The following is a 242,784-nucleotide window of genomic DNA, read 5'->3' on the forward strand; positions in this document are numbered from 1 at the left end:
TCTTATTTTAGTTTATTCCTCTTAGAACGTTGAAGGTGCTGAAAAGAGGATAAAAGCGAAAGCTTTTATAAATAAGTTATAAATATTTCTAGTTTGTGTATCGGAGGTGCATAATGGTATATTTTACTGTTATATTAAGCCGCTCAGTCTAGGTTAGTTTGAGCTGGCCGTTCCGTGAGGACATCACCAAACTGAAAACTCCTATCAAAAACCAGGACCTATTTCTTTGCACTAAATTCTAGGACCTAGTTTTTTGAGCATAAAGCAGGCTCGATTGGGTTCTCCTCCAAAACGGCATATGAGATTCGATGATATTCTACCAAGAAGTCGATATGTACTGAGATCGTCCTTAAAAGGAAAATTAGCAATGGCAAAAGTGGAATAAGTAACATAAGGCGCATCAAGAAAATCGGCACTGGCTGAAACTCCATATGCCACTGGTACCCATGCCCGAATTTGTACAAGTAATGGCCTTTGGTCCATATCAAATACACTAAAAAAGCTCCCATTATAGTCCTGATCTATGAGCAGTAGCCTTGTGGCGGATTGAGTTAATTACTTGCACCCACGCTTTACAATGACACAGAAGGTTTAAGATTGCTTACTCAGAACTACAAATTGTTTTTTAAGGGTATTAAGTTTATCTTTCTACTGTTTGTAATACAGTCTGGAGTATACATAACTGGTGTAAGCGGCAGACATTTTTCTGCCCGAAAACTGATTTGCCTACATAAGAAAGTGAGCCTCGTTTCCCTTTCCACTCTCTATCCCCATCTTTTCTACTTTATGTTCCATTTTCTTCTTATTCTTTTCCAAACTTTATTCCATTTATCTCCCTCCCACCGCCAAACCCATTCCAACTACCACTCCAAAAAAAAAAAAAATTGTGTATCCTCTTACCTGCCTCTCTCCATGTTTGATTTCTTTCCCACTTACTGGATGTTTTATCTATTTATCTCCATCCTATCTTCCCCTCGGACTTTCTCGATTTTCTAGGCCCAATTTCTAGTCTTTCTTCCTATCCAATTCCCACTACCAGGAACTTGGTCAAAGAGGTATTCCTGTAAAGAATTTCAGGTTTTATAGAATAGGTAGTTCCCTGGCCCATTTCCAGAAAAGAAAATATTCTCAAATAATAAGCTAGTAAAGAACGTATCCTGTTCAAATTTAAGCAAATCTCACCATTTTTATAATCTTTGAAAGATAAAAAAGAAAACGCACCATATTGTGAATCCTTAGCATTCTCAAACATTCTCTAAAACATACAAAACTGATCCAGTCGTTTAGGAGGAGTTCAGACACAAACACACACACAGATGAAAATATTTTTAAATAGTATACCGCTAAACTCATTAGGTTGGTCGTACGAGCAATACACATCACTCAAAAGTTATCGAATATAAGGACGGGGATTATTCAGACGATGAAATCGCAGGTCGTACAAAAGGATGTGAGCTCGAAGATGTAGATGAATCTGCCTTCCTCAGAAAGGCCAAAGAGAGGTAACGTTGTGACTCCGGCTGACTGCAAGTGTATGAATGTTTGAGCCACAAGTTGCAGAAGGTATACCTACCAATGCATTACTCTTTGGAAATATGTGCACGGGTACCTCTACTGGCCAGCTCTACAGTTGCATTCAGTATACATTTATCCTGATGCTCGTATAAGGCCAATACATCACTGATATATTTGCGGTATTCAGAGAATAAATTTATGCTGTCGGCACATTAGTCCAAGGCTTTAAGCCTGGCTGTCTGGGAAAATAAACACACATTTCCGAAATATTTTTCTTTAGTTCCTATCAAACATATTGCTACATGTGTAACTAAGTTGCAGCGCAACAAAATAGCACCGAATTAATGCAGGACTATCGCTTTGAGGAGTAGTACTAGTTCTAATTCTGTCCTCTTGCAGTGAGTTTTTCAACTGATACGGCTTTCTTTTGTAGATCTTTTGAACGTTTATGTAACTGGTTTAGTCGATGGTGGTTCTGAAATAGTCGCTGCCTTTCAGTAATTAACTTAAATTCGACCTAAGCACTTTCGGTACAACTGTTCCGCTCTGCAGGTTTAGTTATTAAACCTGTAGTGAGAAACTAGTGTTTTACTGTGTCCCATTTTTGCTGGTCCGGTCGTTCTTTCGTCCAAAGTACAGGTTTACGTCAACTGATAACGCATCGGTTTCAAGTTCATATGCACCCAAAATATCTAGGGATGTGGTACCTCATGGTGGTCTGAATTAATTTATGTGAACTGAAGAAAAAATTAAATCCGAAAATATTGAAATATTAATAAACTTGCAGTAATGCAGCTTCCAGAAATAAATGCATATTAAAGATATTATATTTTTATATGTTCTGTCTTGCATCATACTCTGAAACCGGATAAATTAAATTTATAGGAATTATAAAGGTTGAATTTATGAAAAATGAGAGGATCAAGGCAAGTGAAAAATGTGTAGAAAATGACTCTATATTTTCTCTGTTATGAGGGCAAGGACAGTGTCGGGCGTAAGAGTGTTTGTATTTCGGATGGATGTTTAAACAGCGAAGCAAGTACTAAGGATAAAGTCAGATAAATACATACAAACATACTACATACTCACATTCTGACTGTAAAATTTACACTGGTAAGCTTTACGTGACGTAAGTGAAACAGATGTTGCGGTTATGAATAATACTTAAATGTGAGGACAATTTATGTGAGCTACATTTATTCGAACTTTTATTGTAATTTTTTTATTTTTTTTTTATTAACCGCAGTAGATATGGATCAATTAAACAGCACAGTCAGGAATATTTTAATTAATGAGCATATAAGGCTGGAGTATTGCAAATATAAAGCTCGGCCGTTGTGGTGTGGTGGTATCGTGTTCCGCCTACAAGACCAAGGGCTCTGAGTTCAACTCCCTGACAAAGTAACATCAAAAATTTAGAAAAGTTTTTATCAATTAGAAAACAGTTTTCTAATTGGGGTACCGCCCTCGGAAGTGTTTGGCAAACGCTCCGAGTGTATTTCTGCCTTGCAGATGCCGTTCGGAGTCGGCGTAAAAACGTGTAGGTCTCGTCCCGCCAATTTGTAAGACAAATAAAAAGGAGACAAATAAAAAGTTCGGCCTTGATCTCTGCGCAGATTATCACGCCTTGCATTTTTTCTTTTTATAATCTGTCAGTCTTTTAAGATAGACCAAATATTTAAAGAGGGTTTAAGAAATTTTTTAAAATTTGATATGGGGGGCAATTTGAATTTTAGAAATGCATTGGACACATGGTTCAGAGGGCTATGAAATATTTAAATTTTTTCAAGTAGATCTTTGGGACAGTGTAATAGTTCGTATTGATTTTCAACGATCTTTTTTTTTATTAATTTTTGTTTAGAGACAAACCCGTTTTGGCGTTTTACATATTCGGTGTTCTTTTTCGTTCTGTCGCGATCGTCTTTAGTTGCACGCTTTTATAACTTCATCTTATTTTTAAAGTTTGGAATATCCCGATGGTTTTAGAAAGTATCATAGATGATGATGTTCCTTTGGCAGATATTCATCCAATTCGTTCCGGATATTGGCACTATTATGGAGCTAGCCATTACTATATCAGGAATGCTTGAGATGACCATTTCACACCATCTAGATTTGTAGATTCAAGCCGTCTATTAGGTGGGCATTCCTACTGCCTAAGTATTATTAGCACCTTTACCTGCTGGGGAAATGCTTAATAAAAATAAAGAAAGGAGTAGAGAATTTGAAGAAATGCTCCATAATCCATTCTTCTGCCGAAGAAGGTAATGGGCTCGTGTGTACGAAATTCGATCGGTAGGTGGATATTCAGTTCAGGGCGGTGTGCGATTTGTTAGCATATCAGTAGTTCTAGCACGAGGGTAGAAAAGCTTTATTATTTTAAGTAATTAGTAATTAGTAAGGCATCTACTAGTAAATGCAGATAGAGAAAATAAGTTACATCAAGCTTTCCTATCCTTAAAGCATTAAGATTGTGCAGAATCCAAGCTCGAATCGTAAAGTGCGCCGTTCAATCTGTCAGTGGTAACCGTAAGTTCCATAGGGAATTGTCTCGATAAGCTTCTGAAAACAATTGTATAATTATTTTGTTTTGTTGATTTTTATATTGGAACGATTTTCCGTCTCTTTCAGAGAACGAAAATTGACACTGATGGTGGCGCAACGCCGAAACCGGTTTGTCTCGAAACCACATTTGACAAGGGATGACAGAAAATCGTTCCAATATACATTTAAAATTTCCTGGTTAATTATTGAGCTCAAGGCCGCAAGGATAGATAAAACACCATGTATTTTGTGGTATTATAATTTATATAATTGGTTGATATTTCGGTTTCAATCTGAAACCATCACCAGGACTAAAAAAACAAAAAATATAATAACAAACATTAGGCAAACATAAAAATAGCAAGTGGATATTTTGCATATGGGCATATTTCATAAACAAATACAACTTACACAAATCAATGTACTTGATCGACTGATCATATGTTCGAACAGATGAATGAACAAAGACAAAACAGGAGAAAAGGTAAACAAAATTAAAGTACAGTAAGTATAAACAAATTTTCTTAAAGCATGTACGGTCAAGTATAAACAAAATCAACAATATATGTAACAACAAGCAATAAGAACAAATTTCCAAATCATCTTCTTGCTATTTTGTTGTTGTTGCCAAATATGTGGGTAGCGGGATATTCGCCGTCGTTTAATGAACACTGCTCAACTCACATTGTATGTTGTTGTTGTTTCAGCACTAAATTTCGATAGACGTGCGCACAGCCTTTTGTGTAAGATTTATAATTCATTCGCTTCTCATTAGGGGTGTTCATAATATGTAGCATTTCTAAAATAAAACGCTTCTTATAAAATTTTTCCCTGTCCAGAATGACATTTTCAAAATCAGGGAAATGTCCAGTATCATTGCAATGGGATGACAAGGCCGTATTATTGTCCGAGACATTGTTCCTTAACTTGATGTTAGACCTGTGTCCGGAAATCCTTGTCTTTAATTTTTGTTTAGTTGTCCCAACATATACCTGTTTGCATACCTTGGACCCGTCGCCATTGCATGGAATTTGGTAGATTATGTCGGATCTCTCATATTTCGGGATTCGGTCTTTCGTATTGCTGTAAATTTGTCTCAGTGTGTTGCGCTATGAGAAAGAAATTTGATACTTTTCCCGGTCGTATAAATTAGATCTTTTTATCCTCTCTGCTATTCCTGGAATATATGTGACAGATTTGTATATTTTTGCATTTCTATTGCTAGTACTTTCTTGCGAGAATGTCTTATAAAAGTTTCGGATCAGATTGTTAACTAGCTCTATAGGAAATTCATTTTGTTCCAGGGTTGCCTTGATGATAGCAATATTTTTCTTGTGATATATTTTATCGCTTATTTTAAGTACTCTCGATATAAAATTCTTCGCGGTGTTCAAAATGGTTCTTTTTTCGTACTTCGAGTTGTAGTTAATTAGCCTTCCGGACGCTGTAGGCTTCTTATACCAGTCGATAAATAACTTGTTATCCTTTCTGATTATCAGAGTGTCCAAATATGGCAAGCACTCATCTTTGTCTACCTCTGTTGTAAATTGTATGGACTTGTTGTAACTATTGAGCTTCGTGAGCATGTTGTCGATTTCATCCGTTCTGACAACAGCGAAAAGGTCATCCACGTATTTCGCTAACAATCGTGGCTTTCTGGTGCCGTCCGTCTCGAATTTCATTAACAATTCCTCCATAACAATGTCAGCTATGACCGGGGAAGCTGGAGATCCCATTGGCATTCCAGTTCGTTGCTCATATATTTTTCCGTTGAATTTGAAATAACGATTTTCCTTTATACAAAACTTAACAATCGTTAAAAATAGCTCTTTGGTTAGTGACGTATGCTCTTTAATGTCGTTCCACTTAGAAGCAATGAGTTCGATGGCCACATCTACTGGAATGCTTGGAAATAAGGAAACGACGTCGAAGGATACTAAGCTTTCATCGTCGTAGATGTATGTACCTTTCGCTTTTTCTTTAAACTTTGCCGCATCTTTGACATTGTATTTCGATGAGTTGGTTAAATTTTTGAAGATTTTGACGACATATGTGCATAAATTGTAAGACGGGGAGTCAAATTAAGAACAAATAGGTCGTAGCGGCATACCATCTTTATGTATTTTTGGTAAACCGTAGATTCTCGGTGGGTTAGCATTTTTGCAAGTAAGGAAGTCCCTTTCTTTCATATATATATATACTCATTTTTGAACATCTTGTTCACTATTTCATTGTTCTTCTCCTGTAATTTACTTGTCGGATCACGTTTAAGTACTCTGTAAGTGGAGATATTATTGACTATCGTTTGCATCTTTTTATCGTATTCGGTCTTGTTCATTGCTACAGTAACGTTTCCCTTATCTGCATTAAGTATCAGTAGTTCTTCATTGTTTTTAAGGAAATTTTTGGTTTTTCGTAGAGTGTCCTGTATAAACTTGTTTCTTAGTGAAGTTCTGCTTTTATTTAAGTGTTCTTGTATTAATGTCGTGAAGTTATTTCTCTCTATCTCTTGTTTTTATTTATCTTGTACCGTTTCGATAATATTCTCCCCGTCAGCTATCATATGAAAAAGTGGAAATTTCTTGTTTTCTGTTGGCAAAGCGTACTTTGGACATTGAGAAAGGAGCCACTGAATATCTTGTGGAATGCTTAAGGTTGTAGTGTTTCGGAACCATTCCGGTACTACCCTAATGTTTAATTTTTCCCTTTCCTTCTGTCTCAAGCTTTCGTGTCTTCTTTATGTCGCTTGTAAGTTTATTCAACAACAATTCTTCACTTTCAAAAAATGCAGTTGAATGGTGGGAGGTAAGGTTTTGATTAATCTGTACTCCTAGTCGGGTTTTCACTTTTTTCATATGTCTTGAAAGCTCATGTTTTATTCCTATGATGACGTTTAAAAGCTTCGTTTTGACTTTATCTATATATGTGGAGACTACATTGGTGAACTTACGTGTTTTTTGCTGTTACTAATGTTGTTGTTGATGATATAGATAATGTTCTTTGTTGCATTATTAATGAAGCTCGGTGTTAGTCCACTTCTTTTGCACCTTTCCAAAACACATATCTTCCAAGAATAGCAGATAGGATAAAAAGATCTAATTTATACGACCGGGAAAAGTATCAAATCTCTTTCTCATATAGCAACACACTGAGACAAATTTACAGCAATTCGAAAGACCGAATCGCGAAATATGAGAGATCCGACATAATCTACCAAATTCCATGCAATGGCGACGGGTCCAACGTATGCAAAAAGGTATATGTTGGGACAACTAAACAAAAATTAAAGACAAGGATTTCCGGACACAGGTCTAACATCAAGTTAAGGAACAATGTCTCGGACAATAATACGGCCTTGTCATCCCATTGCAATGATACTGGACATTTCCCTGATTTTGAAAATGTCGTTATTCTGGACAGGGAAAAATTTTATAAGAAGCGTTTTATTTTAGAAACGCTACATATTTTGAACACCCCTAATGAGAAGCGATTGAATCATAAATCTGACACAGAAGGCTGTGCGCACGTCTATAGAAATTTAATGCTGAAACAACAACAACATACAATGTGAGTTGAGCAGTGTTCATTAAACGACGGCGAATATCCCGCTACCCACATATTTGGCGACAACAACAAAATAGCAAGAAGATGATTTGGAAATTTGTTCTTATTGTTTGTTGTTACATATATTGTTGATTTTGTTTATACTTGACCGTACATGCTTTAAGAAAATTTGTTTATACTTACTGTACTTTAATTTTGTTTACCTTTTCTCCTGTTTTGTCTTTGTTCATTCATCTGTTCGAACATATGATCAGTCGATCAAGTACATTGATTTGTGTAAGTTGTATTTGTTTATGAAATATGCCCATATGCAAAATATCCACTTGCTATTTTTATGTTTGCCTAACGTTTGCTTTATATTTTGTGTTTTTTTAGTCCTGATGATGGTTTCAGATTGAAACCGAAATATCAACCAATTATATAAATTATAATACCACAAAATACATGGTGTTTTATTTATCCTTGCGGCCTTGAGCTCAATAATTAACCAGAAAGTAAAGATAAACTTATAAGGCTATTAACAAAACCCAAAAATACATCTAAAATTATTTTAAAGTGAGCCCGTTACGATCCCGAATTCAACAGCTTAATGTTCAAAAGATAGTTCCAAAATTATACCGACAACGGTCCTGAAATTATCCCAAAGTAGTAGTCAAAAGTCCCATTATGATCCCGAACTGAGTCTCAAATGAGCTAAAACTGATCCGGAAGTGAGTCATGAATAATAAATCATACCCGTAAATAATTAGTCTGTCAATCTCAAAATTATACAGGACACAATCTCAATACAGCCATAAAATCATAACGATAATAATACTTCTAAAGTTTTCCCGAAATAGTTCATTACAACCCCACAAACATCACCTTAATATTCTAAAAATAGTTCAGAAATGATCCCTACACTGGTCCTGAAATGATCCAAAAATAATCACACAAACCTCAATATAATCTCGAAACGGTCACGAAAATAATCTCAAAATATCCCCAAAATGATCCCATAGCCATTCTGGAACTTGTACCGAACAAATTCTCGAAACGGTTCTTAAACGGTTCCGAAATAGACCTTCGGGGCTAAAGTGGTCCTAAGCACAGTCCAGAAACAGGTCCGAAATGTTCTTGAAATACGACTAGAATTATTACAGCACGGTAGAATTATCTCTTCCATAGAGGAGTGCTACATCAGCAGAATTTTTTTATATATTGTTATAACCACTTTACGCCATTGGATTCTTCTTTGACTGCGTTTTCTTTGGTCCATCCAAGGGAGGGTGAGCGGATCATACAGCAGGTCCTAGCAAAGCACTTTCCCTGCTTAACTGGGTTTCCCTTAACTACTTCGATACAATAAGATTTCTATCGATGGGTTTGAGGAAAACAAAATCTTTATTCACAACATAAAACTCAGTTGTACTTATTTATTTATTTATTTCTATTACATTCATAGCTTCTAACTTTACATAATCCTCGTAACCAAATATGTAATCCGAAAAAATCTCTAACCAACAAATTTTCATGCATATTGAAACATTTACGAACCAAAGCGTATACGTATGGACATAGATACATACATAAGTACATAACACCCTATGTTGTAAATTGAGTGGACGTCACAGATTGCCAAGGTCTGCCTACGAATTATTAAGATTACTTTTTACATGTGACTGAGCAGCTGAGTCCTAAATCCGATTTTCATGATATTTAAACAAAAGTGCCTAGATTTTGCCAAGCCACATAAATTATCTACGACGAGCACAAGCTAAACGAATTTTACATTTTTTTTATTGAAGTACTAAATTGAATTAATCTTTTACTAGGCAGTGCAAATTAAGATTTATGAATATTTAATATCTCTAAATGGGTAAAGTGACCCGAGATACTTAAACATATACAGCAGCGTTCCTGAGCGCTTTTTTGTTTGCTAATTATTCCGTACATATTTTAGATATGAATTACAGAAAATTAATAATTCTTTTTTTTTACTTATTTGTATCCCTAAATCTGTAAATACGATTTTTATCAGCTCTAAACAAGAACAGAGGATAGAGCAGAGCTGTATCATAAAATGTTGAGAACGTTTCTTATGCCCTGCTACGAGCTACATCCTGTTTTAGAGTGCAGAAAATAGCAGAATAAAAACTACAAACGTAATACGAGTACTATTTGTAGTGGAGCGAGAGCAAAAACTAAAAATTTAATGCTTTTTGCTCTTTTTGGTATTGTTATGCAGAGCTTTGTCATTTCTCTTGTTTTTGTTGTCGGAGCTGATGTAGCGTTGCGATTTTTCTGTTTTTGTACTTGTGTTTATTTGCTGGTCTTTAAGTTGTTGTTGTACCTTATTGTTTTTGTTGTTATTGTTATTGCCTCGGGACACTCACCTATGTTCCCATGTTGCATTGTTAGCTGATGTAGGTAATTAGTAGCGCGAGAAAAGACAAAGCTCTGCATAATACCCAACAGAGCAAATAGAATAACATATTTTTTGCTCTCGCTCCACGACAAATAGCATTTCGCTTAGAGTTTTTATACTGATATTTGCTTCGCTCTAAAACACAACGTAACTCGTAGTAGAGCTTAAGAAATGCTGTCACTTTTTTATGATACAGCTCTGCTCCATGCTCTGTTCAAATTCAGAGCCGAAGTAATAGCAAAAAAAAAAACATACTACGGAGTAATACAAAATTTTCAATCACTGGTTTTTACTCTTTTGTACACCTCAGATTTGAAAAAAAGCAGGAAGAATTCTTAACTGATTTCATCAATTATTTTCTTCTTTTTTTATAACAAAGAAATTTTTAATTAATTCCATAACAGAAACTTTGTAACCCAATTTCGAAAACGTATTCGAAAAAAAATCGAAATTCGAGAGAAATTTGATAAGCTTCGTGCTAATTTCTAAATTTACAGTTTAACTTTTGTAACATTATTCGCTCGAAACTCGAAGATTCGGGAAAGTTTTAAAAATTTATAAATTTTTCTTTTGAACTTTGTGGAACTTTTGTAATACATTTTTTTTTTTTTTTTGTTAACTCGAAAAGTTTTTAAAAATCCTCTGAAATATTTTTAACATTTTGTTTAGAATTTTGTAAAACTTTTGTATTCCAAATAATCTTCATGAAAATTTGTAAATTTTGGCATAGAATTTTGTAAAACTTTTGTAAACAATTAATATAAAATATGAAAATTCGGGAAATCTTTAAATCTTCATAAAAATTTCAAAATTTTCGTTTAAAATTGTATAAAAGTTTTGCAATCAATCTTGAAATTCGAATACTCGAGAAGATTTTTCGCAAGTTTTTTAAAATCTTCTAAGTTTTTGTTTACAATTTTGCGAAACTAATGTACTCCATTATTTATAAATTTATATTAACAATTTTAAAAAAACTTGTTATGCAATCCATACGAAATTTAGGAAATCGTTGGAAATCCTAAGTTTTTGAATTCGTTAAACTTTTGAAAATCTTGATGAAAATTTCAAAAATTTTGTTTAAAATTTTGTGAAACTTTTGTAATTCAATTCATTCCAAAATTTCAAAAATCTTGTTTAAAACTTTGTGAAACTTTTGTAATTCAATTCATTCCAAAATGCGAAAATCGATTTTTCGTCATGAAAATTTCAAAGTTTTCATTTTAAATTTTATGAAACTTTTGTAATCCGAGATTCCTAAACTTTTTTCTGGAAGGTTGTGAAAGTTTTGAAAAGTTTCGAAATTTGAATGTTCAAGAAATTTATAGATCTTTATGAAAACTTCTGAATTTGGGTTGAAATTTGGGAAAACTTTTGTATTTCAAACAATTTCAAGCGTCCAAAAAGCAGAATATGCGCCTAAACTGCTTCGGGGCAGGACAATCTCAGAAAGCAATGTTATTACTTCTATTGCCAGCCAGACTGCTATAAACGTATTCTGAACAAATTTCAAAAAGTTATATATTGTATTGAGATCCCTATGGGCTTCATAGGGCATCACAATGTCTCTCTTTGCTGGGTGTCCGAATCTGGTAGTATTAACGGACAACAATATCCTGATCATATAACCAGGATAGATTACAAAATGGATATAAGCGAGACGAAAAGGTCCATACTGAAAAACCTGGTTTATCTTCTGAGGAAAATCGCGAAACTAACAATGAAGGTAGCGAACTTGCAAAAATCATACATTTTCAACTAGATCAATCTACAGTGAGAGTACTTTCGAACGTTCTCATAGGACATTGTGCTTTAGCACTGGTAGCTATCTCCGAAAAAGCTGTAAGGATAAGAAGAGAATGGTGTCGATTCATCACCTTCTCTGCCGAGGTCCAGGACTGCAGACAATGCGATTTAAAGTTCTAGAAAGTTATAAGGGGTTTATTGGCAAGTATGTATTTAAGTGGTCCCGTTGGACTAAAAACTCTCCCACTCGGCTCTCAACCGAGGGCATTCACAATGGATCAAAATGTCTAAGAGTGAACGTAAGTTCCCATGCACTCGCTCTCAATGCATCCTAACCGAACCTTACATTGACTAAACCACCACAATTAGCTTTAAGACTATAAATGATTCCCCAAAACTCTAAGCTACTTAAAGCTTGAATTTTCGATTGCTATCCCTGGTATTCATGCAATACGTTTCTTATTAAATCAGCACATTTGGTCGTAAGACGCGGCCCTCAGCTCACTCTATTTTTATTACAGCATATTCAATATTGTCACTAAGCAATGCGTGACTATTTTTTATTATTTATTCCAATGGCAAGTCATTGGCAAGATAAATGTCCTCAATATGTATCCTGCGTAATTCTGTTGCTTGTTAAAGACATAAAATAGTGTCAGGTGCCCGTGTTACTGAGCATAAAAACATACAAGGGGCGGTGGAAACAGGAAATATTAACACGAACGGAAATACATAATGAGCATTTTGGAAATGTTGCCAGGGCCACCCGCCTCGAACTGGGAAACACCTAGTGTCGACTATTTGGAGTCCTTTGATAAAACGTTGGGTTCTGTTTTGGGTACGGATCGTGTAGTTTTTATACCATTCAGGGACAAATTACGCAATCTCCAGCGCGTTAACGAATCAGAATATATATAGGTATGCCTGTCGTAAGAGGCGACTAAAATACCAGATTCAAGGGGCTGTGTAGCGCATCCCTTCAGGTTTCCGGCGCAATATATAGCTTCTCCAAACCCAATTGTCAGCCTCACCTATCCGCGGCGAATCCATTTTCACTAACATACGAGGCCCTGGCGACCCCAGACTCCGCATGAATCTTGGTGGTGCTGAGGGAGGGATGGCCTGAAGGTTTAATGTGGCCATATAAATCGTTCCCAAGATGATCGGTCTAGCACCTTAATGGTGCTGTGTTGCCGGAGCGTACCGGATCTGTATCCGGCAAAGGACCATCACATCGATAACACTCCCCAAAGCCTTCGGGGAGTAACCTTATCGCTGCAACAAAAACAACAACAAATTACGCAACCATTTTGGGATTACTTCGAGAAGGTTTCGTATTCGGTATCATTTCGCAATTAGTTTCGTGGTAATTTAGAGAACATCCGGCATCATTCTAGGACTCCATAAGGAACTTTCGAAAAATCATTTTTTGAATAGTTTAGAACCTTTTCAAAATAATTTAGAAATTTTTTTCGGGATCACATCAGCAGTTTTCAGGATTTTTCCAAGTTATTTCGGAAGCATTTCGACTTTTTTCGGACCATCTTGGGATTATACTCGGGTTGAATTGAGACTATTTCCAGAATATTTCAAGATTATTGAAGAGATAATTGCACAATAATTTGGATAAGGTTTTAAATATTTAAGTCCTTACGAACTGGCCAGTTTAACCTAACCTAAATATTTATGCGGAAGCCTATTTCGGTTGCGTTTCCATCCAAAACTTTCGCGACTATATTTGCGAACATCAGGAACTTTCAACATTTTGTCTATATTATTCTGGGAGCATTTCGGGACTATTTGGGGTCCTTTTTGGAATTATATTCCAAATGATTTCAAGATAAATTCCAAAATATTTCGGGACTGTGCAAGATATAACTGAGGAATTTTTTTTTTTTTTTTTTCGAAGTATTAGGGTATTATTTAAGCTATAGTTTAAGGACTATTTAAGAACCGCTTATTGATGGTTTTTATGGATAATTTCGAAACCGATTGGGAATTTTTTCTGGATTTTTAGCTGCCAATTAAGGACTTATTGGAATATTTTAAGATTGTGTTCGGGATTATCTTTGAATCATTTCACCAGAACATCTTTTGAATTGTTTTAGCAATGATTTTCACTGCCATTTGGTCTTCTTGAACTGCGTAGTTTCAATTCCGGACTATTTTTGGAGCAATTTTAAAGGAATGTCCGAATAAAGAAATTAATAACCGCTTCTGGATTGTGTTAACGAACATATCGGCATAAATTACGTCAAAGCTGTCTTTGCAATCACTTGCGGTCATTTCGGAATCACTACTTTAGTGAGACGTCTTACGTATTGGGACGTCAATTGTATGTATTCTAGAGTGTCTTCGAAATAATATCAACACATTGTCTGCATAAACTCTATTGGAAACAAGTTGCGGATTATTATGGTGCCTACTATTTTGAAAGTATTTTCGAGTTCACTAGGAATATTTTCGTGGCTATTTTCAATATCATTTCTATACTCTCTCGGAAATATTCCAAGTATATTTCGAATTGATTCCAGTACTTACTTACTTACTTAATTGGCGCTTAACCGTGTAAACGGTTATGACCGTCCAACAAAGCGCCAGTCGCTCCTTCGCTCCGCCAACCGGCGCCAATTGGTCACACCAAGGGAGTTTAAATCGTTTTCCACCTGGTCCTTCCAAAGGAGTGGGGCCGCCCTCTACCTCTGCTTCCATAGGCGGGTTACGATAGAAGCACTTTCTTGGCCGGAGCATCATCTTTCATTCGCATAATTTGGCCTAGCCAGCGCAGCCGCTGCGTTTTATTTCGCTGGACTATGTTGATGTCTGCTCGTACAGCTCATCATTAAATCTTCTTCTGTACTCGCCATCGCCAACGCGTAGAGGTCCATAAATCTTTCGAAGAACTTTTCTCTCGAACACTCCCAAAGCCGCTTCATCTGCTGTTGTCATGGTCCATGCTTCTGCCCCATATAGCAGGACGGGTACGATAAGTGACTTGTAGAGTATGATTTTCGTTCGCCGAGAGAGGACTTAACTTTTCAATTGCCTACCTAGTCCAAAGTAGAATTTATTGGCAAGATTGATTATTCGCTGGATTTCAGTGCTGATGTTGTTGCTAGTATTGATGCTGGTTCCCAAGTAAACGAAGTCTTTTACTATTTCGAAATTATGGCTGCCAACAGTAGCGTGGTTGCCAAGGCGCATATGCGCTGACTCTTTGCTCGATGACAGCAGGTATTTCGTTTTGTCCTCATTCACCATCAAACCCATCTTTACCGCTTCTTTTTCCGGTTTGGAGTAAGCAGAACTAAAAGCGCGAGTGTTTAGGCCGATGGTATCAATGTCATCAGCATATGCCAGTAATTGCACGCTTTTATAGAATATTGTTCCAGTGCGGTTAAGTTCTGCAGCTAGTATAATTTTCTCCAGCATCAAATTAAAAAATCGCACGATAGGGGGTCCCCTGTCTGAAACCCCGTTTAATTTCGAACGGCTCGGAGAAGTCCTTACCAATTCTGACTGAGGTGATGGTGTTTCTCAACGTCATTTTGCACAGCCGTATAAGTTTTGCGGGGAAACCAAATTCAGACATAGCGGCATATAGGCAGATCCTTTTCGTGCTGTCGAAGGCGGCTTTAAAGTCGACGAAGAGGTGATGTGTGTCGATTCTCTTTTCACTGTTTTTTCCAAGACTTGGCGCATTGTGAAAATCTGGTCGATGGTAGATTTACCAGGTCTGAAGCCGCACTGATAAGGTCCAATCAGCCGGTACACGGTGGGCTTCAATATTTCGCACAATACACTTGAAAGGCGGCCACCGTGGTGTGATGGTAGCGTGCTCCGCCTATCACGCCGTATGCCCTGGGTTCAACTCCTGGGCAAAGCAACATCAAAATTTTAGAAATAAGATTTTTCAATTAGAAGAAAATTTGTCTAAGCGGGGTCGCCCCTCGGCAGTGTCTGGCAAGCGCTCCGATTGTATTTCTGCCATGAAAAGCTCTCAGTGAAAACTCATCTGCCTTGCAGATGCCGTTCGGAGTCGGCATAAAACATGTAGGTCCCGTCCGGCCAATTTGTAGGGAAAAATCAAGAGGAGCACGACGCAAATTGGAAGAGAAGCTCGGCCTTAGATCTCTTCGCAGGTTATCGCGCCTTACATTTATTTTTTTTTTTTTTACACTTGAAAGGACCTTATATGCGATATTAATGATTCCGGTACTGTTCCGTAATTATTTTAGAAATTATCTATAACGCAGTTCTGTAATGTTCCGGAAATAGTCTTGCAAAATATTTGTAAATGGTCCCAATAAATCTTCGAAAAGATTCTTAGAGCCATATCTAAATGTTTTCGTCGAGAGTAGTAGTAAAAATAAAGCGAACAAATTTGTTTAAACCATGGTTTGGTAGCCCCTCCAAAGAATTTTTGCCATGAAATGCTTCTCAGCTCTGCACATAACATTTAGATTCGTGTTGTAGGTCCCGCCTATTTATTGTGAAAATTACAGCAAATGAGTAATTCAATAATATTTTTTTCTTGAAAGTATCTTCTCGGAATTCTTGCTTCGCTAATTTCGTTACTTGCACGTATGTATATATTCATGTTTACCTATCACCCACATCTTCTCATTCTTTCTTTTCCTTATCATTTTACTACAGTATAGAATTTATAAGAATTATATCCTCTGCCGCTTTTATTTGCCGTTGTGCATATTCTATGTGGTTTCGCTGTTGTCTTTGCTACTGAGACCGCAATCGTCGACTTAAGCGTTTCATAGTCCATATGGTCTCATAACTTACAGATTGTCATATGCTAAGCTCTTTGTGTTGGTGGTAGCCACAACAGCCAAAGTATCATATTTAGTTAAGTTTTCGAAAGCACTTAATTTTTTATGCTTAAGGTTTTAGTTCATTAAGTTTGAACAATAAATTCTGATTTACTTAAGTTTGATTTATGAGTGTATTTGAGCAACAATATTTTATTTGTCAATTCAAAATTTATACAAAAAAGATAAATGAAGAAAAATTTTACTGTGCAAGTAGTTTATTGTTAACTTTATTCGAAAAAGAATAGAGAGTATTTTCTTTATGAGTAAGTTTTATGATACAACTTTTATGAAAGTTGTATACAATTTATTTTCATTTAATCAACTTTAAAGCTCAACTACAAGCTTGTGTATTGTAAACAACTTGGGCGACACATATGGTTGCATGTATGTATTTATGGACGTATTTAAGTAAGATAGAATAAAAATGCATGAGGAATTTGGGTCATTGTAGATCCTGTTCCGTGTTAGAGTGATTTATCTGAATAGAAAATTGGAGTTGTAGTTGTTGTTCCAAGTATTTGAAGTGATTTATATTAAACCTCATCGTGATAACTGCGCTTCAAGCTATGAAAATGCGGTAAACGTAATCTGTTTGAGAGCGCAAAGGAGAGGGTGCAAAGGCCAAGTTTCACTTGAACATATCTTATAATTCTAAGATAATCGGACTGAATTATAAAGACGTCGGACTAACACCTTGTCGTGTAGAGAGAGTGAAACACCTGGGAGTGGGCTATGCGTCAAGGACTGACTGCTGAAGTATACCCTTAGGTGATTGTACAACTTTTTTTATTCGTGCACGACCCTTTTAAAAATATTTTATATAAAAGTTCATAGCTGATTTCGTTAATTTTTAACGGGTTTAATCCTTAGATATTAATAATATTTGTATAATTTATTTTATCACAAGGATGCGGTGCCTCGCCCATTTTCGAAAAATTTGTTAAAATTTTTATTAAGAATCTCGATATCAATCCACAAATCAAATTTCAACATTCTAGATGCATTATTTACTTAATAATGAGGTTTTTTCTGTTTTCCAAAATGTTATTTGTGTAAAAAGTAGGCGTGGTTATCATCCGATTTCGGTCATTTTAAATAGCGATGGGAGTTGAGGGCCAGGAAACCATGTACCAATTTTCAATAAGATATCTCAATATTTATTCAAGTTATCGTGTGCACAGACAGACGGGCGGGCGGACGGACATGGCTAAATTAATGTCTTTTTTCATCCTGAACAATTTGATATATGAAAGTCTCGATCAGTTTATGCCGATACGATCAACCGTTATGTTACGAAAGTTAATATACTATGTGTACAAATGACGCTGAGTATAAGAATTGGCTTTACAATGGACGCGTTGAAACTCTTAACATACCGTTTGAAAGAATACTCTTTTCCCTCACAAACGCTCTTTAATTTTCCACGATTTAATATGTTCTCATACTCGTACGTTCTTGGTCGCTGCGAGCAAAAGCGAGAGGTGTAGCATACTTTTAGGCAGAATTTCCTATATTGAGTTTGAAGTTGTGTAGCAGATGGAGGAACCGATGTAATTTTTTTTAGCCTTAATTTTGATTTACAGATTTACTAGAAGACCCGGCAGACGTTGTCCTGCCCTAAATTTGGCCTATCTGCATACATTTTAATAAGCTTTTTCCATCTGACTCTGCCCTCCCCCCCTCTTCACTTTTTCCCAACCCTTTTATTCACTCCTCTCTCCTTCTTTTTCGCTTCATCTCTTTCTCAATCTCCTCCTCTTCTTTCTCTTCTCTCAATTTCTTCTCATTCTTCTGCATCCCTTATTGCCTGTCCCAGAGGGTGGTATGTATTTTATTCCAGTCTCAGTCCCACTCCGAGTCTCAGTCCCACTTCTAGTCCTAATCCCTGGGACGTCTCTGGATAATATATTACTCTGTACTAAAGCACTCATCATCTTCTATCTTTTTACAGACAAACTCAATAAGTCTTTTTTCAGAGTTAGAATTTGTTTCGTTATAAACTCGTTATTTTTAAGGATGCGCTGATCAATGCTTCGGATGAGGATTCACTGATGCGAGGAGCTTTGATAACTTCCATCTCATTATTCATTGCTTCACCGCGACGCTTAGTGGAGGTCAGAGCCATTTTCAATAAGGACCAAAAAAGAAACTATCCAAAAATACTACAATAGAAACAGTTTCTTACTGACTGGCAGCGCGGAAAAAAATGAGTGCCGTTTAGCAAAAACACAAACCACGTTATGTGTGCGCGGGCAATGCAGTAGTTGTTGTGGCTTTTACCGGCAGCAAGAACAACAAACACAGGTCACTGCTGTGGTTCCAATTTATTGGCTTTTTGTTCACGAGCGAAAGTATATGTACGTTCACCTGATCGAGTGATTCCCTGATGTGACACAGATTGTATGGCACTTGTTTTAAATGTTTATATGGTGTATGATAAGATGGAATCACGAAAAACTAAACAAATTTGAAAAATTTAGCAGATCAAAAAGAAACTTATTATTCACACCAATATATTAAGATTATAATTTTATTTCGAATATTCATAGTTTGCTGAACCCACCTGCAACAAATTATTAAGAGACTAACGTGCCGGGTGGGGCCGTGTGTAGAAGTCCACGAAAGTGGGGAAAGCTTCTGACCGCCATTCACCTGGGAATGGCCAGTGCGATTCTTTTGCATGCGGTTCAAGCAGCTCACTACTGCCGGTCGCTTGCGGCCAAGTATCCTCTGGGTAGCCGCTAAACACCCGTTTAGCGGTGAGCTAATGTGAGAAGGCGACAACCTGGCTAGGCCACTCTGACATAATCGGTTTAAGGGCTAGCCGGGGGAGATTTCATCGGCAGCGTCTGTACACCTCTAGGTGCGGCTGCAAGCGGGCGTCTGTCTTGGAGCAAGCGGCTCGCTATATAAACGTGCCAAGTAATATTTTCACCCCCGCTGAGCGGGTTGTGCGCTGGGCTTGGGACCCGCCACGTAAAACCATACTCCAATGAAATATAACAACAAGCCTCGGATAAATACACTCTCTATTGATGACGACCATGGCAAACGTTTGAAGGACAATGAATTGAGGGCATGCACCTGGAACGTCCGCTCCCTGAATGGGATTGGTGCAGATGCCCGGCTGGTTGATGTCCTCGTCAAAGCAAAATCTGACATCACCGCCATCCAAGAAATGCGTTGGACGAAGCAAGGAAGAAAGAAGATCAAAAATTGTGACATATATTGGAGTGGCCATGCGAATAAGCGCAGTTTCGGCGTCGGATTCGTGGTGGGAGAGAGACTTTGTCGCCAAGTGCTGGCGTTCACGCCTGTGGACGAGCGTCTCGCCGCTATTCGAATAAAAGCAAAATTTTTTAATATATCATTCATCTGCGCCCATGCGCCGACAGAGGAGAAAGACGATGAGGTGAAAGACACTTTTTATGAACAATTAGAACGCACATACGAGCGCTGCCCCCGTCATGATATAAAAGTCGTGCTTGGCGACTTTAACGCCAGGGTGGGCAAAGAAGGTGTTTTTGGCCCTACAGTCGGAAAGTTCAGCCTACACAATGAAACTTCTCCTAACGGACTGAGGCTGATTGACTTTGCCGGTGCTCGAAACATGGTCATATCAAGCACGAGGTTCATGCATAAAAAGATACATCAAGCTACATGGCTGTCTCCTGATCGAAATACTCGCAATCAGATCGATCACGTTGTGATAGACGGACGGCATGCCTCCAGTGTTTTAGATGTGCGAACGATCCGAGGACCTAACATCGATTCGGACCATTATCTCGTTGCAGCCAAAATACGCACCCGCCTCAACGCGGCTAAAAACAAGGAACAAAAAACACAAGGAAAGCTAGACGTCGAAAAGCTTCAATCACAACAGACTGCCAATGATTTCGCAACTCGACTCTCACACCTGCTCTCTGAGGGCACAACTCATCCTGAAGGAATACAGGAGCAGTGGGAGCGTATCTCCAAAGCACTTCATACTGCCGCCGAGGAAAAAATTGGTTACCGGCGGCCACGAAAAAACAACTGGTATGATGAAGAATGCCGCGTTGCAACCGAAAGAAAGGACGCTGCCTACAGGGCTACGTTAAAAGCGAGCGCGACAAGAGGAGTGTGTGAACGCTATCGTGAGTTGAAAAGGGAAGCGAGACGCCTTTTCAGGAAGAAAAAAGCAGAAGCAGAAAGGCGTGAGTGCGAGAAGCTTGAGCTGCTAGCCACCAGGAATAACGCCCGAAAATTCTACCAAAAAATACGGCGACAGACGGAAGGTTTTAAGACCGGGGCAAACTCCTGTAGGAATGAAAACGGCGACCTTGTAACTGATGTCCAGAGAGTGCTTAGATTATGGAGGGAACACTTCTCTGCTCTCCTAAATGGAGGCAGCAATTCACCGCGCAGAGATGAAGAACCCGATCCCGCAATAGATGATGATGGAATATATGTCCCCCCGCCCGATTATGACGAAGTTAGAATAGCAATAACCAGATTGAAAAACAACAAGGCCGTGGGCGCTGATGGATTTCCTGCGGAGCTATTCAAGTTCGGCGGCGAGGAGTTGGTAAGGCGCATGCAGCAGCTTCTTAGCAAAATATGGGCGGACGAAAGCATGCCCGACGGTTGGAATCTAAGTGTTCTTTGCCCAGTCCACAAGAAGGGGGATACTGCAAAATGCACCAACTATCGTGGAATCAGCCTTCTTAATATCGCATATAAGGTCCTTTCAAGTGTATTGTGCGAAAGATTGAAGCCCACCGTGAACCGGCTGATTGGACCTTATCAGTGCGGCTTCAGACCTGGTAAATCTACCATCGACCAGATTTTCACAATGCGCCAAATCTTGGAAAAAACCCGTGAAAAGAGAATCGACACACACCACCTCTTCGTCGACTTTAAAGCCGCCTTCGACAGCACGAAAAGGAGCTGCCTATATGCCGCTATGTCTGAATTTGGTTTCCCCGCAAAACTTATACGGCTGTGCAAAATGACGTTGAGCAACACCATCAGTTCAGTCAGAATTGGGAAGGACCTCTCCGAGCCGTTCGAAACTAAACGAGGTTTCAGACAGGGTGACCCCCTATCGTGCGATTTCTTTAATTTGATGCTGGAGAAAATTATACTAGCTGCAGAACTTAACCGCACTGGAACAATATACTATAAAAGCGTGCAATTACTGGCATATGCTGATGACATTGATATCATCGGCCTAAACACCCGCGCTGTTAGTTCTGCTTACTCCAAGCTGGAAAAAGAAGCGGTAAAGATGGGTTTGATGGTGAATGAGGACAAAACGAAGTACCTGCTGTCATCGAGCAAAGAGTCAGCGCATATGCGCCTTGGCAACCACGCTACTGTTGGCAGCCATAATTTCGAAATAGTAAAAGACTTCGTTTATTTGGGAACCAGCATCAACATTAGCAACAACATCAGCACTGAAATCCAGCGAAGAATCAATCTTGCCAATAAATGCTACTTTGGACTAGGTAGGCAATTGAAAAGTAAAGTCCTCTCTCGGCGAACGAAAATCATACTCTACAAGTCACTTATCGTACCCGTCCTGCTATATGGGGCAGAAGCATGGACCATGACAACAGCAGATGAAGCGGCTTTGGGAGTGTTCGAGAGAAAAGTTCTTCGAAAGATTTATGGACCTCTACGCGTTGGCGATGGCGAGTACCGAAGAAGATTTAATGATGAGCTGTACGAGCTATACGCAGACATCAACATAGTCCAGCGAATTAAAACGCAGCGGCTGCGCTGGCTAGGCCATGTTATGCGAATGAAAGATGATGCTCCGGCCAAGAAAGTGTTTCTATCGGAACCCGCCTATGGAAGCAGAGGTAGAGGGCGGCCCCCACTCCGTTGGAAGGACCAGGTGGAAAACGATTTAAACTCCCTTGGTGTGACCAATTGGCGCCGGTTGGCGGAGCGAAGGAGCGACTGGCGCGCCTTGTTGGACGGCCATAACCGTTTAGACGGTTAAGCGCCAATTAAGTAAGTAAGTAACGTGCCTAAAAGTTGCCTTCAAAATTTTGAAAAAATGTTGTATTGAGAAAATTTCGTAAATCTAAAACAGTTTAAAGAACTATATCTCAAATTTCAAAGAGCGTCCTCTAAAAAACAATGTTTTTATAAATGTTTGCTGTTGCTTTGAACCAAGATCCTTCGGTGTGACCAAAGTTCGATGGGTATACCAAAGTTGGAGAAGAAAAATTTAAACACCCACGCACTCTAGTTTTACAAAAATAAGTGCGTCAATGAATATATATTTCCAGTGTCATTGGTCTGGACTTAATTTACAATTGCTAGAGTTATTGCTTTTAATAATTCGTATTACACAAAAATTTCTTTCATTATAAAGCCCCTAACATTTAGTCAATTTCGTATTCAACAAGGCATTTGCATAAGTATGGGTATGCAAATATTAAAAATGAAGAGAAAAAGTATGAGTGGCGTTGAAAATGTTTGCATATCAGCTGCTACTCTTATTTCAGACATTTTATTGCCATTTCTAGTCACTTAAAAAAAACGTATCAGCATTTGTGACAGCGTTCTTGACACATGGCTGAGAGCATGGATTTGCATAAGCATCGGAGTGTTTTCGTATGCATTTATATACTACATGCTATACTATACTACATGCAAGCTAGTATGTGCTATTTTCAGGCACATCGTCATATGTTTATATGTAACCCTACATATGCGCATTAAGGGTCAGTGTAGTACCTTTTCACTGAGGACGAAATAATAATAAGTATAGTTGAGCAGGGAAATGTGCAGCAATGGTATTGCCCCTGAGTAAACTCATCTCGAAATTCGATAAGCTAGTATCGAATTCGTGAGCAAAAAATATGTACATATACCCCAAGCTACTTGCATAGGCACAGTATACTTCAGTATTTTAGACTGTCAAACTTAATATCTAAATTTTGATCGCAAACAAAAGCACGAAATAGTTTTTCACAACGTGTTCATATTCAGCAGATATAGCAAGAGTGCCAACGAATATGCTATGCAGAGATATTAGTGATAACTTGGCCTCTGAATAATTGGCAGAAGTGTTAAAGCTTCTGGGTGCTGAAACCGCATCAGGGTCAGACTACAAAAAGCAGCGTAAGTGCGAGTGAGGCAATCCGCTGCAACTAAGTAAATTACTGTGAACTTTTACTGCTACGTGAAATTGTCCTATCATGATTTGTGGTACATAATATGCCGATACAAAATTGATAACGCTCCTATAACAAATCGATAACTTGTTGACAACATATCGATAGCTTTTCGATAAAAGGTCGATAACTTTTAAATTAAATATTGAAAACTTTTGAAAACAAATCGATAACATTTTGAAATTGGTAACACCGATAACTTTTCGATAGTAACTCGCTCCGATAATTTTTTGATAACATATCGATAGCTTTTCGATAAAAAATCTATAACTTTTAAACTAAATATTGATAACTTTTGAAAACAAATCGATAACATTTTGGTAAAATGATAAATTGTTAACACCAATAACTTTTCGATAGTAACTCGCTCCGATAACAAATCGATAACTTTTCGATAAAAAATCGATAATTATCCAATTACATATTGATAATTTTAGAAAACAAATCGATAACATTTTTGTAAAATGGTATCTTTTCGATAGTAAATCAATAACAACTTATCAAGTTTCTATAATTCTATAATTTCTATATTACACCGATAACTTTTCGATAGTAACTAACTAGTTAAATTTTCGACAGCATATCAATCACTTTTTGAGCACATATTAATAGCTTTTTTTTTAATCTATTAATTTTCGTTAACAAACCGATAACTTTTCGATAGCTGTTCAATAAATATTCGTTAATTATTCGCTAAAAAATTGATCAAATATTGGTAACTCATTGACAAACTTAGTTATTGATAGCAAATGTGTAATACTTTGATAACAAATCGATGACTCATAAATTAATGAGCGTTAGAAATAAAACCATTTTTAATTTCAACCTGTTCAACGTGTCATACAATTTCTTACGTGTAAACGTATCTCTATACGCTTTTTGCACGTAGTGGATTGTTAAATTCTTGACATTATTTTCACTTCTCTTAAGCCATTTAAGTAGGTGAAACCGCAGTTAACTATAAAACTTTTCAATGTATATGTTGGTACAGACTGCTCGATATTGTTGTTACCATCGAAGATAGTTTTCAATAGATTTTAATAGAAATTCAGTTACGGAATGAGCAAAACTAACGATATGACTCCAAAAAGTACATTGAAGATACGCCTTAAAATACTCCGATTTTATCGGGTTGAGAGTTTTTCGGTTTCAGTTAAATAATTATTTTCAGTGCGGCCGCGTAAAACGGTTTTCTGCTAGCATTTAGGACCTAAGCTAAAATCTTATTTCTGCAAAACTTAAGTTTGGTGATCGCTTCTAATGAAGTCTAAAACTCCGCCTTTTCATTTGGTGGTTTTCTCCATTCCATATATTAATATTCATATTAAACTGAATTTATGAAACTGTTGTCCCTCACCAGTTCACCTATGGCAACTGAGACACCAAAGTTTTCTAATATTGTCACATTCAACAATTTTGGGCCTAATAAGCAGCGCCTTCCCGTGAACTTCACTGTGTTACTGTTGTTTTTGAAATGATAAATACCCTAAGGTATTTGGAAGTGGCATCGGTGGTGGTCCTTTCCTCAATATAAATACTAAAGGTCTTGGAGCTAGCATCTTAAGGGTAATCGTACAACTATGTTGGGAACTTGTTGCTATGAACAAATCTTTTATACTTTATCACAATACACCGTTTACTTCCGTAAGAAGCTTGAGGTCGCTAGAACCCGATATACCTAAATATGTGTATGCATTCGTATCTTCAGAAGAGCTCGACGTCGGTCGTGGGGTGGTGGTAGCTTACTCAGTCTATCACAACCTAAGTTCCGGACTGAAGTCCCGGCAGGCAGTATCAAAACTTTAGAAACAAATTTGTTTTTAAGGATTCTCATAGTGTAAGTGAGGTTGACATTTTGATTGGTAAAGCTGAGCACATAAAAAGTTATAACTTACGCTTAAACCACTGATGATCTAGAGAGCGCCTTGCCCTCTGGCTCCACCTTTACCAATAAGTTATTTCAAAGCATTATTCAATTCTCCCAATTGTAATAACGTTCATTCAATCACGATAATTAACCGGAGAGGAGTAGAAGGATTGCGAGAAGAAAGGGGAGTGTAAGAGGGGAAAAGATTGAGAGAAGGAAAGAAACACGTAGACAGAGAGGCGTACGGAGGAGGTAGGGATAAGCTATGTACTTTTTCAGGTTTTAACTACGCATTTTTTCGATTCTAAGTCAAGGAGAGGTAGAGGAATAATGAGTAGGACAGGAAGAAGAGAAAGGGGAAGCAAGAGAGAGATACGGAAGGGAAGAGCTAGAGGTGGAAGAAGGGCGAGAATTAAAGTACTTATTTAACGTTTTTCTATAGCAGTTTTTTCGATTTTTAGTTAACAAGCCGCTGGATTAATATTGACTGTTCTCTGCCATGAAAAGCTTCTCAGTGAAAACTCATCTGCCTTGCAGATGCCGTTCGGAATCGGGGTAAAACATGTAGGTTCCGTCCCGCCAATTTTTCGGAAAAATTAAAAAGAGCACTATGCAAATTGGAAAAGAAGCTCGGCCTCAAATCTCTTCGGAGGTAATCGCGCCTTACATTTATTTTTAGTTACTGTATACTAGCAGAGTACCCGACGTCGTTCTGGTATAAATAAAATCAGTACTATACAGATTATATATTAGACTAATCCCAACGCCCATTTGTATGGGAGATGCCACGCCCCTTTTTCGCTGTCCCCAATTTTTTCCGAGGGGTAGAGATTAGTCTTATATACCTCCTCACCTAATTTCAGTCGTCTAGCTTTAATACTTTCAGATATATTGAAAACGAAAAAGTCCAGTTGTATGGGAGGTGCCACGCCCCCTTGTCGAAAACTTTTTTTATATAGCCTACCATAGATTGACGCACTCAGGGTATGTCATGGCAAAATTTCGTTCGATTCCATTCTGCGGTTTAGGCTGCAAGTCCAAACATACATACAGACATACTTTCACAAACATATAATAGATTATATTAAAATCTGCAACAAGACGAAAGTCTCATCCTACGGTTGCGTACGCGTTATATACAGTCCTTAGCTTTTTTACGAATCATTTTATTATCTAGCAACTCACAATGCATATTCATTTTTGATGTGTATTGGGATTGGCCCAGCCACTAGGTGGAGAATAGCGCATTCCCCATTGGTCGGTTCCATGGAAGATTAACACCATTCAATATTTTCCCATAATCCAGTTTGGTTCGTTAATTAGTTGAAAGACTAGCCATATTCAATCATGCAGATATTGCACGTAAATAAGGAGCACTGCTAGTTTTCCGATTCATGAAATGGGCTAATTTTCCATAAAACATAAAATATGGAAACAAATGTCTTATACGCTGTTGTTTATTTATATTATCATCACAAGGTCGTAAATCTGAACTTCAATTGAAACTTTCTCAACTAAACCTGAAAAAGGTATACAAGATACAAGTTTATCAAGTTCAATGAAGAAAAGAACAAGTTAAAAATATTGTGACGAATATTAGCATCACTAAGCTGATACTAAATAAATAATCACGCAACAATAAAAAAACATGAAGCAGCCACTCGTATGTATATACATGAACACATCAATCATCATTTACACACATATATAAAAGGCAACGAAGAGATAACACAGATGTAGTCATCAAGCGAAGTTGTTACTCACATATACATACGCATATATGTAGCTCAATTACCAAGCAAGAGATACAGCAGTTCTAGAGGGCGAAACATCTAGACTTTAGTAGAAAGATGCGAATGAAGCAAGGGGAGTATAAAAGCAGCGCAAGCTGAGTAGTCAGTATTCAGTTTTGATTTAACCACGCTATTTATTGTGAAGTATAATTGTGAAGTACTACTCTCAAAGTAATCTAAATAAAGACCAGTTTGCAATACTAAATATTGGAGTGATTTATTCGACAATTTAGCGATTCGAACGTTTGCAGGTGTACAATAACCAGGATTTCCCTAAATTTGTTACAATATGTTGCTAAGCCACGTCACTTTTGCTCCTTATAAACATGAATAGCCTTCATTCGATTACAGAGCCAAAGAGCTCCCCATTTCGCTGCTCTTCCTATTCCGAGGGATGCCCAGCAATTCGAGCGCGCGTTCAGCAAAGTCAACACTTCAGCTTCGGCACGCTCCATCCCGGCTAGTAGAATAAATGAAATCATACATCATTTCCGGGCCAAAGTTGCAACCGTAGTATGAGAACGTGACCTTACGAGATACCATCGCGCTAGCAACTGCAACAAGGCTTAAGGCCTCAGGGCAGCTTGAGTGCAGGCCATATGGCCATAGCAGTATTGCGCCATCTAATAACGGGCAAACGGAATATATGGTCCCGTGCATGAGCTTTGAAAGATATCTTGGGCCAAAATAGAGCCGGAGGGTTGGTGCCAGGATGCAGAAATGACAGAAAATACTATACACATGTATACGGATGGTTCCAAATTAATGGAAGGGGTCGGGTCTGAAATAAGTACATTCGCAGGCTGCCAGATTACTGCAGCGTCTTTCAAGCAGAAATTATAGCCGTGAAGGAAGCAGCAGAAATTCTGGAGGACGCGTGCTTAAGCTGCAGTCACGTCAATATATATATTGATAGTCAGGCAATAATCTCATACAGTACTTCATCAAGAAGTGTTCTGGAATGCCAAGAAGCATTGGAAGGACTTCGCTCGGGCCGGACCATACATCTTTATTGGATTCCCGGTCATAAAGGGATAGAAGGTACCGAAAAGGCCGATGAGTTGGCAAAGGAGGGTGCAGCACTCGCTGAAACGACAATAGACGTCCCAATCAGGAAAGGTGTGGACAAAACCGCGGGGCTGCAAAATTTCTAAGATCATGCGAAAAGCCTACGATATTAGTCCCAAAAAGTGGCTTATTCCTCTGAGGAGAGAACAAGTAAGGCTCACGATGGACGTACTAACTGGGCGCTGCCTTCTGGCGTCACGTGCTAGTTAGATGTGTTGTTGTTGTTGTTGTTGTTGTAGCGATAAGGACACTCCCCGAAAGCCTTGGGGAGTGTTATCGATGTTGATGGTCCTTTGCCGGATGCCGATCCGGTACGTTCCGGTACGAAGCCCGACCATCTCGGGAACGATTTATTATGACCACATGTGACCTTCTTGGCCATTCCGCCCTCCCACCTTAAATCCATGAGGAGTTCGGGGTCGCCAGAGCCTCGGCTGTTAATGAAACAGGATTCGCCACGGATAGGTGAGGTTGACAATTGGGTTTGGAGAAGCTATATATTGCGCTGGCAACCTGAAATGGTTGCGCTACGCAACCCCTTGAATCTATTTGGTATTTTAGTCCTTTCCTAAGACAGGCATACCTACAGGGAGTATATTCTGACTCCACAACCCGCTGGGGGAGCTAGTTAGGTGTCATCAGCAATAGCAGGGGTAGTAAGTGCGATCTGCCGACAGAAACGGTTGAGCACGTTCTGTGTTCGTGTCCTGCGCTCCCCATTTGAAGGCTCCAGTTATTAGGGCTGGCAGAGTATCCAGATCCCGAGGCAGCAATTAATCTAGGTCCTAGAAAACTTCTTGTATTTGCCAAAAGGACTAAGTTATTCTATAAGTCCTGGTACCTGATTGGGGTTCTTCCGTTTGGTCGTCTAACAAATTCTGTTAACACTATGGACACATTCAGTCTATGTGAGGTCTTTATTGAGAGCCCAGTTCAACCTAACCTATGGGAACCCCGTTATCAATATACACTATCCTAGCCTTGGAGAGGAAGAAAGCACACTGGCCCGACTTCGTTCTGGATACTGTAACAAGTTAAACTCTTATTTGTCTAGAATCAACCCCGACATACGTAATGTATGTCCTACATGCGATGTGTCTCCACATGACACCAAACATCTTTTCAATTGTAATGTGGAACCTACGCCTCTAACATCAACTTCTCTATAGTCCACCCCTATTGAAACTGCTAGTTTCCTTGGACTCCCATTAGAGGATTGATGGCAATTTGTGAGTGTTGACACAACAACAAAACAGTCACCGAAATATCTTAAAAGTAATGTTCTATAACACTATTACCTTCAAAGCACATGCCTTCGAAATTGTATCTTAAGTACAAATCCTCAAGTCGCTTGCCGGCAGCACTTGAGGAAAAGATAGACAGATGCTGCTACCAACATGCAAACCAGTTGGACGGCCGCTCATGCGCTAAACGTCGCCGGTCTGACCGCCTGGCCCAATCCAAACAGAATCGGTAAACACCTCTTTTAGAGAAACCAGTTATCAATATACATTATACACCAACCCTTGCAAAAGAAGAAAGAAGACTACCAAGAGAGACACAAGTCACTCTGGCTGAACTTCGTTCTGGATACCGAAACAGGTTACACTCTTACTTGTCCAGAATTAACTCCGACATACGTAATGTATTTCCTCCATGCGATGTGTCCCCACACGACACCAAACATCTTTTCAATTGTAATGTGGAGCCTAAGCCTCTAACAGCAACATCCTTGTTAAAACTGCTAGTTTCCTAGGACCCCAATGAAAGGACTTTTAGTACAATATGTGACTTGTCGCACCACAACAACCAGTGGTAACACAACAACAACAGCTTGTGTATATACATATATATATAATTTAAAACTAACCAAAAAATGCTACCTTTCAGATTCGGCAGTACAGCCCTAAAAGTTATGAAGTATATGAAGTTTCGAGAAGCTCATCAACTTTTACACAAATGTAAACATTTATATCAACATACTCAATCTTATCAACTAAAAACTGTAATTGATTAAATAAATTGAGTCCTCGAGTACCTAAAATAAATGATAAAGGTTTCATTGATGTTATTTAAAACAATATATTTAGACCAGCGGTCATCACCCCATAAGCGCTTTCGCGTGCACGCATTCTACCTCTCGCCTGCAGCTAGTCTACTGTGCCCATTAAGAACAAAACTGGTATAATATCGTGTAAAATGACTTTTAAGGTAATATTTTTATACTCAGCTGAGCAGAGCTCACAGAGTATATTAACTCTTTGTTCGCAAAACGGTAATCCGTAACGGCATAAACTAATCGAGATAGATATTGACTTCTATATATCAAAATGATCTGGGTGAAAAAAGAAATTCATTTAGCCGTGTCGGTCCGTCTGTAAACACGATAACTTGAGCAAATTTTGAGGTATCTTGATGAAATTTGGTATGTAGGTTCCTGGGGGCTCCTCTCAGATCGCTGTTTAAAATGAACGAAATCGGACTACAACCACGCCCAGTTTTTCGATATCGAAAATTTCGAAAAACCGAAAAAGTGCGATAATTCATTACCAAAGACGGATAAAGCGATGAAACTTGGTAGGTGCGTTGACCTTATGACGCAAAATAGAAAATTAGAAAAATTTTGGACAATGGGCGCGGCATCGCCCACTTTTAAAAGAAGGTAATTTAAAAGTTTTGCAAGCTGTAATTTGGCAGTCGTTGAAGATATCATGATGAAATTTGGTAGGCACGTTACTCCTATTACTATATGTTTGCTAAATAAAAAAAAAGTGAAATCGGATGACGAACACGCCAACTTTTAAACAATTATTTTTTTTAAGTCAAATTTTAACAAAAAATTTAATATATTTACAGTATAAAAGTAAATTATGTCAACATTCGACTCCAGTAATGATATAGTGCCACAAAATTCAAAAATAAAAGAAAATTTCAAAATGGGCGTAACTCCGCCCTTTTTCATTTAATTAGTCTAGAATACTTTTAATGCCATAAGTCGAACAAAAATTTACCAATCCTTGTGAAATTTGGTAGGAACATAAATTCTATGACGATAACTGTTTTCTGTGAAAATGGGCGAAATTGATTGAAGCCACGCCCTGTTTTTATACACAGTCGACCGCCTGTCCTTCCGCTCGGCCGTTAACACGATAACTTGCGCAAAAAACGATATATCTTAACTAAACTTAGTTCACGTACTTATCTGAACTCACTTTATCTTGGTATTAAATATGGCCGAAATCCGACTATGACCACCCCCACTTTTCCGATATCGAAAATTACGAAAAATGAAAAAAATGCCATAATTCTGTACCAAATATGAAAAAAGAGATGAAACATGGTAATTGGATTGGTTTATTAACGCAAAATATAACTTTAGACAAAAATTTTTAAATGGATGTGACACCTACCATATTAAGAAGAAGAAAATGAAAAAGTTCTGCAGGGTGAAATCAAAAGCCCTTGGAATCTTGGCAGGAATACTGTTCGTGGTATTACATATATGTACCGCTAATTTATTTATATATATATAAATAAATTAGCGGTACCCGACAGAAGATGTTCTGGGTCACCCTGGTCCACATTTGGGTCGATATCTCAAAAACGCCTTCACATATACAACTAACGGCTACTCCCTTTTAAAACCCTCATTAATACTTTTAAACTCCCGGGCAAAGCAACATCAAAAATTTTAGAAATAAGATTTTTCAATTAGAAGATAATTTTTCTAAGCGGGGTCGCCCCTCGGCAGTGTCTGGCAAGCGCTCCGACTGTATTTCTGCCATGAAAAGCTCTCAGTGAAAACTCATCTGCCTTGCAGATGCCGTTCGGAGTCGGCATAAAACATGTAGGTCCCGTCCGGCCAATTTGTAGGGAAAAATCAAGAGGAGCACGACGCAAATTGGAAGAGAAGCTCGGCCTTAGATCTCTTCGGAGGTTATCGCGCCTTATATTTATTTATTTTTTAATACTTTTAATTTGATACCCATATCGTACAAACACATTCTAGAGTCACCTCTGGTCCACCCTTATTGCGATATCTCGAAAAGGCGTCCACCTATAGAACTAAGGCCCACTACGTTTTAAATAATCATTAACACCTTTCATTTGATACCCATGTCATACAAACACATTCCAGGGTTACCCTAGTTTCATTTTGCTAAATGGTGATTTTCCCTTATTTTGTCTCCAAAGCTCTCAGCGGAATATGTAATGTTCGGTTGCACCCGAACTTAGCCTTCCTTACTTGTTGGGTATATTTTTGGTTCACCTGTACGAAAACAATGTAGCTTTGTTTGATTTATTTAATTGAACGCATGTAGAAGTATTTTTAAATGCATTCAAGAAAACAATGCGATACGTTGATTTTGAAAGCTACCAAAACCCCGACCGGGGTTTTTTTTTTCAAAATGAGGAAATTTATTTCGTCTCATTTGAACTTGAATTTTGAATATGGAATATATTAGTGAAATGTTTGAAAGTTGAAGTACATGCATGGTTTGTTTCACCATTATTAACCGGAGAAGATTACCGCTAATTTATCTAAGAGAATATACATAATAAATAATATAATAAAACTTGTTTAAGCGTTGTTTGCTTTATGGTATTTTTTATTAGTCTGTAAATGCGCAGAACGTGAACTATTTCGTCCCTCTGTTTGCCAAATCCTGTGACATACATGCGCAGACCGTATTTTTTACTTTCTATCAGCCAAACCTTAGGTTAGGGTAGGTTGAGCTGTCTGGTTCTGATTTTTGATGTAATTAATTTTCGAATTTTGAAGGAATAAAATAAAGTTTGAAAATTTCTTAAAAATAAAATATGTATATATTAATTTTTTTTTTACAGTGTATTTTTACTAGGTCCGTAGCCATTTTTTTATTGTTGACCATCAATTTTGTTTCAATATAGTTGTGATCACGTATCCATAAGAAGTTTCTGGCGATCGCTGATTTAGACCAACGTACAGAACGGCAAGTTATCTGTTTAACTCAGAGTTAACTTGAAAGGAGTTCAGCTCGACAATTTTTATACTCAGTTGAGAAGAGCTAACAGAGTATATTAACTTTGATTGGATAACGGTTGGTTGTAGAGGTATAAAGGAATCGAGATAGATATAGACTTCCATATATCGAAATCATCAGTATCGAAAAAAAATTTGATTAAGCCATGTCCGTCCGTCCGTCCGTCTGTCCGTTAACACGATAACTTGAGTAAATTTTGAGGTATCTTGATGAAATTTGGTATGTAGATTCCTGGGCACTCATCTCAGATCGCTATTTGAAATGGACGATATCGGACTATAACCACGCCGATATTGCGATAATTCATTGCCAAAGACGGATAAAGCGATGAAACTTGGTAGATGGGTTGACCTTATGACGCAGAATAGAAAATTAGTAAGATTTTGGACAATGGGCGTGGCACCGCCCACTTTTAAAAGAAGGTAATTTAAAAGTTTTGCAAGCTGTAATATAGCAGTCGTTGAAGATATAATGATGAAATTTGGCAGGAACGTTACTATTATTACTATATATGCGCTAAATAAAAATTAGCAAAATCGGATGAAGAACACGCCCACTTTTTAAAACAAATTGTTGAAAAGTCAAATTTTAACAAAAAATTTAATATCTTTACTGTATATAAGTAAATTAAGTCAACATTCAACCCCAGTAATGATATGATGCAACAAAATACAAAAATAAAAGAAAATTTCAAAATGGGCGTGGCTCCGCCCATTTTCATTTAGTTTGTCTAGAATACTTTTAATGCCATAAGTCGAACAAAAATTTACCAATCTATGCCCCGATTCTATGACGGTAACTGTTTTCTGTGAAAATGGGCGAAATCGGTTGAAGCCACGCCCAGTTTTTATACACAGTCCACCGTCTGTCCTTCCGCTCGGCCGTTAACATGATAACTTGAGCAAAAACCGATATATCTTTACTAAACTTAGTCCACGTACTTATCTGAACTCACTTTATCTTGGTGCAAAAAAAGGCCGAAATCCGACTACCCACGCCCACTTTTTCGATATCGAAAATTACGAAAAATGATAAAAATTCCATAATTCTATACCAAATACTAAAAAAGGGATGAAACATGGTATTTGATTGGTTTATTGACGCAAAATATAACTTTAGAAAAAACTTTGTAAATTGGGTGTGACACCTACCATATTAAGTAGAAGAAAATGAAAAAGTTCTACAGGGCGAAATCAACAGCCCTTGGAATATTGACAGGAATACTGTTCGTGGTATTGCATATATAAATAAATTGGCAGTACCCGACAGATGATTTTCTGGATCACCCTGGTCCACATTTTGATCGATATCGCGAAAACGCCTTCACATTACATCTAAGGGCCACTCGCTTTTAAAACCCTCATTAATACCTTTCGTCTGATACCCATATCGTACAAACACATTCTAGAGTCACCCGTGGTCCACCTTTATGGCGATATCTCGAAAAGGCGTCCACCTATAGAACTAAGCCCCACGCCCTTTTGAAATACTCATTAACACCTTTCGTTTGATACCCATATTGTACAAACACATTCTAGAGTCACCTCTGGTCCACCTTTATGGCGATATCTCGAAAAGGCGTCCACCTATAGAACTAAGCCCCACGCCCTTTTGAAATACTCATTAACACCTTTCGTTTGATACCCATATTGTACAAACAAATTCTAGAGTCAACCCTGATCCACGTTTATGGCGATATCCCTAAATGGCGTCTACCTATAGAACTATGGCCCACTCCCTCATAAAACACTCTTTAATACCTTTCATTTGATACACATGTCATACAAACACATTCCAGGATTACCCTCGGTTCATTTTCCTACATAGTTATTTTCCCTTATGTTGTCACCATAGCTCTCAACTGAGTATGTAATGTTCGGTTACACTCGAACTTAACCTTCCTTACTTGTTTGAATTAAATCTGAGTTGAAAACTAGCTTGCCGTTCTGCAAGTGGGCCTTAGTGAGCTCAAAATGTATCTTTTCAATTAACTACACAATTCGCTGATTCCACGTGCCATTTTTCATTTATTTATTTCCGCTTCCGCACTTCAAATTCAAACAAATGCTTAATGCATGCTGACATTGTCACTTTTCAGCTGGGGAATTCTCATAATGTCTGCGCACACGAGTAAAATAAATTCCTGCTCTCCCAGGGGGAAATTTCAGTGAATTTTCTAAACATATCTACCATTCAAGGTATAACGTATAAATTTTTGAGGTGAAACATATATAGGTAGAGATGGGTAAAGGGTAAATACCGAAATGGTATATACTAGGTAAATTGGTTATAGATGGTAAAAATGGGTAAATACCCCAATACATATCTACACGAAGGGTATAAATTATGTTTTAGAAAATATGGCAAAAGACACAAAATCAATCTAAAATATACACGTTGTATATTATATAGGTAAGATTCTATTGTGAGGACCAAATATAACAGACATCGGCGTTTCATACATCTTAAGATGGTGAGCAACTCACACAGATAGCCTGCGCTCTTTGTTTAGTGAATGGTTCAGTCTGCAACAATGATGACATGATATGAAACTTCTCGCTCTCTGAGAGCGCGTGAAAATGTGCATTTTTTATAACATTGACCATAGATGCCATCATCCTCAAAATCAAATTTGGGCATTTCGGAATAACTTTGGGGTATTTTACATGGTAAAGGTTTAATTTATGATTTTCACCGAAAACTTTCTCAAGATTGTCAAATGGGATATCAAAAAACTCGAATTTTTTCAGGATCACAAATACAAAAAAAAGCTTATTTTACCCGTTAAAAATTTTTCCGTGACAACACGTGAAATTTAATTTTTTGATAGCTAAGATAAAATGTGCTTATCTCTTTTCGTGCGTTAATATAACAGCTCATTTAATTTTGTTATTTCTTGTACCTTTTTTACAAATTTTTGATCCGCTTATGTAGTTGAATACACTTGAAATGAAAAATAATGAAAACGCACCGATTTTCTTGGAATTTTTTTTGCGCGGTTTACGCAACTCTGATCTTCAAGACCCATTCTTGGAAACGAATGAAGTTTGTTTACAATCGAATGAACCAATGTTTACAATTGAATGAACTTTAAGACCCATTCCTGGAAACGAATTGAGAGAGAATGAATGTTTCGTATCATGTCATCATTGGTCTGCAATGAGCAATTGGCGTGTCAACACCGAGTGTTGGTATCGCTAGTTGTGCAGCGAAAAATATATGCAAGTATTTACGTAAATACATTTTATTAATATGATATAATTTAATTAATTTAATACGAAAAAATGCAACAGGATCCAATAGAGAAACTGTAAATTTTATTTGAAAATAATACTAAAAATTCTGTGGATTTTCATCAAAATTCTTAATTTTTTAGTGTATATGGGATATAGTTTTGTTGTCCATTTATTTCTAGTACAATCAGGTGTCAGTCTTAAATTTGTAAATATTAATAGTAATAGTAAAAAACGTATGTATTTATTAGGAAAATTATAGGGATCTATTTGTATATGCAAGTGGAATTTAAAGTAGTAAGTAAAAGATAATAAAAAAATTTAAGAAAAAAAAAACTTTTTTAAAAATAAGCTTTTATTATTTTGGTTAAGAAAATTAACTAAAAAGTAAACAATAAATTGACTCTGAAGAAATATAACACTTTATAAGTCCATTGTAAGCTTAAACGATAATTAGGCTTTTTTCGTCTGCGACAAAAAAATTCTATATCGTACATAATTATATATTTTTAACATTAAAACTTTAAACCTAAATTATTAAATCTTACAGTTTATATCAAAGTTCAAATTGTTCTAATAAAAAACGTGTTAAATTTTGATGGTATAATTAAGAACATTTAGGATCTCATTTTCTTGCTATCGCAATGTAACACGCTTTTATTAGAACAATTAGGACTGTGATATAAACTGTAAGCTTTAATAATTTAGGTTTAAAGTTTTAATGTTAAAAATATATAATTATGTACGATATAGAATTTTTTTGTCGCATACGAAAAAGCCTAATTATCGTTTAAGCTTACAATGGACTTATAAAGTGTTATATTTCTTCAGAGTCAATTTATTCTTTACTTTTTAGTTAATTTTCTTAACCAAAATAATAAAAGCTTATTTTTAAAAAAGTTTTTTTTTCTTTAATTTTATTTTTTACTTTTTAGTTCGTTTTATTAACAAGTAATAGAAGCTTGTTCTTAGAAAAGCCTTTTTCTTAAATTTAATTTAAATATGATTTTTTTTTTAATTTTTAGTAGAGTAAAATATTGTTTAAATTAGTTACGTAAGCTTTACTTAGTTATTTGTAACGTTTCTCATTCTATCCATTTCTTTTAATGCATCAACATTACAGGGTTTCTTCGAAATCAACTTTGAACAGTCAAGTTCTTCGATTCGAATACCTGCTAAAGACCTAACTCGGCTTTTGACAGAGAGCACATATAAAATTGTGTCAAACAGTGTTAACTAACTTAAAATCATATTTTATTGTGACTTGGCCTACGTGGCGTTCAGTTTACAACTACTCATTGCAGATCTCTGCTCTGTGTGTTAAATCTGTTTTAAAATAATAGCCGTATTTTTTTTTTTACACGTAAACGTCTATACGCTTATAATTTATATGGACTGCTAAGCGCCAAACTTTAAATACACCTCTGAAGTTGCTGCGCATAAAATGTATACTAATAAATTCCAATACGCATTATACGCAGATGTAACTGAAATATGTGTTTTTGTTTCACCCCCTACACTAATTCTATGTATTCCATGTGTGTCCACAATTCATCGCAACTGATTTAGCTATATGTTATACACAGGCATACAACAGAGGGTCGTGTCTCCGCTTTTCGGTACACGCTGTAGCTGTAGCTAGTTGTTTAACCACTGCCGCTAGATGGGTCTCCTAAGCAATATGTAAGCGAGGATAGGCGTTTTTTTTCACGCGCAAACGTAAACCTATACGCGTGTATAAAAAAACACTGTAAAACAAAATCAAGTGCGCAGAAAAGTATGCAACACTTACCGATAAGAGCCTAACCGCGTTAGCGTTCGATGTATCACAGAATTTTTACACTTTGAAAATGACGGCTGTTGTTTGCAAGGTTGCATTCCTTTGAGTGTTCGTTTTCACCATCTGGATTAACAAAGTCATCAGCCTGGGCATTCGCGCAATTTTAGTGATGTAAATTGCATGGCGCTAGCGCCAATGCGGTGCCAGCTCAATGGTAGCTCATTGACGAAATGACTCCAAGCGAATTTTTGACGCTACTTAGTAGTGAGTGCGTAGTACATTTTACTTGCGCTATTGAGTGAAACGACTTTTGTGTGTCAGGCACGAGTTTGGTGTTATTGGCGCTACTGGCAATGATGACACTGAGCTGTTGACGGTAGCGCTGGTAGTTCAGATTTTGAATCAGAGAAAGAATTGATGACCCGTGTAAATTATTATGGCTTTGGCCGTGTAAATTATTATGGTGTATTTGTATATTTTAGATTTAATGCACAATTAATATGTGTGTGTTTGAGCGGCCAAATAATAACAGTAGTATTGCTAAAGTGCTGCTTAGTTGATGGAATGTCGCTAATTTCCTAGCGATGATCAGCAGATTGTCAATATTTCGTTCAACCGACCCGCGAAATTGCCACATCTGCTCAAATTTTCCAAGATTTTCCATTCTTGATTTAACTTAAGCTGTCATGCCAATATTTTTCAGCCAGCTTTTTTCAAATAGGTAATTTTTCCAAAAGCAAAATAAATTACCGAAAAGATTACAGAGTTAAACAGCCTTAAAAATTCAGCTATGTTGGTTATACACAGAAATACAACAGAGGGTTGTGTCTCCGCTTTTCGCAAGCATTGAGATTCACCACGCGTGAGACGCGTCCAAATATCACAATCCACGGATAGGTACCGGCGGGTTTGTATGGGACTTAGGCTGTTATGCCAAAGTAAATACAAATCTTTACCGATAACTGTGTTATCGATTAATTTATCGAATTCTAACAAAGTAATATTGCATTGTCATCGGAGTTATACATGTGTGCAAAATTTCAGCTCAATCGGACACCGCGAAGTGTATCAAATTTAACTTGCAAGATTCCATTACAGACAACAAAAGTGAAACTAAATAAAAGCTTATAAAAAGCACGGAGCTGGGGCCGTGACCAGAGCTACTTGTGGAGCGTCCCTTGAAGTTGTCGGTTCTACCATGCGGACAGGTCGTTTCACAGGAGTAAGTCGTGGCCTCAAGTGGTGAATGTGTCGGTTATACGACCAAACACCGCTTGAGACTTCGCCAGCAACGGCACTACCACAGTAACGCGCACCCGCGAATAGGCAGCGTCCGCTCGCCTGCGCCGACAGTAACAGCGCCACAAACAGCGCTACGCAAGCATATACGTTGGCCGCAGCAACACTAGGCAAACATACGACGCTAGCCGCAACAGCATCATAGCTAATATATACGCTGGCCATACCATTACGCCAATCTACTACGCTGGCCGCAACAGCACCATAGCTAATACACTACGTTGGCTTCAGTACTGCGCCGATCTACTACGCTGACCACGACAGCGCCCCGATAATATACTGCGTTGACACAGCAAAGTTACGCAAACCTACTACGTCAACTGTACCAGAGTTACCCTCGTGCCGAAGCACGGAGCTGTGGTCGTGACCAGAGCTACTTGTGGAGCGTCCCTTGAAGTTGTCGGTTCTACCATGCGGAAAGGCCGCTTCACAGGAGTGAGTCGTGGCCTCAAGGGGTGAATGTGTCGGTTATACCACCAAACACCGCTTGAGACCTCGTGAGCAACGGCACCACTACGGGGACGCGCCCCGCGAGCAGGTGACATTCGCCAGCCAAACTACCACGCTGGTCACAATCGCAAACATACTACGTTGGCCATAGCATTACGCCAATCTCCTACCCCGGCCACAATCGCACACACACTACGTCGGCCACAGCATTACGCCAGCCACTACGATGACCGCGACCACACCACGCTAACATATTACGTGGACCACACCACTACGCAAGCATACGACGTTGGCCACAGCATTTCGCCAACCCTCTACGCTGACCGCAAGCGCCAACATACGACGCGGACCACAACAGCGCTACGCAAGCGCATTACGTTGGTCACCGCACCACGCTGGCCACAACAGCACTACGCACACATACTACGGTGACCACAGCAGAGTCACGCAAATACACGACGTCAACCACACTAGGGTTGCGTACATATACGCCAACGCAAGGCGTCACCGAAACACGTTTTACACGCACTCAGGCAACGACCAGCCGGGCGTCATAACGGGACACGAGTACCGTTGGCGCACCACGCAGTATAGAGCAAGCATACAGTGAAACGAAAACAACAAATATTTCTTCTTTTGATTACGTAAAATTTTTCTTTTTTATTATAGTGTACATACATATATAGAATTAGAGAAATAAAGTGAATTTATATGAAAACGATTGGCACGGTGTCCCAAATTTACAAATCTATTGTAAGCGAACCTTGGACACGGCGAGTATACCCCTAGCACTTATTGAAGAAGCGCCGGGACGGAAAAAGCTTCGTTACAATTGGCGCCCGAGCAGGGACCCTGCAAATCGTTACCGCGTCAGAAGGAACATTCCTGACGAGAAACCTAACCACAAAATGGTCGACCAGATCGATACCAAGTGGTTAGACACAATTTCAAAGGAGCAGCTGATATCCATCCATCACACAGGAATTGGGTATTGAGCAGACAGGTACCACCCGAGAAATCCGAAAGCGCATAGCAGCACTGGCCTCAAAGGCAAATACGTACTCGGAAATCCACGAAAAATCTTTATCCCTACAAGCCACCTACAAGGAAACTATGCACATGAGCGACGTAAATGAGGTTAAGACACCGACTCCGTCGAACGGAGGAGGCACACCGAAGGTCGCCGTTACAACAGTAGAACAAACTCAATTCGCGTTTCCTCCCAGGAGTATAGTACCCACACAACAGTACTTACCATCAGGAATAGCGGTACCACCCAACAGTACATCTCAGGCACCTCCCAGGAGTACAGTACCCACACAACAGCACGTACCATCAGAAATTACGGCATCATCAACCGGCACATCTCAACCCACGCAACCGTACTTACCAGCGGGAATGACGGCACCAGCCATGAACTATACATGCCAGGTAACTCAAGCACCGACCGTGGTGTTCGCGCCCATCATCGACCAGGTAAGAAAGTGGTCCGTAAAGTATGAAGGTGGACGGGACCCGTTAGCGTTCATCGAACGGTTAGAGGAGTTAGCCGAAGTATACGCGCTAAACGTGGGCTTCCTGCCAAAAACCATGCCCGAGCTACTAGGGGGCGCCGCGCTACAATGGTACTGCAATAACCATGCGCACTGGGGAGAGTGGACAAGCTTTAAAAAGGATTTTTACGTTTCTTCCTACCAGTCAGGTACTTCGAGCGGCTCGACGACGAAATACGCCAACGAAGGCAGCACAACAGGGAGAGGTATAAGGACTACGTACTAGGAATCCAGAGCTTGATGAGACACGCAGGGTACACCAGCGAACAGCGGCTGGAACGAATCTTCCGTAACAGCCACCCCGATTACCAAATTTACATCCGTCGGAGGGACTTCACTAATCTCGCAGAGCTCCTGACACTTGCCGAAGAATACGAGAACATACGCGAGGACTATCGAAGATCATCAGGCGGACATCACCGCGAAGTTACGCGACACATCGCCAGTGACACAACCCGGGTGTCACCATCAAAACCTGAAACACAACCACCACCACCACCGAACCTAACGAACCGCACGCCTCCAGGCAATTAGAGATACGACCCCAACGGCGTATGCAGGAGATGCGGCGAACGAGGACATGACACCAATAGGTGCCGAAACCCACAGAAAAATGTTTGCTGGGAATGTGGCTGCAACGATATACGAACCATCGAATGCTACCGCCGACGTCAGGGAAACAACAGAGGGCTCCACGAAGAAGAAGGCGCCGTGAGCCCAAGGGACCTAGCGCCGAAACGGCAGTGACGATACCCAAGGAACCCAGCGCTGAAACGGCAGTAACAATGTACCAAGAGCATGGTCGCCTCTACGCCGTAGCCAAGCTCGGAGCGGAATCAGCCGAGGCGGTCATCGACACAGGGCATCAAGAAGTTTCGTCTCGAGCAGCTTAGCAGAACGTGTGGTGAACTCGGGAAGCGGAGAAATGGTGAGAGTGGCCATCAAAATAACGATGGCAAACGGGACTAGCACTACCATCTTCGACGCCATAAGGACTGAGGTACGGCTCGGAGAAGCGTCACTTCACACGGTTTTACACGTCATGCCCGGAGCGATCGACGACATCATACTGGGCCTAGATACTCTAGGAAGCATGGGAGCCACCATATCATGTGGAGAAGGCCACCTCGTGCTAACCAGACCCCTTGCCCAGCACACACCGAATCCTGGAGCCGCGCCAGAAACTATTCAGAGAACAACACCAGCAAGAACGAATATCGCCAGGTACGACAGCCCTGGGACTATTCCAAGTTCAATACCATCAAGAAAGGATATCGCCAGGTACGACATCCCTGGGACTATTCAATGTACACCACCAGCCAGAACGGATATCGCCAGGTACGACAGCCCTGGGACTATTCAAAATTCAACATCCTCAAGAACGGATATCGCCAGGTACGACACCCCGGGGACTCCTCAGAGTATAACACGAGCGAGAAAGGGTAACGCCGGGTACGACACCCCTGGAGCCCCATCTGGAACCATTCAGAGTGTAACAGCACCGAGCAGTAGTAACTTCAAGCACGACGGCATTATGCAAAACAACGACGACGACATACAAGAAGAAGCGGAACGAGTGCGCGGTTTTCTGGCAAAGGAACTCCGAAAATTCGAGAGCATGAGTGGAGTGACGACAATAGCCGAGCACAAGATTGTCCTGACGGACGAACGCCCCATCAAGCAACGTTACTTCCCATGCAACCCAGCCATGCAGACAATCATCAACAGCGAAGTTGACGAATTGCTCCAGAAAGGATGCATCGAGCCATCCGGTAGCCCACACAGCGCACCGATCGTACTGGCCAAGAAGAAAAACGGGAAGTGGAGATTATGCGTGGACTATTGGCAGCTCAACGCCCGATCCGTACCCGAGGCATACCCCTTACCCAGAATACAACACATCCTGGACAAACTACGACGAGCGAAGTACATCAGCAGCTTGGATTTGAAGAACGGCTACTGGCAAATACCACTGGAGCCCAAGAGCCGGCCCTACACAGCTTTCACAGTACCAGGACGCGGATTATTCCAGTGGCGCGTTATGCCTTTCGGCCTACACTCTGCACCCGCAACGTTTCAAAGAGCACTATCAGGTTATTGGGCCTGAAATGGAACCCCACGCCTTCGCATACCTCGATGACATAATCGTCATAGGATCCACTGTGGAGGAGCACAATCGCAATCTGAGAGAAGTAATGCTACGACTACAGCGCGCCAACCTCAGAATAAATCCGGAGAAATGCGAATTCTTCAAGAAGGAAATCCGATACCTCGGACACCTAGTAAGCGACAAGGGAATTCACACCGACCCCGAGAAAGTCACAGCCATCAAAGACTTGAAGCCACCAACGAACGTGAAAGAGGTACGCCAATATCTCGGTATAGCATCCTGGTACCGACGTTTCGTACCCGACTTCGCCACGATCAGCCAACCGCTCACAACCCTGCTGAAAAAGGGCAAACACTGGAAGTGGGGGGCCGAACAACAGGAGGCCTTCGAGGTCTTAAAGCAAAAGCTCACGGAAGCACCGATACTTGCCTGCCCGGACATCACCAAGACCTTCACCTTACAAACGGACGCCAGCAATTTCGGGCTGGGTGCCGTATTGACACAGGACCTGGAAGGTGGAGAACGCGTGATCGCCTGCGCCAGCAGGAAGCTCAACAAGGCGGAAACCAACTACTCGCCCACCGAGAAGGAGTGACTCGCGATAGTCTGGGGAATACGCAAGATGAGGCCGTACTTGGAAGGATACCGATTCAAGGTAATCACGGACCATATGTCTCTAAAGTGGATAAACTCCATCGAAACCCTTCAGGCCGTATAGCACGATGGGCCTTGGAGCTTCAACAACACACTTTCGACATCGAGTACAGGAAAGGGAAGCTGAACCTGGTAGCGGACGCACTATCACGGCAGCCACTGGAGACCATACGCCTAGCAACGACAACAGAGCCACAATGCAAGTGGCGGCACAAGCGCGTCGGCGAAGTACGCACTAACCCCGAGAAATTTTCTGACTACATGATACAAGATGGGCAACTGTACCGCCATATTCCCTGCCGGTCACACGATGAGGAAACGGTCCCTTGGAAATTTTGTGTACCAACACTACTGCGACAACGAATGTTAGAAGAAAACCACAAAATCCCAAGCGCTGGACACATGGACATCCGCCGGACGGTAGCACGGATTGCCAACCGGTATTACTGGCCCGGCATGTTTCGGGACATCAGTCGATATGTACGGCAGTGCGATTCTTGCCAGAAATACAAGGAGGCACAGCAAAAACCAGCGGGAAATATGCTCACACAGGTGGCCCAAGAACCATTTGCCACGGTATGCGTCGATTTCGTCGGACCACTCCCACGATCCACACACGGGAACACGATGTTATTAGTATTTTTCGACCGCTTCAGCAAATGGGTGGAATTGGCCCCCATGCGGCGTGCGACAGCAGAGGGCCTTCGCCGCGCGTTCAGAGAACGCATCCTAGCAAGATTTGGTGCTCCCAAGATACTGATATCGGACAACGGCGTTCAGTTCACAAGCACAATGTGGCAGCGTTACCTCAAGGAAATGGGGATACGACAACAATTCACGGCGCCCTACACACCGCAAGAAAACCCGACGAAACGGGCGAACAGAACGGTAAAGAGGATCATAGCGCAACTCACCAAATCACAACACAACAAATGGGACGACTTTCTCCCAGAGATCGAGCTGGCCATCAACACCAGTGTAACCGCGGCCACAGGGTACAGTCCAGCCTTCCTCGTACAAGGACGGGAACCGCGATTACCAGGGGCATTGTTTGACGAGGTCAACCTGGGGACGGGCACAGCCACCACCACGGCAGAAGAAAAATCCGACAGAATGCAAGAGGCATTCAGAATAGTGAGGCAGAACATGGAACAAGCAGCGGCAGACCAAGCACGGCATTACAATCTACGGCGGAGAAAGTGGACCCCCGTAGTCGGCGAACTAGTGCTCGCAAAGGAACATCATCTCTCCCAGGCCGGGGAAAATTTCGCGGCAAAGTTGGCCCCAAAATATGACGGGCCATACCAAATCCTAGGATATGTATCCCCAGTGATACTCAAAATACGAAAACTCAACGGAGGAAAGGAAAAAACTGTCAACATTGCGGAACTAAAAGCATATCATACAGCAGAGATCATCGCGTGAAACCAAACAAATTCAGGGAGAACAATTTTTTTTATATTATTAATTAATATCAAGGACAATCAAGCGCCGGTCATTCCAACGCAAACCACCGAGGTGACAACATCGTTTCCTTTTGCTACGAATTTTTTTCACAAACCAATAATCTACAATGCAGAGCTATAACGCTAGACTAACCAACAGCGTCAAGCGTATGCTCCAGCGCTACGAGGAGGAGGAAGCAAAACGCCCGAGGGCCGTATTGCTGCAAGGAGTTACAGGTGCCGACGTCAGCCACACGCGTGCAACTATACGCGCAAACAGGTACGCTGACGTCGAACACATCATTACACCATTAAACACTACGGGGGCCGACGTCAGCCACACGCGTGCAACTATACGCGCAAACAGGTACGCTGACGTCGTACACGGCATTACACCATTAAATACTACAGGCGGCGACGTCAACAACACGCGTGGAACTACACGCGCAAACAGGTACGCTGACGTCGCACGCATCATTAAACTACCACACATCACGGCCACCAATGACAACACCACGAACACCGAACCAGTCACGGCCAAGGCCCACAATAAGACCGGAGCATCGCCGATAACATTCACACTCGGTAGGATAGAAGTGAAGGCAGGGCAGTTGCCGGCAGCCATCGAGTTCCCCTCCAATGAGGACACAGCTCCACCGGAAAAGCCACAGTCGCCGAAAATTATCGAGCTCTCCTCGGATGAGGACACAGCCCCACCGCCGAGAGACACGCCTAAAATAATATTCCCGGCAGGACCAGGCGGCATACCCCTCTATACGACTGACCTCGACACTCTCAGAGAATCGAAATGGTTGACCGACACCGTCATTGACGCTTGGGCAAAGGGACTAGAAGAGCAACATGAGCAACAAAATACGACTCTCAGCCCTTTCGTGATTTGGCAGCTGACCCAGAAGAGTAACACGGAGGAAGACTACCAACGCACACGCCGATGGGTCCGGAACGTCGACCGGTTTGGCAAGAGTGCGGTCCTAGCACCCCACAACACAGCTAACCACTGGTACCTGCTCGGTCTGGCAAACGCAGCAGTCACCCACCACGTCACCGACACGGAATGCTGGCAGGAACGATATATATGGGTAGCAGACTCAATGCACAGGGCCAGAGACCCTCACGCAACCCAGGTTTGGGCAGATTTCCTCCGGTGGGAATACATACAGCGGTACGGACACGACGGTTTTAAAGCGCAGGAACTAATACTCGAGGTGCCCAAACAACTCAACAACAACGACTGTGGCGTCTACGTAGCCGAGAATATGGAGAGGGTTTTACGATACCTAGGGAGTGGAGAAGGAATACCCGGACTGTGTAAACAGCCGTTCACGGAGGAAATGGCGAGCAAGAAGCGCACAGAAATTCTGGCACGGTTCCTACGAGACGGCCGAAAGCCCAAGGAGACCATACAAAACACTACCAACACATACCACTCTCACGCAGCTCCACAACTAAGCACCGAGGACAACACCCACCCCACAATACCGGACACCAAAACGAAGCCACACACGACAGCAGAATACCTCCAAGTAATAACCATCGAGGCTAAAGATGCAGATGGACCAATTCTGGACCGATTCCCGGAGATAGCAGGGGAGGTACGGGACAAACTCCGACGCAGCGCCGAAGTCAGAACCTACTCCCGAACACGATTCGTGACAGAGAAATACCGGGTCACCATAATGAAAAGCAAGGCGCGCATACGACTACTGAATACCGGGGGCTCACTCTCCGAAGTGGGGGGGGGGGGGGGGGAGGGGGGAGTGTGAGGACCAAATATAACACCATTAATCTGGCCCACACAAAGCGACCCCACATCATATTCGATACAGCACTAACACAACAGCCAGTCACAAAAGGCTATAGCAACAGACCAACCAACAAGTTCAATACAGCATTGACACAACAGCCAGTCACAAAAGGCTATAGCAGCAGACCAACCAACAAGTCTCAGCAACACAACGGGCAAGCACAACACTTTAATGCTAACACAACAAACTAACAAATCTCAGCAACGCAACGGGCGTTCGCAACATCGAACAGCAACCATGGCAACGCAACCATTTGAGTCAGCAATACCAAACAAAGCATTAAAAGGAGCAACACAGCAGGACAGAAGTTAGTTAGCACGGAGCTGTGGCCGTGACCAGAGCTACTTGTGGAGCGTCCCTTGAAGTTGTCGGTTCTACCATGCGGACAGGTCGTTTCACAGGAGTAAGTCGTGGCCTCAAGTGGTGAATGTGTCGGTTATACCACCAAACACCGCTTGAGACTTCGCCAGCAACGGCACTACCACAGTAACGCGCACCCGCGAACAGGCAGCGTCCGCCCGCCTGCGCCGACAGTAACAGCACCACAAACAGCGCTACGCAAGCATATACGTTGGCCGCAGCAACACTACGCAAACATACAACGCTAGCCGCAACAGCATCATAGCTAATATATACGCTGGCCATACCATTACGCCAATCTACTACGCTGGCCGCAACAGCACCATAGCTAATACACTACGTTGGCTTCAGTACTGCGCCGATCTACTACGCTGACCACGACAGCGCCCCGATAATATACTGCGTTGACACAGCAAAGTTACGCAAACCTACTACGTCAACTGTACCAGAGTTACCCTCGTGGCGAAGCATGGAGCTGTGGTCGTGACCAGAGCTACTTGTGGAGCGTCCCTTGAAGTTGTCGGTTCTACCATGCGGACAGGCCGCTTCACAGGAGTGAGTCGTGGCCTCAAGTGGTGAATGTGTCGGTTATACCACCAAACACCGCTTGAGACCTCGTGAGCAACGGCACCACCACGGTGACGCGCCCCGCGAGCAGGTGACATTCGCCAGCCAAACTACCTCGCTGGTCACAATCGCAAACATACTACGTTAGCCATAGCATTACGCCAATCGCCTACCCCGGCCACAATCGCACACACATTACGTCGGCCACAGCATTACGCCAGCCACTACGCAGACCGCGACCGCACCACGCTAACATATTACGTGGACCACATCACTACGCAAACATACGACGTTGGCCACAGCATTGCGCCAACCCACTGAGCTGACCGCAAGCGCCAACATAGACGCGGGCCACAACAGCGCTACGCAAGCACATTACGTTGGTCACCGCACCACGCTGACCACAACAGCACTACGCACACATACTACGGTGACCACAACTGAGTCACGCAAATACACGACGTCAACTACACTAGGGTTGCGTACATACACCCCAACGCAAGGCGTCACCGAAACACGCTTTACACGCACTCAGGCAACGACCAGCCGGGCGTCCTAACGGGACGTTCCTAACGGGACACGCACGCCGACGCAGGACGCCACAAAACACATTTACACACACACAAGCAACGACCAGCCGGGCGTCATAATGGGACACGAGTACCGTTGGCCCACCACGCAGTATAGAGCAAGCATACAGTGAAACGAAAACAACAAATATTTCTTTTTTATTATAGTGTACATACATATATAGAATTAGAGAAATAAAGTGAATTTATATGAAAACGATTGGCACGGTGTCCCAAATTTACAAATCTATTGTAAGCGAACCTTGGACACGGCGAGTATACCCCTAGCACTTATTGAAGAAGCGCCGGGACGGAAAAAGCTTCGTTACACTATATATCTATTCTATCTAAGATATATCCGTGGAATGAGTTTTTAATCTGGGATCCAAAATTTTCAAAAAATCTTCACCCAATAATGCACGCCGGTACAAACATTTTAATTTACCCATTAAACGATCAAAAAAGATAACTAAATCGCTTATTATGAGCTCATTTGGTAGGCCTGAACAAATGTGAAGTACATTCTTGCCCTATATAAGCCTATTCTCATATATCATGAGAGCCAATATTAGAGTCATATATGTATGCCGCCTAAAATACTCATAAACCGCCTCTTCTTGAACTCTTTCTAGCGTCATTTATAACTCTAATTTACTCTAGTTAAATGACACTTACGTTAATTACAAATTTTCTGCATTGGAATTGACGTGGTATACCTGGAAGTCTCCTTAAGAAACAAAATATTCGGGAGGAAGCCCTTAAAAGCAAGGAAAACTAACGTTAGCGCTTATTGGAGCCATTTAGGGCTAGGCAAACCAGGGCAAAGCGTGGCAGTTTTACAGTCACATTCTCTTCCTAAATGCCCCGAAATATTATCATTATATTCCTCAGTATATGAGGCCAATAAGGCTAATAAATGATATCGAAAAGAGTCATATCGGACCCATATTTGATCATGAAGTATGAAATCAAGCTTACATCGGACGATTATCCCGTGAAGGTAAATATATTCACTTCAGACTCTTAAATGAGCATAAGCGCAAACGATCCAAAATTTCGACTCCTTTTGGACTATATTTCGAATCCGAATGTTTGCTGGGTAGTTTGTTAAAAATCAAAATAAAAATGTTTCTATTTGAAATGACGTACCAATTCAATTGCTGAATTAGGATTCCAGGCAGCCTCAATTCAAACCCATAAAAATGGTAAATACTGGGCACAATCCTATCTCTATCTATCCAGTGTGTGTGAGTTTTGAAATGTCCATTTTTCTTTCATAAAAATTATATAAAGAAAAAGTGTCATTTTAAAAATCGCACTTACTGAATCCTCCAGGGGTCATTTGGGAGTCATTTCGGAATGATTTTGGTTACATCTCCGGTGTCTTCCCGGGGTAATTTGGAGCTCACTTCGGGAGGATTTTGGGAGCACCGTGGAATCTTCCCGGAGTCATTTTAACTCCATTGAGGTCCTCCCGGGATCATACGGGAGACCTTTCGGGATGATTTAGGATACTCTCTTGGGGTCGTCCCGGGGTCATTTGGGCGTTATTTCGGGATGATTTTAAGGACCCTTTCTGATATCCTGTTAAAGAGTGTCCTTCGGGTAGTATACTGCATATTGTTATCTTTACATCCAGTACCTTTGACATATGTATGAAGATGAACTGGAATTTTAGACTGTGGTATCGGTATCAATTACCTAGGATATCAATCTAATGGCATCGATACCTCAAAATTTGGGGCAATTTTAATATTAATTTTTTAGTTGTGCTATGTGAGCAAGTGCATACACAAAACTTCAAACATAGTTGAGGCCAAATGACAACCCATTTTCAAGTAAAAAACCCCCTTACCGGTTCGTCATATTTTAAAAATTCAATCGAAATTGGAGAAACTTGCTTTCGACTAGGGAAGGGGAGGGAAGTAAAAGTGAAAGGCAAAATGATGGTGAAACTGGTTGTGAAAGTGAAAATTAGAGTTGAAATTATAGAAGGGTCATTAATCAATCGGTAATTTTTCGTTATTATCGGCCCCACTTTCGGTTTGAGTTTTTGTGCCATTTGGATCAGTTTCGATTGTTCTTTAGACTTCGTTTTTGTTTTCGGTTCGCGCTTCGGCTTCGGCTCCGATTTCGATTCCTCTTCCGGTTTTGGTTTTTGCTTTGCTTCTCCCCTCGATTGTGGTTTTCGTTCTTGTTTTGGTCCGATTTTGGTATCAGTTTTGATCCAAGCTCGACACCTAATTTCGTTCCAGATTTCGATCCGGGCTTCGAGCTGTTATCATTTCCGGTTGCGGTCCTGGTTTCGGTTACTATTCCGGACCCGTATCTGTTCAAGTTTAAACTTGGTTTGGAGCGGTAGCCCGAGCAGTAGTGGGTTTGGTATGAATATGGAATGGGTATGGAAGCGAGAAAAGGGATAGAGGGCCATTTAATTTCATACTTTCTAGATGTTAAATTTGACTTTAATTTCAGATTTTATATACAATAAGTATTTGATCAGGTTTGGATGCAGTACCACCTGCGGCTGTGTTGGTTTATTTTCACCTCTCTATTCTGGTTTGTTCTTGTTTTGCTAGGACCTTGAACTGGGTTTTGATCAGATTTCCTTTCCGGATTTGGTGTGGTTTTAGCCTCAGTTTCGTTCGGATTGAGATCTAGTGTGGGTTTTTATTAGTATTCACGTTTAGTTTTTTATTAATAATAGAATAATTAGTTCACGACAAAGGTACGATACGTACTAGAGCTTGCGATTTCTTCTCGAACACAAGCGAGATTTGCGAGACCCGAGAAATCGAGAACTCGACTCCTCGCGAGATTGTCGTGTCTCGAAGTACTCGTAAATCTCGCGAGCTTCTCGACATAAACTTAATTGCTGTATGGACAGTATTTATACACTTGGTTTTTTTTACTTGTGAATTTTTTTTTTTTTTTTTTGAATTTGTTGCTTTCCAATGACATTTAACTCAAACCATATTTATTATAAATATAATTTTGTTCACAATATTTTATTTTTTTAACGAGACATCGAGAACACGGCTTCTCGCGAGATTCTGGAATCTCGAAATATTCGTAATACTTGCGTGCTTTTCGACTTTCAATTCTCGCAAGATTCTCGAATCTCGAAATACTCGTAATACTCGCGAGCTTTTCGACTTTCAATTCAGTTGCTGCATTGGCAGCACTCTATACATTTCGGTGTTTTTATACTCAGTTGAGCAGAGCTCACAGAGTACATTAAGTTTGATTGGATAACGGTTGGTTGTACAGGTATAAAGGAATCGAGATAGATATAGACTTCCATATATCAAAATAATCAGGATCGAAAAAAAATTTTATTGAGCCATGTCCGTCCGTCCGTTAACACGATAACTTGAGTAAATTTTGAGGCATATTGATGAAATTTGGTATTTAGTTTTCTGAGCACTCATCTCAGATCGCTATTTAAAATGAACGATATCGGACTATAACCACGCCAACTTTTTCGATATGGAAAATTTCGGAAAACCGAAAAAGTGCGATAATTCATTACCAAAGCCAGATAAAGCGATGAAACTTGGTAGGTGAGTTGAACTTATGACGCAGAATAGAAAATGAGTAAAATTTTGGACAATGGGCGTGGCATCGCCCACTTTTAAAAGAAGGTAATTTAAAATTTTGCAAGCTGTAATTTGGCAGTCGTTGAAGATATCATAATGAAATTTGGCAGGCACGTTACTCCTATTGCTATATGTACGCTTAATAAAAATTAGCAAAATCGGAGAAGGACCACGCCCACAGTAAATTATATCAACATTCAACTCCAGTAATGATATGGTGCAACAAAATACAAAAATATAAGAAAATTTCAAAATGGGCGTGGCTCCGCTCTTTTTCGTTTAATTTGTCTAGGATACTTTTAATGCCATAAGTCGAACAAAAATTAACCAATCCTTTTGAAATTTGGTAGGGGCATAGATTTTATGACGCTAACTATTTTCTGTGAAAATAGGCGAAATCGGTTAAGCCACGCCCAGTTTTTATACACAGTCGTCCGTCTGTACTTCCGCGTGGCCGCTAACACGATAACTTGAGCAAAAATCGACATATCTTTACTGAACTTAGTCCACGTACTTATCTGAACTCACTTTATCTTGGTATAAAAAATGAACGAAATCTGACTATGACCACGCCCACTTTTTCGATATCGAAAAATACGAAAAATGAAAAAAATGCCATGATTTTATACGAAATACGAAAAAAGGGATGAAACATGGTAATTGGATTGGTTTATTGACGCGAAATATAACTTTAGAAAAAACTTTGTAAAATGGTTGTGACACCTACCATATTAAGTAGAAGAAAATGAAAAAGTTCTGCAGGGCGAAATAAAAAACCCTTGAAAACTTGGCAGGTATTACATATATAAATAAATTAGCGGTATCCAACAGATGATGTTCTGGGTCACCTGGTCCACATTTTGGTCGATAACTGGAAAACGCCTTCACATATACAATTACCACCACTCCCTTTTAAAACTCTCATTAATAGCTTTAATTTGATACCAATATCGTACAAACATATTCCAGAGTCACCCCTGGTTCACCTTTATGGTGATATCTCGAAAAGGCGACCACCTATAGAACTAAGGCCCACTCCCTTTTAAAATACTAATTAATACCTTTAGTTTGATACTATTATCGTACAAACACATTCTAGAGTCACCCCTGGTCCACTCTTATAGCGATATTTCGAAACGGCGTCCACCTATAGAACTAAGGCCCACTCCCTTTTAAAATACTCATTAATACCTTTAATTTGATACCAATATCGTACAAACAAATTCTAGGGTCACCCCTGATGCACCTTTATGGCGATATCCCTAAATGGCGTCCACCTGTAGAACTATGGTCCACTCCCTCATAAAATACTCTTTAATGCCTTTCATTTGATACACATGTCATACAAACACATTCCAGGGTTACCCTCGGTTCATTTTCCTACATGGTTATTTTCCCTTATGTTGTCACATAGCTCTCGACTGAGTATGTAATGTTCGGTTACACCTGAACTTAACCTTCCTTACTTGTTAGTTGTGATTTTGTGGAAATTTTCGCTTGTGCTCCAGAAGAAATCTTAAGCTCTATATAATACAGCCAATGAATCGATTAAATTGAATATCGAGAAGCTCGCAAGCCTTACGAGTAATTCGAGATTCGAGAATCTCGCGAGAAGGCGAGACTCGCGAGAAACTGCTCTCGAACAAGTTCGAGAAATCGTAAGCTCTAATACGTACTTAATGAAATAGGTAAATCAAACTGGAAAAAATATGACAAATATTTTTTCTTTAAACGACTAAAATTACAAAGATTGCTATGATTAACATCCATTTGAATATGCAACGATTGCAATGATTAAATGTATTTCAATAGTTTTGGTTCCAGTTGCAGTCCCGGGCTCGGTTTCGGTTACTGTTTCTGTCCGGGTGTCTGTTCATGCCTTCGGTTTCGGTTACGATTTGGGTTTCAGTTTCGGTACCGCGCTTAGTTTTGTCTCCGGCTTCGGTTTTGGTTGCGGTTCCGGTTTCGATTTAGAATAAGGTTCCCGTTTCGACCCCGAATTCTACGACGTTTTTGAGTGCGGTAACGGTTATTCTTTCAGTCCCTAATTTCGTACGGCTTCGGTTGCGGTTTTCCCCCCTTTTTTCTTACATTTCATTTCCTCTTTTTTCCTTTCCTCTCCTTTTCTTTGGTTTCTTTTCCCTAAATTTCCTATTATTTCTCCTCCTCTCTTCCTTGCCTTTGCCTTTCTATCCTATCGTTTCTTTCCTTTGCTTTCTTTTCCTTTTCTTAAGTAACCGTGTTCAAGTAATTCACTTACATTGAAGTTCTACATTTCGCCATTCCGTGAACAAAGATGTGAACACAACAAAATTCAATGACTCATAGAACTCGATGCCGATTCTTCTTTTATCTACTGGGTTCGGGTGCGAATTCGCAACCATGTACTTTTTTTTTGAATGTAGGTGTAAGTGAAAATAGCCTGCAGCATCGCTAAAAGTCAAGCTATCAAACGACCTCGAAATGAGCTTTGTAAAGGAATTCGTTTGGTGGGAGTTATTCAAATACGAACAAAATGACATAGAAAGGAAATACGACAGCGAAAAATTTACTCAGAGGCACATGATAAATATTAGGCACGTAGATATTTAGAAGGAAATGGGAAAACGATTTGTAGGAATGTATGAGTATTTAACAGGCGATGTAATGCGAGGGAGGGATGATGGCGCGAAAAGGGCAGAGCTTCAATATATATTAAAAAAGGCACAAGCCAAAGATTTCGAGGGCGTTAAAATGTGGCGAAAATAATTTTTCAAGTTTTGAGTAGAATGTGTAAGTACGAAACGGATTTTACGCGGCTCTTTTAAATTACAGTATTTTGTTACAATTTTCTACGCACGTACAAAAGTATGAATGTAGGCACCACTTATAAACCCACAATTGCGCCTATCAAATCTGCCAATGGACCATTCGCAACTTTGCACGTACTCTTTGATTGATAATTTATTTTATTTCAAAGTTCCATGTGGCACATACATACAACTGCAACATCTATACTTACTAGGGCGGGTCGATTTGTGGGGAGGCAAAAAAATCGCCCATTGCTCTGTGAAAATCTTATTTTAGGGATCAAAATAAGAAACTTTGCCGAAGGAACCATACCTCTAAAACGAATTCTGATGTCCCCTCCCCCCAGGTAGGGGTAAATTTTGAAAAATCCCACTTTGACCCATTTAGAGTGCTCCAATCGAGTCCAAATGTATGACCGACCCCCACTAACTTTGGAGGCCCGACCCACCGATGCCAGTGGCACACCCCCTGGTCGAAATAGTAAAAGACTTCGTTTATTTGGGAACCAGCATCAACACTAGCAACAACATCAGCACTGAAATCCAGCGAAGAATCAATCTTGCCAATAAATGCTACTTTGGACTAAGTAGGCAATTGCAAAGTAAAGTCCTCTCTCGGCGAACGAAAATCATACTCTACAAGTCACTTATCGTACCCGTCCTGCTATATGGGGCAGAAGCATGGACCATGACAACAGCAGATGAAGCGGCTTTGGGAGTGTTCGAGAGAAAAGTTCTTCGAAAGATTTATGGACCTCTACGCGTTGGCGATGGCGAGTACCGAAGAAGATTTAATGATGAGCTGTACGAGCTATATGCAGACATCAACATTGTCCGGCTAATTAAAACGCAGCGGCTGCGCTGGCTAGGCCATGTTATGCGAATGAAAGATGATGCTCCGGCCAAGAAGGTTTTTCTATCGGAACACGCCTATGGAAGCAGAGGTAGAGGGCGGCCCCCACTCCGTTGGAAGGACCAGGTGGAAAACGATTTAAACACGCTTGACGTGACCAATTGGCGCCGGTTGGCGGAGCGAAGGAGCGACTGGCGCGCCGTGTTGGACGGCCATAACCGTTTAGACGGTTAAGCGCCAATTAAGTAAGTAAGTAAGTGGCTGTAATAACATTTAATTGTCGGCAGTACTGAAATCACCGTCAGTAGTCGGATATGAAATGACAAATATCAGTTTGGGTTAGGTTGAACTGGCCGGTCAATAAAGACCTAACAAAGACTTTTTGTCCATAATGCAACCAGAATTTATTTCATGACCAACCTGAAAACTCCCAATTAGGTACCTGTTAAGTTGTAGAAAAACTGTGTCCTCTTGGCAAATCCTGGAAATATTCTTGGACCCAAATTAATTGCTGCCTCGAGATCTGACAACTCTGCCACCCCTAGTAGCTGAAGCCTTGACCTCGCGAGCGCAGAACAAAAACACTGAATGTGCTTACCCATTTATTCCTGCAGTTTGCACTTCCTACATCTACATTGTAGCCCCACGCTTCTATGCACACCTTTCCTGCTTGATAAATCATATGCAATTCCTGTCTCCTTATGACAGTTCATACAATTTTTGTCGCTCTCGAGCCGATTACGCCACCGGCGCCCACCGTGGTGTGTTGGTAGCGTGCTCCGCCTACCACACCGTATAACCTGGGTTCAAACCCCGGGCAAAGCAACATCAAAATTTTAGAAATAAGGTTTTTCAATTAGAAGAAAATTTTTCTAAGCGGGGTCGCCCCTCGGCAGTGTTTGGCAAGCGCTCCCAGTGTATTTCTGCCATGAAAAGCTCTCAGTGAAAACTCATTTGCCTTGCAGATGCTCATGGCGAGGGAGCGATCGCCCCCAGACTAGATTTTTTTTCTCCAAAATTTATTCGGAACAAAATTGTTTTCACGAAGTCCCAGAACCCACTATTTGTATGCAGTATTTGTATACATATAATGACAGATATTTGATCGTTACTTTTCATAATGCAGTTTTTGTATGCATGCTTTAATTGAGTATCAATTTGCAAATAATATTAGCGCTCAATAGTAAGAATGCTCATGCAAATCAGTCCAATGTTCAGAAATATTTGCGCTGTTGATAACATATTGAATCTAACCTTACTTTATTGAATAAAGTTTATTCAGAATCTTATATGATGGCAATATAAGAAAAGATTTTGTAACTTTCCTTGATGCGTACGATTCGATCCGAGAAGAAGATGTTATAGGTGGAGAAAAAAATTTACAGGTGCAGCCTTGGCACACATAGTGATTTAATAATTTAGGACTACCCGTCGAAGATTGCGTTGGAATTGGAACGGATAGATGTTCTGTAATGACATCAGAAGTTAAGGGAGCTGTGCAGGAACTTATTATGTACCAATGATAATCATTATCCGTGTTTCAACCATTGTCTTAATAACTCGCTTGCGAAAACGTCGAAAGTTCTTCAAACGAAGGATTGTATTGCGATGATGAAAAAAATTATCAGTTTTCCAAATCAGTCTCCGTACCATAGTTTTCAAAAAACATCTGCAGGAATAATTAAGTGGACTATGTGAAACGCGCTAGTCTGAAAAACATGATGGTATAATGCAGTTTGAAGAAAACATACACAAATTGTTGCTTCGTTTCAAGAAATTTCTACTTGGCAAGATTCAACAACAAGTTCTGAAGCCCGTTCTATGTTGTAATCTATTTGCGAGACAGAGTTCGTGATTTCAATGATTTTTTTGAGCAATGTACTTTCTGTTACACGACCACTAAGCTTACTTTTGAAAACACCGTCAATAGATTTGAATCAAGCTTCTGAAGCATTGAGTGACACTTTGCGAACATTAAAAAACCATAGACTTGAAGCAGAAAGTCGTTTTTCGGAACTTTACAAAAAAATAGTCGCTTTAGAAGATGAGTTGAAGTTTGATATTGTCCTCCTACGAATTGCTAAAAAGCAAATACATCGAGCGAATTACACTTCATCACACGCTGAAGAGTATTATTGAAAAGCAATTTATATACCTCTTCTTGATCATATTATTCTTGATTTACAAGGTAGATTACCTGAAGATAAATTGCAAGTTTTTAATCTTAATTTGCTACTCCCATCGCGAATCATCAAAGATAATACACTGCAAAAAAAGAATTTGTCTAAAGAGCTTCTCCAAGATCTTGGTAAAGGATACGCATCTCTGGAGGAAATGAAATTAATCTAGATGGAGAGTACGAAGTGTGGTCAGAACGCTGGTCTGATAAGCAACACAAAAAGTCAATTCCACTATCAGCTGAAAAAGTTTTAAATTATTGCAATGAATATGCGTTTCCATCAATAAATGCTCTTATCAAAATTCTGGCCACGCTTTCAGCTAGCAATGCTTGTGCTGAAAGGAGTTTTTCGACACTTCGCCGGTTGAAAACGTGGTTACGGTCCACAATGTCCGAGAACAGACTCACTGGTCTTGCACTTTTAAATACCCATTTCGATATTGAGATTGATATTGATCACATAATTGAAGAATATGTAAAAAAAGGGAAGCATAGAATTAAATTTACTGTGTGTATATGAACTATGCAGAAGATAAAAATGATGTCAAAAAATTGGATGTACTATTGTTAATTTGAATAACTAAATGAAACCAAATATGTGTATGAAATTATTAAACGATGTAAAAAAATACTAATAAATTTACCCCTAAAAAATAACGGTCTGCTATACGTTTCCCTTGTTGTTTTGTCTTGCATTTTCACGTATAAAGTATCTTGATGTGAACTTTGTTCAAAACACATCAGCTATTAGGAGAATCCTCTAGAATGAACATATACATATACAAAATCATTAAAACAAATAAGCACACTTGCATATTTATATATATCTCAAAAGAATTGAAAAAATTGGTAGTAAGAAGTTCAATTCTGTCTAAATTCATTTCGATTGTTATTTTTGTTGCCGACGATTTGAAAAATATACAATAAGGCAGTTCAGAGTTTCGTGCATTTGATATTGGAAACGTTGCATTAGGAAATATAAGCTTCGGATTGTGAACAACTTTTTATACTCAGCGTGCTTTGCACACAGAGTATATAAACTTTGATTGGATAACGGTTGGTTGTACAGGTATAAAGGAATCGAGATAGATATAGACTTCCATATATCAAAATCATCAGTATCGAAAAAAATTCGATTGAGTCATGTCCGTCCGTCCGTCCGTCTGTCCGTTAACACGATAACTTGAGTAAATTTTGAGGTATCTTGATGACGGTATGTAGGTTCCTGGGCACTCATCTCAGATCGCTATTTAAAATGAACGATATCGGACAATAACCACGCCCACTTTTTCGATATCGAAAATTTCGAAAAATCGAAAAAGCGCGATAATTCATTACCAAATACGTATTAAGCGATGAAACTTGGTAGGTGAGTTGAACTTATGTTGCAGAATAGAAAACTAGTAAAATTTTGGACAATGGGCGTGGCACCGCCCACTTTTAAAAGAAGGTAATTTAGAAGTTTTGCAAGCTGTAATTTGACAGTCGTTGAAGATATCATGATGAAATTTGGCAGGAACGTTACTCTTATTATTATATGTCTGCTTAATCAAAATTAGCAAAATCGGAGAACGACCACGCCCACTTTTTAAAAAAAATTTTTTTTAATTCAAATTTTAAAAGAAAAGTTAATATCTTTACAGTATATAAATTATATATATAAATATATAAATTATGTCAACATTCAACTCCAGTAATGATATGGTGCAACAAAATACAAAAATAAAAGAAAATTTCAAAATGGGCCTTTTTACATTTATTTTGTCTACGATACTTTTAATGCCATAAGTCGAACAACAATTTACCAATCCTTGTGAAATTTGGTAGAGGCTTAGATTCTAGGGCGAAATTGGTTGAAGCCATGCCCAGTTTTTATACACAGTCGACCGTTTGTCCTTCCGATCGGCCGTTAACACGATAACTTGAGTAAAAACCGATATATCTTTACTAAACTCAGTTCACGTACTTATCGGAACTCACTTTGTATTGGTGTAAAAAATGGCCGAAATCCGACTATGACCACGCCCACTTTTTCGATATCGAAAATTACGAAAAATGAAAAAAATGCCATAATTCTGTACCAAATACGAAAAAAGGGATGAAACATGGTAATTGGATTGGCTTAATGACGCAAAATATAACTTAAGAAAAAAACTTGGTAAAATGGGTGTGACACCTACCATATTAAGTAGAAGAAAATGAAAAAGTTTTGCAGGGCGAAATCAAAAGCCCTTGGAATCTTGGAAGGAATACTGTTCGTGGTATTAAAATAAATAAATGTAAGGCGCGATAACCTCCGAAGAGATCTAAGGCCGAGCTTCTCTTCCAATTTGCGTCGTGCTCCTCTTGATTTTTCCCTACAAATTGGCCGGACGGGACCTACATGTTTTATGCCGACTCCGAACGGCATCTGCAAGGCAGATGAGTTTTCACTGAGAGCTTTTCATGGCAGAAATACAATCGGAGCGCTTGCCAGACACTGCCGAGGGGCGACCCCGCTTAGAAAAATTTTCTTCTAATTGAATAATCTTATTTCTAAAATTTTGATGTTGCTTTGCCCGGGAGTTGAACCCAGGGCATACGGTGTGATAGGCGGAGCACGCTACCTTCACACCACGGTGGCCGCCGTGGTATTACATATATAAATAAATTAGCGATACCCGACAGATGATGTTCTGGATCACCCTGGTCCACATTTTGGTCGATATCTCGAAAACGCCTTCACATATACAACTAAGGGCCACTCCCTTTTAAAACCCTCATTAATACCTTTAATTTGATACCCATATCGTACAAACAAATTCTAGAGTCACCCCTGGTCCACCTTTATGGCGATATCTGGAAAAGGCGTCCACCTATAGAACTAAGGCCCACGCCTTTTTAAAATGCTCATTAACACCTTTCATTTGATACCCATATCGTACAAACAAATTTTAGAGTCACCCCTGGTCCACCTTTATGGCGATATCTGGAAAAGGCGTCCATCTATAGAACTAAGGCCCACGCCCTTTTAAAATCCTCATTAACACCTTTCATTTGATACCCATATTGTACAAACGCATTCTAGAGTCACCCCTGGTCCACGTTTATGGCGATATCCCGAAAGGGCGTCCACCCATAGAACTAAGGCCCACTCCCTTTTAAAATATTCATTAACACCTTTCATTTGATACCCATAGAGTACAAACAAATTCTAGAGTCACCCCTGGTCCACCTTTATGGCGATATCTCGAAAAGGCGTCCACATATAGAACTAAGGCCCACGCCCTCTTAAAATACTCATTAACACCTTTCATTTGACACTCATATCGTACAAACAAATTCTAGAGTCAGGCCTGGTCCACCTTTATGGCGATATCCCTAAATGGCGTCCATCTATAAAACTATGGCCCACTTCCTCTTTAAATACTCTTTAATACCTTCCATTTGATACACATGTCATACAAACACATTCCAGGGTTACCCTAGGTTCTTTTTACAACATGGTGATTTTCCCTTACTTTCTCTCCACAGCTCTCAACTGAGTATGTAATGTTCGGTTACACCCGAACTTAGCCTTCCTTACTTGTTATATATATAATATTTTGGAAAACACAAAAAACCTGATTATGTAAATAATACACCTAGAATGTTGAAATTTGACATTTACACTTATATTGGAACTCTTGATAAAAATTTGAAAAAAAATTTTTAATGGGCGTGGCACCGCCCACTTGTGACAAAATCAATTTTACAAATATTATTTACTAGCTTATGCCCGTGGGTCTTACCCCACGTTTCTATAAAAATATGCGGGCTACGCGTAACTGGCCATGGGTAAAACATGAGTTGGTAAGATTGACTTCTGTATGATATATTCATATTTGTAACAGGATTCCCCTCGCGTAGGTGAGATTGACAACTGAGTTACAGAAGCCCTGAAGCTATAAAGGTTTGTATTGCGCTCATCAATCCCTTGATTCGCAGCTAATGATCGTCCTTGAGCTTCATTGATAGGGATAGGAAATTTGAGGCCTTTAAAATTGAAAAGACAAATATATCGGTATCAATGGAATCCTTGGTTTTAAATTTTTTTGTTTTCGAGATTTTCCGATAAAATGAATTGCTTCAATGACATTCGTAAAAGATTTGTGATGAAAAGCCTTGTCCCACTACATAAGCGTGGAGAATCGAAATAACGAAGCATAAATGTTATGATATTATGGGCCCTTTTTTAAGGATCAATCGATGAGGAGAAATGTCTGATGATTCAGAAGAGCAAATAAACTCAATCCGATATGCACAGCTTGAGACTCTTCCACGACTGTGTTAATAGAGTGATAAGTTGTCTTGGTTCTAGTGATATTAACATCCTCATTTTAAGGTGCCTAAAATACATTTTCTCAAAGCCATTTATAGTTTGTAAAGATAGATTCAATATTTGGAAGAAACATTAGCTATTAAAGCTTCAAGTGATGTCATAATTTCTAAAAAATTTGAGGAAAAGAAATCAAATCTGTTAGTAAAGAAATAGGAATTTTGCCATAATTAATTTCAAGAAGTTGTTTAGCAAAAGCTGCTGCTGAAATGTTTCCGCCAAATTGCCCTCTCATATTTCTAAAGAGAGTAAATTTTTGTACGTAAAGCAAAAGCACGCATTTACTTCAACTGCGGCTGCTCCAGCAAGTAACAGGAAAGCACCACCTTTGGGATGGTGATTAGACCTTAAATTCTTAGGGGTTTGGTCTAAAATTTGCATCGACTGTTTTGAGTCATGGTGCACACATCGCACACCCTCACTTTGGCATGACCGTTTACTTATGTTGCACATCGGTATATCAGATGTTTGCAGACAGTGGTCATTTAAATGCGGAGTTGTACGTCCACCACACAAAGGTTATCCGCGGTATCTGAGAAAGCAACTGCCATAGTGATTTCTCTTTTTGCTCTTACATCAATTTATATCAAATTAAACAGAAATTTTTTTTTCGGTTTCTCCAGGCGTATCCAAAAATACCAACCCTGAAGATAACATAACAGAATACTAAAGGAATAACAGCCGAACCCAACTCTGCAATCAAACTTTACGTTTTTAGGGCAGCCATACTTCTGACGGCCACCGTGGTGTGATGGTAGCGTGCTCCGCCTACCACACCGTATGCTCTGGGTTCACACCCCGGGCAAAGCAACATCAAAATTTTAGAAATAAGGTTTTTCAATTAGAAAAAAATTTTTCTAAGCGGGGTCGCCCCTCGGCAGTGTTTGGCAAGCGCTCCGGGTGTATTTCTGCCATGAATAGCTCTCAGTGAAAACTCATCTGCCTTGCAGATGCCGTTCGGAGTCGGCATAAAACATGTAGGTCCCGTCCGGCCAATTTGTAGGGAAAAGCAAGAGGAGCACGACGCAAATTGAAAGAGAAGCTCGGCCTTAGATCTCTTCGGAGGTTATCGCGCCTTACATTAATTTTTTTTTTATAGTTCTGAAAGTCCCATTTGTCTTGTTTTTTTCAATTCCATATATTACTTGAGCTGTTAGGACTTAACGTCATATAGCTCCTTACCAATTTTCAATATTCCATTTGTATAGGAGGTGCTACGCCCCTTCTTAATCACCCCTTATTTTCTTAGTGGTGTTAGGGAATAAACAGCCAAACAACTCTGTAGTCAAACTTTAGCTGTTATAATAATCTAAGTTTGTACGGCAGCCATAGTTCTGAAAAATTCCATTTTAAGAAGGTGCCACGCCCCCTTTTCTACAATTCCACATTTTACTGGAGGTGTTAGGACTTAACCTCATATAGCTCCTTACCAGTTTTCACTATCCTACCATTACTACATCCAGATTTATTCAGTATGATAAATTCCATTTATATGGGAGGTGCCACGCCCCCTTCTCTCCTACCCCACATTTTCTTGAGGGTGCTAGGGATTGACCTCATATACCTCCTTACTGAATTTCAATGTTCTAGCATGAATAACTTCAGATTATTGTATTATCAAATATTTATTTTACATGGGAGGTGCCACGCCCCTTTTCTATATCGATATTATTTTTAGGTTATGATCATCCTTGGAAGGTTTCTAAGGGGTTGTGCAAATTTGGTTGTGATCGGTCAGTCCGTTTAGGACGCAAGTCGATCTATACCTACACACATATATAATTTGAATTTTATATATAAAGATTATAAATTAGAAATCGTTAAACCTATCCTAACAAACTTCGGCAGAGTGGTTGAATTTACTATAAGGAATGCTTTGAAGAAAAATTAAAGATATCGGTTAAGTACCACGCCCACTTTAACATATAATATTTTTTTAAAAAGGGTCGTGGACGAATAAAATAAGCCATATCTTAGCGAAAAAGAGCTTTGTATCAATTGAATTTTACTTTTTAAATTGAATTATGACATTAAATTGGAAAACAATAAAATTTTTGAAAATGGGTGTGGCACCGCCCCTTTTATGACTAAGCATTTTTCTATGTTTCGGGAGCCATAACTCGAAGAAAAATCAACGAATCGTAAGAAAATTGGGTACACAAATTTTCCCTATAGTAGAAAATATGTCTAGTAAAAATGGACGGGATCGTTTAAAGACCACGGCAACTTAGATATAAAACAAGTTTAAAAGGGTCGTAGACTAGAATAATAAGCTATAACTTAGCAAAAAATAGTTTTGAATCAATGATATTTCACTTATCAAGTTTTATTGTAAGAGGAAATGGGGAGACATTTTTTTTAAACGGGCGGTGCCGCGTGTTATGTAGAAAAGTAATTTATCTGAAATGAAATGTATAATTGAAGCTCACGCTGAGTATATAATATTCGGTTACACCCGAACTTAGACACCTTTACTTGTTCCTTTCCAAATTTTTCTTTCGTTTGTATTGACAGTTGTTTTTGTTGTGGCTTTTTTGCCATAACGTAGCAAATGCATAGCCGTATAATTTGCTGGCGTTTTGGTAAAAGTATTAAGCCAGTTTGCAAATACAACGATGCTAGACCATTTGCAAAAAATCCTGAACTCCATTAATACGAAGTTGAGATGCAAAGTAGTCGAATATTTTCATTCGCCCGCATTTGCCTCTTACTCTGTGTTTGGGTCACATTTAATATTGCATTGTTAAAAGAAAATGTATTTTTAAAATGCAACATCTTTATTTACGGCTTTTTATGAAATTGTGTTATTCTTTTCCCCTATAAATATAAAACGGAACTGACACTTTGTATGATAGCTGCTGTTGTGCATCCCGTACTCATATGCATGTAATGAACGCATACTAGAGTGGGTCGGAACACTTTGCGGTTGATGTAGTGTAGTCATCAAAACTTTTCAATCTTAAATTAGCTTTCTGCTGAAAAAGTATTAGCCCACTCTAATGCGTATGCATGCACTCATGTTTGTTAAGTTTTAGTACAGGTTTGCGTATTATATAAGAAAGCATGTCATTCTATTGCCAGTATTCAGTCGCTATATTAACCAATAGACACCTTAACAGCCATAATTTCGAAATAGTGAAATACTTTGTTTATTTGGAAACCAGCCTCAATACAAACAACAACATCAGCTCTGAAACCAAGCGAAGAATCACACTTGCCAATATATGCTACTTTGGACTAGGTGGGCAATTGAAAAGTAAAGTCTTCTCTCTGGGAGTGTTCGAGAGAAAAGTTCTTCGAAAGATTTACGGACCCTTACGCGTTAGCGACGGCGGATACCGTAGAAAATTTAATGATGAGCTGTACGAGCTTTACGCAGACATCAACATAAACCAGCGTATTAAAACGCAGCGGCTAGGCTGGCTAGGATATGTTATGCGAATGACAGATGATGCTGCCGCTAAGGCAGTCCTATTATCAGAACCCGCCTATGAAAGCATAGGAGAAGCCTCCCACTTCGCTGGAAGAAACAGGTGGAACAAGATTTTAGTTTTCCTTGGTGTGACCAATTGGCGCCAATTAGCTCGAATAAAAAATACTGGCGCGCCTCGACCTTTCTGCAATTCCTTTAATGATTTCTGCTAGAACGCCATCTGATCCGGAGACCTTATTGCTTTTAAGGTTTCCAGCTGTGCATTTGAACTCTTCTGTGGTTAGCCCTGGATGTTCTTAAGGCTTATTGAAGTTTGCTATTCGTTGTAGTTGTACCTAACTTTAATGTTGGAATTCTGACCCCATTGTTGTTGTCGTTGTAGCGATAGGGACACTCCCCGAAGGACCTGGGGAGTGTTATCGATGCTGAATATCCTTTACCGGATGCAGATCCGGCTGTTAAAGAAAGGATTCGCCACGTGTAGGGGAGGTTGACAATTGGGTTAGAGAAGTTATATATTGCGTTGACAATCCTTTGAAAGGGTTGCGCTACACAACCCCTTGAATCAATTTGGTTACTTAGTCACCTTCTACGACAGGCATACCCGCAGCGGGTATATACTAAGCCCCCTAACCCGTGGGGGGTGCATTGTGACCCTAATGTTATTTGGTAATATCTAACAGGTCAAATCTAAGATGTACCAACACAACATTTCTTACATTATGCGAAACGCGCTAAAAATCACTCTTCCTCATGAAAGTAATGTAACATTTTGGTGGACAAGTCCAATGCAAACCGTGTATAATTTTTTCGTATGAGCGATAATGTGAAAATGTACATTCATATATATGCATTTAAGAATGTTATGTGCAATGTTAGTTGTCTCTGCTATAACAGCTGCTCGCTAACTGACAGCTACTCTTTTGCTACTTCGGGGATGTCAAGTGTTTTCAGTAGTTACATGCAGAAAACATTGTAATATAAATTGTATTTAAAAACATAAGGCAGCTCAAACTGAATAAATACCTATATTTTGCTTGTTTACAGCTTCCACATTGTATTCCTTTGATCTCTGAAGAAACTGGGAGGACATTGGACCCCCTATGGTGCAATTTCTTAAATTAGATGCTTGGGAAAATGATACAAACTGCAGACCTTAAACGAATTTGAGCAATATTTTATAGAGGCCTAGAATCACTGTTTTAGGCTTCCCTCATAGATACCATTGGCCTTTATAGACGCTTCGTAAATTTTGCTTTCCATACTTGAAGAAGAGGCATTGAAATGGGTTTGGTAGTAAAGAAGAAGAATACAATGTAGCCGCCACTGTCCCCTTACGCAAAAGAATCAGCTCGTTTGCGTCTTGAGATCCAGCTTTAGTACAAACAACAATCACCCATTAAGCAGGTAGATAAGCAAAAAAATTTTTCCCGGAAATTGAAAATCAAGCGCTACAAGTATGAGTCTTTAAAACTTGTTTATAAGAAACAAAGTAAACACACGAGTACAACAGGCAAACATACAACAACAAGTAAACACAAACCAATAAACCCACCAAAGAAAAAAACACACAAAGAAGGTGAAACTGCTAGAATTACTGATTTCTGCCTGCCTCAGTCGACCACACAGATCGATCGACCTCGTTTATAAATGAACACCATGAAGCCATTTTGCTCCCTTATTTTAAAGCAAATTTGCAGCTAGCCTCTCATCAGCATGGCTTCAGAAAACTCCATAGCGCTACCACCGCGCTAAATGCCATTAGCACCCAGATAAATTGCGGTTTAAATCAATACCCCCACCATAAAACAGTACTCGTAGCACTAGACCTATCAAAAGCTTTTTATACGGTCAACCGTGGCTCGTTACTGCAAGACCTGGAAGGATCTACCCTTTTCCCATGTCTTAAAAGGTGGACCGCAAATTATCTGGGTGGTCGGCAGGCATCGGTGCAATTTAGAAACGAAACATCAAAACCAAGGAGAATTAAACAAGGGGTGCCGCAGGGTGGTGTCCTATCCCCACTTTTGTTTAATTTCTACATACCTAAACTGCCTTCACCACCGGAAGGAGTCACAATCGTTTCCTACGCCGATGACTGCACAATAATGGCCACAGGCCCAGGCCCAAAGATCGATGAGCTATGCAATAAAATAAACGGCTACCTCCCTGATCTCTCCAGTTTTTTCGCCTCCCGAAACCTGGCATTATCACCGACTAAATCTTCTGCGACCTTATTTACAACATGGACGTCCCAAATGTCGACCATTTTGAACATCCACGTCGATGGCACTACGCTACCGACTGTTCTACACCCCAAATCTTGGGTGTGACGTTTGATCAGGATCTACATTTTGGTGAGCATGCAGCCGCAATTATTCCGAGAATTCAGAGCCGTAACAAAATCCTCAAATCCCCCGCTGGCAGTACCTGGGGAAAAGATAAAGAAACGCTCATGACTACATACAAAGCAATCAGCCAGCCAATTACGTGCTACGCGTCACCCATATGGTCTCCAAGCCTAAAAATTACCCACTGGAAGAAGCTACAGGCCTGCCGAAATACCGCTCTCAGACGGGCTGTCTTCTTATGTCCCCAGAACACCATCTTCATAATGAGGCGAGAATATTCCCCCGTCAGGGAGAGAAATGAGATGCTGAACAAACAGTTCCTGTTGAATACCCAGAAACCTGAGCATCCCAACAGACATTTGATTGATGAACCAGCACCGCCTAGGGGCTTAAGGAGTCATCTCCGTAAGCATTTTGAGGAAATACGGCACCTGAGTACCCAGCCGTATGAAGCGCAAAAAACAGGCGTCGGACCTTTATGCCGCGAATTGCCCAGTGAATCCATTACTCAAAGAAAAGTATCCAAAACTCGCGGAAGAGGAACGCATACTCCCCAGGGAAACGCGTGTCACTCTTGCTCAACCTCGTTCTGGATACTGTAACAGGTTAAACTCTTACCTACCCAGAATCAACCCCGACATACAAAATGTATGCTCCGCTTGCAATATGTCCCCACATGACACCAACCATCTCTCTAATTGTAATGTGGAACCAACGCCTCTAACACCCCTTTCCTTATGGTCCACCCCTGTTGAAACATCAACTTTCCTTAGACTCCCGTTAGAGGATATTGATGACAATTTGTGATCGGTCGCGGCTGTTAGGTGGGGCGAAGCATTAGACAACAACAACAACAACAAACGACAACAACAGATCAGAACAAAAATTGACACAGAAGATGGCAAAACACCGGTACCGGGGTGTCTCCAGGTGACGGAAAATCGTTCCAATATACCTCGCTCCAAATATAATACAGATACTTAAACGCTGACAACAAAATATGGGACGCCTCTGTAAGTATTCTAGACATGGGTTTAAAAGAATATTCAATGATTATGCTTAGATCACGTTTTGGACATGCACTCATCTTCAATAAATCCTCAATAGATAATCTAGGCGTTTACATATGTTTCATCCCTAGGAATTAGATTATTATCTATCAAGTTTTCAAGTTTCTATTTTATTTCGTGCTACGAGGTGGTACTTTTTATGAAAAAAAATCGGCATCTCTTTTTGCTAGGTCTAAGACCAAGTTTGTGGCGGCCACCGTGGTGTGTTGGTAGCGTGCTCCGCCTACCACACCGTATAACCTGGGTTCAAACCCCGGGCAAAGCAACATCAAAATTTTAGAAATAAGGTTTTTCAATTAGAAGAAAATTTTTCTAAGCGGGGTCGCCCCTCGGCAGTGTTTGGCAAGCGCTCCGGGTGTATTTCTGCCATGAAAAGCTCTCAGTGAAAACTCATCTGCCTTGCAGATGCCGTTCGGAGTCGGCATAAAACATGTAGGTCCCGTCCGGCCAATTTGTATGGAAAATCAAGAGGAGCACAACGCAAATTGGAAGAGAAGCTCGGCCTTAGATCTCTACGGAGGTTATCGCGCCTTACATTTATTTTTTTTTTAAGTTTACATAAAACGAGATTATCTCCGTTTTTGGTATTAATGAACAAATTCTAGAGATTTCGATGAGTGGAAGCACGAAATAAAAGAGAATCATGATTATTTGACAGCAAATAATCTAGTTCCTAGGGATGGTATATATGTGTGTGCACACGTAGATTAAATATTGTGTATTTAGATGTAGATTAGTGCATGTGTAAACGTGATCTAAGCAATGCTTTGCGAATGGATGAAGACGATTGAGCGTGTGTACATCAGTTGTGTAGTAATTGTATTAAAAATAAGTGTGAATTTCAACCTTGTGGAGATCGAAAATACAGCTGAAAGGCCTTTAGAAGAGTATAGTGCACGAAAAAATTCAGATAAACCCATTTTCTGCTGAAAACTTTGCTCGCCTGTACAGCTGTTTATAGCAAAATGATGGTAAAAAGTGACATCAGAGAATATTGAATTTTTTTGCTTAGACAAATTTAAATCATTTCATGTGATTGTGCAGCACATCTTAAGCCTTCTTTGATCTTTAAATTTGAAATAAGTTTTTGTGTAGTTGATGAGTAAGTAATAATCACTGAAATTTAATGGATTTTCTCTCACTTACTCATAGCGAAAAGTATGAATGGACGTTAGGCCGGGTCGATTTGTGGGGAGACAAAAAAATCGCCCATTGCTCTGTGAAAATCGTATTCTAGGGATCAAAATAAGAAACTTTGCCGAAGGAACCATACCTCTAAAACGAATTCTGATGTCCCCCTCTTTGGGTCGAACTTTTGGGTAGGGGCAATTTCAATTCTACCTGCTGTGTCTTGTGGTGGCAATGAGTGATTTTTAAATCGACCCGCCCTAATGGACGTCCAGCCTTCTTCATATGCTAATGTTACTCATACGCCTAGGAGTACTGACAATCGAACTTCCAATCATATTCGTATCATATCACAAAATTTTCTCAAATCTCCAACATTAATAGTTAAATAATTTCAAAAGTGGAAATATGGTGTTTTCAAATTAAAAGGTACTTTTTAATACTAGAATTTCCACATGATATTGACACAATATGCCAACGAGGAGTTTAAGGACTAACTTCTGTTCGAATTTGTGGTGTGCCGCGTATTCGTATATCCTACAAATCGATTAAGTACTCGTACAGTTCGAACTTTTTTTCCTCAGATGTGAAAACACGCTTCACAACTGATACCAGATCAACACTTTCGCTAAGTAAATGTGTATAACTGTTGCTAAAGCCTTGCACTTTGTTCCTCAATTACTTCTCGAATTCTGTATTATTATCATAATCATTAAGTGACATTTATCCGCCTGTGATATATGGTGGAAAAAACTTTCTGTCAAAACTCTGCGAGTACATTTGACAATCTTAATTGTTTTTTATGCGGCCAAAATAGTTCCAAATATATAAATATCAAACTTGTATGGTATTTGCTGTGGGTTTTCAATCATCGACAGGACAGGGGTCAAATGGGATCCACGGTAGGACTCTCTGGAAAGCAAGACAAGGGTATCGGCTCCAGCTTATGTGGATGTTTTTGCCTAACATCGTGGAGCACATGCACAGGGACGTTTGCCATCATTTGAAGTGGAATACTGTGATATAACTGCGACTATGCATGCCACCAATAACATATATTGGGCCAATTAGTCTTCACGTCATATGTATATATGTATATCCATATCGTGATCCATATTTGATATTCAGAACTCTATTTTTGTACAGTCCGTATCAGCGCGAATCCATTCGATACCACCACTCCTTCATCTTGAACAAACAATCGGACATTAAGCGCAGCATAAATGCTCGCCCTCTTATATATCTTATATATATCCAAATAAAATGAAAATCAACAAGTTTTTGTTTTTGAAATTTGACATATAAATTTAGCTTGGAAAGTAGCTCATCAAAGTTATAAAGTTTTTTTTTGCACTGCGTTTCATACAGTTTCCAGTTATTCAGGTTTTTTCTTTATTTAGGTTGCTGACAAATCAATACGACTCGACTGTTTATTACTAGGGTGATCGGATGGATATTTTTAGCCCCAATTAATCTGTTTTTTTCCACCATAGTAGAGATATGTGATGGCCTAAGCAATTATAGTGTTATTTTTTTGTTGAATTTTTCCCAAAAACAATCCTGCGCTGAAGCGTTGCTCTAGTCTGTCGGAGCTACTCCAATTTCACTTTCAAAAATCGACCTACCTTAAGAAAAATATTCAACAACAGCAATAATCTTCAAACTTTGTAGTTCATTCAGGTATTTTGCCATCTGTGCAAATTTTTTGAAAATAGTTTTGTGGTTAAACCGTTAGTATAAACTTTCAGATCTGATCAATTTATTTCAGTAAACGTACATAAGTTTAATAATTGTATCAAAAAAAAAAAAAAAAACTTGAAATAAAATCCCCAAGAAAACAATTTTTTATGAAAATTGAGGCAGTCTAGATGTACATATATCATCTTCTTTCAATTACAAGCATAGCTATGAAGCACAAGTTTACTTTGCTACACCTACACATTGAAACAGAATGCGAAAGAATTTCAACCTTACATTAAAGTATGTACTTAAGTCTCTGTTAACCAAAGGATCGTCCACTAAACATGGCTAACGGAAGTGCAAACAGTAAGTAGGTGGTATTGAGCTGTGTGGTCAATAACGAATTCAATCTATGTAAGAATGTACATAATCTGCTTGGTTGTAAAATAGCTATGAAATTGCATGCCGCACCTTTTATGATTATGGCATAAAGTCAATGTGTTATTCGAAGCGCCTGAACTCATAAATATGGCTGGTATTGCAAACAAATGGTTGCTATATTGAATTTAAGAAGACACAGGAGCATAGGAGCATTGAGAAAATAAAAAGAAATACAATATAACGAATAGAGTAAGAGTAATAGGAGTAGTACTAGATTTAATTGAAGACTCAGTTAAGTGAGATGTCCGTTAACATAGCCAACTAATTTTCAGTATTATAAAATTGCTTGAATTTAAATTTGGAAAATATTTCAGCAACAGAAAAAAGCAAAGCAAAAAAAATTTTTTTTTTTTTCATTTTACTTCACATATTACTTGAATGGATGCGAGCTGTCGTAGTCAGCAGAAAAAAACCTTGAATCATGTTGCTGTGCTTTGAAGCTATAAGTATTTCATGATCAACTATTTTTAAGTAAACATTTTTCAGTTTTTTCACAGCCGAAATTCTGGTTTTGAATTACTTCCTGAAAATAAGTAAACGTAAATTTTTTTTTACTATTTCAGCAGAACTATTTGATTTTCAAAGGGACATACAAATTTACATACAAATTGTACGATGTATTGATCGTAATAGCCTTCATCTACGAGTAGGTATTTCTTGTTATGTTGTTTTAACACCCGACACATATATACGCATGCTTCTACTGAAAAAAAGACAAATACGTACGTACAAAATCTGCACCTCCACCGGTAGCTTGGTATATGTACTGGAGTCATTCGGGGCTTTTTCCGGGACCAAAGCATGGCATTTCAATGTAGCATTGCTCAATTTCTCTCGGATCGTTCAAAATTTGTCATCCAATGAGTAGCTCCTTGTGGAGAGACTGTCCTTCATTCGGTCCTAGAGCCTAGCACTGCCGCGTCTACCGAAGAAATATATGTTTATAAAACGAGCACATATATGTCACATCCAAACGCCATGTTTTAGGCTAACCCCTAATACTTGTTGTCGACGCGATTTCTTTAAAACATGTATGGCTCCTTTCTGTTCACAACCAAGAGCGATTCACGCCATGTTTAAGCGCACCTCCGTTCCTTCCTCATCTACTTTTTTTCAGTAGAAGAAGCCTTGAAGGTGTCATGTGGTCATACTTAATCGTTCCCGAGATGGTCGGGCTAGTATCGGAACGTACTGGATCTGCATCCGGCAAAGGCCCATCAACATCGATAACACTTCCCAAAGCGTTTAGGGAGTGTCCTTTTCGCTACAAAAAAAACAAGCGAATCCTATAAATATATTGTTTGTAATGATTTATTGTCTTATGGTCTCATTGTATCTCTCTATCAGTTTTAGCGTTAAATGTAAATTAAAAATCCGATATCACCGATGTAATAGTTTAAGGTTGAACATTACCAGATTTTGATAACTGTATGTATTTTTGAACAGATTGTCTACACTCCACTATTCTTCATACCTTTTTTCCTATACTTTGCATAAAAACCAGGTCTTTTTGCGACTAGTTCGCTTCCTATCACTCAAACTGGTGTTTCAGTAGCACTGCACTGCACTGCACTTGGACTTACACCTACAACAAGAAATATTTAGCATTGACGCAGAATCACTTTCACTTTAGCATATTTTCATGGTGACTGTGTTAGTTTATTTTATGCTCAACATTTTATTTATATAAAAGTGCATTCTTTGCACGTTTTGGCATCTCAAAAATTAATGCGAAAATCTAATTATAATCTATTTAGAATAAAGTAGCAAAAACCATTAAACAAACAACACTTGTGCGCACATTCTCAGTACATCAACGCAAACACTTGAGGGTACATATCCACGCAAGCCGTAAAAATGCGACAAATATGTGCTTACGTATGTATGTAATGATGAGGTTATAATACACCAGTGAAAACACAAGTGCACATGTTCGGGTAGGCGGTTAAAGTGAAATATGCAATCGCATAACCAACGGCACACAACAACACACACATACATGCATAATATGTGAGACATAGAGAGCAATTAAATTGTGTTGTTGCTTTTTGTTTACTTCATAGCCCCCAAGCACTATTGGCATAACTGTTGTCATCGCAATGAAAGCTACACGCAACAATTAGTGCAACACGTTTTGACTCACCTTGTAAAAATTGTTTACGCTCAGTATTTTGCCAGCAGGTGGTCGTCATATTTTGTTTGGTTGTTCACGCAACCAAGCAGGCCTATGCATCACTGAATTAGCCTTCATCTATGATGGTCATATATGTTCTTTTGTTGCATTTGTGTACACACACACTCACATGCATGCGTGGATGACGTCACCGCGTATGAAATGTGCGAAAACTTTTTTAGATTTATGGCGTATTTTTATACTCAGTTGAGCAGAGCTCACAGAGTATATTAAGTTTGATTGGATAACGGTTGGTTGTACATATATAAAGGAATCGAGATAGATATAGACTTCCATATATCAAAATAATCAGGATCGAAAAAAAATTTGATTGAGCCATGTCCGTCCGTCCGTCCGTCCGTCCGTCCGTTAACACGATAACTTGAGTAAATTTTGAGGTATCTTGATGAAATTTGGTATGTAGGTTCCTGAGCACTCATCTCAGATCGCTATTTAAAATGAACGATATCGGACTATAACCACGCCCACTTTTTCGATATCGAAAATTTCGAAAAACCGAAAAAGTGCGATAACTCATTACAAAAGACAGATAAAGCGACGAAACTTGGTAGATGGGTTGACGTTATGACGCAGAATAGAAAATTAGTAAGTCAAAATTCAACTCCAGTAATGATATGATGCAACAAAATACAAAAATAAAAGAAAATTTCAAAATGGGCGTGGCTCCGCCCATTTTCATTTAGTTTGTCTAGAATACTTTTATTGCCATAAGTCCAACAAAAATTTACCAATCCTTCTCAAATTTGGTAGGAGCATAGATTCTATGACGGTAACTGTTCTCTGTGAAAATGGGCGAAATCGGTGGAAGCCACGCCCAGTTTTTATACACAGTCCACCGTCTGTCCTTCCGCTCGGCCATTAACACAATAACTTGAGCAAAATCCGATGTATCTTTACTAAACTTAGCCCACGTACTTACCTGAGCTCACTTTTTCTTGGTATAAAAAATGGGCGAAATCTGGCCATAACCACGCCCACTTTATCGATATCGAAAATTACGAAAAATGAAAAAAATGCCATAATTCTATACCAAATACGAAAAAAGGGATGAAACATGGTAACTGGATTGGTTTGTTGACGCAAAATATAACTTTGGAAAAATCTTTGTAAAATGGGTGTGACACCTACCATATTAAGTAGAAGAAAATGAAAAAGTTCTACAAGGCGAAATCAACAGCCCTTGGAATCTTGGCAGGAATACTGTTAGTGGTATTGCATATATAAATAAATTAGCAGTACCCGACAGATGATTTTCTGGATCACCTGGTCCACATTTTGGTGGATATCACGAGAACGCCTTCACATATACATCTAAGGGCCACTCGCTTTTAAAACCCTCATTAATACCTTTAATTTGATATCCATATCGTACAAAAACATACCAGAGTCACCCCTGTCCCACCCTAATGGCGATATCTCGAAAAGGCGTCCACCTATAGAACTAATGCCCCCTCTCTCTTAAAATGCTAGTAACACCTTTCGTTTGATACCCATATCCTACAAACATTCTAGAGTCACCCCTGTCCCACCCTAATGGCGATATCTCGAAAAGGCGTCCACCTATAGACCTAATGCCCACTCCCTCTTAAAATGCTCAGTAACACCTTTCGTTTGATACCCATATCGTACAAACATTCTAGAGTCACACCTGGCCCACCCTAATGGCGATATCTCGAAAAGGCGTCCACCTATAGACCTAATGTCCACTCCCTCTTAAAATGCTCAGTAACACCTTTCGTTTGATACCCATATCCTACAAACATTCTAGAGTCACCCCTGTCCCACCCTAATGGCGATATCTCGAAAAGGCGTCCACCTATAGACCTAATGCCCACTCCCTCTTAAAATGCTCAGTAACACCTTTCGTTTGATACCCATATCGTACAAACATTCTAGAGTCACACCTGGCCCACCCTAATGGCGATATCTCGAAAAGGCGTCCACCTATAGAACTAAGGATTACTCCCTTTTAAAATACTCATTGCCACCTTTCATTTGATACCCATATCGTACAAACACATTCTAGAGTCACCCTGGCCCACCCTAATGGCGATATCTCGAAAAGGCGTCCACCTATAGACCTAAGAAAAAAGTAATGAGTGCAAAAAAAGTGGCGAAAAAGAAACTAACAACCGAGATTTTTACGGGCGCCAGCAGTAAGCACAAGATATATATTAATAACAGCCTCACACCCTCTAACAGAGCTCTGTATAATGCTGTTAATAAAATTAAAAAGGAAAAAAAATATAAATATGCGTGGTTTAGTAATACTAAGTTTATGTTGAGAAAAGCTGATAATGATGCAGTTGTTGTTGTACGATCGTTTGATGATCTGTCTGGTATTCCAGACTAACTTTATATTTTTATCGTTTTTATTATTTTGTTTTGAGTTCTTTAACTTATAATGAATTTCAATGATCTCTACATCGACAACCCTATCAATAACAGCCCTTTAAATAATGTTAACCAGCTTTCTTATATTGAAAATTGTATTTATATATTGCATCAAAACATACGTAGTCTGCGGCAAAACTTCGATTCCCTAATGTGTAATGCAGAATCGTTTCCAGTCTACCCAGACATAATAGTTGTGTCGGAGATATGGATATATTCTCATGAGAATAGCTTTTATGATATTCCTAATTATAACTTTTTTGCAACTAATAATGACGATTATTCTGCTGGAGGTGTGGGAGCTTTTGTGCGAAACACGTTTGATTGTACTATTGCTAAATACAACGTGCAAAGTGCTGATATTTTGAAAGTTTTGCTAAAAAATGGTGAAAAAACTTTAGCCTTAATATGTGTATATAGGTTACATTCTGAAACTAGTCAGGCCTTTCTGGAAGAGTTCTCAGATTTTTTAAATGGTTTAAAAGAGAGGGATGTAGTTATATTAGGTGATTTGAACATAGATATAATGCAGTTGAATGCGGTATCTGAAAGCTACCTAGCACTATTGGCCAGTCACGGTTTTACATCGTACTTAAATGAGCCGACAAGGAACTGTTCTGGCACTTGTCTGGATCATATTTTTTGCCGTCTTAGCAGCGTGTGTGCGTGCACTGGTATTAATTTGGAACTAGGTATTACAGATCACAGTATGACTGGTGTCAAACTTGAGTTCCATGTGAAAAAGAAAGATTTAACGAGCAATACAAAAACGATTATGATAAACTATTCCATGCTTAATGAAAAGCTGCTTTATGAGGATTGGGTTGTTGTCTACGCTGAGAAAGATATTTCAAAAGCATACTCTCTGTTTATAAATATATTGCATGGTCACATAGAATTCTCTAGTTTCACTTGTGCTCGACGTAAATCCAAAACCAAGCTTAAACCCTGGATGCATTCTGCCCTTTTAAAAAGTATTAAATTGAAAAATAAGTTAGGTGTTAAGTGTAGAAAGCATCCAAGAAATCTTGCGCTTCGATCTCGTTACAAAAAGTTGTGCAAAAAATTAAATAAAGACATAAAATCACACCGAGATACTTATTTCCGGAGTAGACTATTGAGCTGCCATGGGAACACTAAAAAAGAATGGGAAGTTGTAAATAGCATTATCAACCGAAATAGCTCTGGTAGTGAACGGGTTATTGCTCTGAATAATTGTGGCAATATGATTGACGACCCCTCTGTTGTTGCTGATATTTTTAATGATTTTTTTGTGTCTGTTGGTCAATGCAATACTTCTTCCTGCAACTGCATCATGTCCAGTGGTGACGCATCTATTTCTAGGTGCAGTTTTATGTTTGAACCCTTCACAGGCACTGAGCTCCTTGCAATAATAAAAAGTCTAAGCAACTCTGGCTCTAGTGGATACGACGGTATTTCAAATAAACTTCTTAAAAACATAGCCCTTAATATGCTGGATGTACTAAAGCATCTATTTAATACTAGTGTTTTTACAGGAATTTTCCCCGATGCCTTGAAATGTGCAATTATTATACCCGTGTTTAAAAAGGGTAACAGGGAAGATAAAAATAACTATAGGCCTATTTCACTTCTATCCTCTATATCTAAGGTCTTTGAAAAAGCTCTTAAAAATCGAATTATGCAGTTTCTAGAAAGCAGAAGCTTTTTTAGTCCAAGGCAGTTTGGTTTTAGAGCAAACCGCTCTACTGAAGATGCTCTACTAGAATTCTGCTCTTTTATTTATCAAGAGTTGGACAATAAAAAAAATTGCGCTGGTCTTTTCGTAGACATAACCAAAGCTTTTGACACGGTAGATCATGCTATTTTAATAAATAAATTGTATGATGCCGGTTTTCGAGGATTTGTACATAAGTGGTTTCAATCATACCTTTCTGAAAGGGTACAATGCGTCAGAGTTTGCGGAAAGCTGGGGAAGACTAATCCAATCACGAGAGGGGTTCCGCAAGGCTCCGTGCTCGGTCCCATCTTATTTTTAATTTATCTTAATTCAATTTTTGATATGCCCTTCTTGGGGGAAGTCACTGCATTCGCAGATGATCTTGCGATGGCCTATAGTTCTCCTAACACCTTTGATTTGATAAGTAGTATAAACCATGATGTACATCTACTGAGAACTTGGTTTGCAAAACATAAGCTCGTCGCTAGCAATAAGACCAAACTCATGAGTTTTAGTCTAAATATAAAAAAACCACCGGATGTAAGTATTGTTTTTCATTCTGCGATTTGCGAGCGATTTGCTTTACATGACAATATGTGCCAAGTTTTTCAGTCCGGTACCTTCGCCTCGCTTGTGGCCTGTAGTAAGTACTGCTTCACGATAGACTATGTTGATGAATTTCAGTATCTGGGTGTAACGGTTGATACGAATATGAGCTGGGGTAACCATATATCCCGTCTAAAAAAATATCTTCAATTCTCTTTGCGTTGTCTTTATCATCTCAGAACTTCCGGTTCCAACAATCTTCTCAAAATAGTTTATTATGCGGTCTTTCATTCTAAATTAAAATACGGAATCAGCTGCTGGGGTGGCGCCACCCTTAACAAAACCCAGCCGTTACTAGTATTGCAAAAGTATGCTGTTCGAAAAATATCTAATGTTAACCGGCTGCATCCATCGAGAGAACTTTTTAGAAGTCTAGGGATTCTCCCAGTCAAGGACCTGTATTATTTCAAAGTTTTAAAAATTTTTTTTATTAGATGTGGCTATCTGCAAAGTATGAGGTCGGAAGCATATAACCTGAGGACAAACTCACAAACTAGAGTCGTTGTACCTTCGACCAGAACCACACATTCAAGCAAGTTTTTCACAGTTGTTTCACGAAAACTCTTCAATATACTTCCCACCGAAATACGTACTTTACGGAATCTTCGGCAATTTACAGAAAGTGTTAAGTCCTTCCTCTTAGGCCTCGCACACAATGAAATCGAACTTTTGCTTCAGCCAGCTACATAAACCGTCTATAATAACAAATACTTCATAATTTTAATTGCTTTTCCTTTCATTTACCCATGGGTTTGTTGGAATTTTAGCTGAATCTTTTTATATACTATAATTAAATTAAACAACCATTTATAATTTAATCACTTTATTTAACAGTTCACCCCACTGTATTTTTTATATTTGCTATAATTGACATTTGTCACTATGCTGAATTGGCATAAAAATGTCTTAACTTTTCCTATATCTACTTGTACATATATCCCATATATATAAGATTAAATTGTTTGCTTTTACGATGTTATTTTAATATGTACATACATAGATATACGGAAAATGCCTAATAAATGAATGAATGAATGAATGAATAATGCCCACTCCCTCTTAAAATGCTCAGTAACACCTTTCGTTTGATACCCATACCGTACAAACATTCTAGAGTCACCCTTGGTCCAGCTTTATGGCGACATCTCGAAAAGGCGTCCACCTATAGAACTAAGGATTACTCCCTTTTAAAATACCCATTACCACCTTTCATTTGATACCCATATCGTACAAACACATTCTAGAGTCACCCTGGCCCACCCTAATGGCGATATCTCGAAAAGGCGTCCACCTATAGACCTAATGCCCACTCCCTCTTAAAATGCTCAGTAACAGCTTTCGTTTGATACCCATATCGTACAAACATTCTAGAGTCACCCTTGGTCCACCTTTATGGCGATATCTCGAAAAGGCGTCCACCTATAGAACTAAGGATTACTCCCTTTTAAAATACTCCTTACCACCTTTCATTTGATACCCATATCGTACAAACACATTCTAGAGTCACCCCTGGCCCACCCTAATGGCGATATCTCGAAAAGGCGTCCACCTATAGACCTAATGCCCACTCCCTCTTAAAATGCTCAGTAACACCTTTCGTTTGATACCCATATCGTACAAACATTCTAGAGTCACCCCTGGCCCACCCTAATGGCGATATCTCGAAAGGGCGTCCACCTATAGACCTAATGCCCACTCCCTCTTAAAATGCTCAGTAACACCTTTCGTTTGATGCACATATCGTACAAACACATTCTAGAGTCACCCCTGGCCCACCCTAATGACGATATCTCGAAAAGGCGTCCACCTATAGACCTCATGCCCACTCCCTCTTAAAATGCTCAGTAACACCTTTCGTTTGATACCCATACCGTACAAACATTCTAGAGTCACCCCTGGCCCACCCTAATGGCGATATCTCGAAAAGGCGTCCACCTATAGACCTAATGCCCATTCCCTCTTAAAATGCTCAGTAACACCTTTCATTTGATTCCCATATCGTACAAACACATTCTAGAGACACCCCTGGTCCACCTTTATGGCGATATCTCGAAACGGCGTCCACCTATGGAACTAAGGATCACTCCTTTTCAAAATACTCATTAACAGCTTTCATTTGATACCCATATCGTACAAACACATTATAGAATCACCCCTGGTCCACCTTAATGGGGACATCTCGAAAAGGCGTCCACCGATAGACCTAAGGCCCACTCCCTCTTAAAATGCTCAGTAACACCTTTCATTTGATACCCATATCGTACAAACAAATTCTAGAGTCAGCCCTGGTCTACCTTTATGGCGATATCCCTAAATGGCGTTCATCCATAGAACTATGGCCTATTCTCTCTTAAAATACTCTTTAATACCTTTCATTTGATACACATGTTATACAACCACATTCCAGGGTTACCCCAGATTGATTTTCCTTATTTTGTCTCCATAGCTCTCAACTGAGTATGTTATGTTCGGTTACACCCGAACTTAGCCTTCCTTACTTGTTAGTTAGTTAGTTAGACATATCGAACAGGCGTATGTAAGTAAAAAATATAATTAATCAAAGATTTCCAGTTTTGTATATCAAATCTACGGAGACTTGGAAGTCGGTGACCGTAAGGGTTCCTAAGTTTATAAGATATAATATCTATATATATATAAAAATGAATTGGTGTGCGGTAGTCTCGCTAAATCTTAAAACTGGCTTGGTGTAAAAGTTTTGAAAAATTGGCCCCCTATAAGGAAAAACTTAAATTTGCTTCATCCCCGCAGTTTTTTGAAGCGAGTATTGAATATTGTGTGGATGATAGCAGGAGTTGGAGTGAGTAGTAGCGGTATTGGAAGGGGAAATGGTTTTCGGAGTGGGAGTGAGATAAATGGAATAAGGTATGGGGATAAATAAGAATAAAAATGGGAGATAAAGTAGAAAAAATGGGAGGGAATGAGAGTAAGAGTTCGAGTTGGAGTGGAACTGGGCGTGGTTGTGAGAGTGGAATTGGGAAAAATAAGAGGCAAAATGGAAGATAAAGTAGTAGAAAATAGGATGAGGGAATAAGAGTGTGAGTTGGAATGGGAGAGGGAGTGCGAGTGGAATCGCTAGTTGGAGAGAGAGAAGAAATGGGTGTGGGAGTGAAATTGGGAGTGGGAGTAGCATAGGGTGTGGGAGTGGTAGTGGAATTGAGAGTGGGAATGGGAGGTGTCTAAGTAACAGCAAATACTTCGATTTGTTCTCTTTACGTGCAGATCAACTTTTTCTGTTCCTTATGCAGTTCAGACTCTGCGGAGCTTAGGGTGCGTTTGCTTATAATTGCATATAATAATAATATTGTGACGAACATTAGTATAACTAAGCTGTTAGTAAATAATCACACAACAACAAAAACATGAAGCAGCCACTCTTATGTACATGTACAAATTGAATCTAGCAACACAGATGTAGTTACTCATACATATGGCTATAAACTACAAATATGCATGTACTCATATAACTAATTACCGAGCAGGAGATACAAGAGTTCTAGAAGGTGAAATAACACACAAGCTGAACAATCAAGAATCAGTTTGATTTAAACCCGGTATCAGTAGCTAAGTGAAGTATATTGTACTACCCTCAAAATAAGCTAATAAAGACCATTGGTAGTGATTTATTCAACAGTTTAGTGAATCGAACATTAGCAAAAGGTTTCAAATAAGCGGAATTTCCCAAAATTCGTTACAATATGAACACCGTAAGCACACCTTATAATATTTGCAAGGAATACAGGGTTAGGCAAAGGAGGTTGCAGAAAACTACTTCTAGTTCAGACATAAGTTACCTTCGACACAAAGGAGATGCCTGTCTGTTCTAGTATGGTAGGTTTTTTTCCATAAGAAAAAGGCTAGTCAGTGGTAGATGTTATTGCCATGTATACAAACCGCACTTGATAAAATAACTAGGTTTGGGCAGGCAAAATTTCCGGCTAATCTCCAGTGTCTGGCAGACATTCGCCAAGATTGGTCTCCCAATCCATAATTTTTTATGAAGAAACTAATTGTATAACGTAACAACCGGGGAGAGAAATTTTCCTCCAATAGTTTGTCTTACGAGGTTGAAGCAGATAAGAAACTTCAGTGGGTTTGCTTCACAAATTTTAAATTTTCATCTTCTAGACCGTGAAAGCAATGTTTATGCTCTTCACCAGACCACAAATACAAAATCAATCAGCTATCAAGTCTTGTCCCAAATTAATACCTTAACCTTAGGTAATAGCACCATTTTTACCCCCTCACCCTCTTTATGGTGTGCGGTCAAATTTCGGGGACCTTGTTCCTGAAAGCGAAAAGGTCTGCTTTTTTTCATTTGGTTTTACAGTTGGGCTTAAACCACCTTCTTATTAAAATTACCTTGTTCGCATTAAATACGTTTCACAGTGTATGCAGAAACGGGCCTCTGAGAAAGATCGCCAGGACAACGCTTGGCAATCTGTACACTCCAGGTTCTCAAGAAGGTTGTTTGCCTTCACGAGCTAGAGATTAGAAGAAGGTATACCTATCTCTCCAGGCGGCTGGTCTTCCGCACTCTATTATAACTATCAATCTGCTTATAAGATCTGCCTTAGTCCATTCGACTACCAACGATAGTCGAATTTTTTCATAGAACGTTGTTGAAAGCTTTCCAGATGTCAAAACCGAATAAGGTCTAATTAACTTTTGCTGGAATCGAAACTTAAACCGTAGCAATCTGCGTAGCTATAACCCTAACCTCTATTCGTAAATATAACCGTAATCACAACGGTTACTATAGCTACAACAGTAACTGAAACCACAACAATAACTATAAAGTAAACGAAGCTTTCAGAACAACCCGTAAGCATAGCTGTGGCCATAATCGTGGCCATAACCGTAGCGTTAACCATAGCCTTAACCATATCCATAGCCGTAGCTATAACCGCAGCTGTTATTTTAACAACACCTGTAACACGAAAGAGACATAAAGAGTACCATTTTTTCAAGTCGCATTCGCTTATGTCTTCCTCCGTCACATCAATCATATCAATTTCATTATCTTAACTATCATAATCACCAGCTAGATTCCCCCATATCGTGACCCAAGGAGTTCACACAAAAAAAAAAACAAACAGCTGGACATCAGGGAATACTCGTATAAAAAGTTAAATGCCATTCGAATGTACTGTTATTTTTAGTTTTCCATGCAAAATATTCTTAATTGTTTACGCTATGAGCTATGTAGAATACATATTTACTTAAACGGCCAAACAAGTTTATTAAGAATTCCCCCAGCATCCACCACAAACGAATGAATGACCCAGCGAGTGGTGGCGCATCATTCAAAGTGCGAATTATTAAAATGACCTTGTGCCACTTTGACGCTCATATATTTGCCACTGCCACAAACGGCACTCAAGTGACAAAATGACGGAGTGGCGATGAAGAAAGCAGTACAAATTAGTTGCTAATCAAGCTGCCCACACAGTTAAAGCGCTTTGCATACCTTAATCCAGATTAATAAAGGCTGACTGGAAGTAGGTTAATAATCCATAACACGGATCAACACAAAATTTGACTTTGATTTCAAAGCATTAAATTTAAATTCTTTAGGTCGTAATTTGACGGAAAAAAATATATGGCATGAAAAAGTTTGCTTTCTTATTTAGGAAACTGCTTGAACGAAATTTTTCAAAATCTGCGGTTCTAATTTTTACTTGAAAATGAAACAATTCAAATAAATATTTTTATTAAGTTTAAATATCGAAAAAACTTACAACAAAGTGGAAAATGATTTAAAAGTGTACAGTTTTACTTTTTCTTTTATGTTCATAGGTATTAGAGGTTTACGCTGGTCACTTAATCGGCGGCGGCGGCGGCGGCGTGTCCGGCGCGCCGACAAAGTGATCGGCGTAAACCTCTGAACTGAATGGCTGGACTTCAGAGTATCACACTGTCCACAACTAATGAATATGGAAACATACTGCTGCCGTCAATGGTATGTTTGCCTATCTGGAAAAACATAATTAACTTTCGGATGAGTATCTCGGAGGCTTGTAAAGCGAAAATTTGAAAAAATAATATTTCGAAAGGTTTTGTTTATATGTATTTAAGGAAATCGACGTTTCGGCCATTTCGGTTTTTGCCTCTCGCGGATCGTTCAGAAAATTTTCTGGCAGAGAGAGGGAGAAGTACTTAAAATGGTAACACTTTTGTAGCGTAGTTTCACTTAAGGAGATGTCCTGGGTTAACTATAATACCCGTCGTCGGCACGATTTCTTTAAATCATTTGTGGCTCCCTCACAAAGGCGACTTACGGTTGCTATTGATGGTCTATTAAAAGTCATGACTCTCGTGGCACAGTTTTAACGATTAGCATCAATGCTGGCTTATTGTTGATCGCACCAAAGTGCGCCTTAAGTTTTTTCGGCTGTTTCTAAGAGTTACAATTCCCGACGTGCGAACAGTAGCAATCCCGACCACCAGCCGCTACCACGCATCCTGGCCCTTATACAATATGCCAGCACAGAAGCTATAGGACTGCGACTTCGAACTCATACCTTCGTCGACGTCACTTTCTTAGAAGCTCTAGGTGTAGCTCCGAAGACTTTCTGACGGATGTTTTTGTCGCGCTATGCTTCCGAGCTACACCAAAAAAACACCTTGAAACATTAGGAAGTAACTATTCTGCCAAAGATGCCGCCCTCGACATCATATGCAGTCTAAGTGGATATCATTACGTAACTCATGGGTGAAAATCGCATCTACATAATTTAAACTTGCGAGGATCGTGGATAAAAGTTTTAAAATGGAGACCAAAATTTGCAATAATATTTTTAAGTGGTGATCTAGGCTCTAAGAGTCCTAATAAATAAAATAAATAAATAAATTTACTTCAGTAGTCTTCATTTCCGTCCTTATGATATAAGAGCTCATTATGGATGACCGCCTCCAGTTTTCAGACTAGGTCGACTATCCCCTACGTTAGCGTAGCAGAATACTCGATCATCTGTTCGACTGTCTTCAGAAAGCTTTTGCTTCACCACTTCGAGTATTCCTGCGAAGGACAAAGCCTCACCTGGTAAATATATGTGCTTACGTATTCACATTTGTAACAGGAGCCGTAACGTCTAGGTGACATTTAAACACGGTTGATAGGCTATATCCAATGTGATTCACTCCAAGGTACTAGTTGGGGATAGGGCCACCAACTTTAGGAAATGTCAAACCGGGAGACTTGGCAGTCGAATGATGAAGTGTGAAAATCAAAATTAAAATTTAAAACGCTATTTTATACATAAGCAAATAAAGTGATTTTTCCAACTCTTCTCATACATGTTGAAAATATGTACATATATGCAACTTAAGTATGTACAGGAAATCATTTCAAAGCAGAATTTAAACAACTGGAGCATACTAAAGGATTTTGTATTACTGGTTTCCCTTATTCTTTCAGCCACTCGGGATATAAAATTCGGCATCTTTTTTGGGTAGCTTGCTTTTTTAACAACTTGAGGACATTTTGCAAATGCGTTCTACATTTTGGGACATTTTATTTAAATTCATTGTTCTTTATTAATTTCTTGAAAAAATTATGCGAAGTGAGCATTTAAGTTTATTATAGTATGTATGTTTTGTTTTAATAACTTGGTGAATTCGGTAATGCGAAATCCGGCATTGAAAGCGCCTGTTTTCTCAAATAAGTTTTGAACGGTTAGAAAGTATTAAATTTCGCAAGAAGATTTTTATAACTGGCAGTGATGCGCATCCCTAGATACCCCTTTCGACCATATCGGACCAATTTTCCAGACGAACAATAAATGGCCTAGCCTGTCTCAAAAGAGTAGAAATATAGTAAGGCGCCGGACGCCGCCGCCGCCGCAGCACCGATTTTTTTGAAATTCGGCGGCGGCGTATATCTCTAATAGGTACTATCCCTCAATATAGGCCCCATCATGTTATCATTATATTGGCCTTGATAACGTTGTTCGAAGAAGAGCCCTGGTGTCGGTAAAAACTCCTTATCGGCATTGCTTTTTTAAGAACTGAGAGATGATCCATTTCTCTGCGGTAATTTTTCCGTGGCTCTGGTACTGGTCTTGTCAGAACTTGTGCGATTGGAGCAGAAGAAGATTCAAGATCGGGATATTCGATAGGTTTTGCATTTTAACCTCTACGTCTTTTACTCGGATTCACAATGCAAAAGTAGCAGTTTTACGAGGTCTTTTGTACTCGCCAGATTTTTGGTGTTGCAAATTTCATATATCTTTTCTCACCTCGATACCAACCTAAAATATAGAAAGAGAAATCAATATGTCTACTATATTTAATTTACTATTTAAATAAAATTTGTTAGATTCCAAACATATTTCACAATAACTACAAGCATTATGTGGAGCCCATGTCTTGTATTGATTCCAAACAGGACAGCCAAAATATGCTTCGTAGGCTTCGCAGAGTATCTGAGACATATTTAATTCATATTTTATATCTCGAACTTTAATAAGTTGCCCAACAACAAAATGCATCAGCTTCATATTTACACTTTCGCGACGACATTTTAGATTATTCTAGATTTGTACAAAACACCTCTAGCGCCATAAGTATTGTTACTATAACTATTACGCAAGCAAATTTTATACCGAAAAAAGGTATTTTCTCTTCGATTTTGTTTATAATAAAACAGAAAATCATGAAATAAACTTTAGGACAAAGAACAAAATTTGTTTGTACAGTCGTGTAATTACTCACTTTAGGATGCCCTTAAAACTTGTCTCTAAGATTTTCTGGTCAACTTTTCCAATATCTAGCGGTAGAAATAGCGAAAATTTTAAAATATCGAGCTATTCATGAATCCGTGTAAAAGTCACTTAAGGCAGAGTTTGTAGTCTTAGAAGAACTAAATATCAGTGGTACCTAAGAACCAAGCCCATTTCGTAGTAGAATATGTGGCCCACGACAAAAATGTCCAATAGAAGCCCTTGCAGTCCGGCAAAAGAATCAAAAAATCTGATGGAGGTGTATAGCAGGTGATCAGTTAAATTCGTTTTGCTAGGATAAGTTAGAATAAGTTGAATTGACTTTTTCAGCCCTATACTTAGGCACCGTGTGTGCTAATTGTGATGCCCTAAAAGAGCAAGGTTTACCGTACAAACGAACGGTTTTATGGAGTCAATACATTTATTTATTGCCCTTTCTTTGTAAATCTTGGATACCTCCCCAAGATGATTGAAAACCCTCCGCTTTCTGCTCATTGCCGGACGATGACCCAGCAGGTGCTGCTCTCTGTCCTCCTCCTCAATATATCTGCGTAGGATTCGAAGCTCATTTTGGCGGCGTGAGTACCTATCAAACAATGGCCATTGAGATCTCTTACACGGCATGACAGCCACTACTCATTTAAGATCAAAAGTGTGTTTTAGCGCACTCAATTAAAGAAAGACCAAACAAGCTTTAATGTCTACTGAATCAATTTTTGAAAGTATGTGGTCTGGCGTATGCCACTTGGCTAGCTTATCAGTCCTATATTTGTTTTCAAAATCCCTGTGTCCAAGTACCCATTTAAGGCTGATACTAAAGTGCTGGAACATATCATTGAAAGACCGACGGTGTTCAATCATCAACTTTGGAATGATAGCTAATGGGGGGAGTTTTGTTATAAAAATCAAGATAAAAAGTTAAAACTTGACTTTTATTACAAAAATAAAAGAAATAGTCAAAAAGTCACAATTACTAGTTAAAAGTTTATTTTTAACATAAAAGTCAAAAATAATAAGCATGGTTATATTGGAGTGAATTTTGATGCAAAAAGTAGAAATTTATTGGTAGGATAATATAAATTGAAATAATTATGAAAAAAAATTTTAAATAAAATTAAAACCTCGCACAAGATGTATTCAGAAAATTGCGACACAAATTTTGCGCTCAGACCACAAAATACAAAAATGTGACGCTCCAAATAGAATCTCCTATTTATGCAACAGGATCAGATCATATGTAATTGGTGAGCTCCCTTAACATGGCACAAGAAGGCGATAATTTTTCTTCATATTTGGAATTAAGTTTTAACGCAAAAAGAATAAAACTAATATACGATTTAGGGCTGTTGTTGTTGTATTAACGATAAAGACACTCCCCGAAGGCTTTGGGTTGATGGTCCTTTGGCGGATATTAATCCGGTACTTTCCGGTAACAAAGCACCATTAAGGTACTAGTCCGACACTCATATTGTAACAGAATTCCCCTCGCGTAGGTGAGGTTGACAATTGGGTTGCGGAAGCTTTGAAGCTATAAAGCTTTGTATTGCGCTTATCAACCCCTTGAATCCCATTTAGGGCTGTTGTTCAGCATTTACCTGAATAAAAAAACGAATGCGGATTTTAAAAAATCTGTATTAAAGATCTGTATTAATAAAAACAATTGTTAAAATCTGTATTATTTTGGGTGGTTTCTCCTCTAAGATTGGTTTTCAAAGTACTTTTCCGCAGATACTCTTAGGAGTAATGCTCTGAGAGTATTTTTTCAATCAATATCAGGTACTTCATTAGGTAATCCATCGAGAGTGGTTTGACGAGTACTCTTTGCTGGCATCCCAAGAAGTAAGGTTTCGATAGTAGTTTTGCAAGTAATATCCTGTCGGCTCAGGAGCAGTTTATTGAGTACTATCCCACATATACTCTGGAGTACTCAGACATATTATCTTTTGTGGAGTTGTTGCCTCAACTTTTCAATCCTAAAAATGAAGCTCTCCACCGTAATTCCCTTAGTCGTCCCGTCAAACTTCACATGCCACTTATCCAGGTCCACCTTCTTCCATCCCGGTGGGTCCTGGGTGTTCCTATCGCTACCTGAAACCCCCCTGCTGCACCTGGATTGACACGCTGGTTGACTATGTCATTTCTCGCATCCCTAGGCTCGGGTGTAGACGCGTGTTCAGACCGGTGCCCTAACGGTTGTGCCGAGTTCTCCATATCAGCGACGCGGTTGCTGAGGTTTGACACGTTATCCCGGATATGACGGACCGCGTTCATATATTGTGCCATCACCTGGTTTTGCTGTGCCATCATCGCCATCATCTGGCTTAACTGTTCGATGTTGGCGGCTGTGGAACTAGGTCCGCTTCTCCGGGGTTCCGCTGCACCAGCCCCCGCGTTCGCTGGTGGCTCAATCCTCCTAGGGACGTCCCCCCCCCCCCCCCCCCCCAACAGCACCTGGCTCCTCCGTATCCGTCATCTCAAACAGTTGGTCTATTTTCCTGGAAAAACTCGAACTCTCTTCCCCCTCACTGAAATAGAAACTGTCTGATCTCCTAATCGTAACCGGACGAATCACCTCCTCCCGACTAGTCGACCTAAAAACCCGCGAAGTGCACCTGTTGAAAAAGTCTGTTGGCAAAAAATCTACGGGATGGGGTACGCCCGTGTCGATCTGCGTAAAGATCGATCCAACCACCTGGTTCTGCAGCGCTCTGCTCACACTCCTTGTGATCCTCTGGTTCTTGTTGAATAACCCCAATCCACCAGCAACTCGTTCCGGTGCGTCTTCCTCCATACACGACAACACTCGCACAGGAAAGGAAAACTTTTTTGACCTATGGGGATTAAGTCGTCAAACAGATTTACCTTAGCTTTATGTATCCTCAGAACAAAAGAGGAAGGGTTGAGGTCAACCCAACCAGAACAACAACCGAAGCGGAGAAGAACAAACGCAATAGATATTTATTTAAACTGCAGGTTATTGCAAAAAATGAAAAACTTCAAAAATTCAAAAATTAGGCAGGTAAACCAAAAACGTGAATACAAAGAAAAACGTTATGACAAAAAGAAATATCAAACCTAAAAAAATAAGCCCACTGAGGGTTAGCATAAAATTCAACACCCAAGATATTGCGAATCTAAGGCAGTATATAAAAAAAACAAGTAAGAGAAGGCTAAGTTCGGGTGTAACCGAACATTACATACTCAGTTGAGAGCTGTGGAGACAAAGTAAGGAAAATCACCATGTTGTAAAAGGAACCTAGGGTAACCCTGGAATGTGTTTGTATGACATGTGTATCAAATGGAAGGTATTAAAGAGTATTTTAAGAGGAAGTGGGCCATAGATCTATAGATGGACGCCATTTAGGGATATCGCCATAAAGGTGGACCAGGCCTGACTCGAGAATTTGTTTGTACGATATGGGTATCAAATAAAAGGTATTAATGAGTATTTTAAAAGGGCGTGGACCTAAGTTCTATAGATGTACGCCTTTTCGAGATATCGTCATAAAGATGGACCAGGGGTGACTCTAGAATTTGTTTGTACGATATGAGTATCAAATAAAAGGTGTTAATGAGTATTTTAAAAGGGAGTGGGCCTAAGTTCTATAGGTGGACGCATTTCGGAATATCGTTATAAAAGTGGACCTGGGTTGACCCTAGAATGCGTTTGTACAATATGGGTGTCAAACGAAAAGTGTAATAAGTGTTTTAAAGGGGAGTGGGCCTTTGTTCTATGGGTGGACGCCTTTTCGGGATATCGCCATAAAGGTGGACCAGGGGTTACTCTAGAATTTGTTTGTACGATATGGGTATCAAATGAAAGGTGTTAATGAGTATTTTAAAAGCGAGTGGGCCTTAGTTCTATAGGTGGATGGCTTTTCGAGATATCGCCATAAAGGTGGGCCAGGGGTAACTCTAGAATGTTTTTGTACGATATGGGTATCAAATAAAAGGTGTTAATGAGTATTTTAAAAGGGTGTAGGCCTTAGTTCTATAGGTGGACGCCTTTTCGAGAAATCGCCATAAAAGTGGACCAGGGGTGACTATAGAATTTGTTTATACGATATGGGTATCAAATGAAAGGTGTTAATGAGTATTTTAAAAGCGAGTGGGCCTTAGATCTATAGGTGGACGCCTTTTCGAGATATCGACATAAAGGTGGGCCAGGGGTGACTCTAGAATTTGTTTATACGATATGGGTATCAAATGAAAGGTGTTAATGAGTATTTTAAAAGCGAGTGGGCCTTAGTTCTATAGGTGGATGGCTTTTCGAGATATCGCCATAAAGGTGGGCCAGGGGTAACTCTAGAATGTTTTTGTACGATATGGGTATTAATGAGTATTTTAAAAGGGTGTAGGTCTTAGTTCTATAGGTGGACGCCTTTTCGAGATATCGCCATAAAAGTGGACCAGGGGTGACTATAGAATTTGTTTGTACGATATGGGTATCAAATGAAAGGTATTAATGAGCATTTTAAAAAGGCTTGGGCCTTAGTTCTATAGGTGGACGCCTTTTCGAGATATCGACATAAAGGTGGACCAGGGGTGACTCTAGAATTTGTTTATACGACATGGGTATCAAATGAAAGGTGTTAATGAGTATTTTAAAAGCGAGTGGGCCTTAGTTCTATAGGTGGATGGCTTTTCGAGATATCGCCATAAAGGTGGGCCAGGGGTAACTCTAGAATGTTTTTGTACGATATGGGTATCAAATAAAAGGTGTTAATGAGTATTTTAAAAAGGCGTGGGCCTTAGTTCTATAGGTGGACGCCTTTTCGAGATATCGCCATAAAGGTGGACCAGGGGTGACTCTAGAATTTGTTTGTACGATATGGGTATCAAATGAAAGGTGTTAATGAGTATTTTAAAAGGGCGTGGGCCTTAGTTCTATAGGTGGACGCCTTTTCGAGATATCGACATGAAGGTGGACCAGGGGTGGCTCTAGAATTTGTTTGTACGATATGGGTATCAAATGAAAGGTGTTAATGAGTATTTTAAAAAGGCGTGGGCCTTAGTTCTATATGTGGATGCCTTTTCGAGATATCGCCATAAACGTGGACCAGGGGTGACTCTAGAATGTGTTTGTACGATATGGGTATCAAATTAAAGGTATTAGTGAGGGTTTTGTGAGGGGCATCTAAGCGCTCCTGTCCTGGCACCGCCATCATTAAATTGGAGCTGCAGAGACAACCACTAATTGGAGGAGAACAGAAGTCAAGGAGAGAGCCCAAAAGGGGAACATAATTATCCGTGCGCCGCTGCCGGAATTTACATTTGTTTTTTTTACATTTTTTGAATTTTTTTAGTTAATTTTAAGCACCATTTCATTTCATTGAATTTGTTTAATTTGAATTGTTAAGTTTAGTTTTCTTAGGGTTAATTTAAATCAATTCTAGTTTTTCGCCGATTTCCTTGTGAGCCTTTTTTTTTATGAAGTAATTTTTTTGTAACCTCTATAATTGCCTACCTTTTTTTCCAGTTTCTCAACATTACCCTTGTTATTTACCTATTAGTTCCTTAACCTTCGTTTTTCTATTTCTCCAGATTTAATCTCTATCCCGTGTCCTGCTTCTTCTATTAAATCCCTAAGCCTAAAGCCGACAGTTTCTCCATTACCTCTCCACTTTTTGCATTTCCTTTTTTTTAGCATTTAAAGATCGCCAATTTGTTTCACCTGTCTTGCTGCTTTTTTGCGTTTTTTTATTCCCCATTAGCGCATTTTTTTTATACTCAGTTGAGCTGAGCTCACAGAGTATATTAAGTTTGATTGGATAACGGTTGGTTGTACATATATAAAGGAATCGAGATAGATATAGACTTCCATATATCAAAATAATCAGGATCGAAAAAAAATTTGATTGAGCCATGTCCGTCCGTCCGTCCGTCCGTCCGTCCGTCCGTTAACACGATAACTTGAGTAAATTTTGAGGTATCTTGATGAAATTTGGTATGTAGGTTCCTGTGCACTCATCTCAGATCGCTATTTAAAATGAACGATATCGGACTATAACCACGCCCACTTTTTCGATATCGAAAATTTCGAAAAACCGAAAAAGTGCGATAATTCATTACAAAAGACCGATAAAGCGACGAAACTTGGTAGATGAGTTGAACTTATGACGCAAAATAGAAAATTAGTAAAATCTTGGACAATGGGCGTGGCACCGCCCACTTTTAAAAGAAGGTAATTTAAAACTTTTTCAAGCTGTAATTTGGCAGTCGTTGAAGATATCATGATGAAATTTGGCAGGAACGTTACTCTTATTACTATATGTACGCTTAATAAAAATTAGCAAAATCGGAGAAGGACCACGCCCACTTTTAAAAAAAAATTTTTTTTAAAGTAAAATTTTAACAAAAAATTAAATATCTTTACAGTATATAAGTAAATTATGTCAAGATTCAACTCCAGTAATTATGTGGTGCAACAAAATACAAAAATAAAAGAAAATTTTAAAATGGGCGTGGCTCCGCCCTTTTTCATTTAATTTGTCTAGGATACTTTTAACGCCATAAGTCGAACAAAAATTAACCAATCCTTTTGAAATTTGGTAGGGGCATAGATTTTATGGCGTTAACTGTTTTCTGTGAAAATGGACGAAATCGGTTGATGTCACGCCCAGTTTTTATACACAGTCGTCCGTCTGTCCCTCCGCATGGCCGTTAACACGATAACTTGAGCAAAAATCGATATATCTTTACTAAACTCAGTTCACGTACTTATCTGAACTCACTTTATCTTGGCATGAAAAATGAACGAAATCCGACTATGACCACGCCCACTTTTTCCATATCGAAAATTACGAAAAATGAAAAAAATGCCATAATTCTATACCAAATACGAAAAAAGGGATGAAATATGGTATGGTAATTGGATTGTTTTATTGACGCGAAATAAAACTTTAGAAAAATTCTGTAAAATGGTTCTGACACCTACCATATTAAGTAGAAGAAAATGAAAAAGTTCTGCAGGGCGAAATAAAAAACCCTTAAAATCTTGGCAGGTATTATATATATAAATAAATTAGCGGTATCCAACAGATGATGTTCTGGGTCACCCTGGTCCACATTTTGGTCGATATCTGGAAAACGCCTTCACATATACAGCTACCACCGCTCCCTTTTAAAACTCTCAATAATACCTTTAATTTGATACCCATATCGTACAAACTTATTCTAGAGTCACCCCTGGTCCACCTTTATGGCGATATCTCGAAAAGGCGTCCACCTATAGAACTAAGTCCCACGCCCTTTTAAAATACTTATTAAAACCTTTTATTTGATACCCATATCGTACAAACATATTCTAAAGTCACCCCTGGTCCACCTTTATGGCGATATCTCGAAAAGGCGAACACCTATAGAACGAAGGCCACTCCCTTTTAAAAATACTCATTAACACCTTTCATTTGATACCCATATCGTACAAACAAAGTCTAGAGTCACCCCTGGTCCACCTTTATTGCGATACCTCGAAAAGGCGTACACCTATAGAACTAAGGCCCACTCCCTTTTAAAATACTCATTAACACCATTCGTTTGATGCCCATATTGAACAAACAAATTCTAGGGTCACCCCTGGTCCACCTTTATAGCGATATCTCGAAACGGCGTCCAGCTATGGAACTAAGGATTACTCCCTTTTAAAATACTCATTAACACCTTTCATTTTATACCCATATCGTACAAACGCATTCTAGAGTCACCCCTGGTCCACCTTTATGGCGATATCTCGAAAAGGCGACCACCTATACAACAACCACCACTCCCTTTTAAAACCCTCATTAATACCTATAATTTGATACCCATATCGTACAAACTTATTCTAGAGTCACCCCTGGTCCACCTTTATGGCGATATCTCGAAAAGGCGTCCACCTATAGAACTAAGTCCCACGCCCTTTTAAAATACTTATTAAAACCTTTTATTTGATACCCATATCGTACAAACATATTCTAAAGTCACCCCTGGTCCACCTTTATGGCGATATCTCGAAAAGGCGAACACCTATAGAACGAAGGCCACTCCCTTTTAAAAATACTCATTAACACCTTTCATTTGATACCCATATCGTACAAACAAAGTCTAGAGTCACCCCTGGTCCACCTTTATTGCGATACCTCGAAAAGGCGTACACCTATAGAACTAAGGCCCACTCCCTTTTAAAATACTCATTAACACCATTCGTTTGATGCCCATATTGAACAAACAAATTCTAGGGTCACCCCTGGTCCACCTTTGTGGCGATATCTCGAAACGGCGTCCACCTATGGAACTAAGGATTACTCCCTTTTAAAATACTCATTAACACCTTTCATTTGATACCCATATCGTACAAACGCATTCTAGAGTCAACCCTGATCCACCTTTATGGCTATATCCCTAAATGGCGTCCACCTATAGAACTATGGCCCACTCCCTCATAAAATACTCTTTAATGCCTTTCATTTGATACACATGTCATACAAACATATTCCAGGTTTTCCCTCGGTTCATTTTCCTACATGGTTATTTTCCCTTATGTTGTCACCATAGCTCTCAACTGAGTATGTAATGTTCGGTTACACCCGAACTTAACCTTCCTTACTTGTTATATTTTATTTTATAATTTTTTCCATTTTTTTATTCTATTGATTTTTACTTCGCTTTAACCACGCGTAAAATCTTTGATTCGCGCCGCAGCCGCATGCCCGAATAACTTTGTAAAATTTCTTACTGTCACCTCCCATTGTAGGCTGGAACACTTTCCGCCATAGGTTTGTAGGTAGATGTATATGTACGTTCTTTGCAGCCACGCTCTCTCTTCGACGCAGGCGCCTCCGTCGCGGGATTGATCGGTAAGTGCTAGAGTTATAAGTTATTAACTACCTACGTAAATAGTTTAAATATAAACATACGTACATATCAAATTGTAAACAAACCTGCTGGAAGCCAGCAGAGGCTAAGGAGTTATTTGGATACAGTGGCGGTCCGATAACGACAACATTATTAGCATTTATTAATTTTCAAGTTTAATTTTTGTACGCTAAAGTTTCACATTTTTATTCGGTAATTTTCAAGTTAAGTTTTTGGTGCACGGTCCAATTTTCCTTTTTACGTAACATCCTTTTTATTTTTTTATTCAATAGTTTTCTATTTAAAGTTTTTTACTTTTGATTTTCCATCGGTTTTTAATTTTCTGTTTTTCATTCTCATTTCTGCCATTAAACAAACTGTACTTTCTGACTTTCGATGTCTTGATTTTCTTTGAATTACGTAACGTGCTTTTCGCGGCAATTTTACAACCCAGCTCCCACTTCCTTTTCTCTGTTATCTTCAATTTAGCAACCTTATCTTCATCATTTATATTTTTTTATTATACATATAATTAGGTAGAATTAGTTTCAAACCATTAGCCTTAAGGAAAATTGGATATCAGGGAAGTTTTGAATTGTTTTGAGCATTATTTTAGTATAACTAGCTAATAAAGATTTTTATAACGTTTTACGAAGAAATTCATACTATCGTGTTCATTATTTAGATGGGTTGAGCTTATCTCAGAATGAGCGGCTAAACACTTTAAATTGGTGTAGGTGTTGCACGAGTGCAATGTAGGGGACGTGGGTGTGAGGCTACTGTGACAGACTAGACAGGCTAGGGACATGGGACCGTAACGTACAGACAAATGTCAGGCTAGGAGGGCGTCACTAAAGTTTCGGAGTCAGTGCAACGCCCAAGGCTACGTCAATGTTTTACGCAGAAGGGGAGGGATTACTCCACCTGACACGGACAGACCTTTTCTTCCAGCTTTCCTTTTCTTTTCATAGATTTCAGGCATGAACCTCTCTCTCTATTAGTTTTGGAGCACTCTTGTGCTCCTTTGGGACTATTCCTCACACTACTTATGGAGTACATTTATACTTTGTAAGACTAAGGCCCGGTTTTACAGTAGTTAGTTAAGTTAAACTTAAACTAAAAGTCCTTAACCTCTAGTCAAATTTAAACTCTCGTTAAACTGCAGAGCAGTTTTTAGACACAGTTTAAAGCCCTTTGTGGTAGGGTTTTTGTACGACAACATGGGTTTTTATTATCTAGATCAACTGTAGATACGGCGACAGCTGGATTTTGTTTACTCAACAAGCGTGGAAAAAATAGTTCTGCAGCCTTCGTAAAATATAAAGTATCAAGTTGTGATCTTGATACCAAACATCATTTTTCAATCAGCACCCGAGTACAAGTTGGGAACTATATTTTTTCAACTTTTTTTTACTTTATAAATGACTCCCCTTTTTACTGAGAACGCTATGATTCTCAAGTTGAACTACTGTTTCGAAACAGCTTTTGTGATTTAAGAGAAGTCCATTTATCAATATTAGCTCCAATTAGTTCAAGCCTAAATGCTTGTTGAGTATATTTGGCGCGATTGCGAAACAACGCAAATAACTGATAGGTTAACTAGAGTTTAACACTTATTCTGCTGCTAAACTATATACTCAAAAAAGCTCAGAGAACTTCAAATAAATAAATTGAAATTTCCGCAAATTTTTCTCATATATTCCGAAAATTTTCGAAAACGTTTTTGAGATTGGTTTGCATAGTTTCAGTAACAAAATTAATAGACGATTTATCTTAAAAATTTTAAATAAACAAGTAAAGGTGTCTAAGTTCGGGTGTAACCGAACATTATATAGGTACTCAGCTTGAGCTTCAATAGTACATTTCATTTCAGATAAATTATTTTTCAACATAACACGTGACACCGCCCGTTAAAAAAAAAATGTCTCCCCATTTCCTCTTACAATAAGTGAAATATCATTGATTCAAAACCATTTTTGCTAAGATATACCTTATTATTCTAGTCAACGACCCTTTTAAACTTGTTTTATATCTAAGTTACCGTGGTCTTTAACCGATCCCGTCCATTTTTACTAGAAATATTTTCTGCTATAGGGAAAATTTGTGTACCCAATTTTATTACGATTCGTTGATTTTTCTTCGAGTTATGGCTCCCGAAACATAGAAAATTGCTCAGTCATAAAAGGGGTGGTGCCAAGCCAATTTTTTTAAATTTTAAGTTTTTTATATTTATTGTTATAAATCCACTTGGGAAATGAAATACCATTGATATAAAGCTTTTTTTTGCAAAGATATAGCTTATTTTATTCGTCCAAGACCCTTTTAAAAAAATTTTATATAAAAGTGGGCATGGTCTTTAACCGATTTCGTTAATTTTTCTTCAAAGCATTCCTTATAGTAAAGGCAACTTCTCTGCCGAATTTTGTTACGATAGGTTTAACGATTTTTAATTTACGATTAATAATATTTGTGAAATTGATTTTATCACAAGAGGGCGGTGCTACACCCATTTTAAAAAAATTTATCAAATTTTTATCAAGAGTCTCAATATCAGTCGACACATCAAATTTCAACATTCTAGGTATATTATTTACTAAATAATGAGGTTTTTTGTGTGTTTTCAAAATGTTATATATTAAAAAGTGGGCGTAGTTATCATCCGATTTCGCTCATTGTCATTGGTGAAGATATCTCAATATTTACTCAAGTTATCGTGTTAACGGACAGACGGGCCGACGGACGGACGGACGGACGGACGGACATGGCTCAATCAAATTTTTTTTTCGCTACTGATTATTTTGATATATGGAAGTCAATATCTATCTCGATTCCTTTATACCTGTACAACCGTTATCCACCCAAAGTTAATATACTCTGTGTGCAAAGCACGCTGAGTATAAAAATAGGAATTTAAGTAGTTAACGAAATTTGTTAGATGTTACCAATGCTATTTTTAGTTCCCTGCTGTACTGTAGATCCCAAATGTCATCTTTATATATAAAAATCATGTGTCGCATTATTTGTCCGCGATGGACTCCTAAACTACTGAACCGATTGTGAATTTGTTTTGCACCCCGTGTGTAGTTTGGTCTAACTTGGAATATAGGATAGGCTACATCTCAGTTTATGGTCGCAATATTATTTTATTGCAAATTTTTGTATATGTTTATACGTAATAATAAAATATTGAGTATACGCACCGGCACTCATATTTTCAGGTGGTGCGGATATACTTCCGTGTAATTGGTTGGTGGTTAATTAAACAACGTGCTTATCAATAAAAAATATTATGGCGAATCATATCAAGTATAGCACATCACCGGGTCCGTCGAAAGGGGGGGGGGGGGGGGGGGGTTAACTGAGGGCCCCGCGATTTAGAAGTACTAAGACATTTTTTTAATTCAGGAGAGTCTTTAGTTGTTCCATGTGCAATTTTTAAGCCGAATTTCAAAAGCAACTAATATCTGCATTTCGTTTTAATATTATTGTGAAGTGTAAAAAATAAAAATCTACATATATAAAAGGAAAGGCTAAAATGTTTGTTAGTTGGTCGCCGGTGTTTGAAGAGATGCGTCGGTCGATTTTGTTCAAACGTGGACCCGGGTACCCCTAGATTGTGTTTATATAATATGGATATCAAATGAAAGCTGTTGATGAGTGCTTTAGTATAGAGTAATATATTATACCGCTTGGTGACTAGGGTCTCAAGATATAGGCCAAAACCTGGACCCGGATACCCCTAGAATGTGTGGGTAATATGGATATGTTGCTGAGAGCTCTAAAGTAATTTTCATTGTGATATTCGATTTAGTCGCATCAACCTGGCAAAACTGATAAATATGCATGCGAAGCCAAAATAGAGACATGAATTCATAATACCCATATACTTATTTACATACGTCCTATTCGATTTGCCTGAAATTTGGCATATAAATTTGCCTATATTAGTGTTTACGATCCTTTTTTCCGGGAAGTAGACCAGAGACGGACTGGGATTGGGATTAGGACTAGGACTGAGACTGGTACTCGGAGTGGGACTGGGGCTGGGGCTGGAACAAAATACATACCACCCTCTGGAACAGGCAATAAAGGATGAAGAAGAATGAGAAGAACACGAAAGAAAAGAAAAGAGAGAAGGAGATGGAGACTAAGAAAGAAATAGAATGAGACGATTATGGAGATAGATTAAGCGAAAAAGACGGAGGGAGGAGTGAATAAAAGGATCAGGAAAAACTGAAGAGGGGTGGGAGAGGGCAGAATTAGATGGAAAAACTTATTAAAATGTATGCAGATAGGCCAAATTAAGAGCAGAACAACGTCTGCGGGGTCTGCTGGTCTATTTATAAAACCTTTGAAGTAACTTTTAATTATGCAAAACTAATAATTAATTTTCTTGTTTAATTGTTATGCACATATGCTTCATTTGTACAAATAAATAGAATTGTACAATAAATAAAATGCGAATGCATAAATTTTCAATTAAATAACAATAAAGAGAAAATACCTTGTCGCCAGCAATAACTGTAAAATTCATTAAAATGCTACAATTTGTAGTTGTTATAAAATTTTAATAATTGATTTAGCCTTTAGTTTTCATTGGTGTGAATTATTAATTCGCAACAATAAAAAATCTAATGAAAACGCAACAAATATCAATACAAAAACCACAACTTAAATGGAGGGAGAATTTTGCACGGCTAAAAAAATGCATGGACATGAATTAATTGAAAATGGTTTACATATTTAAAGTATTGTGGGCGAATCATAAAAAATTAAAAAAGGAACATTTATTCGCATCTTCCCTGCAGAGATTCTGTTGATGTGTTTAGAAGGTGTCTGAAGATGGGCTCAAGGTTGCCATCGAAAAATGTGCCTTTTTATACTCAGTTGAGCAGAGCTCACAGAGTATATTAAGTTTGATTGGATAACGGTTGGTTGTACATATATAAAGGAATCGAGATAGATATAGACTTCCATATATCAAAATAATCAGGATCGAAAAAAAATTTGATTGAGCCATGTCCGTCCGTCCGTCCGTCCGTCCGTCCGTCCGTTAACACGATAACTTGAGTAAATTTTGAGTTATCTTGATGAAATTTGGTATGTAGCTTCCTGAGCACTCATCTCAGATCGCTATTTAAAATGAACGATATCGGACTATAATCACGCCCACTTTTTCGATATCGAAAATTTCGAAAAACCGAAAAAGTGCCGCCCACTTTTAAAAGAATTTAATTTAAAATTTTTGCAAGCTGTAATTTGTCAGTCGTTGAAGATATCACGATGAAATTTGGCAGGGATGTTACTTATATTACTATATGTACGCCTAATAAAAATTAGCAAAATCGTAGAAGGACCACGCCCACTTTTAAAAAAATATTTTTTTTTAAGTAAAATTTAAACAAAAAATTTAATATCTTTACAGTATATAAGTAAATTATGTCAACATTCAACTCCAGTAATGATATGGTGCAACAAAATACAAAAATAAAAGAAAATTTCAAAATGGGCGTGGCTGCGCCCTTTTTCATTTAATTCGTCTAGAATACTTTTAAGGCCATAAGTCGAACAAAAATCTACCAATCCTTGTGAAATTTGGTAGAGGCTTAAATTCTAGGACGATAACTGTTCTCTGTGAAAAAGGGCGAAATCGGTTGAAGCCACGCCCAGTTTTTTTTACACAGTCAACCGTCTGTCCTTCCGCTCGGCCGTTAACACGATAACTTGAGCAAAAATCGACATATCTTTACTGAACTTAGTTCACGTACTTATCTGAACTCACTTTATCTTGGTATGAAAAATGAACAAAATCCGACAATGACCACGCCCACTTTTTCGATATCGAAAATTACGAAAAATGAAAAAAATGCCATAATTCTATACCATATATGAAAAAAGGGATGAAACATGGTGAAGTAATTGGATTGTTTTATTGACGCGAAATATAACTTTAGAAAAAACTTTATAAAATGGTTGTGACACCTACCATATTAAGTAGAAGAAAATGAATGAATCTTGGCAGGTATTACATATATAAATAAATTAACGGTATCCAACAGATGATGTTCTGGGTCACCCTGGTCCACATTTTGGTCGATATCTGGAAAACGCCTTCACATATACAAATACCACCACTCCCTTTTAAAACTCTCATTAATACCTTTAATTTGATACCCATATCGTACAAACATATTCTAGAGTCACCCTGGTCCACCTTTATGGCGATATCTCGAAAAGGCGACCACCTATACAACAACCACCACTCCCTTTTAAAACCCTCATTAATACCTTTAAACTGAAACCCGTATCGTACTAACACATTCTAGAGTCACCCCTGGTCCACCTTTATGGCGATATTTCGAAACGGCGTCCACCTATAGAACTAAGGCCCACTCCCTTTTAAAATACTCATTAACACCATTCTTTTGATGCCCATATTGTACAAACAAATTCTAGGGTCACCCCTGGTCCACCTTTATGGCGATATCTCGAAAAGGCGACCACCTATACAACTACCACCACTCCCTTTTAAAATCCTCATTAATACCTTTAATTTGATACCCATATCGTACAAACAAATTCTAGGGTCACACCTGGTCCACCTTTATGGCGATATCTCGAAACGGCGTCCACCTGTGGAACTAAGCATCACTCCCTTTTAAAATACTCATTAACACCTTTCTTTTGATATCCATATTGTACAAACAAAGTTTAGGGTCACCCCTAGTCCACCTTTATGGCGATATCTCGAAACGGCGTCCACCTATGGAACTAAGGATTACTCCCTTTTAAAATATTCATTAACGCCTTTCATTTGATACCCATATCGTACAAACGCATTCTAGAGTCACCCCTGGTCCACCTTTATGGCGATATCTCGAAAAAAAAATAAATGTAAGGCGCGATAACCTCCGAAGAGATCTAAGGCCGAGCTTCTCTTCCAATTTGCGTCGTGCTCCTCTTGATTTTCCCTACAAATTGGCCGGACGGGACCTACATGTTTTTATGCCGACTCCGAACGGCATCTGCAAGGCAGATGAGTTTTCACTGAGAGCTTTTCATGGCAGAAATACACCCGGAGCGCTTGCCAAACACTGCCGAGGGGCGACCCCGCTTAGAAAAATTTTCTTATAATTGAAAAACCTTATTTCTAAAATTTTGATGTTGCTTTGCCCGGGAGTTGAACCCAGGGCATACGGTGTGATAGGCGGACCACGCTACCATCACACCGCCGATATCTCGAAAAGGCGACCACCTATACAACTAGCACCACTCCCTTTTAAAACCCTCATTAATACCTTTAATTTGATACCCATATCGTACAAACAAATTCTAGGGTCACACCTGGTCCACCTTTATGGCGATATCTCGAAACGGCGTCCACCTGTGGAACTAAACATCACTCCCTTTTGAAATACTCATTAACACCTTTCTTTTGATACCAATATTGTACAAACAAATTCTAGGGTCAACCCTGGTCCACCTTTATGGCGATATCTCGAAACTGCGTCCACCTATGGAACTAAGGATTGCTCCGTTTTAAAATACTCATTAACACCTTTCATTTGATACCCATATCGTACAAACGCATTCTAGAGTCACCCCTGGTCCACCTTTATGGCGATATCTGGAAAAGGCGACCACCTATACAACTACCACCACTCCCTTTTAAAACCCTCCTTAATACCTTTAATTTGATACCCATATAGTACAAACAAATTCTAGGGTTACACCTGGTCGACCTTTATGGCGATATCTCGAAACGGCGTCCACCTGTGGAACTAAGCATCACTCCCTTTTATAATACTCGTTAACACCTTTCTTTTGATACCCATATTGTACAAAGCAATTCTAGGGTCACCCCTGGTCCACCTTTAGGGCGATATCTCGAAACGGCGTCCACCTATGGAACTAAGGATTACTCCCTTTTAAAATACTCATTAACACCTTTCTTTTGATACCCATATTATACAAACAAATTCTAGGGTCACCCCTGGTCCACCTTTATGGCGATATCTCGAAACGGCGTCCACCTATGGAACTAAGGATTACTCCCTTTTAAAATACTCATTAACATCTTTCGTTTGATACCCATATTGTACAAACGCATTCTAGGGTCACACCTGGTCCACCTTTATGGTGATATCTCGCAACGGCGTCCACCTGCGGAACTAAGCATTACTCACTTTTAAAATACTCATTAGCACCTTTCTTTTGATACCCATATTGTACAAACAAATTCTAGGGTCACCCCTGGTCCACCTTTATGGCGATACCTAGAAACGGCGTCCACCTATGGAACTAAGGATTACTCCGTTTTAAAATACTCATTAACACCTTTCATTTGATACCCATATCGTACAAACGCATTCTAGAGTCACCCCTGGTCCACCTTTATGGCGATATCTGGAAAAGGCGACCACCTATACAACTACCACCACTCCCTTTTAAAACCCTCCTTAATATCTTTAATTTGATACCCATATCGTACAAACAAATTTTAGGGTCACACCTGGTCCACCTTTATGGCGATATTTCGAAACGGCGTCCACCTGTGGAACTAAGCATCAGTCCCTTTTATAATACTCATTAACACCTTTCTTTTGATACCCATATTGTACAAACAAATTCTAAGGTCACCCCTGGTCCACCTTTATGGCGATATCTCGAAACGGCGTCCACCTATGGAACTAAGGATTACTCCCTTTTAAAATAATCATTAACACCTTTCATTTGATACCCATATCGTACAAACAAATTCTAGAGTCAACCCTGATCCACCTTTATGGCGATATCCCTAAATGGCGTCCACCTATAGAACTATGGACCACTCCTTCATAAAATACTCTTTAATACCTTTCATTTTATACACATGTCATACAAACACATTCCAGGGTTACCCTCGGTTCATTTTCCTACATGGTTATTTTCCCTTATGTTGTCACCATAGCTCTCAACTGAGTATGTAATGTTCGGTTACACCCGAACTTAACCTTCCTTACTTGTTTAAATATGTACGTTCAGCTATAGTTCTAGGTTCAAAAATATTTTTAATTTACATATGTATAAACAAACCTTCAATTCACTTCATTTTAAAAATGTTTGTTTCAGTCCAATTATATTAGCTATTTTAACTTCCGGCGATAATCTGTAATTAAAAACAATAAGATATTTAGTTATAAAATTTTGAATATAACCCGTTTCAAAATAACTACAAAGCTTCGACAGCACACATGTTTTGTTATTTTATTTCTCTGTTGGGTGACAGAAGGTTAACGGTCATAATGTCAATTGGCTATAAACTCTGTTGGTCATATGGCCACTTCAAATGGTCATTATTGATTTCACAATCTTTTCAAATTTGACTTAACAGCTATTAATCAAAATTCCGTTCATCCTAATGATCATTTCAGCAAAAAGGCCATAACTATATTTTAACTGAATTGGGAACACCATAAAAATGTAAATGCTCAGCAGAATGAATTAGACTTTTAGGTTCGGTTAGGTTGAACTGACCGGTTCGTGGGAACTTCACATAGGCTGAGTGATTCCATAGTGTCGCCACCAGTTTGTTTAACAACTAAACTGAAAACCCTATCCAAAACCAGGTCCTTTGTTATAAAACAACTTGGTTTCGTTAGCAAATCTAAAAACCTTTCTGGGAATTATGCCACCAGCTGCTTCTAGATTTGACAGCTGGGCAGGCTAAGACATTTTGACATTAGCTGTATTGTTTATAAAAAAAAAATTCTGAGATAGGGCGTTCTTCAACCGAATTGCGAATTGCGAGCGTTTTTGAAATTCTGAAATTGGGCATTATTCAAACGTGTTCTGAGGTAGGCCATTTTCGAAACGGCAGCCGAGATAGGGTGATATCCCACTCAGCCGTCTAGCTGGAGTCTTGGCTTGGCAAGCGCAGGGCATGGGCACAAAACTTCTTCGTTTCTTCCTCCAACCAACAGTTCAGGCCTAATTTAAACGCATGTGACGCCAGAAGCAGATGTCAGTAACACAATTTTAGATATTGTGCTAAGCAAGATTATGGCCCTGATTGCTGCCTGGCTGTCAATATAAAATTTGACATGGCTGCAGTTCAATCTATTTTCATTCAGTATTTCTGCTGCTTTGGTTACGACTACTAGCTCCATTTGAAAAACACTACACTGATCGGAAAGCTTAAAGGGTCTGCTTATTTCAAAATCATCACAGTACACCGCAGACCCACCTCTTTTGAAGTAGCCTATTCGTCCAGTAATTGATGGCGCTATACTTCTATGGCCGTATAGCTGCACCAAGGCACTGAGCCTCGTTGAAATCGGTAACGTTATGTTTCAGGTCTATAGGTGGATGGTGCATAATGGCATACAGTGCAGCCTTCGAGGCCTTCTCACTATCTTCCGCACGTTGGGCTTCCACGACAACTTACTATCTACAATGATTCTTAGATATTGGGTCCAATATTATTCCTGCAGGGTCATACCTGCTACCTTATCCTTCCTAATAAACAATACCATAGCGCTCATTCCGACAAGAGCTGATTATTGAAGGCACTTTTCACTTGTGCCAACTGCAACGTTATCTGCGAACGTCGTTAATATGACGGGTCCCACATCGAACCTCCGGAGCAGTTGGTTAATGATCAGCGTTAACACCCCACCCTGTGGCGTGCCCTTACCCACCGATTTTTTGGCCTCATACAGCCCCTACTGTGAAGTTATCTTCCTGCAATTAAGAATGCAGCAAATCCATTTGGTCGGCCTGAGTTCACTTAAATGTACTTAAGACCATCCATGATCGCCCGTTTAGAGACATTGTGGACAGTACCAGAAATATCTGAGAAGACTCCTAAGTCTTGGCATGGCAACCATATAAAATTTGACTTTGTGACCATTTCATATGGGTATAATTGCAGTTGATTTTACTGCCATTTGAAGTGGTCAAAAGGTCAATTGACGTTATAGCCGTTGGCTTTATGCCGCCCTTCCAGTTTTATTTACCCAAAAAGTTACATAAACATATGTTTTGATAGTATAAGATAATTGGTACCAAATCACTTTGAGATTGCAAACAGTATTTAGAACCAAAAAATTTATCGTATCAATAAGTGTAGTTAAGAAATGCAATCACCCGAGAATGCAATCCATGCATTCTCATTCATGGAATAGCACTTTTGGATTGCACCTTTACTTACTTCTAGAATAATGAACAAATTTTTTTTAATCATTCTTCGGTTTTGGTATTTCGGATAATCCTTTTTGCATTCCTCATGTGGAGTCAAAATATTTAAAAAAATTACCCTTTTGGAATAATAAAATGTAAAATTATTCGTCAGGTGAATAATAGTTTTGAAAAGTATTCCTCTAGTGAATAATTATCCTAAACTCCGTTTTAGCATATTTTTCGTGTAAAATGGCCAATTTTTGGACTTTGCAATCTTTGGAATTGATGACTTACCAACTCCGGTATCAATTAAACTTGTTTTAAATTCGAACACTGATAGACCAATAACAGTTTCTGTGATACTTGCAACAATTATTTAACAAGTAATGAAGGCTAAGTTCGGGTGTAGCTGAACATTACATACTCAACTGAGAGCTTTAGGGACAAAATAAGGGAAAATCACCATGTAGGAAAATGAACCTAGAGAAACCCTGGAATGTGTTTGTATGACATGGGTATCAAATTAAAGGTATTAATGAGGGGTTTAAAAGGGAGTAGCCCTTAGTTGTATATGTGAAGGCGTTTTCGAGATATCGACCTAATTGTGCAGCAGGGTGACCCAGAAGTTACACTGTCGGGTACCGCCAATTTATTCATATATGTAGTATCACGAACAGTATTCCTGCCAAGATTCCAAGGGCGTTTGATTTCGCCCTGCAGAACTTTCTCATTTTCTTCTACTTAATATGGCAGGTGTCACACCCATTTTACAAAGTTTTTTCTTAAGTTATATTTTGCGTCAATAAACCAATTCAATTACAATGTTTCATTCCTTTTTTCATATTTGGTATAGAATTATGGCATTTTTTCATTTTTCGTAATTTTCGATATCGAAAAAGTGGGCGTGGTCATAGTCGGATTTCGGTCATTTTTTATACCAAGATAAAGTGAGTTCAGATAAGTACGTGAACTAAGTTTAGTAAAGATATATCGATTTTTGCTCAAGTTATCGTGTTAACGGACGAACGGAAGGACAGACGGTCGACTGTGTATAAAAACTGGGAGTGGCTTCAACAGATTTCGCCCATTTTCACAGAAAACAGTTATCGTCATAGAATCTATGCCTCACAAGGATTGGTAAATTTTTGTTCGATTTATGGCATTAAAAGTATTCTAGACAAATTAATTGAGAAAAGGCGGAGCCCCGCCCATTTTGAAATTTTGTTTTATTTTTGTATTTTTTTGCACCAAATTATTACTGGAGTTGAATGTTGACATAATTTACTTATATATTGTAAAGCTATTGAATTTTTTGTTAAAATTTGAATTTTAAAAAATATTTTTTTAAAAAGTGGGCGTGTTCGTCATCCTATTTTGTAAATTTTTATTTAGCACACATATAGTAATAGGAGTAACGCTCTTGCCAAATTTCATCATGATATCTTCAACGGCTGCCAAATTACAGCTTGCAAAATTTCTAAATTACCTTCTTATAAAAGTGGGCGGTGCCACGCCCATTGTCCTAAATTTTATCAATTTTCTATTCTGCGTCATAAGTTTAACTCACCTACCAAGTTTCATCGCTTTATCCGTATTTGGTAATGAATTATCACACTTTTTCGATTTTTCGAAATTTTCGATATGGAAAAAGTGGGCGTGGTTATAGTCCGATATCGTTCATTTTAAATAGCGATCTGAGATGAGTGCCCAGGAACCTACATACCAAATTTCATCAAGATATCTCAAAACTTACTCAAGTTATCGTGTTAACGGACGGACGGACGAACGGACATGGCTCAATCAAATTTTTTTTCGATACTGATGATTTTGATATATGGAAGTCTATATCTATCTCGATTCATTTATACCTGTACAACCAACGGTTATCCAATCAAAGTTAATATACTCTGTGAGCCCTGCTCAACTGAGTATAAAAATTTTACTCGTACCACGTTTTTAAACTTTGTTGGTCTATGTTATAAACTATAAGAGGAAACCCCCAATTTTTAATATATTTGGGTTTAAATTTTAGTCCAGAAGATTTGATAATAAACCGAAATGTTTTAATATTAGTGTTTCTTGGTTTGAAAATGGAGATTTTCTGGTATAAAATTTAAACCGAAATTTTTCAATTCAAATATAGTCATATTTTTTTCATTTCGCTTTAAGTTTTGCAAGGTCGCAATTAAAACCAGAAAAAGGTTTTTTATATATACAGACCACAAAGTTTAAGATTTAAAGAAGAATTTTCAACCATGTGTGCTTGAATGCAAATAAGATATATATATATACATACATACATACATCCATGTTTCGTATTTTAACATGCAACGAGTAATTGAAAAGTGTTAATCGAGGGTCACTTGTAGCAGCAACTTTTAACAAATTTTAATTACTAAATGGAACCGATACATACATACATCACGCCAATATATTGACGAAGTATGAGCGACTTGCGATATATGTAAATAAAGGTACATATATCTATATATGCATATTAGAATGGCCGTTCGATCTCTTTTTAGTTTACTTTAAACAATAAATTCACTAATTCAAAAGTGATTATAATTTCTTTTTGATTTTTTTGTTTTCCGAATAACGAAAACACGTCACCGGCATTAATCTCATTAAGAGAAGGATATTCCATGTGCATGTTTTTAAATCGTAAGAACACGAATCGGATATAAGAAGAAACAAAAGCGGTACAGCTCTTGCGCAACATATACTGACACATGCGCATACAGCTGATATACAAAACGCCAGAATTTTAGACACAGAGAAAAGAGAGAGAACAAGATATACATATTTTGAAAAACAGAGAAAAAACAATGAACAAAAAGGAAGATAGCGACGAAATCGCGGCAGCATATTTGTTATGTTTATGATAACAAATCAGTGTGACAAATGTACCTGACATTGAGGTACAGATAAATTATGTTATGTGACTCAAATTTAAAAAATTTGTTGTTATTGTTTAATGTTTTTATATTATAAATTTTTTCCAACTTTTCAATGTAAGTGACACTTATACATGTTTTTTATGATATTGTCTCTTATGTATTATCTTTGTTTGTGTCTTATAAAATAAAGATCCTGCCCCTGAGGATGCCAAGGAGATTGGCGAAACGTAGGGAGTTAAGTGGAGAAAAAGTGTATCTCTTTTTCTTGCACTAGCGCACATCAGACCGCATCAGCTTATTAAAAAACTAACATTAATAAAAAAATCCATAAAGTGGTAAGCAAATAAATATCATAATAAATCGTAAGCCTTCAATCGTTTGCCGAGGTTGCAATCAAAAAGGATTTTCTCGTTATCCGAGAATTTGTCAGAAGTCTTTTAACGTGACGGATCCCAAGCCCAGTGCACAACCTGCTCAGCGGGGATGAGGCACACGTTTATAAATCGAGCTATTTGATCCCAGACAGACTGCCGCTTATACCCGCATCTTATTGTGATCAGACACTGTTGGTGAAATCCCGCAGTTAGCCCTTAAACCGATGACGACAGAGTGGCCTAGATAGGTTGTCGTCTTCACACATTTGCTCAAAGGAATGTTCAGTAGTTATGCAGAGGATACTTGGCCACAAGCCAGCGGGGGTAATGAGCTGCTTAAACCGTATACAAAAAGAATCACCCTGGCCATACCCTGGAGAATGGCGATCAGGGGATACACGGATCCACCTTAATAGTATTTATGGGAAGAAACTACTCAAGATAGCTTTTCACTCAGGGCTTACATAAAAACTCTTATACCTTATCACCTTAAAATTGTTATCCAACTGTTTCCGGCGACGACCGTGGTGTGATGGTAGCGTGCTCCGCCTACCACACCGAATGCCCTGGGTTCACACCCCAACAAGCAACATCAAAATTTTAGAAATAAGGTTTTTCAATTAGAAGAAAATTTTTCTAAGCGGGGTCGCCCCTCGGCAGTGTTTGGCAAGCGCTCCGGGTGTATTTCTGCCATGAAAAAGCTCTCAATGAAAACTCATCTGCCTTGCAGATGCCGTTCGGAGTCGGCATAAAATATGTAGGTCCGTCCGGCCAATTTGTAGGGAAAACCAAGAGGAGCACGACGCAAATTGGAAGAGAAGCTCGGCCTTAGATCTATTCGGAGGTTATCGCGCCTTACATTTATTTTTTTTTTAACTGTTTCCTTAAGTGCTAAACACATTCGATTTTTGCAACACTAGCTGACTTTGAACACACACGTCCTCATGGCTATGTTCTCAATCCACAGGCAAAGCTTTCTCCGCAGCTTTTCAATTTTTCTCAAATGTATTGTATTTTCAATTAGTTTTCTTCAATATACAAAAATGTTTTCTTTTTTGAACTAAGAAAATTGTTACTTACGTGTTTTGGATGACAAAAAAATCTAAATTTGATGTTTCCTTTTGCATTCATTGTGGCAAAAAAAAATTCAACGTTCGTTCTTTGAAAGTGACACCAGCGCCAAAACGACGCAAAAGTCGAATGCGTTTGAGCCTTTATATTTTTAGGAAATTGAATACTCTACAAAAATTTTAAAACCCAATATCATTTTGTTGGTAACCATTTATGTACATACTGAACAATAATATACTTAGTACAAGAAAAACTTTTTCTCACAACAAAGTCATTATGGTATTTTTCAGAAAGTAGTTTTCGTTGAAATTATTTTCGCTGAATATACGTCTGAATTAAAAATAAATGGACGTAAGGAGTCTTTGGTATGCACCTTTTCCAGTTTAAGTTCAGAAAGTTACAATCCAATTTCGCAATTTTCAGTTTTTTTAAGTGTACCTGTAAATTACGTCTCGCCAGTGATAGCACAGATATTGGACAAATGTGTCTATGTTGAAAGAGGAAACTGTTCAGCGCGTTCTGTGTTGGTGGCTTGCATTTGCGAGGTGGGAGCTACGGCCGCAATTGGTGAAATCTAGGAATTAGCCATATGCCACAACTCGATTCGAAGGGAAATGCATACCCCCAGTGAGTTAGGGGGCTTAGAATATACCAGCGGTATGTATGGCTGTCGTAAGATGCGACTAAAATACGAAATTGATTCAAGGGATTTTGTAGTGCAACCCTCTCAAGGAGTTGCAGCGCAATATATACCTTCTCAACCTCACCTACCCGTAGCGAATCCTGTTTCATTAATAGCCGAGGCTCTGGCGACCACGAACTCCTAACGGATCTAGGGGATGGGAGGGCGGGATGGCCTAGAAGCTTTCTTGTGTTCACACCAAATCGTTCCCGAGATGGTCGCGCTAGTACCTTTATGGTGCTTGTTACGGGAACGTACCGGATCTGCATCCGGCAAAGGACTACCAACATCGATAACTCTCCAAGGCCTTCGGGGAGTGTCTTTATCCCTACAAAAACAACAACATCAACCAGGGAAATGCGTTCCAAAAGCTGTCAAATCACATATATATTTTTTTTCAAATCCCAAACAAAATTCTTTCGAATCGAACTACATGATCCAGGGTCCAGATCTCAAGCCACCAATTAAGATGATAGCAACAGAGCTTCTATTATTTTCCAAAGGAATATTTGAAAGCTTGCAAACGGTGCTATAGGCAGAACACATTTTTCAAAATTTGGATAGGTTAGGTTGAACAGGCTGATCCGTGAGGACCTCACATAGACTGAATGATTCCATAATGTTACCAGAACGACCAAACTGAAAAAAATTTCATCAAATAACTTCGTTCTCTTGGAAAATACTAGAAGCTTTCTACGATAGCTGTATCACTCCTAATTGCTGTAGTCTTAACCTGGCAAGCGCAAAACGTGCTTAATCGTTTCCTCCTCCAACCCGCATATCTTACATCTGCTTTGACTAGGCATAATAAAAAAGCAAGTGACGCCAGAAGGCAATGTTCAGGGAGAATATCAGTCATGAGTCTACAGTCCTTTTTTTTTTGATAAGAGTAACTTTGTTAGTCTAGGATGGTAAAATATACACATTATCAATTTATAGTCCCGCGCTTGGGCCCACGCCTTTCCCGCTTGTTCGATTATGTACAACTCTCACCTTCTTTTAATATCGCCCAATCTGATTGTGACTTTTAGGGAGCAAGCTTCGAGGGATGTGTACTTTTTAGCTAGCTCAATCGATTTTGCATTCGCACCTATTTCTACATTCCCAATTCTTTCCAGACATTTCTGCCACTCTAACACAATTGAAGATATTATGTTTAACGAGATTTTGCATGGAATACCAACTTGTCACACTTTAATTGTCGACCAAATTTTCCATACAAATCGACCCGACCTCGTTTCGAAAAGTATTTTTGCTTAGATTTTATATTTTTGTGCTAAGGAAGTATTTGTCGCGTTTTTAACAATTGCATTCGCTCAAATTAACAACTCATATCATAGACGATAAAAAGTTCTTTTTTGCGCTCATTTCCCAGCTGATATTTCATTGGCAGAACGTGCTTTTTATTCATTTTTTTTTTTTTTTTTTTTATAGTTCCGTATAACTATTGATGTCTCTTGAAGTTTTGCAAAACAAGTGAAACAAATTCAACAGAATGAACATGTCATAAAGTTGCACGGAAACGTTCGAGAAAAGAAATTCAGACACATGCGAATAAGTATTCAAAGCGGAAATTGAATTGAGTGATATGAATCGCGATTTTTTTGGCATAAACTAGAAAAATGTAGTTAGAGCTTTGAAACTTCGTACATTTGCTAATAACCTCATAAATAATTTTTGGAAAAAAATTTTTTTTAAATGGGACGACGTCTTCACATAGCTGTCATATCACCTTAAAATCAAATTTCAGGTTTTTTTTACAAAAACTTATAATATACATAAATACATTTGTTTAGTGTATTCATATCTATATTAAGTTTAATTATATTTACACAAGTTAAGAATTTAATTAAACTAAGCAAGTTAAAATGCAAAAAAATTTATTTAAAAAAGGGTTATTATTCTAATCATCATCTAACTCTAATCAAGTATCAAAGTAATGAGCGTCTTGAACATCTACATCAACAGAATATTCATCAAGGCTATGCTCGCTTGATTCGACGATAGATGCCATCCGTAACATCAATATTACTTCTTCAGGTAATTCTTTTTATTTGTAACGGCTGTGTTTATTACCATTTACACTGGAGATTAACGGATCTGAGGAGTCCAACGCCCTGTGAAAGACGTCAGTATGGTTCTTAACCCTAGAATTTTGTCTAGCAGGTACCCTTCTATCGCTTTTGTAATATTTGATTCTGGCCTCCGACGCACTTTCACCCAAAGAGCCAACAGGCAGAACTGATGTGTCGATTATTTCCCATCCATGCACCAATACCGTATGGACAGTTGGTGACATGGGATACCAGTTATACTTTGCGAAAAACAAATTGGCCGTATTTTCACAGTAGGCTCGAAATTTCTCAGAGTCTATTTGAAACTCGCAAGAGATTGCTATTAAAATCATGTGAAAACGATGAAGCAACTCAGCATCTAAATTTAGTATTGAAGCCAAATTTTTTGACGTTGCAAAAGGCTCTTCTGGCTGTGTTGCCGTCGTTTGTATTTCCAAATCCGTTTTGCTTGGGCTTGTCAACATGCAATCCCATTTCCTCCCACATTTTTTCTTAAATATCTTTTTTACGGGATGCAACAACCGCTTTGCTTTCACGTCCATTACTCGTCATTTTGTAAGCTCAAGTTTGTATGATATTTTCAAAACAAACTCGAAAAAACGAATCCACGCATGAAGTAGACACACGCCGTACTGGAGTGAACTCGATTTTGGTTTAAAAACTTTTGATTTTATATAACGAATGACAAAAATTTGCTTCGGCTTTGCACCACATATGTTTGGAGATAGTAGAAATGCGAATGGCATTGCGAATAATAGCCTAGCTTTGCTTAATATCCTATGCAGGCACCATAAAGGTTTCAACGTGGTGCACTTTAATGCTCGTAGTTTAAATGGCGAAAAGATGGATGTAGCCAGAGCGATATTTGAACAATATAGTGTTGATATCATTTGTGTTTCCGAGACTTGGTTTAAACCTGAAATACTTGATGACCATTTTGGCATAAAGGGATACGTACTCTATAGGATGGATAGAAAGGTAAAGAAAGGTGGTGGTGTTGCTATGTATTGTAAAATACATCTCAAGTCGAGAATCATATCAAGTATAGCTGTTGGCGTCACTGAGAACTTGCTAGTTGAAGTGTGTAGTTCAATGTCCAAAGTCCTTTTTTGGTGCGTCTATAACCCTAATAAATTGTGCAACGTGAAGGAATATTTTACAATGTTGTCCTCGGTCGCAGTTGATTACACTGATATAATTATCTGCGGTGATTTTAATGTTAATTTCTTATGTAGTGACCCGTATACCTCCCCTTTGTTAGACGATGTTTCAAGTGTTGGTCTTGAAGTGGTTAATGTGTGCGTACCAACAAGGTATGGACAGAACTGCTGCCCCAGCCTTCTTGACTATTTCATTGTGTCCGATACGTCTAAAGTCTTAAAGTTTGATCAATTATCCTTTATCTCAGACCATGATCTAATTTTCTGTTCATTTGATGTAGTGCTCGATAACCACAGTGCAGTAGCTAGACCATCCATTTCACCAGATTATCGACGACTGGACGTAAATAACCTTCTTGGAGACATCTCCAGCATAAATTGGTCTACTTGTTGGAGCTTGAGTTCGGTGCATGAAAAGCTGAGATTTTTAAATTAAATTATTTTATACCTCTATACAACTCACGTTCCATCTCGGGTATATAGCGACAAATCTTCCTCTTGCCCTTGGTTTAATAGATCCGTCCGTGCTATGATTATCAAGCGCTATAAGCTTTATTCCCTTTGGAAGAAAAACCGAAGCGACGCAAATTGGCGTGCACACAAACTTACACGAAATGAGACCACAGCCTATATTAGGAGAGAAAAATGCAGATACTACAGTAAAATGTTGAATATATCGTTGCCTAATCATGTTTTGTGGCGTAATCTGAAAAAACTTCGTGTACGTGTGAGTGAGAGTTCTGACTGTTCCCTTAATCCTGAAGATCTTAATGCAGCTTTTGTGAGCTAAGCTAACCCGTCTTGTCTCAATACCAGTTTCTCAACCCCTCCCTCATATGTGGTTCCTGTTGTCAAGTATTTGAGTTTACAGCTGTTTCGGAACTTGATGTGGCGAGATGCATAAATAAAATAAGGTCCAACGCAATCGGTCAGGACAATATACCGCTCAAATTTGTTAAAATAATTGCCCCGTACATTCTTCCTACATTGACGCATATTATCAACCACAGTATTACTACCTCCTGCTTCCCTGATATGTGGAAGATTGCCACGGTTATACCTATTGCAAAAACTAAGTTTTCAGATTGTCCTAGTGACTTTCGGCCTATCAGCATTTTGCCAGCACTCTCGAAAGTATTTGAGATATTGTTGTCGGAACAAATTCAAGACCATGTTTAGTCTGCTATCACCATTCCAGTCAGGCTTCCGATCAAAGCACAGTTGCTCCACGGCTATCATAAAAATTTTAGACGACGTCAGGGCACCCTTTGACAAAAACCAGTTGACTTTATTATGCCTGCTTGACTTCTCAAAAGCCTTCGACTCTGTGAACCATGACCTGCTGTGCTCAAAATTAAAAAATTATTTTGGTTTTGATGACTCCGCAGTGCGGCTCATGCGAAGTTATCTGACGGGTAGATTCCAGCTTGTCAAAGTCGGCTCCGAAACTTCAGGTCTAAAACCACTATTGGCAGGGGTACCCCAAGGCTCTATCTTGGGTCCACTACTTTTTAGTATTTTTATTAATGACATATTTAATGCATGTCAGCATGCTCATACGAATGCATATGCTGATGATGTCCAACCATATTTGTCGGGAAATCATGAGGGGACAAACGATTTATGCTCAAGATTGAATAATGACTTAACATCCATATTTGAATGGGCTAGAAAAATTACTTATGCATGAACAGTGAGAAATCATACGTGTTGCCTATATCTAAAAACGAATAAGTTTCTCAAGTATTCCGCCCTTGCGCGTTGCCAGTAAATGTCTCAAACTCGTTTCAAAAGTGACTAATCTTAGTTTTGTTATTAACACGACGTTGTCCTGTGATGATCATGTAAATTCGGTGGTTAAGAAAGTATACTATATCTTAAGAAACTTACGAATGTCTGCTATTTATACTCCGGTCAATGTTAGAAGAAAACTTGCAATTCAATTGATTATGCCGATCATTTGCTACTCTGAGCTAGTGTACAGTAAACTGAGCTCCCAGTCTGCTCATAAAATTGATGTAGCATTTAATCATGTTACACGTTATGTATTCGGCTTAGCCAGATTTGATCATATATCCAGCTGGAGAGCGCGTCTACTGGGCTGCGAAATCTTCGAATATCTGAAAGCTAGGAACAGCATTTTCCTTTGTCAACTTATCATGTATAAGGAGCCTAGTTACCTATATGATAAGCTAATATTCCCCAGGTCTGCTCGAATCAACGACCTAATAGTACCAGCTTATAACTATCTAACATCTGGACGGCTATTCTTTGTCAATGCCATTCGCCTATGGAACTCTATTCCAGTATCCGTACGTAGTAGTCTAAATAAAAGCAACTTTAAAAATGTTCTTTATGCTCATTTTAGTTGAAACCATTATACTTCTTGAGTTTGCGCCATCAATATGTATGAGTGTATACAATGTTTTGTTATTGAATTTAATTATTTGTTTATTTTAGACACTAGTAAATTACGATAATTCTCCATGTTTGATGTGATTATTTAACCTACATAACCCTCTGTTATGACTTTTGTTCTTTTTTACATTGCGATTTATCTTTTTGTTGTACTATAAAAGATCCTAGATCTTATTGTACTAATACTATTTTTGCAATAAATGATGATGATGATGATGATGAATGATGATATAGGACATGATTGGCAAGAATTGGTCCCGGTAATAATGTTTAATACTTTTCCATCTATAAATGTCAAGTGCAAATCATAAAAAACGTTTATAACGTTATTGGCGGTTTCACATTTATATGGGCTCAAATTTTGAATTTGATAATCTAAATATTTTTTCTCATTTAAAATAAGGTCTTTAGTTTCCTTTACAAACTGAATTTTTAAAGGTCTACAAAATCTGATTGATTGTGGAGTTTGGTTTTTCCACAAAGCTCTTCCAACTTCATCATTTAATTGCAGCGGAACAACCGTACTTACAAATAGTGTTTGGTCAAAACTTTCAGGTTCTTCTTCACCAAATAGCTGTTTATATAGACTTTGTCTGAGATTTTTTTGTGTAAGATTTTTTTTTTTTTTGCTTTCTTGCAAAGTTAAAATCCTTCATGCTGTATGGTCGAGTAAATTTTCTAAGGTAACTTCTGCAGTAGTTTCGGTTACAACAATTTCTTTACGTCTAGGCTTTGTTTTAGCTTTCAAATCACTTATATATAAAGATCACGTGTTGTCCGCGATGGACTCCTAAACTACTGAACTGATTTTGAACTTGTTTAGCACCCCGTGTGTAGTTTGATCTAACTTGAAATATAGGATAGGTTATATCTCAGTTTATATTCGCAATATTATTTTCTTGCAATTTTTTTTGTTATGTTTATACGTAATAATAAAATGTTACGCATACGCAGCGGCACTCATATTTTTGGTTTTGAACCTTCGTTGCGCAGGTTTTCATGGCAAAAATTTTGCGTATTTGCGACAACATTATGGAACTATTATAGGTTTTTATTTATAATAGAATGTCTGCATAATGAAGACACTACATGAGTTCTTAGGCACTTCATGGCTTTTGTAAAGGATTTTGAGCATCATTTAAGGGTCTTCTCCGGGATTCATTTATGACCTTTTAGAATGATGTGTGGATACATAAGTACAGTTTTGAAAGACTTTGGCACACTGTCAACGCAAATTTTGGACCTTTTGGTTATACTGTAGGCACCACTTCCGACTTAGTTCGAATGTATTCCATATCATCTCAAATTTACTTCTATACCTTTTTGAAATTATTTCAGAACCATTTCGAAACTACTTTGGACCTTTCTGGAATCTTGTCGGTATGTTTTTGAAGCCATTCCAGTATAATTTCGAGAATATTTGGGATGAGCTACATTGGCTTGTTATCTTCTCGAAGCTCTTCCCATTCCCACTTGCTGTTGATAAAAGCAGCCTTCAAATGCTTTTTATCTTTCTTGTATGATTCTGATTCGACAAAAGCTTGTCGGAAGCATTTGGCACTTATATATACTCGCCTTATAAAAATAAATAAACTCCGAAGAGGTTTTATGCCGAGCTTCTCTTCAAATGTGCGTCATGCTCCTTTTAATTTTTCTTACAAATTAGCAGGACGAGGTGCAACCCCATTAGACAAATTTGTTTCTAATTGATAAAAAAAAATTGTATTTACTAAGTTTTATCGGCATACTCTTATGTATTAAATCCATTTACTTTTAGAATTGAAGGATGCCATCTATGACTAGGGTCCACAAGAGAAATGAGACAACACCCATTTGTGGGCATCCAATACTAGCCTCAATTAATTCAATTTCCTCCATCCCCCAGAAAATTTTTTCTTGTTTTTAGTACAGATAGCACCGAACGAATGATCATTCCACTTCCTTGGAAATCATAGCTTGTTCGGTAGCTTGATGTGTCGTGTTATCGAAAGCCCCTGACTTATGAATGAAAGCACAGAGAGCTATATTTTCGACTCAAAAGTCTTTCAAAAATTTTTCGGTGAGGCCATAAAGAGCTGACTCCCTGATTTTCCCTGTCTGATAGGCACATTGATTCCTACCCAGAAGAAGTTGGCTTAGGTTAACCTCTTTAATGTGCTGATCCAAACCTTTTTCTATGCCCTTTAGGAGGAACGAACTGAGGGTAATTGGTCGATACGACGAGCGGGATTGTTCGGGTTTCCCTGAATTTTTTATTCCGTAGTTAAAATTTTTTAGGCTTTATTTTAGTTCATTTACTAGTGATTTTATTTTGCGGTTACGGCTCGAGCTTGAACAAAGTACAATATTTATACTTAACTCGCGATAACCTCCGAAGAGATTTTAGGCCGAGCTCCTCATCCAATTTGCGTCGTGCTTCTGTAATTTTTTCTGCAAATAGGCGGGACGGGACCTACTTGTTTTATGCCGACTCCGAACTCATCTGCAAGGCAGATGAGTTTTCACTGAGAGCTTTTCATAGCAGAAATACACTCGGAGTACTTACCAAATCACTGCCGAATTTGTTTCTAAAGTTTTGATGTTGCTTTCACGGTAACATGAACCCCGCAGCACACTACCATCACACCACGGCGGCCGCCAAAAGTTACAGATCCTCAATCAATCTAACTGATTTGTCTCTTAGAAAAACTGATTTCAGCTAATTTTAAAGAGAATATTACGCTCACGCCGCTTACTACTTGGTTCGTTTTAAAATCTGTCATTTTAACAGTGACAGAGTGACATTAATATTTGTAAGTTAACAGAACAGAACAAGACGGCTAGCGTGGTGTAATGATAGTGTTATACGCATACCACATCAAATTTCGGATTCAAGGCCGGTAAAAGCAACATCTAAGTCTTTAGATTAATGTTTACATAATAGAAAAAATTGAGAGGGTTTGCACCGTAAATGTTGTATTTATTTGATTTTTTTTTATCAGTACTGTGGCCTACATATGGCAGAATCAACAATTTGTCTCGAGTTTATTCAACAACTATTTGCCATGAATAAGTCACAAATGAAGCTTAAATTAACCACAAATGCCACAAATCTGAGGCTTGAAAGCTCTATCAATTTGTGCAGCCAGGAAAGCAGACTTTCAGAATTAAAATGATTTAAACTGGATGACACAAACTACATACATACATACATACATGCTTACATTTGCACAAAAACAAGAAACTACAATGACGTAGAAAGAATTACAAGCCACAAATAACAACAATTTTCGAATTTACACAGCTTGAGGCGAAGAAAATGTTGCTCGCTTTATTGAATAATTTGTATGAACACAAAAAAACTAAAAAGCAAAAAGCACACAATAACCAAATTAAAATGAATGCTGCGCTTGACAAGTGACGTTAATTTTTTTAGATCAAAATATAAATGAAAATAAAGCAAAACGGTGAATGCAGCAAATAAGCGAGTTAATTGAATGAAATTAAACAGATAATATAAATACAAAATACTGCTTTGTGAAAAAGTAAAAAAAGTATTTTTAAATTTCTGCCACAAAAAATTACATACTCGTTTGCTATATGAATCGTAGCTAAGTAGCACAAAACAGAATCAGAAATGCTAATTGTATACCACTTTCATTTGTTTATCTCCATTTTATAGCGAAACAAGCAACAGCATCGTTTAACTTGATTGTGAGCACATTGATAAGCGTGCAGTGAGCTTGTCAAGTGTCTGAAAGCACATCATTGGCTTATCTTTACTAGCTGTTTTATTGACTTTATTACATTGTTATTGACCTAATTAGAGGTTTGGGTCTTGTGTTTGTTACTCACTACTTGCAGTGCTGTGAATGTGGATACAAAGAATTTTGTGTTTTAATTTGAAGGGCACTGGCATATATTACTTTTCACTCCGCAGGCGGCAGGAAGGCGTGCGACACTGCGTATGAGTAACTTTATCCTTTTGCCAAGCGCAGACACAGCAACGAACAGAAAAATAGCAGTGGCAATTTTTATTAAATTTCATACATTAAATTCTTCTTTTTAGTTTTTGCATTGATTTAGAGAATTTTTATACCGAAAGGTTTTTTAGATTTTTGATTTTTATTTTTAGACTTTGCTTGGAAAGTGTGAAGCTTTTTTTTATATGGAATAAAAACTGAAGAGCCATTCGGAAAAAAATTGGCCAAAATCAATGCGAACTTTGAGAGACACATAAGTTATACCATCTTGTGCCTAAATTGGACTACAAAACTATATACCCAAAAAAATTCAAAGAACTCCAAATAAAAAATTCCAACTTTACGTAAATTGTCTTCGATTTGTCGAAGTTTTTCGAAAACTTTTTTGAGATTGGTTTGCAAGTTTAAGGTACTATATTCATTAGACTGTGTTGATTTATTAACCCATATCGCGACGTCGATTTTTCGATTGGATTTGAGGTAAGGAACAAAAAGTTTCACTACGCATACCCTTCGAGGCTGCGACATTTCATTTTTTTTTTTCTCTTTTTCGACTTTGATTTTTAAGGTTCTTTTCATGACCCACTAAAAAAATTTTCATTTGATTGTAAAATTTTCATGTATACCCAGTCCGACCCAAAAATTTCCGCTAAAAACGTTGGCGATAACAGCTTTTTGAACAAAAAAAAAAAATATTTTTTTCTGGGTCCGACAGGGTATACATATGAAAATTTTTTAGTAGGTCATGAAAAAAACTTTAAAAATCAAAGTCGAAAAAACTCAAAAAAAATGAAATTTCGCAGGCTCGAAAATTTTTTTTTGGGTATGCGTAGTGGAACTTTTTTTCCTGATGCCAAACTTTCGTCCATACAAATTGACCTACCCTAATATTCATAGAAGTATTTGTTTATGTATCGAAAATATAGAAAAATTTATTTGATGAAATTTTAAAATAATTGCCACTGCCATTTTTCTGCTTGCAATGGTGGTGGTCGAGTTGAACATTTTTGGTATCTCCAGCACTTAGAAGTACTTGAAGCTTTTCAGTGCAGCATTTCAGTTACAAATGGGCTAGAGCTATAACAACTAAGTAATACCGTTCAAAGAGGACACTTCTTTGAGAGATTAGTTTTCTAACTCTTTCTCCGCCTTGGTATTAAAAAAGTTTTAGCACAAGAGCTTTATATCTAACAAAAACATGCTTTATAAAAAATATATACATACATTTATATATATATATATATAAATATATATATATATTTGTTCATAATAATTATACTGCCTTCGATACTCGCCGTCGGCGTAACAGACAGGACCATCAATATTCCAGAGAACTTTTCTCTCGAACATTCCAAGATCCATCTCATCTTTCCTAGACATCGTCCGAACGTTTTAATTTTGGCTACGATTCTTTTCAACATCGCAACCAGTTTCGGAGATATGGAAGGTGTAAGCCGGCTAAAACGAAAATATTTTTATGCAAGGTAGGTACTACACGGGGCTGGCTATGGCACGATTTTGATGATTTCTCGATTTATTGGTATGAGCTCATACCACTTAGTTGACAAATATAAAATAAATATACTAACAGATTGGTTATCGAAAAAATATTTTTCTTCTCTTTTGCTATCTACAACATTTCGTGAAGAAATCGATCAACTATTGATAGCAAATCGATAACTTTTGATAATGAATCAATATTTTTTAGACAAAAAATCGATTTTTTTCTATACCAAATCCATGATAAATAAATGTTTTTTTGATGGCAAATCGGCAACTTTTCGACATTTTTATAATAACCTTCGGTAACATTTCGATATTCTTCGATAACAAATCGATTTATTTTCGAAAGTAAATCGAAAACTTTTAGGTAATATGTCGATAATATTCGATAACAAATCGATATGTTTTCTATATAAAATCGAAAACTTTTGTAAAACAAATCTAAACTTTTTCGAAAACATAGCGATATAAATCGAAATTTCTACGATAATAAATCGATTACAAGTCGATATTTTTTCGAACAACTCATCGATAATATTTTGATAACACATCGATACTGTTTCGATAACAAATTTGTTACTTCGCTATAATAAACCGATACCACGTCGCTAATGTACCGACAACTCTCCGATTACTCGTTAATAAAAAAGCAATAATATGCCAACAACCCGGCAATTACAACAGCCCGATAATTTTTCGTATTCATAAATGCATTTCTGAACCCTGCTAAATAGTTCCAAAATATTGCCGAAATGGTCCCGAAATAATCGCTAACGTATTACCGGAATTATTTCAAAATGGTTCTGGAATGATCACAAGATTACTCCGTAAAGATATTCGCTAAATGATCCCGCAAATAATCGTGCAAATGATCTCGAAATATTCCCAAATAGATCTCGAAATAGTACCTAAAACAATCCCTAAACAATCTCAAAAGAGCACCGTAATGATCCCAACATAACTACAAAAAAAAGTATCAAAATTATACCAACATTATACTCGAAGAGTCCAGAAATAATCTTCAATTCGTCCTTTATATAGTCCCTGTGTGACCCCAAAAATTTACGACTAAATAAAAAGCTGACGGCTAGGTGATATACATACAAATAAACACACGCAGTCCTTGTATATTGTTTTTGCAATTCTCTGGTTTAGTGTCAAAAACATAGAGCGCCAGAAGTTGAGATATCATAGCAGCTAAAAAAGCAGCAACTAGCTGACTTGCTTCCATTGCCTGGTTGACTCAAAAATGCACCTAAAGGAGATGTTAGCTCTAACAGAGCAGACGAGGGATTTACCATTTTCGAAACCTATTTTGGTCGCATAATAACAGTTTTAAAAAAAAAAAATCTCAATTAATATGCTTATATTACTACATTGACTTGCTTGTTTGTGCCTCCCTAGGTTAGGCGCGCAAAGGAGAGTTAGACCCATCTAGCGGCAATGATTGAAGACTCGCGGCAGTGGTTAAAAACTCGCTACAAAACGGGTTGTGCTTTATAGCGGAGACACGAACCTCTGTGCTACAGTGCTATCGACATCAAATATCTAAGTGAATTGTAGATACTAAAACGGCACCATATTTGCGTATTTTTATACTCAGTTCAGCAGAGCTCACAGAGTATATTAATTTTGATTGGATAACGGTTGGTTGTACAGGTATAAAGGAATCGAGATAGATATAGACTTCCATATATCAAAATCATCAGTATCGAAAAAAAATTCGATTGAGCCATGTCCGTCCGTCCGTCCGTTAACACGATAACTTGAGTAAATTTTGAGGTATCTTGATGAAATTTGGTATGTAGGTTCCTGGGCACTCGTCTCAGATCGCTATTTAAAATGAACGATATCGGACTATAACCACGCCCACTTTTTCGATATCGAAAATTTCGAAAAATCGAAACGTAACGATAATTCATTACCAAATACGGATAAAGCGATGAAACTTGGTAGGTGAGTTGAACTTATGACGCAGTATAGAAAACTAGTAAAATTTTGGACAATGGGCGTGGCACCGCCCACTTTTAAAATAAGGTAATCTAGAAGTTTTGCAAGCTGTAATTTGGCAGTCGTTGAAGATATCATGATGAAATTTGGCAGGAACGTTGCTCTTATTACTATATGTATGCTTAATAAAAATTAGGAAAATCGGAGAACGACCACGCCCACTTTTTAAAAAAAAATTTTTTTAAAGTCAAATTTTAAAATAAAAGCTAATATCTTTACAGTATATAAGTAAATTATGTCAACATTCAACTCCAGTAATGATATGGTGCAGCCCTTTTTCATTTAATTTGTCTAGGATACTTTTAATGCCATAAGTCGAAAAAAAATTTACCAATCCTTGTGAAATTTGGTAGGGACATAGATTCTATGACGATAACTGTTTTCTGTGAAAATGGGCGAAATCGGTTGAAGCCACGCCCAGTTTTTATACACAGTCGACCATCTGTCCTTCTGCTCGGCCGTTAACACGATAACTTCAGCAAACATCGATATATCTTTACTAAACTTAGTTCACGTACTTATCTGAAGTCACTTTATTTTTGAATAAAATATGGCCGAAATCCGACTATGACCACGCCCACTTTTCCGATATCGAAAGTTACAAAAAATGAAGAAAATACCATAATGCTGTACCAAATATAAAAAAGAGATGAAACAATGGATTGGTTTTTTGACGCAAAATATAACTTTAGAAAAAACTTCGTAAAATGGATGTGACACCTATCATATTAAGTAGAAGAAAATAAAAAAGTTCTGCAGGGCGAAATCAAAAGCCCCTGGAATCTTGGCAGGAATTCTGTTCGTGCTATGAAATATATAAATAAATTAACCGTTCCCGGCAGAAGATGTTCTGGGTCACCCTGGTCCACATTTTAGTCGATATCTCGAAAACGCCTTTACATATACAACTAAGGGCTACTCCCTTTTAAAACCCTCATTAATACTTTTAATTTGATACCCATATTGTACAAACACATTCTAGAGTCACCCCTGGTCCACCCTTATTGCGATATCTCGAAAAGGCGACCACCTATAGAACTAAGGCCCACTACGTTTTAAATAATCATTAACACCTTTCATTTGATACACATGTCATACAAACACATTCCAGGGTTACCCTAGTTTAATTTTGCTAAATGGTGATTTTCCCTTATTTTGTCTCCAAAGCTCTCAGCTAAGTATGTAATGTTCGGTTACACCAGAACTTAGCTTTCCTTACTTGTTTTTTACTATATATATTTATGGTCATAGACAATTTTTAGAACTTTTCCTGTTATCCATGAAATGTACAAGCAGATTTGTTGTTGCTCCATATAAAACAACACTTTAACAAATAACGCCTCGATTCTGAGCGTTACCGGTAAAATAGTTCCCAGAACATTGTGTAACCGAATATCGTTACCAGTTCTTTTATTCGCGATTCTGGCCCAAGTGGTAACGCTGTCATCACCAAGAAATTTGAGTGGTAGTTTTCTTCGCTTTCACGGTTGCCACTTTGGTCCATTTGAACCAAAAATGGTCCCTTCCAACCCCATTTGGTCCGCTGGTCCCTTTTCTTCAATTTGGTCCTTTTTAGGCAGTAGCCACGATTGGTACTTTTCTTTCTTTTTCACTAAGGTAAAAATTCACAGTATTGCCCAAAAATTCGCCACACTTTCGTTAGCCCCCATATAATTTTGAATTTACTTCAATGGAACTCTCACCATAAAAAATTGCTCAGTCAATAAAATGTACCAGAACAATAACATTTCACCTAGGATATAATTAAGTCAGGCATTAAAAAGAAAAGTGTTGGCAAACACATTGTCGTTAATTGTTGATGAAATAACCGACTAATAAAAAAAAAACTCTTGTTTTATGATAGTATTAATAACGGCTAGATATTTCGATCGATTATACAACACTATGTAAAATATATGAAAATAAAAATTTCTTCTCGCCTAGTATACTTTCAAACTTATACTTTCAAAACTTATACAAAGAAATTCGATGCATTACTTCTCGTTTGGAAATTTGATATTTAAATCTTTCTCACCCAGCTCAATGAGTTCAAGGAATTCCAGGACTATTGTGGTGTTAAGCCACACAAGGTAATTGAAAACTAAGTATCTTCGCACAAGAAATATTTTAGCTCGAAGACAGAAGGAAGCAAATGCAAAAGAGATTTGATTGATTTCCTTCCGAAATATTTTGTATAAAATTATTCCCGTAGGTGCTAGCAGAATCCCTGAGTCCTGGGATCTAAACTCACACTTACTGAATCTAGGATCTGATATTAAGTTTAAACGCTAAGATAAAAAGTAAGCATCTATAAAAATAGCACTAACAAAATTGCCTAGTTTCATTTATGATTTACTGAGTTTTCCACATACATAGTTCGGCAACACCAGAACGCAAATTTTGAACCGTTTCTTACTAAAACCTAACTGCACTATACATTTTATTTCATTGCAATCAACAACATAATGCTGGAACCAAAAGCTTTTTGACCAAAACTAGGTTCACAACGTTTGGTTGGTGAAAGCCATAGACTTATCCTATGTCAAAATATAGTACCATTTTTGGTTGCATGCCCATATATTTGTTTGTTCAGCTTGAATTAAAGGTCTTCACTATGTTTAGTCAAATTTTATATAGAAACATCCTAAAATTTTGTATTTTATACTAATAAAATAAAACAAAAATTTGGTTCTTTTTTCGATGAATTTTGGTCCCAAATGAAAACATGGTGTGGCAACCGTGTTCGCTTTACCGAAAATGTTTCACTTGTAGATACGAGGTTAACGAATAAAGGGCGAATTAATGGTGACTTATAACCATAAAGCCATAACCAGATAAAACAGCTGATCGAACCTACCGTATGGAAATCAATGTAATCGATTAATGGTGCCATACCATAACGCTAACTCGATTACATTGATTTCCATAAGACAGATGTGATCAGCTGTTTTATATGGTTATGGCTTTATGGTTATAAGTCACCATTAATTCACCCTTAAACGCGACGATGTGTATATGCATATTATGCATGTTAGGTTTCTACATAGGTATATTGTAATTTATTCTGTGAAAGTACATAATGTAAACAAATAGCAAGAGGCAACACTTTTTTACTATTATCTTTACTTATTTGCGCTTACAATTCTTTATTTTTCAGTTTTGTCCTTTTCTGAACAACAGCTGTTGTGTGGTTATTTCGATGTAACCACCTACTTTTGTGGGTAAAAAATTATCCGGCTACTTTCGCAGGTAGAATACCAAAAGGGTGTAAAAGTTTACACTTGATTTCGTTACCGTGGTGAAGAATATTGTTGCCATACTAGAATCGGGGCGTAAATGAAAATTTGCCTTGAACAACCAAGGGAAATGGAGCAAATTTTGGGCAACTTTGTTTTAGATGTCGTTTCATTTTTTTTTTTTTTTTGATGTATGCATAGAAATGGACAATTTAGTAGAGCCAAGCTGAGCGTATATCTATGTCCCTGCAGAATTTGATATTGCTGGCAAATATATTTTTGAATGTACATACATACATGTAGCCAGCCATTCCGCCAACCAGTTTTCATGGCATGCCGAAAAATTAATTTTCTAAATTTCTTATAGCAACATCTGATCGATGATGATGGTTAGAGAATGTATGTATGTATGTAGGTGGAACTTTTCATTTTTGAAGCATTCATTTATTTAGACAAATGCGGAAAATTGATGTTTAAGTTGATAGAACATAATAAACAAATTGTTTTTGTTTTTATCGGCCTATTGATAAATCATTCAAGGTTCGAATCGAGCTCAAGGCCAGAACAATAATTTTTTTCTAATGATAATTATTGTTATTTTTTAATTTTTCTAAATTAGAAAAATTGTATTTTGTTTTTTTTTGGAATAGTAAGTAGAAAATTTTTCAGACAACCTGCAATAGCTGCGCAGATAGATCCATTTCGAAGGGTGCTAAGCCTTCATCATCAGTACGCTTTAGGCATGCTGCGCTAACCATTTAGCTATACAGCGGTGGTTTGTTTGACTGGCAAATTTGCTACTTCTATTCCTTTTTACCAACTATATTTATTCAGTGTTGCGCAAATCACTGATAATGCTGGATTTTTGTTTATTGTCAATTACTTTGTTTGACATTCCCAAGTGCTCATGGTTTATTAACAATTGTTTTTGTTTTTATCGGCCTATTGATAAATCATTCAAGGTTCGAATCGAGCTCAAGGCCAGAACAATAATTTTTTTCTAATGATAGTTATTGTTATTTTTTAATTTTTCTAAATTAGAAAAATTGTATTTTGTTTTTTTGGAATAGTAAGTAGAAAATTTTTCAGACAACCTGCCATAGCTGCGCAGATAGATCCATTTCGAAGGGTGCTAAGCCTTCATCATCAGTACGCTTTAGGCATGCTGCGCTAACCATTTAGCTATACAGCGGTGGTTTGTTTGACTGGCAAATTTGCTACTTCTATTCCTTTTTACCAACTATATTTATTCAGTGTTGCGCAAATCACTGATAATGCTGGATTTTTGTTTATTGTCAATTACTTTGTTTGACATTCCCAAGTGCTCATGGTTTATTAACAATTGTTTTTGTTTTTATCGGCCTATTGATAAATCATTCAAGGTTCGAATCGAGCTCAAGGCCAGAACAATATTTTTTTTTTCTAATGATAATTATTGTTATTTTTTAATTTTTCCAAATTAGAAAAATTGTATTTTGTTTTTTTGGAATAGTAAGTAGAAAATTTTTCAGACAATCTGCCATAGCTGCGCAGATAGATCCATTTCGAAGGGTGCTAAGCCTTCATCATGAGTACGCTGCGCTAACCATTTAGCTATACAGCGGTGGTTTGTTTGACTGGCAAATTTGCTACTTCTATTCCTTTTTATACTCAGTTGAGCAGAGCTCACAGAGTATATTAACTTTGATTGGATAACGGTTGGTTGTACAGGTATAAAGGAATCGAAATAGATATAGACTTCCATATATCAAAATTATCAGTATCGAAAAAAAAATTTGATTGAGCCATGCCGTCCGTCCGTCCGCCCGTTAACACGATAACTTGAGTAAATTTTGAAGCATCTTGACGAAATTTGGTATGTAGTTTCCTGGGCACTTTTCTCAGATCGCTATTTAAAATGAGCGATATCGGACTATAACCACGCCCACTTTTTCGATATCGAATATTTCGTAAAATCGAAAAAGTGCGATAATTCATTACCAAAGACGGATAAAGCGATGAAACGTGGTAGGTGGGTTGAACTTATGACGTAGAATAGAAAATAAGTAAAATTTTGGACAATGGGCGTGGCACCGCCCACTTTTAAAAGAAGGTAATTTAAAAGTTTTGCAAGCTGTAATTTGGCAGTCGTTGAAGATATCATGATGAAATTTGGCAGGAACGTTACTTGTATTACTATATGTATGCCTAATAAAAATTAGCAAAATCGGAGAACGACCACGCCCACTTTAAAAAAAATTTTTTTTTTAAAGTGAAATTTTTACAAAAAATTTAATATCTTTACAGTATATAAGTAAATTATGTCAACATTCAACTCCAGTAATGATATGGTGCAACAAAATACAAAAACAAAAGAAAATTTCAAAATGGGCGTGGCTCCGCTCTTTTTCATTTGATTTGTCTAGGATACATTTAATGCCATAAGTCGAACAAATATTTACCAATCCTTGTGAAATTTGGTAGGCGCTTAGACTCTAGGACGGTAACTGTTTTCTGTGAAAAAGGGCGAAATCGGTTGAAGCCACGCCCAGTTTTTATACACAGTAGATCGTTTGTCCATCCGCTCGGCCGATAACACAATAACTTGCGCGAAAATCGATATATCTTTACTAAACTCAGTTCACATAATTATCTGAATACACTTTGTATTGGTATAAAAAATGGCCGAAATCCGACTATGACGACGCCCACTTTTTCGATTTCGAAAATTATGAAAAATAAAAAAAATGCCATAATTCTATACCAAATACGAAAAAAGGGATGAAACATGGTAATTGCATTGGTTTATTGACACAAAATATAACTTTAGAAAAAAATTTTGTGAAATGAATGTGACACCTACCATATTAAGTAGAAGAAAATGAAAAAGTTTTCAGGGCGAAATTGAAAGCCCTTGGAATCATGGCAGGAATACTGTTCGTGGTATTACATATATAAATAAATTAGCGGTACCCGACAGATGATGTTCTGGGTCACCCTGGTCCACATTTTGGTCGAAATCTCGAAAACGCCTTCACATATACAACTACCACAACTCCCTTTTAAAATTCTTATTAATACCTTTAATTTGACACCCATATCGTACAAACAACTTCTAGAGTCACCCCTTGTCCACCTTTATATCGATATTTCGAAAAGGCGTCCACCCATAGAACTAAGGCCCACTCCCTTTTAAAATACTCATTAACACTTTTCATTTGATACCCATATCGTACAAACAAATTCTAGAGTTACCCCTGGTCCACCTTTATGGCAATATCTCGAAAAGGCGTCCACCCATAGAACTAAGGCCCACTCCCTTTTAAACCACTCATTAACACCTTTCGTTTGACACCCATATTGTACAAACGCATTCTAGAGTCACCCCTGGTCCACCTTTATAACGATATCCCGAAAAGGCGTCCACCTATAGAGCTAAGGCCCACTCCCTTTTAAAATACTCATTAACACCTTTCATTTGATACCCATATCGTACAAACAAATTCTAGAGTCACCCCTGGTCCACCTTTATGGCGATATCTTGAAAAGGCGTCCACCTATAGAACTGAGGCCAACACCCTTTTAAAAAACTCATTAACACCTTTCTTTTGATACCCATATCGTACAAACAACACATTCCAGGGTTACCCTGGGTTCATTTTCCTACATGGTGATTTCCCCTTATTTTGTCTCCATAGCTCTCAACTGAGTATGTAATGTTCGGTTACACCCGAACTTAGCTTTCCTTACTTGTTTATTCATAAATCTCTCTGAGTAGGAAACCCAAATCAATAGAGATATAAGAGTTTAAACTTTAACATTTTTATTAGCCCCTTGTTACCAACTATATTTATTCAGTGTTGCGCCATCTGGTGCAAATCACTGATAATGCTGGATTTTTGTTTATTGCCAATTACTTTGTTTGACATTCCCAAGTGCTCATGAATCGAGCTCAAGGCCAGAACAATAATTTTTTTCTAATATCAAGAAGAATTTCCGAGCTCTAGGCTACACATATATATTAATAATAAAAATGCAATTAATTATACCATATATGTTGTATCTATTTATTTTGTCGATATTTCGATTTCAATTAGAAATCATCTTCAGGGCTGTAAAAAATAAATTTTTCTATGTATAAAAACCACAAATGCACAAACATAATCTAACACTTACACTTGTGAATGCACCTTGTCGGCTAATTTAAAATTTCAGTGCAGAACACAGAATATCATAAACAGAAAACAAAGATGTATACAAATAATAAACAGTAATAATAAACAAAATATCTGCTAACAACAACGTATATATTAACTTGTTGGACACCCTCAGGATTATTGTTGCTAACTTCTCTTCATTACCAAATGTCTGTATGCGTGAGCGATGTTGTCGGTGTCGCTCTTAAAATTCATGCGTATATCATTAGGTGTATTGATAATATGTAGCATTTCAAGAGTGTACCGCTTGGAATATTGTTTTTCTTCTTGCAATATTGTAACATTCTCTAAGCCCGGAGAGTGTCCCGTGGTCTTGCAATGTTGCGATAAAGCCGTTCTGTTGTCGTTAGAGTGGTCGCGATTTTTGATGTTCGATTTGTGAGCGGAAACCCTTGTCTTTAGTTTTGATTTAGTAGTACCCACATATACTTTGTTGCATACGTGGGACCCGTTGCCATTACATTTAATTTTGTATATTACGTCGGATTTCACGTATTTTTCGATTTTGCTTTTTGTATTGCTGTATATTTGTTGTAGGGTATTTTTATATTGGAACGCGATTTGAAATTTTTCTTTGTCATACATGTTTGAATGTTTTATTCGGTTAGACAAACCAGGTACAAATACGGCAGTCTTATATATTTTGTTTATGTTTTGTTTTTTATTCGAAGCGTAAAATTGGTGGATATAACCACTAATAAGGTGGATCGGAAACTCGTTGTTTTGAAGTATTTTTTAGATGATGCTTATATTTTTCGGGTGATATATTCTATCACTGATAGAGAGAACTCGCCTGATAAAATTTTTGGCAGTGTTTATTATTATACTCCTATCATGTTTCGAGTTAAAATTTATTAACCTCCCGGAAGCCGTAGGCTTTTTATACCAGTCAAAGGTTAGGTGGTTGTTATTTCTTATTACTACCGTGTCCAGAAACGGCAACATTCCATTATTTTCCATCTCAGATGTGAATTTTATTGAGTTATGAAATGAGTTCAAGAGGCCCAGCATTTCTTCAAGGTTAGGTGGTTGTTTTCTCTTATTACTACCGTGTCCAGAAACGGCAACATTCCATTATTTTCCGTCTCAGATGTGAATTTTATTGAGTTATCAAATGAGTTCAAGAGGCCCAGCATTTCTTCAACGGAATCGGTTTTCACAATAGCGAATAAATCGCCAACGTACTTTGTGAGCAGACGAGGTTTGTGCCGTGATTCTTCCTCAAATTCCAATAGTAATTCCTCCATTACTATATCGGCTATTACCGGTGATGCTGGTCATCCCATAGGCATACCCGATCGTTGTTCATAAACTTTGTTGTTGTACTTAAAGTATCTGTTATCTTTTATACAGAAGCGTAAAACACTTCAAAATAGCTCTTGGTTAAGGGTTGTGTGGGGTTTTTATTTGGTCCCATTTGGACGATATGATCTCTAGGGCATGGTCTACTGGGATACTAGGAAACAGGAACATAACAGCAACCGATACCAGACTCTCATCATCATAAATATATGTATTTTTAATCTTATTCTTGAACTCAATCGTGTCTTGAACATTGTACTTGGACTCTTTAGTGATATTTTTAAGGACATTGACAACGTATTTACACAAATTATACGACGGAGAATTAATGGACGAACATATAGGTCTAAGTGGAGTTCCTTCTTTGTGGATCTTTGGTAGTCCATATAATCTGGGCGCATTGGCCGTTCTGCTCATTAGTTTATATTTTTCTTTTTCATCTATCATTTGGTTTTTGAATAGTTTTTCTACGATCTCGTTATTCCTATCTTGCAATTTATTAGTGGGATCACGTTTTAAAACACGGTAGGAGGAAATATCGTTAACTAATGTTTGCAATTTTCTATCGTAATCGGATTTTTCCATTACAACTGTTACGTTTCCTTTGTCTGCATTGAGAACTAACAGATGGTTATTTTGTTTGAAGAATTTCTTTGTCGTTTGTAAGGTATCTAAAATATATTTATCACGCACGCTAATGTTTGTTCTATTGAGGTGGTCCCGTATTAATGTAGTCAAATTGTTCCTCTCAATCTCTTGTTGCTCTTTGTCTTTGATCGTCTGTATAAAGTCTTCGCCGTCTGCGATAAGCTTAAATAAGGGAAATTCTTTATTAGTTGTTGGTATGGAGTATTTCGGTCCCAGGGAGAGAATCCACTGTACATCCGTCGGTATACAAATATTTGTGGTATTGTGAAACCACTCGGGTACATTTTGTATGTTAAGTAATTTGGTTTGTTTGTCTTTGAGCCTCTCAAATTTGTTTATTTGTATTTTTCTAATTTTGTCTCTGAGGTTTTGAGACAATACTCTTTCACTATCGAAAAATACCTTAGAATCCTCCGCGTTAAGCTTTATTTGTAATCTATTGTTAATTTATTTACCTCCCTTCCTTTTTGTTTTTGTAGATCATGCTTAATTTTAATAATAAGATTTATTAGTTTTTTCTGCACAGTATCCAGGTAAGTTTCTATTGAGTTGGTGATCTTCTCTGATATCTTTCCATTGTTGGTGTTGCATTTTAAAGTGTACGAGATGTTCTCACTAGAAACTTTATGGATTGAGACATCAGGCGGGTTCTCTCTATCAGTGATAGAATATATCACCCGAAAAATGTAAGCATCATCAAAAAAATACTTCAAAACAACGAGTTTCCGATCCACCTTATTAATGGTTATATCCACCAATTTTACGCTTCGAATAAAAATAAAGAACAAAAAATAAACAAAATATATAAGACTGCCGTATTTGTACCTGGTTTGTCTAACCGAATAAAACATTCAAACATGTATGAAAAAGAAAAATTTCAAATCGCGTTCCAATATAAAAATACCCTACAACAAATATACAGCAATACAAAAGCAAAATCGAAAAATACGAGAAATCCGACGTAATATACAAAATTAAATATAATGGCGACGGGTCCCACGTATGCAACAAAGTATATGTGGGTACTACTAAATCAAAACTAAAGACAAGGATTTCCGCTCACAAATCGAACATCAAAAATCGCGACCACTCTAACGACAACAGAACGGCTTTATCGCAACATTGCAAGACCACGGGACACTCTCCGGACCTAGAGAATGTTACGATATTGCAAGAAGAAAAACAATATTCCAAGCGGTACACTCTCGAAATGCTACATATTATCAATACACCTAATGATATACGCATGCATTTTAAGAGCGACACCGACAACATCGCTCACGCATACAGACATTTGGTAATGAAGAGAAGTTAGCAACAATAATCCTGAGAGTGTCCAACAAGTTAATATATACGTTGTTGTTAGCAGATATTTTGTTTATTATTACTGTTTATTATTTGTATACATCTTTGTTTTCTGTTTATGATATTCTGTGTTCTACACTGAAATTTTAAATTAGTCGACAAGGTGCATTCACAAGTGTAAGTGTTAGATTATGTTTGTGCATTTGTGGTTTTTATACATAGAAAAATTTATTTTTTACAGCCCTGAAGATGATTTCTAATTGAAATCGAAATATCGACAAAATAAATAAATACAACATATATGGTATAATTAATTGCATTTTTATTATTAATATATATGTGTGGCCTAGAGCTCAGAAATTCTTCTTGATATAACTTTTGAAAGGCCGAAAATAAAAATAACAAGTAAGGAAGGCTAAGTTCGGGTGTAACTGAACATTACATACTCAGTTGAGAGCTATGGAGACAAAATAAGGGGAAATCACCATGTAGGAAAATGAACCTAGGGTAACCCTGGAATGTGGTTGTATGACATGTGTATCAAATGGAAGGTATTAAAGAGTATTTTAAGAGAGAGTAGGCCATAGTTCTATGGATGGACGCCATTTAGGGATATCGCCATAAAGGTGGACCAGGGCTGACTCTAGAATTTGTTTGTACGATATGGGTATCAAATGAAAGGTGGTAATGAGTATTTTAAAAGGGAATGGGCTTTAGTTCTATAGGTGAACGCCTTTTCGAGAAATCGCCATAAAGGTGGACCAGGGGTGACTCTAGAATATGTTTGTACGATATGGGTATCAAATGAAAGCTGTTAATGAGTATTTTGAAAAGGAGTGATCCTTGGTTCCATAGGTGGACGCCGTTTCGAGATATCGCCATAAAGGTGGACCAGGGGTGTCTCTAGAATGTGTTTGTACGATATGGGAATCAAATGAAAGGTGTTACTGAGCATTTTAAGAGGGAGTGGGCATTAGGTCTATAGGTGGACGCCTTTTCGAGATATCGCCATTAGGGTGGGCCAGGGGTGACTCTAGAATGTTTGTCCGATATGGGTATCAAACGAAAAGTGTTACTGAGCATTTTAAGAGGGAGTGGGCATTAGGTCTATAAGTGGACGCCTTTTCGAAATGTCGCCATTAGGGTGGGCCAGGGGTGACTCTAGAATGTGTTTGTATGATATGGGTATCAAATGAAAGATGGTAATGAGTATTTTAAAAGGGAGTAATCCTTAGTTCTATAGGTGGACGCCTTTTCGAGATATCGCCATAAAGGTGGACCAAGGGTGACTCTAGAATGTTTGTACGATATGGGTATCAAACGAAAGGTGTTACTGAGCATTTTAAGAGGGAGTGGGCATGAGGTCTATAGGTAGACGGCTTTTCGAGATATCGTCATTAAGGTGGGCCAGGGGTGACTCTAGAATGTGTTTGTACGATATGGGTATCAAACGAAAGGTGCTACTAAGCATTTTAAGAGGGAGTGGGCATTAGGTCTATAGGTGGACGCCTTTTCGAGATATCTCCATTAGTGTGGGCCAGGGGTGACTCTAGAATGTTTGTACGATATGGGTATCAAACGAAAGGTGTTACTGAGCATTTTAAGAGGGAGTGGGCATTAGGTCTATAGGTGGACGCCTTTTCGAGATATCGCCATTAGGGTGGGCCAGGGGTGACTCTAGAATGTGTTTGTACGATATGGGTATCAAATGAAAGGTGGCAATGAGTATTTTAAAAGGGAGTAATCCTTAGTTCTATAGGTGGACGCCTTTTCGAGATATCGCCATAAAGGTGGACCAAGGGTGACTCTAGAATGTTTGTACGATATGGGTATCAAACGAAAGGTGTTACTGAGCATTTTAAGAGGGAGTGGGCATTAGGTCTATAGGTGGACGCCTTTTCGAGATATCGCCATTAGGGTGGGCCAGGGTGAATCTAGAATGTGTTTGTACGATATGGGTATCAAATGAAAGGTGGTAATGAGTATTTTAAAAGGGAGTAATCCTTAGTTCTATAGGTGGACGCCTTTTCGAGATATCGCCATAAAGGTGGACCAAGGGTGACTCTAGAATGTTTGTACGATATGTGTATCAAACAAAAGGTGTTACTGAGAATTTTAAGAGGGAGTGGGCATTAGGTCTATAGGTGGACGCCTTTTCGAGATATCGCCATTAGGGTGGGCCAGGGGTGACTATAGAATGTTTGTTCGATATGGGTATCAAACGAAAGGTGTTACTGAGAATTTTAAGAGGGAGTGGGCATTAGGTCTATAGGTGGACGCCTTTTCGAGATATCGCCATTAGGGTGGGCCAGGGGTGACTCTAGAATGTTTGTACGATATGGGTATCAAACGAAAGGTGTTACTGAGCATTTTAAGAGGGAGTGGACATTAGGTCTATAGGTGGACGCCTTTTCGAGATATCGTCATTAGGGTGGGCCAGGGGTGACTCTAGAATGTTTGTGCGATATGGGTATCAAACGAAAGGTGTTACTGAGCATTTTAAGAGGGAGTGGGCATTAGGTCTATAGGTGGACGCCTTTTCGAGATATCGCCATTAGGGTGGGCCAGGGGTGACTCTAGAATGTGTTTGTACGATATGGATATCAAATTAAAGGTATTAATGAGGGTTTTAAAAGCGAGTGGCCCTTAGATGTATATGTGAAGGCGTTCTCGCGATATCGACCAAAATGTGGACCAGGTGATCCAGAAAATCATCTGTCGGTTACTGCTAATTTATTTATATATGCAATACCACTAACAGTATTCCTGCCAAGATTCCAAGGGCTGTTGATTTAGCCTTGTAGAACTTTTTCATTTTCTTCTACTTAATATGGTAGGTGTCACACCCATTTTACAAAGTTTTTTCCAAAGTTATATTTTGCGTCAACAAACCAATCCAGTTACCATGTTTCATCCCTTTTTTCGTATTTGGTATAGAATTATGGCATTTTTTTCATTTTTCGTAATTTTCGATATCGATAAAGTGGGCGTGGTTATGGCCGGATTTCGGCCATTTTTTATACCAAGATAAAGTGAGTTCAGATAAGTAGGTGGGCTAAGTTTAGTAAAGATATATCGGTTTTTGCTCAAGTTATTGTGTTAACGGCCGAGCGGAAGGACAGACGGTGGACTGTGTATAAAAACTGGGCGTGGCTTCCACCGATTTCGCCCATTTTCACAGAGAACAGTTACCGTCATAGAATCTATGCCCCTACCAAATTTGAGAAGGATTGGTAAATTTTTGTTCGACTTATGGCATTAAAAGTATTCTAGAAATTTTCTTTTATTTTTGTATTTTGTTGCATCATATCATTACAGGAGTTGAATTTTGACTTAATTTACTTATATACAGTAAAGATATTAAATTTTTTTAATAATTTGGGAAAAATTTAAACAACGTGACATCAGGACGGACAAGGCGACAGCTGTTTCGATTATACCTTGTAAATCTCTTCAAAGCCTTTTCTCCCGGGAGTGGGAGTCGAACTCGCACCCCTACGATAGTTGAAATGGTTGTAAACGCATTCAGCTACGTCATGCCTGTTGTGAAGTCTTTCCCAATTGCCTTCTTTTTGCATATTTTAATCTTTTACACATTGCATACTTCGTATGCAATTATGTGTTAAAGCTATGCTTGGTACGGCGGTTTTCAAAGAAACTTTGGTTTTTGTTGCTGTTTTCGTTCTATTTATAGAACTACAACGAATTAACCAATTTTGTCTGTTTGTATGATTTTTAATAATCGGGGATTTCCCATATTGCCTTGTCCGTCCTGATGTCACGTTGTTTAAATTTTTCCCAAATTATTGAATAAATTATAAAATTAAAAAATTGCTTCAAATAAATGTTTTCATACATTTAAAAAAAGCAATATGGGCAATCCCCGATTATTAAAAATCATATTAAATTTTTTGTTAAAATTTGAATTAAAAAAAATTTTTTTTAAAAAGTGGGCGTGTTTTTCATCCAATTTTGCTAATTTTTATTTAGCACATATATAGCAATAGTAGAAGCGTTCCTGCCAAATTTCATCATGATATCTTCAACGACTGCCAAATTACAGCTTGCAAAACTTTTAAATTACCTTCTTTTAAAAGTGGGCGGTGCCACGCCCGTTGTCCAAAATTTTACTAATTTTCTATTCTGCGTCATCCTCACTCACCTACCAAGTTTCATCGCTTTATTCGTCTTTGGCAATGAATTATCGCATTTGTTCGGTTTTTCGAAATTTTCGATATCGAAAAAGTAGGCGTGGTTATAGTCCGATATCGTTCATTTTAAATAGCGATCTGAGGTGAGTGCCCCGGAATCTACATACCAAATTTCATCAAGATACCTAAAAATTTACTCAAGTTATCGTGTTAACGGACAGACGGACGGACGGACGGACGGACGGACATGGCTCAATCAAATTTTTTTTCGATACTGATGATTTTGATATATGGAAGTCTATATCTATCTCGATTCCTTTATACCTGTACAACCAACCGTTATCCAATCAAAGTTAATATACTCTGTGAGCTCTGCTCAACTGAGTATAAAAACAACATCAATTATGGAACGGAGAGCACACCGTAACAACAAAAACACAGTAAACATTTACAGACGTGTTAAAGATAAATACGACATAGAAACCAACAAGTGTACAAAACGTTATCGCAAAAATACACAACAACTCACAAAGCTGTCTCAATCCATAAAGTTTCTAGTGAGATGCAGAAAAAGTGGTGTCATACCCAACTTCATTAGCAATGCTACTAAGAACATCTCGTACACTTTAAAATGCAACACCAACAATGGAAAGATATCAGAGAAGATCACCAACTCAATAGAAACGTACTTGGATACTGTGCAGAAAAAACTAACAAATCTTATTATTAAAATTAAGCATGATCTACAAAAACAAAAAGGAAGGGAGGTAAATAAATTAACAATAGATTACAAATAAAGCTTAACGCGGAGGATTCTAAGGTATTTTTCGATAGTGAAAGAGTATTGTCTCAAAACCTCAGAGCCAAAATTAGAAAAATACAAATAAACAAATTTGAGAGGCTCAAAGACAAACAAACCCAATTACTTAACATACAAAATGTACCCGAGTGGTTTCACAATACCACAAATATTTGTATACCGACGGATGTACAGTGGATTCTCTCCCTGGGACCGAAATACTCCATACCAACAACTAATAAAGAATTTCCCTTATTTAGGCTTATCGCAGACGGTGAAGACTTTATACAGACGATCAAAGACAAAGAGCAACAAGAGATTGAGAGGAAAAATTTGACTACATTAATACGGGACCACCTCAATAGAACAAACATTAGCGTGCGTGATAAATATATTTTAGATACCTTACAAACGACAAAGAAATTCTTCAAACAAAATAACCATCTGTTAGTTCTCAATGCAGACAAAGGAAACGTAACAGTTGTAATGGAAAAATCCGATTACGATAGAAAATTGCGATATTTCCTCATACCGTGTTTTAAAACGTGATCGCACTAATAAATTGCAAGATAAGAATAACGAGATCGTAGAAAAACTGTTTAAAAACCAAATGATAGGTGAAAAAGAAAAATATAAACTAATGAGCAGAACGGCCAATGCGCCCAGATTATATGGACTACCAAAAATCCACAAAGAAGGAACTCCACTTAGACCTATATGTTCGTCCATTAATTCTCCGTCGTATAATTTGTGTAAATACGTTGTCAATGTCCTGAAAAATATCATTAAGAGTCCAAGTACAATGTTCAAGACACGATTGAGTTGAAGAATAAGATTAAAAATACATATATTTATGATGATGAGAGTCTGGTATCGTTTGATGTTATGTCCCTGTTTCCAAGTATCCCAGTAGACCATGCCCTAGAGATCATATCGTACAAATGGGACCAAATAAAACCCCACACAACCCTTAACCAAGAGCTATTTTTAAGTGTTTTACGCTTCTGTATAACAGATACTTTAAGTACAACAACAAAGTTTATGAACAACGATCGGGTATGCCTATGGGATCACCAGCATCACCGGAAATAGCCGATATAGTAATGGAGGAATTACTATTGAAATTTGAAGAAGAATCACGGCACAAACCTCGTCTGCTCAGAAAGTACGTTGACGATTTATTCGCAATTGTGAAAATCGATTCCGTTGAAGGAATGCTGGGCCTCTTGAACTCATTTCATAACTCAATAAAATTCACATCTGAGATGGAAAATAATGGAATGTTGCCGTTTCTGTACACGGTAGTAATAAGAAATAACAACCACCTAACCTTTGACTGGTATAAAAAGCCTACGGCTTCCGGGAGGTTAATAAATTTTAACTCGAAACATGATAGGAGTATAATAATAAACACTGCCAAAAATTTTATCAGGCGAGTTCTCTCTATCAGTGATAGAATAGGTAGGTTGAACTGGCCGGTCCATGAGGACCTCACATAGACTGATTGAGTCCGTAGTGTTACCAGAAGTTTGTTTTAACGACCAAACTGAAAAACCCTATCAAAAACCAGGACCTATGTTATAAAATAACTCCGTCCTCTTGGCAAATACTAGAAGCTTCCTAGGACTTAAGCCACTTGCTGCTTCTAGATCTGACAGCTGTATCACTCCTAATAGCTGGAGTCTTAGCCTGGCAAGTGCAGGGCACGTGCACAGAACGTGCTCGATCGTTTCCTTCTCCAACCCGCACTTCCTACACCTGCTATCACTGACCAAGCCTAATTTAAAGGCATGTGACGCCAGAAGGCAGTGTCCAGTCAGAATACCCGTCATGAGTCTACAGTCCTCACTTTTTAATGATAGAAGCAACTGTGTTAGTCTAAGGTTGTAAGACCTACACATAATCTTCGACACTTTACAGCCCCGCGCTTGAACCCGCGCCTTTTCTGCTTGGTCGATCATGTGCACCTCTCGCCTTCGCTTAATCTCGCCCAATCTAATTGGGACGTCTACGGAGCAAGCTTCAAGGGATGCGCCCTTTTTAGCTAATTCGTCCGCTTTTTCATTCCCATCTATTCCCATATGCCCTGGGACCCAATATAGATGTATGCTTCTCCCTGTCCCGATTCTCTCCAGAGACTGCTTACACTCTAACACGCATTTAGATGCTGTGCTATGCGATATTATTGCCTTAATTGCTGCTTGACTGTCAATATAAAAATTAACACGGTTGCAGCTTAAGCTATTCTCTTCCAGTGTTTCTACTGCTTTGGTTACGGCTAATATTTCCGCTTGGAAAACGCTACAGTAATCCGGCAGCCTGTAGGATCTGCTTAATTCCGGATGAGCGCAGTATACCGCAGACCCTACTCCTTCCACATGTATCGCCTCGTCCGCCATTTGCGCACCCTTGCGCCAACCGTCCACCTCTATTGTGGCCTTAAGATCTCCCTCAAAGTGCAGGTAGGGAATCATGTAGTCTGTTCGTCTTGTGACTGAGGACGCTATACTACTATGGCCATATGGTCGGCGCTCAAGCTGCTCCGAAGCATCGAGCCTGGTTGCGGTCGTTAACGCTTTGTTCTTTGCTACCAGGTCTATAGGTGGAATGTGCAGAATGGCATACAGTGCAGCCGTCGGGGTTGTTTTCAGGGCTCCCGTAATGCAAAGCATCGATAGTCTGCATACCCCCTCTAATTTTTTGAGGTATGTTGTTTTTTGTGTGGCTTTCCACCAAACAAGAACTCCATAGTATAGAATAGGTCTTACAATCGCTGTAAAAACCCAATGAGAAAGAGAGGGCGATAGGCCCCACGTACACCTCAGCATTCTTTTACATGCATAGAGTGCCGTTGAGGCCTTCTTGACCCTCTCCTCCACGTTGAGCTTCCATGACAGCTTACTGTCTAGGATGATTCCTAGATATTTTGTGCAAGGTGATAGAATATATCACCCGAAAAATATAAGCATCATCAAAAAAATACTTCAAAACAACGAGTTTCCGATCCACCTTATTAATGGTTATATCCACCAATTTTACGCTTCGAATAAAAATAAAGAACAAAACATAAACAAAATATATAAGACTGCCGTATTTGTACCTGGTTTGTCTAACCGAATAAAACATTCAAACATGTATGACAAAGAAAAATTTCAAATCGCGTTCCAATATAAAAATACCCTACAACAAATATACAGCAATACAAAAAGCAAAATCGAAAAATACGAGAAATCCGACGTAATATACAAAATTAAATATAATGGCGACGGGTCCCACGTATGCAACAAAGTATATGTGGGTACTACTAAATCAAAACTAAAGACAAGGATTTCCGCTCACAAATCGAACATCAAAAATCGCGACCACTCTAACGACAACAGAACGGCTTTATCGCAACATTGCAAGACCACGGGACACTCTCCGGACCTAGAGAATGTTACGATATTGCAAGAAGAAAAACAATATTCCAAGCGGTACACTCTCGAAATGCTACATATTATCAATACACCTAATGATATACGCATGCATTTTAAGAGCGACACCGACAACATCGCTCACGCATACAGACATTTGGTAATGAAGAGAAGTTAGCAACAATAATCCTGAGAGTGTCCAACAAGTTAATATATACGTTGTTGTTAGCAGATATTTTGTTTATTATTACTGTTTATTATTTGTATACATCTTTGTTTTCTACTTATGATATTCTGTGTTCTACACTGAAATTTTAAATTAGTCGACAAGGTGCATTCACAAGTGTAAGTGTTAGATTATGTTTGTGCATTTGTGGTTTTTATACATAGAAAAATTTATTTTTTACAGCCCTGAAGATGATTTCTAATTGAAATCGAAATATCGACAAAATAAATAAATACAACATATATGGTATAATTAATTGCATTTTTATTATTAATATATATGTGTGGCCTAGAGCTCAGAAATTCTTCTTGATATAACTTTTGAAAGGCCGAAAATAAAAATAAAAACAACATCAATTTTTTCTAATGATAAGTATTGTTATTTTTTAATTTTTCTAAATTAGAAAAATTGTATTTTGTTTTTTTTGGAATAGTAAGTAGAAAATTTTTCAGACAACCTGCCATAGCTGCGCAGATAGATCCATTTCGAAGGGTGCTAAGCCTTCATCATCAGTACGCTTTAGGCATGCTGCGCTAACCATTTAGCTATACAGCGGTGGTTTGTTTGACTGGCAAATTTGCTACTTCTATTCCTTTTTACCAACTATATTTATTCAGTGTTGCGCAGCTATGACAGGTTGTCTGAAAAATTTTCTACTTACTATTCCAAAGAACAAAATACAATTATTCTAATTTAGAAAAATTAAAAAATAATAATTATCATTAAAAAAAATTATTGTTCTGGCCTTGACATAATAAACAAATTCGTTTTTGTAATATGAATACCAGTTGAGTTCATATGCAGGATTAAATAATTGTTCCAAAAAAAGTTTGAATTAAATATAGAAATTCACACATGCATATTACATAATCTACATACACACACAAATTTGATGCCAAAAATACGAAAATGATGTGGTGATACGAGTATATCGTATAACACATTTTTTCAAAGCAGTAAACGGAGAAATTTAAGAATGTAATCTGCTTTTTGATTAAAGATTGTATCACCAATCATTTTAATCGAATTCAATAGTTCGCAATGAATATAGTGAGTTGGAGCTTTAAAAAAATACCTGGCGCGAGCTATCTTGGAGGAGATAAAAGTCCGATCCTCCCTTCCAGCTTGGGTCGTGCTCCTTATAAATTTTTACCCACAAATTCACGGAACGAAACGCACTTGTTTTATGTCGACTCTGAATGGCATCTAACTTTGTTTTAAACATTCGATCTTACCTTACCCGTGGCTTTAACCCAGGAACTTCGGTGTGGTAGGCGGGGCGCGCCAACTACACACCAACGGCGCCAAATTTGGAGCTTTACGACTGCTAGGTTAGACCATGTTGAAAAGACCGCTCAATAAAAACCTTACGTAGACTGAATGTTTCCATAGTGTTATCAGAATTTGTTTGACGTCCAAGCGGAAAAATCACAATTATGTTACAGAAAAACTCCTACGTCTTGGCAAATAATAGAATTTTTCTAGGACCTAGCTTAATTGCTACCTCGAGGTGTGGTAACTCTGCCGCTCCAAGTAGCTGGAGCCTTGACTTTGCGCGTTCAGGTGGTCCTCATGGACCGGCCAGTTCAACCTACCTACCTTGCGAGCTCAGGACACCAACTCAACCGTTTCGTACTGCAGCTCGCACTTCCTACATCTGCTGTTACTGACAAGGCCTAACTTATAAGCATGTAACGCAGCCTGTTTAGTTTTTCCTCCGACTTCACCATACGTGGAATCGAAACCTTGGCCTTTGGAGTATTAGTTATCAATGCTCTATACAACACCTTCTTACTCTCGCGTACTTGTCTTCTCAGGTGTGCAACAACTCTCTGCAGCGTTTATTATCGCAGGTCATCAGATTAAACCGGTTGTATCAACCAGCTGTCCCGAAGGCTGGTATTGCTTTAATTTGTGCTTTATGCGTCAGTTCAATTATGATACTAACCCGCTCTCCTTCTACGAATCGCCACCTTTCGGTAGGTATCTGCCCATTAGGGTTGTTGTTACCTACCTATGCCACAGTCAGGAGCTTCGTTCGTCTTCTTCTCGGTAACAACGGGAGTCTCAGCGTTAGCTACTGTTAATCTCACCGAGAAAGCTGAAGTCTGGACTGCCCCGTCAACCTTACGTAAGCTAAAGTCAGATCGTTACCTCTCTTCAGCTTACTTATTTTTCGTCTCTACTTTTAATGTCATTATTGCCCTCCTCTTTCTGCATTGCAGCTTTTAAGGTACATGGCTTTTCAGTTCTCATATTTCCCTCTTCGCTTTGCTTTGCAAAATTGGAGGTGTGGTTCCTTTTCCATTCCGGCTAACTCGCCTCCTGTTTCTGGGACTTGGGCGTTGGCCCCCTCTCCCTTCTACCTCTTAAGATCATGCTTTTTAGGATCAGCTACTGTTTCTTGCCTCTCGGGGCATCTTCTCTCACGCTGCGGTTTCAAAATTAAGGATTGCAAATAGAAAAGTCTTTGTCAGTGAACTTCGACATTCATACACGGGCCTACGCCAAACGCTCACTTTCGTGGTTTTTTGGGTGGAACACTGCTGCCCGGTATTGTGAGAAGGTGTATTTTTGTGGTATTGGGTCTATTGACGCTAGACTATGTGTATATCGCAAACACTTCAACCAAACCTAATCTAACCTCGCGATACATTTTTCAGATATATATAGTCCAGCGGTGAATTAGGATATTTGCAGTCATTCAAGAAAGAATCGGGGAACCCGCGGCTTTGCAGCCACATTAGAGGTATAATGACATGCCGATATGCAGAGGCAAGTGGTCGGATATAGGCCAAAAATAAAAAAAATAAAAAAGCGCAAGTTTAAGCTACATATTTAAAAATACATAAAATATCATTTTATTGAAATAAGTAGAAACTAATATTTATGTCAAAGGCATTTACTTCATTTTGAAATAGTTTTAGTGTTTTTAGCTTGTTGAGTTTTTTGTTATTTAAAATTTCACCAATGCCTTTATTAGTGTTGATTTGCAGAAATATTTCAATTTCAGCTAAAATTTTAGTTGGGTTCCTCACCGATCCTCTCGTTGGGACTTATATCTTGTTATTATTCAAGGTTTTAAGATTCTAAAGTGTTAATATCAGCTGCCATTTTCGGCCACTAACAATGTTGTGGACAGTTTTCTGATAGCGTCACCCAGATAAATTATTATCGTATGTTATATATGCTCAGTCGACGATATAGTCACATACCGACACACCCTCTACCAATAATTATCATTAGTCACATACTGACACCCCCTCTACTAATAACTGTCATGCTCTTCTTACTTATACCATTTCCTCTTACACCTTTCCTTCGCTTTCCATATCCGCTCACTTATTAGGTATGTTTCCGTAAACAACTTCCAATAAATAAATCTCTTTCTCGCAATTAACAACAACATTACATATTACAGTTACTATTATTAGTTTTAAGCTCATTTTTATCAACTTAGTTATAAGCATTGGAGAAATTTGGAGATCATTAATAAAGTTTCATTTGAAAAGAACGGACTTCTTATTGGGGCAGTCGCGCGAGTTACGTATAATTCCGCTACTCTACCAAATAAGGTCAATAGCTCGCCAAGTTATATAAGTGCAGAGTCAGCAGCAGACGATATTGACCAATTCATTTTAAAAATCACAAATAAAAAAAAGTATTAATATCCGGTCTAAATTAAAGTTGCAAACTGGCAATTCTGGGAATTCTGCTATTTAACAAAATATTAAGTACACAGCTAGTTAATTCTACTTAGTAAGCAATAATATCATTCAGTTAGCAATAAGTATTAATATTATTATCAGCAAATTGTAAGTTTCATTATTGATGGTAATAAAGTGAAAGTTCAGTTTGATTCAGAGTTACACCCTAGTCATTCGTGTTGATTTTCTTAGCGTATTCTGCCTTTGGTTTATATCTTCCTTTTTAAAAAGCCCCGCCGCGACTTAAGCAACGAATCTGGCGCAGTCGAAAGTCCTTTTAAAATAAAAAGGATCGGTTACGGAAAACGTTCCCCTTGAAATATATAATACTAATTAACACCCGTATACAATCCTGCGATTCCGTAGTCAACTCAGGAGTTGGCCGGACCCTCTAGGATATAAAATAAATAAAAAAAGTGGCAGTGCAGTGATCACAATAAACTTGTAGAACACCACCCACAAAATATTGAAATAAGTGGCAGTGAAGTGAACGCAACAGGATTGCAGTGCACCACCCACAAATAGCGGACATAAATAAAAAGTGATAGTGCAAAAAAAAAAAAAATAGGCACAGCAAGGCAACGAGAATACGACTTAAGAAGGGTAATGGCTCAGGATCCAGCTCAACTAATAGATGTAAACCTGGTGGAAGAGCTGGCCAGGCGAGAACAGCAAATAGAGCAGCTTAGAAATGCCTATATTGAGTTGCAACAACAACGGCAACCTCAAAGACAGACAGCGGACCAACACCGAATTGATAGACTATTTAAAAGCATCAACCAAATTCCTATATTCACCGGCCAAGGCGATGAAACAGTGAATTTATTCTTCTGCAGTACGGAATATTTACTATCAACAATCAACGATGAAGAACTGAAGAAGGAGGCAGTAAGGACAATTTTTTATAAAACTGTTCAAGGCGAAGCAAAAAATGTCATCATTAACATACCTCAACCGGACAACTGGGGGATGATAAAGGACACATTAAAAAAGAGGTTCAAACCTGACATGGAGCCGCATGAAATATACCGGAAAGTAACTAACCTGCGGGTAAATACGGTGAGTGAACTAGCGGTAGAATTACAAAATATAAAATATAAGACAGATGAATTGATTGTGTATTATAGAGGAGGACAAGGTATCGACCTCACCAATATCGAAAGTTTGTTAGTAAATACGTCAAAAGAGATGACACAGGGTACCTTGTTAGATAAAATATACGAGTGTACACAATTAGGGGAGATAATAAAAATTATGAACCATAGAAGATTTGAGGATACATGCATACGACCAGAATACAGGAAAATAAATAGAAGAGATGAAAGGTCAAGCTACAGGGAATGGTCAAGGCAGAATCTAAATACAGACCGATACGACTACCAAAAACCTCAATATACTACTGATAAAAATACAGGATATCACGAAAAGACTTCAGGACAAGTAAGACAGAATTTTAATCAAAATACTTATCACAGGCAAGCTAGCTCAGGGCAAAACAGGCCACCCCACCAATATTCAAACCAAAATAAAGACAACATGTCTTACCAAAGAAGGCAGGGACCTTCAAATAATCCCCAAATCTCGGGAAATTCAGGACAACTTCACAGGTTCCCAAAGGTAGGAAACCCTAGGCCAAATTCCGGCCAAAATCGCTGGAATCAACCTAGGCAAGACCGAGAGGAACCGATGGAAGTTGACAATATAAATAAAGAAAAACAAGAAGATTTTTTTGAATTAAATTCATGCGAATGTTGCAGAAATCAGGACAATAAAAACCTAGTTAATGATGAAGAGCAAAATTTTTTCGAGGGACCAGCTCGGACTGTCTTCCCACCATAACTTTAACGTTTAAAAAGAAAAAATTTAAAGCTCTCATAGATACTGGAGCAAGCATAAGCTTAATTGACAGTAGTATAAATGATTTCAAAAGAATTTTATTAAAAAAAGCTATTACATTTAGCACAATAACTAAAAGCGATGTTATTAAATATGAGGTGCTTACAGATGCACCTAAAGAATTCAATCTTCCACATTATGCAGAAATAAGATGGAAAATGACTCAGCTAAGAGGTTGAAAGTATAGTTTCATTATAGGCATTGACTTACTTAACTGTTTCAACACAACAATAAATTTGGTGGATGGTTGTATAATGCTAAATAAAAGAACCACCTATTTTGAGAGTAATCCGTATACCAATTTAGAAATTCATGCATTAGAAGCAAAAGAATTCGATTGGGGTAGAATTAATATGAATCATCTTAATAAGGAAGAAAAAGAAGAAGTAGTAAAAATCGTAAAAAGATTTAAAAAATTATTTTTTTAAAGAAGGAGATCATTTTATGGAGTGTTAATTATTTACGACCATACCTTTACGGAAGAAAGTTTACAATTTTTACAGACCATCAGTCAATAAAATACCTGCATGCTAAATATAAAGGAAAGGACATGTCACCTAGACATCAACGATGGCTTCTAAAATTAGGAGAGTATCAGTTCAATTTAGAATACTTAAAAGGGAAGGAAAATCAAGTAGCAGACTTTTTGAGTAGAATAGATAATGAAGTTGATAAAATGGAAAGTGTGAAAGAAATTGATAAATGTAGGGATTTACCAATAGCCAAGGATATGAAAATTGATTCGGAAACGATAAATAACCTAGAAGATGAGACGATGGCTACAATGCATACAGCCGAAGAAAATCTTCAAGATAATTTTTTTATCAAAGAAGAAATTGTAAACAAATATAAAACACAAATTATTTTAACTAATAACAAGATCGAAGAAATGAAACAGTTACATGGAAAATGAATAATTTTTATAGCGGAAAGCGATTTTAATACAATGGGAGAAATCTTTAGAAAGTATATCACCAAAGGATCAGTTGGAATATACTCAGAGCTTACCGATACGAAATATAACATTGTCCAACAGAAGTTAAGGGAAATGTTTTCAGATGACAGTCAATTAAAATTCTATAAATGTACAATAAGGGCGAGGGACATTGAAACGGAGGTAGAGGCAGTGAAACAGATATCACTGTACCATGTGAAAGAGAGTATGCATTCAGGCATCCAGGAGACATATAATAAAATTAAAGAAAAAATTTATTTTCCAAAATTAATGGAATTGGTACAAATAGTCATTAACCAATGTGACATTTGTAAAGAAGTTAAGTATGATCGAAATCCCATCAAACCTACATTTTTTTACATTGAAACACCATCGGATATAAATCAAGTAATACATATAGACACTTACGTTATAAAGCGGTTTCATTTTCTAACAATAATAGACAAATTCTCCAAATTTGGAGCAGTATATGCCTTAACAGATAGAAATCACATTACAATAATTGAACAGTTAGAAAATCATTTTCTGGCAAACCAGAGAAAATAATCGCGGATAATGAATTCAAAACAGTACGTTTGAAGGAATTTTTAGGTCAAGAAGGAATCGAACTACACCTGACGAAACCTAATAGCCACACAGGAAATGCAGATATTGAAAGAATGCACAACTCTGTGGCTGAGATATTTAGGATAATATATTATTTGAACAAGAAATTACCAATAAATCAAATTATGCAAAAAGCAATAAAAACTTATAATGAAAGATATCATTCAACAGTAAAAGGTATCCCGGTAGAAGTACAAAATGGCAAGATTAGTAAAGAAAAGTTAGACAAAATATGGAGTTATCTAAGGGAAAATTTATACATAAACTTAACAAGAAACGATAAAGCTACGTAGAAACTAGGAGAAGAGGCTTTATAAAAAATTATAAAGCATTAAGGCACAAGGAACAACCAAAATATAAGAAGAAAAGTCTCAAGGGTATGCATGCATGTAATATTAAAATACCTCTTAAATTTACAGATAATAATGATGATAATATTGATGATACAATGGTCGTTTAAATCCTATTGTGAGATCGTCGTGACTAAAATTAAGGATCAGTCAGGATTTACAGACATTCAATTTAAGACGCAAGAAATCGTGAAAGACACTGAAATTATCTTACACATGATTAATATAACCAGGATAGAAGACATTTTACACAAAATTACGGACAATAGTATCAACGAAAACAAAATACAAAGACCTCTTATTACTCGAAATAGCAGACACAAGGAGCAAATTACTAACGCTAAGACCGAAAAACAAACGACACAAACGAGGGCTGATAAATGCAGGCGGTACCTTATCAAAATGGATATTTGGTACGATGAAAGACGAGGATAGACAGGATTTAAAAAATCACCTCTTACAAACAGGAGAAAAAATTAAAATATGAAAGAAGTTTATATTTAGAGCAATGAACAAAAATTCAACTGCTGAAAACTAGAATAGAACAGATACTTGATAGCGTAGTGGCAGCCAAGTACAAGATAATACACCCTAATATCTTAACAAGTAATGAAATAATGAAGTATTGACTACGATAAGCTAAAATACCTACAATCTGGAACAGCATTTTTTAATAATACATTTCTAATACTTAGTATAAAAATACCTGTAACTTTTGTAAATGTTCAAGTTAGATACATTATACCAATACCAAACGATTCCTATCATGAGATTGACTACGAAATCGAAGAAATTTTTGAATACAACAACAAAACGTATAAATTTGAAGAAAATAAACAGCTAGGAAAATTAAAGCCAAGCACACATTGAATTTTAAACTCAAATTGCCAATTTACTAAAAACAAAGAGCTAGAAATAATAGAAATTGATATAGATACAATTATTATTAAGAATGCCCGGAATCAAACTTGTACAGAAAACACAGTTATTCTAGTAGAAAATAATTTGTTACAATATACGAACTGTTCACTAAAAATAAATGATTATTATTTTTCAAATTCAAAAGAAAATATTGAAGAAAAAACGATATACATTCAAAATGAAATGATACGCAATTTTACAGAAAAAATAACTTTAACGGATGTCATTAAACTTAATAAAATAAATTTACAGAGTATTGCATAATTATTATAATAATAATGGTTGTAATATTTTCAATTTTTAAACATAATAAAGTAATTATAAAATTAAATAGTAGAATTCAGGAGAATTCCAATCTAAAAGGGAGGGTAGTTACGTATAATTCCGCTACTCTACCAAATAAGGTCAATAGCTCGCCAAGTTATATAAGTGCAGAGTCAGCAGCAGACGATATGACCAATTCATTTTAAAAATCACAAATAAACAAAAGTATTAATATCCGGTCTAAATTAAAGTTGCAAACTGGCAATTCTGGGAATTCTGCTATTTAACAAAATATTAAGTACACAGCTAGTTAATTCTACTTAGTAAGCAATAATATCATTCAGTTAGCAATAAGTATTAATATTATTATCAGCAAATTGTAAGTTTCATTATTGATGGTAATAAAGTGAAAGTTCAGTTTGATTCAGAGTTACACCCTAGTCAGTCGTGTTGATTTTCTTAGCGTATTCTTCCTTTGGTTTATATCTTCCTTTTTAAAAAGCCCCGCCGCGACTTAAACAAAGAATCTCGCGCGAACTAAATACGCAAATCACACTAAGTAAAAAAGTTAAAATTTTTACTAAAAGCAGTTAACACGTCTCAAAATACGGAAAGTGTTTTTGAAATAAAGAAAAAGAAGAGGAAAATTGTTTCATAAAAAGTTAAATTTGCGAATTAAAAGAAAAAAAAATCGTTTATTAATACGTACATGCGTACCTAAAATCAAATAAATAAAAACTGTAATAAGAAAGTTTGGAAAAGTTCCAAAAACATGTGAATTCGTTAAAATAAATATTTAAAATATTGACTTACACCGAGACATTTTGTGAAAAGAGAATTTTATAAAAAAGTTAAATTGCCTATATATATATACATGTACATATGCATAAAACTGTACATGTGAAGAGAAAAAAAAACTGTAAACGTAAAAAAAAAAATGTAAGAAAAATTGAAGCAGAAATGATTGAGAAGTTAATACATCAGTTAAAGGTCATTTCAAAGACATTTGAAACCAAAACGCATACGAATGAGAAAAAAAATTACTAAAAAAAGACTTCCAAAATATTGACTTTTTGAACGCTTTTAGTACTTTAAAGAAACTGATATCCAGCGAACCAGTTTAACAGCCCGCTGATTTCAATAAAAAATTCATACTCACGACAGATGCATCCCAATTCGCTATTGGTTGTGTGCTAAGTTAAAATAGTCACCCTATATGTTACGCTTCGCGAACTTTGTCGGATCACGAAATTCGAATTCTACTATAGAGAAAGAAGCTTTAGCTATGGTTTGTTCCGTGAAACATTTACGTACTTATTTATATGGGCGAAAGTTTATTATACAAACGGATCACAAACCATTGACGTGGTTGCATAACATCAAGGAGCCCAACATGAAACTTCAGAGATGGAAATTTCTTTTAGGAATATGATTTTGAAGTAACATATATTCGAGGAAAAGATAATGCAGTTAAGCTTTAAGTAGATTTTTTGACCAACTTGATGATAATTTAGAATGTAGAGATATATACAACAACATAGGAGATGGCGAAAATAAAATCGAAAATCAGGTTGCGGTAGATGATTACTTAATGTCAGTGGATGCAACGGCGCATAGCGCATTAGAAGATAACTTAAAATGCATATTTACAACAGAGAGGTGCATTAATTGCTGAACTATGGCCAAGAGGAAAAATTTTACTTTAAAATAGCTAACAAGAAGTGTCAAACTCATATTATAGTCACTGAAAATTTCGATTTAAAAAGCATCATGCAGAGTTGTCTAATAAATAAAGGTGTTATGTGTATTTACTGTGAGAGTACTGAACTTTTTGTAAAATTTCAGTATTTGTATGTAAATTTCTTTGAAAATAACAACCTTAAGCTTTACAAATCAGTTGTAAAACTTAACGAAATTACAGACAAAAATGAAATTTTAACAATTATAGAAAACGAGCACCAACGTAACAATCATAGAGGCATACAGGAAGTTTTCCTTGAATTGAAGAATAAATATTTTTATCCAAAGTTATATAAACTGATAACACACTTAATAAATAATTTTTCAATTTGTCAAATAGCTAAGTTTGATAGAAAGCCAGCCAGAATTCCTTACCAAGTAACAGAGACGCCCACTCATTTTAACGACATTGTACATATAGGCATCTGGTTTCCGTATAGGAATACCATGTACCTCACAACTATCGATAAGTTTTCAAAATATGCTACCTTTCATAGAATTAATGACAGAAATTGGATAGCAATTTTAGCCGCTTTGAAGCAACGAATCCAATTTTTAGGTAAAGTGAACAAAATTGTATTTGACAACGAAAGGTGTATTTTACACAGTGCTGTTTGTTTGTTTTTAAAAGAACAGAACATTCAAACACATACGACAACAGCATACCTAAAAACTGAAGATTCGGACATAGAACGACTTCACGGAACTTTGAATGAACATTTACGATTAATCAAAGCCGATATTCAAAACAAAGATCTAGATTTAGACGAAAAGCTTTTTAAAATTTTCATATCTTATAATAATACTATTCACTCGACAACAAGGAAAATACCCATAGATTTTATAATAAAAAATTTCAGTAAAGAATATATTGATGAACTGAGTAAGCTATATGAAAAACAAAAGCTCGAAAGAATTCAAAAGTTAAATAAAACTAGAGATCAGGAACCAAAGTAGCTCGTAGATAATATTGTTCGCAGTAGACAAATTCCTAGAAATAAGCCTAAGTATAAAAAACTAACTGAATATAATAAAAATGGTAATTATGTTACTGATAACTCAAATAATCGAAAGTTTATATATTATAAGACACAACTAAAAAGACGTTACAAATTTCAGGAGTAGTATAAGCGTTAGCGTCATTATAAGAGATTATTTCAATTCGTATAATTAAGGTTAAGAGATGTGCTTCTTATTTACGAGGACGCAAATGTCTTAGGGGCGGAGGAGTCACATACCGACACACCCTCTACCAATAATTATCATTAGTCACATACTGACACCCCCTCTACTAATAACTGTCATGCTCTTCTTACTTATACCATTTCCTCTTACACCTTTCCTTCGCTTTCCATATCCGCTCACTTATTAGCTATATTTCCGTAAACAACTTCCAATAATTAAATCTCTTTCTCTTTATTCGCAATTAACAACAACATTACATATTACAGTTACTATTATTAGTTTTAAGCTCATTTTTGTCAACTTAGTTATAAGCATTGCAGAAATTTGGAGATCATTAATAAAGTTTCATTCGAAAAGAACGGACTTCTTATTATATGCAAATATAAACTTTTTTGTGTGTTTGTTGTTTTGTTATTGTTATATGTGGAAAACCTTTTAATAACTTTAATTTCTTTATTTAATCCTATTAAAAATTGTATTTGCGATAGACACATCTTGCCACATTTCCCCCCACATCTACTCACTTTTTGTATGCATGAGGTGAAAGTGGGTGGTTGTGGGTCGGCATGAAGGTATCACCAATTTTATGAAAAAATAATTCTCACATATTTCTAAAGCCGAGACCAAAGATTCACGTTGATATATCTACTGGAAGTATTTTTGGCCACCAAATCCATGTAAGACCGACCAGTGTGCGACAGTGCAATGAATAAGTGCCCAAAGGATTCGCTGGGTAGGTCATGTTATGTGATTGTACGAAGACGCTTCGGCCAAGAAAATATTTCTCTTGACACCTGTACTTGATAGCAAAGGAATGGGAGGACTCCGCTAAGTTGAGCGAAACGGGTGGAGAAAGACTTGATCTCCATTGGTGATCATAATTGCTATGAGTTTCGCGAATCATATTTGGCGCGATATACCTCCTCGATTATAAAGGCCTTGATATTTGCATCCTTGTTTTTCCTAAAAACTTGCGATGCGGGACCTTCCATTTTTATGCAGACACTGAACGGCCTCTGCAAGGTAGATGTGTACCCGCTGAAGAGAAATACGCTCAGAGTATTGGACAAACTATTGCTGAGGGGCAAACTTGCTTAGAAAACCTTTTTCTAATTAAAAAAAAAAATAGTTTTCTAAAGTATTTTCATGTTGCTCTTTCCGGGTCAAATGTCGAATGAATTAAAAAAGACTATACCGAAGTTTTAGCAAATTTAATTTCATTAAAATTTTAAACGTAAGAATTGTTGGGAGCTGTAATCTCTACTCGTGTATCATCTTTCAACGTTAAGAGCACTCTAAGCCAAAAGAGCGCCCTAACAGTTAAAGAATTTTAAACTTATTAAATAGTCATACAAATACAATGCAATTGTACTATGCCGCTGTTGTTGTTGTTGTTATAGGCAATCCTGCTGCACAGCACAGCTTTATCTACATATGTAGAGCTCATATAACAGATTTTGTTGAAAACAAGTGACTCGTCGAATGGCTTGAGAGTTTGCAAACTTCCAAGTTTTCCCTTTTTTGTTATTTGCTTTCATATATTTGCCGTTTGTTTCTGTTTGTTGTTTATCCCTCGATCTACTTTTCAAGTGTGGCAGTCATAATAACATTAAAAGCCTTCAAGGCAACACTATTAAATGTGTCTTATTTTCGTTATGAATTGAAAGGCTTGTATGTATGGCTGTGCGTGTGTATGTGTTAATGCTTGGGGAATATCCAAAAACTAGAGCGCTACATCACAAAATAATCGCCTTAAGTTTAAAACACCATCAAAATCTTTCTGCGATGTCATAGGCGCGTTTTTCAGAGGGTGGAGAGAATGCTCTTCAGATAACCGAGGTGCTCCTTGTGTGGCATCAAATGACTGCGGACGTATTTCCTGACATAGAGACGGATTTCAGCATTGGTAGAACTAGTCGGCGAGTGCGACCAGGTCGTTTATGCGGATGTGTAATATGGACTATAAGTTTTCGAACTTCGGGCTCTTCAGCATTTGACTTTACAAGCCGGACCCGTGCGTATCTTGCGCAACCAATATAAAAGTATCTTATAAAATATCAACAGAAATCAGCTGTTCTATCAATCAATTAAAACTTACAGCTTGCGCTGGCATCTAGCGTGTGGTAGCAACTACCGGTGATGCAGTGCAAATATTCACAATAGTGCCATAGTAAAATAGATTTCTGTGTGTGCTCACAATCGTTTATTTTTAACAAATTATTTTAATAAAATATAGCTAAACAAAAGCACTACTACCGAAATTGCCCAAAGCTCGCTAATAGCCCGAATCTCCATCTTAACAACCAAAACTTTATTTATAGATTTGGATTCCAAATAAGAGCGAAAAAGGGACCCGTACATAAAAACAGCAATTAGTAATAATTAATATGATTCTAGACAGAGCAGTCTAATTCCCACTGTGTAAGTTTAAACACAGTTATTCTCTCGCAATAAGGCTAGAGAGAGGGACTCATCCGCAGCAGTGACATAGTAACTGGTTCACGAATGGGTCGAATTTGAAAAAGAAGGTTCGTAGTTGAATTTTCTATCAGAAATTCTATCTAAGCGGTAAATTTCAAGCTGCAACTCCCTAGCATATTAAATGTAGCCGAGAGTAAAGATACAGTAGAAGAGATGATATCCAGTGCTTACTTACTTACTTAATTGGCGCTTAACCGTCTAAACGGTTATGGCCGTCCAACAAGGCGCGCCAGTCGCTCCTTCGCTCCGCCAACCGGCGCCAATTGGCCACACCAAGGGAGTTTAAATCGTTTTCCACCTGGTCCTTCCAACGGAGTGGGGGCCGCCCTCTACCTCTGCTTCCATAGGCGGGTTCCGATAGAAACACTTTCTTGGCCGGAGCATCATCTTTCATTCGCATAACATGGCCTAGCCAGCGCAGCCGCTGCGTTTTAATTCGCTGGACTATGTTGATGTCTGCGTATAGCTCGTACAGCTCATCGTTAAATCTTCTTCGGTACTCGCCATCGCCAACGCGTAGAGGTCCATAAATCTTTCGAAGAACTTTTCTCTCGAACACTCCCAAAGCCGCTTCATCTGCTGTTGTCATGGTCCATGCTTCTGCCCCATATAGCAGGACGGGTACGATAAGTGACTTGTAGAGTATGATTTTCGTTCGCCGAGAGAGGACTTTACTTTTCAATTGCCTACCTAGTCCAAAGTAGCATTTATTGGCAAGATTGATTCTTCGCTGGATTTCAGTGCTGATGTTGTTGCTAATGTTGATGCTGGTTCCCAAATAAACGAAGTCTTTTACTATTTCGAAATTATGGCTGCCAACAGTAGCGTGGTTGCCAAGGCGCGTATGCGCTGACTCTTTGCTCGATGACAGCAGGTACTTCGTTTTGTCCTCATTCACCATCAAACCCATCTTTACCGCTTCTTTTTCCAGCTTGGAGTAAGCAGAACTAACAGCGCGGGTGTTTAGGCCGATGATATCAATGTCATCAGCATATGCCAGTAATTGCACGCTTTTATAGTATATTGTTCCAGTGCGGTTAAGTTCTGCAGCTAGTATAATTTTCTCCAGCATCAAATTAAAGAAATCGCACGATAGGGGGTCACCCTGTCTGAAACCTCGTTTAGTTTCGAACGGCTCGGAGAGGTCCTTCCCAATTCTGACTGAGCTGATGGTGTTGCTCAACGTCATTTTGCACAGCCGTATAAGTTTTGCGGGGAAACCAAATTCAGACATAGCGGCATATAGGCAGCTCCTTTTCGTGCTGTCGAAGGCGGCTTTAAAGTCGACGAAGAGCTGATGTGTGTCGATTCTCTTTTCACGGGTTTTTTCCAAGATTTGGCGCATTGTGAAAATCTGGTCGATGGTAGATTTACCAGGTCTGAAGTCGCACTGATAAGGTCCAATCAGCCGGTTCACGGTGGGCTTCAATCTTTCGCACAATACACTTGAAAGGACCTTATATGCGATATTAAGAAGGCTGATTCCACGATAGTTGGTGCATTTTGCAGTATCCCCCTTCTTGTGGACTGGGCAAAGAACACTTAGATTCCAACCGTCGGGCATGCTTTCGTCCGCCCATATTTTGCTAAGAAGCTGCTGCATGCGCCTTACCAACTCCTCGCCGCCGAACTTGAATAGCTCCGCAGGCAATCCATCAGCGCCCACGGCCTTGTTGTTTTTCAATCTGGTTATTGCTATTCTAACTTCGTCATAATCGGGCGGGGGACATATATTCCATCATCATCGATTGTGGGATCGGGTTCTTCATCTCTGCGCGGTGAATTTCTGCCTCCATTTAGGAGAGCAGAGAAGTGTTCCCTCCATAATCTAAGCACTCTCTGGACATCAGTTACAAGGTCGCCGTTTTCATTCCTACTATAGGGAAAAAAGCAAGATTGAGTTTGAAGGTTCACGTATCCTATAGCACTCATGGGTTGGTTTACTAAACCCACGTATTGGAATGCAGAGATTTCGAAGTTGAACTGGTCACCTTGGTTCTGCTACTGTAAAATATGTCCGCTAAGAAAAAGAAGAACATGAAGTGACACGATAGTTTCAACTCATCATCCACGCAGCTGCAGCTGTAAGATCTTCCAGTATAATAATATACGCCTCTTTGACTCCCGTCATCCACTGATCTGGCAAAACCTATGCCATTTTTGAGGGATAACCTTACCAAAAATAATAACTTTAGCATACCAGCTGCAATAAACTTCCGAATAAAAAAAATTATCTCACAACCCTGCAAGATGTCATGTGTGCCGGGCGTTTGCTTAGCTCTATCTGAGTCACTCTGCACAGAACCAGACCACAGGCGGCGAGGGGAGCTATGAATCAATTAAAAATCTACCGCGCATTATTCTCCTGTGCCCCTAGACCCAGATAACCCTAATCTAAACATATTTCAGTGCAATTGCGGGAGCAATCATGCACTCCCAGACTACCATCGATAGTATTCCAAAAGTGCCAAACTTGCGCTTGGAAGACGCTCCAGTGATCAAGTGATGACTCGCAGCTTACACAAATATTTCATATTTCATATTTATTTATTTAAGTCTATGATTACAAAAACCTTACAGACTAGATTCCATATGGATATATGTGTACATATTTATATGGGTAGTACTAAACTATTTAGCTTAAAATAGAAAACATATTTTTAAAGCAAGTTCGAGATATAGAAAAGTTAATGCAATGCTTGGAATTAATAGGGTTGATTACACTTAGAGCGCGTGTGATTGTAGCATTCATCGCATAATTAGATCTTAACTTTTCAATAGTAAACACATTTATGTTGGCGTAAGTTACGTGGTGGCACATGAAAGTTCAATAATCGATAATGCCATTAACGATATCATGAATGAATATTATAGAAGAAATTACCCTTCTACTCTGTAATGTATGCAGATTAATTAACTTACACCTGGATGTATATGAAGTGATCGGCAGATCAAAATTTATGTCAGATAAGCAACATTTCATAAATACTTTTTGAACACGTTCAATCCTTTTACTGTGAACCTCATAATATGGACACCAGATTATAGAACCATATTCCAGCCTTGATCTTACAAACGCATTATACAATAACTTTTTAGTATATGGGTCTCTAAACTCTGAGCCATTTCTTTTTATAAATGCCAATAAGGAATACGCTTTAGGGATTATAAGATTTAAGTGTTCAATGAACATAAATGGTGAATCAAATACGATACCTAAGTCTCGAATTTTATTGACCCTTACCAAAGGTATATCTGAAACGTAATAGGTTGAAATCAAATTCTTATTTAATTTAGAATACGTAACACTGTAACATTTACTGACATTGAGAGCAAGCCTATTCCTGTTGCACCAATCATTAAAAGCAACTAATTCAGTTTGAAGTGCAAGAACATCAGACTCATTTTTTATTTTGAAAACGATTTTCAAGTCATCAGCGTAAATAAGATGACCGCACTTTTTAAAGCAATCACTAACATCATTAAAAAAACATTTTAAAGAAGAGCGGACCAAGGATGCTTCCTTGAGGCACACCCGAAGTAGCCACATATGGCGCCGACTTTACATTATCGATAACAACAAAATTGATTCTATTGGATAAATATGAACTTATCCATTGTAAGAAGGTGGAATAAAACCCCCAAAGCTGTAGCTTAGCCAATAATACTCGATGAGATACTCTATCAAAAGATTTTGATAAGTCAGTATATATGCAGTCTGTGAACGCTGAAATGCAGTAATTGGAAAATACTGAGAGATTAGAAATTGTTGAACGTCCTGGAACAAATCCATGCTAAATTGGGGAAATATGCCGCTGAACTAACGACATTAACTTTCCCAAAACCACTTTCTCAAACAGTTTCGATATAACGCGCAATTTAGAAATTGGTCGATAATTTGAAACATCACTCTTATTACCATTCTTGTGAACTGGTTCAATATAAGTAATTTTCCAATCGACCAGGTGTAGTCATAAGTTCCTGAAGATGACTTCAGATTGAAGTCGAAATACTGGCAGACAAACCATTCGACAAATATATATACATTGTTTAAACGCATTTGCTGTATTTTAATAAACATATGTATATATTGGCCTAGAGCTCAAACATACCTTGAATATATTAACTAAAAGGCCGGAATACAAGAAATTAATTTTCCAATCATCCAAAAAAATGCCTGACTTTAGGGACAAATTAAAAATGTACAACAAGGGTTCCGCAACCGAAGCCATACATTTCTTTAGAAAAAAAGATGAAAATTGTTGATAGTCGCACTGCTTTGAGCTCTTGATAGTCTTAATACTTATAATAATATCATCTATGTCAAGAACTAATGTTGGGAAGTTAAGGCAAGACGATGTGTTATTTAGCATACCACTATTGTCACACGGAGCGTCACTAAAGTCGAAATTCGCTTTGAAAAACTATGCGAACAAATTTGCCGAGTCATAAGATGATGTTGAGTTTATACCTTTGTAAGACACAGACCGCGGAATAGCTGAAGATGGTCGCTTAGAACGAATAAAATTCCAAAACGACTTTGGATTGGATTTGATGTTATTCTCGAAGTTATACTGATTATATAAGAATTTATCAAGGCAATTGAACTCCTTAACGTACTTTAATTATTCTTGCTTGTGTTGAAGGGAATTCGATTCCTTAAAAAGCTTATAATATTTATTACGTTGGTTTTTAAGTTTCTTTAGGTTCTTTGTATACCACGGTAACTTATAAACCCTTGCTGGAAGACGAGGAATATTATTTTCTACTATTTCCGAGATATTACTTTTAAATAAATTAAAACAGTCCACAAGACTGCGGTGATGAAAAAGAAGTTGCCAGTCAACATTGGAAATTAAATTATTTATCAATCCAAAATCACACCGACTATAATTGAAACCAATCTCATTATTAAGTGCAACATTTGCATACTCATAAAACTCAAGCTCTAATATTAATGGTATATGATGCTTGTCAGTATTCGATAACGGAAAGCAAGAGCAAAGTAAATTAGAATTTAGATCGTTGCTAACAAAAATTAGATCTAGTATTTTACCGAGTGAGTTTACAAAGTTATTAATTTGAACTAATTGTAAACTGTAAAAACTGTCAACTAAATACATTTCATTAGCATAATTTACATTGGTTGGTATAAGAACATTTTCACCTGGAAGATAATTCCAAATGATTCTATTTAAATTAAAATCACCTAATACACATAACTGCGAATTCAAATCGTCCCTAGAAACATACATAATATTATTAACATGATCTTCATAAAGCTTCTCCGGACTATTTGGAGAGATATAAGATACACTAACGTGAAGAATACCGGTTTTGCTTTTTTGAAATATCCAAATAAAAAATCTTATAGTGATCACACAGTGATTCTGCTGTCTACCTTCGATCGAATCATAAACCAGATATTTAGGACACTGCCAGAGAGGGAATCTCCCCTATACCCGTGGAAGAGAATGACTGAGGTATAGCTTGCAGAGGGGGATTTTGTCCATATAAAGTAATGTGTCCTATCGGAGATAAATGCCAAGGGGCCGAAAAACTGTAGTGCCTGATGTTATAAAGCCCATAGCCCATTTCACGAAAACTGATCACCAATCTTTCAGCAACCGCCTTGCCCTTAAAATCCACCAGCTCAGAACGACATTCATTAAAAACGTTAGTTTTGTTCTAAGAAATCCGCTGATACCAACCAGCGGTGAGCTTTTTACTGTCACTAACTTTGTTGTTGTTGCTGTTGTATTAACGGGGAGCGTCCGAAGGTTTTGGGAAGAGTTATCGATGTTGATGGTCCTTTGCCAGATATAGAGCCGGTACGTTCCGGTAACAAGGCACCATCTCGGGAACAATTTATATGACCACAAAACATTCTAGGCCATCCCGCCCCCACCCCCTAGTTCCATGAGGAACTTGGGGTCACCAGAGCCTCGCCTGCTAAATATGTGTATCATACATCCATATTTGTAACAGGATTCCCCTCGCGTAGGTGAGGTTGACAATTGGGTTGCGGAAGCTTTGAAGCTATAAAGCTTTGTAACGCGCTTATAAACCCCTTGAATCCCCACACTAAGTTTGTGTTACTACTTGTCGTGAACAGCTTAGCCCCCAGAGCAGAATCGAATGTAAACTAAGGAGAGCAACTCAAATGTTTAGACTCAACGAGTTAGACATAGTGCGACGGGACTGCCATCGGACTTTTGAACAATTGTCACCTTCATTGCAGCCTTCCAATTTATTTCAAAAATTTATCCACAAACCCAGCTTGACCATAAAACCTAAGCTGCTCCCCTGCTTCACATTCAATTCATGTTAGGATTTCAATTCTCATATTTTCACAAAAACCGTTTTCGTTTTAACAGCATATCCCAGAGGCTTCTCACACTCCTTTCATAAAATACGCAAATAACGATACAGCATGTGTGTATGTATTTGTGTGTAAGCTTGATTTCCCTATTCGCCAACACTAAACGCTCATTCGAGAACGCTTTTCATAATTTTTGCACTTATTTCGTAACTCTTTTTTCGCATGGATGCATCCTTTGTAATTTTTTAGTCGTACAACAAAAACCCTCGTCATTGTTCTTTCTGTGGTACAGATAGTACATAGGACCTTAGCAATATCATTTAACTTAAATAGTCATATAGTCATGAGATGAGTGTTTGCGCCAACACTGCGCCACTGAGATACGAGCAGATAACAATGAAGTGCGACATTGTGGAAACAAAAGTATTTTTCTTCGAATGTGTGTGTAAGCGAGCGGGTCTGTATGTGTGCTTGTAAAAGTGTGGACTCAATTGTTGACCGATTGTGAAACATGTAAATCGTGCCTTGTAGTAAAAGCGTAAGGCTGTAATAAATAGCCAAAATTGGGAGCTGCGAATGTGATTGATGTTATTACGCGATATGCGGCATGTGGTGTGTGTGGCCACTGAGAAATAGTTATTCATTATGACATGAGAGACTCGAAGAATCGACATGAGCTTATGTATCACCAGCCCGTTAAGGAGCTACAAATATATCCGCACCCCTACGAACTCGCAGATTTGAGGTATTAAGAAAAACGGTCCCGTTTCAGTCGGGCTGTTTAAAGAAAGTGCACTAGTATCAGAGCGTACCGGTTTCATATCTGGAAAAAGACTATCTGTAACATTGCCCCTAAACTGTTTGGAGTGTTGGGTTTAGGTTTGTGAGTGTGTTTGTGTTTGAATGAAATGTGAAACAGAGAAAGGTAAAAGTATGCACTGGTTCGATAAAATTTCAGAATTTTTCCAAGACTGCTTCGGCCTGATTTGTTACTTTTCGAAAGTGCCGTAAGGATCATATCGGAACTAAAATATATAAATACTTGGCGCAATTTACTTCCGAGGTGATTTTGGCCAAGCTTAGGATCTTCGAAACAACGGAACTATTTATCAGAACTATTTAGTTATAATTTTCGAACTGTCTCTGAATCATTTCTATCTCTGGATTATTTTGAGCCTTTTTCGGATTAATTTCAACACCTTTAGCTAAGATTTCGCGACTATTTCGAGATCATTTCGGTACGGTTTTCGAAATCATTTCTAGGATGTTTCGCAATCGTTTGGGGTCATCTCGAGGATGATTGCGAAATTGTGTTCGATATCTAATTGTATTCGGGATCCTTCCGACACCATTTTAGGAATGTTTTTAGGCTTCGGTTCTAGAATATTTAAAAATGGTGTTGGTATCATCTCAAGAACTGTTTTGGAGTCGTTTTGGCATTATACTCGGGATAATTCTCGACTATTTCGTTATCGTTTTCGGATAGGACGTTCCGGAATAGTTGCGGTATCGTCTCTAGAATAATTTTGTGTTCGAGATCATTTCGGGACTATTTCGAAGCTATTTTGAGCCTGCATTCAGATTCGTTTCGGGATAGTTTCGAAATAGTTCAAAGATCACTTTGAGGTGATTTGGGAATAATTTGAAATTGTTTTCGATTCATTACGAGATCATTTCTTGGTGGTTTTGGCGGGACTATCTCCGGATCTTTCTTGAAATATTTTTGAAAAAATTTCATGGCTTCTTCCCCAATGTTTTCGGGTTCAGTTTCTCCCAGTTTTTGTTATCTCGAGAAAAATTTCGGGATTGTGTTCAATATCACTTTTATAGGCCGGTCACTATTTATAGGCCTTTGGAGGATTGTATTCGAGATCAGGTCGGTTATATTTAGGGTTTGTTATAAGTCTACTGTCGGAAAATTTTCGGGATTATTTTATGACTACTTCAAATAACTTAGATATAGCTTTCCAGATAAATTGGTTTGCGATAATTCCTTCCTCTTCTTCCATAGGTGAAACACTTTCTTAGCCGGAGCGTAATCTTCCATTCGCATAACATGGCCTAGCCAGCGTAGCCGCTGCATTTTAATTCGCTGGACTATGTCGATGTCTGCGTAAAGCTCGTACAGCTCATCATTAAATCTTCTTCGATACTCGCCAACGCGTAGAGGTCCATAAATCTTGGTCACGGTCCATGCTTCTGCACCATATGGCAGGACGGGTACGATAAGTGACTTGTCGAGCATGATTTTCGTTTGCCGAGAGAGGACATTACTTTCCAATTGCCTACCTAGTCCAAAGTAGCATTTATTGGCAAAAGTAATTCTTCGCCGCATTTTAGAGCTGATGTTGTTGTTAGTGTTAATGCTGGTTCCCAAATAAACGAATTCTTTTACTATTTCGAAATTATGGCTGCCAACAGTAGCGTGGTTGCCAAGGTGCATATGCGCTTACTCTTTCCTCGATGACAGCAGTTACTTCATTTTGTCCCCTTTCACTGATCATATCAATATCATAGAAGATTGTTCCACAGTGGTTAAATTCTGCAGCTAGTATAATTTTCTCCATAATCAAATTAAAGAAATCGCCCGATAGCGGTCACGCTATCTGAAACCTCTTTTAATATCGAACGGCTCGAAGAGGTCTTTCCCAATTCTGACTGAGATGGTGGCGTTACCCAACAGCCGTATAAGTTTTGCGAGGAAACCAAATCCAGACATAGCGGCATATATGGCGATGTCAGCTTTAAAATCGACGAAGAGATGATGTGTATCGATTATTTTTTTCGGGTTTTCTCCAAGATTTGGCGCATTGTGAAAATCTGGCCGATGGTAGATTTATCAGGTGTGCTGCCGCACTGATAGGGTCCAATCAGCCGATTCACGGTGGGTTTCAATCTTTCGCACAATACACTTGACAGAACTATATATGCGATATTAAGAACGCTGATTTCACGAAAGTTGGCGCAGTTTACAGTATCCCCTTTCTTCTGGACTGGGTAAGGGACACTTAGATTCTAATCGTCGGGCATGCACTCGTCCGACCATATTTTGCAAAGAAGGTGATGTATGTGCATTAACCTTTGTCGATTTGTAAGGACGAAAGTTTACCGATATCGCGCCATCGATTTTTCGATAAGATTTGGGCCCAGGAAAAATAGTCCCACTACGCATACCCAAAAAAATAATTTTCGAGCCTGCGAAAAAAAGTTGCAAAACACTTCCCAAGACCCAAAAAATATATATATTTTTTTTTCAAAAAGCTGTTGTTAAAACGTTGGCGATAACAGTTTTTTGGAAAAAACAAAATATTTTTTGGGTAGTGGAACTTTTTTTCCTGAGCCCAAATCCTATCGAAAATCGATGGCGCGATATCGGTTAATAAATCGACCCAGTCTAATGTGCATATTTGGGCGGTACTGTGTTTTATTTTCTTCTTTCGGACGGAGCCGCGAGTAAAAGCTAGTATACATCCGTTTATAGATATATATATATATATATATATATATATATATATATACATATATATTCTACCCTTTCATAAGCTTAAGCAAGTAAGCACACTTCCTCAGCACAGAGTCCATAGCGTTAGAGATCTTGGAGTGGTCATAAGTGTATATGGCCATGTTATTTTGTGGTTTCTATTACCATATAGTTTCATTCGGCATTAATTAGGGTACATCGTTAGTCACATTTTTCGCTAATTATAAAGATATGAGTTTTCTTCGCATATCAACAATACTATATTTTCTCACACAGCGCGACCTTCGCCTTCATACCACTTGTTGGTCTACGCTAACTGGACTCCCACATTTACTCAGCGATTGTTCGAAGTGAAATCAGTTACAGGAAGTTACTGACCAACGGTTGCAGGTGAGCCATGTGAAGAATCAAACAGGTATCTATGTCGTTAGCACTACTCATCTTCTCCAATGCGCGGAGATGTGTGGCCATATTGGCTAGCCCAACATAATGGGTCTCTTCGATATTGTAACCCCAAAAATCTTAAAGGAGAACACAATTGGGAGTTTTACCCCGCCGAAACGGAATTGTGAGGCTGTAGCGAAAAATACTCTTTTTTTCACGCTCACGTTAAAGTGAAGTACGTATTTAATATGGTGGCAGGGACCCTTCTCGTATATCCCTTTAAGATCTGTTATAGAAGTAGTGATTGATGAATAAGCTTAGTCTGCTCGATAGCATTGGAAGGAAGAACCTTGATCTTAACGAGAGGTACCAGAACCTCCAGAAAATATATTAGCTGTATATTGTGTGCGTATCTTTTTCGCAGCTTTATTTAATTGGCTACGCTGAGGCATACTAGAGCTATGTCTGCCGCCAATCACTATGCACAGGTTTTTATACCTTTCATGAACATGAAATGGTATATTAACTTTGGTCCGATGTTTGTAACGTTGAGAAATATAGAAGATAGACTCACCATTAAGTATACCAAATTGATCAGGGCGACGAACTGAGTTGATATAGCCATGTCCGTCCGTCCGTCCGCCAGTCTGTCTGTTTGAACGCAAACTGGTCCCTCAAATTTTGAGATATCTCAATGAAATTTGTCACAAGGATGTATTTTTGTATTATATGAGATCGGATCCGGTAGGATCGGACCACTATAACATATATCTCCCATACAACCGATGGTTCAGATGAGACGATTTTGGTCATTCCTGTCGCAATTTAGAAGGTATAGACGTGAAACTCGGTGATATATATTCTAATATATCATAGACTACTTCCTGTAAAAATCATTTCGATCGGAGCTATATCTAATATATAAAATTCTTCTGTCACGGTGTTAGAGGCTTAACTCCTCCGAAACGGCTGAACCGATTCTCATGAAATTTTGTGAGCATATTGGGTAGGTCTGAGAATCGGCCACCGTCTATCCTTTTTTTCGCTACGTGCCTAGGGTCTTGAGATCAAAACGTGGACCCGGGTACCCCTAGAATGTGTTTATACAATACGGATATCAAATGAAAGGTGTTGATGAGTGCTATAGTACGGGATAATTTTCATAACCCTGGGTGACTAGGGTCTGGAGATATAGGCCAAACGTGGGCCCGTGAACGCTTAGACAATGTTTTTACATTGTGGGTATCAAATTGAATCTCTTCCTGAGAGCTCTAAAGTTCATTGTGATATTCGATTTAGTCGCATCAACCTGGCAAAACTGATAAATATGCATGCGAAGCCGAAATAAAGACAAGAATTAATAATACCCACTTACCTATTTACATGGCTGGCGCAAATCCTTGGGCTGAACCCTCCCAGAGGGTGCCGGCTGGTAATATGCACAACAGTTTCCCCTTCCAGGGGAGTGCTAGCTAAGTTTAGGAATCATCTCCATTTGTGCCCCAGCTCCTTAATAGCTTAGGCATATGGAAATGGTTTTTAAACGTGGCCTCAAGGTGGGAACTGGACCACGCCCAGTTGAAAAGGTGGTCCACCCCTAATCCAGGGTGTTATGCGATTCCGTGCCCATTGGATGGTTTGCAGTCAGGGGCATCCGACTGTATTCTTACGGAGCCTCCCGGATACCGGTCCACCTCCGGGAGTAACGGCGACTTGCTGCGGTATGGGGCTCTACCGCAGTCGACCGCATTGTTTCCCCTATCCCTTTAACTTCAGACTGCCGAACGGTCTCACCTTAGTAGGCAGCTAACGAACAAGATTTGAAATGAGCAACAAAAACCTGGCCTCGGATCCCTGCACGGGTAAAGATGCCGCCCTTGGACTAGGCATTAAAAAAGTTCACAATTCGTCGGGAACCGCACAGACGGCGCCGACCAGGCCTTCACGGCAACAAAAAAATCTTCGGCCACCTGTGCAAGCTAGCAGAAGAACTAAACCCCTTGAGGGCAAGTCCAATTCCCTTGAGGGTTCCAAGGCAAATAAGCGAATCCCGACTTCGGCCCGCAACTAACGGAACATTCGCAATGCCGTCAAAATCGTTGAGAACCTTGGCAACTCTCCCAGCGACAAGTTGACGGCAGAGCAAAAAAGTTCTCTGGACTGGGCCAGGAAGATTATTGCTGCCAAGAAGAGCAGCAACAACAACCCCATCCCTTCCTCTTCTGCCACCAAACTAACTTCTGACCCGAAGATGCCGGCCCTTAAGAGACAAAGGTCTATGGGAAATGTCTCGAGCGATCCCAAAAGGCACCGGCCTTCGACCTCTACTCCCCCTGCCCTGACCAAAACCTTCAGCGCGGTGGCTAAGGCCAGCTTTACGCTGACGGTTTTGAACCGCGGTCACCCGGATGGGAACATGGCCCCGGATAACTGGAAGGATATCCTTAACGGCCTTCTCAAGATCTCTAAGGACATCATTACCAAGCATCCGGGGCCGGCTCCCACTATCCGTGATGCCGGCTGGTACCAAGGTAAGGTCAAGCTTGTTTCCTGCGCTGATGAGCGCTCGTGCAAGCTCTACAAACTCGCCATAGCTTCGCTAGGACAGCTGTGGCCTGGGGCCAGGTTGGATGCGGTCGGTGTGGAAGAAATTCTGAACAGACCGAGAGCCTGGGCCTGGGTCCCAGACGGCATAGCGGATCCTGGCGAGATCCTGGATACCATCGCGGAGTCGAATCCGGGGCTACCTTCGAGCGATTGGAGGATAGTCCGGGTCGGCGAGACAAGGGCGAAGCAGCGTTATGTTGGTTTCATCATAAACGAGGCTTCTCTCCTTTGGCTTGACGAATGTGGTGGAGTATTAAGCTACGGCTTCTACTCCATCACGTTGAAAATTCGACGGGATGGTGCGAAGGAGGAAACAGCGGACGAGGGTGAGCCTGTACCTCAGGGCGAGGGGTCAGACAGAAACACCCCGAGTGGATCTGCTGCCCATGGCACTGGGGAAGGACCGCCACCGCGCCGGAGGATCTGGTGATCGGGGATACCGCCTCGAGCGAATCCGCAACCGCCACAATGAATCTCACGGACCCATGCAACACCTTGAGTGGACATGGGGCCGATATCGAACTGGCACGCAGCACTCCGGATGCCGAGAGCGATACACTCTCGGTATCTGAGTTTGCGGGCCAGTTCTTTACGGGCATGGACGAGCAGCTTTTTCTGGAATCCGACCCGTCGGATGCCGAATTCGACGATACTATCGTAGAGGAGGCATCTTACGATGCGGATCAGCAGAGGATGGACGTCGATGCCGCAAACGAACCGTAACGGGCGCGCAGGTACTGCAGAAAAACCTGCACCATTCTAAGGCAGCCTCGGCTGCCCTAATCTTACGCCTCAGCACTACGTATGAGGACGTCGTTCTAGTCCAGGAGCCTTGGGTCGTTGGCAGCAAGGTCTGTGGACTCTTTTCTAAGGACTACCGGCTGGTGACACCGCCCGTGACAGGTAGAATCAGATCTTGTATTCTAGTAAAGAAAAATCTAGTATTTATTTTACTATCTCTTTTTAGCGACGAGGACCTTACCTGTATTAGCCTCGAGCTACAGGGGCAAACAATCTGGCTGATGTCCGCATATCTATCGCACGATCGCCCAACTTCTGTGCAGGACCGGCTCTGCAAAGCGATACGGGAGGCCCACAGTAAAGGGTTCCCGATAATAATTGGGGCCGATTCCAATGCACATCACACTGCTTGGGGCTCTACCGACATTAACAGTAGGGGTGAGTCTCTTTTTGATTCTATTATAAGTAACAATCTAAGTATATGCAACTCTGGAGACAAACCAACTTTCATCACCTCAAACAGGAAGGAGGTTCTAGATGTTACTCTAGTTTCTGGGGCATTCTCTGACCTTGCCAAAAATTGGAGAGTTTCCAACGAAAACTCCTACTCTGATCATATGTATATCATTTTCACTCTGCTCTTGCGTACACCGCCTAGGGTGGCTTACAGGAATAGGAGACGTACGGACTGGAACCTTTATAAAAAAGTCTTATCCTCTACTCTCCTAAAGAACGCTTCTCACGGTAGGCCGAGCCTGCCGCTAACAACTGATGAAGCGCCTCCTTTAGACACAACATTTGCTTCTCTTGGTGAGCTAGACTCATCGTCAAAAATAGAAGAAGCAGTGGATCTTATCACCAAATCTTGTAACGCTGCCTTCACAGTAGCCTGCCCGGAGATTAAGGTGAGGGGTAAAAAGAAACCCTATTGGTGAACCAAGAAATCTCCGAGCAGAGGAAAAACAGCAGAAAACTCTTTAACGAGGCTAAGCGCACGGGAATCTGGTCCCACTATAGGGACGCCTTAAAATCTTTTAAGAAGTTAATCCAGAAGGTCAAAAGGGACTCCTGGAAGAACTTCACTAATGACATCGAAGAAGTCTCAGAGGTCAATCGCCTACGAAAGGTCCTCTCCAAAAACCCCATACCTCCAAGCTGCATTCGCACAAGGAGCGGAGAATGGGCCACTTCTAGTAGGAAAATTCTCGAAACCCTGATCAGCACTCACTTTCCGGGCTGCAGATCTCAACCATACATCTTAAACACGCAATCTAACCCAGGGCCATTTCAACCCCTGGACCACATTGTAAGCGAAAAAGGAGTTATCTGGGCAATCAAGTCCTTTAAACCCTTCAAATCTCCGGGAACGGATGGAATATTTCCCGCTGAATTGCAAGCTGCAAGCGATCTTATAAGCCGGCTGCTAGCTAAAATCTACAAGGCTTGCCTCAACCTGGTCTATATCCCCACGGAATGGACCAAGGCAAAGGTAGTCTTCATACCCAAAGGAGGCAGGATATCGGGCAACAGTCCAAAGGATTTCAGACCAATAAGTCCGACCTCCTTCCTCCTAAAAGTTCTAGAACGATTGCTGGACGCCTACATTAGACGATCGGCAAATAAGGCACTAATCTCCAACAACCAACACGCCTACTCTAAGGGCAAATCCGTAGAGACAGCTCTACATGCTATCACTACTAAGATAGATAAAGAATTTACGCTGGGTATCTTTCTCGACATAGAAGGAGCCTTCAACAACGTTCTCCCAGCAGCGGTCACAAAATCTCTACGTTCTTTAGGGGTGGAAGAGCCTCTTGTGAAATTCGTCGAGGTCCTTCTAAACAAGAGAATCATTATCTCTGAGCTGGGCAGCTCATCGTTAATAAGGTATACCAACAGAGGAACCCCCCAGGGGGGCGTTCTTTCTCCTCTACTATGGAACCTATGGTGAACGCTCTGTTATCTATACTACAGCCCACCGGATGCCAAGTCATTGCATATGCCGACGACATAGCCTTGACAGTTACCGGCAAACACCTTCCGGTGCTTGGCGAACTCTTGCAAAATGCTTTAAATCTAACAAACACATGGTCTATGGAATGCGGACTCAGCATCAGCAGTGAAAAAACTGAGATGGTGCTTTTTACCCGCAAACGCAGTATACCGGAATTTACCCTCCCGTCCCTAAACGGGAAGGAAATCAAACTCTCTACCGAGGTTAAATATCTCGGAGTTATTCTAGACAGGAAGCTTGACTGGAAGCGAAATGTGGAGGAACGATCCAGGAAAGCCACAATGGCTCTCTACGCTTGTAAGTCGGCAATCGGAAAAAGGTGGGGTCTCCAGCCACGCATAGTCCATTGGATCTATACGGCAGTGGTGATACCCATACTCTTCTACGCCGTCACCGTATGATGGAAAGCACCCGATATCGAATCTAACAAGAGTAAAGTAACGAGAGTACAGAGGATGGCGGCAATGCTCACCAGGGGTGCACTTCCCTCCACTCCCACCAAAGCTCTTGAAACCATATTATTCCTTCTCCCAACCGATCTACTAGATACTGTGCCTCCTGCAACGCGGCGAGGCTCAACGCTATCGAATCATGGAGGGATTGCAGGTTTGGTCACACCCGGATCCTGAAGCAAGTCCCCGAAACCTTCTTGAAATTGGACCATACAACATCGCCCCCTTGCTGGGACAACAAATTTTCCACAAGAATCCCAGAGAGGAACGAGTGGGCAACGGCGTGGAGCCGGGATCACACGAAATCTCCGTTTTTACAGATGGATCTAAACTAAACAACAGAGTCGGCAGCGCGATATTCTCGGAGAAGCTCAATCTAAGCGAGAGCTTTCGCCTACCTGATCACTGCAGTGTTTTTCAGGCTGAACTCATAGCTATCTGGGAAGTAGCCCGCTATCTTGCTAACCTGCAGGTAACAAATTCTATTTCAATTTTCTCTGACAGCCAAGCTGCCATAAAATCCCTGCAATGCAGTAACACCTCGTCACTAGTGGCATTGAAGTGCAGAGAAACCCTCAACAAACTAGCTAAAAATTGCATCCTAAGCATAATATGGGTTCCTGGCCACTGTGACATCTCAGGAAACTGCGCTGCGGATGAGCTAGCTAGGGAAGGCACCAACTTGCAAACAACAACCTCCGCTGGTTGGGCCAGCCCTCCCCTAAACACTTGCAAATACCACCTGCGATCTCTTTTCACGGATCAGGCAAACGCCAGATAGGCGAGGGAACCTACATGTAGTATATCCAAGCAAATCTGGCCTAAGCTGGATGAAAAGAGATCGCGATCGGTGATATTGTTAAGCCGTATCTCTATAAGCCCACTAGTGGGCTTTCTTACAGGTCACTGCCTCATGGGCACTCACGGTGCCTATATGGGCCTGCAGACAAATGACTTCTGCCGCAGCTGTAGTGACGAGGAGGAGATAGAAAGCATTGAGCACTATCTGTGCCACTGTCCCGCACTGTCAAAAACCAGGTACCAATGCCTCCACACACACTCTTTTGGGTGCCTTGCGGAGCTTGAATCTATAAACCCAAACGATATCTTGCGATTCATTAGGCAAACGCGCTGGTTTAGCCTCACTGGGGTCTAAACTCTCCTCTTCTTCGAAAGTAGGGTAATAGGAAATAGGGGCCCCCGCGTGGTAGCACAATGGGCCACAACGGCCTACGTGAGTCTCCGCTCGGACAGCGGAGGCAGCCACTCTAACCTAACCTAACCTAACCTAACCTACCTATTTACATACGTCCTATTCCATTTGCCTGAAATTTCGTATATAAATTTGACTATATTAGTATTTACGATGCTTTTTTTCTGGGAAGTATACCAGAGACGGACTGAGACTGAGACTCGGAGTGGGACTGGGACTGATACTCGGAATGGGGCTGGAACAAAATACATACCACCCTCTGGGGCTGGCAATAAGAGATGAAGAAGAAGGAGAAAAACTTGAGAGAAGAGAAAAGAGGGAAGGAGACTGATAAAGAGATAGAATGAGACGAAGATAGAGATGAAGCGAAAAAGACGGAGGGAGGAGTGAATAAAAATATTAGGAAATGTGTAGAGGGGTAGGGCAGAGTTAGACGGAAAAAGCTTATTAAAATGTATGCAGATAGGCCAAATTTAGGGCAGAACAACGTCTGCCGGGTCTGCTAGTATAATATATATCCCATACAACCGATCGTTCAGATAAGAGGGTTTTTTGCCATTTTTTATTTTATATTTATCTTAAAAACCGTTTAGGTATGTACATCTTTTCACTATATATTTCTCATCTTATACATCCGATTATTTGGAGATTTCGGACGGGATAAGATTATTGTTCAGCCCATTCATGAAAGGTACGAAGTCTTCGGCACAGCCGAAGACAGTCCCGTCCTTACATGTTTACTTATGGATTAATTTTTGCTGCAAACTGATATTACCAAGTCAAATTTTCTCATACCACAGGGCATTTTGACGCAGCGTAGGCTGGCGTTTTCGGCTGTCAGATCAAAGACTCCCCCTTCCACAGTGCAGTCTCTGGCCACAAATCCAGGAGTGCTGCTGCCGTCTTTATTTTTTATACAGTCACTATATATAGAAGATGACATAATGGCCTGCAAGCCTCTACTGCTAAAATCGAAGTGTAGAAGTCTTTTACTTCTCTAGACCATTTTTATTTTATATCTTCTCATTTATGTTTTCTAATGAAAGCAAACCACAACTCCTTTATAATTACAATGGTATTAAATATGTATAATTTTAGAGCACATTCTCGGTATCAAATCTTAGTATACATTCAATAAAAATTCGTTTACGCAATTCCTGTGTGTATTTCAGTATGTCCTTTCTGGCATTCCTAGTTGAATTTGCAAATCTCCTCATCATTTGTAGTGATGAATAGTTTTCATCTGCATCGATGCGGAAGGGAACTATGTGTGTGACTTGTTTCCTTTGCACGAATGCAAGGAACTGATAAAAACCTTTCCTTGTGGCATTTGAGATACGTAATAGTATACATTTTTTATCTTGTTGCTTATTTTTATGACGCTGAGCGCATATTTTGAACCAGATTTTGTTTGTGAAGTTTCCTGCATTCATTCATACGAATAGCTGAGTTGCCGCTCATACGCATTGTATGACTTAGCGAGCACCTAGGATGTGCATAGGTGTGTATGTATGTATGTATGTTCTTATGTATGGAGGTATATAGTACATAGTTGCATAATAGCAAACAAATTTGAAAAGATAAAATAGGAAAAGGTGAGTTGTTTATGTTGCAATGTTTTGTTTATATTCACGCCTTTTATGGCATTTCTTTGAAAACGAAATGTAACATTTCTAATTATTCTATTCTAGTATGTGTCCACGTAGGCGCTATGCCCGTACCCCATTTTGAAGTAGAAAATTACAAAAGTTTATATGTATGACTCCATTTTGACTCATTTCCTTATTTGTACACTTGGCTATACCTAAACACACGGATAAACCCAGGTTTTAAATCGATCATCGGTTTTTCCTAATTTTTAAAACATATTTTGTAAATATGTTTAGCCTTTAAACATCCTACATTTGTTTTCAGTTCTTCTGCGTTTCGATTTAACCTAAGTTATATAAACTAATCAATCAATCGCACAATAATCCCTGTCTTATATGTATTTGCAAATAATTGCTAAAGGCCTCGATCCTTGCGCCATCTAGTAAAATTTTTCATCCCAAATAATGTTCCAAGTTTCAGTTCTCTCTGTTATCGGAAAGTTGCTGCAAACTTAGCCGCAATATACTCAAATTAGGCCGACTTTTTAAATATCACGTTCGCGGCAACACTTAGCGACAGTTTTTCTCCTCGTCCTGTATTTTAACGGAACTTCCAACAAAACTGAAACCAGACCAGTTGGTGAAAGAGTTTGAAATATAGACCGACATAGCATTCCATCACAAGTAAAGCTTATTATTGTCCATATCTACATTATTGGTACGATGTACACTGAGTAATGGATGATGAAGGACATGCCATTGTCGTTACCTCTAACTATGTACCAAAGATAATGGAGCCCAAACGAATGCAAGTCTTCCAGAGGGCAAGGGCAACACGTCGGTTTCAAGAGCTCAATTTTCTACAAAGATTTTCACCTATTCGAAATAAGATTCACTAGAAGTGTGTTCTTTAATGTTAGCAGAGCCTTGAAACACCCAAAATTAAAAGTCAGGATGTGCTGCCTTTACGAAGCACATCGAAATTTGTAGCAGAAAAGTACCTTAAATAGTATGTTAATAGTGATAGCAATTTTGTAATTGCCAACAGGTTTTAGGGACCTCCCACTTTTTAAGTTTTAAAAAACACCATTAAAATTTCTCAAAAAATTCTTTTTGGAGCTATTGACCATATAATTCTGCACGTATCTCGTTACGATTTTGTTTTCTGAGGCTATATGTTTGCAAGGAAATAATTATTGTAAATAAAACCTATGGGTGTCCAAATTACTCAACCGGTCTTAATAAATTTTAACAGTACGTTCACGTGGTCATCCGGTACTGTTCTGGCTACATACAATTTTGGAAAAGTGATCAAATAATTAATTTCGCTTTATTCCCGTATTATTTCAAGCAGGTATCCAATATTTGGTATAGAAATTTCAAATATCCATTGGTATAGGTGGTAGAAATGATATTCAAAGTAGGAGCAAGAGTTAAACATTAAATAGGAATGAGTGGAGTGAAACAAACATTTTAAACTCGCTATACTTGCTTTGGTATATATATTCCGTATATGTGGTTACCTAGGTGGGAGAGGTAGAAGGAGTGAAATTGGGAGTGAGGGTAGTGAAAATGAGGATTAGAATAGGAGTAAAAGTGAAACAAAAATTTAAGTTCGCTATATCTATGTCGTTATCTTAAGGGGGTATACAATATTTGATATGTAAATTCTATATATGAAATTATTCAGGTGGAAGAGGTAGAGGACTTTGGAGTGGAAATGCGAGTGGTAAGGAGAATGGGAGTACGAGTGAAACAAATATTTAAATTCGCTATATCTCCGTTGAAGAAGGTGTGCAATATTTGGTATCTAAGTAGATTCTATAAATAGATTATATATATTTAGTAGAGATTACGATTTCTCGAACATGTTCGAGAAGAGATTTCTCGCAAGTCTCGCCTTCTCGCAAGATTCTCGAATCTCGAATTACTCGTAAGGCTCGCGCGATTCTCATATTATTCGTGAGGCTCACGAGCTTCCCGACATTCAACTTAATCGATTCATTGGCTGTTTTATAAAGAGCTTACGATTTCTTCTGGAGCACAAGCCAAAATGTCCGCAAACCCACAAGTAAAAAACCCCGAAATGTATAGAATATTGCCAATGCAGCGACTGAATTGAAGGTCGAGAAGATCGCGAGTATTATGAGTAATTCGACATTCGAGAATCTCGCGAGCCTTACGAGTAATTCGAGATTCGAGAATCTCGCAAGCCTTACGAGAAATTCGAGATTCGAGAATCTCGTGAAAAGCCGTGTGAACAAAGTTATATGTATAATAAATATGATCAACAAAAAAGTCACAAGTAAAAAAAACAAGTGTATAAATACTGTCCATACGGCGATTAAGTAAGAATGTCGAGAAGCTCGCGAGATTTACGAGTACTTCGAGACACGAGAATCTCGCGAGAAGTCGAGTTTTCGATTTTTTTGGGTCTGGAAAATCTCGCTTGTGTTCGAGAAGAAATCGTAAGCTCTAATATTTAGTAATTTGGATGTGAGAGGTAGAGCCAGTGGAAGTGGAAGTTGAATAAATGTGTAAATTCGTGATGACTCAGAAATTACTTGAATGTGGTATCTAATATTTAGTATATAGATTCCACACATGAAGTTATTTAAATGGGAGCGATAGATAGTGGCATAGGGAATGGTAGCGGGTGTATGAGGGGGAGTGGGAGTGGGAGTGGAAGAGGGAATGAGCTTGGGAGTGACAATGGAATGCGAAGGGAGTGGAGATATAGCCAATACGGTAAGGACAGGAATAAGAAGGAGAAATGGCAGGAAAAGAAAAAGTAAAGTTGTAGTCCATTAATATATAGAGGGTATAGAAGTGCACCTTTAAAATATAGGGCAGGACAACGTCTGCCGGGTACGCTAGTAAATAATAATAGTCAACTGTAAATACCGGTACTTATCAGGTAGCAAATGCCATATATCTTTTTTATCACAATTCATAAAAAAATATTTACGTCACTGATATGCGATAATGTCATATTAAATATTTAACATTTATGTTCGTTTTTCTTATATTAGATGACACATTAGAATAATAGACAGTAAAAATAATAAATAATTTGTTTGATTAACAACGGCAAGTGCGTATAAAAACTAGAAGGGACGGGACTGTCGTCGGCTGTACCGAAGACTTGATACCTTTCATGAATGAAGCTGAACAATAATGCGTTGTAATTTCAAAAATACATAAAATCTGATCAATCAGTTGTATCGGATATATATTACATATACGACTGATCTTAGCGATTTTTTCAAACATTGTATGCCTTCTAGCTGTTAAAATGCGGAAGAAATACCGTTAAACCCCTTATCTGAACAAACGGTTATTTGGTATATAGATTTTATATTTTTGTGCCGATCTTAGAAAATTTTGCAGACAACAATGAATGCTCTATATGTAAGCATTCAGCGAAATTTAAAGCCTTTAGCTGTTAAAATGGAGCAGTAATTACGAAAAGCTTCTTATCTGAACAATCGGTTATGGGGGATATATGCTATATATACGACCGATCTCATCCATTTTTTCAGACAACAATATGTGCAATATACGAAAGCATATGGTGAAGTTTGAAGCTTCAATCTGATAAATTCAGGAAGATATGACAAAAATCCTCTTTTCTGAAAAATCGGTTTATGGGGGATATATGCTACAGTGGCCCGATCTGGCCGGTTCCGACTAAAATACAACCGCTCACCAAATTTTATCAATATATCTCAAAAATTGAGGGACTATATAGTTTCATAAAAACAGACAGACGGACATATTTATTATTTGTGAGTATCTCGAGAAAATTGAAGGTTCTAGCAGTGAAAACGAAGAAGAAATTACGTTAATCGGTTGTATGGGATATATGTTATATGTATGACCGACCTCAATAATTTTTTCGGACCACAAAGTACGCCTCATGTATATCGGTTGTAAGGGGGATATATGATATAGTAGTGCTCTCCAAACTTCACCAAGATAAATGAAGATCTGAGGGACTAGTTTGCCTTCAAACAGACAGAGAGACGGACAGATGACTAGGCAGACAAACAGACGGACTTGGCTAAATTGACTGAGCTCGTCATCCTGATCATTTCGGTATACTTATTGGTGGGTCTTTCTCTCCGATTTTAACTTACAACTTTGAGATTTGTGAAAGGTATAAAAATCGCACAAAATCTTATCGAGATAAATTTACATGTTCGAGATATATTTCTTAGTATATATGTACATATGTTTGTACGCAGGTATAGATATTTGCATGTGAATTTGTGACACCGAACGAAAATAGATAAAGATTGTGAATACGTTTGGAAGAGCGATTAAATAAATATTTTACGAGATAACTATAATGCCATTTTATGTTTTCATATTAAAAGAAGTACCCTATATATAGATCCAAAAGATATACGAACATAGATACGTACATATGTATGTATATGGGTATAGAGATCTGAGATACACTTGCAGCATGGTAAGTTAACTTTTTAACCCTCCGATAGATTGTGGCGTCTGGCCAGACGAGAAGGCTTTATTTTCGTAAATAACTTTACTGCTAACCACCCGATTATGAAAAGCTTTAGTGACTTTTTAAGTTTAGATGCGGTCTTTATAATAATTCGGAAATCGATATTTCTTTCTTTTTATTTTATCTTTTTTTTTTTTTGTACCAAAGTTGATTATGTCACATCTTAGCGTTGTCGTCTGGCTAGACGAACATATTTTTAAGCCTATGAGACCTCATAGTTCGTATACATTTCAAAATGTGTCAATAAAAATTCAAATTTAATTCTGGTTAATCACAGTGTTTAGCTGGCGCTATACAGCTATGTCCATATGGACTGCACTCAAACTGCCACGAGGCCTCAAGCTTTCTCCCATTACAGTAATCATTGATACTCTGCATACTTCCTCAAGTTTTTTGGTAAACGTACTTTTCCGCACTTCCACCAAACAAGAACTTCATAGTAAAGTATGGGTCAATCCTAGCATCCTCTTGCATGCCGCAGATACTTTCTTCGCTCTCTCTTCCATATGGAGTTTCCACGACAACTTACTATCTAGTATAGCTAAGAGGTAAAAATGGAAGAAATTTTAGACAAGGATGGTATTAAGAGTGATAGGGGAAGAGAGGACCATTGGAACTACACACATTTTTTAAAGGGGCCTGGCACCTCCCCTTTTTTGAAAAATTATTTTCCTATGTTTCGTAAGCCACAACTGAAAGGAAAATTGACGTATCGGAACAAATTTCGATCCACAAATTTTCTTTAAACGAAAAGGTCTCTGGTAAAAACAAAGAGAATTAGTTAGTGACTTGTCTTTTTTATAAAAGGCTTTTAAAAGGAGCGCACGCAAATTTAATAATAGAGAATGTCACTTCGAAAACTGGTTTTATATCATTTTATTTTTTACTTTTATAATGTCCTAAAAATAACTGGAAAAACTGAATTTTCATCAAAATGGATTCACAACAGAGCTAATAAGGTCATTTTACCCTCGAAGTCAAACCTTTTAATTGTTTTTTTTTTTTATTTGTTCTATTTTACGTTCCACTAGTGCAGTGGTGCACAACGCCGGCAGAGCTTTGAATATAAAGCAACCTTTTTTGTATTGGTTGGTATGTGAAGAATTGTTGAGCCCAGAACTCACGCATAAGCTGTCTACTGCTTGAAGTAGAAGCTAAAACTGGGCCCATATTACCTGTTACGATCCGTGATCGAAACTCATTTTTTAAATCACAATAGCTCTGAAATGGTGGATCGGATTAATGACATATTTGAACTAGCGACAAATAGTACTCGTAAGATCCATAACTTATTATAATTTTTAGAAAAAGTTTAACAGTTGCATAGTTAACGCTTGAGTGGAAATGGTTTCCAGTCGCTGATCGTAACACGTAATACGGGCCCTGATTGACTACTTGCTTTACTGAATCTCTGTCGCTACACTCACACGACATGTAGGTGAACGCCGAGTAGTTTTTCGTAGCTCTACGAAGTTCTCGAGTGCACCACTGCACTCGTTCATCATTTTTCCGCCTGCTATGATATTTTTTACGATATTTTACATTTTAAGTCACAAACTTATCAACTTATCAGCCGTCCCTTGTATGAAAAAAAAATGTGTTTCATTGTAAAAAAGAAACTAATCAATGCATAACTTACTTGTAAGCAATTCAGTAGCAGATGCAGCTATAAAAAACTTTTCTTATCTTCGCCGAATGCGCTTTCAACAAATAACGTAATAACTTTTGCAAAATTATTTTCGTTTCTTTTTATTTCTGTATTTCTTTTCACTGCAAAATTTGTAAGTACAATTACACTTTGTGCTCTTTTATTAGCGAACAAAACCAAGTTACACAATTGAATGACTGAAAAAGTTAAATTTTACTTCACAATTTTATAGGCACAACAACAACAACAAAGCTCCAAATTATTCGGCGACTAATTTGCCAGCCAGAAATGGTTATCAAGATTTTATGTCAGAGATACAAAGAAATATTTTTATGCATTATCTGCATAGCATCTGCATCTTAAGCTTTATATACTTGTACGTATGTATGTATGTGTGTATGTATATATGTATGTTAACTTGCACTGATAACTTTACTGACTTTTTTTATTGTTGTTGCCAGCAAAACGGAAATATAAATAAATTAATTGCACACACAGCACAGCACTTGAATAAGCATAAATATCTACATATGTATGTAAATGTGAATGTCTTACGAATGCGGGTGAATCTATTTTACCCACGCACTAAAGTAGTTATATGTGATAATACATTAGACCATATCCAAAAAGAAAACGTTCGCATTACTTCTCTTGTATGAAGTCAAAAGCAGTCGCCTTTTTTTCCGACTTTTATCATAGCAGCACCCATAATTGGGCGAAAGCATAAAACAAGGGTGCTCAAGGAATTGGACTAACGGCACCAAACGACAAAAACGTCAATATAAAGTGCAACAAATTCCCTTCCGGAATGACATACTGAAACATAATACAAGAAAGCAAGAGTTCCGATTCGATAAAATCTATTTACAGAACTAGTTTTTCTCTTAATTTAACAATGATATACTTTCTGGAAGCTCAATTTTGTTGTTTTCGAGAGCCAGCCGGAGCCAACGCGAATAACTGCGACGGATTGTCTCGCCATTTGTTTAATTGTATGTCATGTCGGTCATCAACAAAATACAAAATCAATCTCAAAGCATTTTGTTATTTTTTCTGTGTTTTTATACCGAAATTGATTTTTTTGTTGTGGGCAGCTAGCTTGAGCCAAACTTATGTTGTTGAGAGCCATACGGAGCCAAAGGAGCTAGCGCGTGAAACTGGAACTCAAGGAATTTCCAAAGTTGTTTTAGAAACAAGTTGCAAAACAACAGCAATAGCTCAGCAGACCAACTATCTTTTGTTCTTCAATCGTGATCGTCGCGGTAGGGTGTAGGAACATTAATTACATCATTTTTGATTTCGGGGGCGCTTTCTTCATTTAAAAAATGAAGAAATAATGTGTTGGGTAAAGCTATGTGTGGTTAGGTTAACTTATATGACCGGGCCGAGAAATTACTGTTTCACGTCGACAATTGATATACAAAGGCGCCCAACGTGATGACCTAAACGCAATAAAACCTTTACTGTAATAGCTACCGTGAGTCAAACCTCTTTGTGGAGTCAATTAATATAACTATTGTCTTTTTTTCAAGTTCGGATAGCTCCGAGCGATCATTGAAAAAAGGACAGCGTATAACTGAATGTTTTCCTACTCCCCAATACGTCTACAGTTGCGGCAGTAATCGTAGGATTCGATGTCCATACTAGCGGCGGGATTGCTTTTCAAATAGTGACCAAGTAGTCTTACCCGGAACAATATCCTCCAGTTGTGTTCAGGGTCAAAAGAGTGTTAGTGCGTCCTCAATTATAGGAAGGTCAAACCAACCATGATTACTCGCATGTAGGATGAGGCATTTAAAAATGGCCAAAGGTATACCTATCAAATCATTTTCGGAAAAGATGTGGGCGGTCAACAACATCAAATGTAAAGTTACCGTCAATATCCCTGTGACCAAGTAACCGGTTCCGATGAAAAGACAGCCATCGCCAAATATGTTGACGGCACAATGAAAAAAATGTTGCATATTAGTCCCATTTCCACCCTCTATGCATTCGTGCTCAAAATCGTAGCATGACCACTCGGCGATGTTTCGCGATTCCAGCATCTCTTAGTATCACTTTCGCTATCTTTTTAGATGCGACGGTATAGTAATCCACGTCAATATTATGCCCTCGAATCATGTACCCAACGATATCATTCTAGTTTCATGGTTTTAAATGGCCACCCGAGTTTTTTCTGCCATGAAAAGCTTCTCAGATTGTAAGAAAAATTAAAAAGAAGCACGATGCAAATCGGAAGGGGAGTTCGGCCTAAATACCATCGGAGGGCTAATTATCAAGAAACAACAGCTTATATATAGTTATATTATTCAGCATTGATTGCGTCCTTCCGCAGATGTGGCAGTCTACTTCAGCTATTTGCGGGATGTGGCAGTTGTGCTAGTTTCTATGTTGTTGAGGGTGTTCTCTATGTCTAGGAAGGCAGCTTGCATATATTTTTGGTACGGGAGTAATATTTCCCCATGTCGCTACTATTGATCCTACCTTCATACATGAATGATGAATCTCAGAAAGATTAGGTGTTGTTATTATTGACCTTATGTGAATGGTCAAAAACCTCTCACGCAACTTCATCATATATGATGAACTGACCTTTGCCAGAAAAAAATTATTTTATTACTCCTCCAGCTTTATGGAATATAGGGCACAGTTCTACTCCCTTACCAGCCGGGGTGACGCCATCGAGACCAGGTGATTTATATATAGAGAGGACAATCACGTAGCTTGTTTTTTCTGTTGAAACCTGATATTTATGTCTCAGGCCCACCACCGGTTTAGTGAGGTCTTGTCTTGAATGCTGTGCTTTCATACTTCTTGCTTATCTAAAAGAGTACACAAATATATGTAATAGCCCATGTTTAATGGTCGTACCACCATAAAAAGCAGCCTTTTGTTTCGATGGGATGCCAAACAAGTGGGCAGAGGCATCTTTCACAATAAGCCACTTAATATACCAGGACGTGCTGCCACTCTAAAATCGTAGTCCTTAAAGCGTTTAACATGGTGATCATCAGAAAGAGATACTGATTATCCAATGCTCTGTATAAAAGAAAAGCATCCACTGAATCGGTCTTGTTTTTCGTTTAGCAACATGCCCGTCATAAAGATAATAATTATAATAACTTGGGACGTTATACCTCCGAGAAAATGAAGGCTGATGTGCCCTATGTTACATTTTCATTATTCCTACAAGCTAGTGGGACGGGACCTAAACAGACAGGATCTACACACCAGAAGCAAGCAATAAAGAATCATTATAGCAATTGTCGGGCTAGTGCCAGAAAAGACTGGTATCAGAGCGTACCGGATTCAAAGGACAGTGCACACATCGGTAATACTCTCTTCAATATTCCGGATGTACTTTTGCAGTTATAACAATACCAACATCACTGGCTATCATCCCATTGCTCGAATCACCTTCCGTCGGAATATTTGACTATAGCAAGAAGTCTTATCCACTCCTCATAATCGTTTTCCCATAAAAAATGTGTATGTTCTCTAGAGTAAAGCCTAATCCCAGGTCATTTTAGAGAATTCTTAAGATTGTCTTTTGCGCTGAAAAACAATGGTCCCCTACATTGCCACCTGTTTTACAATTTTCTCCCAAATTAAGCTGGAAAGTCCCTAACATGGTAACACTGCAGTTGCTGGGTAATTGGATAGCGAACAGTAAGAGGCTTCGTTCGGATATTGGGCGGTTTTTTTTTCTAAAGCTTCAAAATTTCTTCTGCTCGCTTAAAAAAATTTCAATTGGAAAACAAAGCGAACTAAGCAAGTTTTTAATTAGTTTTTGCTGGTTAGTTGAAATTTTTTCTAAGCGAGCAGAAAATATGTTGAAGCTTTAGAAAAAAACTCCAATTAGCTACTTCATCCTAATATACAAAAAATCATCAATAGACGAAAGTTCATTGAACTTAAGAATTTCCTTAAAAATGACATGACGCAACACTAGAAGGGCAATACTTTATCTGTCTACTTTTATCTTTATATTAGTGGGTGCACGGCGAACTTTTCCTCTTTCTAAACGAGCTAATGTACATTTACACATACATATTTACATATATATAAAGTCAAGATGTAACACAATGTAGACCAGAATTAAAAGTAAAACCACTAATGACGATGAAACACTTCTCACAGTTAAAATGCGATGAAAGAAACGACGAAATATTGTCTGATTTTTGTTTTCTTGTTTATTGTTTGTGTACCGGATACAATTAACGTTACAATGAAATAAAAAACGCTTCACTTGAATTAATATATTTGCATATCTGCATGTACGTAGGTAGATATGTTTGTTTGTTGATCTTCTTAATTCACTTCACCCAATTCGTTTGGAGTCACGAGCGAAAAAGTACCGCTAAACAACCGGAAACGCTACACAACGCCACGAAATGCAAAATTATACTGAATTCATAACAAAGGAAAATGAGTCTCAAGCTAAGCAAAAAACAGCAAAGTAGCCCCCAACGCTCCCCCTTACACGGTAAACACATGGCACCGGCATTGTAACGAATTGGAGCATGGCAAAAGAGCGCATTGACACTGACCGATTTGAGTGAGTTTATTTCGCAAGTGTTATTGAGTGAGTATAAATGAGTTGCATATATATTGTTGTGTGTATACTTACGTGTATATATGTATGTATGTGTTCCCGAGCTGGTAAATTGAGGGTGGTAGCGGGTGTGTAATTTTGACTGTAACAGGTAAACCTTCATTCGAATGGCAGCAATGCTCTCACACCGTAAACATTTATTGAGTAATTTCTCTTGAGCAAAAGCACACAGCAGCCCTTAATAGTGAGTACCAAATATAGTTATCGCTATGGACCAACAGAGTGCTCCAAAATTAACAACAATTCATACAAAAAATATGGTCCAATTAACATTGCGATGTCCTAGGACTGGATCATATAATCCAGCTCCGCATTTCATCAGAGTAATCCATGAAGTACCCACAGTACAATAAACATCGTGTAGTGATTACAATCGTTAAAAACGAGCAATGATCGGTTTACAATATCCCTGCAAAAATCGTTGGATCATGTGGTCCAGTGGAGTACTTATCATTATACTCCTCTGTAATGCAGCAATGGACCAACCCATGTTTCTACACGAACACATTGTAAGCCGATCATTGCTCGTTTTTAACGATTGTAATCACTACACGATGTTTATTGGACTGTAGGTACTCCATGGATTACTCTGATGTATTGCGGAGCTGGAGTATATGGTCCAGTCCTAGGACATCGCAATGTTAATTGGACCATATTTTTTGTATGAATTGTGTTTAATTTTGGACTACTCGGTTGGTCCATAGCAAGTACTCCATACATGCATGCATGGAATACTCGCGATTTTTACAGGGATCAATTCATACAAAAAATATGGTCCAATTAACATTGCGATGTCCTAGGACTGGACCATATACTCCAGCTCCGCATTACATCAGAGTAATCCATGGAGTACACACAGTCCAATGAACATCGTGTAGTGATTACAACCGTTAAAAACGAGCAATGATCGGCTTACAACATGTTCGTGTAGAAACATGAGTTGGTCCATCGAAAAATGAGTTGGTCCATTGCTGCATTACAGTGGAGTATAATGGTAAGTACTCCAGTGGATCACATGATCCAACGATTTTTGCAGGGTATGTATAGCCCGAACACTAGGCTAGTGTCACTGGCTGTTTTGCGGAAATGCAGTTGAGTGTTAAATAAAGTGTGCTCTCATAACGCAAGCGCTTTAAGGTTTGAGCAATTGAGTGATTACTCGATTAATGGTGTCTGATGTGAGTCAACTAAGTTATTGGCATAGTGAATTGAGTACAACAGCTTCAGTGAAATTTGGTGACATTTTGGCAGTGTATATTTTTGGCTCACATGCTGGTATGTATGCATGTATATGTGCATATGTGCGTGTGAATTTGAATAATTTGTTACATTGATTCGTTTCGCGTCATTTTGTTACACTTTTGTCAGTCATTGTTTTTGTTTACTTCGAATTTGTTTTCGGTGCACTAATTATTGCTCCTAGAGTGACAAATATGTAGACACCCACACGAATGTCAATATTTAGTGCAGGCGAGAACTGTCGGAAATTGCTGACATATGATTTTATATTAAGTTCCTTTCTCACTAAGTTACCTACTTTGTAAAGGCTTACAAGTAAGATATGTAAGGTGTTCGTTCACAGCTACGCTCGCCTGATCAATATTCTTGTTCTTCTTCCGTTTTTGTGGAGCCTATTCGGCAGCGTTGTGCTTCTTAGGTACAAAAAAGTGTAGTCTTGTGTGCAGAATCTGTGGTACTGTTTTTAGCGGATAACTTCTGAACGAGTGGAAAAAAATTTTACTTCCATGTTTGGATTATCTATTAATATTGATTTAACCACGTGACTTTAGATAACCCATTCTATGGTTTTTGTGAAATTTTCGTTAGAACCCACATACTGTACTATACATTCTCATACTAAATTTATCCAAAAAAATGTACCATCTCAGTGACCTGTGTGAGTTCCTCGGGGCAGCTTGAGCACAGACCATACGACCATAGTAGTATAGCGTCATCAATAACAGGACGAACAGACTACCTGATTCCATATCTGCGCTTCGAAGGGGCTCTTAGAGCCACATTAGAGGTGGATGGCTGGCGCAAGAGTGCTCAATAGACGGACGAGGTAATACACGCGTACACCCATAACTCCATTGTAGTGGAAGGAGCAGGGTCTGCGGTATACTGTGCTGATACGGAGGTGAACAGATCCTACATGCTACCAGATCACTGTAGCGTTTTTCAGGCGGAAGTAGTAGCGCTCTGGTGATCTAGTTGCACATGAAAGTGTCGAAGATCATTTGTAGGTCCTACAACCTTAAACTAACAAAGTTACGAATACTTTCGGAGAAAAACTCTGCTCTCCATAGCTTGGATGCTTAGACCAAGACTTTCGCCACAAAAACTCCGGTATTTTATATTTTCTTGTGTAGAGACTAGTTCCATTTTTTAGGGTTAACCATTGGGTTACAGAGAATTAGAGGGATTTTTTTGGCAGTCCACCTCCACGAGTCATAAATGGCTAACGCTCACTACTTAAAGTAGCGGAGAGAGGGCGCCTCACTACCGGCTGCCTCTATCTACTGTGTGAATGTCTTCACCCAGAAGGGTAAGCAGCTCTTGGTGAACTCTACAGGCACATGTTGGCGCGCAGGCCCTTTAAGGCCCAAGTGATTACCTCGAGACATACGATAATAAAGATGCTAGCTATACCCAAGGTTGCCAAACAGTGCGTATTTTTTAAGTCAGCTGTCCTTTTAATTACTACCACTTAGGAACGCAATGCAGTTTCCGTTTACCGGCCCTGTTGAGGTTGTAAATTAAAGCGACGAGCCACATTTCTTTCTAAAGTGCTAAGAGGAAAATAATTTAGCGATTTTGATGTTGCCAGTAATGAAGCAAGTTTGATGAGATTTAATAAGCCCGAGGATCAGTCTTTCATTCGCAGTTCGGTTAACGGAAAAGAATAGAAATATTACGAATCGTATTGCAGGACGTATGTATAAACGATCATCTGTAATTCGCATGGCTGGATCGTCACACTTTTCTTCGATATTTTATAATGAGAAGAAATGTCCAGTTCATAAAAAAAAATAATTGGTGCGATTTAGGCCGAGCTTGTCTTCCAATTTGCGTCGTGCTCCTTTTTTACTTTTCCTAGAAATTGGCGGGACGGGACCTATGTACATGTTTTCATGGCAGAAATACATTCGTAGAAATGAAAAACTATCTTGGCGGAACCAGATGTTAGCCAATGTCGATATTGAATCCTCCAATAGTGTGATGGTTTAGATATGTTTATAAGCCAAACACAGGAAGCAGGAAGTCACTATCTCTAACGCCACTATCTCTAATTGGCCAAGTTCACACACCTTTCTAACACTTTCGGTAATATAGAGGTTGCAACAAGAACAACAATTGCTAATAAAACGAATCTTTCGATGCATCGTCCACTCCTCTTCCGGAAGAACTTCGGTTTGATGATTGTTAACAGTAGTAAACACGGAATGCAGCCCATCATCCATACATTTGGTATGGTCATCTACCAAAAAGATCAGTCTCATCCAAAGCTTTGCTTTAATTTTTTATGTTGATCCATGAGCCTATAACCACTCTGCTGAAAACCACTATCCTTCCCCTATGAGTTAGGGCTGCATACCAATTGGTGATAGCTTCTCACACTCCACCGAAACAGTAAAAACACAAAACTACAATTCAAAGACAAAAACCTGGCAATCCTACGACTGCACTAAACAAAATATTATGACGCGCTTCCCCACCAGCAATTTCCGACTCGTTAACAATGAATTATCTGTCTGCTAATAAACATTCGAAAATGAATGCGAAATTAACGCCAGCAACAAGCCATCAAGACAACAGACAGACGAGCAGTAAAAATGCTAAATGCCGCTGACATTGACTTTGAACCCGATACAGACAAAAATTTTGGAATATAAAGATATTGCATGCGCGAACTTCGGTGGAAAGCAGCGGAGCGTAACAAAATTCTAGTAGGTCACTTTCACCACACCAAAAACTTTAACACAATTTTTAACATAAATTAAGCACAGAAATACACTGATTGGAGTTTTCGTGAGTAAAAGTTAAAATTCTGAACACATTAGCTGAATAAAAAGTGTACAAATAATTATTGAATAACAAATACAGACAGTGGTAGTTTAACAAATTCTGCTGTGGTAAGTGGTGAATACGACCTACTAGAATTTTGTGAAGCTTGCCTCACACTATTTTTCGTCTATGCAATGTCTCTCTATTATATCGTTTCTGATACACATCCATACCTCCTACAAAACGTCTGCATATACCAAAAACGTCACAGTACGCTACACAAAAAAGATGAAACGAAATACACACCAAAAAAATAAAGATAAAATAAGAATAAAAAATAAAATAAATGTAAGGCGCGATAACCTCCGAGGAGATTTTAGGCCGAGCTTCTCTTCCAATTTGCGTCGTGCTCCTCTTGATTTTCCCCACAAATTGGCCGGACCGGACCTACATGTTTCATGCCGACTCCGAACGGCATCTGCAAGGCAGATGAGTTTTCACTGAGAGCTTTTCATGGCAGAAATACACTCGGAGCACTTGCCATAGACTGCCGAGGGGCGACCACGCTTAGAAAAATTTTCTTCTAATTGAAAAACCTTATTTCTAAAATTTTGATGTTGCTTGCCCGGGGTGTGAACCCAGGGCATACGGTGTGGTAGGCGGAGCACGCTACCATCACACCATGGTGGCCGCCCAATAAAATAAGAAGTGTGAAACAAACAAAGGCAACTAAGACGGTGGTGAATTCTTAAAAGTTAAATTCACAGTTGATGGTTTCGTGATATAACATATATGTAAAATAAAGACAAAAACAAACAATGAAATGCTAGCCACATTACTTAGGAACAGCGACTACAGTCCAAACGGATGTTCTACTTCGATTTTGGGCGAAAATATTTTAAATATATTCGCTTTCGGCAAAAAAATATCAGTTTTCATTAGTTGATGTCCAGGTTGCACCTAACTGAGGCTCAAAGTAATTCACTACGTTATTCGGCAGCTACCCTGACGCCTTCAAGCAATCAATTTATTTTAACTCCTTTCTTGACTCAGGCCATACTAGCCTCTTTATAGCTGGAGACATCGGTGCTTTATCGGTAACCGTATCGGTAACCTTTTAACAGCTGATTCGACCAACCTTATGAGAATCAATGCAATCGATTATTGGTGCCGCTAAGGTCGTAACCGTATCGTAGCCAACCAATCGGGTTTTGGTGTACCGCCGTACCGATAAACAGCTGATTACGTTAGGGATACGGATACAGCGATACGACATACGGCACCAATGACTCCGGCTTATAAGACAATAATTTACAGCTATCACAGAAAAGAAAAGAAGATTTCACTGAGCGATATAGCCAATATATGCGCTGCGTGTGGAGTGTTTCAAACATACATCACCATTTCTGTACGGTCTAACCCCGTTGAGACTTCTCTCTTTTTTGTTCTTCGATAACAGGACGCAAATAATAATTTCTTAACTAGTTAAACCTATGGAATAAAGTGATGTTACGTTACAACAACGTCAACAACCGGCAGAAACATTATTGGGATGGGGGAATAATTCCAAAACATTTCCAAGTTGATCGCAAAAACAAATTCAAAATTGTTCTGAGATAGTCCTTGTATGATCCCTAAACTAGTCCTGAAAACATCGAAAAAATTCAAAAATGCCTGCTAATTTTTCCCAAAGGCAATACCTGAACGATCCGGAAGTATTCCCGAAACGATTCCGAAAACAATTCTCATCCAAAAACATCCAGAAGTGACTATCTCGAACGAGCGCCAAAGTAATCTCGATACAACTCGAAAATAGTTCCGAGCACAATTACGAAACGGCCCCAAATATTTCCGAAACTATCCTTAAAACAATCCTCTAACTATAATGAAAATATTTCTCAATTGGTCCTAAAATAATCCCAAAATGGTTCCGAAATAGTTGACGTACCTACATTGGAACGAATTTTCGTCATCCTTTGTCAAATTTGGTTTGGAGAAATTATCTTGAAAGAGTCCCCAAATTATCCAGATATAGTCTCGAAATGGTATTGAAAACAATCCGCAATCGTCGCGAAAACTTCGAAACCGATCCAGAGAACACTTCTGGAATGATACAGATACAGCGCCGTAACTATTTCGCACTAGTACCACTAAGATTATTAAAACAGTCTCGAAATTGTTTCGAAATAATTCCGAAGTAGTTTCTAAATTTCCCGCCTTACAAAAATCTCGGATAAAAAGAATACAAAAATTAATGTAATGCGCGATAACCTCCGAGGAGATTTTAGGCCGAGCTTTACTTCCAATTTGCGTCGTGCTGCTATTAATTTTCATATGCCGACTCCGAACGGCATCTGCAAGGCAGCTGAGTTTTCTCTGATAAGCTTTTCATGGCAGAAATACACTCAGGGTGCTTGCCAAATGCCTGCAAGTGGCGACCCCTGTAGAAAAACTTACTTCTAATTGAAAAAATTTGTTTCTAAAATTTTTGATATTACTCTGCCCGGGCGTGAACTCAGGATCTTCGGTGTGGTAGGCGCCGCCGAGACCTCGGTTTATATCACCCTTATCACAAAATCATTCGTAAGGGCCGATATTCCTAGAGATTCAGCTACTAAAAATATTGTTAAGTTATTTTTCCAGCTTCTATATCCTTCCAGGTCATTGGGCATATGTGTGCAAAATTTCATCCAATTCCAGACCGGTCTGTTGCCATTGAGCCACAAAGACTAGCAGAACAGAACAGAACATTTCCACATTCAAACATCTGAAAAACTTAAACTTAACATAACACTAAAGGGCCCAATACTGATGCTTAGCATAGACTTGACTTGACTTGGCGTAAACTTGGCAACTTAGCCACGATTATACTCCACTTAGCTCATACAATCTGGCATCATAATCAGCTGTTTTCCAGATGTTATTTTATTATATAATATTTCCTACAAAAAGTGGTGGTTTTTAAACAAAGTTAATTTTGAGTACTACAATTAATTTATGAGTGTAAAGATGTTTTAAAACAATTAGTAAATGTCAATTTTTATGACAAAATGTCAAAATGAAATAGAAAAAAACAAATGGCATCTCAAAATGTATACGTCACTTGGAACTTATATAGAAAATCAAAGAAAAACAAGTAAGAACGGGACTGTCTTCGGCTGTGCCGAAGACTTCATACCTTTCATGAATGGGGCTGAACAATAATCTTATCCCGTTCGTAATCTCCGAATAATCGGATGTATAAGATAAGAAATATATAGTGAACAGATCTACATACCTTAACGATTTTTAAGATAAATATAAAATAAAAAACAGGTAGGTACTTTGTGTGAGGATGCAAAGTTTCAGGTTTTTTGTGGTCTGCGTGTAAAAACTATGACTACGAATCACGTATTTCAAAAATATATGACGAAAACGTAACTATTTGATGAAATTTGATGAATTTTGAAGATTCTAGCCGTAAAAAAGGGGTCAAAATGACAGTTTATATGAAGTATATAATATATATACGACCGATCTCTATGATTTTTTCAGACAACTATATATGCTATATACGTAAGCATTTTGTGAAATTTGAAGCTTCTAACTGTTAAAACGGGGCAGAAATTGCGCAAAGTTTCTTATCTGAACAATCGGTTGTATGAGATATATACTATGTGTACCACCGATCTCAATGATTTTTTCAGACATCAATATATGCTATACACGTAAGCAGTTGGTGAAATTTGAAGCTTCTAGCTGTTAAAATGGGGCCGAAATCGTAAAAAAAATATATATATACTATATATATACTATATATACCATCATATATATATTATATATATCACCGATCTCTATGATTTTTTGACACAACAATACATACTATATACGTAAGTAATCGGTGAAATTTGAAGCTTATAACTGTTAAAATGGGGAAGAAATTGCGCAAAGTTTCTTATCTGAACAATCGGTTGTATGTGATATATGCTATATATACCACCGGTATCTATGATTTTCTCAGACAACAATATATGCTATACACGTAAGCATTTGGTGAAATTTGAACATATCTAAACGATTTTTAAGATAAATATAAAATAAACAAGTAAGAACGGGACTGTCTTCGGCTGTGCCGAAGACTTCATGCCTTTCATGAATGGGGCTGAACAATAATCTTATCCCGTTCGTAATCTCCGAATAATCGGATGTATAAGATAAGAAATATATAGTGAACAGATCTACATACCTTAACGATTTTTAAGATAAATATAAAATAAAAAACAGGTAGGTACTTTGTGTGAGGATGCAAAGTTTCAGGTTTTTTGTGGTCTGCGTGTAAAAACTATGACTACGAATCACGTATTTCAAAAATATATGACGAAAACGTAACTATTTGATGAAATTTGATGAATTTTGAAGATTCTAGCCGTAAAAAGGGGTCAAAATGACAGTTTATATGAAGTATATAATATATATACGACCGATCTCTATGGTTTTTTCAGACAACAATATATGCTATATACGTAAGCATTTTGTGAAATTTGAAGCTTCTAACTGTTAAAACGGGGCAGAAATTGCGCAAAGTTTCTTATCTGAACAATCGGTTGTATGAGATATATACTATGTGTACCACCGATCTCAATGATTTTTTCAGACATCAATATATGCTATACACGTAAGCAGTTGGTGAAATTTGAAGCGTCTAGCTGTTAAAATGGGGCCGAAATCGTAAAAAAAATATATATATACTATATATACCATCATATATATATTATATATATCACCGATCTCTATGATTTTTTGACACAACAATACATACTATATACGTAAGCAATCGGTGAAATTTGAAGCTTATAACTGTTAAACTGGGGAAGAAATTGCGCAAAGTTTCTTATCTGAACAATCGGTTGTATGGGATATATACTATATATACCACCGGTATATATGATTTTCTCAGACAACAATATATGCTATACACGTAAGCATTTGGTGAAATTTGAACATATCTAAACGATTTTTAAGATAAATATAAAATAAAAAATAGGTAGGTAATCTGTGTGAGGATGCAATGCTTCACGTTTTTTGTGGTCTGCATGTAAAAACTATGGCTACGAATCACGTATTTCAAAAATATATGACGTAAACGTAACTATTTGATGAAAATTGATGAATCTTGAAGCTTCTAGCCGTAAAAAAGGGGTCAATATGACAGTTTATATGAAGTATATAATATATATACCACCGATCTCTATGATTTTTTCAGACAACAATATATGCTATATACGAAAGCATTTTGTGAAATTTGAAGCTTCTAACTGTTAAAACGGGGCAGAAATTGCGCAAAGTTTCTTATCTGAACAATCGGTTGTATGAGATATATACTATTTATACCACCGATCTCAATGATTTTTTCAGACATCAATATATGCTATATACGTAAGCAATCAGTGAAATTTGAAGCTTATAGCTGTTAAAATGGGGTAGAAATTGCGAAAAGTTTCTTATCTGAACAATCGGTTGTATGAGATATATACTATATATACAACCGATCTCTATGATTTTTTCAGACAACAATATATGCTATATAAGTAAATATTCGGTGAAATTTGAAGCTTCTAGCTGTTAAAATGGGGCTAAAATTTGCGAAAATATATATATATATACTATATATACCACCATATATATACTATATATACCACCGATCTTTATGATTTTTTCAGACAACAATATATGCTATATACGTAAGCATTCGCTGAAATTTGAAGCCTCTAGCTCTTAAAATAGGGCAGTAATTACGAAAAGTTCCTTATCTGAACAATCGGTTGTGGGGGATATATACTATATATACGACCGATCTCATAAATTTTTTCAGGCAACAATATGTGCAATATACGAAAGTATATGGTGAAGTTTGAAGCTTCAATCTGTTAAATTGGGTAAGATATTACAAAAATCCTCTTTTTCTGAAAAATCGGTTGTATGGAGGATATATGCTATAGTGGTCCGATCCGGTCGGTTCCGACAAATGTCTAATCGGACACCCAAATACACCTGCTCACCAAATTTTATCAAGATATCTCAAAAATTGAGGGACTAGTTTGCATACAAACAGAAAGACGGACAGACGGACAGACGGACATGGCTAAATCAACTCAGTTCTTCAACTTGATTATTTCGGTATACTTAATGGTGGGTCTATCTATTTTCCTTTAAGGACTTACAATTTTCGGTTTCGTGACGAAATTAATACACCATTTCATTTTCATGAAAGGTATAAAAAGACTTCTAAGTCAAGTTAAGTGTTGCTAAGTTTTGAGTAATCAGTAACATGCAATGTTCATTTTACAGAACTGTAAGTGACAGTTCTCAAGTGACGACAAGTCTATGCTAAGTATGAGTAATGGGCCCTTAAAGGCCGTTTTCACCATTTCTGGTTGGGTTGTGATTTAACGGAAGAGTAGAAATCCTTCAGATAGCTTTATTTGACAATTTTGCTTTCACCCCGCAGTTATCTCTATAACTGTGAATATTAAAAAATAAATTTTCAATTATAGAAAAATTAAAAGACCTTAATTATCATAGAAATTATTGTTATAGGTACGAATTCGAACCTGGAATTTCGTAGAACAAATTGAAAACATATCTGCAAAACAGCTGACTTTTGTTTACACTTCTCCTTACAACTGACTGACAGTCGATGCTTCAGTTAGTATGAAGAAAACGAGAATTTCGATAACAATTCGAGACATAGGTGACTAACTGAAGATGGTGAAATTGGCCCTAAGTTGTTAAGGTTGTCCTTAAATTTACAATTTATTTAAATTTGTAAAATCATCGACAAAAAATATCGGCCGATAACCAGTTCGGCTGCCACATTCGCTTCGGCTCGACTTCAACTAACTAATCTAACTTCGAGCGCACTCTAGCGACGGCAACAGCGTATTGCGTGCTGTTGTTGCTGTTACCGTAATACTTACGACGCGTCGCGACGTTGGTAAATAGTTGTTTTATTGTAAGTGGGACGTTGCATGCGGCAAGCTTGATGTGTAGGAAGTTGCAAATACATAGCAAGTGGTTATGGGAATATCACAAAATTGTTTATTGTTATGGTTGTACTATTATTGTTGTGAACATTTTGTGGCATAGTTTTGTTGTTGTGGAATGCAAATTTCAAGCAGAATCGATGAAAGTGTAATTCTGAAATTTCGAAAAGCCAAACGGTGGTGCAACGAAGCGTAGAGAATTTTGTGTGTGATTTGTTTTCAATTTAGGTAATAAATTTTGTGGCGTTTAAAATGCCATTTGCTTTCAATGTGCAAATTATAATTTTACATTTTACGAAATTTTGACAAGCATTTATGGACTGATTTAGTATGCCATTTTTGTTTATTATGATTTATTTATTTATTTATTTACTTTAGTTTAATAGGATTCGTCACACACGAAATTCATTTGCGATTTAAGCTCATTGACACTTTGATTTTTGTGTTGCTCATTTGTCTGCGCTATAAATATTTAGATAGCCTTGCACCAATTTGAGTGAAGCAACATCTGCCTATCAGATCATTAAATTAAAAGCAAATCAAATCATAGAATATCTAAAGAGAAAATAGAGGGTGACTGAAAAAGGGTAACCCAACAAACGTTTCAATGGGCTTTTCAGCAAACACAAATGTTATATACAAGGTTCCAAGGCGAATCTATACCAGGTGGTGGCAAATCGAATTCAACCAATTCGCCGCGCAGAAGAATATCAAGTCAAAAGAAGATTTTCATTGATTTCTATTAACTGGCATATTGTTGTAGAAGGCGTTGTATGGAAAATTAACAAGAAGAAGCAATCTGCTGTGGTTAAGTTGTTAGTTATTATTGAGCGTACCTCAAAAGCCAATAGTGAGCTTGTGAATACCATTACAGGTAAGTCTATTCAAATCCCATTACCGTTACTCTCTACGAGGATTACTTGTCAAAAGCTCATGTTTAAATTATTAACTGGGTCCTTACTCTAAAAATCGAATCGATAATACAGTTGTATGAATTGGTCCAGTTGTACTATGACCTTCAGATAGATATATACTATGTTCAAACAGAAAAATAAATTGAGGCAATTTCAAATTAAATTGAGTGGTGTTCATACAACTCAATTTAGCTTACACAACAGTAATTTGATAGCTGGTTGGCTCATCTGTACAGCAAAAACATACCTTTGTTCAGACTGTCAAAATGTGCGTGTTGGTATTAGGAGAATGGGATGGAATGAAAACATAAAACTTTGAAATTTTTGTGTGTTGTAAGAAACTGTGTTCAATGTTTTGGTTTCATTTTGAGTTTGCCATCTTCTTTTGACAATCCCTACTCCAGTGAAAGGAAAAAAAAAAAAAAAAAGGGGCTGAGATGAGCCAACCATATAGTTGAGCCATCCGTAACTGAGGTTTAAATCTAATCAATAAACACAGTTTACAAGGTTGCATTTGCAGTTTGAAACAATTTATTACGCATTTTTTTTTTCAAATTGGCAATTTATTATTATCTACAATTAATTATATAATCGACTTTCCTTATATCAAAATTATGAGAATCGAAATAAAATAAAAATTTGTTTGTTCCTGAAGATACTAACATAGGTGAAAGAAAAATCATTTGTAATACATTTTCCAATCATCAAATGCAAATGCACCGGTGATATGAAGATACATTTGCCCCTACATGCATATGTATGTATGTAAATAAAGATGCATATTCGGTTTTACTCTTCTAAAAAAAAGATTTTTATATTTTTCATTACTCTTGAAGGCTCGAAATATGCAAAATGTATTTTAGTCATCATATGTTGTGCTCGAAAATTTAATTTCATTACATTACATATAGTACATAACTACATACTCGTGCATGATGCATTTTGTTGCCCAGCAGGTGTTTTGATATGTCATTAGATCATTAATTTTCAACCTTCCCATGGGCGTTTTTTTGGATTGTTTAAGGTGGCGGCGCTTATAATTTGTGTAGGCATCAAAAGAACTAAATTTATGAGATAAAAGCTTTTCTGTGTTATTGGCAAGGCAGATGGTTTGATATGTCACATAAATACTTGTTATATTATTTAAGGACGAATACAAATGGTGTGATGGATTTAAAAATATCAGATATATTTTTTTTCTTTAGTGAATGTAACAATGATCTAATTTGTTGATAAACTTCACAAGGATTTGTGGCTTCTTGGCGACGAAGAACTAACGGTATTGCAAAAGTAATTTGTACATAGTTACGCCAGTAAATATGCCTATCGTGAGCCCCAAGTCTTCTTTCAGTTTTAGCGCCAAATCAAACGAATTGTACTCATGAAAAAGTAGCAGTTTGCTCGACGGAGATAAGAGGATAAGCAAAGATCTGTGTCGGAGGTTTATCCGTAAGACTCGCAAAATTTTTAGATGCATTATTCCCCTCCAACACACAAAAGGCCTAGGGCATTTCTTCAGTTTTTCGGTTTTTCGGGTTTCCTTTCTATTTTCTCTGTTTCTAGCATTGTTATTATTGTCCTTAGGACTTTTCTCACAGAGACGGAGACAAATTTTCACCTTATAATTTATTTAGTGGATGTGGTCTTGACCCTCTTATGGGAAACGAAATACGGGCTCTGATGCTGTAGAATATTCAGCGTATCTTCCGACCTTATCGAGGTTACACCGTGCGCTTGCACCTTGCCTTGGTTGATTTGAAACAACTTTCTCTAACCATACCAAGGTGGCGATATTGCCGCACTCTGTCAACTCCTTTTTCCCAACCCAAATAACATTCTGGGCATAATGCCCCCAAACCACCTGCGCACAAGTCTTCATCTTTCGGTAGACATCTACCTAAAAGAGATTGCTACCATCAACTAACACCACAGTCAGGGTCTGCTTCGTCATGCCGTTCATCTTCTCAGCGAATGCCAGAGTTACAGCGTTACCTTCGTCCCTTTGGTTTATCAAGAACTTCCTCAGTCATGCTCTATATGTTGACATTTTTCTCTTTTCTTCTATTATGTACAAGGCTTTTGAATTAAATGTCTTTTCGGTGTTTGTTTCTCCTCATTTCGGATTCACTAAAAAAGTGAAATGTTGTTGTTGTGCTAACAGTGGTTCGTCTCATTCAATGGGTGCGAGCACTCATACATTTTCATCAAAGTCCTCCAACGGGAGTCCGAGGAACCTTGCAATTTCATTAGAGGTGGGAAGTTGCTGTTAGAAGCGTAGGTTCCACATTACAATTTAAAAGATGGGTGGTGTCATGTGGGGAAACAATGCATGCAGCACATATATAACGTATTACTGGGTTGATTCTGGACAAGTAAAATTTTTACCTATTACGGTATCCAGAATGAAGTTGTTCACTTGCGTCTCCCTTGTAGTCTGCTTTCATGTAATGCAAGGGTAGGGCAGTTGTTTGCTAGGGTATCCTGGCTTGTAATAATTTAGCAAAAACTGTTCAGCATTTCGTTATGATCTTTAATGTTGAGCTCTTTTGCCTCTTTATATTGATGGTGTTCAGGAGTCATAAGAAGACATCCCGTGACAGTTCTGAGTGCATCATTTTACAGGCCTGCAGCCTTTTCCAGTGTGTGTTTTTTAGAGAAGTTTGATGGCGACTAAGTTCATATTATTGATTTGTCTCTACCCTTTTTTGACGGTCCCAGGAGCCTATGATAAGCGCTTACTCTTCGACTTGGTTTAGTCAACATTTCTTGATGCTGCCCGAAACTGTGAGGGGCTGTCTTACTCGCTCTACTTTCAAGTCTTTTGCACTCTTCTACTCTGTCGAACTCCGTGAACGAGGATATTGACATTCTAATTAGCTTTGCTCTCAAATTCCAACTAAGCGGTTGTAGCGATTTCAACTTGTATGGTTTGTGACCTTCTTCTCCCTCTCTCCTTCTCCATAGCTTCGTTATAACTTTCTGAATAACTAGTCCAGGTCGTACGACAAAATGAACTCAGCGCTTTAATAATAAATATAGCGAAGAAAATATGTACGCCACAGCAGCACCCCTTTGCTATAAGCTGCGTTTATAAAGGCATAACATAATTGGTCCAGCCGCCCTCTTATGAGGCGGGACGGTATAATTCAACTTCCAAACCGCTCTTCGGAAGGAGGGAAAATCGGCTTAGCCATCACATAATCGACAAATGAGTCTAACCTATTGAAAACTGCCTATAGGGCCGCGTTTTATTAGCGCCGCAGTCAGACTACTTCGCCATGTCGTACACCCTCTTCTAGAAAACTCGAGTTAAAGTGTGTGCTTCCTTCAGCTTCTTCGAGTATGCCAAATTCCCATCGGTGGCTAGTTTTGTTTATCAAACGCATCGTTCGTCCATTTTTCTTTTCTTAACATACTACGAATATTGTGCTTCCTCGATATTGTGACTTCTGCTTTTCCTCTGTCTCTCAGCTGTAGAGGCGATTGTTTTTTCATCACTAAATGGCTCGCCCAAACAACTTTTTCATGTTCAGCCGGAAACCCCTTTTTCTCTTTTCGGCCCAAACCCCTTTTCTTCCAGCGAAGTAAGTTTCATGATTATAAATTTATTCTAAAAACATTCTAAAAGGCGCCAAAATTGGTATTAATATTGTGGCGAATGTCGACATCACTAGGCTGTTAGTAAATAATCACCCAACAACAAAAAAAATGAAGCAGCCACTTTTATATACTACATGTCCACGTTAAAGCTAGCAACACTTATGTAGAAGGCGACGAAGAGATATCTCACACCCACACAAATGTAGTCATCAGCCGAAGTAGTTACTCACACATACACACGCATAAAAAAAATAAATGTAAGGCGCGATAACCTCCGGAGAGATCTAAGGCAGTGCTTCTCTTCCAATTTGCGTGGTGCTCCTCTTGATTTTCCCTACAAATTGGTCGGACGGGACCGACATGTTTTATGCCGACTCCGAATGGCATCTGCAAGGCAGATGAGTTTTCACTGAGAGCTTTTCATGGCAGAAATACACCCGGAGCGCTTTCCAAACACTGCCGAGGGGCAACCCCGCTTAGAAAAATTTTCTTCTAATTAGAAAACCTTATTTCTAAAATTTTGATGTTGCTTTGCCCGGGGTGCGAACCCAGGGCATACGGTGTGGTAGGCGGAGCACGCTACCATCACACCACGGTGGCCGCATATACTATAAAATACAAATATACACTTTTAAAGCTGGTAACTAAGCAGAAGATTCTAGAAGGTGAAACGTCTAGACCTTTGGAGAAATATGCGGACGAAGCACCAGAGAGTATAAGAGCAGCACAAGCTGAGTAATCAGTAATCAGTTTGATTTAAACACACTGTTGTGAAGTACGTGATATTGAAGCATAATTGTACTACTCCCAAGTAGACTAAATAAAGACCATATTGCAATACAAAATATTGGAGTGATTTATTCAACAGTTTAGCGATTCGAACGCTAGCAGAAGGTTTGGAATAAACGGAGTTTCCCAAAATTTGTTACAATATGTAAGTTTGCACATTCATAAACAAAAAATTTTTTTAAAGTATTTCAGCAGCCACTTAAACTGAACAGCTAATGTTCGATTTGTTTTCCAATCGTTTACTTTCCAAATCGTTTTGAAAATACTTTTCCACGCACAAGAGTTAAATAAACAAAATGAATATTATTTGGCAAGAAAACGCCTTCAAATATTTAAAAATAGCTTTTCATTCATCTCAGCAATTTATAATTAAACTCAATGCGAATATTTTTATACTCAGTTGAGCAGAGCTCACAGAGTATATTAAGTTTGATTGGATAACGGTTGGTTGTACATATATAAAGGAATCGAGATAGATATAGACTTCCATATATCAAAATAATCAGGATCGAAAAAAAATTTGATTGAGCCATGTCCGTCCGTCCGTCCGTCCGTCCGTCCGTCCGTTAACACGATAACTTGAGTAAATTTTGAGGTATCTTGATGAAATTTGGTATGTAGGTTCCTGAGTACTCATCTCAGATCGCTATTTAAAATGAACGATATCGGACTATAACCACGCCCACTTTTTCGATATCGAAAATTTCGAAAAACCGAAAAAGTGCGATAATTCATTACGAAAGACAGATAAAGTGACGAAACTTGGTAGATGGGTTGACGTTATGACGTAAAATAGAAAATTAGTAAGAGTTTGGCCAATGGGCGTGGCACCGCCCACTTTTACAAGAAGGTAATTTAAAAGTTTTGCAAGCTGTAATTTCGCAGTCGTTCAAGATATCATGATGAAATTTGGCAGGAACGTTACTACTATTACTATATATGTTCTAAATAAAAATTAGCAAAATTGGATGAAGAACACGCCCACTTTTTAAAAAAAAAAATTTAAGTCGAACAAAAATTTACCAATCCTTCTCAAATTTGGTAAGAGCATAGACTCTATGACGGTAACTGTTCTCTGTGAAAATGGGCGAAATCGGTGGAAGTCACGCCCAGTTTTTATACACAGTCCACCGTCTGTCCTTCCGCTCGGCCGTTAACACAATAACTTGAGCAAAATCCGATATATCTTTACTAAACTAAGCCCACATACTTATCTGAACTCACTTTATCTTGGTATAAAAAATGGCCGAAATCCGACCATAACCACGCCCACTTTATCGATATCGAAAATTACGAAAAATGAAAAAATGCCATAATTCTATACCAAATACGAAAAAAGGGATGAAACAGGGTAACTGGATTGGTTTATTGACGCAAAATATAACTTTGGAAAAACTTTGTAAAATGGGTGTGACACCTACCACTTAAGTAGAAGAAAATGAAAAAGTTCTACAAGGCGAAATCAACAGCCCTTGGAATCTTGGCAGGAATACTGTTAGTGGCTTTGCATATATAAATAAATTAGCAGTACCCGACAGATGATTTTCTGGATCACCTGGTCCACATTTTGGTCGATATCGCGAGAACGCCTTCACATATACACCTAAGGGCCACTCGCTTTTAAAACCCTCATTAATACCTTTAATTTGATATCCATATCGTACAAACACATACTAGAGTCACCCCTGTCCCACCCTAATGGCGATATCTCGAAAAGGCGTCCACCTATATACCTAATACCTACTCCCTCTTAAAATGCTCAGTAACACCTTTCGTTTGATACCCATATCGTACAAACATTTTATAGTCACCCCTGGCCCACCCTAATGGCGATATCTCGAAAAGGCGTCCACCTATAGACTTAATGTCCACTCCCTCTTAAAATGCTCAGTAACACCTTTCGTTTGATACCCATATCGTACAAACATTCTAGAGTCACCCCTGGCCCACCCTAATGGCGATATCTCGAAAAGGCGTCCACCTATAGACCTAATGCCCACTCCCTCTTAAAATGCTCAGTAACACCTTTCGTTGGATACCCATATCGTACAAACATTCTAGAGTCACACCTGGCCCACCCTAATGGCGATATCTCGAAAAGGCGTCCACCTATAGACCTAATTCCCACTCCCTCTTAAAATGCTCAGTAACACCTTTCGTTTGATACCCATATCGTACAAACATTCTAGAGTCACCCTTGGTCCACCTTTATGGCGATATCTCGAAAAGGCGTCCACCTATAGAACTAATGATTACTCCCTTTTAAAATACTCATTACCACCTTTCATTTGATACCCATATCGTACAAACACATTCTAGAGTCACCCTGGCCCACCCTAATGGCGATATCTCGAAAAGGCGTCCACCTATAGACCTAATGGCCACTCCCTCTTAAAATGCTCAGTAACACCTTTCGCTTGATACCCATATCGTACAAACATTCTAGAGTCACCCCTGGCCCACCCTAATGGCGATATCTCGAAAGGGCGTCCACCTATAGACCTAATGCCCACTCCCTCTTAAAATGCTCAGTAACACCTTTCATTTGATACCCATATCGTACAAACATTCTAGAGTCACCCCTGTCCCACCCTAATGGCGAAATCTCGAAAGGGCGTCCACCTATAGACCTAGTGCTTACTCCCTCTTAAAATGCTCAGTAACACCTTTCGTTTGATGCCCATATCGTACAAACACATTCTAGAGTCACCCCTGGCCCACCCTAATGACGATATCTCGAAAAGGCGTCCACCTATAGACCTCATGCCCACTCCCTCTTAAAATGGTCAGTAACACCTTTCGTTTGATACCCATATCGTACAAACATTCTAGAGTCACCCTTGGTCCACCTTTATGGCGATATCTCGAAAAGGCGTCCACCTATAGAACTAAGGATTACTCCCTTTTAAAATACTCATTACCATCTTTCATTTGATACCCATATCATACAAACACATTCTAGAGTCACCCCTGGCCCACCCTGATGTCGACATTTCGAAAAGGCGTCCACCTATAGACCTAATGCCCACTCCCTCTTAAAATGCTCAGTAAAACTTTTCGTTTGATACCCATATCGTACAAACACATTCTAGAGACACCCCTGGTCCACCTTTATGGCGATATCTCGAAACGGCGTCCACCGATGGAACTAAGGATCACTCCTTTTCAAAATACTCAGTAACACCTTTCATTTGATACCCATATCGTACAAACAAATTCTAGAGTCAGCTCTGGTCCACCTTTATGGCGATATCCCTAAATGGCGTCCATTCATAGAACTATGGCCTACTCTCTCTTAAAATAATCTTTAATACCTTTCATTTGATACACATGTCATACAACCACATTCCAGGGTTACCCCAGGTTCATTTTCCTTATTTTGTCTCCATAGCTCTCAACTGAGTATGTAATGTTCGGTTACACCCGAACTTAGCCTTCCTTACTTGTTTCTAATGCTTACCTGTGCATACGAATACTTATGGCGATTTCGCCCTATTGGTTCTTCCCAGCTCACTCGTGAGTTTGTTTGTTCCTTTCACAAAATATGTATATTCCACTGAATAAGAATAAGAACAAGTAAGGAAGGCTAAGTTCGGGTGTAACCGAACATTACATACTCAGCTGAGAGCTATGGAGACAAAATAAGGAAAAATCACCACGTAGGAAAATGAACCTAGGATAACCCTGAAATGTGTTTATATGGCATGTGTATCAAATGGAAGGTATTAAAGAGTATTTTAAGAGGGAGTGGGCCATAGTTCTACAGGTGGACGCCATTTAGATTTATCGCCATAAAGGTGGACCAGGGGTGACTCTAGAATGCGTTTGTACGATGTGGGTATCAAATGAAAGGTGTTAATGAGTATTTTAAAAGGGAGTGGGCCTTAGTTCTATGGGTGCTCGCCTTTTCGAGATATCGCCATAAAGGTGGACCAGGGGTTACTCCAGAATTTGTTTGTACGATATGGGTAAAATGAAAGGTGGTAATGAGTATTTTAAAAGGGAGTGGGCCTTAGTTCTATAGGTGGACGCCTTTTGCAGATATCGCCATAAAGGTTGACCAGGGTTGACTCTAGAATGTGTATGTACGATATGGGTATCAAACTAAAGGTATTAATGAGGGTTTTAAAAGGGAGTTATGGTAGTTGTATATGTGAAGGCGTTTTCGAGATATCGACCAAAATGTGGACCAGGGTGACCCAGAACATCATCTGTCGGGTACGGCTAATTTATTTATATATGTAATACCACGAACAGTATTCCTGCCATGATTCCAAGGGCTTTTGATTTCGCCCTGCAGAACTTTTTCATTTTCTTCTACTTAATATGGTAGGTGTCACACCCATTTTACAAAGTTTTTTCTAAAGTTTTATTTTGTGTCAAAAACCAATCCAATCACCATGTTTCATCCCTTTTTTCGTATTTGGTATAGAATTATGGCATTTTTTTTCATTTTTCAAAATTTTCGATATCGACACAGTGGGCGTGGTCATAGTCGGATTTCGGCCATTTTTTATACCAAGATAAAGTGAGTTCAGAGATAAGTACGTGCACTGAGTTTAGTAAAGATATATCGGTTTTTGCTCAAGTTATCGTGTTAACGGCCGAGCGGAAGGACAGACGGTCGACTGTGTATAAAAACTGGGCGCGGCTTCAACCGATTTCGCCCTTTTTCACAGAAAACAGTTATCGTCCTAGGAGCTAAGCCTCTACCAAATTTCACAAGGATTGGTTAATTTTTGTTCGACTTATGGCATTAAAAGCATCCTAGACAAATTAAATGAAAAAGGGCGGAGCCACGCCCATTTTGAAATTTTCTTTTATTTTTGTATTTTGTTGCACCATATCATTACTGGAGTTGAATGTCGACATAATTTATATATTTATATATATAATTTATATACTGTAAAGATATTAAATTTTTTTTTAAAATTTGACTTAAAAAAAATTTTTTTTAAAGTGGGCGTGGTCGTTCTCCGATTTTGCTAATTTTTATTATTATTTATACATATAGTAATAGGAGTAACGTTCCTGCCAAATTTCATCATGATATCTTCAACGACTGCCAAATTACAGCTTGCAAAACTTCTAAATTACTTTCTTTTAAAAGTGGGCGGTGCCACGCCCGTTTTCCAAAATTTTACTAATTTTCTATTCTGCGTCATATGTTCAACTTACCTACAAGTTCCATCGCTTTATCCGTCTTTGGTAATGAATTATCGCACTTTTTGTGTTTTTCGAAATTTTCGATATCGAAAAGGTGGGCGTGGTTATAGTCCGATTTCGTTCATTTTAAATAGCGATCTGAGATGAGTGCCCAGGAACCTACGTACCAAATTTCATTAAGATACCTCAAAATTTACTCAAGTTATCGTGTTAACGGACGGACGGACGTACATGGCTCAATCAAATTTGTTTCGATACTGATGATTTTGACATATGGAAGTCTATATCTATCTCGATTTCTTTATACGTGTACAACCAACCTTTATCCAAGCGAAGTTATTATACTCTGTGAGCTCTGCTCAACTGAATATTTACATATATACAAAGCCCATTATTTATATCTTATATTTGTATGTATGTATATATTTCATCTGTTCGTGTGTTTGTTACTGAAATTCTCCAAAGCGGCTCAACTGATTTTGATGAAATTTTGTGTGTGTGTTCCTCATGCTTCGGATTCTTAATTTCGTGGGCCAGGGTCCGACCTATTATAAATAATCTTATTTGTGGTGCGATTCGCTTAAAATTTGGTACAGGGGTACTTCTTTGACAAAGATAATATTTAAGATAACTTTCATTCCGGTCAGTGGGCCAGGATCCGACCTATTCTAAATAAATTAGTGTATTGTGCGATTTGCTTGAAATTTGGCAGAGAGCTACTTGCGTGACTTGCTTAAAGCTTTTCATACCGGGAAGTGGAGCAGGGCCTATTTTAATAAATCATATATAATTTCTAATTGCTGTTTTTATGTAGGTACGGGTCCCTTTTTCGCTCTTATTTGGAATCCAAACCTATAAATAAAGTTTTGGTTGTAAATATGGAGATTTGGGCTATTAGCGAGCTTTGGGCAATTTCGGTCGTAGTGCTTTTGTTTATCTATATTTTATTAAAATAATTTGTTAAAAATAAACGTTTAAGAGCACACAAAGAAATCTATTTTTACTATGGCACTGTTGTGAATATTTGCACTGAATTACCGGCAGTTGCTACTATACGCCAGATGGCAGCGCAAGCTGCTGTAAGTTTTAATTGATTGATAGCACAGCTGATTTCTGTTGAAATTTGACAAGAGACTTTTATATTGGTTGCGCAAGATGCGCACGGGTCCGGCTCGTCGTATTTATTGTGCGATTTGTTAGAAATTTAGTAAAAACTTTACTTTCCAGAAAGTGGACGAGGGATTGACTTATTGTAATAATTCGTATTCATGTTGTGAATAAAATTTAAACTTATATTTAGTACTCTTTGTCTAGCTTAAATTTTGGGAAGTTTATTTTTCGGGATGTGGACCACCTATCTGAAAAAAAAAATGTATTTAGGAGTTCCTCTTCGATAAGGTATAAACTCGGAAAACTTTCTTTCCGGCATGTGGACCAGAGGCCTGCCTACTTATTCCAAAAAGTCTTATTTTTGAATTTGTTTGAAATGTTTTTTTAAGGCAGCTTTTCGAAAAAGGAAAATAAAAATTCGGAGTGGAAATTGAAGAGGGGAAGAAAGAGAAGGGATGGTTGGGGAGAAGAAATAAAGTGTTAGTAGGAAAAGGAGATAAAAATTAAAAAGCGCGCGGGAAAATGATGAAGAAGAGTAGAGGATTTTTGCGGGAGACGAACGAATTTGGGAATAAAAGAGAGAAAAATCGAGAATGTAAAAGGGAAAAAATACGAAGGGGAGACATTGGTCAATTATGGAGTGACGGAGGGGTAGGCAAGAAGTTAGTAGGAGTGCGAGGCAGACAAATGGAATAAGGTATGGACAACAATTATGAGACAAATGAAAGGTAGAGTAGAAGATAATGGGATAGTTAGTGAAGAGGGGAAGCGTGGTTAAATTTTTAAATGCAGACAAACCAATTTTCGGGCAGAACAGTCTGCGGGGTACTATCGTATGCTATATATGTATATATATTTTCTACTACATCGGCCAAAACAAATTGTATTTACGTTTATACAAACAAAGATATAAATGTCAAACAACTCAATCACACTTTCTTAGTATTATCAGCCACTTTTTCATCTTTTACTTTAATTATCATCCACACGTTCTTTTCTATAAATATTTTTAGCAAACTAATACTTTTGCTTTTTCAAATAAGATTTCAGCGACTTATTGCATTTATGTTTTTATTTGTTCTTCTTATATTTGCTGAAATATGTATACATAGGCACCTAAGGCCGCAAACACACTGCCGGTCGCAATCACGCTTACCAGTAATGCTAATTTCAGGCCCAATTATGATTCCAGTCCTAGGCGCAATTAATTGCTGTTTTGTGCAGCGGCTAAATAGCGTTATGTGTAGTAGTAAACTAAGACCTACTCCGGTGGCAGTGGATAGCAGCACAAATCATAAATTCTTTGCTTAATATAGCTAATGCTCAATGTTGTGCTATGACGATAGTTGTGATTAGATCTATATGATTTATATCATACTGCTTTGCTATCACTGTTCTCGATCACATTCTCGGATAAAAATTGCTGCAATTGAGAAGTCACAGTCACACAAGCTAGAATTAACCTTCCAAAACTCTCTGTCGAATTTTAATGTTCTAACGTGAATACATACTTCCAGAGATATGGGGCATGCAGTGGTTTCGAGCACATGACCATCCCTAGAACATTTCTAGTAGGTCTTTAAAATTTGGTAATGATCGGTCAATCCGTTTAGGATGCAGCTCGATCTGTACCTGCATACATATTTACAATTTTTTTATATATGCGTCATCCAAAGCTTCGGAAAACTATTTATCTATATTTCGTGTCGGCGCAGCGATTCAGACCATGGCTGCCATTTTAGCTTTTTGCAAGCTAGATTAAGCTTTTTTCCCCCATTTAACTTGGAAAATTGCGATTTGGCTTTAAGCTTTTTTTAGAGTTTTTTTTTTTCAAAATTATTTTTTTTAACGGTGCTGAACTTCGTTTCTAGTATGAAGTCTTTACCTCATCGGGAAGTAACATAAAAAGTGAATCTGTCGCAGTGTAGGTCCTAGCGTGGTTTGAACTATGTTGCACTACGTGTAACATCACTTTGCGTATGAATAACATACGATGTATTTCAGTTGCTTCAATCAGTAAACTTATTGCCGCGAAACACGAAACTGGACAGAAAAGATTTACAACTAAAATATCCTGCCTGATGTCAAGCTAGTCCAAAGAAAACCAAACTTTTACGTAATATATAAAGTTCAGGGCCCATATTACGTGTTACGATCAGTGACTGAAAACCATTTTCACTCAGGCGATAACTATGCAACTGTCAGACTATTTCAACAAATTTTAATAAGTTATGGATCTAACGAGTACTATTTCTCCCTACTTCGCATATGCCATTAATCCGAACCACCATTTCAGAGATATTGTGATTTTAAGAAATGAGTTTGATCACCTATCCTAACACGTAATATGGGCCCCAAGTTTCTCACCAGATTGTTTATTTTAATTTTCATCATACCAGCTCGCTCCATGCCGACAGCTTTTAATATTTTTCACTAGCTCAAATTTTTTATATAATTTGTATTAGTTTTAAATAGATGTCTTAATCAAAGATGACGTTTTAATCGCCCATGTTCCGATTGACATAGTATATTGAAGTGGGAGAGCATTTCCTCGAAACGACGTTGAATGCTGGAATGCTCTCAGCAGTTCATGCACTCATTCTACTAAACGTCGGTCGACGGACGACGCTCCAGACACTGATATCGCGCCGAATTAATGCACGAGCAATTCAAAGTGGCGGTTTCGCATATTCAGTGTATGCCTTCTCATTTACACCGGCTATTTTCATTTACATATTACGCTTTCGCATTTACATCTGACGCTTTCTCATTTACAATTGACTGTTCTCATTTTCAAATTACGCTTTCGCATATCCAGTGTATGCCTTCTCATTTACACCTGGCTATTCTCATTTCCATATGACGATTTCGCACTTACATCTGTAGCTTGTTCATTTACAATTAACTATTCTCATTCCCAAATGACGATTTCTCAATTACAAGTTACTGTTCTCATTTTCATATGACAGTTTCTCATTTACATTTGACAATTCGTATTCATAAGTGGAAATGCTGTAGTTCTTAACAGAAAAAAATGTAACTTAAGGCATGAGTATTTACGCTTTTGGGGTGTGTTTGTATTTCACGTTCTGATTACGTTTTAGAGCGTGATAACGTCCGGCGAGCTACCGCGCTGTATTCTGCAAAACGCATCATGTAGCGATATTGTGTCTCGGCATTTAAGAAAAAATTATACGTGTGAGATAGCGATCGATGAAAGCATGATGGGAAGCAAATAACATAAAGCAATGCGGCACGTGTGACGCCTTTGTGTTAGAGATATACGCCGCCGATAAACGCCGCCTCCGAATGTCAAAAATATCGGCGCGGCGGCGGCGGCGGCGGCGTCCGGCGCGTTACTATATTTTCTACTCGTTTAAGACTGTTTAGGTCATTTATCGTTCATGTCGAAAATTGGTCGGATATGGTCGAAAATGGTATCAAAGGGTGCGCATCACTGCCAGTTATAAGAAACTAATTATGAAATTTAACTGTTTCTAACTGTTCAAAAGTTATTTGAAGAAACTGGCGCTTTCGATGTCTTAACACGGACCTTGCATCACCCAATTCACCATGTTATTAAAACAAAACACTAAAAGAAAAGTTTTATAATAATGTCACGGATATTAGCATCACTAAGCTATACCATCACTAAGGCCATGCTAAGCGATATTTACGTCAATAATCAAATCATGTATACACATATATAAGGCAGCCGAAAGCGATGTCACACACAGATGCATTTACTTATACGCCTATGTGTACTCGAGAGACTGTAAACTACAAACATTCACATCAATAATTCAATCATTATGTATCTACATAAACGAATAAATAATTGCGTCTACACATATGAACATCGGAGCGGCAATGCACAAACACATGCATATATCTTATCTGAGTTGTCACAAGAGAGGGCAATAATTTGTGCACGTAGTTGTGGCTGGCGATTTTGTAGCCGAAACTAACTAGTAACTTCTGGAAATAGAAGAGCCTAGATGTATGCAGCGTAAACTATAAAAGTGGTAAGAAGTAATTCAGTTTGAGTTGAGCTATCCATCAGTTATTGATTAAGCACGCGATCTGGTGGCTGCCTTATATACATATGTGTATACATGATTTGATTATTGACGTAAATATCGCTTAGCATGGCCTTAGTGATGGTATAGCTTAGTGTTGCTAATATTCGTAACATCGCCCTCCACCTAAGTCTGATCGTCCAGATCAGACAAATCTCTCGATCTAACCGCTGCTAGCCTCTCCAAATGAACCACCCTTCTATTTCGTGGTTTCCCAATTATTAGTATCCGGTAGATGACATCACTGATCCTCTTCACAACTCTGTACGGGCCTTCCCCACTGCACCGATATTTTGATGGAACACCTTTCCGCCGGTGAGGGTTCTATAGCAGTACCAAATCTCCCTCCCCTCGTACCTGTGTTTCATCTTACTACACATTACCCTGGACCGTTCCTGCACACTCTGTTGTTTGGCCAATGAACTACTTCGTAGAGCTTGCGCTTGACGGATTGGCTTCGCATAATCAGTATCGTTCCCACGTTTCACAACAGTAGTGCGTCCCGGCTTGAAACTACCCTCGCATTCTTTCTGGGAAATTCGTACCTTCGTTTTTGTGCGTCCATTAGGGTTTGTCAATGCCAGTGTTTCTCTCGCATGTACTTTTGATTTCGCTTTATTTGGCCCATTCGATCCATCAACCTTTACCTTTGACTTTCGTGGTCTTTGTCGAGTCTTCTCCACCAGTACCCGATTACTGCTGAACCCCTTCTCCAAACTAAAGTTAAGTGGTATATCCTGGTTCTTATAGCGCATAATCTTTCTCCGCATATCGATCCTGATGTCATGGTCAACTAAGAAGTCCACTCCCAATATGACTTCATCAACAATCTCCGCCACAATGAATTTGTGTACAACCATGACCTTTCCAATTAATACCTCACATACAACTTCTCCTTGGACTTGGTTATACTCGCCAGTGACCGTACGCAACCTTGCTCCAGGTAACGGTTTTACTCTCTTGTTAACCAAGTCAGATCGGATTAAGGAATGAGATGCGCCCGTATCTACAGTCAGTACACGCTCCTTGCCATGCAGCTTCCCTTCGACGGCAAGACTGCTGCTTGGGGGTTAAAACCCCCCATGGCCAAATCTAAGTTGCAATGATTTTGCAAAAATTTTCAAAATACAGTTTATAAATTTTGCATTGAATCTTGACTCATAATTTTTGACAAAATTAGTTACAATAATTTTACGGAAGAAGAAATTGGTGAAAGTTGCAAAAAATAAGGTTGGCCAATACATAAGTTCGGCACTTTGAATTGCACTTGGAGCTTTCCGAAATTACAAAGTTGTGTAGCATATGTTCGTTAGGCATTTTTCAAAAAATTGTACTGATAACAAAAAATGTTCATTTTGTGAAAACAGTGAGCAGTTTCAATTAACAAGTAATGTAAACAGTACTATTTAGGACCTGGTTAACTAGTTTTTGATGAATCAGAATTATGATTAATCAAAATATGATTTAATCGGTTCATCGCACGTCCCTAATTTGTACCAGTACAATTGATGTCATGGCCAAATGATGCTAAGCTTGTGTCAAGTGACCAGCTGACTTCTACCTTTTTCATGAGTTTTGACAGAATTTATTCAATTTCCATATAAATTTGACATCGAATAAGCAAATTACAAGTGTATGTGTGTATGTTTGTCGACCTGCCATCACCTGATAATGATTTCACCATGATTGATACACACGACTGGAATGTGTGTATACATGCTAAACGGGGAATCCCCTATTTAATTTTTATAATAAACAACAAAGCTTGCTTGTGATGTTTTTGAATTTTGTCCGTTTATGGGAAAATTCAATCGTGCATGGTTAGTGTTGAACAAATCGGAGTGCAAAATATATTACACTTTCATTCCAGCTTTTTTTCCTAGCACGCTTAATATTGCCTTTGTTGTTAAGTTTTCGTAACATAAAATCGAAGTAACTGAAGCCCATTTAAAGATGGATATTCGTCGCTTCTTATGTAAGAGACCTAAACTCGAAAATGCCGATGTAAGTATACAAAAAAATAATTGAATTTTTCGTAGAATTTGGCGTTTACGTTTATGCAAATGTGGCGGGCAAATTATTTATTTTTCTTATCGTTATTAATTAGTTGGACAGTCGTTGTGAAGCTACAGTGAGTTCTACATCAAATCCTAAAGTTCCCACTCATAAATATAATATTGGATATTTTGTAAATAAATCAGCTGCTGATTGCATAGACTCAATTTTTTGGCTCCAAGACAAGATATGGGTTCCTTGCGATACCTTCAAGTCTCCTTCATCCGGACCACGAAATTTAAAATTCCAACGAGCTTGGTTGCAGAAATACGCATGGTTAGCTTATTCAGCCAAAGAGGATGGGACCTTCTGTAAATGCTGTGTGCTTTTTTCTGTAAAAGAAGGAGGTGTTGGAAATCAGGCATTGGGCCAGTTAGTATTGAAACCTTTCAAAAACTGGAAAAAAGCACTTGAGATCTTTAATCATCACCAGAATTCTGAATATCACAAAACATCACTTCTACAATCAATTACTAGAGCCGACATCGAAAAAAAAAAATATTTTGCCTATGGATCTTCAAATATCAAAGCAAAAACTTGATTTCGTCGAAAAAAGCAAGAGTTTCTTCTGTCCCAATCATTGAAACGATCATTTTATGTGGTCGGCAAGGTTTGGCACTTCGCGGAACTCAAGACACAGGCAAAATTTCATTAGTAGAGCCTTTGATAAACGATGGGAATTTCCGTGCTCTGTTGAGATATCGAGACAAAAGTGACATCGCATTCCAAACACTGTTGGAAAACGAACCAAAAAATGCGTCGTATATAAGTAATTGCATTCAAAATGAACTGATCGCTATTTGCTTCTTGCAGATTCAACAACATATCATATGTGAAGTAAATAAATCACAACAGGCATGCTTAACCAACGAACCGATATCATTTCGTTACGATAATTAACGTTAATAAACGAAACAAAGTCATTTCGTTTCGTTTATTAACGTTAAGAACGTCAAATTAACGAAATGATTTTGTTTCGTTTTCTGCCATATCAAAACGAAATCAAATCGTTTATGTTGATTATTAATTTCAAACTATGCTGGCAAAGCTGATTGATGGCAGAGTCATTAAAGGTGAAAGCATCAGGCAAGCTGATTGCAACTTTTCTCATGAAATTTGACAGTACGAACATTTTTCAGAGTATTTTTGACATTACCACCAATGAATTACACAAACAAATTACATGGAGTTTGTGTGTGTTTTTGTTAAAGTTTTTAACGATAACGAAAGCTTTTTGTTTCGGCTAAAATCGAGATACAATTTATCTTGATAATTTCTTTATCGATAATATTTCGAAGTGTTTCAACGGAAACGGTGGAAATTTTTGGATAAACGATTAGCTTAACGTTAAAGAGCATCCCTGAATCACAAGCTTTCTCAGTGTTAGCGGATGAAACTTCAGACATAGCTGGAATTAAAAAAATGTCTCTTTGCGTTAGATATTTGCATCAGGATGAAGGAGCATTTAAAAGTTGTGAAGATTTTATAGCTTTCACTCCCGTTGACGATTTTACTGGAAAAGGATTATCTAAAACGATACTTCATTTTCTCGAAACTTCCGGTATTGATCTCACTTATTTTTGTGAACAAGGCTATGATGGAGCAAAATCCATGAGCGGTGAATTTCACGGTGCCCAATCTTACATCAAAAATAAATATCCTTTGGCTCACTATTCTCATAGCTACAACTTGGCTGTTAATGACGCGTGTAAAATACCTCAAATTCAGAACTCTTTCGGCACAATAAGGAGCATCTACAAATTTTTTAAATATCCAAAGAGACAACTTGCTTTTCAGAAAATAATTGAATCTGATGAAAATGTTCTACGTAAGAAGAAACTTAAGAGCCTTTGCGAGACAAGATGGGTACAGCAGCATGAGGCGGTTGCAACGTATCTCTATATATTTCAACTACTTGGAGGGGCGAGGCCTCATCTGAAGCCTTCCAGTTACTCTCGGCTATCAAAACTCTAGCTTTTCAAGTAAGACCATCAAATAGCTAGTCCGAATAAATAATATCAAATAATATAGCTATATAAATAAACAAACATTAGGCCTGTTCATTAACAAATAAAATTGTTACTGGAACTTACTAATTTTTTGGTTTGTATAAGAGAAATGACAGAAATTTGTAGCTTCCAGTAACGATTTTTTTGTTGTATATTTAACAAATTAATGAAATTGCTGGAGAAACAAAAAATATATTTTACATACATAGTATGTAGTTTTTTCTAAGATGTAATCTAAGACGTAACGATTCTAATTTTTATGTATTTCAACAGCAAAATTGTTCTTTTAATTTTTCAGGTCACTTTGCATGTACTTCAGTCCACCCATGCAATTACTTTGCCTTTGAGTCGGCTTCTTCAAACCGTAAATCAGGATCTGGGAGAAGCATTGGAATTAGCAGATGCTGCTAGAACTGTATTCATGACAAGGCGACACAACGCAGTGGAAGATTTCAAGAAAATATTCGAAGCTGTCGTTGCAATCTGTGCAACATATGAAATCCCGGTCCAAAAACCAAGATTCGCTGGAAAGCAAACACATCGATGTAACATCGTAACCGACACGGTAGAAGATTTCTATCGAATAAGTAGGATAGAGGGGGGAGGCCTCGACAGGTTAAGAGAAAATGATTTTTTTAGAGAAACTAGAATGAGAATTAGATAACTCATTTCATAATTACTGATGCCATGTATGTTTATGACACTTCGGATTTGTGGTTAATATTCCACATGCTTTTTGTTTTAAGTTATAATCAAATAACCAAAAACAAAAAGTATGACGAAACCTCCCTTTTTCAGGGAGGCTTCGTCAGTCATTTGGGTGGCTTCGACATTGGGTGGGAGGTTTCGCCATTTATTAAATATAGCAATTTAACCAGCAAAATAAAAAAAGGATGTTGGAAAAAACTCTAAATACGATTTTTAATTCATATTTGATGTTATTTATTTCAATACAGTAACAAATTTTTCGAACAAAAACATAAAAAATGTAAGCATAAAATAAAGTATAACTGTACTTTTAACGAACATCTAAATTTGAAAAATCAAAGTTAAAAATAAACTTGCTTTTCGCGCGTGAAGTTCCTGGTGGATGTTCAGGTGTGGGCAATATACGTAATATCCTGCTTTGAAACCAAGTGTCTATCTTCTACAATCGGTTCATAGAAATATTGGGTTTTACTTTGACGTCTGAGCAATTTCGCGACGCACGTCGAATTTTCAACTTCCACGACTACACCAGTGTAAAAGAAATTTGTTTTGTCAGTGAACATAAAAACAAAAACAAAAACGAATCGTCTAGCCAAGTCATACGTCAATCCATGATGAAGATTTGAACATTTCTTGAAGTAAACCGTAAATTCTTTTTCCTGGGCAGCTGTAAGTACTTGATTGGAAGAAAACTTCGACTGAAAATCTTTAACAGTTCCCAGATTAGTTTGCTCTTTTGAAATTCGAGATATTAGTGTCATCCGCTTCAAGTTATATTTCCGAGCAGCGCTTGATTGTGTTTCTTTTTTTTTTGTTTTATCTCCTCGATGGCTTTTTTCATTTTGTCTTCGTTGATGATCTTTTCAGGGAACTTTCTTTTGCAGATATTTGGCATCTTGATGGCTGTAAAATATTACTTGCTAATTAAAAAAATTGTCGAAGCCTCCCAAAACATATTGTCGAACCCTCCCCCGTGCACTTATTTCAGATTTTTCGCTCCAAAAAATACATCTTAGTGTTATTGAAAAAGTCTTTAAAAGCAATAAATCTTAATTTTTTGCAATATTAATGGGCAGAAAACTCATGTTATATATTCTATATTGTACACTTTACACGCGAATACTTACTAGCAATTTTTACATCAACACTTTTCAAAAATAAAAAATCTCGTCTGCATACTATCGCCGTTGAACAAGCACTGAATAACTTTCATGACAGCGTCACACTCAATTTGGTTACTGTTTATTCGTGGAATAAGAACAATGGCAGTAATAACGGCGGCCAAATTTGAAAAAGTCGAAGCCTCCCTCATGTCGAAGCCTCCCCCTTCTACCCTACATATATTCCATACTTGGATCTATTCGTCACACATATCAAAGTTCGGTTCTTAAGCCAGCGAAATATTCTGTGTAATTTTGCTTGCCTTTTCCCCAAAAGTATGCCAAATTTTGAGGAAGCGGCTTGCACAGAACTGTTTAAATCATACGAGACTATGCTACATGATATATTCCCGGAAGCGTGGATAATAGAAGTTCAGCTGTGGAGGGAACGTTTTGCATCTATGGATATTCAAAATCCACTAGAAGCTCTTGACATTTGTAAAATAGATGCTTTTCCAAATGTTCATCAAATGCTTCGTATCATGGCCGCTTTACCTGTTACCACAGCAACAAATGAACGTTCTTTTTCGACGCTGCGACGATTAAAATCTTACTTGAGGTCAACAATGAAAGAAGATCGTCTTAATGGGCTCGCGTCCTTGAATATACATCGCAATGTGAATGTGGACATAAATTCAGTATTGACAGAATTCTTTTCCGTACCTTGAAGAGTCGCAATATTAAACGGACTTTAATTATAACCATGTATTCATAAAAGTGCGAATAATTTGCCACCATTGCACCAATTCTCTATCAAATACAGAAAAATTTGAACAAGCAAAAAAAATTCTTGGGTATAATTTTGGGCATCAGAGTATGCAGTTTCAGAAAAGTTAGAGAACATTTAAATTTATGATGTATGGGTCTGGGTATCTGTTTCAGCAAATATGTTTATCTTTGCGAAAAATGTATGCGAAAACAAACCAAAATTAAACCCTCCCTCCAAGGCTAATTCCTGCGAGATGGCAGCACCCCTTAGTGTTGCTAATATTCGTAACAATATGTTTCGATTCTATGTATTTATCAATATTTTCTTACTCTTTGTAAGTAAGAAAAAATACTGAAGAAATCATGAAGTTGGGGTGAATGTTTCTACAGAATATTTGAGGTTATTTATTTGACAATTCAGTGTAACGCACCGATAACAGACAAAAGCCGGAGTCATTGGTGCCGTATGTCGTATCGCTGTATCCGTATCCCTAACGTAATCAGCTGTTTATCGTTACGACGGTAACCAAAACCCAATTGGTTGGCTACGATACGGTTACGACCTTAGCGGCACCAATAATCGATTGCATTGATTCTCATAAGGTTGGTCGAATCAGCTGTTATAAGGTTACTGATACGGTTACCGATAAAGCACCAATGTCTCCAGCTAAATAGAGAATACCTTAAATCAGTGATCGTCACCCCATAAGCGCTTTCACGCAATTGTTTTTGTAAAACGTTCAGGCAAGCGCACCCTACATCCCCGCGCGAACGCATTATATCCTCTCGCTAACAACCGAATGTATTCTGCTGTGCAAAATGAAGAATAGACATGCACTGACAAAAATTTATTTCGTCTAACTTGAACTTAAAAATTGAATATGGAATATACATACATATTAGTGATAAGTTTGAAGTACATGCATGCTTTGTTTCACCATTATTAACCGGAGAAGATAATTTAAGAATCTCATTTATCTAATAGAATATAAAAAATAATAACCCTGTTTTTTTAAACGGTTTTATTTAGCTTGACTCTGTGTAGCGAACAGAATTTTGTAATCGAACTTTAAGCAACTTCCCGATAAACTACAAGCTTGAAACTGGGAATATAGTTCAGAACCCGATGACAATGCAATAATAAGAAAAAAACTCCGATAGGTGGCGCATGGATCGAAATTTTCCAAAAAATCGTGTTTGTGGTCCGATTTGGTTCATATTTGGAACACATAATACATAGATGAATAGAATCGCCGATAGGTGGCGCAAGGACCGAGATATGCAGACTACACTTAAACCCAATTGGCCTATCCGACTTCTTTTAACCAATTCTTCCCCTCCTTACTTGAAAATTTCGAAGAATAGTCTATAGTTTCAAGGCGAATTGTTATTTTTTTGCCATTCTTCGCTATATTTAAGTGACGGAAAATGTGTTCTATCTTCAGGGAATGTGGTATGCTTTCTTCATCAGTTTCGGTAAGTAACAATGGGGAGAAGTTTTTTTCCATACTGTGAGCCGGTTCCCTAGTCGCCAATATCATTTCTACATGACTTTGCCCGGTCTTAAAAAATTCCGTCACCCACCAAATTTTCTGTTAGAAATTTCGGGCATTGTTGCTCTCAACCATTATCTGAAGATAAAAGCACTCTTGCCTTTGGCCTCGCGTTGTTTTTCTCTTCGAAGCAGACCTCTATATTCTTTCTTCGCGTAACCATGATGCATTTATGCATCGTGAAGTACTACGCCCATACGTAGCATTCTTACTTTCCGAGGCGCCGCGGCATTGCTTAGCACATCTATTTTTTTTTCGGATCCGCTATGGTGTTAGCAACGGCGGTACCTATTTAAGCAGAGAGAAATGTGCTCCCACCGCTACATCGTCAGGTTCACGGTGAGAAGGTGTGAGAGAGAAGAAACCAATAGCTGTCTGTTTCGTGAGCAACTACTCTACTTTAACTTTTTTGTATCACTGTGCCCATATTCTTTGCTCCACGGAGGCGTTTACGTACCTTTGCTGCAATGGTCGGAATCTAAATTTTAAGCTCGTAGGATCCGCATTTGCAGGATACTGGAACTATGCCGCGACGTGGCCGATTTGGTTTCATATTCTCACCTAGGCGGGGGGAATACTGCTACAAATATGTATCATAAACATATTTAGCAGGCGAGGCTACGGCGATTAAAATTGTCTTATGGAACTGATTTGGATATCATCGCGTATCGTAGATTTATCAAGTTTCTCGTAGATAAAGCCCTTATCCCTGTCGTACACATCATGGCTGGTATGCGCAAATAAACGTCTCCTTGATGCGGAACGGGACGAGACACTCGTATACAGCCGCAAGGGACAGCATCTAAAGGTAAATGTTCTCTCACACCACATACCCAACACTTAATATCCAAATTACGCTCTTTGTCGATATAGCCACTGTAGTAGCCGTCGCTATTTTCTTCTTCCTTACCGCGTCCGTCGTGATCCCTGTATAGCGGTTATATAGGCTTTCGCCTGTACAAGGATATCAACCAACTGACACAGATGAGCAACGCTTTGCTCGGGGGATTTCTACGAGAGAACGTTCGCACATTTGATAACCCTCCACCCACGACTGATTTCAGGCGGGAACTGTATCGCGGGTTTTTTTGTGAAGGCGGTCCCGGCGTAACGTGTTTACCAAATGTGAATGTGGCGATCCAACTTAGAAAACCCGTTTTCTGATTGAAAATACTTTTTTCTTTGCTTTGCCCGGGAATTGAAACCAGGATCTTCGGAGCACGCTACCACCACACAACGGTGACCGCCATGAAATAATAAGAATCTATAATAATAAAGTAAAATAAAAAAAAAAAATAATATAATAAATTAAAATAAAATTAAATTAAATTAAATTAAATAGAATAAAATAAAATAAAATAAAATAAAATAAAATAAAATAAAATAAAATAAAATAAAATAAAAGAAAATAAAATAAAATGAAAAATAAAATACATAAAATTTGATTCAATTAAATGAAACTAAATTAAATTAATGATAAATTTAACTAACATTTATTAAATCGATTTTTAATCGACGAACCATCCGTTTGTTATCGAGTGGATATCAATATGTTTTCGGAAACTTTTAGATTGGTTATGGGAGTGCTAGCAACTTTTTATCGACGTTTTATCGAAAAGTTATCGACACTGTTATCAAAAACGTATCGAAAAGTTATCGATATCTTATCGGAGTGTTAACAGTTTGCAACTGAGTTGTTAAAGTCGACTCATCAGTTTATTATGAAAAATATATCTATATAAAATCGATGACACATGCTGAAGTTACTTCTGTTGTGGTTTTACTTCAACCCCCAGGTAAGCTCTAGCTAGCTAAAAAACATTGTTTTCCTAAAAGTACACTTGTATGTTTACACATCGAACTTCACTTAAACTTGGTACCTATTCACGCTTTTTTTAATGTTTTGTTTTTCTATGCTATCAATTATTTTCAATTAAAATTTGTTGGCTATGCAAATCCCAGAAGGGTTTGAGAAAATTTCAAAGTTGAGTCGGTCATTCCTCAAACTACAAATGCGGGTATGAAAGTTCCAAAAAGTCTTATTATGCTGTCACGCACACACAGACTTCCGTTAATCAGTGAATAACAAAACTTCAACTCATATGTTTATGCCAAATTCACCAATACGTGCAACAACAACATGTTGTGCGTTGTAGGTTTTCATGAATTCAAATTATTGTCAACAAAATAAATGTAAGTGTGTGTGCATCAGGGATGCACCTTAACGTTAAGCTAATGCGGCAGTTACCCACCGACGTGTGCCGTACGTACGGACGTTTGTCGTACGAAGCACGTTTGACCGAACTCTCAAGCCCGTAGAAATCAATGTGTGCGTCTGTGTACATGTACATAACATATTTGTGTGTGTATTGTTTACAGATAAGCACTGTTGCCATTGACCATTTTGCATGTATGCTTATGGAAACATCAACTTTTTCCAATTTAATTTTTGATATTGTAAAAGGCCGGAATACATATTAAATAAGTATAAATAGATTACATATTTATAATCAGCACTTTTACATAATTATTTCGAATTTTCACAATTTTTCAAACTTTAATTAGGTGTTTTTGCATAAAACTGCAACCGGTCAAAAATTAGCGCACAAAAGTTTACTAGGCAACTCTGTCTAGTGAGAGAGCGATCAGCTGACACGTTCATACGGAAAAATCAAAATTGTTTTGATTTCTACGTTCCGGGCTACGTACGTACGGGCGTTGCACGTCGGTGAGTTTTCGTTTACATTGCACACTCATAAGATAGGTCGTGTCAGCTGACACGTTTTTTCTACGTACGTTCGTGGGTAACTGCCGCATAATCGTTTATCAAAAAATTTCCACCGTTTCCGTTGAAACACTTCGAAATATTATCGATAAAGAAATTATCAAGATAAATTGTATCTCGTTTTTAACCGAAACGAAAAGCTTTCGTTAACGTTAAAAACGTTAACGAAAACGTGATACTTTATGTTTGAATTGTGCTGGCAATGCTATAGCCATGGTGAAGCCGTAAGGTGGCAACAACGAGCGCACATACACACACAAACTCTATGTAATTTGTTTGTGTAATTCGTTGGTGGTAATGTCAAAAATACTCTGAGAAATGTTCGTAATGTCAAAATTCATGAGAAAAGTTGCAATCAGCTTGGATAATGCTTTCACCTTTAATGACTCCGCCATCAATCAGCTTTGCCAGCATAGTTTGAAATTAATAATCAACATAAACGATTTGATTTCGTTTTGATATGGCAGAAAACGAAACGAAATCATTTCGTTAATTTGACGATCTTAACGTTAATAAACGAAACGAAATGACTTCGTTTCGTTTATTAACGTTGATTATCGTAACGAAATGATATCGTATCGTTGGTTAAGCATGCCTGGTGTGCATGCAGTTTTAAGAAAATATAAATATAAACATAATAAAAAGTTGTATTCCAAACTATTACCCCGTTAACTGTAATGTAATGCACCTGTACAAATACATCTTCACACATACATATGTACATACGACTAAAGGTGTGCAACAAAAAGCATTATTTTCAAGTTTCCAAGAACTATTTGTTGTTTTTGTTTCTTGTTTATCTGGTGAATTTTCTCGACGGAACTTGCGACTTTTAGTTGAGTGACTTGTGCGCTGGGCTCTGTCTCCAATAGTTTCCGGTGTGGATTTGTGGGGCGACATCAACTCAACAAAAGTAGCAACCGGAGCCAACCAGCAAAACCGTTATTTGGTGCATGAATCGTACTACAATTTTTATATAAAATCTACTTAAGCACAAAACGAGCATATGCATGAAAATATCGGTAAGTGTGTGTGTGTGTGTGAGTCTGAATGCATTTGAATTTAAGTTTTCCTCTTCTAGCAATAATAAAAGATTTTCTATACATGTACAATCTGGTACGCAGTTGATACGAGAATGGCTTCCCACTTGCCTTTGACGGTTGTTCACTTATTGCGTCAAAAAACTTTCTCAAACTAACCACCCAGTACTAACCAATGAAAATCCTTTGGATAACTGAATAAATGTTGGCGATGGAAACAAACATGGGGATTTAGTACTTGAAGGGAAATTGTAGGGCACTTCAGCTGCCCTGTCTTACTGCTGCAAATAGCACTAAACCAAGCTTTTGTAGCTTCTGTCAAAATTTTTTGAAGTGAATACTTCTGCACTCTGTGTGGGTGCGAGCGGTGTTCCGATTCGGATTAGGCATAGGAACTGTATACAATATGCAAAGATATATATGAATTATCGATATATGTTATTATAGCAATGCTTTAATCTTCTTCGAGTGTAGAACCCCTTCGTCTCTTGATTGGTACCCCCTAAAACCTTAGCATTTTGCATTACTTCGTGTACGGTAGAGCGCTATGTAAGCTCTGTCACTTCCGCAGGTCATCTTATGGATGGCACTGCCCGGGTATACATCGCCTAATGTTACTTCCCCCCCCCCCTTCTCCCTTGCTGTGCGAAGTGAACGCGTTCGAAAAAGCTATGACGTGCGTAGTCTTTGAGCCGACAATAAAGGCAGCTCGGATTTTTACCTTGCTCATTCTGTGCAGATATTCCCGGATGTAGCCGTGGGCAGTTAAAAACTGTGTCAACTATAAGTCGACCTCTCCATGTAGCCGCTCCAACCATGGTTGAAGCTCGATAATCAGTTCCCTGGTCGACTTGATTGCTGTTGCCAGCGTCGGAAAGATTCTTTTCGTGCCTGCACGCCAACAACATCCCTGCCAGCTCCGCCTGGGAGGTCATAAATTGATCTAATCTCCTCAGCGAAAGGGCGTCTTGATATTGTTCCCGCAACGACAAGAACTGTATCTGCGGAAACCGTTCGGTAAGCTGAAGCGATTCGTAGCGCCAGTGTACACTAGACCTAGGTTATACCTGCTCGGTACTTTCGGAACTTCATTGTATACGCCCAAATTTCTGCACCATAAAACAGTATAGAATCCGAAGCGCATGCAAGCTGCTATCTGTTATATGACCTTGGCCCGCTTATGTTCACCAGTTATCGACTGAGGTATCCTATCGTTTCCGCAGCTCTCTCGCAGGCTCCTTTAAAATGATCTGATAAGGTAAGCTTTCTATCTTGACTCACCCCAAGGTATTTCGTAAAGGTGCGTGTTTGTAATTGCTGTTCACCAACTATCATATTGATTATGGTGGAAATTCGTTTCTTCGTGAGGATGACAACTTCAGTTTTCACTGTCGCAAGCTGAATTCCCTGGGCATTCATCCATCTTTTTGTACTGTGCATTAAGGTTAAGCTGCAACAGCTCGCAGTTCCGTGTTCTGATGCAGCAGCCACGTCGTCTGCGAAAACGACAATAGAAATGCGTTCTGCCATATGCAAGCGATGGAGGCTGTCGTACGAAGGGACCTAACACCGATTCCTGGGCTGTTCCGCCTGTTACTCTCACCTTTCTCATATCTTGATATGACAAGTAAATAAGGTCAGTAACTTTGAAAGAGTGCTTAACACGTCGAGCATGTCGTCCCGCATGACGGAGTTGAGGGCATTTTTAACTCGGGAGTGACCACTAAGACAGTTGGCCTTGCTTGGTGGCACGCCGTTTCGGCTATTGTGGAATGGTGTCTATTGTGGAATGGTCTTTGCGGAAGCCGTGCTAGTGAGGCGTATTGCTCACACATTGAAATAGATTAATAAGCAGATAACACGATGATAACAAACTAATAAAATGCCAATAGGTGGGCTGTAATAACAACCCGATATTTTTTCGCAATGCCAAAATGAGTACCGAAATGATCGCGAAATGGTCACTAATATAATCCTGCATTCGTCTGATTCGGACGTCAACGATACCTCGAAGCTTTTTCACTTCCATCAATTCCGGTATGCCCGGGGACTCAATATAGATGTATATTTCTCTTATGTTGGGTCCCTGGGCTCCCCTCACACTTTTTGTCGGAGGGCGGCTTCCGTTAGAGATAGTTCCTTTTCACTTTGGTTGTAACTTACAACAGCCTGAGTAGACTCATTTTTATCATACTGTGACGAATACTAGCAACACTAAGTGATACTATCATCTCTAAGCCGATACTGAGCAGTGACTTGTGTGCACATAACCAAATTAATCATTATTTCTACACATATGTCCATAGAAGCAGCGAAGAGCAACGCACAAACACATACATATATCTGAGATACTCCCAAAAGTAGGCAATTATTTGTGCAAGTATCACTCACATATACACGCGCATATGAGAAGCTATACACGTGCATCTGTAGTTATAATTTTATAGCTGGTAACTAAGTAAATTCTGAAAACGCCTAGAAGTATGGAACGAGGAAATCGAAGAGCATAAAAGAGCGCAATCTGAGCAATCATAGATTCAGTTTGATTTAAGCACGCTATCTGTAATAAAGGCCATTTTGCATTATTTAATAGTGGAGTTATTTATTCGTGAACGTGAACGTGAAACCAAGTTAATCACAAAGAGACGGCAGGCGCACACCTTGTGTCCTGGATGGAGCAACCTACGTGAGTCAATAATCGACTCAGACCTTTACTCTATGGCACACAGTGAAATTAAGGTGCGCCCAGGTGTCACTCCTGACCGATGAGAGTAATATCTAATACAGTCGAGAAGTGCGACCATATGTATATCTCACTCGCAACTCACTTCCCGAAAAATAATTAGTACTGTAAGAAATTTTTCTGCCTTAGAACGGAAGACATTTCAGGACCACGCTGCTTATAGTACGCCAACGCATTATGTATGAGAGCGTTATCGTGACCCGAAAGGGGCAAGAGAAAAATCTACTTTGAAGAAAGAAAAGTTAAGCCGTGCGGCGTATGTGCGAGGAGGTCAAATGTAGGCTGATATTTATAATTTTAAAAAAATCTTTCCGAAATTCTTTCGGATAACAGAATGTTTCAACCCAGGGTCAAACTACTGGAGGAATACTAATACCGACCGTCTTTCTTAAGTCATAGAGGCAACACCTCTTCTCAATTCTTTATAGTTAGGGAGATGACAACGCCGACACCACAATTTCTGGTGACGGAATACACGTTTCGCCACTCAATTGTGGTAATATAAATAAATAAAATAAAATCCATTCAAAGAGTAACTCTGCATTAACAACTGAACTATTCACGCATTAAGTAAGTTTAAGAAAAAAAAGGTTTCACTTCTGCTTCCAGCTGTACCCACACATAACCAGAAGTTTACATTTTCATATTTCTTTTATTTTTTTATTTTTTCTGCATCTTCGCCATGACTGGAGTTTTAAGATTAGTTTTTAATACTAGCTGAAAATATTTAGAAAAAGTAATTAATTTATTTGCTGCAGTAATGCAGACGTAGCATTACTCTATCCACTATTATCGATTATCTGATTAGAAAGTTTAATTGAATTTATGAATAGTTATCAAATAGCTTTCTTTGAGAATTATTTTCTATATAACTGAACTGTAATCTAATTCGCACTCCTGCCTCTTCCCCTTCAGCACCATGTATCCCTACCCCACATTCGTTTCTTTCAGACTTCAATAGGCCTTACATCTTCCTACAGGGCACAATATGTTGAAAATAAAATGCTGAAAGTAATGCCAGTAAGGCAATTGATTTCATCGAAAAAATTTAACTTATATATTTCAATTGAACAGGCATATGTATATAAAAATTGCTTTTAAAAAAGTAGACCTGCATACTAGCAGTTTAAAAATTCCATTCGAAGTGTTAGCTCCACTTTTGCCTTTTGGGAAATACCAGCACGGTGGGGTAACATAAGTTCAACGGCCAAAAGGTAATTTCACGTTATGATCACTTCAAATGGCCTTATGACCTATTTAAATTTTCTCGAGGTCAATCGACTTTATGAGCTTTCTTAGTTTGAGTTTGAAGCCATTTAGTATCGGTTTGACCTTATGACCACTTTGGGAAAAATACCATAACTACATACAGCAATTCAAGAGCAGCACAGAAGTAAAATACTGTGGGGTGATACAAGGTCGACTGTCAAAAGGTCAAATGACGTTATGACCACTTCAAATGGCCATAAGATCAGTTGGCCTTATGACCTCGTTAAATGGTCGTAAGGTCAATTAGCTTTATGACCTTTCATAATACAAATTTATGTCCATTTAGTAGATTTCCGTTTGACCTAATGGCCATTTTGGAAACAAGACAATAACCATATTCAGCAATTGAAGAACATCATAGAAGCATAGGGCGGCCACCGTGGTGTGATGGTAGCGTGCTCCGCCTACCACACCGTATGCCCTGGGTTCACACCCCGGGCAAGCAACATTAAAATTTTAGAAATAAGGTTTTTCAACTAGAAGAACATTTTTCTAAGCGGGGTCGCCCCTCGGCAGTGTTTGGCAAGCGCTCCGGGTGTATTTCTGCCATGAAAAGCTCTCAGTGAAAACTCATCTGCCTTGCAGATGCCGTTCGGAGTCGGCATAAAACATGTAGGTCCCATCCGGCCAATTTGTAGGGAAAATCAAGAGGAGCACGACGCAAATTGGAAGAGAAGCTCGGCCTTAGATCTCTTCGGAGGTTATCGCGCCTTACATTTATTTTTTTTTTTATTTTATAGAAGCAAAATACTGTTTGGTGATATTAGGTCGACAGCAAAAAGGTCAATTAACGCTATAGCCACTTCAAATGGCCGTAAGATAAATTGGCCTTATGACCACTTTACATGGTTATAAGGTCAAGTGACTTTTTAACCTATTTTAATTTGGCTTTATGGCCATCAAGAAAGTTTCCGTATGACCATGTACAGCAATTTAGGATCAACGCAAAAGCAAATAACTTCTCTAGATTAGACGTTTAGTTGAATATGTTGTTCTTATTTCAAATGAATCATAATCGGCCCAGATATTAATATGATTTCCCACTTTCTTGAAACCAGGGCTAGAAAAAGTAGCGCCAATTAAGCATAAGGTGAATTGACATTATGACCGTTGACCTTATATCACACCTCCACTATCACACAAGGACGACATTGTATTGCCCGAAAATCAAGGTGACTTCCAGGTACATAACATAAGATATCCTTCAAGAGAGGAATGGGAGGAAGGCCTAGATGGATAGTATAGGAGAGTTAAAATCCACACAGACGGCTCGAAACTGGAAGGTAATTCCTTTTCTAAGAGCCTTTCAGGCAGAGGCCTATGCCAAAGATAAAGCAGCCAGATTGCTCCAGGGCAGTGGGGCGCTCCATACACCAATGTAACAACTTTTTGGGCAGCCAGGCTGCCTTAAACGCAACCAAAGTGATAAGGTCGGATATCGTGCGAAGGTGTCGAGCCTCGCTGGCGTTCATAAGTCATCGCAATGTCTACCTCTGCTGGGCCCCTGTGCACACCGACATTGAAAGTATTGAATTAACAGATTAGGTGGCCATAAAAGCTGCCGAAATACACATAAGCTAGGCGGAAAACTCCGTTGGGCTGTCTCCTGAGGAAAATCGAACAATATAAGATTAGAGCAACGGTCTTGTTGTGAACCAACCGGGTTGATTGCAAGGTATCAAAGTCCTTATGTTCATGTTTGGATAGAAAAGGAACTAGCTTCCTACTCAAGCTAGTCAAATCTACAGTAAGGGTAATAACGGGTGTCTTCACAACTCATTGCGCTATTGCACTGATGCGTCGGCAGTGACACATTCAAACGAGCTTCCTCTGCAGCTGTCAGAATGAAACAGAAGAGGAGTCGATTCATCACTTTCTCTGTCGATATGCAGGACTGTAAACAAGTTGACTCAGATTTCTGGGCGCACTGTTTTTCAGCAGTCTGGTAAATGTTAGGAAGGTGGATCTTTCTCTCATATTTAAGTACATCAGAGATCTGGTTGAATGAATGTGCCGCCTTCCGGCATTCACAATGGGCAAAAGTGTCTTCCAATCTATTCCAATAAAGTTTATTTGCTTAGTTAACTATAAAAAATTCATCTTTCAACCTTTTCGTTTTTATAAAGTACTAGCGCACCCCGCAGAACGGCTGCCCTATATTTGAAAAGTGGACTTCCCTTCCCTCTATCACCTTTTTATCATCGAATAGACTACAACCTTTCTGATCCTGCCATTTCTCCTACTTATTCCTGTCCTTTCCTTATTCCCTTTATCTCCACTCCCTTTTCATTTTAATTCTCCCTCTAACTCCCAAATTCGTTCCCACTTCAATTCCCCCTAAATCTGCCATGCCTTCACCTATTCCATCTTAGTTTACCCATACATTGAATCTATTTATAGAATCTACCCAACAAACAAAAAATTCTTGTAAATTTGCTAATAAAATGGCCCTCTCTGTAACGATGAATCAAGTAAAATCTTCAGTAACATTTTTTGTGATCATCGGGAAGTTTTTTGACCATTCCATTCCGTATTGTACCTACATATTGTTACGAATATTAGCAACACTAAGGGGTACTGCCATCTCTAAGCCGATGCTAAGCAGTGACGTGAATGCACATCAATAATTCAATCATTATGCCTACACATATGTACGTACACGCAGCGGAGAAGCAGCGCACAAACACATTCAGATATCTTATCTGAGGTCTGCAATTATAATTGTGGAAGTGTCGCTCACAAACACACGCGCATATGAGAGCTATACACGTACATCTGTAGTTATAATTATAACAGATAACCAACTAGTAGATTCTAGAACAGAAGCGCCTATAAGATGCAACGAGGAAATCAAAGACTATAAAAGGCCTCAACGGTAGAGGCGCTACATGCAGTTTTGATTAAGACGCTATCTGGCGAGCAATAGCAGTATTATTTATTGTGGAGTACTTTAATAAAGGCCATTTTTCCATTATTCAATATTGGAGTTATTTATTCAACAGTTTAGTGATTCGAACGTTAGCAGAAGACTGCAAATAAAGGAAATTGCAGTAAATTCGTCACAATATTTATGTGATTGCCCATACTGGGTGGGACTTTTCTTGTTGGCCGGCATTTTCGATCATTACATTTTGCTGGGCACATACATACCAAATATTGCGCATTCTCTTCAAATAATTACGTAGTGATTGCGAAATAATTTGTTTCACTCCCGCTCTCATTCAAACTACCACTTTCGATTCTACTCCCACTCCCACAACAACTACCACCAGAAAATATAGCGAATTTAAAGATTTTGTTTCAATCTCACTAATTCTCACCTCCAATTCCACACTTACTCAAACGTTTTAAATAATATGAGGATATAGCGAATTTAAATATTTCCTATTAGGGGGCTGATACCGCCCACTTTTCCAAAATTTTATATAGTCAGAAAAATACCGGGTGACCACGTGAAACTTCTGTGCAATTTTTGTCAAGATCGGTTGAGTTTTTTGGACGCCTAAAGGTCACACACACACACACATATCCATTTTTATTATTAAGATTTTACATTTTTTAACCATTCTGCAAATAATAAAGCAAAAATAATAAAGTCGTTCACAAAGCATTTGCATATTAATTCGACCTTGGCTGCCTGAGCGTTGATTGTTTGGATTAATGTCCCACTTCAAATTTGAGTTCAATCCCTGCGTTGGCCGAAATGACTTATTTTAATTGAATTTTCATAACACCAACTGGAGCTTTTGGCGCCACCCGCAGTGAGAACAAAATAACCGTAAAGGGGTTGTACATACATACAATTACACGAGTTTGTAAATATTTGTATTTATGTACGCTTAATAATAAATTTGCATAGAGTAAAGAATAATACAATTAAAATGAGCCATTGAAGTGCAGATTGCGTGCTCAACATTCATTTTGCTAAATTTAATTTTTTTGTTGTAGCTGTTATCAAAGTCATCGAAATCGTCGTTTGTTCGCGGCACTGCAGGACGTGAATGTGATAATCAAGTTGAGACCATTCACACTGACAAACACTGCGGAATGTTTGAAGCGCTGACTTCCACAAAGCGTTCATAATTTAAATTCGCATGAAGATTGAACATTCACATTAAACGTTAATTGAATCAATTTAGTGTAATTGTAAATGGACAATGTTTTGTATATTTGCGTGTGTGTGTAAATGAATCATGTGTATTGGATCCAGGGGCGCATCCAGCACGATTTGGGAGGAGGAGCGATTTAAGTCAACTTTTTAAGTAAGATAAAGTGACCTTAAAATGTTTGATACAAACACACATACATATCTACACTCATCTACAAAAGTCATCATCACTCAGATTTTTCCAGTTATTACTAAGTTTTGCTTCGACCTTCATTATTTTCTTTCTTCACATACCAGAATGGTAAATTTTTCAAAAAAGTATCGACAATATAAAGAGCTATGTTCTTTATCATGCGATTCGAAATGTTGTCACTACCACTTGAACCGGAATTGTTTAAATTTTTGATAATATTAAAAATTTCTGAGCCTAAAATGGGATCAAAAAAAAGCTGTTACTAGGAGGTATGAACTCTGCATACATTGGATCTGATTGGCAAATGAAATTATTTGGATCACTTAATGTTTCAGAGACAGTACCTACATTTACGAAAAAGTTATTAGATACGTTTGAAATTTCGAGAGAGTCAGAGACATCAACACCATCCACATTTAATAGCCATCATCCGGTTGCAAAATCCTGAGCCAGATAAATAATTTTGCATGTAAATGCAACAACAACAATTTGAGCCAGATAAATCCAGATAGAAGTCTAGTTCAATTTGTGAGCCAGATAATTTGTTAATTACTTCTTTTTAGGTTGGCAATGCGGCCTTTAATATACCTACTTTTTCAAAAATAGATGTCGCTGCTTAGCCTTTCGCCGTATGAGTTAAATGAAAAACAGCGGCGACATCTGCCTATCACATTTCACGTGTGCGAAAATTTCACGACATCTGCTTGTCAAGTCTCTCAATGATCCAGAGCATTCCCGTGAGAATTGAGCCTGAGCCGGAGCTGTAAAACTCACTGAAGACGGCAAATGTCTTTTTTTTATCAAAGGCAGCGTTGCCAAACTAAATACAAGAAATTAACAAATTATCTGGATAACAAATTAAACCAGACTTCTTGTTGTTGCATTTACATGCAAAATTATTTATCTCGCTCAAGATCTTTGCGACTTGGCAAAAAAGTCAAAAGAAATTCAAAAAAAAAGTGTATTTCAGAAAAAATTTCCATCAGATGCCCCTTGACTATAAATTCATATGAAAATAAAAGGAGATGCGCGGAATTCGAGATGAGAAGCCGTCACCGTGGTTTTGTGGTAGCTTCAGGAAGTTGGAACAATTTTATTGATTTGCGGCAGAAGAGGAGAATGCTGGCCATTCAAATTTATATAAATGAAAAAGTACAATTTCCCAAAGTAAGTTTTACGCCCCGATTCTAGTGTGGTAACAACATTCTTCACCACGGTAACGAAATCATGCGGCAACTTTTACACCCTTTTGGTATTCTACCTGCGAAAATAGCCGGATAATTTTTTACCCACAAAAGTAGGTGGTTACATCGAAATAACCACACAACAGCTGTTGTTTAGAAAGAGGCAAAACTGAGAAATAAAGAATTAAAAAAAAAAAAAATTAGTAAAGATAATAATAAAAAAGTGTTGCCTCTTGCTATACATATTTGTTTAAATTATGTACTTTTACAGAATAAATTACAATATACCTATGTAGAAGCTTATCATGCATAATATGCATATACATACACATCGTTCCATTTATTTCGGTAAAGCGAACACGGTTGCCACATCATGTTTACATTTGGGACCAAAATTCATCGAAAAAAACGACCAAATTTTTGTTTTATTTTATTAGTATAAAATACAAAATTATATGATGTTTCTATATAAAATTTTACTAAACATAGTGAAGAATTTCCTTTAATTCAATCTGAACAAACAAATATATGTGCATGCAACCAAAAATGGTACTATATTTTGACATAGGATAAGTCTATTATGTCTTTCACCAACCAAACGTTGTGAACCTAGTTTTGGTCACAAAGCTCTTGGTTCTAGAATTATGTTGTTGATTGCAATAAAATAAAATATATAGTGCAGTTAGGTTTTAGTAAGAAACGGTTCAAAATTTGCGTTCTGGTGTGGCCGAACTATGTATGTGGAAAACTCAGTAAATCATAAATGAAACTAGGCAATTTTGTTAGCGCTATTTTTATAGATGCTTACTTTTTCCCTTAACGTTTAAACTTCATATCAGAGCCTAGATTCAGTAAGTGTGAGTTTTGATCGCAGGCCTCAGGGGTTCTGCTAGCACGTATAGGAATAATTGTATACAAAACATTTGTTCCGAAATCAAATCTCTTTTGCATTTGCTTCTTTCTGTCTTCGAGTTAAAATATTTCTTGTGCCAAGATACTTAATTTTCAATTACCTTGCATGGCTTAACACCACAATAGTCCTGGAATTCCTTGAACTAATTGAGCTGGGTGAGAAAGATTTAAATATCAACGTGCCAAACGAGAAGTAAAGCATAGAATTTCCTTCTATAAGCAAAGAGCATAAATATAATAAGAGCCGTCACTCGTTATTTTTTAGGCATTTACTCGATGTAAACTGTGAGGTAGTCGCTACTTTTTTTGGGCGAGATGTTTATAAATGTCTTCTATACATTTTCATGGGGTATTTGTGTTTATTTTTCCGACTGTATTTAATTAATTATTTAATTCTGTTTCCAAAAAAGACGTTTGCATAAAGTGACAACACCGCATGGATAAATGGAAGGCAATTCAAAAATGTCCCTCATAAAACAAAAGTAGCGACTACCTCACAGTTTACATCGAGTAAATGCCTAAAAAATAACGAGTGACGGCTCTTATTATATTGTTACGAATATTAGCAAAACTAAGGAGTGCTGCCAGCTCTAAGCCGATCTAAGCAGTGACGTGAATGCACATCAATAATTCAATCATTATGTATCTACATAAACGAATCAATAATTGCGTCTACACATATGTACACATTCCGACGAGCAACATTTACATACAAGGCAGCGAGAGATGAGATGTCACACACCGATGAATTTACTTATACGCTTATGTGTGTGTGGGAGACTGTAAACTACAAACACATGCATATACCTTATCTGAGTTGTCACAAGAGAGAGCAATAATTTGTGCACGTAGTTGTGGCTGGCGATTTTGTAGCCGAAACAACTAGTAACTTCTGGAAATCGAAGAGCCTAGAAGTATGCAGCGTAAACTATAAAAGCGATGCAGGCGAGTAAGAAGTAATTCAGTTTGATTTGAATTGTCAAGCAGTTACGAGTAAGACGATATCTAGCGAGCAATAGCACTATTATTTTGAAAGTCAGTTTCCTTTAAGCTATCAGTTTGGTTATTAAGCTATTCGTTGTACAGTTGGAGTGTTATTGTGAAGTACTTTAATAAAGGCCATTTTGCATTACTACAAATTGGAGTTATTTATTCAACAGTTTAGTGATTCGAACTTAGCAGAGAAAAAGCAAATAAGAGGATTTGCAAGTAAATTCGTTACAATTGGTGTCAGAAGAGGAATTGTTGAATAAATTCCAGAAGACAACAAGGATATGGCAAAGCTCAGTGAATTAAAGATCCAGCAACTGAAGATGGAGTTGGAGAGCCGTGGATTGAATACAAGCGGCGTTAAACTCGAACTTCAGGCACGGCTACGAGAGGCAATGGAAGCAGAAGGAATTAATGTGGAAGAGTATGCCTTTCACCTTGATGGCGAGGAGACAACAAAAATTGAAGAGAAAAACGAAACATCGCAGACGGTTACCAGCACAGACTTGAACATGATTTTGGCTGCAATATCTGCTCAAACATCGACAGTAGCATCAATGTCGTCACAAATGTCATCACAACTGGAAGAGCAGAAGACATATATGGCATCACAATTGGAAGAACAGAAAACGTATATGTCATCTCAACTGGAATCGCAGGAGAACCGTATAACATCGAAGATTGAAGCACAAGAAACACGTATTTCAGAAATGTCGACACAAATTTCTTCACAACTGGAATCGCAGGAAACCCGTATAACATCAAAGATTGAAGAACAAGAGGAGCGCTTATCATTGCAGGTGGCACAAATGTCTTCACAGTTAGAAGCACAGGAAGCAAGGGTAACATCAAAGCTGGAAGCGCAGGATGCAAAAATCGCTCAATTTCAGGCAGAAGTAGATGATTTAAAAGGTCGTATGGAGCAGTTACAACTAAATCGCCCAGCTGTTTCAGCGAGTAATCCAAAGGTAAAGACACCATCCTTTGACGGTTCTGTTCCTTTTCAGGTCTTTAAGCTACAGTTTGAGAAGACCGCAGCAGTGAACCAATGGAATGCTGAAGATAAAGTTGCAGCTCTGTTCGTGGCACTGAAAGGGCCTGCCGCGGAAATCTTACAGACCATCCCAGAGTACGAGCGGAACCATTACGAAACATTGATGAGCGCTTTAGAGAGACGTTACGGAAGCGAGCATAGGAAACAGATATTCCAAATTGAGTTGCAAAACCGCTACCAAAAAGCAAATGAGACATTGCAGGAGTTTGCTTCAGATATTGAAAGATTGGCTCATCTTGCAAATGCGGACGCACCCGTGGAATACACTGAAAGGGTAAAAATCCAGAGTTTCATAAATGGCATACGGGACGTGGAAACGAAGCGAGCTACATACGCAAACCCAAAGCTGACATTTGCTGAAACGGTATCACATGCATTGACTCAGGAAACGGCCTCACTATTGAGTAAACCAGCATACAAAGCTCATCGTGTAGAAGTGGAAAGACCAGATTGGGTAGACACTATTTTGGAAGCACTGAAGGGATCACAACAGAAAAATGCCGGAGTTATTAAATGTTTCAAGTGTGGCAACCCAGGTCATATGGCACGACATTGCAGCAGCGGTCCCAATAGCTCCAACAATGTGGGTGGTCGTAAACGCAGAGCAGAAGGTGATGAGCAAATATCCAAGACCACTCAATCGTTAAACTAAATCGAGTCAGCCGCAAGGGGCGACAGCTGGCTCCCGCAATTGAATGCCCCATAATCTCTATCTCGCAGATTGGAAGAAGATCGAGCAATCCTACTGTTGGAGGACATGTGGACGGAAAGGAACGGTTACTGACTGTAGATACGGGTGCATGTCATTCCATCATTCGAGCGGATTTAGTCAACAAAAAGATAAGACCATTGCTTGGAGCAAGATTACGTACAGCCACGGGAGAGGACACCCAGGTAACTGGAGAAGTAGAATGTGAAGTCGCAATTGGGAACGTCACGGTAGTACACAATTTTATAGTGGCAGAAATTGTTGATGAAATCATAATTGGAGTCGACTTCTTAATCGACCAGGGCATCAAGATCGACATGCAAAGCAAGACGATGCGATATAAAAACATGGATGTACCACTTAATTTCGGCTACGAGAGAGGCTACAGCAGTAAACGAGTGCTGGTGGAAGAGAGTCAGCAAATACCACCAAAATCCGAAGCAGTCATCTGGGCAAAGGTTGATGGAGATTGTGGGACAAACAAATTGTGGGTTGTCGAAGCAGCAAACAAATCAGCTCTAAACATACTTGTAGGAAAAACCCTGGCTATGACACAACAAGATGGTCGTATTCCGGTAAGAGTACTCAATGAGTTCAAGTCACCACTCAAACTGACTAAAGGAGCTATTTTGGGAAGATGCCAAGAGGCTGAAGTAGTTATTAACTGTGAACAACTCCAGGAACACGTTTCAGCTAGTAATACTGATCTTTCAAATGACATCACGGCATGGATGCAGGGGCTAGAGAAAGCATATCAGAGTAAGGCAAAACAACTGCTCCTAAAGTACGCGAACATATTTGACCAGGATGATTCTAAACCAGGCCGCACCAACGTTGTGAAACATCAAATTGACACTGGCGATGCGAGGCCGATCCGTCAAGCTCCACGTAGTGTTCCACTGGCGAAG

At 38.2% G+C, this 242,784-nt stretch overlaps 1 long non-coding RNA gene across 1 annotated transcript; it reads right to left on the reverse strand.

Moving 5' to 3' along the window:
- Positions 1-88,298: 88,298 nt before the first annotated feature.
- Positions 88,299-189,768, reverse strand: LOC137240538 (uncharacterized). The gene is made up of 4 exons (XR_010949756.1): positions 189,532-189,768; positions 185,385-185,590; positions 106,794-106,866; positions 88,299-88,412 (listed from the first exon to the last, which is right to left on the reverse strand). It is a non-coding gene; the product is annotated as an uncharacterized lncRNA (long non-coding RNA).
- Positions 189,769-242,784: the final 53,016 nt, after the last annotated feature.

Source organism: Eurosta solidaginis, chromosome 2 (genome assembly GCF_040869045.1).
Source record: "Eurosta solidaginis isolate ZX-2024a chromosome 2, ASM4086904v1, whole genome shotgun sequence".
In the NCBI taxonomy this organism is placed as follows: domain Eukaryota; kingdom Metazoa; phylum Arthropoda; class Insecta; order Diptera; family Tephritidae; genus Eurosta; species Eurosta solidaginis.